At 45.4% G+C, this 288358-nt stretch overlaps 1 protein-coding gene across 1 annotated transcript; it reads right to left on the reverse strand.

Annotated features, from left to right (window-relative positions):
* Positions 1-41625: 41625 nt before the first annotated feature.
* LOC143998115 (uncharacterized) lies at positions 41626-237379 on the reverse strand. The gene is made up of 28 exons (XM_077493859.1): positions 237370-237379; positions 233682-233827; positions 211018-211116; positions 205262-205375; positions 205042-205146; positions 200176-200274; positions 199400-199501; positions 196294-196395; positions 193975-194073; positions 188904-189104; positions 185305-185406; positions 178414-178512; positions 171117-171245; positions 168696-168824; positions 136814-136930; positions 135968-136066; positions 134116-134316; positions 131853-131951; positions 122007-122213; positions 102337-102438; positions 100687-100785; positions 97471-97617; positions 83834-83941; positions 82244-82441; positions 77446-77652; positions 74166-75534; positions 67244-67393; positions 41626-43050 (listed from the first exon to the last, which is right to left on the reverse strand). The coding sequence occupies exons 1-28, from the start codon at positions 237377-237379 to the stop codon at positions 42827-42829; spliced, it is 4863 nt and encodes a 1620-aa protein (XP_077349985.1). The 3' UTR covers positions 41626-42826.
* Between the last annotated feature and the right edge of the window lie 50979 nt (positions 237380-288358).

Raw genomic sequence — 288358 nt, forward strand, 5'->3', positions numbered from 1 at the left:
TCCGACAGACAGTCCGTTCAAAATTTGCATGAACGGACTTGACCACACACGATGAGCAGACAGTCCGCTGAAAGCGTGCGCGATGACGTGTACAGCACGTACGACGGGACTAGAAAAACGACGTCCTATACACTGCATTGCAACCTCCGGCTGTGTAAATCCGTTCTGAGCATGCGCCATACTTAGTCCATCCAACTTGCCTACACACGAGCGGACTGTCCGCTGAAACCAAGTTTGAACGGACAAAATTTCGGAAATTCCGTAAGACTTTGTTCGTCAGACTGTCCGCTGAAAAAGTCCGCTGAAGCCCACACACGAGCGGATTGTCCGCTGAAACACGGTTCAACGGACTAAGTTGGACAGACAATCCACCCGTGTGTACGCGGCCTTACAGAGGAGATCTTTTGCTAGAATTATTGCTCTTGTTCTAACGATTGCGGCAATATTTAAGATGTTTTTATATGCGGGCGGGACTTACGTATGCGTTCGCTTCTGCGTACGACGGACGGGGCGCGTGAGGCATGGGACACTTTAAAAAAAAAATCTTATTTCTTTTACTTCTTAAATTGGATCACTTTTTTTTTCCTATTACATTCCTATTTATTCCTATTTTATTCGCATTTACATTAAAATTGTCCCTTTAAGGCCAGAGGGCGGAAGTGACGGTTTGACATCGCTCCTGTCCTTCAAGGTGCGTAGAGTCGAGTTGGGGGCCCCTCACTCGACTTCCTGCCCATCAGGGGAAAGCATCGGGTCGTCTCTGCCGCTGCCGACGGGTCCAGTAAGCGGCGGAGACAACTGGGACGTGGTGGGAGCACCTCTAAAAGTGATCTTGCGGCGAATCATCCGCTGAGACCACTTATATCCTAAAGCGGACCGCCTGCCATTGAAAAACTAAGGGTTATGGCAGCTATCTGCTACCAGAACAATGGTATGTCAAAGTAGCAACGTAAATCCATGGTGGGAGGTCTGGAAGTGCTTTAAAGAGGAACTGCTCACATAATTTGTAATAAAAACACCTTTGCCATTCTGAAGCTTCCCTCCAACCACTTTGCATATTATTTTATATATACTGGGATTCTGTACTTGCCAAATATGCTGCAGAAATCTCCCTCCACTGAGTCTGGCTGCAACCATTTTAACTGTGGGCAGCTGAACCTGCTGCCTGTTCACTTCCTGGATTTACACAGACACACAGAGGCACACCTCCAACTCTGCAGCTCTCTTTGGCCCTCTTATGGTTCACCCCCCCCTAACTTCCTGGCAAACTCTCACGATTGAGAGAGAGCTGTGCATGATGTCATAAGCCTAGGCTAATGACCAGACAAGAAACAGGAAGTGGGCTGTATAAAGTATGTAAAAATGTTTTACTAAGTTAAAACACAAGGGTAGAAGATTTAATAGATGGAAAGTTGAAAAAAATGGCTGAAGGTCCACTTTAAGTCCTGATGAAGGGAGGCAATGTGTGGCCCCTGAAACGCGTTGTTTGTTGCGCCCATTATATGTTTGGAATTAAACCAAATTTTGGACTCTAATACTTTGGTGTGGTTCTTCGATCTTCAGATTCAAGTATTACTTAGAAAAAAAAAAAACATATTTGACTATGGAGTTCAGCGCTGTCTGAAGCAGAGGTCCCCTTTCTTCTCCAGTGCCGCCATCCTTACTGGAGATCCCACACATGGGCAGACATGCTGAGGCCTACTAGGGAGGGGGAGGGGAGAGGACCTTAAAAAAGTGAGTAGAGTTTTTCTTTAACTTCTCTCTTCTCCTAAATACTTTTCTAATGATCCGGAATGTTGTATAATAAAATTAAATCTGCGGTTTAGCTGGAAGTTAAACAAGGGGATTATATTTTCAGGGACACATCTATATATTTAGTCCCATAAACCTAAAGATAAAGTCTTTGAACTGGAAATAGCTCCAGCGATGGCCCGCCTTTGGACAGCGCCCGCACCGGTGAACACCGCATGGGTGCCATGTACATAATGTGTTTTATACAAGTGTCAGCTGGCAAATGTTTATATCCAGCCTGAATGTAATGCCGGATAATCTATACTTCCATCTCTATTATATACAGCTGAATACATTACCATGAGCTCATTACCATCAGACTTCACATACTGGGCTGTTATAGGATTACACCGGGATCAGAAAATGTATAACAAACTCCATGTACTGATAATGAGGGAAGAGCGAAGATCCGCGGAACATGAGATGAAGAAGAGGGAAGAGAGGATAATAACTGAATAGATAAAACGGAACCAGCCGTCCGACAGGCTTAAAGTGTCACTGAACTCTGATATAGAAATATATATATATAATAATATATAGAAATTCTCTTCCAGTATGTATTCTTAAAGAGGAAGTAAACCCTGATGAGTTTACTTCCTCTTTCATTCCCTGCAAAGGTAAAGCATAATGGACTACTATGCATCGCATAGTAGCCCATTATGTGTCACTTACCTGACACAGGAGCCAACGAAGTCACCGCTGTCCCCTGTAGTCCGGCGCATCCATCTTCTCGGTGGGGTCTCGCTGCTCCACCGCTGTCATTCAGCGAAGCCGCGATGACGTCACTCCCGCGCATGCGCACGGGAGCCGACACGTGCGCCTGCGCGCCGCTGTCTATGGCGCATGCACCGTAGACAGCAGTGCCTGTCTTTCAGAAAATATCTCCTAAACTGTGTAGGTTTAGGAGATATTTCTTGGACCTACAGGTAAGCCTTAATCTAGGCTTACCTGTAGGTCAATGTGTGTTGTAAGGGTTTACAGCCACTTTAACTCGGAAAAGTCCCTTCTATATTTGCTCTCAGCTCCTCCAAGTCTCCAAATTCCCATTCTCTTCTGCTGTGATCTGACTTTCTCTTAGAGGGTGACTACATTCATTCTCCATGGTACCAATGTATGCAGAAATGTCACCGGTCCCCAGTGAGTGGATAGGCTGCCTTCTCAGTGATGTCATCGGTTTCTAGTGAGTGGATAGGCTGCATTCTTAGTAATATCATTGGCTTCTAGTGAGTGGATAGGCTGCATTCTTAGTGATGTCACTGGTCTCTAGTGAATGGATAGGCTGCATTCTCAGTGATGTCATCGGTTTCTAGTGAGTGGATAGGCTGCATTCTTAGTGATGTCACCGGTCTCTAGTGAATGGATAGGCTGCATTCTCAGTGATGTCATCGGTTTCTAGTGAGTGGATAGGCTGCATTCTTAGTGATGTCACCGGTCTCTAGTGAATAGATAGGCTGCATTCTCAGTGATGTCACTGCTCTTTAGTGATTGGATAGGCTGCATTCTCAGTGATGTCATCGGTTTCTAGTGAATGGATAGGCTGCATTCTCAGTGATGTCATCGGTCTCTAGTGAATGGATAGGCTAAATTCTCAATGATGTCACCGATCTCTAGTGAGTGGATAGGCTGCATTCTCAGTGATGTCACCGGTCTATAGTAAATGTATAGGCTGCATTCTCAGTGATGTCATCAGTCTTTGGTGAATGGATATGCTGCATTCTCAGTGATGTCATCAGTTTCTAGTGAGTGGATAGGCTTCATTCTCAATGATGTCACCAGTCTCTAGTGAATGGATAGGCTGCAGTCTCAGTGATGTCATCAGTTTCTAGTGAATGGATAGGCTGCTTTCTCAGTGATGTCACCGGTCTCTAGTGAATGGATAGGCTGCATTCTTAGTGATGTCATCGGTCTCTAGTGAATGGATAGGCTGCATTTTCAGTGATGTTATTGGTTTCTAGTGAATGGATAGGCTTCATTCTCAATGATGTCACCAGTCTCTAGTGAGTGGATAGGCTGCATTCTCAGTGATATCGCCAGTTTCTAGTGAATGGATAGGCTGCATTCTCAGTGATGTCATCGGTCTCTAGTGAATGGATAGGCTGCATTCTCAGTGTTGTCATCGGTTACTAGTGAGTGGATAGGATACATTCTCAGTGATGCCACCAGTCTCTAGTGAATGGATAGGCTGCATTTTCAGTGATGTCATTGGTTTCTAGTGAATGGATAGGCGTCATTCTCAGTGATGTCATCGGTCTCTAGTGAGTGGATAGGCTGCATTCTCAGTGACGTCACTGGTCCTCTAGTGAATGGATAGGATACATTATCAGCAGTTCAGTATCAGAAACATACTATTAACATTCACGAAGTAGAACAGAACAAGAATATGAAGACACAATATGATTCATTACAAATTACAGCAAATATTTGATTTATAGCATAAGATGGAGGCATTGCCCTCAGCTTCTTAAAAGGTTCAAGTGTTTAATCCATTATATGACCAGACTGCGGTAATTCTCCCAAGGGAAAAGCAGGAATCATCCGAACACAGAGGAGAGATTGCAGGAAACTGTATAGGAACATTTCTCTTCTGTGTACAAGAAACCTCAAAGAATGTCACTTACGGTCACTTTTCGTTAAAGCATAATATAAATCATCACATTTTTTTTCTACAATGTATGTACCGGAGTTTGACATTTTTTCATCGTCTCCCAGCAGTTAGTGAGAGCGGTAACATAATATATCTGCTCATCAGTGAATTATAAGGCCAAAAATAAATCTTTCATACAGGCTTTTTTCATACAGTCTTCTGACTGGTCTGCTGCTGTCATGGGTCCTTCCTCTCCTCCTCCACCATCAGTGGTGAATGGTGATAGCATGGCACCCATCTAACAACATAAAGTCCATGCTATGTAGCCCAAGCCAGTGTGATGACGCTCCCCCCAGACTCACAGAAAGGCGGCGGATGATGCTGGGCATCATTAAATTAGGAAGAGGACCGGCACTGGATCTCAGAGCAGCTAAGTCTGTGGGGGACAGTGCTGGAGAGTGAGCACTGCAGCGAGAGCTGCCCTTTTGTTTTTACAAAAGCAATTTATTTTTAAGTTACACCTTAAAAGTGAAATTTATAGGGTGACTATACCCAAATGTAACAGCTGGACCCCGGTGGCCCAAGTCAGCTCCGGGCCTTTGTGCATGTGTGCAATCTCCTTGCCACAAGTGACGACTGTTTCTGTTCACCTGGGAGTTTTGGGTGCCCACCTTTGTGTGTTCCAGCTCTTCCTGGTACATTCTTCATAATATAAAAAAAAATACAAATCCAGCAGGGCTGGTGGGAACTCCTCGTAATGGGCACAGCAGGTGTACATACCCGGAAACTCAGTACAGGTATGGTGGGAAACCCTCATAATGGGCACAGTACCTATTCAGACCTAGGACCTAGGAACTCAATATAGGGATGGTGAGAACTCCTCATAATGGGCACAGTAGGTATTCAGACCTAGGGACTTGGTACAGGAATGGTGGGAACCCCTCATAACGGGCACAGTAGCTATTAAGACGTTAGGAACTCAGTACAGGGATGGCGGGAACCACTCATAATGGGCACAGTAGCTATTCAGGCCTAGGAACTCAGTACAGGGATGGCGGGAACCACTCATAATGGGCACAGTAGCTATTCAGGCCTAGGATCTCAGTACAAGGATGGCGGGAACCACTCATAATGGGCACAGTAGCTATTCAGACCTAGGAACTCAGTACAGGGATGGTGAGACCTCCTCATAATGGGCACAGTAGCTATTCAGGCCTAGGAACTCAGTACAGGGATGCAGGGCCGTCTTTAATTTTGATTGGGCCCTGGGCAAACATTTTCTTGGGGCCCCCCCCTCCATTCTGAGACATACAAAAAATAGCAGGTAGACTCAAAATCAGTTTACTGCAGCAGATCACGTAGTGATTGCAATTGTTTGCCAGAGGTTACAGCCTATCCTTACTGCTCGCTGGCTGGTTGCTAGAGGTTACAACACATAATTTCTGCTTGCCGATTGGTTGCTAAAGGTTAATGCACATCATTACCACTTACTGATTGGCTGCTAGAGATTGAAGCAGATCACTACTCTTCGTTGATTGGTTGCTACAGGTTAATGCACATCATTACCTCTCACTGAGCAGTGGAGCAATCCTAAATAATTGAGCAAGTAAAGGGGCACATTAATACACATACTACAGGAGAGTGTCAAAGAGTGCAGACATACTACAGGAGAGGTTCAGAGACTGCAGACATACTACAGGATACAATCAGAGACTGCGGACATACTGCAGGAGACAATCAGAGACTGCGGACATACTGCAGGAGACAATCAGAGACTGTGGACATACGGCAGGAGACAATCAGAGACTGCGGACATACTGCAGGAGACAATCAGAGACTGCGGACATATGGCAGGAGACAATCAGAGACTGCGGACTTACGGCAGGAGACAATCAGAGACTGCGGACATACTGCAGGAGACAATCAGAGACTGCGGACATACTGCAGGAGACAATCAGAGACTGCGGACATACGGCAGGAGACAATCAGAGACTGCGGACATACTGCAGGAGACAATCAGAGACTGCGGACATACGGCAGGAGACAGTCAGAGACTGCGGACATACTCCAGGAGACAATCAGAGACTGCGGACATACTGCAGGAGACAATCAGAGACTGTGGACATACTGCAGGAGACAATCAGAGACTGCGGACATACTGCAGGAGACAATCAGAGACTGCGGACATACTGCAGGTGACAATCAGAGACTGCGGACATACTGCAGGAGACAATCAGAGACTGCGGACATACTGCAGGAGACAATCAGATACTGCGGACATACTGCAGGAGACAATCAGTGACTGCAGACATACTGCAGGAGACAATCAGAGACTGCGGACATACTGCAGGAGACAATCAGAGACTGAGGACATACTGCAGGAGACAATCAGAGACTGCGGACATACTGCAGGAGACAATCAGAGACTGAGGACATACTGCAGGAGACAATCAGAGACTGCGGACATACTGCAGGAGACAATCAAAGACTGCGGACATACTGCAGGAGACAATCAAAGACTGCGGACATACTGCAGGAGACAATCAGAGACTGCGGACATACTGCAGGAGACAATCAAAGACTGCGGACATACTGCAGGAGACAATCAGAGACTGCGGACATACTGCAGGAGACAATCAGAGACTGAGGACATACTGCAGGAGACAATCAGAGACTGCGGACATACTGCAGGAGACAATCAAAGACTGCGGACATACTGCAGGAGACAATCAAAGACTGCGGACATACTGCAGGAGACAATCAGAGACTGCGGACATACTGCAGGAGACAATCAAAGACTGCGGACATACTGCAGGAGACAATCAGAGACTGCGGACATACTGCAGGAGACAATCAAAGACTGTGGACATACTGCAGGAGACAATCAGAGACTGCGGACATACTGCAGGAGACAATCAGAGACTGCGGACATACTGCAGGAGACAATCAGAGACTGAGGACATACTGCAGGAGACAATCAAAGACTGCGGACATACTGCAGGAGACAGTCATAGACTGTGGACATGCTGCAGGTGATGGTCAGAGAATAACACAGCTCAGGGTTAAGACAGCTTAAGCAGTCAGGCATTTTATGGGTGCAAGGACATACCTGGGCAGCCAAACACACTACATACATTTAGAGGTATGTGGGCGGGGCTTCCATTCTCTGATCTCACTACAACAGCCGGGAGCTCCACTGATGCTTTGTAGGGGGGGCCCCGTTACTCGTGAATTGGGGCCCCAATGAAGGTTTTGCAGAGTGCACAGAGGACACAGGAGGCTGTATTCCCGCGCTAGCCAGCTGAGAGGGGGCGGGGCTGGGAGCTCCACTGACGCTCTGACCCCACCCCCGTGCAGCCTGTATGCTGGGAACAGAGCGGCTGTAGTGAGAGCCAGTGATCGGAGTGGGAGCGTCAGTGGAGCTCCCGGCCCCGCCCCCTCTATACTGGCTGGGGAATACAGAGGTCTGGGCGGGGCCGGGAGCTCCACTGACGCTCCCACTCTGATCACTGGCTCTCACTACAGCTGCTCTGTTCTGTGCATACAGGCTGTACGGGGGCGGGGTCAGAGCGTCAGTGGAGCTCCCGGCCCCGCCCCCCTCTCAGCTGGCTAGCACGGGAATACAGCCTCCCGTCCCGTGTCCTCTGCACACTCTGCAAAACCTTCATTGGGGCCCCAATTCGCGGGCAGCAGTGAGGGCCCCCCCTACAAACATTGGGCCCAGGGCAGGTGCCCCGTTTGCCCTGCGCTAAAGACGGCCCTGCAGGGATGACGAGAACCACTCATAATGGGCACAGTAGCTATTCAGGCCTAGGATCGCAGTACAGGGATGGCGGGAACCACTCATAATGGGCACAGTAGCTATTCAGACCTAGGGACTTGGTACAGGAATGGTGGGAACCCCTCATAATAGGCACAGTAGCTATTTAGACCTAGGAACTCAGTACAGGGATGGTGGGAACCACTCATAATGGGCACAGTAGCTATTCAGACCTAGGGACTTGGTACAGGAATGGTGGGAACCCCTCATAATAGGCACAGTAGCTATTTAGACCTAGGAACTCAGTACAGGGATGGTGGGAACCACTCATAATGGGCACAGTAGGTATTCAAACCTAGAAACTCAGTACAGGGATGGTGAGAACCACTCATAATGGGCACTGTAGCTATTCAGACCTAGGAACTCAGTTACAGGGATGGTAGGAACCCCTCATAATAGGCACAGTAGCTATTCAGATCTAGAAAATTAGTACAGGAATTGCAGGAATCCCTCATAATAGGCACAGTAGCTATTCAGACCTAGGAACTCAGTACAGGGATGGCGGGAACCCCTAATATTGGACACAGTAGGTATTCAGACCTAGGAACTCAGTACAGGAATGGTGGGAGTCCTTCATAATGGGCACAGTAGCTATTTAGACCCAGGAACTCAGTACAGGGATGACAGGAACCCCTCATAATGGGCACAGTAGCTATTTAGACGTAAGAACTCAGTAGAGGGATGGTGGGAACACCTCATAATAGGCACAGTAGGTTTTCTGACTTAGGAACTCAGTACAAAGATGGTGGGAGTCCCTCTTAATGGGCCAAGTAAGTGTACAGACCTAGGATCTCAGTATAGGAATATTAGGAACCTCTCTAAACAGATGCAGTAGGTGTTCAGACCTAGGAACTCTGTTAAGGAATGGTGAGATACATTTATACAACCTTCAACCAAAATTGACATATTATTCGTTTTAAAAAAAGATTATGCAGAGTATAGTAATCGGAAGGGATACAATCTTTATTTGCCAAAAAAAGAGAAAAAAACTGATCTGTAGAGTTGAAATACTTTTGTGCATGTCCTATCAAATTAACAATCTGTTCAACTGTCTATTTCTCCATCTGAAGACAATGTAAGTGTACATTTCTTGGGACCATCATTTCAATACAACCTTGCACTGCTGTAAATGTATTTATTTCAAACATTTTTTCCCATAAAAAAATGCTACTGTTTATGGAAGGATGTTTTGCACAAAAGAATTAACTAGAACCTGTTTTGTGCTGTTTGGTCTGGGCATGGCCATCAGGGCAGGTGATTAGGTGTTATACCAAGCAACAGTGAAGCTTTGCAGCATTCATGCTTAGATTTCCAGAATTTCCCCCTTCTCTGATCAGCGCCGTCAGGGATTGGGTGACAAGAGTACATGCCCCTGGTTTCTCACAGTGTAGTCTATCGGTAGCTCCCTGCACTGTCCTTTGGAAGGGGAGTGGCTGAGGCCAATGGAAATACTGACTTTGAGGAGGTCAGTATTTGCATAGAATATTCCTGGGCTCTGGCAGAAGATGAAAATGGGGAGTGGTGCAGGTAAGGCAAGAACTGTATAGCGCCCAATTAAACTGTACAAACTATCACTCAATAATATCACATCAATAATAGTTCAAAACCACTCAGTGCAATGTGACGATAAGGTGCCAGGTATCAACATAAATATATAATATTTCCAAAGTCCATTTCCATTTGTCATATATGTACTCAAATTTTCATGCGTGCTTTGTGCTGAATCTTTTCACCAATTTATGTGCCACCACCCCCTTCGAAAATGGGCACTCACCAGAGCCTAGAAAGATATTTGTCTTCGGTTCACCTGGGATAACCACTTCATTGTCTTGGCTTTGCTCCAGTTAGTTTACCGCTCCTCGTCTCTCTATATCAATACTGGTGACCCATAAAAATTAAACATCCATCATTGCGAAACATGTATGCATAAAATATTTATTTATCTTGACTAAAAGGCTTCTGGGTAATTGCGGACGTCACTTCCTGTTTATGGACCCGCACCAAAACGAGGCTTGGAACGCACGCCGGTATAGAGAAACAGAGCGGCGTGACAGATCCTTAGTTGGACAGACTTAGTGGCGGTCTAGAGGCACCATAAAGTGCGAGTTGGCATTTTAACTATTGTGAATACCTTTTGGCAAAGATAAATAAATATTTTAAGAATACATGTTGCGCAATGATGGATGTTTAATTTTTATGGGTCACCATTAGGGATGGGCCGAACACCCCCCGGTTCGGATCGCACCAGAACCTTCGAACGGACCTAAAATTCCTATGAACATTAGAACCCCATTAAAGTCTATGGAACTCGAACGTTCAAAATCAAAAGTGCTAATTTTAAAGGCTAATATGCAAGATATTGTCCTATAAAGGGTTTAGGAACCCGGCTCCTGCCCCAGGGGACGTGGATCAATGCAAATTTTTTTTTTCAAATGGACGTTTTTTTCAGGTGCACTGATTTTAATGACGATTAAAGTGAAAAAAAATAAAGTGAAATATTCCTTTAGATATCATGCCTGGGGGGGTGTCTATAGTATGCCTGTATTACAGAAACAGAACAACACCTGCAATAAGGGGTATATTCAGGTGTATACTGTGCAGGAGGCACACAACACCCACTCTAACTGCTGCAGATGCCTGTATTAGAGAAACAGAACAACACCAGCAATAAGGGGTAGCTTCAGGTGTATACTGTGCAGGAGGCACACAACACCCACTTTAACATCACTAGGTTCCCAAGCAAGAATACACTGTCCCTGCCTATCTTGCTTTTCCCTGCACACCAACACACTACACAAGGCTGCCGCGCTGGCGGCCTTATATAGTGTGGGGAGTGTACTAAACCCCCCTGAGCTATAATTGGCCATAATCAGGATTATGGCTCTCCTCACTGCCAGCGCTGTGATTGGCCAAGCATGCGGGGTCACAGTGCATGCTTGGCCAATCATGAGCCAGCAATGCACTGCGATAGCATAGTGCATTGTGGGCCGTTCGCACCACATGAATATGATGCGAACGGTCCACAAAGTTCTGAATTCGCCAAACAGGCGAACAGTCCGTGTTCGAGTCAAACACTGAGCTCATCCCTAGTCACCATTATTGATATGGAGAGATGAGGAGCACCTAGCGGTAAATTACAGTAGCTGGAGCAAAGCCAGGACAGTGGAGTGGTTATCCCAGATGAACCAAAGTCAAATCTCTTTCCAGGCTCTGGTGAGTGCCCATTTTAGAAGGTGGTGGTGGCACATAAATTGGTGAAAAGATTCAGCACAAAGCATGCATGAAAATTTGAGAACATATATGACATATGGAAATGGACTTTGGAAATATTATATATTTATGTTGTTACTTGGCACCTTATGGTCACATTGCACTTTACAGTGGTTTTGAAATATTATTGATGTTTTAATGAGTGATAGTTTTCACAATTTAATTGGGCACTTTACTGACACATTGCACTTTATAGTAAGATTAGTATATAAGGCATATACACTGTGAGGTTGATGTGTAAGCCCTGTACACACGAGAGGACTTATGTCCGACAGACTTCCGAAGGAGTTCTGCTGGAGTTCTGCCGGAGTTCCGACAGAGTTCTGATGGACTTTTCGACTGAGCGGACTTGGCCACACACAATCACACCAAACTCCGACGGATTCGAACGTGATGACATACGACTGGACTCGAATAAGGAAGTTCATAGCTAGTAGCCAATAGCTGCCCTAGCATCGGTTTTAGTCCGTCGGAATAGCATACACACGAGCAAATTTTTCAGAGGGACTGGGTCCGGCGGAGTTCCGTCGGAAAAATTTGAAGCAAGTTCCATTTTCTAAAGTCCGTCAGACTTTTGCGAATCAAAAGTCCGTTGCAGCCCACACACGATCGAATAGTCTGACGGAATCATTCCGTCGGACTTTGGATGTTGAAAAGTCCGCTCGTGTGTACGCGGCATTAGAGTTTGCACATTGTATTAGTGGTAACGTATCATTGGTAAATGTTTGAATGAGCGCAGTTACTCCCTTCTTTTAAATACTACTTTTCCTAAGCCTAATGCACCATACACGCGATTAGAAATTCTGCCAGCAAAAGTCGGATGTGAGCTTTTGGTCAGAAATTGGGACCATGTGGAGGCTCCATCGGACTATTGCTGGCAGAATTTCAGCCAGCAAAAGATTGAGAGCATGTTCTCTATTTTTCGGTCGGAAAAAGTTCCTATTCGAAAATGCGTTCGTCTGTATGCAATTCGGACACGCACGCTTGGAAACAATTCTACGCATGCTCGGAAGCATTGAACTTAGTTTTCTCGGCTCGTCATAGTGTTGTACATCACCGCATTCTTGACAGTCGAAGGTTCACAGAACTTTTGTGTGACCTTGTGTATGCAAGGCAAGCTTGAGCGGAATTCCGTCGGAAAAACCATCCCACTTTTTTCTGCCGGAATTTCTGATCGTGTGTATGGGGCATTAGGTTTAGGACAATTTAACTGCAGAAGATCAAATTATAACGTATTCATTTTACAAATATATATATATTTTTTTGCGCCAGTGACACAAAAACGTTCACATAAAAAAGGCAAGAACAGGCCCTTATGCCTTGTACACACGGTCGACATTCCAACCACAAAATCTGTCGGATTTTTTCCAACGGCTTTTGGCCGAAACTTGTGCTGCATACACACGGTCGCACAAAGTTGTCGGAAAATCTGATCGTTCTGAACAAGGTGTGTCGGGACTATAAACGGGTCAGTAGCCAATAGCTTTCGTCTCTTAGTTTATTCTGAGCATGCGTGGCACTTTGTCCGTCGGAACTGTCTACACACGATCGGAATTTATGCGATCGGAATTTGTTGTCAGAAAATTTTAGATCCAGATCTCAAACTTTGTGCGTCGGAAAATCAGACGGAAAAAGTCAGATGGAGTCCACACACGGTCGGATTGTCCGACAACATGATCTGACCCCAAATTTTCCGTCGGAAAATCCGACCGTGTGTATGGGGCATAAGTGATAGAGGAAAGCAAGGGAGGTACAAAGGAAGGAGGAAAGAGGAGAGGGGAGGAGACAGGAGATAATAAAAGAATGACAGGAGAAAGGAGGGAAAGAAGAAAGTAAAAGAAGGAGAAGAGAAGGGAAAGGGGAGCAGAAGAGAGGTTAAAAGGAAGGAGAGGAGGAAGGAAGGATGAAAAGAAGAGAGGAAAGGTGAAAGAAAGGTACGAAGGAGAGGTGAAGTGAAAGAAAGGATGGAAAGGAGAAAGGAAGAGAAGAGGAGTAAGGAGGGAAGGAGTGAAGAAAAGAGGGATTGAAGGAAGGAAGAAAAGAAGTGAGTAGAGGCAATAAGAAAGAACGATAGGAAGGAGAGCAGTAAGGATAGATAGAAGAAAGGAACGATTAAAAAGGAGAAAGGAAGGAAGAGATCAGAGGAGAGGAGAAAGGAAAGGAGAGGGGAAAGGAAGGAAGGGAGGAACAAAAGAAAAGAAACAAGAAAAGAAGAGAAAGGAGGGAGAGGAGAGGAAAAGGAAGGAGAGGATAAGAGAAGGATGGAGAGGAAAAAGTAAGGATTGGTTAGCCAGAGAAAAGGGGGTATGTGAAAAAGATGTGGGGTATGACAATGAAGCCCATGCAAAGCATTCTACTAGTTCAGACATATTTGAACAGCTTCTAAAGGGTTCTTCTATGTCTTACATTGATTTTTTTTTTGTAGACCCACATTCCTAATATTTTTTCTTTTTTTGTGACATCTTTAACAAGAACAAAAAATTTCTCTGTTTTTATTTCCACACAGCGACGTTCACTTTGATACATGACAGGGGATCAAAAAAATAATAATTTTGGCACGAGACTCTATGATAACAAAACACGGATTTGTAAAATTTGAGCCTGCCAGCTGTGCTCAGTCATGTAGAGGAGAACAAATAAGAAATGTTCATCCAGAGGCCAAAAGGCATCTTGTTTCAGATGTCTTCTTTCTCGCCGTCTGTAAAAAGAAACATTTATTGGCAAACGGTGTTGTTGAAAGCCAGTCTTAAGTCCGTCTCTTCCTTAACTCCCAGCCTGTACATAGGACTTCCTGGCATGTTTCAGATCACCATGTATGGTCAAAGAAAGAGGGGAGTCCAGAGCGAAGGAGACTAAAGATGAGCCATTCACACTGGAGGCAAATCTGAGATTTAAAGCATCATCGCCCACCCTATAAATTTTTGAAAATATGATATTAGTGTATGTGAGAGGTGTAGCACACCTCTCATATATATACATATATTTAAAAGAGGGGTGCTCAAACATTTTGGACAAAGGTCTAGTTGGCGGTCTTCCAAACAGACTGTGGCTAGTGAAGAAAAATCTGTTTTGGTGGGAGTTGAAAAATGTCTTGGCATTAGAGGTCAGTAGGAAAAGGAATAGTGCCACCTGGTTGGTGTCAGAGGGTGGAATAGTGTCCTATTGTTGGTGTCAGTGGGAAGACTAGTGCCCCATAGTTGATGTCAGTGGGAGGAATAGTGCCCCATTGTTGGCTTTAGTTGGAGGAATAATGACCCATCGTTGGTGCCAATAGAAGGAAAAGTCCCCCATGGTTGTTTTTCGTTGGAGGAACAGTGTCCCATGGTCATTTTATTTGGAGTATTAGTACCTCAAGATTAGGGATGAGCTTTGAGTTCAACTCATGTTCGACTCAAACATTGCCTGTTCGCCTGTTCGGCCAACAGTGAACAATTTGGGGTGTTCCGCGGCTTTTCGAATTTGCCGCGAACACCCCAAATTGTTAGCTGTTCGCCAAACAGGCGAACAGGCAATGTTCGAGTCAAACATGAGTTGAACTCGAAGTCTATGGGAGAAATCTAAAGTGCTAATTTTAAAGGCTAATATGCAAGTTATTGTCCTAAAATGTTTGGGGACCCGGGTCCTGCCCCAGGGGACATGTATCAATGAAAAAAAAAGTTTTAAAAACTGCAGTTTTTTCGGGAACAGTGATTTTAATAATGATTAAAGTGAAACAATTAAAGTGTAATATTCCTTTAAATTTCGTACCTGGGGGGTGTCTATAGTATGCCTGTGAAGGGGCGCATCTTTCCCGTGCTTAGAACTGTCCCTGCACAAAGTGTCATTTCTGCAGGAAAAAAAGTCATTTAAAATCACGTGGCTATAATGAATTGTCGACTCCCTGTAATACAGAGAACAGTCATTGAAAGTCTTTGATAAAAAAAAAAAAGTGTAGAGTTCCCCCAAATTCAATTACCAGGCCCTTCAGGTCTGGTATGGATATTAAGGGGAACCCCGCAGCAAATAAAAAAAAAATTATGTGGGGTTTCCCCTAAATATCCATACCAGACCCTTCAGGTCTGGTATGGATATTAAGGGGAACCCTGCGTCAAATAAAAAAATTTGACGTGGGGGTCCCCCTAAATATCCATACCAGACCATTTATCCGAGCATGCAACCTGGCAGGTCGCAGGAAAAGAGGGGGGGACGAATGAGCGCCCCCTCCCCCTCCTGAACCGTACCAGGCCCCATGCCCTCAACATTGGGAGGATGCTTTGGGCGTCTGTGACCCCTCAAAGCACCTTGTCCCCATGTTGATGAGGACTAGGGATGAGCCGAACACCCCCCGGTTCGGTTCGCACCAGAACTTTCGAACGGACCCCAAATTCGTACGAACGTTAGAACCCCATTGAAGTCTATGGGACTCGAACGTTCGAAATTAAAAGTGCTAATTTTAACGGCTAATATGCAAGATACTGTCCTAAAAAGGGTTTGGGGACCTGGCTCCTGCCCCAGGGGACATGGGTCAATGCATAAAATGTTTTTAAAAATGGCCGTTTTGGCGGGAGCACTGATTTTAATGACGATTAAAGTGGAAAAAAAAGGGAAATATTCCTTTAAATATGGTGCCTGGGGGGTGTCTGCAGTATGCCTGTGAAGTGCCACGTGTTTCCCATGTTTAGAACAGTCCCTGCACAAAATTACATTTAACGGAAATAACGTCATTTAAAGCTGCTTGCGGTTTTAATGTTATATCTGGTTCCTGCAATATGGTTGAAAATCATTGAGAAAAATGGCATGGGTAGCCCTCCCTGCCCATTACCAGCCCCTTTGGGTCTTGTACGCATATTAAGGGGAACCCCGTACCCATATTAAAAAAAGGAAATGCGTGTGGCCCCCAGGCCCCATATACTCAGAACAGCAGTATACAGGCGGTGCAAACAAGACAGGTACTGTGTAGGTTTGTTGTGTTAAGTTGAATCTGTTTGTAATTTTCAACTGGTACATTTTTAAAGTGTAGCTCCAGTCAAAAAAACTATTTTTAAGCTTTTTGGAAAACATAGGGAAGGGTTATCACCCCTGTATAATTTATTTAAAAAATATAGTTTTGTCGTCCATCTTTTTTCATCTCACTTGCTGTTGTCTCCTTCCGTTTGCAAGTAGGAGATGTTTGTAAGTTGGATGTTTGAAAGTAGAGGCCTGCCTTATATGCTCTGTAGAAATGGCGGAACAAGGTGTTGGTTTTGCCACAACATTGTAAGCCCTGAAAGTGACTCTTGGTGGGCGCTGGAGCGCCCTGCTGTGAACGATTATATCAAGAATTGTAATTACATGCCATTGTTGAACAGTGGTAGAAAAATTGACCTTTGGTGGTTGTGGTGCTGGTGCCACAACACTATAAGTCCTCACAGTTACTCTGGGTGGGCACAGGAACGGACCCTCCTGTGAAATATTATATCAAGAATTGTAATTACATGTCCCTGTTAAACAGGGGCAGAAAAATTGGGCCTTAGGCACTGGTGCTGGTGCCACCACACTGCAACCTCTCCCATATACTCTAGTTTTATTGCAGGAATTAGCCCTGCTGCAAAGCATTGCATCAAAAATTGTAATTAAACACCCCTGTTAAACAGGGGCAGAAAAATTGGGCCTTAGGCACTGGTGCTGGTGCCACCACACTGCAACCTCTCCCATATACTCTAGTTTTATTGCAGGAATTAGCCCTGCTGCAAAGCATTGCATCAAAAATTGTAATTAAACGCCCCTGTTAAACAGGGGCAGAAAAATTGGGCCTTAGGCACTGGTGCTGGTGCCACCACACTGCAACCTCTCCCATATACTCTATTTTTATTGCAGGAATTAGCCCTGCTGCAAAGCATTGCATCAAAAATTGTAATTAAACGCTCCTGTTAAACAGGGGCAGAAAAATTGGGCTGATGGCATCACTCAGAACCAGAAATGTTCTTCCAACATATCAGCGGAGGAGGAAGAGGATAGACAATCAACATAACAGGACAGTCACTCAGCATCAGCATAGGCAGTCTTGAAGGGATGCATGCGATATTTCAAAAAAAATTATTCAGTTACATCAGCTTCAGGTGCTTGGTAGCTGTGGGTGATCCAAGACTGATTCATCTTGATGAAGGTCAGTCGATCAACTGATTCGGTGGACAGGCGCACCCTGTGATCGGTAACAAAGCCACCAGCAGCACAGAAGGTGCGTTCCGAAAGAACGCTGGATGCAGGACATGCCAGTAGCTCAATTGCATACTGTGCAAGCTCTGGCCAGTGATCCATCCTCAAGACCCAGTAAGCCAGAGGATTTTCGGTGGGAAAGGTGTCCAAGTCTGACCTTGCCCCTAGGTATTCCTGCACCATGTAAATCAGACGCTGGCGATGGTTGCTGGAACCGATCATACCTTGGGGCTGCGGACTAAAAAATTGTCTGAAAGCATCAGTCAGACGGCCACCTTCTCCACGGCTCCTTCTGACCGATGCCTCAGCAACACGTTGTCCAGGACCAGGAGTTTGTAACCTCCCAGACTCTGGGAACGCATTGCACAGACCTTTCTGCAAGGCCTCCCGGAGATGTCTCATCCTCTGCTCCCTCTGCGATGGCAAGATAAGATTGGCAACCTTACCCTTGTACCGTGGATCAAGGAGAGTGGCCAGCCAGTAATGGTCCCTCTCCTTGATCCGAAGAATACGAGGATCCTCCCGCAGGCTTTGCAGGATCAGGGAGGCCATGCAGCGTAGGTTAGCTGAGGCATTCGGTCCGGAGTCCTCTGGGTCACTAAGGACAACATGATCCGCAGCTACCTCCTCCCAGCCACGTACAAGTCCACGTGTTTCTTGGGACTGTAAATCATACCTACAAGACTGCTGCTGCTGATGCTGAGTGCCAGCCTCCACCTCCATGCTGACACAATCATCCTCCTCCTCCTCTTCCTCCTCCTCATCCTCTTCCTGTGTGATGGGTGGCACAGCAGTAACACTGTCTGGATAAAGGGGGCCTTGAGAGGCAAGGAAGTCCTCCTCTTCCTGCCTCTGTTCTGCCTCAAGTGCCCTATTCCACGCAGCGTATGCTCCAAGAGGTGGACAAGAGGTACAGTGTCACTGATGCATGCACTGTCACTGCTCACCATCCTTGTGGCCTCCTCAAATGGTGACAGGACAGTGCATGCATCCCTGATCATGCCCCACTGGCGTGGTGAGAAAAAACCGAGCTCCCCTGACCCTGTCCTGGAGCCGTAGTCGCACAGGTACTCATTGATGGCCCTCTGCTGCGTGTGCAGCCGCTGCAGCATGGCCAACGTTGAGTTCCACCTGGTGGGCATGTCACATATAAGGCGGTTCTTGGGCAGGTTCAACTCCTTTTGGAGCTCAGCCAGCCGAGCACAGGCATTAAATGATCGGCGGAAATGCACACAGACTTTCCTGGCCTGCTTCAGGACATCCTGTAAGCCGGGGTACCTGTCCAAGAACCGCTGCACCACCAGGTTAAGGACGTGAGCTACACAGGGCACATGGGTCAGTTGTCCCTGTCGGAGGGCGGAGAGGAGGTTGGTGCCATTGTCGCAAATCACCATTCCTGGCTTAAGCTGGCGTGGCGTCAACCACCTCTCGGCCTGCCCCTGCAGAGCTGACAAAACATCCGCCCCAGTGTGGCTCCTGTCCCCCAAACAAACCAGCGCAAGCACGGCATGGCATCGTTTTGCCTGCGTACTTGCGTAGCCCCTGGAACGCCTACGGAGCACCGCTGGTTCTGAGGATAGAGCACTGGAAGAGGCCATGGAGGAAGAAGAAGAGGAGGGGGTGGAGGAGAGAGGTGTGTCACAACCAATAGTAGCATTTTGGAGGCGTGGTGGCGGAACAACCTCCAACACTACTGCACCTTGTCCTGCATCCTTCCAAGCTACCAGAAGAGTGACCCAATGGGCCGTGAAAGACAGGTAACGTCCCTGTCCATGCCTGCTGGACCATGAGTCAGCGGTAATATGCACCTTACCGCTGACCGCCCTGACATTGCCTTCCACATGCCGGTAGAGACCCGGAATCGCCTTCCATGAGAAAAAGTGGCGTTTGGGGACCTGCCACTGAGGAACCGCACATTGTACAAACTCACGGAAGGGGGCCGAGTCTACCAACTGAAAAGGCAGCAGTTGAAGTGCTAGCAATTTAGCCAAGCTAGCATTCAACCGCTGGGCATGTGGATGGCTGAGAGTGAACTTCTTTCGCCGGTCCAGCAGCTGGGGCAGTGACATTTGCCTGCTATAATCGGACGTGGGTGTACCGCTAGCAGAGTTCCCGGAAGCACTTGGCTGTGACACACCTAATTCTACACCTTCATTCCTCTCAGTGCAGGTTTCAGAGAGGACTGAAGGTCTAGTGGGGTTGGAGATGCCAGCTGATGAGGAGCAAGGAGAGGTCCGCTTTGTTCTTTGGTGTGGGTCTTTGAGGTACGCTTGCCAACGAGCTGCATGGCAGGTCAACATATGTCTGGTCAAGCATGTGGTGCCCAAGCGGCTGATGTTTTGGCCACGCGAGATATGCTTGAGACATATGTTGCAAATAGCAGCAGTGCGATCTGATGCACTCGTCTCAAAAAAGGCCCACACCAAAGAACTTTTAGAATAACGCGCAGAGGCAGCGCCCTGCACAGGCGGAGCTCTGCGGTGTGATTCAGTCGGTGTGCTGCCCCTAAGCTGGCCCCCGGAGGGCATCCTGCCTCGTTGGACATGTGCCTCCTCCTCCTCCTCCTCTCTCCTACCAGGCACCCACGTGGAGTCAGTGCCCTCATCATCCCCTCCCTCTTCATCGCTGTAGCAAACCTGGCAATATGCTGCAGCTTGTGGAACATGACTGCCAGATTGCTGTCCTTCTTGAGCATCCCCTCTCTCTGCATTCACGCTACTGCCTTCCTCTAGCTGAGTGTCATCATCAGAGGCTACAAAACACTGGGCATCCTCCTGGAGCATGTACCCAACACTGTGCTCAAAGAGTTCAAGAGACTCCTCAGGAGGACGTGGTGGGTCTAGGGAAGGAGTCACTGATGATGACATTGAGACGAGGGAAGACGATGCGTTGGCAGCTGCTTTGCTAGTACCCTGAGACTGGGTGAGAGAGGATGAGGAGGATGAAGAGGGCTTGGTCATCCACTCTACCAAGTCATTGGCATGTTGCCGTTCAACATGTCCAGCTGCCGAAAAGAAGGACAAGCGTGTCCCATGGCCACGTGCTGATGACAATGCACCGCGTCCACGACCAGCACTGTTGTCTCTAGACACAGAGCCTGCTTGCCCTCTTTTATCGGCTGGCGCCTGTCTGCCTCTCCTTGCTGGCCTTCCAGACATGGTAATGGCCTGAAGGGAGTTGGGTAAAACAGCAGTTGGGTAGTGTATATTGTGCTGGAGGCACACAACACCCACTAACTGCTGCAGATGCCTTTATTATAGAACACCAGAGATAAAGGGGTATACTGTAATGGAGTCACACAACACCCACTAAGCCCTGCAGACGGCTCTATTAGAGAACAGCAATAAAGGGTAGATACAGGTGTATATTGTGCTGGAGGCACAAAACACCCACTAACTCCTGCAGATGCCTTTATTATAGAACACCAGAGATAAAGGGGTATATACAGATGTATACTGTGCTGTGCTGGAGGCACACACAACTTCCAATAACTCCTGCAGATGGCAAGTGGGTTCAAATAGAGAAGAGCTATGTAGGTGGATATAGCGGTGTGTACTGGGTACAGAGCACGCAGACAGCCCGCACAAGGTCCTAACACTACTGACTGCAAGCTCTATTATAAAAGATAGATCACTAGCTATATAGGTGAGGTGAATATAGTGGTGTATACTGCGGTCAGGGCACGCAGACAACAACCACTACAACAGCAAGATCGAAAATCGGCCGATAACGATCGGTGTGTACTGTGTTGAAGGTACACAGAACACCCACTAACTGCTTCAGACGCCAACACACTACACAAGGCCGCCGCGCTGGCGGCCTTATATAGTGTGGGGCGTGTACTACACAGCCTGAGCTATGATTGGCCACAGGCATCCTGCCAATCATGAGCCAGCAATGCACTGCGATGACGCAGTGCATTGTGGGCCGTGAGCGCCACACGAATTTGGCGCGAACGGCCCATAACGTTCGGAATTGGCCGAACGGACAAACAGCCGATGTTCGAGTCGAATGTATGTTCGACTCGAACACGAAGCTCATCCCTAATGAGGACAAGGGCCTCATCCCCACAACCCTGGCCGGTGATTGTGGGGGTCTGCGAGTGGGAGGCTTATCAGAATCTGGAAGCCCCCTTTGACAAGGGGACCCCCAGATCCCGCCCCCCTGTTTGAAATGGTAAGGGGGTACAAAAGTACCCCTACCATTTCACAAAGAAAGTGTAAAAGAATGTTAAAAAAGACACACACACCGTTGAAAAAGTCCTTTATTAAAAATAAAAACAATTAAAAAAGATTCCAGCGGTGGTAATCCACTCTTGCTATCCAGCGACGGATGATCATCTCTTCGGGGTCCAGAGATGGCTGATCTGATCCAGCGACGGGTGATCTCTCCCTCCAGCGCAGTGCAATCCATCCGTCCTCTGTCCCCACTGGCGGAGACACTGCGGGGATCCTGGCAGCCTGACATTTCTTATATGAGGAGGACGGGGCCACCCGTCACCTGACCCCGCCCCTGGACTGCGCTGCGCTGGAGAGAGATGATCATCCGTCGCTGGATAGCAAGGTTCCCCTTAATATCTAGTCCTGAAGGGCCTGGTAATTGAATTTTGGGGAACCCCACGCTTTTTTTTTTTTATCATCAATGACTTTCAATGACTGTTCTCTGTATTACGGGGAGCCGACAATTCATTATAGCCACGAGTGATTTTAAATTACTTTTTTTCCTGCAGAAATGACACTTTGTGCAGGGACAGTTCTAAGCACGGGAAACATGCGCCCCTTCACAGGCATACTATAGACACCCCCCAGGTACGAAATTTAAAGGAATATTACATATATTTATTTTTTTTGCATTGATACGTGTCCCCTGGGGCAGGACCCAGGTCCCCAAACACATTTTAGGACAATAACTTGCATATTAGCCTTTAAAATGAGCACTTTCGATTTTGAACGTTCGAGTCCCATAGACTTTATAGGGTTCTAAAGTTCACACAAAGTTTAGGTCTGTTCGCAGGTTCTGGTGTGAACCAAACAGGGGGGTGTTCGGCTCATCCTTACTCAAGATTAGTATCAGTGGGAGAAATAGTGTCTCGTGGGAAGTTTTAGCTGGGGGAATAATGCCTCAAGGTTGGTATCTCTGGGATGAATAGTGCTCCATGGTTGGTTTTAAAAGGAGGAATAGTGCCCTATCATTAGAGTAAGTGGGTGAATTAGCACATAATAGTTAAGGTTGGTGGGAGGAATTGTACCCCATGGGTTGTGATCCTGGAAGGAATAGTGCCCCATTGGTGGTGTCATTGGGAGGAATAGTGCCCCATGGGTGGTGTCCATGGGAGAAATATGGTCTCATGGGTAGTGTCCATGGGAGCAATAGTGCGCCATGGGTGGTGTCCGTGGGAGAAATAATGCACCATGGGCAGAGTCCATGGGAAGACTAATGCCCCTTGGGTGGTGTCTGTGAGACAAATAGTGCCCCACCGATAGTGTCTGTAGGATGAAGAGTGCCCCATGGGTGGTGTCAGTGGGAGGAACAGTGCCCCATGGGTGGTGTCCGTGGGAGAAATAGTGCCCCTTTGGTGATGTCCATGGAAGGAATAGTGCACCATGGAGAGTGTCCATGGGAAGAACAGTGCCCCTGGGTGATGTCTGCGAGACAAATAGTGCCCCACCACTGGTGTTGGTGAGATTAATAGTGCCCCATGGGTGGTGTCTGTGGGAGAAATAGTGCCCCTTGGTTGGTGTCTGTGGAAGGAATATGGTCTCATGGGAACAAAAGTGCCCCATGGGTGGTGTACGTGGGAGAAATAGTGCCCCTTTGGTGATGTCCATGAAAGAAATGGTGCACCATGGAGAGTGTCCGTGGGAAAAATAGTGCCCCTTGGTGGTGTCTGTGAGACAAATAGTGCCCTACTGGGGGTGTTGGTGGGATGAATAGTGCTCCATGGTTGGTGTCCTTGGGAGAAATAGTGCCCCTTGGTTGGTGTCAGTGCAAGGAATAGTGTACCATGGGCGGTGTCCGTGGGAAGCATAGTGCTCCAAGGTTGGTGCCAGTGCGCTGAATAGTGCCACATGGTTGGTGTCAGTGGAAAGAATTGTGCCCCATAATCACTATCATAGGGATTTTCAAAGCCCACCGGAATTGCTCTTCAGTGGAACTTACCTCTCTGTAGGCTCCCAATTCCATAGGTCTCTTAAACTTGGCTGGAACTATGCAGGCACTGTTGGGCCCTACATGCAGGGCCTTCCCTATGCAAGGGATGGTAAATGGCTTTCTGCAGACCATAATTAAGGAACTGCTGATGTGCATGTATATAGTGCACACAAAGTCCTATCAAGTACTAAGAATAAATCAAATTCACCTACAAATAGTGCAGAAAAACTTTGTGATATGAGTTCTCTACCTATAGCAAAGCAACCAAAAAAAATTACCAATTTTTTTTTACTCCCCTAAATAATAGATAGGTCATAGCAAGCAGAGGTCATACCCCATGATAAATCAGGATCTAATTGTTTAGATATTCCAAACGGTATGTCAAAATCAGATTAAAACTCCAAGTTTATCATGGATTACTAACACTATACCGCAATTACCGTTTATCGAAAAATGATTCCTGTTTAAAATAAACAACATTAACCACTTCATCCCTGGAAGGATTTACCCCCTTAATGACCAAGCCATTTTTTGTGATTTGTCACTGCATCGTTTTAACTAACAATTACGCGGTCATGCGACATTGTACACAAACAAAATGTATATCCTTTTTTTCCCACAAATAAAGCTTTCTTTTGGTGGTATTTGATCACCTCTGCAGTTTTTACTTTTTGTGCTTTAAACAAAAAAAGACGGACAATTTTGAGAAAACACAATATTTTTTACTTTTTGCCATAATAAATATCCAAAAAAATAAAGGTAGCGCCGGCTCCTGAAGTACACGCGCTATATGTTTTGAAAGTTAAGGTTTCACCTAAACTGCAGTTTGCTTTGGGTACAATTGTTCCAAATTGGAACCTCAGCATTAGTCTGACTGGACTATAGGATGTTCAGCCTGGCCGCAGGGGGCACTGTCTCTTCTGGCAGGCATGGAACCACTCTCTGGTTGGGTGCTTTAAGGTTACTTAAGATACGGATGTCACATGGTTCGGGGTTCCGGTCCAGAAGTATGTTCTGACTCCATGGTCCTGGTCCTCCTGACCAGCCCCCAGGAAGGCTATGGCCTGGGGTGCGGATCCACCCGACTTATTATCTCGGGGCTGGCTTGCCCGAGGCATGGAAACTAAAGAAGGATTCCGAGGTGGTCCGGTGCCGTCTCCGGTAGTTGGAGAGGCCAAGTAACTTCGTAGCTATCCAGGGGAGGACTTTTCAGAAGAAGGCCACGTACGGGTTGGTTTCTTAGCAAGAGCCCGGAGGGGCTGAAGTACCTAAGTGAATCCAGTCTTGTGGGTATCGCCAAGCTGGCTGAAAGATCCAGGTATCACACGAGTGTTCTACAAGTTCTAGTTTCCCGAATGTTCTACAACAATGTCTGTGGCAGAGACTTATTCCTGAGTTAAGCACCTTGTTGGCTGCTCGGCCTTGTGAGAGAGGGACTGTCCAACTTGAGTGATCATCCAGTTGTGAATGGCTATTCTCTGGATCTAGTCAAAGTAAGCAAGTCCTTCATTATTGACTTTGACACTAATGCCGCGTACACACGATCGAATTGTATGACGTACTTAGTCCGTTGAAACGCATTTCAACGGACAGTCTGATCGTGTGTGGGCTTTAACTGACTTTTTCAGCGTGAAGTCCGGAGTACTAAGAAGGTCGGTTTGCACACCAATCTTCCCGTCGTACTTTGGTTTCAGCGGACAATACGTTCGTCAGTATGCTAGTCCGACGGACTAAGAATGGCGCATGCCCAGAAAGGATTTACAGGGCGGAAGCGCTCTGTCTTGTAAAACTAGTGTTCGTATTGAAGCTAGCATATTCGTCATGCTGCTAATTTTGTGATTTTTTAATATAGCACATTCTTTTCTTCTTCATAATGCAAGAAAAGTGAAGTTGCTTTGCTGCTTATATTCACACAGAGTTATCACAAATGTCTTTATTCATCCTCATCCTATGATTAATATTCCAATTCGAGAATAAAAAAAAAAAATATATATATATATATATATATATAAACTAGAGAAAAGCGCGAATCGTCTCTAACCAAACTTCCACTAACGCAAAGTCAGCAGAAGGAGCCCAAAGGGTGCTTTGCTGTGTCTTGGACTTCCTATTTCTAGTCCCGTCGTACGTGCTGTACGTCATCGCGCAAGCTTTCGTCGGACTGTTTGTGTATCCGTGTGTGGCCAAGTCCGTTCGGTAGAAAGTCCGCCGGATTGTCCGCCGGATTGTATGACGGACTAAGTACGTCATACAATTCGATCGTGTGTACGCGGCATAAGAGTACCTGAACTTCCTTCCTAACCCTCCTGATCCTATTTTAAGAGACTGTTCATTGTCTACGTTTTTGCAAATAAAAATCCCTTTATGCGGATCTGTATTCAGTCTCTAAAGTTACTGGGCATCTACCACGGGAAACCCCTAGACACAAATCGAAGAGAAGAAGGTAACGGTAAGCCCAATGAAACCAGCAGCTCCTTCGGGGGTTAGTGCTACATAAATAAAAAAAAAAAATAACATTTCCTTATCAGTTTAGGCCAATATGTAAAAATTGCAATAAGCGTTTATTGAATGGTTTGTGCAAAAGCTATAGAGTCTACAAAATAAGAAATAGACTTATGTCATTTTTATAATAATACTTTTTTTTACTAGTAATGGTGGTGATCAGCGATTTTTAGCGAGACTGCGACATTACAGCGGGCAGATCGGACACTTTTGACACTTTTTTGGGACCAGTGACATTTATACAGCGATCAGAGCTAAAAAATAGTCACTGATTACTAGGGGTGCAATGGATCAAAAAACTCACGGATCAGATCGTTCCTCGGATCAGAGTCACGGATTGAATAATTTTTCGGATCATTGAATTTGCAAAAACCTGTGAAAATTCCACCACCATATAGTCCCCATTGTAATATCCACAATCTCCCCCACTGTAATATTGGCTGAGCATGGCTGGGTACGGCTGAGCATGGTTGAGTACTGCAGAATATGGCTGGGTATGGCAGAGTATGGCTGGGTATGGTTGGGTATGGCAGGGTATGGCAGAGTATTGGCAGGGTATTGCTGGGTATTGGCAGGGTATAGCAGAGTAGGCTGTCAAAGAGCAGCGCTGTGGGCACTACAGATCCAGCCCACAGCGCTGCATCCATCTGATCTCTCCCCCTCCACTGTACAGATCAGTACAGAGAGGGGAGTGAGGAACCGGCGTCATGACATGTTTACAAGTGATCGCTCCGTCATTTGACAGAGCGATCATGTTGTAAACGGCCTGGGTGTAGAAAGATGGCCGCCGCTTCGGAGCTAGGCCGAAGCCGCGGTCTTTCCTAAGGCTTGTGCCGATCCGAGCGAGGTGACCTGTTCGGATCTCGGATCGGTGACGATCCCTTGCACCCTTACTGATTACTGTATAAATTACACCGTCAGGGAAAGGATTAACACTTCGGGGCAATCAAGGGGTTAATTCTTCCTTAGGGAGGTGTTTCCAACTGTGGGGGGAGGAGACTGACTGGGAGCACAGAGAGAGATCGCTGTTCCTGATCACTAGGAACAGACGATCACTCTATATTCCCCTGTCAGAACAGAGATCTGTTTGCTCACATTGACAGAGCAATCGCGGGTCGCCGGCAGACATTGCGGCCGCCGGCCACGTGTATCAGGTTCGGCGCGCCCCGCCTGCTAATGCTCTTAAAGCGGCCGACGCACACCTAGGCTGATTCGCGCAGCCGAGCCAACCTGCCGCAATATAATGACGGCGGCTGGTCGGCAAGCGGTTAATTAACAAAATAATGTTTTTGGGACAAAGCAACTCACAAAGTTATTCACAAGTGAAATGAAGGCTTTTTTTCCATGCAAAAAAATAAATAAATGAATCCATCAAAATAAACAAAAAAATTAAAAATAAAGTTTTTTTTTAATAAATGGTACCAAAATAAAAAAAATATTAAAAAAAGCTAAAGGGAAAAGGAAATGTAGGAAATCATGTCTATGAAAGCCAAAACATTTTTCTTCATTTTGAAAAAAAGTAGGGAATGGATAAGTCCCCATCAAATTCATCAGGCTTTCTGTCTTTTTTTCTTTTCTTTTTACTTTCAAAACCATGGTTGTCACTGAAATAGGTGTCATGCTTTGTACTCGAGAAAATGGTTTGAAGATGAATCTCCCCAGGGAGGACACAAGCAACCATAAAAACCTGACAGAAGTTTCCATATCTACATACTCCATCTACAGCTACAAAAAGTTCTGGTTTTACATGCGCTTTAAAGCCCCATTTCAGGCAGCAATGAAAAATGATCCTTCCACTCTTTTCATTGCAATGGTTAATTGTTTTATTGAGGTTAGAGATTCTCACCTGAAAAGTGTGGGGGGGGGGGGGGGGGGGCATTTGTATTCAGCCACCCTTTACTCCGATACCCCTAACTAAAATATAGTGGAACCAATTGCCACCAGGAGTCCCCTAATTAGTAAATAGAGTCCACCTATGTGTAATTTAATCTCAATATAAACACAACTGTTCTGTGAAGCCCTCAGAGGTTTGTTATAGAACCTTAGGCAACAAACAGCACCATGAAGGCCAAGGAACACACCAGACAGGTCAGGGATAAAGTTGTGGAGAAGTATAAAGCAGGGTTAGGTTATAAAAAAAATATCCCAAGCTTTGAACATCTCACGGAGCTCTGTTCAATCCATCATCCGAAAACGTAAAGATTATGGCACAACTACAAACCTACCAAGACATGGCCGTCCACCTAAACTGACAGGCCGGGTAAGAGAGCATTAATCAGAGAAGAAGCCAAGAGGTCCATGGTAACTCTGGAGGAGCTGCAGAGATCCACAGCTCAGGGGGGAGAATCTGTCCACAGGACAACTATTAGCCGTGTACTCCACAAATCTGCCCTTTATGGAAGAGTGGCAAGAAGAAAGACATTGTTAGAATCTTATAGAAAGCCATAAAAATTCCTGTTTTCAGTTTGCGAGAAGCCATGTGGGGGACACAGCAAACATGTGGAAGAAGGTGATCTGATCAGATGAGACCAAAATTGAACTTTTTGGCCTAAAAGCAAAATGCTATGTGTGGTGAAAAACTAACACTGCGCATTACCCTGAACACATCATCCCCACCGTGAAACATGTTGGTGGCAGCATCATGTTGTGGGGATGCTTTTCTTCAGCAAGGACAGGGAAGCTGGTCAGAGTTGATGGGGAGATGGATAGAGCCACATATAGGGCAATCTTAGACGAAAACATGTTAGAACAGCCTTGCTCAACACGAAGGAACCCTTGAAATAATTTTTCAACCCCGGGAAACCCTGCTAAAAATTACTATATCTATAACTCATGATACATTAGTGTGATGCTCAGTGGGAAAAATGCTCCTTACAACTGTGGTCATTGGGAAGAATTACTCCCTTACAGATAGCTAAAAAGATCAGTGGTGTCAGAGGGAACCTACCAATTTCTCAAGGAACCCCTAGCAACCTCGGGAGGAACCCTGGTTAAGAAACCCTGTGTTAGAGTCTGCAAAAGACTTGAGACTAGGCAAAGGTTCACCTTTCAACAGGACAATGACCCAAACATACAGCCAGAGCTGCAATGAAATGGTTTAGATCAAAGCATATTCAAAGTTCAGAGCTAAATCCAATAGAGAATCTGTGGCAAGACTTGAAAATTGCTGTTCATAGACACACTCCATCCAATCTGACAGCACTTGAGCTATTTTGCAAAGAAGAATGGGCAAAAATGTCCCTCTCTAGATGTGCAAAGCTGGTAGAGACATCCCCAAAAAGACTTGCAACTGTAATTGCAGAGAACAAGGTGGTTCTGCAAAGTTTTGACTCAGGGGTGTGGAATACAAATGCACACCACACTTTTCACATATTTATTTGGAAACCATTTATCATTTTCCTTCCACTCCATAATTATGTGTGTAGTGCCGACTCCTGAAGAGCACGCGCTATGTGTTTTTCAAATTTAAAGTTACACCTGAACTGCAGTTTGGTTTGGGTACAATTGTCTAAATTTGGACCTCAGCATCAGTCTGACTGGACTATGAGATGTTCAGCCTGGCCACAGGGGGCACTGTCTCTTCTGGCAGGCATGGAACTATGGTCTGGTTGAGTGTTTAAGTTACTCTCTTTCGGAGCCCGCCCAGTGGGAGTGGCGCTCTTGCTGTGCTTTCTGGGAGAGGGTATTTAAGATGCCGATGTCACGTGGTTTGGGGATCCGGTCCAGAAGGATGTACTGACTTCATGGTCCTGGTCCTCCTGACCAGCCCCCAGGAAGGTTATGGCCTGCGGTGCGGATCCACCCGATCTTGTTGTATCGGGGCTGGCTAGCCCGAGGCAAGGAAACTAAAGGAGGATTCTGAGGTGTTTGGGTGCCGTCTCCGGTTTGGGAGAGACCCAGTGACTTCATGCTATCCAGGAGAGGACTCTTCAGAAGAAGGCCACGTATGGGTTGGTTCTTAGCAAGAGCCTGGAGGAGCTGAAGTACCCAAGAGAATCCGGTCTTGTGGATATCGCCAAGCTGGCTGAAAGATCCAGGTATCACACGAGTGTTCTTCAAGCTTAGTTTTCCTACGTGTTCTACAACAACGTCTGTGGCAGAGATTTAATCTTGTATGTTCTACAACAATGTCTGTGGCAGAGACTTGTTCCTGAGTAAGCATCATGTTGGCTGCTCGGCCTTGTGAGAGAGGGACTATCCAACTTGAGTGATCATCCAGTTGTGAATGGCTATTCTCTGGATGCAGTCAAAGTAAGCAAGTTCTTCAACATTGACTTTGACACTAAGAGTACCTGAACTTCCTTTCCAACTCTCTGATCCCATTTTAAGAGACCGTTCATTGTCTACGTTTTTTTGCCAATAAAATCCATTTAAGTGGATCTGTCGTCAGTCTCTCAAGTTACTGGGCCATCTACCACGGGACACCCCTAGACGTGAATTGAGGAAAAAGAAGGTAACGGTAAGCCCAAATCTAACCAGCAGCTCCTTCGGGGGTTAGTGCTACATGTGCCACTTTGTGTTGGTCTCTCACATAAAATCCCAATAAAATACATTCACTTTTTTGGTTGTAACATGACAAAATGTGGAAAATGTCAAGGGGTATGAATACTTTTTCAAAGCACTGTACACTCACACATTAAAAGTATGGAAATGGAAAAACGGAAAATTGTATACTCACCTTTCCGTAATTTTCCTTTCCTGGCGCATCCTCATGGCAGCACACACACTGGGTTGTGACTCCGCCTCCACAACCTGACAGGATTGGTTAACTATACATTTTCAAGAGAGACACCTCGCTTCATTCTCTGTATCTATTATCTAAGAACGGGCGGGCTTCTGTGTGCTGCCATGAAGATGCGTCAGGAAAGGAAAACTACGGAAAGGTGAGTATACAATTTTCCGTTTTCCTGACGCCTTCATGGCAGCACACACTGGGAAATAACTCGTCAGTTGGGTGGGTGCAAGAAAATAATGTAATGTAAATAATATACAGGGAGAGAAAATAATAATAGAAAAAAGGCAGCCTTCTGTGCAGAGCAGTGACCAGAGAGTCACTGACAAATAATCTTGGGCTTTTAAATCTGCCGCCGCGGTCGCAGCAGAAGTGATGCCCTCGTGCATGCGCAGAAGGGGCCAGATCGTACCCGCCCCATCTTAGGCTCTGACCGGCATGTGCAAAGCGAGGAGAGAGACATGGTGGCCATGACAGCCCCAGACCCTGCGCTCGTGGGAAACCAAGGCTCTGTAAGCCTAATAGGAAAGAAAAAAGGTAAAAGAGATAGTACTAGGGCTGGATTAACGTAGGGGCTATTGGAGCTGCAGCTCCAGGCCCCTACCTCAATATAGGCCCAGCCACCCAAAAAGGACATGGAAAGCAATGGGTCAACGGGAAGAGATCTCCCCTGACGGGCCCTGCATTCCACATGCACCGCCTGGGCAGAGTGGTGGGATTGTTAATGGGCACTGCATGAGCAGTCCTAACAGAAGCCTGGGGCATGCCAATACAGGGCTCTTAAAGAAGTCTGGGGCTGCCATAGTGTTAGGCCTGCGAAGCTGCACTCTTTCAGCTCAGAGTGCACACCAATGCACGGCCCTTACAGAAACTTGGCAAGTCAAATGCCAGGCTTCCCTAGTGTTATGCCTGTGTGGCTGCTCACTTTTGAGTTTGGGCGCATGCCAGCACAGGCTCTTGGAAAGCAGAAGGGTGCCCAATAAAAGGCCCACCAAAATCCTCAGCACCAAGCACATGATGCTATTAATCCGGCCCTGAATAGTACCTGTGCAAGAATGATGATAGGAGACCACTGCGATAATTGATGCTTCTTTAGAGCTTACTAATGCCAGAAATTCCATTTCAGATGCCCCTGAGACCACCAGATTGGGGTTCCCTCCATAGAAGCTCCTTTAGAGACTGTACAGGAGGGACTTCCAAACAGGAGAGGCTTAAACCTGCTGGGGCGAATGCGGTAAGAGACTTGCGATGTCCATCCAATCTCTTCAGGTGAGGATAAAAAAGACAATGAAGTGAGGTGTCTCTCTTGAAAATGTATAGTTAACCAATCCTGTCAGGTTTTGGAGGCGGAGTCACAACCCAGTGTGTGTGCTGTCATGAAGGCGCCAGGAAACATATATTGAAATTTTCGAAGCCCTGGGTGGGGCTAAAGTCACTGTGCGGGAGTGTAGTTCTTGTGGAGTGGGTTAATGGAAACTGCAGTTGACTTTGTGACCCTGTAGCGGATGAGGATTCCAGGGGGGGGGGGGGGGGGCTCGGGATGTTCGATATTTGGGGTACTATTAGGAGCTGGAGGGCACTGTGGGGAGGCTGGGTGGCACTGTGGAGGCTGAGGACTTTCAGGGAGCCTGTGGGCACTATGGGAGTTTTGGGGTGGATTATGGAAGCTTGGAGGCATCATGGGAGGTTAAGGGATCTCCAGCTGGCTGAAAGCCCAGGAGAGGGGAGCATTGGGCCACAACCTGGTGGTTAAGAGCCACTGATTTAAGGGTAGGTGAAAAAGCAGTAATATTTACTTCCGGTGGTGGGGGTTGCCACTACAAAAGTAGTTTTTTAACCATCTTGGAGGTCAGCTTTAATTTGGGCTGATTAACATTAACTAAAAGTAAAGTTAGTATTTAAACAAAATATAACCTACAAGGTTTCTAGAAATGTTTGTGCACATAAAAGCACGGACAAAGTTATAACAAGGGGTCTTTCAAAAAGTTTCCGCACTTTTATATATATATATATATATATATACAGTGGTGTGAAAAAGTGTTTGCCCCCTTCCTCATTTCCTGTTCCTTTGCATGTTTGTCACACTTAAGTGTTTCGGAACATCAAACCAATTTAAACAATAGTCAAGGACAACACAAGTAAACACAAAATGCAATTTGTAAATGAAGGTGTTTATTATTAAAGGTGAAAAAAAATCCAAACCATCATGGCCTTGTGTGAAAAAGTGATTGCCCCCCTTGTTAAAACATACTATAACTGTGGTTGTCCACACCTGAGTTCAATTTCTCTAGCCACACCCAGGCCTGATTATTGCCACACCTGTTCACAATCAAGGCATCACTTAAATAGGAGCTGCTTGACACAGTAAGGTCCACCAGAAGATCCTTAAAAGCTACACATCATGCCGAGACCCAAAGGAATTCAGGAACAATTGAGAAAGAAAGTAATTGAGATCTATCAGTCTGGAAAGGGTTATAAAGCCATTTCCAAAGCTTTGGGAATCCAGCGAACCACAGTGAGAGCCATGATCCACAAATGGCGAAGACATGTAACAGTGGTGAACCTTCCCAGGAGTGGCCGGCCGCCCAAAATTACCCCAAGAGCGCAGCGACGACTCATCCAAGAGGTCACAAAAGACCCCACAACAACGTCCAAGGAACTGCAGGCCTCACTTGCCTCAGTTAAGGTCAGCGTTCATGCCTCCACCATCAGGAAAAGACTGGGCAAAAATGGCCTGCATGGCAGAGTTCCAAGGAGAAAACCACTGCTGAGCAAAAAGAACATCAAAGCTCGTCTCAATTTCTCCACAACACATCTTGATGATCCCCAAGACTTTTGGGACAACATTCTGTGGACCGATGAGACAAAAGTGGAACTCTTTGGAAGGTGTGTGTCCAAGTATATCTGGCGTAGAAGGAACACTGCATTTCATAAAAAGAACATTATACCAACAGTAAAATATGGTGGTGGTAGTGTGATGATCTGGGGCTGTTTTGCTGCTTCAGGACCTGGAAGACTTGCCGTGATAAAAGGAACTATGAATTCTGCTGTCTACCAAGAGATCCTGAAGGAGAATGTCTGACCATCTGTTTGTGTACTCAAGCTGAAACGAACTTGGGTTCTGCAGCAGGACAGTGATCCTAAACACACCAGCAAGTCCACCACCGAATGGCTGAAGAGAAACAAAATGAAGACTTTGGAGTGGCCTAGCCAAAGTCCTGACCTGAATCCTATTGAGATGTTGTGGTATGACCTTAAAAAGGCCGTTCATGCTCGAAAACCCTCTAATGTAACTGAATTAGGACAATTCTGCAAAGATGAGTGGGCCAAAATTCCTCCAGGATGCTGTAAAAGCCTCATTGCACGTTATCGCAAACGCTTGGTTGCAGTTGTTGCTGCTAAGGGTGGCCCAACCAGTTATTAGGTTTAGGGGGCAATCACTTTTTCACACAGGGCCATGATGGTTTGGATTTTTTTTCACCTTTAATAATAAACACCTTCATTTACAAATTGCATTTTGTGTTTACTTGTGTTGTCCTTGACTATTGTTTAAATTGGTTTGATGTTCCGAAACACTTAAGTGTGACAAACATGCAAAGGAACAGGAAATGAGGAAGGGGGCAAACACTTTTTCACACCACTGTATATATATAAAACTCAAAAAATGTGTGAAAACTTTTTGAAGAACCCTCGTATAATTTACTCATATGTACAAACCCTGACAGCACTCCTGAGATACAGAGCTGTTAACCAAGTCCCAGGAACGGCAGGAAGGAAGGACCCATTTTCTAAGATTTTCTAAGATTACGGTACTTTTTTTCTGTTACGCATAGCTCCCAACTGCCCCTGGTTTGGAACAAAGTCCCTCTGTCCCTCTTTGCTCCTCATTTGTCCCTCATTTTGGTCTGATCTAAATAGTTGTATATAAAATGCGCTATTTACCTTTCAAAGCATGTTTAACGGTACTAAACCTTTCATCCAACTTCTAAATTGCTGCATTTGTAAATTTAAAAAGCCAGTATAAAGGAATAGCGGTGGTAAAAAAAAAAAAAGCACTTGTGGGTTTAAAGGGGTTGTAAAGGTTTGTTTTTTATTTTCTAAATAGGTTCCTTTCAGCCAGTGCATTGTTGGTTCACTTACCTTTTCCTTCGATTTCCCTTATAAATGTTTTTTTTCTTTGTTTTCTTTGTCTGAATTTCTCACTTCCTGTTCCTCCTCAGTAATCTGTTCAGTAAGCTGTTCTGGCTGACTAACCACCAGCTCGGATGATGGTGAGAAGTTTACTGAGGAGAAACAGGAAGTGAGCTATTCAGACAAAGAAAAAAAACATTTAGAAGGGAAATCGAAGGAAAAGGTAAGTGAACCAACAATGCACTAGCTTAAAGGAACCTATGTAGAAAATAAAAAATGAACCTTTACAACCCCTTTAACTAATCATTTTTTTTTGTATAATTCTCCTTTAAGGGGGTGTGGCAGGGGGTGTGTCCAATGCCTCTACATACTTTTGCTAATAAGTGTCCCTCGTTCCCGTCTCAAAAAGTCGAGAGGTGTGCCTGTTACATCCATGATTTGTAAGGGGTTAAAGCATTAAAAGGGAGACATTTAATGTATTTTTAGTGAGTAGTACGCATCTACAGTTTTATTATAAAGTTTATTTGAAATTATTTCATGACAACTATTTTTACATGTTGGCTGTATATTTTTGCAATTGAATTTTACAAACAGTTGTATTGATCATTTAACTAAATGTTGTTCCTAAAGAAGAACTATGATTAGACCAATTCATTGTATAGAAAATGTCTTCTTTTCCATCTGGTCTGGTCAGCATGTGTCGAGGAGCATTAGCAAGGCACAACCACTGTGCAGGATTACTAAGAAGGAAACAACTATGGTTCCCCCCATGGATATAAAACATATTTATATAAGCCATACCCCCCAAGAAAAGTTTTCAAATATGACTGCATAATAATAAATTATTTACATTAGCTATTTACATATTCCATAGTTTCATAGTTAGTAAGGTTGAATAAAGACACCAGTCCATCCAGTTCAATCTGAGTGAGTGTCTACCCCTATCCCTGTACATTGCACACTCACATTGATCCCTACCCTCAATGAGCCCACAATCCAAGGTCTCCATTCATTTACTAGGGCCAATTTTGGACGGAAGCCAATTAATCTACCTGCATGTCTTTGGATTGTGGGAGGAAACCGGAGTACCCGGAGGAAACCCACACAGGCACAGGGAGAACATGCAAACTCCAGGCAGGTGGTGTCGTGGTTGGGATTTGAACCAGCGGCCCTACTTACTGCTAGGTGAGAGTGCTAACCTCTACACCACTGTGTTCCCTTTAAAGAAAACCTGCACCGAGAGAAAAATGGGGACTGCCATTATTCAGTTCTCCTTCTGGTTGTCATGTTGGCCGTCTGGGTTTAATGCATGCTTAGTCACTGACCTGGAAGATGTTGAAGACTTAGGCGTTCAGACTTACTGGCTACACACTTTTTCCCGCTCAGCAAGGCCGAGCATTTTCAGAAGGTGTCAGCAATTTTTTTTTCAGTACAGGTTGTCTTGGAGTGAACCTACATTTGGCCATGCAAGGGAAACCAATAGTTTCAGATTAATGTACGAGCACCAGTTAAATAAGCTCAAATTTCCTTTACTCGCCTACCGCTCCATTCAGCTGGTGAAAGTTAAGGTAGAACTATAGGCAAGCTTTTTTTTTTCATTTTGCATAGAGTAATGGAGGGTTATAACCTCTGTCAGGTCCCCCCCCCCCCATCTGTGGCCCATTGAGGAGATTTACCTTCACTTCCTGTAACATAGCCAAAACAGGAAGTGAGAAGAAATCAATGCAAATTAGGGAATCTCTTGGGGATCACGAGAACTTGAGTCCATGTTAGAAGATTTCCCCTCTATTTTTTCTGGGGACAACCCAAATTCTGGGATATTCTTTTTCTTTCACTTTCAATGATAATGTTAAACAGGACAAATACAGAGGGTGAATCTCTTTAAAGGTGACACAGGCAGGAATAAAATTGTCTTTAGGTATACTTTAGGAATAGAAACTTTGTGTAAGTCATGACTTGGAGCTTACGTTGGATAAGGACTCTCTCCACCTTTATGTGCCGGCATTGGGTAGTAATGGGACCAATCATCAGCACTGTCAAGTAGGAGGGAAGAGAGTCTGTCACATGCTCTTCAAAACTCAGAAGTACTGGGTGGTTGGGGAACAAAGGGAAGGCAGGTAACCGATATGGCCAAAAGGTTGTGGGCATCTAACTATCACACCCATTATATGGGCAAAATTATGTGGAAATCCCTCCAAATGATTGAGTTCAGGTGCTTCCAATGAAGGGTTTCGTTATATCCAGAGCATTTTAAGACATTTTAGACAATTGTGCTCTTCCAACCTTGTGATAACGGTTTGGTGAAGACCCTTTTCTGTTCCAGCAGGACTGTGCTCTATGTAAAAAAATACATGATGTTTGGTTGGAGGAACTCCAACATCCTGCACAGAGCCCTGACCTCCAATCTACTAAACACTTTTGGGATGAATTGGAACACTGATTGTGCTCTTCCAACCTTGTGATAACGGTTTGGTGAAGACCCTTTTATGTTCCAGCAGGACTGTGCTCTATGTAAAAAAATACATGATGTATGGTTGGAGGAACTCCAACGTCCTGCACAGAGCCCTGACCTCAAATCTACTAAACACTTTTGGGATGAACTAGAACACTGATTGCTAGCCAGGTCTTCTCACCCAATGCCAGTACCTAACCTCACAAAATCTCTATTGACTGAATGGTCACAAATTCCCACAGACACAAAGAAGAAAGTTGTGGAAGGTCTCCCTTGAATTGTAGAGGTCATTGTGGCCATAATTGGTGGTCAACTAAATATTAAAGTGGACCTAAACTGTATCACCACAAATCAAAAACTCCATTTAATTAATTTTTAATATTCAAAGCAAACTCCCGCTTTCATCCATGTCTCCATACTTCATTTTGCTGGGAAATCACTTTGAAAAATGCCCTCATTTCTGGCCGTGGCCATCTTGAGTAAGGGCAGATGATTCATGTAGCATTTACTTCCTGGAATCCATCTGCCCTTGGATCAGGCATGCAAACGGGGGGTGTTCTTAACTGAGAAAACCCCTCCTCCTCTCCTGAAGACTCCTGGGATGTATTTCATAATTTGCCTAGGCCGGAAACCAGGAAGTAACTGAAGAAACATAATAAAAATAGTTTAAGAGAAGTATACTTTCCTATCTATTTACTAATGCTAACAGCGTAAGGATTAAAAATAGTCAATGTTGATTGAGAGAGTAAAGTTCCGATTTAAATCCCATGATATTGGAATGGGATGCCAAACAATCCCACATAGGTGTGACGATTAGATGTCACCAAACTTTCGACCATATAGTGTGTGTTCACATGGTGGGGACATCATTCAAATAAACCTGCTGATGTTCTGAATACGGGCAAACCACACCTTTACTTTAAAGAGGAAGTAAACCCTGATGAGTTTACTTCCTCTTTCATTCCCTGCAAAGGTAAAGCATAATGGACTACTATGCATCGCATAGTACTGCATTATGTGTCACTTACCTGACACAGGAGCCAGCGAAGTCACCGCTGTCCCCTGTAGTCCGGCGCATCCATCTTCTCGGTGGGTCTCGCTGCTCCGCCGCTGTCATTCGGTGAAGCCGCGATGACGTCACTCCCGTGCATGCGCACGGGAGCTGCCACTCGCGGCATATCGCCGTTGACCCTAGACAGCGGTGCCTGTCTTTTGGCAAATATCTCTTAAACCGTGTCAGTTTAGGAGATATTTCTTGGACCTACAGGTAAGCCTTAATCTAGGCTTACCTGTAGGTCAAAGTTGGTTGTGAGGCCGCGTACACACGGGCGGACTGTTCGCTCAACTTTGTCCGCTGAACAGTGTTTCAGCGGACAGTCCGCTCGTGTGTGGGCTTCAGCGGACAGTTTCAGCGGACAGCTTGACGAACAAAGTTTTTCGGAAATCCCGAAAAACTGTCCGCTGAAACTTGGTTTGAGCGGACAGTCCGCCCGTGTGTAGGCTAGTTCGTCAAACTAAGTCTCGCGCATACTCAGAAAGAATTTACACGCCGAAGGTTGCATTGCAGTGTATAGGACGTCGTTTTCTAGTCCCGTCGTACGTGCCGTTCACGTCATCGCGCACGGTTTCAGCGGACTGTTCGTTCGTCGTGTGTGGGCAAGTCCGTCCATGCTAATTTTGAGCGGACTGTCCGCTGAAACTGTTTGACGAACAAAGTTGAGCGAACAGTCCGCCCGTGTGTACGCGGCCTAAGGGTTTACAACCACTTTAAAGGAACTTGTCAGCATAGCCGTATGTCTGAGAAACCCATTACAAAAAACACTATTTTCACATAATGCTCATATTTACATCTATGATTCAACACAAAAAAACTCAGTTTTGCTCTGGATATGAAGGTTTTGTCCTTCACATGTTGGAGAACTCCATCTCACAGCCAAATCAAATATTCTTGTTTATTGATTTAACTAGCCACAATATGACAACGCTGGTAATCAAGTCGAAACACTTGGCTCGGGTAGTATCATGTTCCTGAACAGTTCATGGGCTTCCTCTCATATTACCCACAGTGATGTCACTACGCCTTTACTCGGGGAGCAATGTGCTATTGGCTGATGAGTAACATTCCATCTGGAGTTGAAGGGATGCTAGAAGCAATGCTTTTCTATGAGACAAACTGATAATGGGGCGAAAGTGATTCCCACTCTCCTACTGCTCAGAAGTCTGCTGTGAAACGTTATGTTTGGGAGGAGTGGGGAAGAGTTGGGCCCTTTCATACTTATAAGTAGGGATGAGCTTCGAGTTCGAGTCGAACTCATGTTCGACTCGAACATTGCCTGTTCACCTGTTCGGTGAACTGTGAACAATTTGGGGTGTTTTGCGGCAAATTCGAAAAGCCGCAGAACACTCTGTACAAGTCTATGGGAGAAATCTAAAGTGCTAATTTTAAAGGCTAATATGCAAGTTACTGTCCTAAAAAGTGTTTGGGGACCCGGGTCCTGCCCCAGGGGACATGGATCAATGCAAAAAAAAGTTTTAAAAACTGACGTTTTTTCAGGAGCAGTGATTTTAATAATGATTATTTAAAACAATAAAAGTGTAATATTCCTTTAAATTTCGTACCTGGGGGGTGTCTATAGTATGCCTGTAAAGGGGCGCATGTTTCCCGTGCTTAGAACTGTCCCTGCACAAAGTGTCATTTCTGCAGAAAAAAAGTCATTTAAAATCACTCGCGGCTATAATGAATAGTCGGCTCCCGTAATACAGAGAACACTCATTGAAAGTCATTGATAAAAAAAAAAAAAAGCATGGGGTTCCCCCAAATTCAATTGCCAGGCCCTTCAGGTCTGGTGTGGATATTAAGGGGAACCCCGCATCAAATTAAAAAAAAAAATTGACGTGGGGTTCCCCCTTAATATCCATACCAGACCTGAAGGGGTGGTAACCCACTCTTGCTATCCAGCGATGGATGATCATCTCTCCGGGGTCCAGCGATGGCTGATCTGATCCAGTGACGGGTGATTTCTCAGACAGAGGAAGCATGGATAGACTGCGCTGGACTGAGAAATCACCCGTCGCTGGATCAGATCAGCCATCCCTAGACCCCGGAGAGATGATCATCTGTCGCTGGATAGCAAGAGTGGATTACCACCGCTGGAATCTCTTTATTTTTTTTATTTTTAATAAAGGAATTTTTCAAAAGTGTGTTTGTCTCATTTAACTATTTTTTACACTTTCTTTGTGATATGGTAGGGGTACTTTTATAACCCCTTACCATTTCAAACAGGGGGGGCAGAATCTGGGGGTCCCCTTGTTAAAGGTGGCTTCCAGATTCTGATAAGCCCCCCGCCCGCAGACCCCCACAACCACCAGCCAGGGCTGTGGGGATGAGGCCCTTGTCCCCATCAACATGGGGACATGGTGCTTTGGGGGGGACCCCAAAGCATCCTCCCAATGTTGAGGGCATGTGGCCTGGTACGGTTCAGGAGGGGGGCACTCTCTCATCCCCCCCTCTTTTCCTGCGGCCTGCCAGGTTGCGTGCTCGGATAAAGGGTCTGGTATGGATTTTTAGGGGGACCCCCACGTCAATTTTTTTTTATTTGACGCGGGGTTCCCCTTAATATCCATACCAGACCTGAAGGGCCTGGTAATTGAATTTGGGGGAACCCCACGCTTTTTTTTTTTATCAATGACTTTCAATGAGTGTTCTCTGTATTACGGGAGCCGACAATTCATTATAGCCGCAAGTGATTTTAAATGACTTTTTTTTCTGCAGAAATGACACTTTGTGCAGGGACAGTTCTAAGCACGGGAAACATGCGCCCCTTCACAGGCATACTATAGACACCCCCCAGGTACGAAATTTTATATTACACTTTTATTGTTTCACTTTAATCATTATTAAAATCACTGCTCCTGAAAAAACTGCCGTTTTTAAAACTTTTTTTGCATTGATCCATGTCCCCTGGGGCAGGACCCGGGTCCCCAAACACTTTTTAGGACAGTAACTTGCATATTAGCCTTTAAAATTAGCACTTTAGTTTGTGAACGTTCGAGTCCCATAGACTTTAATAGGGTTCTAAAGTTCACACGAAGTTTAGGTCTGTTCGCAAGTTCTGGTGCAAACCGAACCGGAGGGTGTTCGGCTCATCCTTACTTATAAGTGTGTAGCATTGGGCACTTTTTGGGTGATTGGAGGCACGTATGTGTATTTTTAAAGAACAACTTCACTTTTAGTGAAGTTGTCGATTAAATAAACCAGGGTTGTCCAACCTTTTGACCTTCCTGGGTCACATTGGAAGAAGAGGACCTGTTTTATTATAAAAGTAAAAAAGAGAACAACAAAAAAACAAGTCCGATATTTGACAGGGTTTTTGATAAACAAAACGCATCAATATCTGCTTGGATGGATGGAGTAGCAATTTTCAGTTAAATTCTAAAGGTGCTCATCAGATATTTTGGTTGTAATTTTGCCATTCCTGTTCTTCATCCTTGAACAAAGTTGCTCACAAATATAAGTGCTGCTATAAACTGATGACCTGAATACATGATGAATGAATCATGATGTGATTGCGAAGAGTGGGAGATTTTTCTTTGGGAAGATAAAACGTAAAAAAGCCCAGTTACGAGACACTGCCAATTTTTTGTTTGGCTGCATATGTTCACTAAGTGTGAACACATTTTTACAAAAAAATTCCTCCAAAAAAAAATTGATTTTTTTTAAGTTTACGATTTTATGGCATGTGGCCCAGCCATCTTGGGCCACATGCAGCCTGTGGGCCACAGGTTGGACACCCCTGAAATAAACCTTTCGTCCTCCTGATTGTAACTCATCTATCTATTCACTTCTATGGTCCTTGCATGGTGGATAGTTAGGTGCCACCATAGGTATGAACCATGAATAGGAAAAAAGGGGGCCACAACCAAGTGGGCAGAGGACTTTTCTTAGATGCAATGACTGTGCGGGACTGGGCAGTGCCACATTGTAAAGAACCCAGGAATTGGGATGAAGGATTTAAAGGGCAACTTCGAAATTAAGGAGTGGAGGTCGTTATAGTCATAAGCGGGATGTGGCGGCAACTGTATATTAATTCCAATGGTTCTATAAATGTTATGTCCAACAAGCTCATAGGTGTGATAGACTGGTGTCCACAAACCAAAAGTACCCCCCACCTGTCCCGATCATTGTGGGATAGTCTTTGTTTTTGCCTGTGGTGGGAAATGTCACTGGTTAGAGTACTCGAGCCATCCATTGTGGAGTTTCTTATTTGGCATGTGATGTGGCAGCAGTTTGCTGTTGACTTCTGTGATCTGAGGAACGCTTCTGTCGGGGGTGACACGATCTGTCTGTCCTTTTAGTGACAAGTATCTTGTGACCACAGAATGCCAGTTAATGATCTCATCCACATGTACTGGACCCGTAAATTGGTGATCCCGGTATATGCCACCTGAAAGGAAAAATACGAGGCCTTTAGATGATAGAGAAGAACTAATATTACAATATATCTAAGGCCAACGTTTAGGATACACAGTGCAAACTGTATGTCACACATCTATTATTCCCTGTGGACATCTCCACTCCAAGTTGTCTGAAGCCAAAAGTCTGAAGCTCAAAAATGTTCTGGAGCTTTTTTTTTTGTAGCTCTAATTGGGCAGATTTGCGTTTTTGATGCATTGTTATTACCATAGAAATAGATGGAAACATGTTATTTACGCGTTTTGTTGCAATTTTCTGCTCAAATGAAAAAAAAAAAAAAAATAATATATGAATAAATAAATGTAAAATAAATACACAAATGATTAAAATCATCATAAATAAGTAAAATGTATTAATAATATGTAATAATACAAGAATAATAATTAACTTATCATTATTAATAATAATAATAATAATAATAATAGTAATAATAATGTCTTTATTTATTTTGCATTTGGGTTAGGCCCCTTTCACACATGGCATGTCCATTTTGACGGACTCCCCTTGCTCAGCAGGGTATCGATCTGTTGATCCCCGCTAAGCAGGCGGATAACAGATCCGTCCCCGCTCACTGTGCCGAGACGAACCTGTCCCGCTCACCTCTTTGGGGAGATCAGATGAAAACAGATCCGCCTTTTCGTTTTCATCCGATTCCATCTGATCCGCCAGACGCATGGAAAATGGTGTTTCCGTCCGTCTGGATTTTCTGGGCAGGATCAGATCGTTGCTCCATAGAGGTGAATGGAGTGTTTCCATCAGGTCCGCCTAAAAAACGGACAGGCGGACCTGATCGGACAGCCCGTGGGAAAGGGGCCTTAGCCCTTGTACACACGGTTGGAGAATCAGTCGGAATGTGTCCTATCGGACCGTGTTGTCGGATAATCCAATTTTCCAACTTGGAAATATTTTCCGATAAACTGGTCCGATCGGACATACTCCGATCATGTGTAGAGAATTCCGATCGGACAAAGTGCCACGCATGCTCAGATCAAATTCCTACATCAAAGCTATTGGCTACTAGCCTGAACGTAGTCCCATCGTAACGAAATTACGTCATCACGTTCTGAAAGATCGGATTTTCCGACAACTTGGTCCGACCGTTTGTATGCAACAGTTTCGGACACAATCCGTCGGACAAAATTCAACGGATTTGGTTGGCAGAATGTCCGACCGTGTGAAAGGGGCCTTAGGGTGTTTATTTATTATTAGTAGTAGAAGTGGTAGTATTATACCCTAACAAAAATAAATAAATAATAACTAACACCAACCCTAACTTTACCTTAAAGAGGAAGTCAACTCTCCCACTCTGATCCTTCTTTTCATTTAGTCCATTATAATAAGTAATTATCAAAGTATAGCCACTGTAATCCAGCCCAAATGGCATATAACTTACTGTTTAAAGAAACTTTTAAAAACTTGTTTCCAGGGGTTAGGCAGCACCATCTTAAGTATTGTTTTCTGAGTCCACAGTGGAGTGTATTTCCGCCCTTACATTGAGCACTTCCTGTACTGTTAACCAAGCCTCCTTCTCAATCCAATGTTTCTATGGCAACCCTGCTTCCCTGTTCATAGCTGACTTGTTTTATTTCATAGTATTTACTTGTGCCGATTGTCTAATGTTTGTCTGTGTCAGTCTTATCAGCTTCAGCTGATAAGACTGCAGTAATGGCCTGGTTTACACTGCATGTGAGGTCACATGGTCACATGGGGGTGTAGAAGGAAGCTCTGAATGATTCTGCAGCCTCCTGGGATATCAGTGTTGTGCCGTAGGAAGTCCTGATAACAGATAGACAAGCACATAGAGAGTGTGCCGTAAATCAGGGGAGATCTGGGCATTCTGAGTGACATCATTCTAAAGTACAAAAAGGATTACAACAATCTAACAACTAAGGACAAACTAAGCAAGTAAGGAGATATCTACAAGCGGTGTTCATTAGGGTTTTTTATGCTGATTTACATGGGACAAAGTTGTTTTTTTTTTGTCTGGCACAATATAGAGTATAGGGTTTTTAGATCAGCTGTGCCCAGTCTCGCCAGAAAGAGTTAATCCAGCTCTGAGCAATCCTCATATCTTTTTTCAGTGAAATAAAACGGACAAACTGTGAAAACTTTGTCCGTTCTTCCCCCTTGCTGTGACAGATGATTTACATATCTCGTGGCACTAGCCTAAGACATGCATTATTTTTTATTTCCCGCCCCCACTCCTTTCTTCAGCAGCTCTGCAAGGATTGGCTGTTCCACACCTCAGCGTGATTTGGCATGCTGAAGTCATGTGGGGACTTTTCTGGGTTTTGACTGGATGTTAGTGATCATAGCAGAAGTTCAGTGTAATAAATACACAGGAGAAAATGCATATTGATAAGGGGAGTGTAGAGGTGGGCGGGGAGTCTACTGACATCACGACTCCACCCACCGAGCTCCGGACAACAGACCCACCCACAGAATCTGCAGTTTTTCGGGTCTGAGGGGAGACATTTGACAGGTAGGGATACATGCAGGAGACATATATATCCTTATAGATAACCAATATTGCAGTCGTTTAGAAAGGATGAGAGTGGGTTTACATCCACTTTAACCTAACCCCTTACCCTAACAAAATAAAAATAAATCAATAATAATAATAAATGAATAATAATGATAACAAAATACATTTTTAAAAAAGCTGAAAAACCTAGGAACAAATGATGCAACAGATGATAGTTTTCGCTATTGATTAATAAAAAAAAAGCCAAATCGTGCATATGAATGCGTAAAAAAAAAACACCAGAAAGACGCTACGCTCAGGTGTGAATTCAGCCTGAGGGTTTACATCCACTACTGCTACTAAGCAGAGGAAGTCTTAGCCCTTGTACACACGGTTGGACATTCCGACGGAAAATGTCCGATCGGACCGCGTTGTCGCATAATCCGACTGTGTGTGGGCTCCATCGGACTGTTTCCGTCAGAATATCCTATGGACAAAGTTTTAGAGCTGGGCTATAAAACTTTCCGACAACATGATCCGATCGGACTTTGTCCGATTGTGTGTAGAGAATTACGATCGGACAAAGTGTCACGCATGCTGAGATCAAATTCCTAGACCAAAGCTATTGGCTACTAGCCTGAACGTAGTCCCGTCCTAACGAAATAACGTCATCACGTTCTGAACGATCGGATTTTTCGACAACTTTGTCCGACCGTGTGTATGCAACACAAGTTTCGGACAAAATCAGTCGGACAAAATCCGACGGATTTTGTTGTCGGAATGTCCGACCGCGTGTACAAGGGCTTAGTCGTCAGCTTACGGCTAGCTTTGCATTATCTGCAGAGTTACAAACACCATACGGTTAAACGTCTTCTTTACTGCCTTTAAGAACTTCACTTTTGAGACTATACCGGTCTCTTCTTCACCATAAATTATGACAGAGTCTAAATTGACGTCAAAGCAGCACGAGAAATTACCCGTGTTAGCTGAGTTTGTGAGTTTTCCATATTAGTCCACTCTACCATGTTACATCTCCTGATAATAAACCAGTAAAGGTCAGGGTAACCTGACCGTGACATTGGAGATATTTACCGTCTCCTGCAGAGTCATGGAAATCTATAAGAGAGATCGTTGAAAGGGAACTTTCTATGAATTTATTGAATCACCATAGTGCAGTCTTAGCTCTTAGGTATAGGTGTGTGTATTGTTATTTACTTGTATTCTCTCCATGTCAGAACAGACATATGCCGCATGCAGGCTGACGTGTTCACTGCCTGAGCTCAGAGCTGAGAACCGACACTCTGGGGTTGTTTTACTAAAGGCAAATAGGTTGTTCACTTTGCAAAAAAAATGTGGTACTTTCAAGGGGGGGGGGGGGGGGGGTATTGCCTAAAGCATAGTGGATTTGGTGAAATTTTTAATTTGCAAATAATACCCAATCCCACGCTAGGAAAGTAAAGTTAACACAAAAAAAACAGCACTTTTGCTTGCACATGATTGGATGATGGAAGTGAGCAGTGCTTAACCTCATTCACTAACTTCAGGGATTAAGTGCAGACAGACGTTAGGACAACCTTAACCAGTTCCCGACCGGCGCACGCCGATGTACGTCAGCAGAATGGCACGGGCAGGCATATTGGCATACAGGTACGTCCATTTTTAAATGCCGCCCTGCCCTTGCATGCGCGCCGCCGGCGGTGCGCTCGCGTGCCGGTCGGGACCCCCGTGAGTCCGGTCGTGGGTCACGTGGACTCGATCGCCGCGGGGATAACCGCGATCGTCACACGGGGCGGCTGAACGGGGAGATGCCATTGTAAACAGCATCTCCCCGTTCTGCCTAGCAACAAGTGATACTGATCTCTGTTCCATGTGATTGGAGCAGAGGCCCCCAAAGCCCAGCCCCCAACAGTTAGTAACACACCCCTAGGAACACTTAACCCCTACACTGCCACTCCCTGGTTAACCCCTTCACTGCCAGTGTCATTTACACAGGAATCACTGCATTTTTATAGCATTGATTGCTGTATAAATGACAATGGTCCCAAAAATGTGTCAAAAATGTCCGATGTGTCCGCCATAATGTCGCAGTCACAATAAAAATCGCTGATCGTCGCCATTACTAGTAAAAAAAAATTATTAATAAAAATGCCATAAAACTATCCCCTATTTTGTAAACGCTATAACTTTTGCGCAAACCAATCAATAATCGCTTATTGCGATTTTTTTAACCAAAAATATGTAAAAGAATATATCGGCCTAAACTGAGGGAAAACAATGTTTTTTTATATATTTTTGGGGGATATTTATTATAACAAAAAGTAAAAAATTATGCGTTTTTTTTCAAAATTGTCGCTCTATTTTTGTTTATAGCGCAAAAAATTAAAACCGCAGAGGTGATCAAATACCACCAAAAGAAAGCTCTATTTGTGGGAAAAAAAGGACGTCAATTTTGTTTGGGAGCCATGTCGCACGACCGAGCAATTGTCCGTTAAATTGACGCAGTGCCGAATCGCAAAAAGTGGTCTGGTCTTAAGCCAGCAAAATGGTCCGGTCTCAAAATATTTAAAGCGTAACTAAAGGCAAAACTTTTTTTTTTTTGGACAGGGTGCAGAGGGATTAGAATCCCCGTCAGTATTTTTTTTATTGCTGTCTGTGTCCCCATTAGGAGATTCACGCTCTGTATTTGTCCTGCTTACCATTATCATTGAATGTAAAAGTAAAAAAAAGAAAATCACAATTTTGGGTTGTCCCCAAAAATGTGGACACTAGTTCTGGTGATCTGGGGGTCCCCAAAAGAATTGCTTTCATTTGCAGGGTTTTTCACTCACTTCCTGTTTGGCTATGAGACAGGAAGTGAAGGGAAATCTCCGCCATGGGAAACAGATGGCAAAAAAATAAAATAAAAAGATTGACAGGGGTTATAACCCTCCCTTGCTCTATCCAATATGGAAAAACAAAAAAAATAGTTTTGCCTATAGTTCTACTTTAACCACTTTCAGACCGGACCATTTTGCTGGTAAATGACCAGAGGTCTTTTTACACTTTGGCACTGCGCTGCTTTAACTGGTAATTGCGCGGTCATGCAATGTTGTACCCAAACAAAATTTGCGTCCTTTTCTTCCCACAAATAGAGCTTTCTTTTGATGGTATTTGATTGCCTCTGCGATTTTTATTTTTTGCGATATAAACGTAAAAAGACCGCAAATTTTGAAAAAAAATGATATTTTCTACTTTTTGTTATTAGAAAAATCCAATAAACTCAATTTTAGTCATACATTTAGGCCAAAATGTATTCAGCCACATGTCTTTGGTAAAAAAAAAGTCAATAATTGTATATTTATTGGTTTGCGCAAAAGTTGTCACATCTACAAACTAAGGTACGTTTTCTGGAATTTACGCAGCTTTTAGTTTACGACTGCCTATCTCATTTCTTGAGGTGCTAAAATGGCAGGGCAGTACAAAACCCCCCCAAATGACCCCATTTTGGAAAGTAGACCCCCTAAGGAAATTGATAAGAGGCATGTTGAGCCCATTGAATATTTTATTTTTTTGCCTCAAGCGATTGAATAATGACAAAAAAAAAATTTTTTTTTTTTTTTTACACAAAGTTGTCACTAAATGATATATTGCTCACACATGCTATGGGCGTATGTGAAATGACACCCCAAAATAAATTCTGCTGCTTCTCCTGAGTATGGGGATACCACATATGTGGGACTTTTTGGGAGCCTAGCCGCGTACGGGGCCCCGAAAACCAAGCACCGCCTTCAGGCTTTCTAAGGGCGTAAATTTTTGAGTTCACTTCTCACTACCTATTACAGTTTTGAAGGCCATAAAATGCCAAGATGGCACAAAACCCCCACAAATGACCCCATTTTAGAAAGTAGACACCCCAAGCCATTTGCTGAGAGGCATGTTGAGTCCATGGAATATTTTATATTTTGCCACAAGTTGCGGGAAAATTACAAACTTTTTTTTTTTTTTTTTTTTTTTTAACAAAGTTGTCACTAAATGATATATTGCTCATGCATGCCATGGGCATATGTGAAATGACACCCCAAAATAAATTCTGCTGCTTCTCCTGAGTACGGGGATACCACATATGTGGGACTTTTTGGGAGCCTAGCCGCGTACGGGGCCCCGAAAACCAAGCACCGCCTTCAGGCTTTCTAAGGGCGTAAATTTTTGAGTTCACTTCTCACTACCTATTACAGTTTTGAAGGCCATAAAATGCCAAGATGGCACAAAACCCCCACAAATGACCCCATTTTAGAAAGTAGACACCCCAAGCTATTTGCTGAGAGGCATGTTGAGTCCATGGAATATTTTATATTTTGCCACAAGTTGCGGGAAAATTACAAACTTTTTTTTTTTTTTTTTTTTTTCACAAAGTTGTCACTAAATGATATATTGCTCACGCATGCCATGGGCAGATGTGAAATGACACCCCAAAATAAATTCTGCTGCTTCTCCTGAGTATGGGGATACCACATATGTGGGACTTTTTGGGAGCCTAGCCGCGTACGGGGCCCCGAAAACCAAGCACCGCCTTCAGGCTTTCTAAGGGCGTTACAGTTTTGAAGGCCATAAAATGCCAAGATGGCACAAACCCCCCCCCCAAATGACCCCATTTTGGAAAGTAGACACCCCTAAATTTAGGGGTACACTAGTGAGACTAGGTAATAAATGGCGGGTGCCCTGAAACTATAAAAAAATAACTAACCAACCAGCGTCACCTGTAACAGTTATATGGTGATCACTGGTGAAAGGGTTAACTAGGGGGCAATTAGGGGGCTTTATGCGGTAGTATATGGGGGTCCCTGGCGCTATAAAAAGCTGCAGCGAACCTAAATACCTACCTGCCTAACTAGCGTCACCTGTGACACTAATACAGCGATCAGAAAAACGATCGCTTATTAGGCTGGGTTCACACTGGAGCGATGCGGGAACGCCACGAATGCGCGGCGGGTTCCCGCATCGCATGCCTCCCGGCGGCAGTTCACACTGCCCTATGCGAACTGCTGGGAGTGTCAGTGAAATGTTACTGACACCCCCAGATCAGTTCGCATATCGCAGTGCGATCTGCAAACTCGGATCGCATGGTGTGAACACCCATGCGATCCGATTCTGCTGCGGGCCAAAAAAAGGGTCCCGTGCGAATTTGCGGCGGGTGCGGCGAATGGCTGAACTCGAATCGCACAGAGATCGGATGTGATTTGCACTGCAGTGCGGTGCGAATCACATCCGTTCTCATAAACCGCTGCAATGTGAACCCAGCCTTAGTGACACTGGCGACGGGGGGTGATCACGGGGTTAAACCTTTATTGGGGGGGTTAGGGGGGTACCTTAGAACTAAAGGGGGCTAACCCTAACTGCCCTAACAGTTATTAGTCACAAATGACACCCGCCGGGTGATCAGGGGGTTAAACCTTTATTAGGTAATAAATGGCGGGTGCCCTGAAACTATAAAAAAATAACTAACCAACCAGCGTCACCTGTAACAGTTATATGGTGATCACTGGTGAAAGGGTTAACTAGGGGGCAATCAGGGGGCTTTATGCGGTAGTATATGGGGGTCCCTGGCGCTATAAAAAGCTGCGGCGAACCTAAATACCTACCTGCCTAACTAGCGTCACCTGTGACACTAATACGGCGATCAGAAAAACGATCGCTTATTAGGCTGGGTTCACACTGGAGCGATGCGGAAACGCCGCGAATCCGCGGCGGGTTCCCGCATCGCATGCCTCCCGGCGGCAGTTCACACTGCCCTATGCGAACTGCTGGGAGTGTCAGTGAAATGTTACTGACACCCCCAGATCAGTTCGCATATCGCAGTGCGATCTGCAAACTTGGATCGCATGGTGTGAACACCCATGCGATCCGATTCTGCTGCGGGCCAAAAAAAGGGTCCCGTGCGAATTTGCGGCGGGTGCGGCGGGTGCGGCGAATGGCTGAACTCGAATCGCACAGAGATCGGATGTGATTTGCACTGCAGTGCGGTGCGAATCACATTCGTTCTCATAAACCGCTGCAATGTGAACCCAGCCTTAGTGACACTGGCGACGGGGGGTGATCACGGGGTTAAACCTTTATTGGGGGGGTTAGGGGGGTACATTAGAACTAAAGGGGGCTAACTCTAACTGCCCTAACAGTTATTACAGTCACAAATGACACCAATGCAAAAAAAAAAAAAAATAAAAAAAAAATGACATTGGTGTCACTGTGACTGGGGGGCAGGGGTAATTGGGGGGGTGATCGGGGGGTAAAGGGGGGTGTGAGTGTGCCTGGCATGTTCTACTGTGTGTGTAGAGTGTTGGTGCAACTTACTGATCCGCTCTCCTCCGTGTCGGAACGAAAAATACCGACACGGAGGAGAGAATACATCACTTCCTCTCCTGTGTTTACATTACAGGAGAGGAAGTGATGTCACCGGGGATTTCTATTCGTCGGGAGCGATCGCGAGGGGGTGGCCATGAATGAATGGCCGTCCCCTCGTCCGGGATCGCTCCCGAACGAATACCGACCGCCGCAGGCACCGGGCGGGGGCCCGATCGGGCCCCCGACCCGCGGGAGGCAAGGGACGTACATGTATGTCCTTATGCCTGCCCGTGCCATTGTACCGACGTACATCGGCGTGCGGCGGTCGGCAACTGGTTAACAAAGCATTTACTTTTGGTTACTGTAACCTTGACAGCACCTTTCCTATGACAGTTTTTTGAGTGTCTCTCATCAGCATTGAGCACAGGCAGAAGTTAGGGCACTCTTATGCCGCGTACACACGACCGGACTCTCTGGCAGACTAGGTCCGATGGGATCAGTCCGTCAGTAAAAATCCGATCGTGTGTGGGATAGTCCGACCGTTTTTTATAAAAAAAAAATCAGACAGACCTAGAAATAAAACATGTTTCAAATCTTTCTGACGGACTCAAGTCCAACGGACTAAAAATCGGGAAAACCGTTCGTCTGTGTGCTGGTCCGACAGACCAAATATGACGCAAGGGCAGCTATTGGCTACTAAACTTCCTTTTTTAGTCCCGTCTTACGTCATCACGTTGAAAACGAACACACTTTTGTAAGGACTTAGTCCGTACGTGTGTGGTCAAGTCCGTTTGTTCAGAAAGTCAGTCGGACCTCCGCCGAAAGTCCGTCGGGAAGAATGTCGGACCTAGTCCGTCGAAAAGTCCGTCGAAAAGTCCGGTCGTGTGTACGCGGTATTGGAGCCTACACTGATCTGACAGGGAGAACATACAAGTAAATATTATATTACAAAAACTAAGCATGTTTGAGAGACAAGATTGCACTATTATGCACTTACAAACCGCCCTATAGCAGTTTCACTTCTACAGGGCAGCCACACACACACACACACACACATATACATATATATACACACACATATATATATATATATATATATATATATATATATACACAGTGGTGTGAAAAAGTGTTTGCCCCCTTCCTCATTTCCTGTTCCTTTGCATGTTTGTCACACTTAAGTGTTTCGGAACATCAAACCAATTTAAACAATAGTCAAGGACAACACAAGTAAACACAAAATGCAATTTGTAAATGAAGGTGTTTATTATTAAAGGTGAAAAAAATCCAAACCATCATGGCCCTGTGTGAAAAAGTGATTGCCCCCCTTGTTAAAACATACTATAACTGTGGTTGTCCACACCTGAGTTCAATTTCTATAGCCACACCCAGGCCTGATTATTGCCACACCTGTTCACAATCAAGGCATCACTTAAATAGGAGCTGCTTGACACAGTAAGGTCCACCAGAAGATCCTTAAAAGCTACACATCATGCCGAGACCCAAAGAAATTCAGGAACAATTGAGAAAGAAAGTAATTGAGATCTATCAGTCTGGAAAGGGTTATAAAGCCATTTCCAAAGCTTTGGGAATCCAGCGAACCACAGTGAGAGCCATTATCCACAAATGGCGAAGACATGGAACAGTGGTGAACCTTCCCAGGAGTGGCCGGCCGCCCAAAATTACCCCAAGAGCGCAGCGACGACTCATCCAAGAGGTCACAAAAGACCCCACAACAACGTCCAAGGAACTACAGGCCTCACTTGCCTCAGTTAAGGTCAGCGTTCATGCCTCCACCATCAGGAAAAGACTGGGCAAAAATGGCCTGCATGGCAGAGTTCCAAGGAGAAAACCACTGCTGAGCAAAAAGAACATCAAAGCTCGTCTCAATTTCTCCACAACACATCTTGATGATCCCCAAGACTTTTGGGACAACATTCTGTGGACCGATGAGACAAAAGTGGAACTCTTTGGAAGGTGTGTGTCCAAGTATATCTGGCGTAGAAGGAACACTGCATTTCAGAAAAAGAACATTATACCAACAGTAAAATATGGTGGTGGTAGTGAGATGGTCTGGGGCTGTTTTGCTGCTTCAGGACCTGGAAGACTTGCCGTGATAAAAGGAACTATGAATTCTGCTGTCTACCAAGAGATCCTGAAGGAGAATGTCCGACCATCTGTTCGTGTACTCAAGCTGAAACGAACTTGGGTTCTGCAGCAGGACAATGATCCTAAACACACCAGCAAGTCCACCACCGAATGTCCTTGACAATTGTTTAAATTGGTTTGATGTTCCGAAACACTTAAGTGTGACAAACATGCAAAGGAACAGGAAATGAGGAAGGGGGCAAACACTTTTTCACACCACTGTATATATATATACACAGTATATACGTCATCCTGCACTTCCAGGTATCGGGGCGTGAGCACATGCCGCCGCTGGCTCACTCCCGCTGTGATTCTACAGAGCAGAGCTGATCAGTGTATCCCACGGACCCGATGTCCGCCGCCACCCGCTGATCATTATAGTACAGTATAGAACGATATTCTGCGTATGTAAGCAAGACAGATCGCCGTTCTGTCAGCAAGGAAAGCATGGATGCGTTCCTGCAAAGCAGGAACACGGATCTATGCCTTCCCGTAGTAAAAGCACCTCCCACACTGTAGTAAAACACCACCTAGGAACACATTTAACCCTTTGATCGCCCCTGATGTTATCCCTCTTCCTAGCCAGTGTCATTATGCTAGTGACAGTGCATATTTTTAGCACTAATCACTGCATTGGTGTCGCTGTCCCCCCCCCCCCCCAAAAAAAAAGTGGCAAAATTGTCAGTTAGTGTCCAATTTGTTCGCCGCAACATCACTGATCGCCGCCATTACTAGTCAAGTCCGTTTGTCAGTTAGTGTCCAATTTGTTCGCCGCAATATCGCTGATCGCCGCCATTACTAGTAAAAAAATATAATTAAATAAAAATTCTATGAAAATATCCCATAGTTTGTAGACGCTATAACTTCTGCGCAAACCAATCAATATACGCTTATTGGGATTTTTTTTCACCAAACATATGTAGCAGAATACATATTGGCCTAAATTAATGAAGACATTTTTTATTTTTTTATTTTATAGCAGAATGTCAAAAATGTTGTATTTTTTTCAAAACGGTCAGCCATTTTTGTTTATAGCGCAAAAAAAAAAGACACAGAGGTAATCAGATAACACAAAAATAAAGTTCTATTTGTGTGGAAAAAGGGCAAAACTTTTATTGGGGTACAGCGTCACACGACCGCGCAATTGTCAGTTACAGTAACGCAAGGCTTGTATAGCAAAAAATGGCCTGGTCATGATGGGGAAGAGGAGGTCACGAGAAGTGATCTGATCAAAAACTGACCTGATCCTGATACAAACCTGATCTGATCCTGATGTAATCCTGACCTTAACCTCATACAAACCTGACCTGATCCTGATGTGATCCTGATGTAAATATGACCTGATCCTGATACAAACCTGACCTGTTCCTGATGTAATCCTGACATGATCCTGATTCAAATCTGACCTGATCCTGATGTAAACCTGACCTGATCCTGATGTAAACCTGACCTGATCCTGATACAAATCTGATCTGATCCTGATACAAATCTGATCTGATCCTGATACAAATCTGACCTGATCCTGATACAAACCTGACCTGATCCTGATGTAATCCTGACCTTAACCTCATAAAAACATGACCTGATCCTGATGTGATCCTGATGTAAATCTGACCTGATCCTGATACAAATCTGATCTGATCCTGATACAAATCTGACCTGATCCTGATACAAACCTGACCTGATCCTGATGTAATCCTGACCTTAACCTCATAAAAACCTGACCTGATCCTGATGTGATCCTGATGTAAATCTGACCTGATCCTGATGTAAACCTGACCTGATCCTGATACAAACCCGACCTGTTCCTGATGTAATCCTGACATGATCCTGATGTAAACCTGACCTGATTCTGATACAAACCTGACCTGATTGTGATACAAACCTGACCTGATTCTGATACAAACCTGACCTGATCCTGGTACAAACCTGACCTGATCCTGATGTAATCCTGACCTGATCCTGATGTAATCCTGACCTGATCCTGATGTATCCTGACTTGATCCTGATACAAACCTGACTTGATCCTGATACAAACCTGACCTGATCCTGATACAAACCTGACCTGATCCTTATGTAAATCTGACCCGAAACAAACCTGACCGAATCCCGATACAAACTTGACCGGATCCTGATACAAACCTGACCTGATCCTTATGTAAATCTGACCTGATTCTGATCCAAAACTGACCTGATCCTGGTGACGAAACTAATAAGGAGGGGCTTGACAGGCTGACATGTGAGGAACCAGGGAGCAACAAAAGAAAAAAAGAGCCAGTGTAAGGCCTCTTGCACACGGGACGGATCTGTGATGATCCGCCCCGTGAACATCCGCTTGCTCAGCAGGGATCGCTCCGTCGATCCCCGCTGAGCAGGAAGATGACAGGTCCGTCTCTGCACACTGTGCAGGGACAGACCTGTCAGAGCGTCGCTCTCCCCTATGGGAGATCGGATGATGACAGACTGCAGAGTCTGTTGTCACCCGACCCGATGATGGATGGAAAAGTAGGTTTTTCCTCCGTCACACTTTTTCGGATCGGAGCGGGTCGGATGTAAGCGGACATGTCACCGCTGACATCCGATGTTCCATAGTGATCTATGGAGCCTCCGTTCAGGTCCACCTGAAAAAAACTGACAGGCGGACCTGAACGGATCGTTCGTCTGAAAGAGGCCTTAAGGACGGGGAGAGCGCTGATAACCGTGGCTGCAGAGCCGGCTATGAGGTGAAACCGTAGTCCTATCACTTGTGGATACACATATCAAGGCTTATTTTAATCTGAAGAAATGTGAGTAAAATCTGTTTTATGTTCTATAGAAATACATCTTTTAAAAAGGTAAAGCACTATTGTTAGCTGTATTACTTTGCATGTGGGCGATGTGAGTGGAGACCAATGGTAAATTAATAAGGATGGAGTATACCCTGTGATATGAGATGCCTGAATAAGTGGATAAACCATAAGAAGGAGGAAAATCTAAAGAGGCCAAGCAGAAGATTGATTGTAATCTAAAGGCGTAGCTATTAAGCCTATAAAGGTGAGGGCACAACTGGTGAAGGTGGCACAAGGATATTATGCACAGAGGTGGATTAGAGTGAGGACATTTACCTTCATTTATCTGGTGATATCACCAAAGGGACTGTTTTTTTTTTTTTTTTTTTTTGCACGATCGTTCTCTTTTGTTGTTTTTGCACGATTGATTGGAATTTATAAGGACACTGTGTGCAATAAGGAGCACATTGCACTTTATTGCTAGTTTTAGGGCATATAATTATTTATTTTGCATAGTATCAGGAAATTTACAGCATATTGTACATATATTTATAAATCATTTTTGTATATGCACATTGGATATAATTTTGTATATGCACATTTGATTTTTGGTATAGAGCTGCACTTATTTTGTATTTTTGAATATTTTGGAAGTGTGGGAAGTGCTGGCAGCTGTTTGGTACTATATAGCAGCTCACAAGGTTTTATCTAAATCAATGTTTCTCAACTCCCAGTCCTCAATGCGCCCCGACAGGTCATGTTTTCAGGCTTTCCATTATTTTGCACAGGCAATTTGATCAGTTTCCATTGCAACATTGGCTTCCGCCTCTCTGATCCCTGAAATTGTGATTATGGGGATGTGCACCATGAGTGATTCATTCTAGTTATTAATAGTAATTCCCGCATGCTGCTATACTATAATTAGGATTCTTGTATGTTGTGGTCTTTCCTACTGGAAATCTGTAACTTCAGGTCGTCTTCCCCTGAACTCATAATAAAAATGGTTTTTCTTTTTCAAGATTACATTAGAAAATCGCACGTATCATTCACATGCTTCGATTAATCAGATGGGACCTGTGGGAACTATTGGAGCCAGATTTGTCACCAAGTCACATAGGCTATGGTTCAGGGTGATATTGTTACTGAAGGCGTGGCACTATACCAGGGTTACTAAGTATTGTGGATTCCATGGGGCTGTCCTGCATGGTCCACGACACTCTGCACAGTGGCATTGGGTACCCCATGCTGCCAATCTGCCACTCTTCCCCCTGTAGTAAAGTATGTCCCCCCACCCCCTGATGTTCCATCCTGTGCTCCTGAGTCAGTCAATCTCAAACTTAGAGCTTCCCAGCCCTCTCCATAGTACCCAGCACCTTGCGTGTGTGCATTGATGGGTTTGGGGTCACAAGGTAGCTGGCCTAGGGGAGAAAGAATGCCAGGATGTTGCCAAGTGTCAGTGTGTTTTTGTGTCGGGACTCCAGTTTTCAGTATTTTATTATTCAGAACCCTTAGGCTAGGTTCGGACATATGTGAACCGCATCCAATTCGCATGACATGTGAAAGAACGTTGATGTCTATTGTGCCTGTTCACATATGTCTGGTGCAGCTGGAGTGCAGATTCGGTGTTCTGTGCAATGCGGTCCGCCTCAGGTGCAAATTCAGGTCAATTGACTTCTATGGGAAGGTTTCTGAATCACACATGTCATTCAGTTGTGAACAGGATAAAATCCTGACCCGATCCTGATGTAAATCTGACCTGATCATGATATAAATCTGACCTGATCATGATGTAAATCTGACCTGATCCCGATGTAAATCTGACCTGATCCTGATCAAAAACTGACCTGATCCTTATGTAAACCTGACCTGATCCTGATGTAAATCTGACCTGATCCTGATTTAAATCTGACCTGATCCTGATTTAAATCTGACCTGATCCTGATGTAAACCTGACCTGATCCTGATGTAAACCTGACCTGATCCTGATACAAACCTGACCTCATCCTGGTACAAACCTGACCTCATCCTGGTACAAACCTGACCTGATCCTGATACAAACCTGACCTGATCCTGATGTAATCTTGACCTGATCCTGATACAAACCTGACCTGATCCTGGTACAAACCTGACCTGATCCTGGTACAAACCTGACCTGATCCTGATGTAATCCTGACCTGATCCTGATACAAACCTGACCTGACCTGATGTAAATCTGACCTGATCCTGATGTAAACCTGACCTAATCCTGATGTAAACCTGACCTGATCCTGATGTAATCCTGACCTCATCCTGATGTAAATCTGACCTGATCTTGATGTAAACCTGACTTGATCCTGATACAAACCTGACCTGATCCTGATACAAACCTGACCCGATCCTAATGTAAATCTGACCTGATCCTGATCAAACACTGACCTGATCCTAATGTAAATCTGACCTGATCCTGATCAAACACTGACCTGATCCTGATGTAATCCTGACCTGATCCTGATGTAATCCTTACCTGATCCTGATACAAACCTGACCTGATCCTGATGTAAACCTGACCTGATCCTGATGTAAACCTGACCTGATCCTGATGTAAATCTGACCTGATCCTAACCTCTAAGGGTCCTTTCACACGGGGCGGATCAGTTCTGATCCGCCCCGTGGATGTCCGTTTGCTCAGCGGGGATCACTCCGCCGATCCCCGCTGAGCAGGGAGATGACAGCTCCGTCTCTGCAAACTGCGCAGGGACGGACCTGTCACAGCGCCGCTCTCCCCTATGGGAGATCGGATGACGACGGACCGCAGTGCCCGTCGTCACCCGATCCGATCCGCAGACGGATGGAAAAATAGCTTTTTCCTCCGTCACACTTTTTCGGATCGGAGCGGGTCGGATGTCAGCGGACATGTCACCGCTGACATCCGACGCTCCATAGAGCTCTATGGAGCACCCGTTCAGGTCCGCCTGAAAAAATTGACAGGCGGGCCTGAACGGGACGTCAGTGTGAAAGAGGCCAAATGCTGAACAACTACTTTGTCAATTAGCTGTGAAAACGGCTGTGAAAAACTGTGAAAGCGGCGACAGAAGACCGGGCCACCGCCTGCAAAAGAGCTATAAGAAGGCGCGGTGGCCCGGCAGAAGAACCGAAGAGGAGGACAAGACCCCCGAAGTCGGGAGAAGAGGCCGGCGGCGGGGAGGAAGAAAGCCGGACTCCTCCGCTAGCAAAAGAGCTACAAGAAGATAGCAGAGGAGTCCGGCGGGAAGACCCCCGAAGACGGAAGACCCCCGGAGCTGTGCAATAAAATATTTTATCTCGTGTGTTGTGTTTTTTTTTGGGTACTTTTATTTTACAGGTGAATGGGTAGGGGTACATTGTACCCCATACTCATTCACATAGGGTGGGGGGCCGGTATCCGGGGGCCCCCTTATTAAAGGGGGCTCCCGGATTCCGATAAGCCCCCCGCCCGCAGACCCCGACAACCAACGGCCAGGGTTGTCGGGAAGAGGCCCTTGTCCTCATCAACATGGGGACAAGGTGCTTTGGGGTGGGGGGGCCACGCGGCCCCCCCTTCCCCAAGGCACCCCCCATGTTGAGGGCACGCGGCCTGGTACGGCTCGGGAGGGGGGGCGCGCTCTCTCGCCCCCCTTTCCTGGCCGGCCGGGTAGCGTGCTCGGACAAGGGTCTGTTGTGGACTTTGGGGGACCCCCACGCCGATTTTTTTCGGCGTTGGGGTTCCCCTTTAAGTACATTCCAGGCGGCGGAGCCCGCGACGTCTCCGTCGCGGGCCCCGCCTACCTGCACACGCGCTCGAAATGAGCGGACTGTTGCCTCGTGTGTGGGCGAGTCCGTTCATTTCAAAAGTTGCGCGGACTTAGTACGACGAACAAAGTTTGCCGTATTTGTTCGCTCAAAAAGTGCCGTGTGTGGGCGTGTTTGTTCATTCAAAAGTTTGAGCGGACTGTTTGACGAACTTAGTTTCGGCAGACAGTCCCCGCGTGTGTACGCGGCCTCAGTGTTTCATCTATTGTTTTTATTCTAAGTTTCCTAGTATTAGTATATTATTATTCAGAAGTCCTTTGACATTGTTCAAAGGTAAGTTTCAAGCATCAGTGTGATATTGTTTTGAATCGGAGACCCAGGGTATCAGTGTGTTATTGTTTTGGGGCCCCAAGTGTTGAAATGTTTTTGCTATGGGACCCCAAGTATCAGTGTATTATGGTTATTGGATCCAGGTGTCCTGGGACCTTAAGTTGCAGTGTGTCATTATTCTTAATCTGAGACGCCAAGTATCATTATATCATTATTCTTGAACCCCACTGTCCCATTTTTATTGTTCAAAAAAAAATTTTTTTTACACTTTTTTGAATAGAATAAGTAAGAGTTGAATCCTGGCAGGTTGTTTTTTGCTTTGGGCATCCTGTTGGTGAAGTTTTACCTTACTTCCTGTCCCGGAGACACAAAAAAGAGAGGGGCTTATAGAGAGTTGTCACCAGAAGAGGTCTCTTCAATGAAAGATGTACCCTCACCTCTTGTTCTGGTTCCCACTCTAAAATTCAGTTTCTCTAATGCCGCGTACACACGATCGGACTATCCGGCGGACTTGGTCTTGACTTGGACCAGAGTCCGCCGGACAAGCCGCCGTGTGGGGGCTCCGGCAGACTGTTTCTTTCCAAAAGTCCGGTGGACTTAGAAAGAAGTTTTGACTCAAAATTGTCGAGACTGCCGAGTCCGGCGGACAATCCGCTCATCTGTGTGTTAGTCCGCCGGACTTTTGAAATGAACGGACTTGCCCACACACGGAGAAAAGTCCATTCATTTTGACCGTGGCTCCAGGTAGACGGGACTAGCGAAGGAAGTGAATGTCGATGCCTCCATCGGCGAGATTGACACCTCGCTAGCCCCGTCACCTGGTATGGATTTAAAGGGGAATCCCTACGCCGGAAAAACGGCATGGGGGTCCCCCCAAAGTCCATAGCAGACCCTGATCCGAGCACGCAGCCCGGCCGGTCAGGAAAGGTGGTGGGGACGAGCGAGTGTCCCCCCTCCTGAACCGTACCAGGCCGTGTGCCCTCAACATGGCAGTTGCTTTGGGGAAGCGGGGGCCCTGCGGCCCCCAGATACAGGCCCCCCACCCTATGTGAATGAGTATGGGGTACGATGTACCCCTACCCATTCACCTGGTGAAAAAAAGTGTAAATAAAAAAACAACACAAGTTTTTTAAATAATTTATTAGACAGCTCCAGTGGTCTTCTTCCGTCTTGGTGGATCTTCTCGTCGGACTCCTACGCTATCTTCTGCTCTTTTACTAGCTCTTTTACTAGCGGAGGAGCCTGACTTTCTTCTTCGTCGCCGCGGTCCGGGGGTCTTCTTCCGACTTCGGGGTCTTGTCCCGCTCTTCGGTTCTTCTGCCGGGCCTCCGCTATCTTCTTATAGCTCTTTTACTAGCTCTTTTACTAGCGTTGGCCGCAGCAACGTTTATTCTCTTTATGCGCAGTGCAGTGAAGATTGCCCCAGTGCTCCTAGGATGTGTGACGTTGACATCCCAGGAGGCATCAAGTAGGGAAAGTCACCCTCGCCTAGGCAAGAAAGCTGGGGGTGCAGGGCTGGGCCCTCTAGAAAAGGTTCTGAACCGAAAAGAGAAAATTGGAATACCAGATTGTGTAACGAGGAGACGAAAATTATGGCAGGTGTTGGAAGAGAGTGAAGGTCCGCTTTAGTGCAATTTTATTTCTTTGTTGCCTCCCTTCCATTTGTCCTGGTGACCATTGATACCAAGGAAGTAATGGGGGAATCCAACAACTTTGAGCAGGGCAAGAGCTGAGGGAAGATGACTCCAATGAGGACACCTGTTCTTATGTCATCTCTTTAAGGTGGGAATTCCGATCCCTTTGGAGAGATTACCTGTGACAGGAGTCACTTGGGGGGGGGGGGGGGTTTGTGCAACTCGGCTTACCTTGGAGAGCTCTGGAAACTCCGTGTCCAGCTTCCCCAGACCCTCTTATGTGTTAATCACACTGTGTCCATTAGGAGCACAGGGTGCGTGAGAACCCCACTATGATCTGTGGTAGTCAGACTCAATGTTGTACATATGTATATATTGTGTGTTGTCTCATGCTGTTGTGGACTCTTTGCTGTGATCGTTTGGGGTGTGGTTGTATTCCATTGTTTGTGTCTGTCTGCCTTGGATGAAACGTATATTCTGGGATGGATGTCTACATGGGGGGGGGATTCCTCCAACAGTTCTCCCTGTTGATAAGACTGTTTACTGATGAGAAGTTTGAATACACCTGACCTGTGTGTCTATTGTGATTGGACAGTTACCCCGCCCTGAATCCAAGGGTGGGGGGAAGTGTCTTGGAGTTGGATATCTGTGGTAACATGTGCTGGAATAAAGGAGTTTGATGTTGTTATTCACCCTACACTGTGTCACGGCTGGCGACTGGGTAAGCTAAGGGGTCTTGGATAGTGTTGGTTCTGGACAAAGGAAGCATTTACGGCAGAAATAGACCTGTTGAGGACAGGGGTTTGTCACATTACCTCTCATTTACTGCTGCGGATTCATGACAAGGGAAATCTCACAGGCAGCAAAAAATAACCTGCTAGAGTTAACTCTTCTCCACTCTAAAACCAAAAAAAAAGTGTTGGGTGTGTACAGTTTAGGCATTCGTGTTGCAATGCAGTACATCCCAAGTGTGGTTCTGCTATAATATAAGGCCAAATGTATAACACAACAACAACAACAACAACAACAACAACAACAACAACAACAACAACAACAACAACAACAACAACATTTGGCGGCACAGTGGTGTAGTGGTTAGCACTCTCACCTAGCAGTAAAAAGGGTTGCTGGTTCAAATCCCAACCACAACACTATCTGCCTGTAGTTTGCATGTTCTCCCTGTGCCTACATGGGTTTCTTCCGGGTACTCGGTTTCCTCCCACACTCCAAAGACATGCAGGTAGGTTAATTGGCCTCTGTCCAAAATTGGCCCTAGTATATGAATGGGGACCTTGGATTGTGGGCTCCTTGAGGGTAAGGAATGATGTGAGTGTGCAATGTACAGGGATAGGGACAATTGTGGACACTCACTCAGGTTGGACTGGTGTCTTTATTCAACCTTACTAACTCATCGGGGCGGCACAGTGGTGTAGTGGTTAGCACTCTCACCTAGCAGTAAGAAGGATCACTGGTTCAAATCCCAACCACGACACCACCTGCCTGGAGTTTGCATGTTCTCCCTGTGCCTGTGTGGGCTTCCTCCGGGTACTCCGGTTTCCTCCCACACTCCAAAGACATGCAGGTAGGTTATTTGGCTTCTGTCCAAAAATTGGCCCCTAGTATACAAATGGGGACCTTGGATTGTGGCTCCTTGAGGGTAGGGACCGATGTGAGTGTGCAATGTACAGGGATGGGGACAATTGTAGACACTTAGGTTGAACTGGATGGACTGGTGTCTTTATTCAACCTTACTAACTATGTAACTATGTTACATGCTGCACACCTGTATGGTCTACATGCAAAAAAAAAAGATTTTGTTAGATAACATTTTTAATTTGATATGTGGTCACTAGGGATGAGCCGAACACCCCCCTGTTCGGTTCGCACCAGAACCTGCGAACAGACCTAAACTTCGTGTGAACTTTAGAACCCTATTAAAGTCTATGGGACTCGAACGTTCACAATCTAAAGTGCTCATTTTAAAGGGTAATATGCAGGTTACTGTCCTAAAAAGTGTTTGGGGACCCGGGTCCTGCCCCAGGGGACATGGATCAATGCAAAAAAAAGTTTTAAAAACGGCCGTTTTTTCAGGAGCAGTGATTTTAATAATGATTAAAGTGAAACAATAAAAGTGTAATATTCCTTTAAATTTCGTAGCTGGGGGGTATCTATAGTATGCCTGTGAAGGGGCGCATGTTTCTGGTGCTTAGAACTGTCCCTGCACAAAGTGTCATTTGTGCAGGAAAAAAAGTCTTTTAAAATCACTTGCGGCTATTGTCGGGTCCCGTAATACAGAGAACACTCAATGAGTGTTCTCTGCATTAGCCGACAATTCATTCATTCATTGATTAAAAAATAAAATTAAAAAAAGTGTGGGGGTTCCCCTAAATTCAATTACCAGGCCCTTCAGGTCTGACATGGATATTAAGGGGAACCCCGTGTCAAATTTTTTAAAAAAAATTGACGTGGGGGTCGCCCTAAATATCCATAACCAGACCCTTCAGGTCTGATATGGATATTAAGGGGAACCCCGCATCAAATTTAAAAAAAAATTGATGTGGGGGTCCCCCTAAAAATCCATATCAGACCCTTTATCCGAGCACGCAACCTGGCAGGCCGCAGGAAAAGAGGGGGGGGGCGAGAGAGCGCCCCCCCTCCCTCCTGAACCGTACCAGGCCACATACCCTCAACATTGGGAGGATGCTTTGGGGGTCTGTGACCCCTCAAAGCACCTTGTCCCCATGTTGATGAGGACAAGGGCCTCATCCTCACAACCCTGGCCGTTGGTTGTGAGGGTCTGCGGGCGGGGGGCTTATCAGAATCTGGAAGCCCCCTTTAACAAGGAGACCCCCAGATCCCGGCCCCCCCTGTTTGAAATGGTAAGGGGGTACAAAAGTACCCCTACCATTTTACAAAGAAAGTGTCAAAATGGTTAAATAAGACAAACACACTTTTGAAAAATTCCTTTATTAAAAATAAAAAAAATAAAAAAAAAGATTCCAGCGGTGCTAATCCACTCTTGCTATCCAGCGACGGGTCTCCGGGGTCCAGCGATGGATGATCATATCCAGCGACGGGGGATCTCTCAGTCCAGCGCTGTCCATACATCCTTCTTCTGTCTCCACTCCGGAGACACTGCAGAGATCCCAGCGCTGACGTTTCTTATATTAGGAGGGCGGGGCCACCCGTCACCTGACCCCGCCCCTCTGACGCTGGAGAGGGAAGCCAGGGGTTCCCCAGTGACGTGTGGGTGACCCCGCCCCCTCTGATGTAACGCAGGTTTCCGTTACATCAGAGGGGGCGGGGTCACCCACACGTCACTGGGGAACCCCTGGCTTCCCTCTCCAGCGTCAGAGGGGCGGGGTCAGGTGACGGGTGGCCCCGCCCTCCTAATATAAGAAACGTCAGCGCTGGGATCTCTGCAGTGTCTCCGGAGTGGAGACAGAAGAAGGATGTATGGAAAGCGCTGGACTGAGAGATCCCCTGTCGCTGGATATGATCATCCATCGCTGGACCCCGAAGACCCGTCGCTGGATAGCAAGAGTGGATTAGCACCGCTGGAATCTTTTTTTTATTTTTTTTATTTTAAATAAAGGAATTTTTCAAAAGTGTGTTTGTCTTATTTAACCATTTTGACACTTTCTTTGTGAAATGGTAGGGGTACTTTTGTACCCCCTTACCATTTCAAACAGGGGGGGGCCGGGATCTGGGGGTCTCCTTGTTAAAGGGGGCTTCCAGATTCTGATAAGCCCCCCGCCCGCAGACCCTCACAACCATCGGCCAGGGTTGTGAGGATGAGGCCCTTGTCCTCATCAACATGGGGACAAGGTGCTTTGAGGGGTCACAGACCCCCAAAGCATCCTCCCAATGTTGAGGGTATGTGGCCTGGTACGGTTCAGGAGGGAGGGGGGGCCGCTCTCTCGTCCCCCCCTCTTTTCCTGCGGCCTGCCAGGTTGCGTGCTCGGATAAAGGGTCTGATATGGATTTTTAGGGGGACCCCCACATCAATTTTTTTTTTAATTTGATGCGGGGTTCCCCTTAATATCCATATCAGACCTGAAGGGTCTGGTTATGGATATTTAGGGGGACCCCCACGTCAATTTTTTTTTTAAATTTGACACGGGGTTCACCTTAATATTCATGTCAGACCTGAAGGGCCTGGTAATTGAATTTAGGGGAACCCCCACGCTTTTTTTTTTTTTTTTTTTTTATCAATGAATGAATGAATTGTCGGCTAATGCAGAGAACACTCATTGAGTGTTCTCTGTATTACGGGACCCAACAATAGCCGCAAGTGATTTTAAAATACTTTTTTTCCTGCACAAATGACACTTTGTGCAGGGACAGTTCTAAGCACCAGAAACATGCGCCCCTTCACAGGCATACTATAGATACCCCCCAGCTACGAAATTTAAAGGAATATTATTGTTTCACTTTAATCATTATTAAAATCACTGCTCCTGAAAAAACGGCTGTTTTTAAAACTTTTTTTGCATTGATCCATGTCCCCTGGGGCAGGACCCGGGTCCCCAAACACTTTTTAGGACAGTAACCTGCATATTACCCTTTAAAATTAGCACTTTAGATTTCTCCCATAGACTTGTATAGGGTGTTCCGGCTTTTCGAATTTGCTGCGAACAGCCCAAATTGTTCACTGTTCGCTGAACAGGCGAACGGGCAATGTTCGAGTAGAACATGAGTTCGACTCGAACTCGAAGCTCATCCCTAGTGGTCACCACAGAAATGGCTAGTTACCTTCTGGTGAAACCTGCATGGTTCTCTTGGCAGTGGTCCTAACCCATCCGAATGACGAGTGGGCCAATAAGTCTATAGAGTGAGTGTCCGGGAAGACCTCTACCTCTTCCTCGTTCATTAGCGTTCTAGCATTAGCCGAGCACATCTTTCCTGTGAAAAAAGGACAAGTATTGATTGACAATGAGAGGAATTTCAAGTGAAAGAGGTTATTTAGGTGACACCATTTACCAAGCCTTGCTGACACTGCCAAGCTGTAAAAGGAGAACATCTCAAACGCGTGTTCTAAAGTGTTGTTTACTCCGGCTCGGGGGCTAAGATGTTATTTCAGCACATGCTGACCTTTAATAAACAATAGTGATGAAAGCATGTCTGAGCCCCTCTGGTGCCATGGTACTTGTGTCTGAACTTTTGTATGAAAACAGCCCTTTGTTGCACAACTCATGGCAATATGGAAATCCTAAAAGAATTGTTCTGAAGGGTATCCATTGACGTGAAGACAGGTTGAATTTTTGCAAGCGTAAACACTCAGCTAAAGCATTACTTTTTTCCCTCCAAAGTTCATAAGCAGTGTCAGAGCTTCGTGCATAGATGTTATAGGCTTGGAGAAAGCATGGCTTGGGGCATGCCCACCCTTTCCAACTCCTACCAGAAGCTATGACTTTTATAGGCAGCACCTACAGTTCTGGGTGTGTTGGTGGTGATAGCTGTGTGTCTTCGTAATCCAGGACTGGCCACTATCAAAAGAGAAGCCTCACTTCCTTTTTTTAAGGTTGAACTTAAAGGGATTGTAAAGTGATTTAAAAATAAATAAATAAATAACATGTTATACTTACCTCCACTGTGCAGCTCGTTTTGCACAGAGGGGCCCTGAACCTGCTCTTCGGGGGTCCAGCGGCGGCTGTCTCCCGCAGGTGCTTCCTCCCGCAGGTGCTTCTCACGTTCATGCGAGCTCCCTCGCATGGTGAGAAGCAACTGCGGGCGCGCTCCCGTGATACAGCGAGCAGCTATAGCTGCTCGCTGTATCACACAGCCCCGCCCCCGGTGCTCCGCGTCAGTGGATGTGATTGACAGCAGCGCGAGCCAATGGCTGCGTTGCTTTCCATCCATCCACTCCAGCCAATCAGCGGCCAGGCTGAACGGTGGAAAGGACATCGGGGAACGAGCGCGGGACTTTCAAGGGGTGAGGTAAGTAAAACAGGGGGCCTGGGGGTGCAGGCACTGTCAGATGTTTTTTCACCTTAATGCATAGAATGCATTAAGGTGAAAAAACATTTACCTTTACAACCCCTTTAAATCAAAATTGAAATTAGTAAAAAGATAGGAAAGTAATATTTAGTGGTTTTACACATTACTTTAGTTACTTCCTGATTTCCAGGCCTAGCCAATGATAATTTAGCTAAGTACCTCCTCCTGTCTGCATGCCTGAGCTAAGGGCAAAGGGATTTCAGGAAGTAAACGCAACATGAATCATCTTCCCACACTCAAGAAATACTAGGGAGGTGTTTTTCAAAGTGACTTCTTATCAAAATAAAGCATGGAGACATGGCTGGATGAGGGAGTTTACTTTGAACATTAAAAATGAATTAAATAGTGTTTTTGGTTTGTGGTGCTCGGATACAGTGTAGTTCCACTTTAATATATTTTGTTCCCCAGGGGACAAAGTACATGAAGTACCGTGTCTCATGTTCCAATGTGCTGTCTAAGCCCTTGTACACACGGTCGGAGATTCCGATGGAATCTGTCCGATCGGACTGTTTTGTCGGATAATCCGACTGTGTGTGGTCTACATCGGACTGTTTCCATCGGAGTATCCGACGGACCCAGTTTTCCAACAACATGATCCGATTGGACCTTGTCCGATCATGTGTAGAGAATTTCCGATCGGACAAAGTGCCACGCATGCTCAGATCAAATTCCTACACCAAAGCTATTGGCTACTAGCCTGAACGTAGTCCCGTCATAACGAAATAACGTCATCACGTTCTGAACGATCGGGCATTCCGACAACTTTGTCCGACCGTGTGTATGCAACAGTTTCGGACAAAATACAACGGATTTGATTGTCGGAATGTCTGACCGCGTGTACAAGGGCTAAGGCTAGCTCATAGAGGGCATCCTTGCTCCTGCCACAGCCATCCAACAATACGGCAAGCAAGATGGTGGCTTCTTTGCCAGGTGGCACTTTTTTCCCATCTCCAAGCACTTGGCTAAGACAAGCATCTCACAAGGAATGCAGAGGGAGGAGGAATAGTCAGCTAAAATGTTCCAGGCAAGTGCTTGGAGAATGGAGACTAAGAAAAGTGCCACCTGTCAAAGCAGCCGTCTCCTCGCTAGGTGCGTTGTTGGATGGCCATGGAGGGGGGAGGGGCACCCAGTTCGACCATACTAAAAACAAAAATGTCCTGGTGCTGGTCGGAAACCAATTCAGGTATGAAGTTAAAACTCAAAACATATAAAATATTGTCCTATAGAAATGAAGAGTCTATCATTTTTATCATAGATGTATTTTAAATGATAGAGAGAGAATATCAACCAAAAATCCAGAAAAAGCATACAATACAAATGTTATAAACTGAGTTACAGTTCAGTGACTAAAATAAGTATTAGATCCCCAAGCAAAACATGACTTAGTGGATAAAGCCTTATTGGCAAGCATAGAGGTAAGACGTTTCTTGTAGTTGGTGACCAGGTTTGCACACATCTTAAAGTGGGGTGCCCCTAAAAAAAAAAAAAAAAATTAAAAGTCAGCAGCTACAAATACTGCAGCTGCTGACTTTTAATAAATCGGACACTTACCTGTCCCAGGGTCCAGCAATGCGGGGGAACTAAGCCCCCCCTCGTTCCCCGCTCCGCTCGCGGCGCCATCATTCATACTGTGGGCACCCGGCTGTGGCTTCACAGCCGGGCACCCACTGTGCATGCGCTCGCGGCGCCGCGATACGCCGCGCAGTCACCTGGGACACGTGGCAGGTCCCAGGTGACTGTGCGGCGCGAGGGGAAGTGATGTCACCAGCCCGGGCAAGGAAGAAGGCAGACTACGAGGGACCCCCTAGCAACAGGTATTTAGAGGTGAGTAAAAAAAAAAAAATTTCCCCAATTATTTTTTTTACATTTTTTTTTTAAAATTAAAAAAAAAAAAATATTTTTTGGTGGCAACACCACTTTAAGAGGGATTTTGGTCCACTCTTTACTGATATTCTCTAATCTTCTTCGCTTGGCAACTCAAAGTGTCAGCTCCCTCCATAAATTTTCTATAGGATTATAGTCATGACCTTAATGTGCTTCTTCTTGGGCCTCTCCTTTGTTGCCTTGGCGATATGTTTTGGGTCATTGTCATGCTGGAAGACCCATCCGCAACCCATCTTCAGTGTTTTGACTGAGGGAAGAAGGTTCTCATCCAAGATTTTGCGCGTTTTTGTTTTTTTTAAAAGCCAGCAGCTACAAATATTGCAGCTGCTGACTTTTAAAATAGTGACACTTACCTGTCCAGCGCGCCCGCGATGTCTGCACCCGAAGCCGATCTCTCGATCGTCTCTCGGGTGCTGCCGCCGCCATCTTGGGTATGGGAATCAGGAAGTGGAGCCTTTCGGCTTCATTTCCCGGTTCCCTACTGCGCATGCGCGAGTCGCGCTGCGAAATGAAGATGGACCCGCTGCCTCTGGGATCCGTGTGTTTCCCAGCAGGCAGCGGGGGACTTTCGGAAAGGGGCGTAATCTACGCCCCTTTCCGCAGAGATCTATCCAGGAAGTGGGTGCAGATACCTGTACTGTACAGGTACCTGCACCCCCCTCCCCCCTGAAAGGTGCCAATTGTGGCGCCGGAGGGGGGGAGGGTTCCAATGAGCGGAAGGTGCACTTTAGGGTGGACCCTTGCTTTAACTGTAGGGACGGTGTGCTTAGGGTCATAGTCAGCACTTTTCTTCTTCCAAACATGGCGAGTCTTGTTAATGCCAAAGAGCTCAATTTAGGTCTCATCTGACCACAGCACTTTCTCCCAATCATTCTCTGAATCATTTAGGTGTTCATTGCCAAACTTCAGATGGGCCTGTACATGTGCCTTCTTGAGGTGGGGGACCTTGCATGTTCTGCAGGATTTCAGTCCATGGTGGCATATTGTGTTACCAATGGTTTGTTTGGTGACTGTGGTCCCAACTGCCTTGAGATCATTCACAAGCTCCTCCCGTGTAGTTCTGGGCTGATCCCTCACTTTTCTAAGGATCATCCTCACCCCATGAGGCAAAATCTTGCATGAAGCTCCAGACCCGAAGGCGATTGATGGTTATTTTGTATTTCTTCCATTTGCAAATAATGGCTCCAACAGTTGTTTCCTTCTCACCAAGTTTCTTGCTGATGGTCTTGTAGCCCATTCCAGCCATGTGCAGGTCTACAATCCTTTAGCAATTCTTTGGTCTTGCCCGCGTTGGCGAGGAAGAATGGAAGAAAGAGATTCTGTGGACGGGTGTCTTTTATACACATAACGTATTGTCGTTAGGAGCACCTTATTAAATTGACAGGACTAATCTGTGCCAGGATTATTGTTGGTTGGTAGGAGATCAAATTCTTATTTTACTCACTGAACTGCAATTTCATTTATTACATTTGTATTGTGTCTTTTCTGGGTTTTTGGTTGATATTCTGTCTCCATCATGTAAAATACAACTATGATAAAAATGATAGACCCTTCGTTTCTTTGTAAGTGGGAAAACTTACAAAATCTAAATAATAATTTTCACCACTGTATATAAATTCATATATATCTAAAAATTAATTTATAAGAGCCGCAGCTAGCCTTAGACAGCATATAGGAAGATGGGACAAATACCACACTTTTGTGGAGACGACTATTATATACATTTTTATGATATAGGATTTTTATAATTATTTGGGGATGCTCTGCTGAAGCTGACACATAAATTCTGTCACTTCCGCAGAGTAAAGTGCTGGGGGGGGGGGGGGTGGTTGGGTGTTGAGAGTGTGATAGGGGTCACTAGTCACATGACCAGTCCCTGTGAGAAACAGCCGGGGATAGCAGCCAGCCAATCACAAGAACAGGACATCGTTGTCCTGAGTATGTTATGTTAAAATTGATATCAGTCAGCCCTTGTACACACGGTCGGACATTCCGACAACCAAATCCGTCGGATTTTGTCCGAAACTGGTGTTGCATACACACGGTCAGACAAAGTTGTCGGAAAATCCATTCAATCGTAACGTGATGACGTTATTTCGTTACGACGGGACTACGTTCAGGCTAGTAGCCAATAGCTTTGGTGTAGGAATTTGATCTGAGCATGCGTGGCACTTTGTCCGATCGGAATTCTCTACAAACGATCGGACAAAGTCCGATCGGATCATGTTATCGGAAAATTTTATAGCCCAGCTCTAAAACTTTGTTGGTCGGATATTCCGACAGGAACAGTCCGATGGAGCCCACACACGGTCGGATTATCCGACAACACGGTCCGATCGGACATTTTCCTTCGGAATGTCCGACCATGTGTACAAGGGCATATAAAAAAGACACAAACAAATGCAGCTCTATGTTCATGAATACATTAATATTATTATTTTACTGGAAGAAATGACTTGATATCATCCTCTTACAATACTTGTAGAGCAGAAGTCATATCCATATGGAAGCTTTTTTACCGAACAAAAGATTTCTGTCGCACTGTGGCAGTGTTCTAATTTTGCTTACGGGTCCCTGGGCAATGAAAGAATCAGCAGACTGAGGAGCTCATCTCTCTATCACTCTGCCCTCTCAACCTATCAGTATGCACTTTCTACTTCAGCACAAATGATTGGCTCCTTGTGCTGCTTTTCCTACCCAATTCTGAACTCTGTTGTACTTCCTGCCTGCATTTCAAAAATGAATTTACTGGTGTATTATTGAATGCAGAGCTGCCGGCAGTTGAAGTTTAAGCCTCCACTAGTAGCTACAAATTTTAGAGGGTATTAAAATATACTGACCACACATGATACACTATAATACCAAAAGTATTGGGACAGCTGCCTTTAGACGCACAATCAATTTTAATGGCATCCCAGTCTTGGTCTGTAGGGTTCAATATTGAGTTGGCCTACCCTTTGCAGCTATAACAGTTTCAGCTCTTCTGGAAAGGCCGTCCACAGGGTTTAGGAGTGTGTCTATGGGAATATTTGACCATTCTTCCAGAACCTCACTGTCTTCGCTCTAATTCATCCCAAAGGTGTTCTATCAGGTTGAGGTCAGGACTCAACCTTGACTAGTCTTGTGCAGGCTAATCAAGTTCCTCCACCCCAAACTCGCTCATCCATGTCTTTGACCTTGCTTTGTGCACTGGTCTAAATCATTTGGTGGGGGGGGGGGGGGGATCAAGGGTTGGACTTGGCCCCTTAGTTCCAGTGAAGGGAACTCTTCAGGCGTCGGCATACCAAGACATTTTGGTTGATTTCATGCTCCCAACTTTGTGGGAACAGTGTGGGAAGTGTGGCAATGGCCCCTTTCTGTTCCAACATGACTGCACACCAGTGCACAAACAAGGTCCATAAAGACGTGGAGTTTGGGGTGGAGTAAATTGACCGGCCTGCACCGAGTCCTGACCTCAAACCAATAGAACACCTTTGGGATGAATTAAAGTGGAGACTGTGAGCCTGACCTTCTTGTCCACATTAGTGCTGACCTCATAAATGCGCTTCTGGAAGAATGGTCAAACATTCCCATAGACACACTCCTAAACCCTGTGGACGGCCTTTTCAGAAAACCTGAAGCTGTTATAGCTGAAAAGGGTGGGCCAACTCAATATTGAACCTTACGGACTAAGACGCCATTAGAGGTCATGGGAGTGTAAAGGCAGGCGTCCCAATACATTTGGTAATATAGTGTACAAGCACATGGGTTTAGGGACATTATAGTGAAAAACAACAGGCGTTCTCAGTCTTACCTTTATGCTTGCAGAGTAGTTTGATGTAGTAAAACAGGTTTGTAAAAAGGTTGAAAGGAGATGGGGTTCCAGGCTTTCTCGTCATGTCTCTGATGAGTGTGGCTCTTCCAAATTTCCATTCCGTGTCCGACTGAGCTTGTATACGCTGATATGTGTCACTCATCATAGCAATCAGCAGATTGATAAGGACAATGAGAGTTACAATAAGATATACTCCAAATACAAAGCGAACAATGAAAAAGGTGAACTGCGGAGTCCTGCTGAGAGATGGAAGGCTTCCTGGTTCCACCAGGCCAAACAGTGAGAAGAACAAGAGAACAGTGATGTCGATAGGATCCTGGATGTTAGAATCATTTCTAAATGTCATTGTCCCATTAATTGAGAAGTTGGCACTCGGCTCTGGGTAAACTGGCTGGTAGACTGCGGACAGTTGCATGGTGAAGGCCACATGAAACAAAGCAAGGATGACCGCAAACCTTGTCAGATCCTTGATGAGATCTCTTATGATGATTGCCCAAGGTCCAAAGAGGTGGTGGAAAGTGAGGAATTCCAAAAACTGGACAAAAGACAGAGTCATGGCAATGCCAAGGAAAATGTTTCTGGCAAATAGGCAGTGAAGGCGATCGAGGTCCGTAAAGATAAATGCAAGCAGGTGGCAGAAGAAGGCAACAGCAGAAAACCCCAAAACAAACACTCGAATCCAGGCAAGGCCTGCCCGCTCTTGTTGGTGGGTGAGCTCTGAAACCAACATACCCGACAGCCAGGCCAACAAAAGCCATTCGTTCCAATTAGGCACCATATGTCCTTCATGAATGGGGCTCAGTGGAGGATAGACGATGGTCAAGATGAATAATACAAGTAGGAATATGTGAGATGCCAGATAACTCATGAACTTCATGATGGGGATTTTGTTAAACTTGTGCTTGAGAGGTAGAGAAAAGACAAACCAAACCAGTGGGCAGGCTAAAAAGGTAAAAAAGAGAAGGACTAACTTCCAGGCAGTCCAGTCCAAGTTGCCATACCAGACTTCGGTCAAGTACTTCTGAACAGCCGGATGAGCCACCACATTCTTCTGCTCACATTCAATTAAGCAATCCAGTATGGAAGTTCCACGGTGGTCCACGGACCTGAGGATATACCCTGCATTCTTGCTGCCAGATGCTATGGTCAGGAGCTCCGTGGCCATTGTTTCGCTGTATTTGGCAGCGTTGAGCAGGTCCACTGACCGTTCCTTCTCCTTCAGTGCAGCGATATTGAATGCTCTGGAAAGCTTCACCGCGGTATCCAGAGGAGCATTCGAGTTTAGAATGTATTCTTCTATGATTCTGTTGTTGTTCAGCTTTCCACAAACCATTAGGTCAAAAACAAACTGAAGAAAAAAAAAAGAAATAACTATCAAATATTAAAGCAGATACATTAGGCGTTAGTGAGAAATCTGCATACTACAGCAATCTACCCATTAATTTGGGTTGGATTCTCATGAGCTGAGTCACCAACCAACTTCCCAAATCATTTGGGTTCTCCAGAGATGAGATTGACCAAATCGAGTTTGCAGTTCCACCTCTCCCACTAGCATATACAAGCAAGATGGATTCAGCCCTTCAACTCCCTTCTTTATAATTTAAGTAGACTTACACCTAATAGCTCAAACCTTATGTATTTAAATTCTACGGCGAAAGCTATTACACTAAACAGCATGAAAGCCTATAGCTCATACTAAAGAAAAATCGATCAGGTTCTCAGGAGGACCAGTTACCATGTGCTTTCTTCTTTTCACATACATGGGCAGTAAAACTGGCTTCTCATAGCAATGACTAAATTATGAGAACCAGCGATTTTCAGATCACCTGCTCCCCCCTTTAGATTGTAAGCTCTTATAAGCAGGACCCACCTAACCCTTATGCATTGGATTGAATTGTAACCATACTGTGTTCCTTATTTTGTAAATTGCTGTGCAAACTGGTGGCACCATATAAATCCTGTATGCGTAATATTAAGCTTTGACTGGAGCAACTGAGAATTCTGGTGGAGACAACTAAAACCCCAGAGAAAGGCTGGCATAAAATTCTAAATAATAAAGTGTACATATGTCCAGCCAAACCTTGTTTTGCTTAGTTTTGGAATGAGCGGGGAAAGGGTTAGAGTCCCTGTTGGGTTTTTATTGCTATTTGGGTCTTTCCTTTTAACTACTTTTAGAAATTGTAATACTCCCACTCATATGTAAAACATACAGTACAATATGTATACTTTTATTAGTAGATTGGTGATCAGTACACTTCTTCTGAGCCAAGTCTGGAGACCCCAGATGCTTTACTGAGTGGGGGTGGGGGGTCCTCTTTCGGCAACAAAGACTGAACACAGTTTGCATTGGGCTGCCAGACTGGAATAATTGGAGTTACACAAGACCACTGTTGGTGTTGGAAATTGTTGCTGACTTAGAAGATAGCATATGGCACCAGCACAACCTGGATCCATATTACATATACTGAATTTTTCCACATGGATGCATGGTGTGCTGGTGACATAGGCTTTCTTCTAGGTTGACACCAGTTAACCAGCACCAGCAGGATCCTGCAGTACCCTCATACTTCCCAGGAAAGAGTGCAAAAGGAAATTGTTGATGGATGCTTTGTTTTTACCCTTGGGCCCATTCAGTTCTAAAAAGCATTAACGTAGCTATAATATTTAAGCTATGGGCTGCAGTCAACATTAATATGATCCTCTACCCCGGGGTTAGGCAACCTCTGCCCTCCAGCTGTGGTGAAACTACAAATCTCATCAAGCCTCTGCCTCTAGGAGTCATGCCTGTGATTGTCAGGGTCTTACAATGTCTCATGGGACTTGTAGTTTCACCACAGCTGGAGGGCCAAGGTTACCTACCCCTGCTCTACCCTTTATGACCAGGATATAATGCTTGTCTAGTGTGGGGTGGATTTAATAGAGAGTAATACTAACTTATTCCTAAAGTCCCCTGGCAACTAGTACTTCAGTCTTCATTATTTCCCTTCTGGAATGGTGGGAACGTCATCACATTCAATGCAGGAGAAGCAGAGGCTGCTGGTCCTACATTGTATGTGTGACATCAGAGAGAGAAGAAGAGTGACATCCTCAGACTAGCAGAGGGAAAGCCTGCATGATTGTGGAATAGGCTATGTATTTCCCTCCAAGACTAAACAGGCATTATATGATTATATACTGAATAGGATGTAAGGAAGGACATTTCTTAAGCTTACAAGAGATCAACTTTACAATCAAGCCCTATGAAAAGAGGATGACTTACCTTCCTGTCCTCTGTCAGTTTGAGGGTGTTGTGGTTTTTCCTCAGTAAAAAGCTTACTACCTCCTGGTGGTTGTCATCAGCTGCGTACTGGATGGCGGTCTTCCCGTCATTACATTCCAAGGTCGGGTTAGCACCACATTCCACCAGGTAACGCACAGTGTCGAGATAACCAGACTTTGCAGCAAAATGGAGCGGGCACCACCCATTCTACATAAAAAGAATTACAGTCAACCACAAGGGATATAGGTTTGCCTTTGGCAGACAAGTTCTTAAATGACTTTTTTGGCACATGTTGAACACCCAGTGTCATTCAACACAGTTTTTGTATAACCTGAGTATCATGGATACCACCTGTAAATGCATCACGTGCCAGTCTGAGCTCACTGCAGAGAATGTGGCAGTATTCAGGAATGCCCATTACCAAAATACCGGCTGAGGAAGACACCAGGATTGCAGGCGTGTATAGAGAGCCCGCAGAAAAAGCCAGAAGGAATAGGCGTAGGGTGGGCATGACGGGGTTAACAGTGGGAATAGATGGAAGATCAAGGGGAAGTACTAAGGTGCCTAGGGGGAGGGGTTAAGGAAGTTGTTATAATCTCCCGGGGCATGCTGGGAGATAACAGAAGCCTGGAGGAAAAGTTCCCATCCTCCCTCCCCTTTTTAGTGGTAAGGTTGTATGTTAAGTGTTATGTTGGTTTAATTTTTCTTCATGACAGGTTCCGACAATTGGATGTTGTGGCAGAGTGGCGGGTGTTTGGTCTGTGCAGGCGAAGGAGATATGGCAGAAAATAGTTCAGGAACTACCGCTGGATGGGGTCCTGATGGTGGTTTCCGGATAAGAGGTTAGACGGAAAGTGTTATGGGGCACTGCGGACAGCGTTTTGTCTTTGAGCCTTTTTTGTCGGCTTGAGGCCTATGAGTACGCTTGGAGAGGGATGCAGTGTCAGGTTGTTATGGTTTTTCCAGTTGTTTAATAATTTGTAAAAAAGTGTAGCAATAAGAATTATTCTGCAAACTTAGCGAAAAAAAATTATATATCATCCACGTGCATAACCACGTAGGCTCTCGTGATGCCTATGGTAAGTATTATGCTAATAAACACCAAGAAATATTATACCAATTCCATGTGAAATTGCGCTTATATGTATCCAAATATATACAAAAATAAAAACAATCAACATAAAAAAAAAGAAAATTGTAAATATAAAGTCTCTTTTCTTGAAAGAAAGTGTTCAAGTCCCACGTGTGTAGTTAAGTTTCAGATAAACCATCCAATCTTAGAGGGATAACATGCGAACACCCATGTGCCAGTACCACCACCTCAGCAGATGCAGGCTTACCGGATGTATCTGACCCAAAAGAATGTATATTCCAAGGGTCATACACACTTTTATGGTAACTATAGAGACTCAAACTCGCAGGTGCTGGAATGCCAAAAATGACAGAGCAGTTTTTCCCAGACACAAATGGTAACAGCAGGTTTCTCCAATCACATAAAAGGCCCAACTCAGAGTGATGAACACTAGAATGGAGAGATAAGGCCATATAGCGTAATTCCATTTAAAATGAAAATTTATAAAAAAAAATATAGCAACAAACTCACATTTATGTAGTTTATAAAGCGCTTTCAATAAAAAATGGCGGCAGTGGAGTCCTCTCGACGCGTTTCGTCCTTATAGACATTGTCTATGACAGGGGTCTCAAACTGACGGCCCTCCAGCTGTTGCTAAACTACAAGTCCCATGAGGCATTGCAAGGCTGACAGTTACAAGCATGGCTCCCACAGGCAGAGGCATGATGGGACTTGTAGTTTTGCAACAGCTGGAGGGCCGCCAGTTTGAGACCTCTGGTCTAGGACATAGACATCCAACTACTGCTGGATGGGGTCCTGATGGTGGTTTCCGGATAACTGAGGTTAGACGGAAAGTGTTATGGGGCACTGCCGACAGCGTTTTGTCTTTGAGCCTGCTTGTGGGCTTGAGGCCTATGATTACGCTTGGAGAGGGACCGCAGTGTCAGGTTGTTATAGTTTTTCCAGTTGTTTGATAATTGCCTGCACAGACCAATGCCAGATAATGGTTGCTATGCAGAAGTTTTATAGAGTTGTTTATTGGAATTTATTCGTTTATTTGGTTAAATAAAGTAGGCTGCTACGGCCTTTTGTACTCCAACCGGTGTGGTCTACAGTTAATGGGGTAGAAATTCAGGTTGGGGTCTGGAAGCATCATATCTGTTATACTACAGTCATGGAAGAATGAACTTCAACCAACAGTCATTTTATTCCAGTGCAACGATTATCTGTTTACCTCAATCCTTCATTAGTTTGATTAAACTTGTTGATTTCCAGAGTATTCCAACCTCAATTTTCTAATAAAAGTTGCTGAAGGGCTTGTAATGTTGAAGACACTTCGTAACTAATCCAAGCCACTTCCTCAGTTCTAATGAGGGTCAGGAAAATACTACAGCACAGGAAGCATCAACACCTTAATCCAATCACAATGGAATGTGTAGCAGTTGAGTGTCCAAGAATGGGATGGAAGACGTGAAAGTTGCGGAGTCAGGACCTCTGCCCAGTTGTTAATTCTTCAATTGACTTGGCTGAAGGTGTGAATTGGTGACAAAGAAGTGGATTTATTGAGCTACCAAATGTATTTAACATTATGGAACAAGTCCAACTGAATGTGACCATGTACTACTAGATAAACCATGATCTGGATAAATGAAATCCTACAGAAACATTGATGATTGTCTGTGAAGGTTCTCATTTATGGTGGTCATCATGGTATATCTAGTAGTGATTAGTCCCATTAAAGGTTAAGTAGGGCCAAGGCCTTTTTGGCTATACTTCTTCTGTGGGCCACAGAAGTGCACTTCATTCTCCACTCCTGTGACCCAGATTCAGCTGACAGTGGGCTAAAGTCCGCTGTTGGCTGATGTCACTCACCCGGTTTACAGTTTACAGCTTTACAGTCAGGATCCACCAAAATGCCTGGATCGGTACCTGGATCAGCCTCTCAGCAAACTGCTGGGAGCAGTGGCGTAACTAGAACCTTCAGGGCCCCGATGCAAGAAACCACGAAGGGCCCTCCTGAACCCCAGCCAGGGCCCCTCCCTCCGAGTCGGCGGTGGAACTCCAGGGCGTGGTCACAGGTATGACCTTTGTGAGCCCTGTATTTCCACCACTGGTATCAGTAGTTTTTTATTTATTTATTATAATTTTTTTAGGTGCCCCATTGGGGGACTGTCCCTAGGCAGGATGGGGTCCTCGTCCCCAGAAGAGATGAGGTACTTTTCTCCAGGGCAGATGAAGTTACTGCCCCCAGGTGAGAAGGGGTCGCTGTCCCCAGGGGAGGTGGGGGTCCCTGTCCCCACGTGAGAAGGGGTCCCTGTCCCCAGGGGGAGATGGAGGGGGTATGTAATGGGGTGTGGGGGATGGGGTCCTCTCACTCACCATGACCAAGCTGTAGGCCGTGCACTCATCCATGTTGGCCTGGGCTCCATCCAGTGTGCTGGACGGGCGATCAGCATATCTCCCAGAAAGACCTTTCATCCTCTGTGTATGACGGGGGAGGAGGGGGGCTGGCAAACAAGCCTGCAGTGTCCTCCGGGGGGCTCTCATAGGGCTGCACTGTATCTGTGTGCTTAAAGTTTGTTTACCCGGGAGAAGTGTGCAGTGTGGGTTGGACTCGGGGGGGGGGGGGACTCTGGCTGGGGAGAACAGACATCGGACTGAGTGGCAATGCATGGAGCAGGAGAGGGGTACTCTGAGGAGCCGGCCGAGGACACAGGTCAGGCGGGAATGCACAACAAAAGAGCAGCCAGTGCAATAGTCTAGCATGGAGCTCTGCTAGTCACCCTCCACCTCCAGCCATCCGTGTGCATGGTGCACTGGTACCCCTAGCTGCCTATGCTGCTGCCGGCCATATGTAGAGGGGGCTGCATGGGCCCCCTGCATCACAGGGCCCGGTTGCGGTCGCGACTGCTGTACCCCCTATAGTTACGCCCCTGGCTGGGAGACTGAGCCAGCCACTCCTGCCCCCGCCACAGCCAAGCGCTCCAGTGAGAGCTGGAAGGGCAGAGCAGAGAGCGCATGACCTACAGTAGTCTTTGATTGCTCAGTTCTCGGTCTAGATTTAAAATGTCTATGCACCCCCCCCCCCCCCTCTTCCCCATCCCTCCTTTTTTTCTATTACTCTCTTGCCTTTATCTCTGTTCTCACTCTTTTTCTGGGCAGCGGTCTCACACCTGCTCATGAGATTCTTATGTCAGGGCTCGAAATGAGACTTTGGCGTATCTGCCTTATGGAACATGGCACAGATGTCAGTACCGGTACGGACCAGTTGGGTTTTACCTGCGAAGACAGTGGACAGGGCATGTTAGGTTGATGGATTATATGTTGCCATGCCTGTATACGTATAGTGAGTTTGTGAGGCTGCGACCTCTTTTCTCTTCTTTTTGTTTATTTCTTGTTGTCTGTTTGGGGGTCTTCCCCGTATGTGTGTTCTTATTCTTCAAAAAACTAATAAAATTGATATTTGCAAAAAAAAAAAATGTCTATGCAGCACAAACTTTAATTTTTATTTTTTAATATAGGAAAGTTTAGAGCTCCTGTTGTGTTTTTACTGCTAGCTGGGGCTCATTTAGATAGATTTCCCTTCAAATCCGGTAATACCAATTTAACCAAACAGGAAGTGAGAGAATATCTGGAATGAGGACACAGACCGCAATAAAAATCTGACAGAGGTTTCCCCTACTTTACTTTAAAAAAAAAAAGCAAAAAATAAAAAATCATTAGTACCTTGTCAGTCACATTGATGTCAGCTCCTTGTCCAATCAGAGTTCTTAGCATCTCATTGTGGCCATTAGCCGCTGCCAAGTGGAGACATGAGCATCCTCGGCTGTCTATCATGTTCAGCTGAGATGTTGATTTACTCAGAAGCAGCCCGACAACTGCTGTGTGACCATTCTGAGCCGCAAGATGAATAGGCGTAGATCCCTTGGGTGGAAGGTGAGCAAAAAGAAAAATAATCTTTATGATATATATCATATATTTATGTAGTAGTTTACACCCCTGAAAGAATCCAAAGTCTTCTTCTGAAGCTGGCACTTCAAGCACTGTCTATCTCCTGGTCCTCCAATGCACTCAGTGGTTCCTCCTGCGGACTTTCATATCTCTACTGGGTCCTATAGTGACATTGAGATTGGTCGGAGGAACCAATGAGAATACCAGGGAACCAGGAGACAGACACTCCTGAAGTTTTGGATTTTAGATGTCCTCTTGAACTGTGGGAGCTTGTTTATTGCCCTTGCTTTGCAGCACTGGGACCCTTGGTGCAAATCCTAGACAGGACACTATCTCAATGGAGCGTGCATCTTTCTGATGGAGAGGCAAATATACATGGGGGGGAGCTCTGAGGGGAACATAAATATGGGGGCTTTGAGGGGGACATAAATGTGTGTGAAGGGGGCTTTAAGGGGGACACAAATGTGCATGGAGATGCTCTGAGGGGGACACAAATTTGCATGAGAGGGTTTTGAGGAGGACACAGATGTGTGAGGGGGACACAAATGTGCATGGGGGAGAGCTCTGAAGGGGACACAAATGTGCATGGGGGAGAGCTCTGAAAGGGACACAAATGTGCGTGGAGGAATCTAAGGGGGGCACAAATGTGCATTCGATTATCTGAGGGGGGCTCTGGAAGGGAAATACATGTGCATGGGGGTGTGATGGGGACACAAATGTGTGTGAGAGGGTCTATGAAGGAGACACAAATAAGTGGGGAGGGTCTGATAGGCACACAAATGACTGTGGGGGAACCCTGATAGGGATGCCAATTTGCATGGAGATTTTGCATGGAGGAGGGCTATCATGGGGACACAATTGTGTGGGAAGACTGACAGGAACAAAGATGTAAGGCCCGAGAAGTTTCGTCCCAGTGCAGGAAGCTCCGGCATTTAAAGGAGAAAGGAGCACGAACCAGCTGCTTGTCCAGTTTTATCTTATTCTGCTGATTATTTATAAATAACTGATTTTATTTTTACAAATTTGTGTAAAATATACAATGTGGCCCTCAAAATGAATAGTTTGGAGACCCCTGATCTACAACATGGCCATTACAATATGTACAAGTTCTCACAGTTAGAATATTATCATTCTTTCAACAAAACATTTCCATCCTGATCCAAATTTTCTCATCACTATGGTAAAAAAAAAAAAAAAAAAAAATGAACATTGATTTAACCCCATTAAATGAAAGATTATTCAGAAAATGAAAATCTAACAAAATTCAACTAGTGTATAGCCAGTTTAAAGATTATCATATTTGTTTGTTTAAATGTGCTTAAATTAGTAAAGACAGTTGACTTTTTACGTTTTAAGTGTGGTTACCTGCCGACTGGTTGCAGCATCGACCTGAATTCCTGGGCAGTTCAGCAAAAGCCGTACAAGACTTTCATGGCCAGATTGGGAAGCCATGTGCAATGGAGTGTATCCAGACTGCAGCAGAGAATAACAGAAATCAATTCTCATATTGGTTAGAAATAGGAAATGTAACCACTTCAGCTCTCCTACCTACGGACCCCAGCAATTTTTACATTATAGCACACCTCCCAACTTTTTGAGATGGGAATGAGGGACACCTAAAATGATGCACATAGGACACACCACTGGCCACGCCCCCTTAAAGGGGAATTGTACAAAAAAAACAAGATTGGTTAAACCCACAAGGACTTTTTTTTACTACTTCTTTTCCTTTATATTGGCTTTTGGAATTTACAAATGCAGCAATTTAGAAGTCAAATGAAAGGTTTAGTGCTGGAAAACACTTTTTGATAGATAAAAAGTGCATTTTATATACAACTATATAGATCAGACCAAAATGAGGGACAAATGAGGAGGAATGAGGGACAGAGGGACATTGCTCCAAATCAGGGACAGTCCCTCAAAATCAGGGACAGTTGAGAGCTATCTTATAGCTTTGGACAGTTGGTTCAATGATAACCTAAACAATACATACATACTGTCGGGACAAGCAAATCTCTTTTTAGGTAATATTGTCTTGCTTGTTTTTTTATGTAATTTTTTATCAGGGGATGAGATGAACAGAGGAAGAGACAGTGGCAGCAAAAGATAAATAAAAAAAAAAACCCTTGGGAATGTTTTCACACAAAGTTGGAGGTGGAAACAAAAATTTAATACAAAATAAATTTAACAACAAAAAAAAGGAACTTTGGAAAAAACAATAGCTATACATCTATCTAGATATAATATGGATTATATATTATATTGTAAGTTCCTTGAGGGTAGGGACTGACGTGAATGATCAATGTATATGTAGAGCACTGCGTAAATTGACAGCGCTATGTAAATAATAATAATAATAAATATAAATAAATATATATATATATATATATATATATACACACACACACACACACACACACACACACACACACACAAACATATACATACACACATACACAAACACACACTCATAATGGTATTTTGCCCCATTCCATTTTTCCTTCTATCCAGACAAGTGCTCCAGTCCCTGCTGCAGAGAAACACCCCCATAACAGAATATTACCACTTCTATTCTTTACTGTAGGTGTTATTTGGAGGGTGAGCTGCATTGGATTTCCGCCAGAGGTATCGTTCGGTGTTGAGGCCAAATCATTCAATGTTAGTCCCATATGACCAAAACACCTTTTTCCATGCGGACTCAGAATCTTCAAGGTGTGTTTTGGCAAAACTCAGTGGTGACTGTATGTGGCCTTTCTTGGAGGAGTGTTTTTTTTCTTGCAACCCTCCGATACAAGCCACATTTGTGGAGAATTTGTGATATTGTTGTCACATGCACACAATGACCACTCTTTGTCATAAATTCCTGCACCTGTTTCAGAGTTGCTGTAGGCCTCTCTGACCAGTTTCCCCCTGGCTCTTTCCTCCATTTTGACACGATGCCCTGATCCAGGGAGAGTCTGTGCTGCACAAAATATCTTCCACTTCTTAATAATAGACTTCTCTGTGCTTCTAGGCGTTGATAAAGCCTTTAAAAACATTTTGTATCCCTCTCCTGACTTGTGCCTGTCCACAATTTTATCCCAGAGAAGCCATCTATCTGACTTTCAACTCTGATCAGCTGCAGCTGTGGTCATTTTGATTAGCTCAGCATGAGAAGAGCTTTCCTGGAGCATTTCAGCCACTGGTAGTGCAACTGAAGCAAACAATCAACTATGAGTGGCAAGGCACTGTCATCGGGATCTCTGGGATAAAGTTGTGGACAGGCACAAGTCGGGAAATGGATACACAACTTTTATAAAGGCTTTATCAATGCCTAGAAGCACAGAGAAGTCTATTATTAAGAGGTGGAATATATTTGGTGCAACACAGACTCTCCCTGGATCAGGATGTCGCTCCAAACTGGAGGAAAGAGCCAGGGGGAAACTGGTCAGAGAGTCAATGGCTGCCGCTGCTATCAATTTGCCAAGGGAGGAGGGAGTGTCCCCATTGGAATATTTCCCCTCCATTACCGTTCTGGGGACAACCCGTCATTTCGGATTCTGATGGTGGAATGTGGTCTGGAAAATGACGCTCATGTAGTCTGCTGCCAGAATCTGAGCGAATGTTTTCAGGGGGGGAATCTTGTTGGTAGATCAGGGAGGTGACAATGTCTTCAATATACTTTGTGAAGGTGGTGGGTGTTTCTGTTGATTTTTGGTAGATGATAAAAAAATTTAAAAGTGTCAAATGAAAAAAGCAAATTGCGATTTTTTTTGTACCAAAAAAGGAATTTTCTTGTTGAAAGATAGGGCTGCAACATTTGGTCATTTAAATCCACCCCCCCCCCCCCACCCATGAATTTATTATAATCGCTGATACAGGAAGGCTTACGAACGGGACTGCGTCTTCTGTGAAGTTCCATCGGGGTGTCATCGTGGATGGTGGACATCATGTACACATCTTTCCTATCCCTCCACTTCACAGCCAACACTTCCTCATTCCTCCAGCTTGCCGATTCCCTCCTTTGGGAAGTCCTTGCGGTTTTTCCTTGTTGTACCACAGGCCAAAGTTTTTTTTTTAAGGTACAGGTGGCGGAGAAGGGGCAAACTAATGTAATAGTTATCCATATATATATGATAACTAGGGCTGAAACGATTAATCAACATCATTGATAATAATCGATAATGAAAATCGTTGTCAGCGATTTTCATTATCGATTAGTTGGTCCGCACCATGCGATCCGCGGAGCTTCGGCCTAGCTCCGGAGCTGGCGGCCATCTTGGCACACCCGGCGGCAGTGTTGTAAATTGTAACCCTGTCACTTCCGGTGTGGCTCCGTCACTGAACTGAAACCAATTAATCGATTATGGAAATAATCGTTAGTTGCAGCCCTAATGATAACCCTTTTGGAGGAGTGGGAATGCCAACTCCCAAACTATCTTTCCACTTATTCCCATGTAGGATGGATACTCAGGGGACTGGAGCTAGTAATCTTTACCTTCGTACACGCGGAATGAGTACACATAACCGGTGTGGCTTTCGCAGAGCTTGTTCAGCTTCAAGCCATACCTCGCTCTCTTACTGGGGATATATTGCTTGATTCCCAGCCGGCCTGTGAAATGCACCAGGGATTCGTCCACATATATCTGCCCAGGGAGGAGGGAGTGTACCCATTGGAATATTTTCCCTCCATTACCGTTCTGGGGACAACCCATCATTTGACTTTTTCTTTTACTTTCGATGACAATGGTAAACGCGACAAATAGAGAGAATGAATCTCTCTCTAAGCCCTTGTACACACGGTCGGAAAATCCGATTGTACATAATGTGATGACATTATTTCGTTACGACGGGACTACGTTCAGGCTAGTAGCCAATAGCTTTGGTCTAGGAATTTGATCTGAGCATGCATGGCACTTTGTCCGATCGGAATTCTGTACACATGATCGGAGTATGTCCGATCGGAGCATTTTGTCTGAAAATTTTACCGGCAAGTTGGAAAACTTGGTCCGTTGGATATTCCGACGGAAACAGTCCGATGCATACCACACACAGTCGGAATATCCGACAAAACGGTCCGATAGGACACATTCCGTCTGAATCTCCGACTGTGTGTACAAGGGCTAATGGGGGCACAAAAAGCAATAAAAAACCTAACAGGTGTTCTAAGTCCTCTCCACTCTATCCAAAACTTAAAAAAAAAAAAAAAAAAAAGCGTTGCCTTAAGTTATTCTTTGATGCTCAAAAAAGTTATTTTTAGTTTTGGATACACTTTAAAAAAATACTTCTGTCCAGTTTTACTGCTGTTTGCAATGCCATTAGGCAGATTTTATCTCTGTATTATTGTAATAGCAGGGAAATAAATCGGAAGAGCAGTTCCAACTTAGAGAGGAAGACAGACAGTAATAACCTGCCAAGCAAAAAGAAAAATGGGTACAGTAAAGGTCGATGTAAAAGGAGACAAGGTGCACCAATCTAAGTGCAGTATCAATAACAACTTTAATAGGTAGGTATAAAAAGCCAAATGGCTACTCACAATTACTCAATGAGAGTTAGGCATGTAAACTGTCCATAGGAAATCCTCGGCTGTTCACAGTGGAGGGTCCCAGTAATATGGAGAGAGCTGTCCAAATGGTGTTTTCTTCATCATTACCATTTGGGATTCTCTCTTTTTTTTTATATGTGTACCTCTCTCTCTCTCTATATATATAAATATATATATATATATATATATATATATATATATATATATATATAGCACTTACCCCCAAAGGAGCTGCTTGTTTGATTGGGCTTACCGTTACCTTCTTCACCTCGATTTGTGTCTAGGGGTTTCCCGTTATAGATGCCCAGAAACTTCAGAGACTGACGACAGATCCACATAAAGGGATTTTTATTTGCAAAAACGTAGTTAACGAACAGTCTCTTAGTATAGGATCAGAGGGTTAGGAAGAAAGTTCAGGTACTCTTAGTGTCAAAGTCAATAATAAAGAACTTGCTTACTTCGACTAAATCCAGAGAATATCCATTCACAACTGGATGATCACTCAGGTTGGACAGTCCCTCTCTCACAAGGCCGAGCAGCCAACAAGGTGCTTAAATCAGGAATAAGTCTCTGCCACAGACTTTGTTGTAGAACACGTAGGAAACTAGAACTTGTAGGATACTCGTGTGATCCCTGGATCTTTCAGCCAGTTTGGCGATACCCATGAGACTGAATTCACTTAGGTCCCTCAGCCTCACCAGGCTCTTGTTAAGAAGCCAACCCATACGTGGCCTTCTTCTGAGGAGTCCTCCCCTGGATAGCTATGAAGTCGCTGGGCCTCTCCCAAACCGGAGACGGCACCGGACCACCTCCGAATCCTTTCCTTAGTTTCCTCGCCTCAGGCTAGCCAGCCCCGAGTCATAAAGTCAGGGGGATCTGCACCCCAGGCCATAGCCTTCCTGGGGGCTGCTCAGGAGGACCAGGACCATGGAGTCAGAACATACTTCTGGACCGGAACCCCGAACCACATGACATCCGCATCTTAAGTACCCTCTCCCAGAAAGCACAGCAAGAGTGACACTCCCACCAGGCGGGCTCCGAGAGAAAATAACCTTAAAGCACCCAACCAGACTGTGGTTCCATGCCTGCCAGAAGAGACAGCGCCCCCCTATGGCCAGGCTGAACACCCTATAGTCCAGTCAGACTGATACTGAGTTAAAAATTTGGAACAATTATACCCAAACCAAACTGCAGTTTAGGTGTAACTTTAAATTTCAAAACATTCAATAAAACTTTAATATATATATATATATATATATATATATATATATATATATATATATATATATATATATATATATATATATATATATATATATATATATATATATATATATATATATATTACAGTTTCATACCATTTGTATTTAAAAATATTGAATGTTAAAGTGGTTGTATACCCGCTGAATTTTTTATTTTTTTTGCTCACCTGCAAAGGAAAAGGCATAATGAGCTAGTATGCACCGCATACTAGCTCATTATGAAATACTTACCTTAGAACGAGGCCCCGACATCTGTCCCTATCCACGCCGAGGAAGCTGACATGTTCCCTCTGCGTTTCTTCCGGGTATCGCGGCTCCGGCGCTGTGAGTGGCCAGAGCCGCGATATCGTCACTCCCGCGGGAATCCCCTGTGCGCATGCGCACATTGCGAGGGGAATATCTCCTAAACCGTACAGGTTTAGGAGATATTTTTTTTACCTACAGGTAAGCCTTATTATAGGCTTTCCTGTAGGTAAAAGTCCCCAATTTGACTATACAACCACTTTAAGACATCATCATGTATATATAGTCTTTGTTGCTCTCAATGTCTGGTCAGTGTTTGCACCATTTTCCTTTTTTCCCTAGGTACAATAAAGGTCCACTACAAAATTGGGGGGTACCCCCTAGCTGCTCACCTATAAGATGTTGTCACCGTACATCTTACAACAGAATACAAACTATCCCAGTGAGAGTCACTGGGTGAACTAAGAGGTTACTTTGGTAACAAAGGGGCAATGCTGGAGTAGTATATATTCAAAAAAGGTATTTTATTGCTATCAAACAATCAAATCATTGGAGTACAATACTCCTACTTAAGCGTGCAGATTTGCATTGTCATAAATGACCCCAACAACAACACTTTTTGTGCAGTGCATTTCTTGTAAACATCAGACAAAGACACACATGTAACATAACACATAAACTTTAAAAACAGGACGTCCGGACGCCGAGTCGTGATGCACAAAGAGGATGTCACGCGATAATAATCATAATCTGGGTATATGTGTGTAGTACTGACCCCCGAAGGAGCTGCTGGTTTTATTTGGGCTTACCGTTACCTCACCTCGCTTCTCCGTCTCAGGGGTCTCGTTGGAAAGTAGCCCAAAGAATATTAAATCCGACACTTAGTCCCTTTTCACAGATTTATTCAGGATAAGCACAAAGTCCTTCAATAGAGGGTCGGAGGACAAAGGGGGAGTTCAGGTACATGGTAAATGTGGGTTAGAGGTATTGGTCAGATCCAGAGGACAAACAGCTCCACAGACTGGATCCAGAAACCACCGGATAGGCCCCTCTCACTAGACCTAGCAGCTGGTGAGGTGCTCAAACAAAGTCTCTGCTACGGACTTGTCAATTAAACGAAAGCATTCTTGAGAGATCTTGAGAGATGTAAAGAACTGCCATACAGTACCAGATTCTTTCAGCCGACCCGGCGATACTGTATGGGTGTTGACCTGGGTTGCGTCCTCCAACTGGGTTCCCAGGCTCCTCCAGAGACACCAGCCTTGTGTTCGGTCCTCTCCTGGAAAAGTCCTCCCCTGGATCCTTCAGTCGCTTGGATTCTCCCCACAGGCGAGACAGCACAGGACCACCCCTGGACCAGTAAGCCCCAAGACTCCTGGGCCTACTCTCTCAGTTGCAAAGCCTCGGGCCAGTCGGCCCCCGAGGCGCAGGATCATGCGACACACACCCCAGGCCAGGAGGACCATGAGGTCGGGATGGTGAACCCCGGAAAAGAGCCCTCCCAAAATGGCGTCAGTATCTTAAAGCGGTTCTCCACCCTAAAGGGGAAGTTCCACTAATCTGATCCCTCCCCCCCCCTCCGGAGCCACAATCGGCACCTTTCAGGGGGGAGGGGGGTGCAGTTACCTGGATAATCCAGGTATCTGCACCCACTTCCGGGACAGACCGCCACAGATGCCCTGCCCCCGCATTGTGTTCTGGGAAACACACAGTTCCCAGGACACAGCGGGGACCAGAAGAGACGCGCAGCGCGACTCGCGCATGCGCAGTAGGGAACCGGGCAGTGAAGCTGCAACACTTCACTTCCTGATTCCCTGACAGAGGATGGCGGTGGGGGCAGCAGAGAGATGAGCGATCGCTCATCATCTGCCGCTGACATCGCTGGACCCTGGGACAGGTAAGTGTCCATTTATTAAAAGTCAGCAGCTGCAATATTAGTAACTGCTGGCTTTTAATATTTTTTTTTTTAGGGGCAGAACCACTTTAAATACCCTCTCCCAGAATGCACAGCAGAGAAACCACTCCCACTGAGCTATTTCCGAGCAAGAGGTGGTATTCAGTACATCCAGCTTGTTACATTTCTACACTTACCAGCGGTGACAACACCCCTGGTCAAGTGGAAACTAGTGCAACCCAGCTGAACTGATACAGAAACCAGAACTTTTTGGAATAATTAGTCTGAGCCCAACTACAGCTTCAGACAACTTCATTTTGAAAAATAATAGCGTCTGCTCATTAGGAGCAGGGGGCTACATGTGGATAAATGACATCCAATTTGTGCACCCCCCCGGGGGTTGAAGGCAGCTGGTAGGATAAGCAGGTTCTCTCCAGAATTAATGTGGGGTGATGATGGTGAACTCACTAATCTTGGGGGGGTGGACGGTGGACACACTATTTAGGGGTTGGGAAATAATCAACGGTCTTTTCCAGTACAACGGGGGGGGGGGGCAGTAGATTTGCTCATTCATGCCAAGAACAGAGATATCAGTTGAAGCAATGTGACATCCTAATTTACTGGAAGAGTATCATAAGATATTTATATTGAAAAAGTCATTGCAATACGTACTTAGGAGGACCTGCCCTTCATACACTTATAGGTGATAATAACAAAGTCACAAGCAGTGATGTTCTCGCTAGACATGTGCAGAGTAAAATATTTCGTTTCGGAATTTCGTTTTCGTCCGAAAACTTTATTTATTTAGTTACTCCCGAAATTCGTTTTTATTTATTTTGTTTTTCGTTCAAAAATTGCATTCGTCCGAAAATCCACATGAATCACGGTCGAATCTGTCTTGGAAGGCTTATGGTGTCTGTCGAATGTATAAAGAAGATTCGACGGAGCTAACTATATAGCATACTTTAGAACCCTATTAAAGTCTATGGGACTCCAACGTTCAAAATCTAAAGTGCTCATTTTAAAGGCTAATTTGCAAGTTACTGTCCTAAAAAGTGTTTGGGGACCCGGGTCCTGCCCCAGGGGACATGTATCAATGCAAAAAAAAGTTTTAAAAACTGCCGTTTTTTCGGGAGCAGTGATTTTAATAATGATTAAAGTGAAACAATAAAAGTGTAATATTCCTTTAAATTTCGTAGGGGGGGGGTTGTCTATAGTGTGCCTGTGAAGGGGCGCATGTTTCCCGTGCTTAGAACTGTCCCTGCACAAAGTGTCATTTATGCAGGAAAAAAAGTCCTTTAAAATCACTCGCAGCTATTATGAATTGTCGGCTCCGTAATACAGAGAACACTCATTGAAAGTCATTGATAAAAAAATAAATAAATAAATTTAAAAAAAAGCGTGGGGGTCCCCCAAATTCAATTACCAGGCCCTTCAGGTCTGGTATGGATATTAAGGGGAACCCTGCCTCAAATTTAAGAAAAAATTTGACGTGGGGTTCCCCCTAAATATCCATAACCAGACCCTTCAGGTCTGGTATGGATATTAAGGGGAACCCCGCGTCAAATTTAAAAAAAAATTGACGTGGGGTTCCCCCTAAAAATCCATACCAGACCCTTTATCCGAGCACACAACCTGGCAGGCCGCAGGAAAAGAGGGGGGGACGAGAGAGCGGCCCCCCTCCCTCCTGAACCGTACCAGGCCACATGCCCTCAACATTGGGAGGATGCTTTGGGGGTCCGTGACCCCTCAAAGCACCTTGTCCCCATGTTGATGAGGACAAGGGCCTCATCCCCACAACCCTGGACGGTGGTTGTGGAGGTCTGCGGGCGGGGGGGCTTATCAGAATCTGGAAGCCCCCTTTAACAAGGGGACCCCCAGATCCCAGCCCCCCCCTGTTTGAAATGGTAAGGGGGTACAAAAGTACCCCTACCATTTCACAAAGAAAGTGTAAAAAATGGTTAAATAAAACAAACACACTTTTGAAAAATTCCTTTATTAAAAATAAAAAAATAAAAAAAAGATTCCAGCGGCGGTAATCCACTCTTGCTATCCAGCGACAGACGATCATCTCTCCAGCGATGTCTCATCTCATCCAGCGCAGCGATCCTCCATCCTTCTTCTGTCTCCTCCACGGAGACACTGCAGGCATTCCGGCGGCTGACGTTTCTTATATACGGAGGGCGGGGCCACCCGTCACCTGACCCCGCCCCCCTCCGACACAAGGGGAAACCCGGGGTTCCCCGTGACGTATGGGTGACCCCGCCCCCCTCTGATGTAACGGAAACCTGCCTGTGTTACATCAGAGGGGTGCGGGTCACCCCTACGTCACATGGAACCCGGGGTTTCCCCTTGCGTCAGAGGGGGGCGGGGTCAGGTGACGGGTGGCCCCGCCCTCCGTATATAAGAAATGTCAGCCGCCGGAATGCCTGCAGTGTCTCCGTGGAGGAGACAGAAGAAGGATGTATTCGCTGCGCTGGATGACATGAGACATCGCTGGAGAGATGTTTGTTTGTTTTATTTAACCATTTTTTACACTTTCTTTATGAAATGGTAGGGGTACTTTTGTACCCCCTTACCATTTCAAACAGGGGGGGCCGGGATCTGGGGGTCCCCTTGTTAAAGGGGGCTTCCAGATTCTGATAAGCCCCCCACCCGCAGACCTCCACAACCACCGGCCAGTGTTGTGGGGATGAGGCCCTTGTCCTCATCAACATGGGGACAAGGTGCTTTGAGGGGTCACAGACCCCCAAAGCATCCTCCCAATGTTGAGGGCATGTGGCCTGGTACGGTTCAGGAGGGAGGGGGGGGCGCTCTCTCGTCCCCCCTCTTTTCCTGCGGCCTGCCAGGTTGCGTGCTCGGATAAAGGGTCTGGTATGGATTTTTAGGGGGAACCCCACGTCAATTTTTTTTAAAATTTGATGCGGGGTTCCCCTTAATATCCATACCAGACCTGAAGGGTCTGGTTATGGATATTTAGGGGGAACCCCACGTCAAATTTTTTCTTAAATTTGAGGCAGGGTTCCCCTTAATATCCATACCAGACCTGAAGGGCCTGGTAATTGAATTTGGGGGACCCCCACGCTTTTTTTATTTATTTATTTATTTATTTATTTTTTTATCAATGACTTTCAATGAGTGTTCTCTGTATTACGGAGCCGACAATTCATAATAGCTGCGAGTGATTTTAAAGGACTTTTTTTCCTGCATAAATGACACTTTGTGCAGGGACAATTCTAAGCACGGAAACAAGCGCCCCTTCACAGGCATACTATAGACAACCCCCCCCTACGAAATTTAAAGGAATATTACACTTTTATTGTTTCACTTTAATCATTATTAAAATCACTGCTCCCGAAAAAACGGCCGTTTTTAAAACTTTTTTTTGCATTGATCCATGTCCCCTGGGGCAGAACCCGGGTCCCCAAACACTTTTTAGGACAGTATCTTGCAGAATCTTTTCTCTCTGTCAAATCTTTTTTCTCTGTCGAATATTTTCTCTATATAATCTTGGACTAATAGAGGTAAGGTTAGGCACATTCGACCACAGGTTCTATAGACACAGATTGTTGTCAGAGTCATGTCGAATCTCCTATTCTATATCGAACTGCTGTAACAATGAAAACGAAAATAAAGCATTTATTTATGTCGGATCTTTCGTTTTTCGGATTTTGTGCTTTCGTTATCGTTTGTCAAAACGAAAACGAAAATAGCTGAAATTCGGACGAAAATGCATTCGGACGAAAACGAATGCACATGTCTATTAAAGTATAGGTATTGGAATTTAATTTCAAATTTGTCTGTTAGTGAACGTATTTGAATGAATTAGCTGAAATAACGAATGCCGTATCTAAACGAATGGAATCTAACGATCTAATAATAATAAATAACAATACTAATGAAACCTTTTCATTATTATATTTATTATTATTTGTTCCATTCCAATTGTTTAGATGCGGCATTCGTTATTTCGGATAAATTTGTATTCGTTACGTTCACTAACAGCCAAATTTGAAAGGAAATTCCAATACCTATAATTTAATAGTTATTATTAGTTAGTTATTATTTAAAATTTTACTGATTTTCTTACTTTTTTCAGATTTTCGAATTTTCAAATTTCCGAATTGTCAGACTTGCAAATTCCGAATTTTTAGAATTTCTGAAAAAAGCAATTCCCGGGGCATGCTGGGACTGTGACGTCATAAAGGGTGGGGTCACCATGTGACATCACCTGGTGACCACACCCCATGCCTATATAAGTGGTCACGCACCTCGCACACGGCATTACTGCGGGAGAGAGCATTGTGTCAACATCGGAAGAAGAGAAGAAAAGAAGCGAAGAAGAGAAGAGGGAAGAAGGACGCAGAAGACCGGGCCACCGCTAGCAAAAGAGCTGGAAGAACATAGCGGAGGAGCCGGCAGAAGAACCGGAGAGCAGGAGAAGAGGCCGGAGAGCGGGAGAAGAGGCCGGAGAGCGCAGAGAAGACCCGGAGAGCACGAAGGATTCGGAAGAAGACCCCGAAGTCGGAAGAAGACCCCCGGAGCTGCCTAATAAATTACTTTGAAAACCTGTGTTGTGTGTTTTTTTGTTGACACTTTTTTCCCCAGGTGAATGGGTAGGGTCTACGATGTAGCCCATACTCATTCACATAGGGTGGGAGGCCAGGATCTGGGGGCCCCCTTATTAAATATAATATATTATATATATATTATAAGATAAGCCTCCCACCTGCAGACCCCAACAACCAACGGCCAGGGTTGTCGGGAAGAGGCCCTTGTCCTCATCAACATAGGGACAAGGTGCTTTGGGGTGGGGTGACCGCAGGGTGCCCCCCTTTCTCAAAGCACCCACCCTCCCATGTTGAGGGCATATGGCCTGCTACGTTTGAGGGGGGCACTCGCTCGTCCCCACCCCCTTTCCTGACCGGCCGGGCTGCATGCTCGGATAGGGGTCTGGTATGGATTTTGGGGGGACCCCCACACCGTTTTTTTGGCGTAGGAGCTTCCCCTTAAAATCCATACCAGACCCAAGGGCCTGTTATGCTCCTGGAGGGGAACCCATGCCGGTTTTTTATTTAAAATTTGCCGTGGAGTTCTCCCTCAAGAGTCATACCAAACACAGTGCCTGGAATTGGCGGGGATCCAAGTTGGATCCCCGCACCAGTGTGAACCCGGCCTCAATGTCAGCAAAACTTGACGCTCATTGGGAAGGGAAAAAACATTTTTCCTTTTCCGATGCAAGCCGGCTCGGTGCTGGCTCTCACGACGGGCGCGCAGGGTGTCAATCTCGCCGATAAAAGCGGGAGAGATTGACACAATATCGCGGTCACCTACTATATGCGTCTAATGGCTGTAGGACTGGTGGGTATAGCATGGGAGGTATAGTGTAGACAGTAATAGCCTGACAGAGATTCTAACCCTTTCTTATGTACCCACTGGCAATATGTCCAACAGGGAGAATGAGCAAATTAAAGATTTTTTTTTTCCCATTCAAGAAAGGTTTACTTTAAAGACTCCCTAAGTGCACTTAAGGCATGCTAAAATGCTCTCTTAACCTTCGTACACACGATAGGATTTTCGGCATGCCATTATGTGATGACAGACTGTTTGCCTAAAATCTGACCGTTAGTATGCTCCATTGGACAATTGTTGTCCAACTTTCCGCCAACAAATGTTGGATGGCAGGCTAGTAAATTTTCGGTGGACAAAGGTCTGTTGTCAGATTTTTGGATCATCTGCACACAAGTCCATCACACAAATGTCCAAAGTACAAACACAGAATCAATGCTCACCAAACACGACATTAGCAGAAGGTGCCCAAAGAGTGGCGGTCAAGAGCTGAAATTACTCGTAGTACGTCACTACAATCGTGTTTGTTGGCCAACAATTTTGTGCCGTTAGCATGGGAGACAAGTTCCCGGCACCCGCCCTTCGGACAAAAGCCTGGCGCTCTGTCGGCCAACAATCCGATCGTGTGTACGAGGCTTTAGTCCATGTTGTTGTGTGTCACTTTAACGTGCCTTAATGACCATTGCAGCTTGATGGATCGAGAGCTTTTGTTAATGTTCCCGAGTCTTACCTCTCCACTATGTTCCTTCAGGTGGAACATCTCTACAGCAGACTTCGGAGGCTCGCTCTGCATTGTAGCCGGAACCTTTGTTAAAATTTCCCGCACGAAATCCAGTTGGCCATAATGAGCGGCGATGTGGAGAGCCGTGAGTCCAGTCTGAAGAGGAGGAAAGATGTGGTAATGTTGGCATGTGGTACAGTTTCATAATTCAGTAATCTGACCATAGATGTTATCATTGCCATTGGAAAGGTCATAGATACCGAGCCGTATACAGTGATCCTACACCAATCTCATAGAAGGCAAAGTACCGGGTTCCCTGAAAGTAGGGAGCAGAACGATTTAATATTTACAGGATGGGGTGGAATGGGGGGGATACATGATGCCCCCTCTCTTACCACAATGTAGGGCATCTCCAGAATTCCATCCTGACTAATGACACCACAAAGCAACTCATTCACTCCTTGATTATTTCCCGCCTTGACTACTGAAACTCTCTCTTTAATGGCCTCCCCCAGTGATTGGAGAACCTTGGCACCCCAGATGTTTTGGAACTACATTTCCCATAATGCTTACCTACACTGCAGAGTGGCTGAGCATCAAGGGAAATGTAGTTCCAAAACATCTGGGGTGCCCAGGTTCACCATCACTGGTCTACCCGTAAACAGGCTATCCCCCCTCCAGTCTACTATGAATTCTGCTGCTAGACTCATACACCTCACTAACCAATCCATGACTTCTGCCCCTCTCTGCCAATCCCTTCACCGGCTTCCCCTCACCCACCATATAAAATTCAAAATGCTAACCACAACATACAAGGCCATCCACAACATCGCCCCCATCTACATCACCAACCTTATCTGCAGATATCGCCCAAATCGTCCCCTCCGCTCCTCCCAGGACCTCCTGCTCTCTAGCTCCCTTGTTACCTCCTCCCATTCTCACCTCCAGGACTTCTCCAGAGCCTCTCCCATCCTCTGGAACTCCCTGCCCCAGTATGTCCGATCAGCCCCTACCCTGTCCACCCTTAGGAGATCCCTGAAAACTCATTTATTCAGGGAAGCCTATCCCACACCCACCTAACAACTACTGTCCCCGAGCCACCCCCATCAAATTGGATTTTGTTGTCGGAAAATTTTAGATCCAGCTCTCAAACTCTGCGCGTCAGAAATTCCGACTGAAAAAGTCAGATGGAGCCTCACACACGATCGGATTTTCCGACAACGCGATCCGATCGCACATTTTCCGTCGGAAAGTCCAACCGTGTGTACAGGGCATATTACCTTTTGTACCACCCTCCCCCCTCCCTTAAGAATGTAAGCTCTACGAGCCGGGCCCTCCTGTCCCTTCTGTATTGTACTGCACTGTAATTGTGCTGCCCCCCCCCCCTACATTGTAAAGCGCTGCGTAAACTGTTGGCGCTGTATAAATCGTGAATAATAATAAAAAATAATGAGCCAGCAATGTTATTATTTATCTTATTATGAGGGTAATTATTTTAATTTCATTATTTTATTGAGTTTTATTGTACTCGGTGTTACATAATACTGACCTCTGCACTCTGTGTGGCTTACTACTGACCTCTGCACTCTGCATTACTTACTACTGTTGTTACATTCCATGGACCCCTCAACTCGTTACTTACTACTGACCTCTGCACTCTTCATTACTTACTACTGACCTCTGCACTCTTCATTACTTACTACTGACCTCTGCATTCTGCATTACTTACTACTGTTGTCTACACTCTGAGTTACATTCCACTGACCCCTCAACTCGTTACTTACTACTGACCCCTGCACTCTTCATTACTTACTACTGTTGTTACATTCCATGGACCCCTCAACTCGTTACTTACTACTGACCTCTGCACTCTTTATTACTTACTACTGACCCCTGCACTCTTCATTACTTACTACTGTTGTTACATTCCACGGACCCCTCAACTCGTTACTTACTACTGACCCCTGCAGTACTGAGCACTGCACTCAGCATTTCTTACTAATGATATCTGCATTACATTCTACCGACCCATGCGCTCACACAGTGCAAACTTGCACTGTATTAAATACTACCCACTTTATGCATTGACTACTACTGACCCCTGCAACCTGCTTAAAGCGGATTTCCACCCAAAAATGTAACATCCACTGATCGGATTCCTCCCCCCCTCCGGTGTCACATTTGGCACCTTTCAGGGTAGAGGGGGGAGCATATACCTGTCGAATACAGGTATGCGCTCCCACTTCCTGGCATAGATCGCTAAAGGCTATGCAGTGATCTATGCCATCTATGCCCTCCTCCGCCCCCCCCCCCACAGTCTTCTGGAGGAGACACACAGGTCCCAGAAGACAGCAGGGACCAGTGGGATAGCGTAGGCGAGTCGCACATGCTCAGTAGGGAACCAGGCTGTGAAGCTACAAGGCTTCACTTCCTGATTCCCTTACTGAAGATGGCGGCACCTTTAAGTCGCATAGATGGGAACGGGTGCCATTGAAATCAATGGGCTGTGATTTGTCATGCGACTTTATGTGTCCGAAGTCGCATGACAAAGTCTCACTGGTGGAAACGGAACCTAAACCAAAACACAAGATAAGAGTCTGAAGATATACATGACTTTTAAATACAGGCTTTGTGTATGTGAAAAAAAAAGTTTGTATAAGTAACTGAAAAAATAAAATAAAAAATAAAACAGTTTAATTGTCCGGCATCCTCCGAACACTGAAGAATCAGCCCTAGAAAGCTGCTGTTTAATCTGCTTATATTTTGCCTTCTATGGTTTCCTACCCCCTTCGACATGCCAAGCGGTGACAAGCCCTGGTCTGGCTTTTGTGAGCAAATATCAAAATACCTCGATGGGTGGGCGCCAGTCTGGGAGGCGTTGGGCGTTCATAGGCAGGCAACATGTGGATGCTGACCACTCTAGGTAATGGCCACATGTGGCGCTGAGCCTCCATGATTGAAAGAACTGAAATCCAATGAATTGAAAGGGACAGGCCAGGGACAGTCAGGCTGGGGAGGAAAGCGCTAGATGATGCTGGACGTCCTCCAGCCAGGAAATGAGGGACCGTCTGACTTGCACACTGTGAGAAGCTCAGAGTGTGCAGCGAAGTCAGAGTAAGCCGTTTCAGTACAGAAGAGAGAAAACTGTACAACTGCATGAGAATGAAGGGAAAGCTCGAGATGAGATTTAAATCAAATCTGGATCCAGCCATGCTAGGACTTTACCTTGGTGCTGGTGATACGGAAGGAGACGCAGCCCTTTAACGCTTCCAGAACATTGATGTGCCCGTTCTTGGCAGCCAGGTGGATAGCAGACATCCCCTCCTACCACAAGGGAAATAGAGAGCTCAGTCCATTATTGGATTTCTTTATTTGTATTGAATCATTTGTATCATAAACTGTTATTTTATCTCTACCTTCAATGGCTGCATTTTCCAGGGGTATTTTCGCTCATATGAGGCGATTTGTATTGGTTACTCTGGACCTCTAGACTCCGTGTTAGTTACTCCTGACCCCTGCACTAGCTATTCCTAACCCCTCCACTCTGCGCTAGCTACTCCTAACCCCTGCACTCTGCACTAGCTACTCCTGACCCCTCCGCTCTGCGTTCGTTTCTCCTGACCTCTCCAGTCTGCGCTAGCTACTCCTAACCCCTGCACTCTGTACTAGCTATTCCTAACCCCTCCACTCTGCGTTAGCTACTCCTGATCCCTCCACTCTGCGTTAGTTTCTCCTGACCTCTCCACTCTGCGTAGCTACTCCTGACCTTTGCACTCTGCGTTAGCCAAACCTGAACCCTCCACTCTGCTTTAGCTACTTCTGACTCCCTCCACTCTGCTTTAGCTACTCTTGACTCCTCCACTCTGCGTTAGTTTCTCCTAGACCTCTCTACTCTGTGTAGCTACTCCTGACCTTTGCACTCTGCGTTAGCTACTCCTGACCCCTCCACTCTGCTTTAGCTACTCCTGATCCATCCACTCTGCATTAGCTATTCCTGACCCCTCCACTCTGCATTAGCTATTCCTGACCTCTCCACTCTGCGTTAGCTACTCCTGACCTTTGCAATTAGTGTTACTCTTGACCCCTGCACTCTGCGCTACCTAATCCTAAACCCCTGCACTCTGTCTTTGCTACTCCTGAGTCCTGACCCCTGTGTTAGCTACAAATGACCTTTTCACTCAGTGTTAGTTACACCTGGCCTCTGAGTTAGCTACTCCTGACCCCTGCACTTTGCATTAGTTACTCCTGACCCCTGCACTTTGCATTAGTTACTCCTGACCCCTGCACTTTGCATTAGTTATTCCTGACCCCCACACTTTGCATTAGTTACTCCTGACCCCTCCACTCTGTCTTAGTTACTCCTCACCACTGCACTCTGTGGTAGTTATTCCTAACTCCTGCACTCTGTCTTACTTCTAAACCCTTTGTGTTAGTCACTCCTGACCCCTGCCCTCTGTGTTAGTGACTCCTGACCCCTGCACTCTATGTTAGTCACTCCTGACCCCTGCACTCTATGTTAGTCACTACTGGCCACTGCACTCTGTGTTAGTCACTACTGGCCACTGCACTCTGTGTTAGTGACTCCTGACCCCTGCACTCTATGTTAGTCACTCCTGACCCCTGCACTCTATGTTAGTCACTACTGGCCACTGCACTCTATGTTAGTCACTACTGACCCCTGCACTCTGTGTTAATCACTCCTGGCCCCTGCACTCTACATAACATACCAATAACCTCTGGAAAGAGCTAGCTGAATGTCTCCAGTGTGATCACTTTTGTAAATTGACAAATAAATTCCAGCAAATGACGATCATCTAAAGGTGAACTCTGGGGACAGAAATCTTTGGCCTGGCAGAGGGTCCAAACCAGACTTACTGCATCTTCATCGGATGCCGACGCTCCGGTCTCCAGCAACACCTTCACAACACCCGCGTGGCCCCCCGCTGCTGCCAAGTGCAGGGGGGTGGAGTCATTGGTCTGGGAATACAGACAGAACAACGGTCAGGAGATGCAGGTCAGATTATACTGCTGCTACATTAGATGTAAATACAATCAACCACATCTCAAATATTTATTATTTCGGAAATAGGCCCTGGTGATCCTGCCAGGAAGGCTTGGCTTTGGGCTTTGAACCCAATGACTCCCCATCTCTCTCTGTAGTAGTGTAAGATTAGTGCACACGGGTTTGTGTAATGCATGTTGTGAAGTAGTTTTGGCACACGTATGTATTGCAGTGTACTGTGGTGTACTGCGGTGTATTGCGGTGTACTGCGGTGTATTGCGGTGTACTGCGGTGTATTGCGGTGTACTGTGGTGTACTGCGGTGTATTGCGGTGTACTGCGGTGTATTGCGGTATATTGCGGTGTACTGCGGTGTATTGCGGTATATTGCGGTGTATTGCGGTGTACTGCGGTGTATTGCGGTGTACTGTGGTGTACTGCGGTGTATTGCGGTGTACTGCGGTGTATTGCGGTATATTGCGGTGTACTGCGGTGTATTGCGGTATATTGCGGTGTATTGCGGTGTACTGCGGTGTATTGCGGTGTACTGCGGTGTACTGCGGTGTACTGCGGTGTATTGCGGTGTACTGCGGTGTATTGCGGTGTACTGCGGTGTACTGCGGTGTATTGCGGTGTACTGCGGTGTATTGCGGTGTACTGCGGTGTACTGCGGTGTATTGCGGTGTACTGCGGTGTATTGCGGTGTACTGCGGTGTACTGCGGTGTATTGCGGTGTACTGCGGTGTATTGCGGTGTACTGCGGTGTACTGCGGTGTATTGCGGTGTACTGCGGTGTATTGCGGTGTACTGCGGTGTATTGCGGTATATTGCGGTGTATTGCGGTGTACTGCGGTGTATTGCGGTGTACTGCGGTGTATTGCGGTATATTGCGGTGTATTGCGGTGTACTGCGGTGTATTGTGGTGTACTGCGGTGTACTGCGGTGCACTGCGGTGTATTGCGGTGTACTGCGGTGTATTGCGGTGTATTGCGGTGTACTGCGGTGTATTGTGGTGTACTGCGGTGTACTGCGGTGTATTGCGGTGTACTGCGGTGTATTGCGGTGTACTGCGGTGTATTGCGGTGTACTGCGGTGTATTGCGGTATATTGCGGTGTATTGCGGTGTACTGCGGTGTATTGTGGTGTACTGCGGTGTACTGCGGTGTACTGCGGTGTATTGCGGTGTACTGCGGTGTATTGCGGTGTACTGCGGTGTATTGCGGTATATTGCGGTGTATTGCGGTGTACTGCGGTGTATTGCGGTGTACTGCGGTGTACTGCGGTGTATTGCGGTATATTGCGGTGTACTGCGGTGTATTGTGGTGTACTGCGGTGTACTGCGGTGTACTGCGGTGTATTGCGGTGTACTGCGGTGTATTGCGGTGTACTGCGGTGTATTGTGGTGTACTGCGGTGTACTGCGGTGTATTGCGGTGTACTGCGGTGTATTGCGGTATATTGCGGTGTATTGCGGTGTACTGCGGTGTATTGTGGTGTACTGCGGTGTACTGCGGTGTATTGCGGTGTACTGCGGTGTATTGCGGTGTATTGCGGTGTACTGCGGTGTATTGTGGTGTACTGCGGTGTACTGCGGTGTATTGCGGTGTACTGCGGTGTACTGCGGTGTATTGCGGTGTACTGCGGTGTACTGCGGTGTATTGCGGTGTATTGCGGTGTACTGCGGTGTACTGCGGTGTATTGCGGTGTACTGCGGTGTATTGCGGTGTATTGCGGTGTACTGCGGTGTATTGCGGTGTACTGCGGTGTATTGCGGTGTACTGCGGTGTACTGCGGTGTATTGCGGTGTATTGCGGTGTATTGTGGTGTACTGCGGTGTATTGCGGTGTACTGCGGTGTATTGCGGTGTACTGCGGTGTACTGCGGTGTATTGCGGTGTACTGCGGTGTATTGCGGTGTACTGCGGTGTATTGCGGTGTATTGCGGTGTACTGCGGTGTATTGCGGTGTATTGCGGTGTACTGCGGTGTACTGCGGTGTACTGCGGTGTATTGCGGTGTACTGCGGTGTATTGCGGTGTATTGCGGTATACTGCGATGTATTGCGGAGTACTGCGGTGTACTGCGGTGTATTGTGGTGTATTGCGGTGTATTGCGGTGTACTGCGGTGTACTGCGGTGTATTGCGGTGTATTGCGGTGTACTGCGGTGTATTGCGGTGTACTGCGGTGTATTGCGGTGTACTGCGGTGTACTGCGGTGTACTGCGGTGTACTGCGGTGTATTGCGGTGTACTGCGGTGTATTGCGGTGTACTGCGGTGTACTGCGGTGTACTGCGGTGTATTGCGGTGTACTGCGGTGTACTGCGGTGTACTGCGGTGTACTGCGGTGTATTGCGGTATATTGCGGTGTATTGCGGTGTACTGCGGTGTATTGTGGTGTACTGCGGTGTACTGCGGTGTACTGCGGTGTATTGCGGTGTACTGCGGTGTATTGCGGTGTACTGCGGTGTATTGCGGTGTATTGCGGTGTACTGCGGTGTATTGCGGTGTACTGCGGTGTACTGCGGTGTATTGCGGTATATTGCGGTGTACTGCGGTGTATTGTGGTGTACTGCGGTGTACTGCGGTGTACTGCGGTGTATTGCGGTGTACTGCGGTGTATTGCGGTGTACTGCGGTGTATTGTGGTGTACTGCGGTGTACTGCGGTGTATTGCGGTGTACTGCGGTGTATTGCGGTATATTGCGGTGTATTGCGGTGTACTGCGGTGTATTGTGGTGTACTGCGGTGTACTGCGGTGTATTGCGGTGTACTGCGGTGTATTGCGGTGTATTGCGGTGTACTGCGGTGTATTGTGGTGTACTGCGGTGTACTGCGGTGTATTGCGGTGTACTGCGGTGTACTGCGGTGTATTGCGGTGTACTGCGGTGTACTGCGGTGTATTGCGGTGTATTGCGGTGTACTGCGGTGTACTGCGGTGTATTGCGGTGTACTGCGGTGTATTGCGGTGTATTGCGGTGTACTGCGGTGTATTGCGGTGTACTGCGGTGTATTGCGGTGTACTGCGGTGTACTGCGGTGTATTGCGGTGTATTGCGGTGTATTGTGGTGTACTGCGGTGTATTGCGGTGTACTGCGGTGTATTGCGGTGTACTGCGGTGTACTGCGGTGTATTGCGGTGTACTGCGGTGTATTGCGGTGTACTGCGGTGTATTGCGGTGTATTGCGGTGTACTGCGGTGTATTGCGGTGTATTGCGGTGTACTGCGGTGTACTGCGGTGTATTGCGGTGTACTGCGGTGTATTGCGGTGTATTGCGGTATACTGCGATGTATTGCGGAGTACTGCGGTGTACTGCGGTGTATTGTGGTGTATTGCGGTGTATTGTGGTGTACTGCGGTGTACTGCGGTGTATTGCGGTGTATTGCGGTGTACTGCGGTGTACTGCGGTGTATTGCGGTGTACTGCGGTGTATTGCGGTGTACTGCGGTGTACTGCGGTGTATTGCGGTGTACTGCGGTGTATTGCGGTGTACTGCGGTGTATTGCGGTGTACTGCGGTGTACTGCGGTGTATTGCGGTGTACTGCGGTGTATTGCGGTGTACTGCGGTGTACTGCGGTGTACTGCGGTGTATTGCGGTGTATTGCGGTGTATTGCGGTGTACTGCGGTGTATTGCGGTGTATTGCGGTGTACTGCGGTGTATTGCGGTGTACTGCGGTGTATTGCGGTGTACTGCGGTGTATTGCGGTGTACTGCGGTGTATTGCGGTGTATTGCGGTGTACTGCGGTGTATTGCGGTGTATTGCGGTGTACTGCGGTGTATTGCGGTGTACTGCGGTGTACTGCGGTGTATTGCGGTGTACTGCGGTGTATTGCGGTGTACTGCGGTGTATTGCGGTGTATTGCGGTGTATTGCGGTGTACTGCGGTGTATTGCGGTGTACTGCGGTGTATTGCGGTGTATTGCGGTGTACTGCGGTGTATTGCGGTGTACTGCGGTGTACTGCGGTGTACTGCGGTGTATTGCGGTGTATTGCGGTGTACTGCGGTGTATTGCGGTGTATTGCGGTGTACTGCGGTGTACTGCGGTGTATTGCGGTGTACTGCGGTGTATTGCGGTGTATTGCGGTGTATTGCGGTGTACTGCGGTGTATTGCGGTGTACTGCGGTGTATTGCGGTGTATTGCGGTGTACTGCGGTGTACTGCGGTGTATTGCGGTGTACTGCGGTGTATTGCGGTGTACTGCGGTGTACTGCGGTGTATTGCGGTGTACTGCGGTGTACTGCGGTGTATTGCGGTGTACTGCGGTGTACTGCGGTGTACTGCGGTGTATTGCGGTGTACTGCGGTGTACTGCGGTGTATTGCGGTGTACTGCGGTGTATTGCGGTGTACTGCGGTGTATTGCGGTGTACTGCGGTGTATTGCGGTGTACTGCGGTGTATTGCGGTGTATTGCGGTGTACTGCGGTGTATTGCGGTGTATTGCGGTGTACTGCGGTGTATTGCGGTGTACTGCGGTGTATTGCGGTGTATTGCGGTGTACTGCGGTGTATTGCGGTGTACTGCGGTGTATTGCGGTGTATTGCGGTGTATTGCGGTGTACTGCGGTGTATTGCGGTGTACTGCGGTGTATTGCGGTGTATTGCGGTGTACTGCGGTGTATTGCGGTGTACTGCGGTGTATTGCGGTGTACTGCGGTGGACTGCGGTGTACTGCGGTGTATTGCGGTGTATTGCGGTGTACTGCGGTGTATTGCGGTGTATTGCGGTGTACTGCGGTGTATTGCGGTGTATTGCGGTGTATTGCGGTGTACTGCGGTGTATTGCGGTGTACTGCGGTGTATTGCGGTGTATTGCGGTGTACTGCGGTGTATTGCGGTGTACTGCGGTGTATTGCGGTGTACTGCGGTGTATTGCGGTGTACTGCGGTGTATTGCGGTGTACTGCGGTGTACTGCGGTGTACTGCGGTGTATTGCGGTGTACTGCGGTGTATTGCGGTGTACTGCGGTGTACTGCGGTGTATTGCGGTGTACTGCGGTGTATTGCGGTGTATTGCGGTGTACTGCGGTGTATTGCGGTGTACTGCGGTGTACTGCGGTGTATTGCGGTGTATTGCGGTGTACTGCGGTGTATTGCGGTGTATTGCGGTGTACTGCGGTGTATTGCGGTGTATTGCGGTGTACTGCGGTGTATTGCGGTGTACTGCGGTGTACTGCGGTGTATTGCGGTGTACTGCGGTGTATTGCGGTGTATTGCGGTGTACTGCGGTGTATTGCGGTGTATTGCGGTGTATTGCGGTGTACTGCGGTGTATACATTCTGATTTTGATCCCTTGGAATGGTGTCCTTGCAAACTGACCACATGGTGATCTCGGAATACGGTTGGCACTTCCCCTGGTACTGGCCACGTGTCACAAAATCAAATTATTTGCTAGCAACATGGTTCTAGAGAAGATTATAACATTCAGAATACGATTTCTCAATTTTAAGAGGCCAGCAATCAATCGATCGTTATTTAACTCATCAACAGGCACCGTAGATGGCGTCTGACCCGCCTTGACTGTCTCCAACTCCTGTCCTCGCTCTCTACCTCTCAGACCTCAAATCATGTCAACAATAGGCATTGAAGAGCTGAAGGAAGTCCTGAGTTTTCCTGAGCCAAGGGAGGCCTCGGGGGAAGGGGGGATGATATTTTATTAACTGCGCTATTTATTACTAACTTCTGCATGGTGTATTACATACTACAGACCCCTGCACTCTGTGTACATACTACCCACCATTGAACTATGTGTTACATATGTATGACCTCTGCAACACTTACGGTACTTCTTACCCTGCACTTCATGTTACATACTTCTAATGTCTGATCTCTGCATTGCCTAATACTGACCTCTGATCTCTGCATTACATACTGCTGACCCCCGCACTCTGCACTACTTACTAATGATATCTGCACTCTGCATTACATTCTACTGACCTATTCACTCTGTATTAAATACTATCTGCTTCTGAACTCTGCATTAACTACTACTAACCCCTACAATCTTCTTAACATATTACTGACCTATGATCTCTGTGTTACATGCTACTGACACTGCTTACATAATACTGACCTCTGCGTCACTTACTACTTACCCTGCACTTCGTATTACATACTTCTGATGTCGGAGCTCTGTATTGCCTAATACTGACCTCTGGACTCTGCATTACATAATACTGACTGCTGAATTTTGAAATATATACTACTGACCCCTGCCCTCTGTGTTACATACTATCCACCACTGAACTCTGTGTTACATACTTATGACCTCTACATCACTTACTACTTACCCTGCACTTCATGTTACATACTTCTGACGTCTGATCTCTGCATTACCTAGTACTGACCCCTGAACTCTACATTACATACTGCTGACCCTAACACTCTCAGGTGGGACAGTGGTGTAGTGGTTAGCACTCTCACCTAGCAGTAAGAAGGTTCGCTGGTTCGAATCCCAACCACGACACTAAATGGCCTGGAGTTTGCATGTTCTCCCTGTGCCTGTGTGGGTTTCCTCTGGGTACTCCGGTTTCCTCCCACAATCCAAAGACATGCAAGTAGGCTAATTGGCTTCTGTCCAAAATTGGCCCTAGTATATGAATGGGGACCTTGGATTGTGGGCTCCTTGAGGGTAGGGACTGATGTGAGTGTGCAATGTACAGGGATAGTAGGGACAATTGTAGACACCTCACTCAGGTTGAACTGGATGGACTGGTGTCTTTATTCAACCTTACTAACTATGTAACTATGAAACTCTGCATTACATACTAATGATATCTGCACTCTACATTACATTCTACTGACCTATTCACTCTGTATTAAATACTATCCACCTCCAGGCATGTACTGGCCATTGGGACTACTGGGAGTTTCCTGGTGGGCCGATGGCTCAGTGGGTCACTGCTATGTAAGGGGGCTGCTCATGGGACACTCTGATGTAAGGGGGCTGCTCATGGGACACTCTGATGTAAGGGGGCTGGTGATGGGACACTCTGATGTAAGGGGGCTGCTCATGGGACATGATGTAAGGGAGTGCTGATGGGACACTCAAAATGTATGTGGGCCGGTCTGGATGAAGTCCAGGGCCAAATTTCTGTCTCAGTCCAGCCCTGTCCACCTTTGAACTGTCATGGATATGCAGTAATTTTTGTCTGTCAGCTTACCTCTCCATGTGTTCAGCTTTAGAGGCCAGCCACTCTCACCTGGCTGCTTAAAGCGGTTCTGCACTCATAATAAAACATTTGCCCATTCAGTTGCCTCTAGTTCATATATTTGATAATGCCACCTGTTTTTTTTTTTTTGATTCACCTACCTTTTGTAATCCGATGTCGTTTATTTTCATCCCCTGCGGCGATGGGCGGTCTCTTGCGGGGATCAGCATCATTTCCTGCTGAAGCCCGCACTGTATCCTGGGATCTCGTTCAAGTAATCCCAGGAGACATTGCGGCTAATGCACCCGACATCTCGCGAGATTTCGGATAATACAGCCGACATCTCGCGTGATTTCGGTTATTACAGCCGAGATCTCGCGAGATCTCGGCTGTAATAACCGAAATCACGCGAGATGAGTGTCCCATCAGCACCCCCTTACATCAGAGTGGCCCATCACCAGCCCCCTTACATAACAGTGACCCACTGAGCCATCGGCCCACCAGGAAACTCCCAGTAGTCCCAATGGCCAGTACATTGAACGAGATCCCAGGAGACAGTGCGGGCTTCAGCAGGAAATGATGCTGATCCCTGCAAGAGACCGCTCATCGCCGCAGGGGATGAAAATAAACTACATCGGATTACAAAAGGTAGGTGAATCAAAAAAAAAAAACAGGTGGCATTATCAAATATATGAACTAGAGGCAACAGAATGGGCAAATGTTTTATTATGAGTGCAGAACCGCTTTAAGTAATCTCTCCTCAATGCGTGGCTCCACCCCTGCCCCTCTCTGGAACTCTAGATTAACCTGTGCACTGCAAGCCAGCTCAGCTAATCAATATAGTGTGTTTTGGCTTCTATATGTTCATTGCTCTGTGTCCTACGTCTGACCCTGTTTACTGACCATGGCTTGTTCTTGACTGTCCTCGTCTGCTTCGTATCCTGACCTTTGGCGTGTTCTTTGACTATCCCTATCTGCTTGTTGCCCTGACCTTTTGGCTGCTGCTTTCTTTCTATCCTCCAGTAGTCTACTGTGATCACGAGCTGGGGGCTGTGACCTGGAGCCAGACTGCAGCGAAGTCCATCCCCACCATCAGGGGCCCTGGTGAACACCCGCTGGCTCTTAGAGTCTGTGCACTGGGAAAACCCATGCTCTAGCTCCCAGTGTGATCTGTGTTGGTGCTCCAGAGTACCTGCTTTCCTGAACCACCCAGGGCTCAATCCGCAGCATTCAGCCGTAGGGTCCACTACCTTGCATTGCATTTCCGACCCCAATGAGGTGCATCTGTCACCTGGACTCAGGTGACCTGACATGAACTCTGCATTAACTACTACTAGCCCCATGCAATCTGCTTAACATATTACTCTGTGTTACATACTACCAACACTGCTTACATAATACTGACCTCTGCGTCACTTACCCTGCACTCCTTCTTATATACCTCTGATCTCTGGACTCTGCATTGCCTATTAATGACCTCTGAATTCTGCATTACATACTACTGACCCCTGCCCTCTGTGTTACATACTACCCATCACTGAACATTGTGTTACATACCTATGACCTCTGTCTCTGCATTACCTAGTACTGACCTCTGGACTCTGCTTTACAAACTGCTGACCCCTGCACTCTGCATTTCTTACAACTGACCCCTAAACTATAAAATCCTTTCTTATTGTTTATTGAGAACTTGCTAGATCTTCACCAGCATGCCGCACTTGATTTATGATCACTTCCGTGTTGTTCAGGTAGATCTCCACATCTCTAGGATTGCCTACCCCCGGCTCTACAAAGTGAGATCATTCAATAAAGGATCCCTTTCAAAGATAAACTGAGTGAATACTAAATGCAGTTTTTAACCACTTAAGGACCGCCTCACGTTGATATACGTCGGCAGAATGGCACGGCTGGGCACAATCACGTACCTGTACGTGGCTCTTTAAGTGCCCAGCCGTGTGTCGGGAGCACGACGCCGGCGGCACGCTCCCGACCCGGTCCTGAGCTCCGTGACCGCGGGACCAGCGGACCCAATAACCGCTGGTGTCCTGCGATCGGGTCACAGAGCTGAAGAACGAGGAGAGGTCTGTGTAAACAAACCTCTCCCCGTGCTTCCTACTGTGGCTGTCACCGATCGTCTGTTCCCTTTTATAGGGAAGGACGATCAGTGATGTCACATGCCAGGCCACGCCCCTCAACAGTAAAAAAAAAAAAACACATAACATCATACATAATACCTCCACTGTCCCCTAGTGGTTAACTCCTTCACTGCCAGTGTAATTTACACAGGAATCACTGCATTTAAATAGCACTGATTGCTGTATAAATGACAATGGTCCCAAAAATGTGTCACAAATGTCCGATGTGTCCGCCACAATGTCGCAGTCACAATAAAAAAATCGCTGATCGCCGCCATTACTAGTAAAAAAAAAAAGTATTAATAAAAATGCTATAAAACGATCCCCTATTTTGTAAACGCTATAACTTTTGCGCAAACCAATCAATAAATCGCTAATTGCAATTTTTTTTACCAAAGATATGTAGAAGAATACGTATCGGCCTAAACTGAGGAAAAAAAATTGTTTTTTTTATATATTTTTTGGGGATATTTGTTATAGCAAAAAGTAAAAAAATATTGAATTTTTTTCAAAATTTACGCTCTATTTTTGTTTATAGCGCAAAAAATAAAAACCTCAGGGGGTGATCAAATACCACCAAAAGAAAGCTCTATTTGTGGGAAAAAAAGGACGTCAATTTTGTTTGGGAGCCACGTCGCACGACCGCGCAATTGTCAGTTAAAGCCACGCAGTGCCGAATTGCAAAAAGGGTCCTGGTCCTTTGGCTGCAAATTGGTCCGGGGCTTAAAGTGGAAGTAAACCCTTCTATCATTTTCAGTCAAGGAAGCTGCCATCTTGGCCTCTAATGATTCTTCAACTGCCATAATGCTGCACATGTGATCAGTTATGACACCAGCCACTGGATGGTTTGAAAGTTTGGTTGAGAGCACAGCCAATGTGAAAGTTAGCATTTCCGGCATGCCGGGAATGTAAGTGTTTTTTGAAACTGGGTTTACTCCCACTTTAAGTGCTTAAATGATCATTTTACTTATTAATCGAAAAAAAAAACCCAGAAAAACCGGCCTGGCCCTATGTGAAAAAGCAATTGCCCCCAAACCTAATAACTGGTTGGGCCACCCGGCAAAAACTGCAATCAAACATTTGCGATAACTGGCAATGAGTCTTTCTCATCTCTGTGGAGGAACTTTGGCCCACTCTTCTTTGCAGAATTGTTTTAATTCAGCCACATTGGAGGGTTTTCCAGCATGAACGGCCCGTTTAAGGTCATGCTATAGCATCTCAATCTGGATTTAAGTCCAGAGTTTGACTAGGCCACTCCAAAACCTTTATTTTATTTTTTTTGAGCCATTCCGAGGTGGACTTGCTGGTGGGTTTCGGATCATCGTCCTGCTGCATATTTAACCCAAATGTGCTTGAGGTCAGGAACTGATGGCCAGACATTCTCCTTCAGGACTTTCTGGTGGAGTGCAGAATTGGAAATGGTTCCATCAATTATGGCAAGTGGTCCAGGTCCTGAAGCTGCAAAGCAGCCCCAGACCATCACACTACCACCACCATGTGTGACTGTTGGTATGATGTTCTTGTTATGAAATGCTGTCTTAGCCCTTGTACACACGGTCGGACATTCCGACAACAGAATCCATCGGATTTTGTCCGAAACTGGTGTTGCATACACACGGTTGGACAAAGTTGTCGGAAAATCCGATCGTACGTAACGTGATGACGTTATTTCGTTACGACGGGACTACGTTCACGCTAGTAGCCAATAGCTTTGGTCTAGCAATTTGATCTGAGCATGCGTGGCACTTTGTCCGATCGGAATTCTCTACACACAATCGGACAAAGTCCGATCAGATCATGTTGTCGGAAAGTTTTATAGCCCAGCTCTAAAACTTTGTCCGTCGGATATTCCGACGGAAAGAGTCCGATGGAGCCCACATACACTCGGATCATCCGTCAACACGGTCCGATTGAACATTTTCCATCGGATTGTCTGACCGTGTGTACAAGGGCTTAGTTTTATGTCAGATGTAACGGGACGCACAGCTTCAAGAAAGTTCAACTTTTCTCTCATCAGTTCACAGAATAATTGCCCAAAAGTCTTTTGGATAATGAAGACATTTGACAAATGTGAGACGAGCCTTTGTGCTCTTTTTGGTCAGCAGTGGCTTTGGAACTCTTCCATTGATGCTGTTTTTGCCCAGCCTCTTGAATCATAAACACTGATCTTAACTGAGGCAAGTGAGGTCCACAGTTCTTTAGATGTTGTTCTGGGTTCTTTTATGACCTCCTGGATGAGTCATTGTTGTGCGCTTGGAGTAATTTTGGTAGGCCGGTCACTCCTTGGAAGGTTCACCACTGTTCCAAGTTTTCTACAATGGCTCTCACTGTGGTTCGCCGGAGTCCCAAGGCCTAATGAGAAACCCTGATCTATATAGTTTCATAGTTAGTAAGGTTGAATAAAGACACTAGTCCACCCAGTTCAACCTGAGTGAGTGTCTATCCCTATCCCTGTACATTGCACACTCACATTGGTCCCTACCCTCAAGGAGCCCACAATCCAAGGTCCCCATTTGTATACTAGGGGCCAATTTTGGACAGAAGCCAATTAACCTACCTGCATGTCTTTGGAGAGTGGGAGGAAACTGGAGTACCCGGAGGAAACCCACGCAGGCACAGGGAGAACATGCAAACTCCAGGCAGGTGGTGTCATGGTTGGGATTCGAGCCAGTGACCCTTTTTACTACTAGGTGAGAGTGCTAACCACTACACCACTGTGCCGCCCAATATAATATATCACTTTTTGAATGAAATTACTGAATCAAACTTTTTAATGATATTCACATGTTTTGAGATGCACCTATATATATTATTGAAAGCTAAAGCCACGTACACACGACCAGACTTTTTGACAGCAAAGGTCCGACAGAACGAGTCCATTGGACAATTCGATCGTGTGTGGGCTCCATCGGACCTTTGCTTGCCAAAAATCCAGCGGACTTTAGAAATAGAACATGTTTTAAATTTTCACACCGGAACTCCGTCGGACTGAGAAATCCATTCGTGTGTATGCTAATACGACGGACAAAAACCGGCGCTAGGGCAGCTATTGGCTACTGGCTATGAACTTCCGGTCGTACGTCATCCGTTCGAATCCATTGGACTTTGTGATTGTGTGTGGCCAAGTCCGTTCCTTCAGAAAGTCCACCGAAAGTCAGTCGGGAAGACTGTCAGACCTAGCCCGTTGAAAAGTCCGGTCGCGTGTACGCGGCATTAGTTCTGAATGAATAGCGGCATTGAATGTTTATAGGTCAGCATAAGAATCCAGATGCAGCAGACTACAGGAACTCAAAGGAGGAAACTCCTGGGAAAACAGTAAATGTATTACATTGATCTCCTACAACTATTTTCCGGATTCTGCTGTGTTTATACAGACAGGCAAACATTACACACTAACCATTGTTATGTAATATTATCAGGAAAGGGATCCTGATCTCATACTCCTCTTATAATACTCTTCCATACATTCTTCTACAATAACGTAGAACAGCATTTTTCAGCTTTGGGCCTAAGCAGCTGCTGGAGGAATGTCCAGACTTCCAGGAGGGGACAGAATTGTCAGACCACAGTTACACGTACGATATTTCAAAAACTCCCAGAGTTCCCATACTGAGCTGCGGTAATGAAGACGTGCGAGTTCAGCTGAATTCGCACGATTTCACTCCCGCATGTCAGTCCCGATTTCGGCCACGATTTCAGAAACATCTGTGCGTCACAGCGGTTAGGACGGTGCCATTGATGGCAATTGCCGCCGATCTGACATGTCAAATCGCATGACAAAACCCAGTGTGAAACAGGGCTCAAAGAATGTGGACATACTTCCATATATTATTGCGTTCAGGTGTCTCCAGTGACGGACACCCTAAAGCAGTGATGGTGAACCTTGGCACCCCAGATGTTTTGGAACTACATTTCCCATGATGCTCATGCACTCTGCAGTGTAGGTTAGCATCATGGGAAATGTAGTTCCAAAACATCTGGGGTGCCAAGGTTCAAACTTGTCTTGCATACAGACGGTTGCACAAATGTTGGCCAACAAAGTAGTGACGTACTACATGTTTTTTAAGCTCTTTAGCGCCACCCTTTGGGCTCCTGCTAATTTAGTGTTGGTAGAGTGTTGATTCGCACTTTTCTTTTCGCATTTTTCATTTAGCGCTTTTCAGTTTGTTTCTGAATGGCCGTTCTTCAACCAGACATGTTGCGGAATCGGAGGAGATAACGGGTTATTTATTATTGGTCTTGAAGTTATTGCTTTGAAATTTATTTTTTGGTTCAATAATAATGATTTGATTTGGTATAATTTCTGGATTTCTGGATGCATAGAATGTACTTTTTGGTTAAGTTCTATTGGCAGATATCTTTTTTTAATGCACAATAAAAAATATTGTGTAGAATAATACTTGGCTGTGTGTTTTACTTCAAATGACAGTTTGGGAGTAGGCAGTTACTTTTTAAAAAATACAATGTAAAATTAACAAGGGACACCAACATAGTTGTATCTTTGATCTTAAAAACTACGGGATAATGGTGTTGTGGTAACTTGCCCAAAAAAAAAAAAAAAAAGCATAATAATATTATTCTTGATATCACTAGAAAAAAAAAAACGTTGAAAATTTGTTTGCAATAACTCCATCAGTATCACCAGCAAAGCAGCTTCATTATTATCCCATTATAGAAGAAGAGAATTGTGCGCTGCATTTCCAGATTTCATAATTTGCCGCGACACGAATGTTAATTCTCCATTACGAAACGCTAGTTTACAAGACCGACCGCTTCCGGTTTGTCGTTGCTTCCGATTATGCGTGTTTATACTTTGGACTTTTGTCCGACGGACTTGTGTACACAAGCTCGGAAAGTCCGACAACAGACATTTGTTGGCAGAAAATTTGAAAACACGTTAGCCAACATTTGTTGGCGGAAAGTCAGACAACAATTGTCCGATGGAGTGTACACACAGTCAGATTGTCCGCCAACAGCCTGACATCCAATATTTCCCATTGGAAAGACCGATCGTGCGTACGGGCCTTTAAGCAGTAAGAAAAAAAATCGCTCAATTCCCCCATTAACACAGTCAGTGGCCCACCTGTGGAACTATTGTGTTCTCATGGTGGGGGTGGTGCGGGGGGCCGTCCCTGCTGGTAGAATACAGTGCTAATCGCATGCTGAAAATCGAACATGCTGGTTGTACACAAATCAGTCGATGGATTGACTTGGGTAGAATCAGCCTGCCCATAGATGGTTTGAATCATTTCGCTGCTTAATCAGCCAAGATTTAAAGCATCCCTGGGCGGCTTAAATGTTGAATACTAAGACATTTTAGACAATTAAGCACTTCCAAGCAGGTGGACACAGTTTGGGGAAGACACTTTTCTGTTCCAGCACGACTGTACCCCTGTGTACAAAGCCAGCTCCATAAAGACATGGTTTGATGGGTGTGGTGTGGAGGAGCTCAAGAGCCCTGCACAGAGTCCTGACCTCAACCCTACTGAACACCAGTGGCGGGCCCGTCCATAGGGGGCGCCGGACACATGGATTTCAATAGGGTTATTTTTTTTTTTTAGAAGCATATGATTAGAGCCTGAGGCTTTAATTGGCTTAAAAAAAGGGCCACTTTTGTGACATTAGCAAATATTCACTGATGTCTTCCGATTGGAGGAAAAAACGGAAGGGGGGGACACAAAAGAGACAGAGGGGGGGAGGCCGGGAAGTCACCCCCGATGGATTCAAACACGGGGGAGAGCCGCTCTCCTCCTCCCTGCTCTCTACCCGGTTCCATTCATTCTCCGCCAGCAGTAGGCATTCCCATGTGCTGAGCACTGGGTGCACAGGGTAAGTGAGCCGGCCACGGGGGGGGGGGGGGGGGGTTGGTTATAGTGTGGGGTGGGGGTGGGAGTGATGGGGGAGTCCATGGTCAGGTCCGTCTGCTGCCCCCCCCCCCCCAAATGGAGCACCAGCCGCCACTGCTGATCACCTTTGTGATGAAGTGGAATGCAATTCGGGTCTTCTGACCCAACATCAGTACTTGACCTCACAAAAGTTCCCTTTGTCATTGGCCACATATTCCCATAGACACACTCCAAAATCTTGTGAAAAGCCATTAATAGCCATGGTTTCAGAATGGGATTTCAAGCAGGCTCATGTAAGTGTGATGGGCGCATGTGGCCATATAGCGTAAATCCATGGTCATATCAACCCATCAGACCTTATTCAGGTGTACCTAGTGAAGGGTAATGTTAAAGGAGAAGTGTGGGAATAAAAAATAAAAAAATAAAACATACATACCCATCTCTATGGCTGCAGAATCATTGTAATGCTGCAGCTGTCCCCCACCGGCTCTAAGCCCGAGAAATGGCGATCCCATGACCACTCTTGGTTTTTGGTCAGCTCTGAGCAGAGAGCAGCGACCATCAACTACCACTTTTTTGAGCTCTGCCCCTCCAGCGCTCACTGGATCATTGGGCTGGAGAGCGAACATGAACTGTTGGTTCAGGCATGCTCAGTGGCACATTATTGTCCAGAGCAGCCTTTCTCAACCCTTTCAACACAGAAGAACCCTTGAAATAGTTCTCTGGTCTTGGGGAACCCCGGCTAAAAATTAGAAATTTACAACTCATGATACATTAGTGTGATGGTCAGTGGGAAGAATGGTCCTTACACTTGTGGTCATTGGGAAGAATTACCTCATTACAGATAGCTAAAAACATCAATGGTGTCCGTGGGAACTTATCTGAGAGGCAGAAATGGCCCATTGCTGAAGGAACCCCTACAACCTCTGGAGGAACCCTGGTTGAGAATCACTGGTCCAGATCCTTCCAGAACCTGAAGCAGCTATGTGACGTTACACTGTAGTCAGGCTGAAGAATGTAAGCCAGCAGCCAGCCCAATCTGGGGAAAGCATTAATAGTTTCTTGCCTAGTTCCCAGGCTTTTGGTCCTAGCCAGACCCCTTGTGTTATAAAAAGGGGGGCAACTGAGGTCTAAAAAAAGTGGATTGCATGGGTCCAGAAGATCCAGCCTCACCTGTAGGCACAATCGTTGGCGCTACTGAAGAGACTGGGATTTTCAGAAGACATCTAAGACATGGACAATGCCGTTATGACCTCTCACTTCATGAAGGTATGCCTGGGTCACTACTAAACCTTATTGAGCATCTGTGGGGCATCCTCAAACGGAAGGTGGAGGAGCCCAATCTATCCAACATCCACCAGCTCCGTGATGTCATCGTGGAGGAGTGGAAGAGGGTTATAGTGGCAACCTTTGAAGCTCTGATTAACTCCATGCCCAAGACAGATTAGGGCAGTGCTGGAAAATAATGGTGGCCACACACAATATTGACACTTTGGGCCCAATTTGGACATTTTCACCTAGGGGTGTACTCACTTTTGTTTGCCAGAGTTTTAGACATTGATGATCAAATACCACTGACATAAATTTTGTTTGTCTACAGTGTCCCACCACCGTGCAATAGTCAGTTAAAGTAAGGCAGTGGTCATGAAGGGGGGGGGGGGTAAATTTTCCGGAGGTAAAGTGGTTAAAGATATACAAAAGTATATATGTGTAAGGTAAACTGGACCTCCACCACTAAAAGGCCAGTGCGGATACCTGCTCATGCTCGTACACATTGCACACATGCTAATATTCATAAGCAAAGGATCAACATAATGCCCGCAATGCCAGTTCATCTCTCACGGATATGTGTGCGTGTGCACATTGGTGCGCGAACGAGTGTGCATGTGTGCGCACGTGCGTGTACACACACCAATTAGCCTATTTAAACTGCTCTGTCACTGCAAACAAGTTCTGGATGATCTTCAGCTACCTTCTTGACCCACCAAGTCCTGATCCGTTGTTCCTGTTTGTTCGTGTATGACCCGGCTTGCCTTTGGACTTCCCTTCTGCTTGCTCCTTTACTCTGTTACCTGCTATCCTGACTTTCGGCCAGTTTATTGGACTTGATCTGCCTGCTGACTTGGTACCACATTGCCCGGCTGTTACCCGACCTTGGCCTGCCCTCTGGACTTGCTTTTGCCTGCTGATTCGGTACCCTGCTGCCTGGTTGTTGCTGATGACTGCTCTTCTTCTGGTTTTGCTCCTGTCCACGCTCTGGTGCCCAGCTGCTTCTACTTCCTGTTTCAAGGACCGTGACTGCCAGCTCTACCCACCTTCAGAGGGGACATCACCAGCCAGCTACCCGGCACTCGTGCCACTCCTGGCCTTTACACTTTCTGTTCCCACCTTCAGGAGTGTAGGCAGGAGGAGAAAGGGAGGCATCTATCACATTCCAGTCTCCACCAGGTATATGATAATATGGAAATGGGACTGGTACAAAGGATTTGCGGCTCTACATGTTTCCCCATCATACTGGCTTCTTCAGGAGCTTATGTTAAACCTTATGTACAGTAACACTACAAATAAGGAAAAGTATATTTGATCAAAAAAAAAAAAAAGAAAAATTTTAAGCATTCATTTATAAAAACCATGATGAATCTAATTTTATAAAATTAGACCGTTATGGTCTTTATAAAATAAAGTATACATACAATATACTTAATGTTTTTTCTGCTTATTTGCAGTGTTACTGTACATAAGGTTTACCATAAGCTCCTGAAGAAGCCAGTATGATGGTGAAACATGTAGAGCCGCAAATCCTTTGTACCACTATCGTATGATTTTCATATGTTGTTTTTAACATTTTTAATGTTTATACAATAAAACTTTGATAAATTTGACTATGTGTCAAATAGAATAATTTCTGCACCTCAAAACTCCCCATTTCTATATATCCTTTGGTATACCTTATTACTGGGGAGGTGGTGCAAGTCCCTATCCTTGGATGAAAACGTATTAGTTAAAGATATAGTTGAGTTATAACAACATTGCTAATTACTATTTAAAATAGTAAGCCTTCAGCAGACGTTGTGCACTTTGTAAACTCTCAGTCCATGTTGAATTAAAGCTGAAGTTTAATCTGCTTATATTTTGCCTTTCCTGGTTCCTCTCTCTCACCTCATCAATATGCTAATGACGGTTTTAAATAAAATCGTTCTGCTTTCATTTCGTACTTTAATTTAGACCCAGTGATTTGCAGAAGAGGCTTGATATGCTTCTCTGCAATAAAACAAAAGATAGGCAGGATGCATTTTCATGCAGACTGCCCTAGAAAAACCTATGGGTGGTCCTAAGCGTCCATGTTTAAGAATAACTCAAATCCAATGAATGAAGGGGGAAGTCTGGCTGGTGAGGAAAGGGCTAGATGATGCTGGATTTTCTTTACCCAGGAAATGTAGCAGGCTCTGACTTGCTGCAGCTTCTAATGCACATGGTGAGAAGCTCACAGTGTGTAGTGAAATCAGAGTAAGTAATTTCAGTCCAGGAGAGGAGCCACTACAACTGTGCAAGACTGAAGGGAGAGATAGAGATGATAGAGATAATAGAGATTATATAGATAATAGAGATGATAGAGATAATAGAGATAGAGATGATAGAGATAATGATAAAGATAGAGATAATGATAGAGATAATAGAGATAATGATAGAGATAATGATAGAGATAGAGATAATAGAAATAATGATAGAGATAGAAATACTAGAGATAATGATAGGGATAGAGATAATGATAGAGATAATGATGGAGCTAGAGATAATAGAGATAATGATAAAGATAGAGATACTATAGATAATGATAGAGATAGAGATAATAGCGATAATGATAGAGATAGAGATATAAATAATAGAGATAATGATAGAGATAGAGATAATGATGGCATTGGCGCTAGCGATAATACAGATCATGATAGCGCTAGATATAGAGATAATGATAGAGATAGAGATAATAGAGATAATGATAGAGATAGAGATAATAGAGATAATGATAGAGATAGAGATAGAGATAATAGAGATAATGATAGAGATAGAGATAATAGAGATAATGATAGAGATAGAGATAGAGATAATAGAGATAATGATAGAGATAGAGATAATAGAGATAATGATAGAGATAGAGATAATAGAGATAATGATAGAGATAAATCTATCTCTATCTAATTGTTGGTTTGGATGGATTAGGGAAGAGAATTAGAATGCCTGTAATGTTTTTCTGGGGCGATGGGGAACTTGCAAAGCAAGCCATGATCTAACAATAGATTCGTATTTACTATGCGACTTTTCCTGCCTTTGCAATTGAAAATTTCCGCCTGGTCCTGTCAGTCCGGCTCAGGTTGTAGAGAGCATTGTATGCGCAGAGTGATATTCTGGAACATACGCACCTTATTACGCGCGGTTGTCACACCGCTACTGTTGAACTTGAGCAGCTCTTTGACGACGGCGACGCTGCCCTTGGCGGCTGCAATGTGGGCGCAGGTGGAGCCGTCCATGTTGGCGGATGTCACTAGCTCAGGCCGGTGTTTCAGGAACAGTTTAACGACTTCAGAGTGGTCATTTTCCGCAGCCAGGTGGAGCGCCGTCTGTCCGTGCTGACATTGGGACAAAACACAAGGACATAAAGAAAAATCTTAGATACATTTTAGTGGCTTAAAGTGATGGTTTGTTATCAACAAAACAAAAAAAAAAAACAGTACCCTCAAGATCAACTAGACCGGGGGTCAGCAACAGGTTGTTAGTGAGCTATCTGTTGACCATGGTCATGTGACAGGTGGATCGAGTGCCCGCTGAGCCAGGGACCAGCTCCTGACCCGACTCGCCCCCTCTCAAACCTCAGATACCAGTGGTGACAGGCATTGCAGAGCTGAGGGAAATCCCAGGTTCCTCCTCATCTCCAACTTATCATATACATAGCTACGTAAGAGGAGGCCTGGGGGGACTTAACTTACTCTGCTGGGTCTGGAGGGAGAATAACTTGTCCTCTGGGCCATTTTAGTAAAGTGTTTGTATTGGAAGGGGGGTATTTCTGTTTGTGGAGGGGAGATGTGTTATAGTTACCCTCGACCTCTGCACTGTGAATTACTGACCTTTGCACTCTGTATTATTTGTGAACCCTGGACTCTGCATTACATACTACTCCCCCTGCAGTACATATTAATGACCCTGCACTCTGTGTTATATACTAATAATCCCTGCACTGTTTTACTTCTGACCTCTGCACTCTACATTACTCAAGACCCCTGCACACTGCCCTTCATACTAGTGATGCCTGCATTCTGTCCTACGTACTACTGACCCCTGCACTCTTCCATTACTTACTCCTGACCACTGCAATCTGCATTAATCACTCCTGATCTCTGCATTCTGCCCTACATACTTCTACAATCTGTGTTGCATACTACTGTTACTGACATACAACTGTACTCTGTGTTACTTAGTACTGATCTATGCATTACATTCTGCTGACATCTGCATTCTGTGTTATTTGGTACTGACCTATGCACTCTGTTACTTACTTCTGACCTCTGCACTACTTACTCTTGCCCTTTGCCAACTGCATTACTTGCTCCTGACCACTGCATTCTGCATACATCTTACATACTACTGACCTCTGCGTTACATACTACTGACCTCTGCACTCTGTGTTACATACCATTGTCATGCTACAATACTTTATTACTACTGACATACTGTATATACTACTGGCCTCTGCATAATGTGTTACTTACTACTGACCTCCACATTATTTACTCTTGCAAACTGTGTTACTTACCTCCTGATCCCTGCATTTTGCCCTACATACTACCGGCCTCTGCACTCTGCATTACATACTACCAGCCTCAGCGTTACATACTACCAGCCTCTGCACTCTGCTTTACATACTACCTGCCCCCTGCACTCTGCTTTACATACTACCGGCCTCTGCACTCTATACCATCAGCCTCTGCACTCTGTGTTACATCCTACCAGCCTCTGCACTCTATACCATCAGCCTCTGCACTCTGTGTTACATACAACCGACCTCTGCGTTACATACTACTGACCTTCGCATTATTTACTCTTGCAAATTGTGTTACTTACTCCTGATCCCTATATTTTGCCCTACATACTACTGACCTCTTCATTACATACTACCGACCTCTGTACTCTGCGTTACATAGTCCTGACCTCTACATTACATAGTGTTGACCTCTGCATTATTTGCAAACCGTGTTACTTACTCCTGATACCTGCACTCTGATCTACATACTACTAACCTCTGCGCTCTTACATACTACTGTCACCTCCTCGTTTCCATGTTGCTCAGATAGCTTTCCACCTCTCCAGGTTTACCTACCCCTGTGCTTATCAAACGACAAGGATAATCAAGTTTATTACATTAGACACCAAAATAAGCCATTCTGGTGGATCTACTGAAATCCTATGGAACACGTCCTAAGCGGGACTGTCTGCCTTTGCAATAAACATACAATCAGTCCAGATATTGCAAAGAGAACCATGCAGGGAGGCCCGCAGTGGATGGACTGAAAGGGAAGTAAGGAAGGGCCGGGCATGACAGGGTTGGATAAGGTCTAAGGGGTTAAGGTGCAGAGAGAGAGGCTGTGGGGGAGGAGCAAGTGGAAAATGTAATGGAAGGGGAGGAGCGCTTTAAAAGGAGGAAGGGGCGGAGCAACGGGCAGTGCGAAGGAAGGGACAGAGAGAGGAGGCAGTTTTCCCACCCTCCCTCCCTATTGTTAGGTTGCTGGGGTATTTTGGTTGTTGTTTTTGTTCTATTTCAGGTGGTAAGGATCGGATGTCATGACAGCGGTGCGGATGGAACTGGATGTTGGCGGTGTTTGTCTGGTGGTCTTTGACGGTTGGCGGTAAATCAGAGGTCATCTGATAAGGGGTGGGGGGCCCATTGCTATTATGGGTCCCTCCGGTGTATTCCTGAACGTTGGATGGAATACCTTTATGGTTATCACTGTCGGAAGTTGTCTCCGAGTGGTCACAGCTGGAGATCCTGGTTAAGTGGAAGTGGGTACCGCAGTGAGTTGGTTGTTTGGTAAAGTTATGGGTCACCGTCAGAGATCACCAGACCGGGCATGTTATTTATATGCTATTCGTTATACCTGATGTTGGTTATGGTTATACATATATATTTGGCTATTTATATATTGAGATATATATTTTGATTGGAGTGTTTGAGTAATGGTAATAAAGGCTGTTATGGCCATTTTACTCCAAAGCAAGGTGTGGTCTCATCATTCATGGTTGTGGTAAAAGGGGTGGGGGTTGGAGTGGAATGGGTAACAGGTAAAAGAGGGACCTTTAGACTACCCTGGTCAAGTCTTTGACTACAGGATAAAACTCCCAGTAGAGTAAACCTAAGGATGTGCATGTGTACTTTTACTTTATTTTTTCAATTTCATGCTTCATTTTTCTTTATGTTAAAAACAAATTAAAAATGGCCAATGGTGGGCAGTCTTTTTGGCAAAAGAACAGGTCCAGGACACCACGGGGCTTCTGTGTCCATTTAACACTTAAGAACCGCCAGGAACTACCTACATTTTGCCTTCCCCATGACCCTGTATGACCCTGTATGACCCTATATGACCCTGTATGACCCTGTATGACCCTGTATTTCACAAAAAAATGGAAGAGGTTTACCAAAATCCTATCCAATTTTCGGGGAAACAGAAACTCTCATTTTATCCATCCCTGTTAGTTGCCTATCTGTTATATGGAACTTCTACCTTCAGTGATCCAGAACCAGTATAGAGATCTGAAAACTCAAAACTATTTATATTGTATTTTTTCCCAGGTTAGCAACTCAAAGCACTTAGAACTTCCCGAATAAGAAGTCAGTAATGGTTGGCTCCACATTGCCGTAGAGCCGCCTTTCTCAACCTTTTCAACACAGAGGAACCCTGGAAATAATTCTCCGATCCTGGGGAACTCTTGCTAAAAATTGAAAATCCACAACTCATCATACATTTCGCTCAACCTGTGGCTCTCCAGCTGTTGCAGAACTACAAGTCCCATCATGCTTCTGCTTTCGGGAGTCATGCTTGTGTAACTGTCAGCCTTGCAATGCCTCATGGGACTTGTAGTTCCTCAACAGCTGGAGAGCCACAGGTTGAGCACCCCTGCATTAGTGTGATGGTCAATGCAAAGGATGCTTTTTACACTTGTGGTTATTGGGAAGAATGACCCCCTTACAGATAACTAAAAATATCAATGGTGTCCTTAAAGCGGGGTTCCACCCTAAAGTGGAACTTCCGCTGATCGGAGCCCTCCCCCCCTCCGGTGTCACAATTGGCACCTTTCAGGGGGGAGGGGGGTTGAGATACCTGTCAAAGACAGGTATTTACACCCACTTCCGGGCATAGACTCCCGTGGGAGTCTATGCCTCTTCCTGTCCTGCCGCGCTGTCTGCTGGGACACACACGGGTCTCAGAGACAGCACGGAGAATTCCTATTGCGCTGCGCGACTCGCGCATGCGCAGTAGGGAACCGGGAAGTGAAGCCGATTCGCTTCACTTCCTGATTCCCTCACCTAGAATGGTGGCGGCAGCAGCCGAGAGCCGAGCGATCGATCGGCCTCGGCTGCCGGCATCGCTGGACCCCGGGACAGGTAAGTGTCCATTTATTAAAAGTCAGCAGCTGTAGTATTTATAACTGCTGGCTTTTAATATTTTTTTCCCAGTACAGTCCCGCTTTAAGAACTTGCCTTAGAGGCAGAAATTGACCATTGCTCAGGGAACACCTAGCAACCTCTAGAGGAACCCAAAGATTCCATGGAACCCTGGTTGAGGAACCCTGCCATAGAGTTACACCATGGTATATAACCGTATATCCCCATTAAGGAATACAGAGTCCTCAAAGTGGCAATAGCCTACTATAGCGAGAAGACGGTGGAGGAAATTCTCTCTGAATTTTTCGGATAAACATCAAGGCCACGAATTGAGAATTGGCGGCTCAGAACAATCAGAGGGAGGAAAGGGAGCAGCACAAAGGGAAGTCCTCCGCAGACGTCTGATCTCCTGCAGGGCCAACAATACAGGAAGGGATACTTAGCGTGTCAGGCCGGTGGTACTTTCATGTCTGAGATGACACTTGCATGAGAGGTGTTGGTTCTGAGGTCACCCAGCACATATTATGCAGGCGACGTGCGTCACTGAGAACAACAAACGTTGCGCACACACGTGTTACTGTATACATCTGGGCTCTCTGAGGACTCACAATCACCAGAGAGGAATCCACATTCTTCACATACTTCCTACACGGCCGAGAAAAGACAAATGCCCATTAAAGTGTATCTACAGGCACATCTAGATTTGAATGGAGAAGGGAAGGGCTCAACACTGCTGTCTGATTATGGAGATCTGGCATCCAATGCTGAAGACAGCATGGGAAATCGAAAGATCAACCTTCTATTACATTTCCACTTATTACTGTAACATTTTGCATTTTCCATCAGTGAAGTCAGGGAAACGTAAGACTATTACTGCCAGAGACATGACTGTTTAATACACTGGAGAATAAAATGGTGAGACAGCAACAAACTTCAGTGCCCCAAATTTTCAGAATGTAGGTAGGTGCATTCTACTTTCTTCACTGTAGGTGGCACTCTTTTGCAGTGGCATTGCAGCTTGGGTGGCACAGTGGTGTAGTGGTTAGCACTCTCACCTAGCAGTAAAAAGGGTCGCTGGTTCAAATCCCAACCACGACACTACCTGCCTGGAGTTTGCATGTTCTCCCTGTGCCTGTGTGGGGTTTCCTCCTACACTCCAAAGACATGCAGGTAGGTTAATTGGCTTCTGTCCAAAATTGGCCCTAGTATAAGATCGGGGACCTTGGATTGTGGGCTCCTTGAGGGTAGGGACCTATGTGAGTGTGCAATGTACAGGCATAGGGACAATTGTAGACACTCACTCAGGTTGAACTGGATGGACTTGTGTCTTTATTCAACCTTGCTAATGATGTAACTATGTAACTAAGAAGAACCTGGGTTCTCTTTGGTTTCCTGGGTCACTGGGAAGCTATCCCTTTGGACCCCATGTGACCCTAGCAGCCATCTTGGGTCAGGCAGAGCCTATTTAAAGCCCTGGCTTGGCGTGCAGTTTGCGAGTGGGTAGAATGGGGTAGGTACCCCGTAGGCACAGAACTAGAGGTAGGGAGAGGTTACTGACGAGGATGGAAAGCATAGGGCTTGCAACTTCTCTGGAGATCATCCCACTTGGGCATGAGACGGCTAAGCGGCATTCTACCTCTACTAACAGGTGCTGTCAGTCGGCTGAAACCTGCTCTCTGCACGCTGTTTGACCTATGAGTGTTCCCGGTTGGAGCTGCCTTCCCACTGGGTTTATTGTGAACTGTCTTACATAATTTCAATGCAAGTTTTTTTGCCGCACTTGGTTATTGCAGCTGTAACATGCTGCACCCCATCTACAGGCTTGTCTGCAGAAGCCTGAGATTGCACCTCTGATCCACTGATCATGGGTGCAAACCTTTCCAGCCTTCTACAGGAAGGAATAATAAATGCACTTTTTTTTTTTTTTTTTTTTGCAAAGACATGTGCATGACCTCTGTATTGTCTGACACCTCACCTCAATATCACTCTTACCCAAAAGAATCTTCCACCTCTCTCCAAACCCAACACCACCCATAAACCAGACCAGACTATATTTGGAGTAAATGGCCGACAGGCCTTGATTTATTAAACCAAAATATATATATGTAACAAAATATAAACTTTCAATAAATAACCATAATTAACATGTAAACAACTTTCCTTTAAAACTGCATCCTGGGTCATAGCATAAATAGACCCTACTGGTCACTGCGCATTACCTTTAACCTCTTGACCTCCAGACGGAAACCCCTGTCTCGGAGGCTATACCCAACCAATGCAGTGTCCTACCCCTTTTACTCTTCCCGGTTAACCCCATGTAACCATGAAGTACAAATCCAACCACCCCCATCACCATGGATGGGTACCACCTATTTTCCACCTGCACCACTTGACCTTCTCAACTGACCCCAAAACAATGCCACCCCACCTAATCCTACCCCGCTGAACCATCCCTGAAAAAACAAAAAAGGGAGGGTGGGTGGGAATCACTTTCTCCTCCGCTCTCCGACTGCCCCTGGCTTCCTCTGCCTCGTGACTGCAAAATGGCAGGCTCCGCCCACCGCCCCACTTACTCAAATCTCTTAAAGCGGCCACTCTCCTTGCCCCTTAAAACGGCGACAGTGCATTCAAAGCAGCTGTCATGCCGTCCCTACGCCCACAGCCTGCTGCTACGGCTCCGTGGACATTCTTTATTTTTTCAGGAAAGGTGAACTTTTCCTTTAAAGTACTCAATTTCCCCACAACAAAAATATCAGTACACCAGTCCCTGTAAGAGGGTATCAACTGCCAAGGAGCTCAAATTATAAAAAAATACATGTGCAACCAATAAATTAGGACACTAAATACCAAAATGATGTCCACACAAAACAAAACCCAAAAACCCCACAAATTATGCCAACTCCTTTTTAAGCTGTTATGCCCTGTACACACGGTCGGAAATTTCAGACGGAAAAGGTCTGATCGGATTATATTGTCGGAAAATCCGATCGTGTGTGGGAAATTCCGACAGGGAAAAAACTGAGAGCAGGATCTCAAATTTTCCGACAAAAAAATCCAATCTGACTTTTTCCGATCATTTGTAGAGAATTCCAATCGGACAAAATGCCACGCATGCTCAGATCAAATTAAGAGACCAAAGCTATTGGCTACTAGCCACAACGTAGTCCCATCGTAATGAACTAATGTCATCACGTTCCGAACTATTGGATTTTCCGACAACTTTGTCCGACCTTGTGTATGCACCAGTTTAGGACAAAATCCATCGGGAAAAAAATCTGATGGATTTTGTTGTCGGAATGTCCGACTGTGTGTACAAGGCATAAGTTCTCATGTGCAGGACCCTCTTAACCCTCTTGTCTTAAATGGTACTGTAACTGTACTGTCTCCCTTATTTTGTAAAATGCTGCACAATCTGTTGGTGCTACATAAATCCTGTTAAATAATAATATTAATAATAACCAAATAAAAAGAAAAATAAGTTATATGTCAAACTTGCAGAAAAGGGTAGAGTGTCTCGGGTCAGTGCAGAATAATAACACGTATCTCTCCTTGCGCCGCTTCATCAGGGGGAATCTGACTGATCTGCTTTGGAGTAATAGAAACCTAAAAGAGGGTCAAAACCTTCCCTGCTCTATCTGAATCAGATCCTTCCTGGTGTCTCCCTTTCAGTCAGCTCTGCAGGCAGGGCCGCTGTTAGAAGTCACAGGGCCCCGTACAACCTACCTGACAGGGCCCCCACCCCGGAAATATCAAGTTAGCTAAAATGACATGGTCGCAGTGGTATGCTTTGCAGCCATGGCAGAAATGAGAGCCATGCTACTGCCACCTCATGGCACCTGTTTTTTTTTTTTTCTGTTTTTTTTTTTACTTTTTTAAATTGCTGAATGGCAATTTTACATTGTGCGACCACATTGCAACTTTGAAACAATTATTTGGGAGATGGATCAGTGAGGAGGTGGAGCAAACTTCCTGCTCATTTATCACGCTGACCAGAGATAACACTGCCAACTGTTGGGGGAGTTTCAGGACCCGAGAAAGGCAGAGACTCTGCAGCTGTCTGCCTCTGCTTCAAATTGGGACGCTTTGCCAGTATGTAGAACTGATCCCCCTGCAGAGCTGCTGGAGGGAGAAAGCTGGCAGCGCTGCAAGGTGATCCACAGGGGTCACAAGGCAGTACAGCTAGCTCTCCTGCCTTGCAGGTTCCCGGGCCCCTCTTCTGAAGTGACAGAGGTCGGGCCCCCTACAGGAGGGCTGGCTGTACTGCCCTATCAGCGGCCCTGTCTGCAGGAACTCTGAGTTCAACTTCTCTCCCTATAGGCCCCTGTGTCGACCACCCAGGTCCGCGTGATCACCTCCGCGAAGAATAGGGCAGCCGTCCCCTCCCTCCTGGACTCTGTTCCCCGGCTCAACTAACTCTGAGAACATGTGCCCGGGGCTTTAATACAGTATCCCTGCATGCAATGCAGCACTTCTCCTCTGCCAATTGCCAGGACTGTAACAAAGCCTGTGCACTCACTGGCCAGGTCCCACTGTCCCATTGTCCCACTGTCCAATATGCCTCCCAATTGGACCAGTAAGGGACAGTCAAACAAGCTGAGCTGCACCTGAGCACACCTAACCAATAGATCCTGCTCTTTGGTAGGCAGAGAGCACTCTACGTTTTACCTGACCGTCTTCCTGGTAAGCAGAAAGATCAAAAACTATACTCTCTTCTAGCACCTACCTAGGAGCGTGCTACAGATATGCATAGCTCCCAACTGTTCCTGATTTAGAGGGACTGTCCCTGATTTCGAGCAATGGCCGTTAGTGGCGGCTCCCGTGCGCATGCGCGGGAGGGACGTCATCGCTGCTCCGGCGCTGTGAGTGGCCGGAGCAGCAATACTCGGAAGAAGATGGACGCTCCGGACTACAGGGGACAGCGATGACATCGCTGGCTCCTGTGTCAGGTAAGTGACACATAATGGGCTACTATGCAATGCATAGTAGCCCATTATGCTTTACCTTTGCAGGGAGACAAAGAGGAAGTAAACCCATCAGGGTTTACTTCCTCTTTAATTCCACTTTAATGCGACTTAGACTCTTTTAGCATTGGGCCTGTCACTCTTTCTATTGGTGTGTACAAGAAAAAGAACCGCTGCTGAAGGTGTATAGAGACAAAGCTGATTGGAGTATCTTCCAGAGTGCTGGCCCCGGCCCGCCTCTGTGGGAAACTTGGAAAGAAGAAAGAAATGGCCGCACATCCAGAACTTCAGATTGCCTTTTATTTTGTTTCACAAAGATAACACCAAAGACACCAAACTGTGGTCACGTAGACACGTTTCACACATACAGCTTGTGCTTAATCATTACCAAATGATTAAGCACAAGATGAATGTGTGAAACGCATCACCATGTTTGGTGTCTTTGGTGTTATCTTTGTGAAACAAAATAAAAGGCAATCTGAAGTTCTGGATGTGCGGCCATTTCTTTCTTCTTTCTGTCAGTGTGTACTTTGTCTTGAGATTTTCAGGCACATCGGCTATTCTGGCAAAGTGCCCGAGTTGATGAAGTCCCAGGTTGGGCCTGGCGTTTTGCATTTTTTTTTTTGGAGCTCAGTGCTTCTAAGTGACCTTACTATGTCAGTAGCGTTGACATCCGCCTTCATGTTCAGCAAGCTGTTACAGACGTCCAGCTGACCATTCCCGGCGGCGAGGTGGAGAGGCGTTCTCTTGGTCTGCAGAAGGAATCAGAGACAGCGGGCGGCGAAGATTAAAAACGCGGTGGCAGTTTATCATAAAATCATTCTCGGGCACGGTTACAGTTTGGCTGTGTTATGGTGTTCACATTTATAATTTGCCTCTGTATTTGTCTTGTGTATACAGACAGAGGAAAATATGTAAACCACTTTATCCTCTACTTAGCATTGACACGGCTGTACCCGGCCGAAGCCTCTTACTAGTTGTCTGGTCTGCCTGTACATCTTAACATTAAAAAAAATAAACCAGTACTGAGAAATATGAGACCACCATTTCTGAAATGCTAAGTGCCTGGCTGTCTCTGTACACTTTTTCCAATGTCAGAGGCTCAAAGATCTAAAGCTGCTGGATTTCCATTTCCACCATTGAACTAGCATCTGGCAGCTCCCAAAATGATGGTGCCAATGCCAGCAGGATTCAAGGCTTTCATGTTATTACTCACTTTTAACTGAAGCCACCTTTCAGGTTTCTTCTGGGGGATGGGTAGCCTGGCTCAGCCTGTCAGCTTCCACCCACAACTGAAATTCATAGCTGTCCCAGATTTCGAGGGACTGTCCCTGTTTTTGGAACTCTCCCTCTTTCCTCCTCAGTTGTCCCTCATTTTGGTCTGATCTCTATAGATGTATATACAAAGTACTTTTATCTATCAAAAAGTGTTTCCTCTGACTTCTAAATGGCTGCATTTGTAAATTCCAGAAGCCAATATAAAGGAATAATAGTAGTAAAAAAAAAGCACTTGTGGGTTTAACCAATCTTGTTTTTCTGTACAATTCTCCTTTAAGGGGGCGTGGCAAGGGGTGTGTCCTATGCCTGCATACTTTTGCTGATAGGTGTCCCTCATTCCCATCTCAAAAAGTTGGGAGGTATGCTGAAATCCAGTAATCTCAACCATACTGTCCATTTATTGATGAGCAGAACCAGGGATTGGAGGGTAGACCCAACCCTCCAGAGCAGGACCTGGGCCCTATCAGTTAAGTAGGGGGTTCAGGGGCAGAGACAAGACTCTTTAAAGTGGTTGTAAACCCTTACAAAACACTTTGACCTACAGGTAAGCCTAGATTAAGGCTTACCTGTAGGTCCAAGAAATATCTCCTAAACCTATACGGTTTAGGAGATATTTGCCCGAAGACAGGCACCGCGCAGGCGCACTGAGCGCGGCATTTCCAACAACAGAATGACAGTGGCGGAGCTGCGAGACCCCACCGAAAAGATGGATGCGCCGGACTACAGGCGACAGAGGTGACATGGCTGGCTCCTGTGTCAGGTAAGTGACACATAATGGGCTACTATGCGATGCATAGTAATCCATTATGCTTTGCCTTTGCAGGGAATGAAAGAGGAAGTAAACCCATCAGGGTTTACTTCCTCTTTAAATAGCTTTGGGTGCATGCAAAATAATCCCATGTGTCATGAATGCCAGAAATTCAATAAGAAGTCCCTGGTCCCCATCAGTTAAGCAGCAGGGGCCCAGGGACAAAGATGAGACTAGTTACTCTTTTTCCGAGTGCAGACGGCGTAAGGCTCCATTTACATCTTAGCGCTTCTCCAAAGTCGCACGTTTTCCAGTGTGACTTTGATGCGACTTTTGGTTTGGACTATGATTCTGACTTTACATTCTCTGGGCCAAAGTCGCATTAAAAGTTGCACCAAAGTAGTGCAAGCACCTTTTCAAAGTCACAGCAATTTGAATGGCTTCTGTTGAGAAAAAAATGGGCTGCCACTTGCAATGCAACATTGATGTTCAAAGTCACATAAGAAGTCACACAAGTGTGAATGGAGCCTAATCCTCCCTGTCGTGGGGCTACCAACAATTAACCCCATCATGATAGCCGAACGACGATGTAAGTCGGCAGAATGGCACGGGTGGGCAAAACGGCGTACAGGTATGTCCCCTTTAAGATGCGGCATTGTGGGCGCGCGCCCCCGCCACGTGCTGAAGTGGTTAAATTAAAGTTCCAGCCTCCTCTTCTATATCAATTCATTGGGGCAGGCTGTTGCGTTAATAGTTATGAGCAAACCTTTGGTTCATCCCTACCCTATGAGGCAGACAGCATGGGGCCCCACGACTTCTAGTAACAGCCGATTAATGAATTCTGAATGGTTTCTGATGAGGAAATTCATATTTTATAGCTTGTTGCTTACCAAGGACATGGCGTCAATACTGGCGAGGTAATTTTCCACCAGCAGTTTAACAAGGTGATTGCAGCCATTTTCAGCGCACAGGTGAAGCGGCGTCAGGCCCAGTTTGGTTTTGGCATTCACGAAAGCCTTGTGCCTCAGCAGGATGTCCGCCATCTTGTCGTGGCCGTTCTCACAAGCAAGGTGTAGGGCTGCTTTGCCGTACTGCAGAGGATGAAGCATTTCATTATCTGGTGGGCCTTTCTAATCTATAAAGTATGTATGTATAGCCAGTTTTGGATAGAGTAAAGAAATATTCGAACCCCCATCAGCCCAAACCCTTGCTTTTGGTTTTGGATAGAGTGTAGAACAGTGTATCCCCTGTTCGCCAACACTTTTTCTATTGGTTTATGGGTGGTGTATAGAGGGGTTAGAATTAGAACCCCCTAAGATTTTTATCCCTAGGTCAATGCATAGGAGGTGCTAGATCTCCTATTGTAATATCCAGTGTTGTGAAATGACTTGCATCAGTGAGGCTGCTCACATATATCAGAGCACCACCAAAGTATGGAGGGCTTGATAAAATTCCGCTGTAAGAAGCTGTAAACACTCCACACCGATAGTTAGAGAGTCCCAAATGGTATTTTATTGAATAATCAGTAGAATAAGAAAGTAAATGTGTTTTGATGGTCAGACAAGTGTGGAACGCCATGTTACACCAACTATGGGTGGAAGGATCTTACTATATAAATACAACCAAATCAGGTCCACCATATTGAGATTACAAAATACTTAGTCTGAACCCTTTAAAACGTGTTGGCTTTCTTATTTTACCAATAAAATACCATTTTGGACTCTCCAACCATTGGTGTGGCACCTTTACTACTTCTTACATAGTGAGGACACAGACAGCAACAAAAACCTCAACTAGGTAGATACTCCCTCTTTATTTGTGTCGGTGGCCATTGTCTCCAAGGAACAATGTGGTGGAACATCCAAAATTTTACAGATGTCACCGAATAGGAGGTGAGAGGAAATCTTCCAATGTGGGTATCAGATTCCTCTTACTTTGTAGCAATTTCCACAAAAAATAAAAATAAAATGACAAGGGTTCTAACCATTACCTACTCTATCCAAAACTAAAACAAGTTTTTGTTTTTAAGCTATTTTAACAAACATGTTAAAATTACATTTTCATTAAACTATATATACACTGGTGGTCAACTGTCTCAAACTGGCAGGGGGGCGGGGGCTAAAATACGGTCGCTGACGTCAACAAAGGGTCACCCATAATATCTGGTAAATGTAATGCTACTGAAAACTGTCCAAGACTGCAGACATATTGCAGAAGATGGTCGGAGACTTCAGACATACTACAGGAGATGGTCGGAGACTTCAGACATACTACAGGAGATGGTCGGAGACTTCAGACATACTACAGGAGATGGTCGGAGACTTCAGACATACAACAGGAGATGGTCGGAGACTTCAGACATACTACAGGAGATGGTCGGAGACTTCAGACATACTACAGGAGATGGTCGGAGACTTCAGACATACAACAGGAGATGGTCAGAGGTTGAAGACATGTTACGAGATAGATGGTTGGAGACTGGGGACATACTTCAGGAGATGGTCAAAGACTGCAAACAGGAATAAGGTTCTTTAGCACCCAAGGCTGAATGGCCAAAGGGTTCCCTCATCCATTAGCTTTGAGCTACTTCAGCAGTATACTATGGAAACTGAAGCACACATGGCGCCCACTTCCTCTGCCCATCCCTTTCTCCTGGTCTTGCCCAGATATACTCTTCAAACCAAAAGACAGATTTCTCACCGTCATGTTATACTCCAGTCCAACCTGTCAATGACATCTTACCTCATCAAACAAATCCACCCTGGCATGATTCTGGATCAGGATCTTCACCACTCCAGTGTGACCGCTCTCTGCTGCCACCAGTAATGGAGACCAGCCGTTCTGGAATAGAACAAGCATCACATCAAGGGACAATCTACAATATATGGGGATAATCTACAACACATAAGGACAATCTACAACACAAGGGGGCAACCTACAACACACAGGGACAATCTACAAAGCATAGGGACAACCTACAACACATCCTACAACACATGGGGACAACCTACAACACATCCTACAACACATGGGGACAACCTACAACACATCCTACAACACATGGGGACAACCTACAACACATCCTACAACACATGGGGACAACCTACAACACATCCTACAACACATGGGGACAACCTACAACACATGGGGACAACCTACCACGCACAGGGACAATCTAAAATGCATGGGGACAACCTACGACGCACAGGGACAACCTACAACAGCCTGTGACTGAAAAGTGAAAGGTAAAGCAGTACAGTGATAAACTCATCTCTCTGTCACTCTATTCTCCCCTCCAACCAGCATGCTTCTTGCCAGCACATGCCTGGAGTTCAGCTTTAAAATTATCATCATTATAATTATTATTATGATTGAATTATATCACGTTCACATAATTTAGTGCTGTACAAAGTCAACAGAAGCCGCTCATGAATTATTTTTGCAGCTTATTTGCTCAGAGGGTATAAAAACCAGCACATTAGCATGACAGCCAAGCACATAACAATTTCAGTCTGGGACCCCCCTCCCCAATAGGGACCATCCTATAATATGAGGGATCTTCCTGTATGCCTTATGTTAGGTTCTCACCTTGGCCTGCTTGTTCATGGTCTGCTGTATGCAGCTGCCTCCTATATGGGTAATCATCTCCAATAGCACTTCCGTGTTCCCCGTCCTGGCACAGTAATGCAGCGGAGTCTCCCCGGCCTTGTTTATCAGAAAGCACAATGTGTATTTAGTACTTAGAACATTTGTACATACATTTTAGTTTGCTACTTACTTACTCCCACTTGGGACAATATAATACCACACTTATATTCTCTCTCTATCTGCATGGACAGTTTCTGCTATGTTTCGACCAATAGAGAACTACATTTGGAACACCGGGAGAATCTCGTGGAACTGATCCAGGAATTTCTTCTGTGTAAGTTCTATATCATTTGCAGTTCATTGCCTGACATCATCATAGACCTTGTTACCAAGCCCATGTCATTCTACTATATCTTTCTGACCTTTTAGATGTTGCTGTACTTGGATTAAATTCATATATAGGAACCCTTTTACCTGCCAAAAGGCTTTATATTTTTGTCCATTTAGTTCTGAGATTTACACAGCTCTGCCACACAGCACAGTCCTGTCTGGCAGGGCAGGAGACCTGATTCGTCTCTGTTCCTTCCCCTAGCCTGTGATCGAACAGTAGGGGCTTGTTTACATTTGCAGCAACCCTTACCACCCCTTTGAAAAATGATCTGCAGTGGATCACTTTTCAGAGGGTGGCTGGGAGGTCATATGCAGCCTCCTCATCGCCTGTGTTCTGCGACACAACCGTGTGCATTGCACACAGGTGCAGCAAGGCTGCATCCCAATTTACTTGAATGGGTCACAATTGGCGTCAGTACTGCCCACCATACTATACATGGGGTTTAACATTTGCTGTGGCAAGTGTACACATGTGTTGCGGCTTAAGGGAGGGGGGGGATCCGTCTATTTTTCCGCCTCTCAACCACAAATGTGAGAGAAAAGCGAAACTGGCAACAAACTGATGAAGCAAGCAAAGCAACTGATGAGCAGGTCTCTCTGCTCTCCCCTCCTATCACCATGCCACTTGTTAGCTAATGAGCACCGCAGAACAACTGGCTCCTGGCGCTGCTTCTCTCCCTTCCATTCTCAGCTCTGCTGTACATGGACTGCAAGAGGCTAATATCAAGTCAACTTCAGTTACTTACACTGCTTATATATAAAAAAATACATTTAATTACATTATAATGGATACAGAGATTCATTTTTTGAGCCTTTTAGGTCTGCCTGGTGATTTAAAGCTGCCCTTCACCCTAAAAACTACTCCCCCGCCCTGCCTCTTCCATTAGATAAAATGTTAATAAAAAATAAAAAAAGATTTCTGACCTATTTAGGCAGCACGCCACAAGGTTTTGCAAATGCAAAGATGTACCACAGGTCTTTAGGACCCAGCAGAAACCTGCAGCACAAATGCACCTATGTGGGGGATGTCTGTGCATGCGAGCGAATGCCACAGGTATCAAAGTCCTAGACACCAGCATTGTGTGCGTGCATGCACAGGAAACCAGACAGAGGCCATCAGCCTATCTGTACACATGTGAGATAAGCAAAGGTGCAGGCAAGTAAGGATAGGGCTAAAATATTGGGGGACTGAAGTTCCTTTTTAAAGAGTAAAGCCAGGTTGTGTTCGGTTCTTACCCTTTGACAAAGTCACGTGCCCGTGATGAAACGCATCAGGCGGAGCCAAGTTACGTCATCGCCCCCCACCCAGAAGTCACTTTCGGAGAGCTGGATAAGGTGATGCTGTGTCTCTAGCCTTAAGGGGGGCCTGTACAATCTATGGATGATTTTTAAATTGGCGCACTACTCTTCTCAGTACATTTAAAGTGCAAGTGGAATGCTTTGTGGTTTTAATAAAGGGCTTTATGTTATTTGGGTAAAACAATATGTTAGCTATTTTCTTTTGAGCGGAGGAGCTACAGGAGGAAATAGTGGAATTAGTGAGACAGAGAGGGTAATTGCCGAAGAGGTGAATGAATTGGAGGAACCCCAAATATCTGAAAGAGGTGTATGAGGCCCCTGCTTAAAGAGGAACATGCTTGATCACCTATTTCTGCACAATAAGGTCCATCAGTGGAGGTGAGCGCAGAGTGTAAAAGGTTTTGGGATTCACTTGGGCACTATTGCATGTAAAGGAGAAAAAGAAGACACGATATAGAGCAGTGATGGTGAACCTTGGCACCCCAGATTTTTTGGAACTACACTTCCCATGATGCTTATGAACTCATGCCGTGTAGTTGAGAACCATGGGAAATGTAGTTCCAAAACATCTGGGGTGCCAAGGTTCACCATCACTGACAACAACATTCTTCGTTTGTATTATTACTAATATGATGTGGATGATATACCGAAGCATCGGAACTGTTTATTACTCACAATGAAGGAGCTATTTATTTCTGGGCACGATTGACCGTGATTGCAATTGGTGACACAAATATATATGATTTTTGTAGATGATATACAGTATATTGTTCATCTACGAGTGCATACAGTATGTATAGAATTTTAGTATTGTAATTAGTTGCGCCACACTTTTTTGATTTTGTACTTTTTAGTGTTCTGATTTACCCTCTTGACCTCCAAAAGTTTTACCCCCCCCCCCCCCCATTATGACCAGGTCATTTTTTGCGATACAGCACTGGGTCACTTTAACTGACAATTGTGCTGTCGTGCGATGCTGTACCCAAATAAAACGTTTATTCTTTTTTTTCCCACAAATAGGAGCTTTCTTTCGTTGGTATTTGATCACCTCTGCGGTTTTTATTTTTTGCGCTATAAACAAAAAAACTGACACTTATGAAAAAAAAAAACAATAAAATACAATAATAAAAACAATAAGTAAAAAAAAAAATTTACTTTCTGCTATAAAACATAAAAAAACCAAACATTAAAAAAATTATAAAATTTCTTCATCAATTAAGACCTAGCATACAAAAAAAGTTATAGCATCTACAAACTATGGAATATATATATATATATATTTTTTTTTACTAGTAATGGCGGCAATTGGCGACTTATAGCAGGACTGCAATATTGCGGCGGATAGTCAGGACACCTGACACTTTTTGGGAATACAGTGATCAGTGCTAAAAAAATATGCACTGTCACTGTACTAATGACACATGGCTGGGAAGGGGTTAGTATCAGGGGCGATCAAAGGGTTAACTGTGTGCCTAGCTGGTGCTTTACTGTGGGGGCAGTGCTTGTACTAGGGGAAGGCATGGATTTTTGCTTTTCAGAGGCACAGGAGCCATGTCTTCTGTACAGACAGAATGGTGATCTGCCTTGTTTACATAGGCAGATCGCCGTTCTGCCTCTGTATAGAAGCAACGGTGAGTGCCGGCAGATATCGAGTCCGCCGTACCCGCGATCAGCTCCCACTGTGTATAATCACAGCGGGAGCAGGCCAGCTGTGACGCACACGCCCCAGATCCGGAAGTGCAGGTCACGTACTAGATATTTGTTCTTATGGAGTAGAGCTAACTTGCCACCATTATATATATATATATATATATATATATATATTTATTTATATATTATATGTGACCACCAGCATTCTCGCTGTAAGTAATGTGGCCATGGGGATACGGAGTGTGCGTGTGTGTGCGTTTATGTAGTTTAGAGCACATGCGCGTGTACAGGTTAAGTTTTGGCGCACATTTGCGAGCATTTGGTTGGCAGTTCAAAACTGTGGATGCCGCTGTGGAGCACATTTTTGCGCATATGCTCTGTCAGCATTGGGGTATATGGAAGTCGTTTTTTAACAATGGGTGTGTGCGATTGGGACTTTATAGCGGCGACTGTGTAGCTATAGATGTGCGCGGATGGATCTCCTCGAAATTCACGTATGGCTGTGCGCACGCGCGCAGAATGTCCCTAATGGGCATGCGCCTAAGCTTTCTTTTGGTGGTATTTGATCACCCCTGCGGTCTTTGTTTTTTGCGCTATAAACAAAAATAGAGCGACAATTTTGAACAAAACACATTATTTTTTACTTTTTGTTATAATAAATATCCCCCAAAAATATATTAAAAAAAAATGTTCCCCTCAGTTTAGGCCGATACGTATTCTTCTACATATTTTTGGTAAAAAAATCGCAATAAGCGATTATTGATTGGTTTGCGCAAAAGTTATAGCGTTTACAAAATAGGGGATAGTTTTATGGCATTTTTATTAATAATTATTTTTTTTACTAGTAATGGTGGCGATCAGTGATTTTTATTGTGACTGCGACATTATGGTGGACACATCGGACATTTTTGACACATTTTTTGGACCATTGTCATTTATACAGCAATCACTTTTATATAAATGCAGTGATTCCTGTGTATATGACACTGGCATTGAAAGGGATAACCAGTGGGTGGCAGTGTAGGGGTTAAGTGTTCCTAGGGGAGTGTTACTAACTGTGGGGGGTTGGGCTTTCATTTAGTGAACACTGATCTCTGCTCCAATCACATGGAGCAGAGATCAGCTTCACTAGTTGCTAGGCAGAATGGGGAAATGCTGTTTACAATGGCATTTCTCCATTCAGCCGCCCCGTGAGACGATCGCGGGTATGCCCGCGGCGATCGAGTCCGCGGGACCCGCGACCGGACTCACGGGTGTCCCGACCAGCACAGCAGGGCGGCATTAAAGATTGGACATACCTGTACGCCAATATGCCTGCCCGTGCCATTCTGCCGACGTACACTGGGTGTCTTTGCTTTAATATTATATTTATTTCTGTGATTTATCACATTAGCGCTACTAGTTTCACTTATTGATATTTCATCTATAGGTTTAATTACAGTTTACACATTTTTTATATTTAAGTAGCAGCTTCACTTTTACCTCTTATTTTCATTTAGCGCAGTGGGGGTAGAAAATATAGAGGCCGGATTCATAGTTTTTCATAGATATATATATATATTTTTATCAACGGTACAGTGCTCTATATATATATATATATATATATATATATATATATATATATATATATAAAATAAAAAATAATAATGGAAAACGATACTAGTGGTGAGAGAGAGGACGCTGCACGCCCCTAGGAATAGGAACAATAGGAATCAATAGGAAAGGTTCTCCGGCAGCTCATGGGCACAACAATCAGGAGGTTTCTCTCAGCCGTGATTGGTAAATATATTCAAACTATTATAACATACGTGTCAAGAGCTATATATTTTGCCTGTTGACATTTTGATTTCTAAATGATTCTACTACTATATATGTATTTTTTTCTCTAGGGTTTTTTGCTCGCTCCCCCAGAAGAAGACCTCTACTAAAGGTCGAAACGCGTTGGGATTCCTCAGTATGATTTACATATCATGCTATATTCTTCCTTTTTGTATTCAGTGGCTGCATTTTTTATGTACATGTTTTAGCCTTACCTACAGAGCTCATGTTTTAACATAAACAAATGTCTCTTTGATGAAACGATTTTTCCTATATAAAATTATATATTTTCAAATTTTTTGTATCTTGTTGCTGCAATTCAAAACCCCACGGGGAACCTTTCTTATTGATATATGTAATATAAGTTATACAGTCGGCGAGCGGTTAATCAAGTGAGTCTAGCAGGACATGGTGATACTTGTAGTTCCTCATGCTGACAACTTTGCCTCTCATGGCAACATTATTATCACAGCATTCTAGTTCTGTCTTGCAATATACTACAGTCCGAATGTTTTGGCACATCGTAAAAAGAAAGTGACACGGATTCATAAAAGAACTCAAACACGTTGTTAAAGATCCATTTTCCTTCAGAAAATTCCTTCATTGAATCCAGATGTCCGGCATAAATCTCTGGCAGGAAAACTTGAAAAACTGGCAGGTGACGGAGTAGATGATAACAATGATAAGAACGCAGCCATTATTCGCCTGGAGGGCGTCACAGAACATAATGGATAGTAAATCCAACAACTTTTACGTTTTCCTATCCTGGCGAATCTCGCCAAACAATAAATATAAGCTTCCAGCTTATCACGGGAACTTCATCACAACAAGCAGGAAAGAAAAATTATTCAAGTTTTAAAGCAAGGGAAATAATCAAAGAGGGGAACAAAATTTACAGTTTTTGCTTTGCCAAAAATTTGGGCAAAATTTCTAACATTTCATGCATTGGAGGCATTAGGGAGGTCAATTTTCAATACATTTTCATCAGCTTAACCCCTTTCTGGTATACCTGGGCGGGGGGGGGGGGGGTAGGGAAGACTGATCCAGATCATGCCCCAGATCATGTGACCACTGTGATTACTTCATTTTCTTTGCTTTAAAGTTTTTATGATAATCGCAGTGGTCACATGATTTGGGGCAGTCCTTCCTACCCCCGGGTGGAAATAGCTGGAAGGGGTTAAGCAGGTAAAAACTGATTGAAAATTGACTTCCCTCATGACTCCAATTCAAGAAATATCAGAAATTTTGCCAAAATTTTTGGCAAAGCAAAATAAAAACCTGTCAATTTTTTTCCTCTCTTTATTGATTACTTTATTTTCTTTGCTGTCAAATTTTTATTATAATCAATAAAGAGGAACAAAATTGACAGTTTTTTAGCTTTGCCAAAAATTTTGGCAAAATTTCTGACATTTCTTGAATTGGAGTAATTAGGGAAGTCAATTTTCAATCAGTTTTTACCAGCTTAACCTATTCCCACTATTTACACCTGGGGGTAAGAAGGACTGCCCTGATCATGTGATCACTGATTATAATTCAAATTATAAAGCAAAGCAAAAAAGTAAGCAATAATAGGAAGGAACAAAATTGACCGTTTTTTGCTTTGCTTAAAATTTTAGCAAAATTTCTGACATATCTTGCATTGGAGTCATTAGGGAAGTAAATTTTCAAACAATTTGTACCCCTCCCTGTTTTTTTTGCTGGGGGGGGGGGGGGACAGGAAGCACTGGCTGATTATGTGACCATTTTGATTGGCTGTAAGTGGTCACATGATTGGGAGCCAGTCCCACCATCTCCTGATCATTACAAGAGATGGGGAGCTGATCAGTGAGTGCGCTCTTCCCACAGAAACCTTGGCCGTCCATGGATGCGAAGATGTGATGTGTGAGCATTAAAGTCCACATTTATTGCGGTAAAGAGTTTATTACCACACGCTTTACTGCAAGATACTGCAATGCAGTGACAGATGTGCATTGTGGGGCACTGACAAAAATTGGTGCATGCGTTATTTTCGACAGCGCACCGCAACATACATTAGTGCACCGTAACGTCAGAGGGGCAGTAAACTTGTCACCATTGTGAACAAGACCTTATATCAGAGCACCAGAATTCTATATTGGACCAAGAAACAATGGTACAAAAATGTTTTACTGGAGTTTCACTTTAACGTAGTAACATGTGACGTATGTGCGGTAATGCACCTCAACAGGTTGAGCAAGTGTTAAGTGACCCCTGACAGCTTCTCTTTAAGATGCACAACAGAGGGCCTGGTTAATAATTCTCTGCCCTCCCCTTGTCATGGGGTCTTGGAGCACCCCTCATGTTGCGTCTCTCATTAGCCCATTATTTATGGTTTAAAATGAATCCTCTGCCCTCCCCCTGTCATGGCCTCTTATGTTGGGTCTCTCATTAGTGATTAGTCAATAATTATTCCTATGCCCTTTCCCTAACATGGCATCTTGGAGTGCCCCTCCTGTTTCATCTCTCGTTAGCCTGTTATTTATGGTAAATAAGGAACGCTCTGCCCTCACTCTGTCATGTCAGCTTGGAGCACCCCTCATGTTGATTCCCTGATTATTGTTATGGTTAATCCCGTTCTTTCCCTGGCATGGCTTCTTGGAGCGCCCATCATGTTGCATCTCTCATTAGTTCATTACTCATAGTAAATAATTTTCTGCACTCCCCCCTTATGGCGTCTTTGAGCACCCTTCACGTTGGCATATCTTGTTACCCATTATTGTAATAATTACTCCTCTGCCCTCCACTTGTCATGGCTTCTTGGAGTGTCCCCAATGTTGGGCCGCTCATTACCCATTAATAATGGTAATAATTAATCCTCTGCCCCCCTCATCATAGCATCTTGGAGCACCCCTCATGTTGGGTCTTTGATTATTCTGTTATTTATAGTTAATAAATCCCCTTCCTTCTCTGTCATGACTTCTCGGAGTGGCCCTCATGTTGCATCTTTCATTAGTTTGCTATTGATAGTAAATAAGGGATCCCCTGCCTTCCCCCTTATGGCATCTTTGAGCACCCCTCATGTTGAATCTCTTCTCACCCATTATTTATGGTAATAGTTAATCCTCTTCCCTCACCCCTATAGTATCTTGGAGTGCCCCTCATATTGGGACTCTCATTACCCATTATTTATGGTAATAATTAATCCCCTGCCCTCCCTTGTTATAGCAACTTGAAGCACCCCTCATGTTGTGTCTCTCATGAACCCATTATTTATGGTTAAAAATCAATCCTCTGCCCTCCCCCTGTCATTGCATCTTTGAGTACTCCTTATGTTGGGTCTCTTATTAGTCCACTATTTATGGTTAATAATTATTCCTCTGCCCTCCCCCACCATCATGGCATCTAGAAGTGCCCCTCATGTTGTGACTCTGATTATCCTGTTATTGTTTGGTTAATAATTAATCCTCTGCCCTCCCGTCATCATGGCATCTTGGAGCACTCTTCATGTTGCATCTCTCATTACCTATTATTTATGGTTAATATTTAATCTTCTACCCCCCCCCCCCCCCCCCATCATGGTCTCTAGTAGCTCCTTTCATGGTGTAACTCTGATTATTGTGTTATTTTTTGGTGAATAATTAATCATCTGCCTTCCCACCATCATGGTGTCTTGGAGCGCCCCTCATGCTAGGTCTCTCATTACCCAATTATTTATGGTAATAATTAATCCTCTGCCCTCCTCCTTATGGCAACTTGGAGTACCCCTCATGTTGCATCACTCATGAGCCCATTATTTATGGTTTAAAATCAATTCTCTGCCCTCCCCCTGTCATTGCATCTTTGAGTATCCCTTATGTTGGGTCTCTCATTAGCCCAATATATATGGTTAATAATTATTGCTCTGCCCTCCTCCAGTCATGGCGTCTTAAAGTGCCCCTCATGTTGTGACTCTGATTATCTTGCTATTGTTTAATTAATCCTCTGATACCCCCCCCCCCCCCCATCATGGTGTCTAGGAGCGCCCCTCATGTTGTGACTCTGATTATCATGTTATTTTTTTTTGCATAATTAATCCTCTGCCCTCCCCCCCATTCATGGCATTTTGGAACGCCCCTCATGCTAGGTCTCTCATTACCCATTATTATGAATAATAATAATAATAATAATAAATTCTCTGCCCTCCCCATCATCATGTCTTGGAGCGCTCCTCATATTGCATCTCTCAATATGTAAAAGCTGCTTGTGGTTTTGTGAGGCAGAAAAGCCTGAACTTCGCCCTTCGAGTGTTTAAAGTTTATCTTTTCACACGCAGGCTTTATAAACTGACGCTGACGATCCCGCGGCGGTTTGGAACGGCTCTGGCTTTCATGTGCGAGCTCGGTCTGAGGGAGGGGGTCGATTCCGGAGCCAAGTCCCGGGGCTGCGTTTACAAAATGGAGGACTGAATATAAACACGGAGAAGTGACGGAGAGATGTTCCCTGTCCGCAAGGCGTGGGCCCCGGAGGACGACGGCTGGGGCCCCGCTGCCAGTCCACAAATCTCTAATGACTGAAGACACTGAAGTACTGTAAACCTGCCACGTAAATATTTTTCATAATGCTCTGCATTTATCTATATTCCCTTCTGTGTGGCAAAGTCAGCAGAGGCCTCGCTGAAGAACAAGAGTCTTAACGTCTGGAGGACCATCTCAGTTACCCATAGCAACCACCTTCTTCTATTGTGTTTCCAGTGCTTTGTGGCAGTATATTAAAAGAAAGCAAAATGGTTGCTATGGGAAACAAGAATTGTTCTGTATCCACTGTAAACTGGTAGGACAGGTAGCAGGTACAAAGCTCCCTGGGATGAGCAGTCTTTCTAGGGTTGCCACCTGTCCAGGATTCACCTGGACAGTTCGGGTTTTGAATCATGTGTCCGGGTTTCAGTCCACTTGAAACCTGGACACAATATTAAGGCTGTAATGCAGCGCAGAACAGTGAGGGTGAGGGGGCACTATGCAAGCCACATTACTATTCTCCTTGGAGCACCCAAAGGTGTCCTAGGTCTTTTGCAATCCTTTACAGAATCCCCCAAATTTTTTTTTGCTGTGCGCCACTAAAGTGTTCGGGTTTGGCTTGAATAAAAAGTGGCAACCCTAAGTCTTTCAGGCACGGATACCAAATCCAGTGAGGTAGTGACAAACAGTGCAGTGTTTGCAATATATACAAAAGTCTATATACAGGTGCTGTACAGTGTTCCAAAAACAAATAGGAACAAAAATAGCCAAACAAATAACTAGCCGTGTCTCGGCACTAACTATACAATATTTACAGATCCAGCTACAAGGCCGAGCAAGCCTACAGCTTGTCAGCTTCCACATACACAGCTTAAAGAGGAAGTAAACCCTGATGGGTTTACTTCCTCTTTGATTCCCTGCAAAGGTAAAGCATAATGGACTACTATGCATCGCATAGTAGTCCATTATGTGTCACTTACCTGACACAGGAGCCAGCGAAGTCACTGTTGTCCCCTGTAGTTCCGAGCGTCCATCTTCTTGGTGGGTACTGCGAATCACAGTGCCGGAGCAGCGACGACGTCACTCCCGCGCATGTGCACGGGAGCCGACACTCGCGGCATAATGCCGCGATCTGCGGCCTGCCCAGTGCGCCTGCTCGCCGCTGTCTGCGGTGCATGCGCCGTAGACAGCGGTGGCTCTCTTCGGGTAAATATCTCCTAAACCGTATAGGTTTAGGAGATATTTCTTGGACCTACAGGTAAGCCTCAATCTAGGCTTACCTGTAGGTCAAAGTGGTTTGTAAGGGTTTACAACCACTTTAATCACTTTTACCAACCTGTTGCTCTCCTATACAAACGTTACCTGAGGTTCCCAGGCAGAGAGCTCTGGCTGCCTGTCTCAGGTCAGTTTAAATTTGCCTGGGGGAGAGGGCCAAGATCCAAACTGGATCATGGATCAGAGATCCCTGAACGTGTATGAGAGGAGCCCGGGAGACGTATAAACCCCGAACAGGACTTTTCCCAGCTCGATGTCTGGGACGCTCTGCTACATATCCTCCCCCCTTGTTTTAACCCCAGGGTTGGAAGACCTGTGGCCCAACAGGAGTGAACACGAGACAAGACATCTACATTCCCCATCTCAACACCTGGCCTGTGTTTTGAAGTGAAGGAATAATCCTGCAGAGCCTGAAACCACTCCTGTATTAGTCCCTTTTTTTTGGGCCATCCATTTCAGGGGAGCATGGTCAGTTATTAAATCAAACTGGCGGCCTGACAAATAATACCTTAGCACGTCTACGGCCCTGTGACAATACTGCCCCGATACCTACATCAGACGCATTCATCTGAACCAAAAAGTCTTTGGAGAAATCAGGAGAGTACAATACTGGCTGTGCACAAAGAGCCTTCTTCAGGACTTGGAAAGTTTCCTCTGCTACTGGGGACCATTTCACCATTACAGAGTCTTTCCCTTTTGTAAGGTCTGTCAGTGGGACAGCTATAGTTGCAAAATTCAGGTTAAACCTTCTATAATACCTCACAATCCCAAGAAAGGCCCTGACCGGCTTCTTGTTTGCAGGACATGGCCACTCCTGGATGGCTTCTATTTTAAATGACTCCACGGTCAATAGTGTAGCCCAAATACCTGGCTTCCTCTAAACCAGGGGTGCCCAACCTTTTGATGAGCGAGGGCCATCAAAGCAACTTGGTAACCAGTCGAGGGCCAAAATAAGTGTAATGGGCGGGTGACAGGTCTGTATCTACACTGCATATGCAGAACGGATATGGACACAGCCCATGCTACTCTATGGGCCCTCCAATTCAATCTGATGGAAGGGGACGGCTCCCCTTCTGTTTTTTTTTTGTAGCGTATCAGATTGAAGGTAAGCAGGGGTGAATGGAGATAGAAGTGAATGGAGGGTCCGATTGGGTCCTAAGGCTACTTTCACACTGATGCACCACACGCACCTGTGGTGTTGTAGAAATTTGATTGTATAACATTTTATTCTAGGATGTGTGTTTTATAGATTGTCATCTGTCTCCCTGTGTCTGGTTTAATCGAGGAGCGCTCTAGCAGAGCTCACTTGGGTCAAATCGAGACCAGTGGTGTTAAAATGGTCAGTATGAAAACCTTTTAATGGGATTTGAAACGTGTTCTCTGTGTCTGTGGATGTTTGTAGGTGCCAAGCGCAATGCGCTGGGCTTCTTGCCTTCAAATGACTATGCGCATTAGAGAAGCGAAGTCCACATAACGAGATAAACATATTATTTTATCTCTGTGTGGCTACCTTATCCCTTTTGGATACATATCTGCTTTAATAAGAGGACATTGGTATCTGCCTTGTTAATATACTAGTACCGTATATTGACAACACCAATAGCAATGTCCCCGCAGATTGTATCAAGCCTGTAAGAACCAGTAGAATGAGCTTACTAGATACTGTTTTACTTTGAAACACTATTGTCTGTGCTCCATGCTGACTAAAAGGGGGTGTGTGCACTTCCTCTTGTGTGTGCCTCCCCTTTAATGTACCGTATCTATCGGCGTATAACACGCACTTTTTTCCCCTTAAAATCAGGGGAAATTCGCGGGTGCGTGTTATACGCCGATCCTCCGCGGTTTTTGTGCAATTTTTGAGCCCTGGGTGGCTTTCAGCTGCCTTCGGCCTTCTAGCGGCTTTTGGCTGCCTTCGGCCATTCTCGGCAGCTTTCGGCCAGCCTTCGGCTGTTCTCGGCGGCTTTCGGCCGCCTTCGGCCATTCTCGGCGGCTTTCGGCCACCTTCGGCCCTTCTCGGTGGCCGAAAACTGCGAGAAAGGCCGAGAAAGGCCTAAAGCTGAAGAGAACGGCCGAAGGCGGGCGAAAGACGCAGAGAATGGCCGAAGGTGGCCGAAAGCCGCTGAGAACGGCCGAAGGCTGGCCGAAAGCCGGTGAGAACGGCCGAAGGCGGCCGAAAACCGCGAGAAGGGCCGAAGGTGGCCGAGTACTACCGGGAGCCGCTGAGACACACAGGACATCTCGGTGGCGCCATTTTTAAAATCTGAAATGAACACTGACAAGGGGACAATGATGCACAAGGCTACATTACAAGGCTACAATGATGGACAGGCTGCCTGACAAGGCTGCAATAATGGACAGGCTGCATGACAAGGCTGCAATGATGGACAGGCTGCATGACAAGGCTGAAATGATGGATAGGCTGCATGACAAGGCTGCAATGATGGACAGGCTGCATGACAAGGCTGCAATGATGGACAGGCTGCATGACAAGGCTGAAATGATGGACAGGCTGCATGACAAGGCTGCAATGATGGACAGGCTGCATGACAAGGCTGCAAATGACACTGATAAGGCTTGATGGACATTTAAATGTAAGTTTTTTTTTCCTTAAATTTCCCTCCTAAAAGTTTTTTCCCTTAAAATTCCCTCCTAAACTTGGGGTGCATGTTATACAGCGGCGTGTGTTATACGCCGATAAATACGGTATGTGTCCTTTCCTGTGATGTAATTTTCTATACTGAGGAAGTGCTTGCCTGTTGTGGGCAATCACTTTCTGTTTGTCATTCTTTTGGAGATAATAAAAGACCATGCTGGGCCCCCGGGGGGAGGTCAGAAGGATGGAACTGAGAACGTAAGAAGGATGGTCATGTATGTTCATTGGGATGAGTGTGTTGGAAGGTAAGATAAAGTATTATATCATTAAGATGGAAATGGGTGCTTATATGAGCACAGTAGATGTGGCTGTGTGCATAGCATACAGCCAGATTGCTACATCAGTGGCTTTCCTGCAGGTTAGCTGCACTTTGCCATAGACTTCTATTATATCCTGATGGTATAGTGCACTTTTTGAAAGCGCACCAAACCCACAGGTAATAACAGAAGTCTATGGCTCAGTGCAGGTAACCCACAGGTGCAGGATTAGTTTAACAGCAGCCTGGTAACCACTGAAAAATAGATATTCCCAGATATTCCCATATATACACTGATTTCAGTAACAAACACACCTTTAATAAGTCTTCCATTCAGTTTTCCCCGGCTGTTGCTGCGATCTGGGCTTGTCAAACCACCATCCCAGAGCAAAAGGTCGCGGGCCACATTAGAGGGCTCCGCGGGCCACTGGTTGGGCACCCCTGCTCTAAACCAATGTCACATTTTTTTGGATTCGCCATAAAACCTTCTTTGAAGAGGGAATCAAGGACAGCCTGGACATGGGGAAAGTGAGACTCACAGTCAGTGCCATGTACCACTATATCATCCAGATAGGCTGCTGCATACTGTCAGTGAGGTCTTAGGGTCCTGTCCATGGCCCTCTGAAATGTTTTGCAACCCAAAAGGCATTTTCTTATACTGAAACGAACCCTCTGGGGTCACGCAGCCTTCTCTTTGGCGCTATCAGTCAGGGGCTTTTGCCAATAAAATGTTGTCAAGTCCAAAGTGGTCAGATAGTGGGCCTTGCCAAGTCGGTCTATAAGTTCATCTACCCTGGGCATTGGGTACATGTCAAACTTTGTCACTGCATTAAGCTTCCTGAAGTCATTACAGAACCTCCAAGTGCCATCCGGTTTTGGGACTAACATGATGGGGCTAGACCAGTGACTATTGGAAACCTAAATGACATCTAGCTCCAACATCCTTTTAACGTAATCACTGATGTCCCTTCTTCTAGCTTCGGGAATTCGGTACGGGTTGAGCTTGACACGGACCCCAGGTTAAGTAACAATATCATGCTGAACTGCTGTCATGCCAGGTAACTCTGAAAATGTCTCTTTATTCCTTATCAGGAACTCTCTAGCAGTAGCTTCCTGTTTTTTGGGAATACGACAGGGTATCTGGATTCGTGACCTCAGGGATCAGAGGGGACTCAGTAACCTTAGGCGTTACCGGTAGGGACCTCTCAGTTAAAGCCCTGGAAGGATAGGCTGCCGTTAACAGGTTTATGTGGTAAATCTGTTTGGGCTTCCTTTTACCTGGTTGATATACTTTGTAATTAATCTCCCAAACTCTTTCAATTACTTCAAAGGGACCCTGCCACTTAGCCAGGAACTTGCTCTCAACAGTGGGAACTAACACCAGGACCCTGTCACCAGGTGAGAAAACATGAAGTTTGGCCCCCCTGTTGTATATTCTCTGTTGGGCTGCTTGGGCCTGCAGTAAGTGTTCTTTTACCAATCGGCATGATTGCTGCAATCCTGTCCTGCATTTGAGCGATATGCTCAATGACACTTTTGTGGGATGTCTTCTCCCCCAGGTTTCCTTGGCTATGTCTAAGAGTCCCCGAGGGTGTCTCCAATAAAGCAACTCAAACGGAGAGTACCCCGTAGGGGACCGGGGAACCTCCCTGATGGCAAACATCAAGTATGGAATCAGGAAGTTCCAGTTTTTCCCCATCTTTGTCAACAACCTTTATTAACATGCTCTTGAATGTTTTATTGAAGCGTTCCACCAAGCCATCAGTTTGAGGGTGGTACGAGGAGGTTCGCAACTGTGTCACTTTAAATAACTTGTACAACTCCCTAGTTACCCCTGACATAAATGGGGTGCCCTGGTCAAAAAGGACTGCCAACCCGACTGAACATCACAAACAACTCTGACAATGTTCTTTGTTCTTTGTAGTGCGTGAGGGAACTGCCTCGGGGGGTAACGGGTAGCGTAATCCATGATTACAAGAATATGCTGCTGACCCCGGGTAGACTTTGAGAGGATTGCCATGGACCTGGTGGGCTCACTCCCTAAGGGCACTTCAATAATGGGTAAGGGCACTAAAGGACTTCGGAAGTGGGTAAGTGGGGCTGACATTTGACACACAGGACAGAATTGGCAATAATTCTCAATATCTTTCTGTATCGCGGGCCAGTAAAACCTGTGCAACACTCTTTCCATGGTTTTCTCAACCGCTAAGTGACCTCCTAGCAAGTGCCCATGGGCAAGTTTCAACACCACCCGTCTGTATGGCTTAGGGACCACCAACTGTTCAACAATTTCATAATTCTTTGTACATACACGATACAGTAAATCTTCATTGCTGCTGAAATAAGAAAAACAGGGCCTGTCCACTGGTTCGACAGGTACATCATTAATCACTACAACATTTTCCCAGGCCCTGGCAAGGGTAGGATTTTTTCTCTGCTCGGTACCAACGTTTTCCTTGTGCACATTAAGGTTAGCAAACTCTAACATAGCCTCAGAGTCAACAGACGGCTGTCCACCTTCACTGGTTGTGGGGACTTCCTCAGGCTCCTCCAGTTCCCCCGCCATAACTGAGAAGGGAAAACCCAGGGAACCCTGAGAGGAGTCCCCTGAACCCACATTGTTGGCCAGGAGTTTTGGGTCTGCCACTGAGTCAGTTACTGCAACTGGGTCAGGGTGATCCCACAGTTCCCAAAATTTAGGGAAGTCCCTACCAATGATTGCCTCGTGTACGTGGGGCACAAGTCCACCTGGATGGGTCACCGTACCTATGTCAGTTTTAAAGTCAACAGTGGCTATTGGATACTCCCGGGTATCCCCATGTACACAGATCAGAGCAACTTTTTTTAGCATTAAAATTTACCGTTTCAACCATCTTCCACAGTCCAGCAATGCCATAATAGGCTTATCATTCACAGTCATTTGGCACATGTGTTTTCCTACACTTGGCACTGCAGTGCATGAAACAGCAGCAAACATAGACTGCCTTCTATAAGATACATCACACTGCATGGGCTCATCTGTCAAATGGACAGTTTGCTGCCACATATACCAGTTTGTGGCAATGGAAACCCTTGATGTTGCCCCAGTTTGGTTTGCTGACAGGCAGTGGCTTCCCTTGTTTGGGATGCCAAACTTCAGTCCTGGCACCAAAAATCCTCCCCCCTATCTCCTTTCCACACTTACTACCCACTTCCCCTGGACCAGTCTTAACGGTTGCCTGGGCAGACCATGGCTTTGGGTGGAAAGTCCATGTGGCTGTAGGGGTGGTGACCAGGCTTTCCGGAGCAAAGTATCTCTCCATGAGCTCCACCAGGTTGTTTGCTGACTTGGGGTCTCCTTGACTCACCCACTTCTGCAGGGGAACTGGTAGTGACCTCAGGAATTGGTCCATGACCACACACTCCACTATTTGTGGCTCAAACAGGGACTTTGGCTGTAGCCTTTTCCACACCAGGCTGATTAGGTCAAACATCTGCGATCTTGGGGGCCTCTCATCTTGGAAGAACCAGCTGTGGACCTGCTATGCTCGAACTTCCAAGGTGACACCGAGTCGTGCCAAGATTTCCTGCTTGACCTCTTCATAGTCTCCTGCTTCTGCCAACTCCAGATCATAGTAGGCCTTCTGAGATTCTCCAGAAAGCAAGGGGGTGACTAGTCCTGCCTACTGGTTTTAGGCCAACCTTCCCTCTCAGGGGTGCGTTCTGCAGTCATCTTGGAAAGAAATCGACCCACATGGATGACTGAGGGCTTGTCTCCAACATCAGTAATTTTAGCAGGTGACCACTGTGCTAGCGTCCCCACAACCTTAGTCAGGGTTTTCCTATCCTCTTTTGCCTCAGGGACTAGTGTTCAAACAGCCTCTGCGATTGCCCCTGTATAATAGCGTTAGTTTGTTGTTGTGCAGCGTTGGATGACACCAATTGTTTGAGGATTTCCTCCATGTTTAGGTACTGGCCCTTTAAGTAGTAACTTACTACTGCTGGTCGCAGCCTCCACCATATGTAACCTGGGGGACAGGTAGCCAAGAGCGCCGGCTGTCTGTCTCAGGTGAGTTTAAATTAGCCTGGGGAGAGGACCAAGACCCGAACTGGATCAGAGATCCCTGAGCATGTATGAGAGGAGCCTGAGAGACTTATAAATCCTTACCAGGCCCTTTCTGGTGCTTTTTGTTTACAAGTTTAAAACAGCATTTTTAGCAAACAAATTACTTATAGCCCCCAAACGGTATATATATATTAGCAGAGACCCTGGGGAATTAAATGGTGGTCATTGCAATTTTTTATGTCATGTGGCATTTGTGCAGCGTTTTTTCAAATTTTTGGGGAAAAAATACACTTTATTTCTAAAAAAAAGCCACAATATATACCCTAATTTTTTTTTTAAATATGAAAGATAATGTTACGACGATTAAAGAGATACCTAACATGTCATGCTTTAAAATTTAGTATGATCATGGAATGGCGACAAGCTACGGTACTTAAAAATGTCCACTGGCAACCCTTTAAAAATATTTACAGGTTACTTGCTCTTGCTATAATGTCTGGTTATTGCTCTTGCTATAATGTTCAGGGCAATACTTCACATGGGTGGTACAAATACTGTGTACAAACATGTGTACCACCTACATATGCGTTTGCCTCTGCACGCAAGCACGTGGGGGGGGCGCTTTACTTTATTTTTTTTATTAGTACTCTTGCGGGTTCGTGGTCATACCTCACATGTGTGGTGCGAACACCGTTTACATATGTGAGCATGACTTACGTGTGTGTTCGCTTCTGCCCACGAACACAGGGGGGGTGGAGGCGCTTTTAAAAAAAAAATCTTATTTATTTTATTTTTACACTGTCCCTTTATTTTTATTCATTCTTTTGTCACTTTTATTCCTATTATTGTGAACATCCCTTGTAATAGAAATAAGGATGACAGGTCCTCTTTATGGAGAGATCTGGGGTCAAAAAGACCCCAAATCTCGTCTTTATCTTTAAAATAAAAAGATAAAAAAAAAAACGGTTGATCTTTTGCTTTAAAAAAAAAAAAAAATATGTTTGCTAATGAGCCACTCAGACCACTTTCATGAGAAAGCCAGCTGCCAACTGAAAAAAAGATACCGGGGCTATGCCTGACAGCTTCAGCCATAACCCTGGTAAACCACTTGCAAACTGTGATGTATATGTAGCGCCGGTGCTCCTAATGAGTACCTGCTATGTGTTTAAATTTAGTTTTTGCCCAAAACGGTAGTGAGTTTTGGGGTTGTGTGAAATTGTACTTTGGCATCAGTTTGGCTGGGCTGTATAGAAGTTGTGCCTGGTCATAGGTGGGATAGTACACCTGTCGGAGGCTATAGAACACGGTCTGGTTGGATGCATTGGGTACCAATCTCTATCTCGGAACCAATCAGTAGGTGCGTTTGTCTCCAACTGAGTTTGTGTGAGAGACTTTGAAAGCTATAATTACCTGTTGGCTGCTAAACCCAAAACTTAAGGATTTATCCAACAGTTAAAGAGTCCAGTTGCGAGCGGCTATTCCCTGGATTGTGTACAGAGAGAGAGAGACTTTTATTGAAGTCAGCAGTTCCAAGCACCTGAGCTAAACTTTACCCTGATACCCTCTATTCCCAACTTAGAGACTGAGTTTGTTCAACTGTTTTATGCAAAATAAAAATCCTAACAAGGAATTCAAGTGTCGGTCTCTACAGTTACTGGGTCATCAACCCTGGGAACCCCTAGACAAGGACAACGAGTGCGAGCTGGAGGAGGTAATTGGTAAGCCCAGAAAAATTCAGCAGCTCCTGAGCTCCTGGGGGTTAGTGCTACATATATATACATATTGTAGTCAGCAATTGGATATACAGACACTGGTAGGTCTCATTTACACTTGCAGTTGTGGCGGGCTTGTAAAAAACATTGTAGAGCTGTGTTTTTAACGCCACCCAACTGCTCCCCCTTAAGCTGCAAAGCTAGCAGATGGGGGTGTACACAAATTATCCCCCTTGTTGCAGTACTGCCCGAAAACGCGACCCCTTCAACAGAATGGAGCCTGTGAAGCAACCACCCTGCAACTGCGTGCGGTGGTGAGGGGGCAAGATAAAACGTTTTCACAGCCTGTCAAACGCACACATCCCAAGTCTCCTGCGAGGTGCAGGAGTCTTCCGCATTTCTGCGACGGCTCCTGCACACCCGCAAGCGCTTCACGATCTCCCGGGAATGATCGGTGCGGCGGGAGGGATAGCATTGAACACCAATCTCCTTGTATTGATTGAGAAACGCCTGACAGCCGCTTTTCCTTCTCTCCCTCTCGTGGCTGTCAATTAAAAAGCTATACATGGAGATTGGTGTTCACAGCTGTCCCTCCCGCGGCAGCGATCATTCCCAGCTGTTCTGTATGCTCCTCCCCCACCCCCCTCCGTGTCCTTCTCTGCCCCCCCTTCTCTCCTCTGGCCCCCTCCGTGTCCTTCTCTACCCCTCCCGTTCTCCTCCGGCCCTCTGCGTGTCCTTCTCCGCCCCCTCTGTTCTCCTCCAGCCCCCTCTGTGTCCTTCTCAGCCCCCCTCTTCTCCTCCAGCCCCCTCTGTGTCCTTCTCCGCCCCCTCTTCTCCTCCAGCCCCCTCTGTGTCCTTCTCCGCCCCCCTGCTCTCCTCCAGCCCCCTCTGTGTCCCTCTCCGCCCCCTGTTCTCCTCCGCCCCCTCTGTGTCCTTTTCCGCCTCCCCCTGTTTTCCTCCGGCCCCCTCTGTATTCTTCTCCACCCCGTTCTCCTCCGGCCCCCTCTGTGTCCTACGCCCCCCGTTCTCCTCTGGCCCCCTCTATGTCCTTCTTTGCCCCCCCTGTTCTCCTCTGGCCCTCTCTGTGACCTCCTCCGCCCCCCCCTGTTCTCCTCCAGCCCCCTCGGTGTCCTTCTCCCCCCCCACTCTCCTCCGTGTCCTTCTCTGCCCTCCAAGTTATTTCCTCACCTAAGTTTCCGCTGGTTATTGATTATCCTTGATTATAGAGGCACAACACCTCTTTTTATTGGCTCCATGCTGAGGTTTTCTCCTGGTCACCACAATGCAGTGAGACATGCTTCCAAAAGGTAGCCAAGGTCCTGTGCACCTCTTCACTCTCCTCCCTGCTGGAGGAGTACTGCGATTTTAGGATGTCTTTGACAAAGGTCAAGCTGATAGTTTGCCTCCACAACGGCTGTATGATTGCCCAATTGACCTTCAAACTGGTCCCATACCCCCTCGTGGCCCGGGTTTACCCTTTGTTGGTCTTGGAGGATAAGGCCATGGAGGAGTATGTTGCAGACGCACTTTCTTGAGGTTTCATCTGCAAATCCTCATCTCTTGCTGGTGCTGGTTTTTTCTTTGTGAAGAAGAAGAGCGGTGAACTGAGACCTTATATTGATTATAGGGGTCTCAATCGTTTCACGATTAAGAATGCCTATCCCATTCCATTGATTATGGAGTTATGTGAATGCCTCAAGGGAGCAACGTTGTTCACAATTTGAGAGGGGCATACAATTTTATGAGGATTAAGGAGGGCAATGAGTGGAAAACTGCGTTTAATACCAGAACAAGCCATTATGAGTACCTCGTAATGCCTTTTGGCCTTTGTAACACCCCGGCAGTTTTCTAGGAATTTATTGTCCTCTAAGATTTATTGCGGTTATGTGTGGGGGTTTATCTCGGTGATATCCTCATATTTTCAGGTTAAATTCCTGGGTTATGTAATTTCCACTGCTGGTTTTTCGATGGACCCTGATAAACTTTTGGCAGTTCTACAGTGGGTTTACGTCCTCTGCAGCGGTTCGTGGGCTTTACCAACTATTATCGGATGTTTATTTGTAACTTCTCATCTCTGGTCAAGCCCCTGACAGATATGACCAGAAATACGGTAACCCACAGAGTTGGTCTCCAGAGTCCATTAAAGTGGAAGTATACTCCCCTATCGTTTTCAGCCAAGGAAGCTGCCATCTTTGCCTCTGTTTAATCTTCAACTGCTCTGGTGCTGCACATGTGATTCGTTATGACACCAGCCATTGGATGGTTTGATAGTTTGGCTGAGAGCACAGCCAATGTGCAGTTAGCATTTCCGGCATGCCTTTTTTTTTTTTAACTGTTCAAATCCATGGGTTTACTTCCACTTTAAGGCCTTTGAGAGTCTCTGATCCTACGTTACCTTTTATCCTTGAGGTTGATGCTTCTGACAACATCCTACCTCTGAGAGCGCTATGCATCCTTGTGGCTACTTTTGCAAGAAATTGTCACCTGCAGAGTGCAATTATGAGATTGGTGACAGAGAGTTGTTGGCGATCATTTTAGCCCTGAAAAAATGGAGACATCTCCTCAAAGGTACCACTGTGCCGGTTCTCATTCTTACTGACCATGAGAATCTCACATTCTTGTCTGAGGCTAAAAACCTCTCTCCCAGAAGGGCGCGATGGGCTCTTTTCTTGTCAAGTTTACATTGTCTCATTCTTACCCGATACTAAGAATGTAAGGGCTGACGCCTTGCCATGACAATTTTCCTCCACTTCCAAGTCGGAGTCGGTACCGGTTCCTGTGATTCCTCTTGATTGTATTCTGGCTACGTTTCGCTCTAGTCTCACTTCTTTGGGTGACAAAATTCTTGCTGCTCAGGTCCATGCTCCTCCTGAGAAACCTTGTGACCGCTGCTTTGTCCCAGAAAGTCTCCGTACTGCCTTGCTCCAGACTTACCTTTATCCCAAGGCTGCTGAGAAGGATCAACTCTTTTGGGCCATTTCCCAACAATTCTGATGGCCTAGTCTATGTGCTGATGTAACTGCCTTCATAGCTGCCTGTTCTGTGTGTGCTCAGAGTAAGGCCGCGTACACACGGGCGGATTGTCTGTCCAACTTAGTCCGCTGAACAGTGTTTCAGCGGACAATCCGCTCGTGTGTGGGCTTCAGCGGACTTTTTCAGCGGACAGTCTGACGAACAAAGTCTTACGGAATTTCCGTAAGACAGTCCGTTCAAACTTGGTTTTGTCTGTCCAAACTTGGTTTCAGCGGACAGTCCGCTCGTGTGTAGGCAAGTTGGACGGACTAAGTATGGCGCATGCTCAGAAAGGGTTTACACGGCCGAAGGTTGCATTGCAGTGTATAGGACGTCGTTTTTCTAGTCCCGTCGTACGTGCTGTACACGTCATCACGCACGCTTTCAGCGGACTGTCTGCTCATCGTGTGTGGTCAAGTCCGTTCATGCAAATTTTGAACGGACTGTCTGTCGGATTGTCTGCCGAACTTAGTTGGGCAGACAATCCGCCCGTGTGTACGCGGCCTAAGACTCCACAACACCTTCCAGTGGGCCTCCTGCAACCCATACCCAATGGAGAGAGGCCCTGGACCCACCTGTCTATTGATTTCATTGTGGAGTTACCCAACTCCCAGGGCAACACAGTTATCCTTATGGTGGTTGACCGGTTCTCAATGATGTGTCATAGAATTCCACTTAGGAAGTGGCCCACTTCTAAGATACTGGCTTCCATTTTTGCTCCGGAGATCTTTCACTTACATGGGCTACCCAAGGAGATTGTCTCGGACAGGGGTAGTCAGTTTGTGTCTCAGTTCTGGCGAGCCTTTTGTGCACAGTTGGGAATTCAGCTTGCTTTCTCCTCTCCGTATCACCTTTGTCTAATGGGGCCACAGAACGAGCCAATCAGTCCTTGGAGCAATTCCTATGTTGCTATATTTCTGACCATCATAACATCTTGTCAGACCTATTACCGTGGGCAGAGTTTGCTCACAACAGTGCCTTGAGTGTCCTTATTGTCTTAGTTTATGGCGAATTATGGTTTCCAACCTTCCATGTTGCCTGACTCGTTTGTTCCGCAAAGTATTCCTGCGTTAGAGGAGCATCTCTGTGGTCTTCGTTCAACTTGGGCACAAGTCCAGGAGGCTTTGACTTTGGCTATGTTTTGACTACATTTGTTCTTTTTACTTTTATTATTAAACAAGTGTGATTTAACTGTACTTCTGGCTCGGGCTGATTTCATGGTTTCTAACACTGTGTCCTTCTCCGCCCCCCCCCCCCCATTCTCCTCCGCTCCTCCTTCCCCCCCCCCCTTGTCCCCCACAGCCGGCTCTCCTCCTCACCTGCCGGCCGCAGGGGGATCTGCCAGGAATTGGACACAGTGAGTGAGATCGTTCTTGCATCCTGTGATAACTGAGCAGCGTAAACTGTGTTTTACTCTGCTCAGTTTATGAATAAACAGGAGCCTCTGTCTCCTGTCCCATACTTGCCAACAGTCCCAATTTTCCCAGGACAATCTCGATTTTGGGACCCTCGTCCTGGTCGGAGCTCGTCCCAATTAAATTCCCAGGATTTTGCCTTTGTCCCGGGAAAATCTGGAATGTTTTAGGCAAAGACGGCCGACGGGCTACAAAAAGAAGGTCGCCGCCGCGAGGACTTATCCCCTTGTGTTCAGTGGAGAGGGAAGGGGAAACCAATCGGCTTCTCTCTTCAGTGTACAAGTAGACAATTCTCTTGTACATGGAAGCTGATTGGTTGGCAGCAGCCCCTCCCCTCTCCAATGAACACATGAGAAAGCCGGGGGACTGTGTAGTGCCAATGATGGGGACAGACGCAGGAAGGAGGGCTCTGCTGCCAGGGACACAGGTATAAGGAGGGCTCCACTGATGGGGACACCTGATGTGAGGAGGGACTCCACTGCTGGGGGCACTGATGTAAGGAGGGGCTCCGTTGCTGTTGACACTGATGTAAGGAGGGGCTTCGCTGCTGGGGTACCTGATATAAGGAGGGACTCCTTTGGGGTCGCCTGATGTAAGGAGGGACTCCTTTGGGGCCACCTGATGTAAGGAGGGACTCCACTGGGGCCATCTGATGTAAGGAGGGACTCCACTGGGGCCACCTGATGTAAGGAGGGACTCCACTGGGGCCACCTGATGTAAGGAGGGACTCCACTGGGGCCACCTGATGTAAGGAGGGACTCCACTGGGGCCACCTGATGTAAAGAGGGACTCCGCTGGGGCCGCCTGATGTATGGAGGGACTCCGCTGGGGCCGCCTGATGTATGAAGGGACTCCGCTGGGGCCGCCTGATGTAAGGAGGGACTCCGCTGGGGCCACCTGATGTAAGGAGGGACTCCGCTGGGGCCACCTGATGTAAGGAGGGACTCCGCTGGGGCCACCTGATGTAAGGAGGGACTCCGCTGGGGCCACCTGATGTAAGGTGGGAATCCGCTGGGGCCACCTGATGTAAGAAGGGAATCCGCTGGGGCCACCTGATGTAAGAAGGGAATCCGCTGGGGCCACCTGATGTAAGGAGGGACTCTACTGGGACCAGCTGATGTAAGGAGGGACTCTACTGGGACCAGCTGATGTAAGGAGGGACTCTACTGGGACCAGCTGATGTAAGGAGGGACTCTACTGGGGCCACCTGATGTAAGGAGGGACTCTACTGGGGCCACCTGATGTAAGGAGGGACTCTACTGGGGCCACCTGATGTAAGGAGGGACTCTACTGGGGCCACCTGATGTAAGGAGGGACTCTACTGGGGCCACCTGATGTAAGGAGGGACTCTACTGGGGCCACCTGATGTAAGGAGGGACTCTACTGGGGCCACCTGATGTAAGGAGGGACTCTACTGGGGCCACCTGATGTAAGGAGGGACTCCGTTGGGGCCAGCTAATGTAATGAGGGACTCTGCTGGGGCCAGCTGATGTAAGGAGGGACTCTGCTGGGACTCTGCTCTGATTTTTTTTTCCCACTATGCCACGCATACAAACGAATGCCCCACCCCCTAATTATAATAAGACTCTGCCTACAGCCAAAAAATTGTCCCCATACATTTTTTTTACAATGTTGGCAACTATGCTGTCCATTCATCTTCAGTGCTGAGAAAGGGACTGGGGAATCTGTGTCCTCTGTCTCTTTCTCTGTCTCAAAGAGGAGATATCAGGATTCTGTTTAGACCCCTAATATCTCACCAAAGCCCCCAAAAAATAGAAAAGAAAATAATTGTAAAAAAGATTCTAAAAAATTAAACTGTAATAAAATAAAAAAACGACTACTCTCCCCTGCGCTACCAAAACTGTCCACCGCCCCAACACCCGGGGACACCCCCCAAAAAGCATTGTAAATTTTTTTTTAAAAACAAATTAAATTGTAAAAAAATCAATACATAAAATAAAAACAAAAACAAAAAAAAAAACTACTAACACCATCCGCTGCCACATACCCCCCACGCCCTTCCCCAGAAGCACTGCGTAAAAATATAAAAAAAGTGAGTTACATTTTTTTTTTTTGTTGCAGGCACCACCTCCCTGAAATGAGTTTTTGCAGGTTGGGATGTCTACACCCCTGAAAATCTCTTGTTTACATAGGGTAAGCCCTTGGAATAGCTATGAATCACTCTTCAGAAGGTTAAGCTAACTCTATTGTAAACAAAGCCTTAATGCATGGGATCCCACAGTAAAGATCTTTGACAGTGTTCTGATTGTCAACTGACAGGAAAACCGTTCTGCTGTTCCATTTTTCTAAAATCAATTCTTGTAAGGAACGGGGGCCTTCATCACACTGACAGGAAGTGATGTCACCGACAAATGAGACATTTTGCCTTATTAAGGGCCCGTTTACAATCCCTGTGTTCAGGCAGAGGTGCAGTGAGCTGTGCTAAAATACAGACACGTAGTAGGCCACACATGTCACCTCACAGTAGTGCAGCACAAACGCACCGCGCTGCTGAAACGCATCATACCACCCCCTCACCGCGGCTCACGGCAGCCGACAGATGTCCGCACACTAAAAAGGAGCTTGTAGCATGCGGGCAGTGTGAATGGGCCCTCAGTGTGCAGATCTGCATGCACTTTTACTCACATTTGCAATGTGTTCGCAGTGCGTCTCCGGGGCCTTGTGGACATATTTGCAGTGCTTTTTTTTTTAAGCGCTATTAATGATTTTTATTTTTGCCTTTAATATAAAGCAGCCAATTTATTTAGATATGCTGGCAAAGCGACAGACCACACTAAAAATCAGATCTACACCATTTTTTGCTCAGGGCTGTGCAACACAACAGATGGTAGCATGTTATCGTACTTTAAAGTGGTTGTAAACCCTTACAAACCACTTTGACCTACAGGTAAGCCTAGATTAAGGCTTACCTGTAGGTCCAAGCAATATCTCCTAAACCTATATGGTTTAGGAGATATTTGCCCGAAAACGGGCACCGCTGTCTACGGCGCATGCGCCGTAGACAGCGGCGCGCAGGCGCACTGAACGCGGCAGTTCCAAAAATGGAGCTGCCGCATTTGTCGACTCCCGTGCGCATGCGCGGAGGTGACGTCATCGCGGCTTCGCCGAATGACAGCGGCGGAGCTGCGAGACGCCACCAGCAAGATGGATGCGGCGGACTACAGGGGACAGCGCGACTTCGCTGGCTCCTGTGTCAGGTAAGTGACACATAATGGGCTACTATGCGATGCATAGTAGTCCATTATTCTTTACCTTTGCAGGGAAAAAAAGAGGAAGTAAACTCATCAGGGTTTACTTCCTCTTTAAGAGCCCGTTCACACAGGGGCAACTCAGGATCCGACTTCAGGTCGCCCCTAGTCGCCTCAAGTCGCGCTACATGTAAAAATCAATGTAAGTGAATGAGAGCCGTCTTAATGCACACTACTGAAGTCACTGCGACTTCAGAAAAGGTTCTACTTCTATCCAACTTCTAGGCGACTGGTACCCATTGATTTCAATGGAAGTCACCTCCAAGCCGGATTGAAGTCATCTCTCTCACAGAAAAATCAGCTCTCGAGAGGGAACTCCACGCCAAATTTATTTAAAAAATCCGGCGTGGGTTCCCCCTCCGGGAGCATACCAGGCCCTTAGGTCTGGTATGGATTTTAAGGGGAACCCCCCTACGCCAAAAAAACGGCGTGGGGGTCCCCCCAAGGTCCATACCAGACCCTTATCCTAGCACGAAGCCTGGCCGGTCAGGAAGGGGGTGGGGACGAGCGAGCGCCCCCTCCCCGGACCGTATCAGGCTGCGTGCCCTCAACATGGGGGGGTTAGTGCTTTGGGGTAGGGGGGCGCCCTGCGGCCCCCCCCACCCCAAAGCACCTTGTCCCCATGTTGATGAAGACAAGGGCCTCCTCCCGACAACCCTGGCCGTTGGTTGTCAGGGTCTGCAGGCAGGGGGCTTATCGGAGTCCTGGGGGCCCCCTTATTAAAGGGGGCTCCCGATCCCGGCCCCCCATCCTATGTGAATGAGTAAGGGGTACATTGTACCCCAAACCCATTCGCCTGGGGAAAAAGTGTCAATAAAAAACACAACACAAGTTTTAAAAGTAATTTATTAATCAGCTCCGGGGGTCTTCTTCCGACGTCGGGGGGTCTTCTGACAACTTCTCTGCTCTGTTCAGCCTCTTCTCCCGGTGTCCAGCCTCTTCTCCCGCTCTCCGGCATCTTCTCTTGGGCTCCTCGGCTGTCTTCTTGGAGCTCTTTTACTAGCGGAGGAGCCCGGTCTCCTCCGTCCTCTGTCCCTCTGTCCCTCTTCTTCCGATGTTGACACGGCGCTGTCTTCCACTGTACTGGCTTGTGCGACGTGCACGGCGACTTATATAGGTATAGGGCGTGGTGATGTCACACGGTGACCCCGCCCTTTTATGACGTCACAGTCCCAGCATGCCCTGGGATGTGACATCATAAAGGGGCGGGGTCACTGTGTGACATCACCCGGTGACCTGCCCTATACCTATATAAGTCGCCGCGCACGTCGCACAAGCCAGTACAGCAGAAGACAGCGCTGTGTCTACATCGGAAGAAGAGAGAAGAGAGAAGAAGGACAGAGGACGGAGGAGACTGGGCTCCTCCGCTAGTAAAAGAGCTCCAAAAAGACAACGGAGGAGCCCGGGAGAAGATGCCGGAGAGCGGGAGAAGAGGCCGGACACCGGCAGAAGAGGCTGAACAGAGCGGAGAAGTTGTCAGAAGACCCCCCGACGTCGGAAGAAGAGCCCCGGAGCTGATTAATAAATTACTTTTAAAACTTGTGTTGTGTTTTTTATTGACACTTTTTCCCCAGGTGAATAGGTAGGGGTATGATGTACCCCTTACTCATTCACATAGGGTGGGGGGCCGGGATCTGGGGGCCCCCTTATTAAAGGGGGCTCCTGGATTCCGATAAGCCCCCCGCCCGCAGACCCCGACAACTAACGGCCAGGGTTGTCGGGAAGAGGCCCTTGTCCTCATCAACATGGGGACAGGGTGCTTTGGGGTGGGGGGCCGCAGGGCGCCCCCTTCCCCAAAGCACCAACCCCCCCATATTGAGGGCATGCGGCCTGGTACAGTCCGGGGGGGGAGGCGATCGCTCGTCCCCACTCCCTTCCTGACCGGCCAAGCTTCTTGCTCGGATAAGGGTCTGGTATGGACCGTGGGGGGGGACCCCATGCCGTTTTTTCGGCGTAGGGGGTTCCTCTTAATGTACATTTCTCATGTTTTTGATAGATATACAGTGACTACAATCTTTCTGAGTCATAGCACAGACTTGAGATTCGGACCTCGGCCCAAAGAAAATTTTGGTGACCGGACCTCCTTGAATTTTAATTCATTACCCCTGTCCTAGACCATAGAGATGATCAGAGACATCCATATCTCTGCTCACCTCTATACCAAGCCGCACAAACTGCCAGATAGGGTTGCCACCTCATCCCTTTGAACCCGAGCACATATTAATTATACAAGGTCTGTGGCTGATTAAGGTGGTAATTAAACTCACTTGGTGCATTATCTGCATTAAATTAGCCTCAAAACCTGTGTAATCAATATGTGTTCGAGTTTAAAAGGATGAGGTGGCAACCCTACTGCTGGATCGAATCCCAGGCTCCCGGATGTGATGGGTAAGCCCGAGGAAATGGTGTTTCACGTCAGCGTTTTTTTTCTCCACCACTGTACCAAACTATATTCCACCAGTGAATTATACATCAATAACAGTTAAAAATGGGTAATAAAACAGTTTAGATCTAGCTCAATATTGAGACCATGTGGATTTAAAGTGTCTAATCCTGTAGCCATCTGGTCTCATTCTGTGAATTTTTTTTTATCTTGAGGTTTATTATCTATTGTAATTGTACAACCTTTCTGGACTATACCAATATCTTAACACGAACAATTATAAATGTACCTAGTTCTTAATAGACACATTCAGCTGGAGTTGTTCTGTAATCGTGAAGACATCTGGTAACCTCTGAAAGCCACTTTTTCGGTTCTATGACAAGTTCTCCTTGGAACTAGAGAAGGGAATTGAGAAGCTATCCAACATCTTTAACTTTACAGAACATGTCCAGTTGAATGTGGCCAACTAATACCAAATATAGACCTGGAAGAATGAGAAGCCTTATCAGACAATCATGAAGCTTTGGGAAGGTTCTCATTTATCCAGGTCATGGTATATCTTGTAGAAATGGCCCATGTTTGGCTGGACCTGCTCTGCTATGTTGAAGATGTTTTGCAGCTTATTCAAGTGTTAGAAACATAATCCAGCATTTGATATCTCTACCTCAGTGATTCAGCAACAATTCACACCATGTAAACCCAATTATTAATAACTCTCACAGACCTCCAGACACCAAAGATGGGATGATGTAACTAGAACAGGGTGATTCCAGAGTATGCATGTCTCCCATCCTGTTTTTGGACAATCAACACTTGCCTTGATACATTCCAGGGTAATTGGATGAAGATGACCAGGTTACTCATTGACAGAAAATGATGGGGTATGTTCCTGATACTCATTAGAACTGAAGAAGTGGCTTGGATAAGCTTCAAAACATCTTGAAGTTTAAAGAACAAGTGCGGTTGAATGTGACTAATTACTACTAGCTATAATAATTATGAATATGTTTTAGCTAAATGACATAGTTACATAGTTAGTCAGGTTGAAAAAAAGATACACGTCCATCTAGTTCAACCATAAAATAAATAAAAAATAAGATCTAGCTCAATATTGAGACCATGTGGATTTAAAGTGTCTAATCCTGTATCCATCTGGTCTCATTCTGTGATTTTTTTTTTATCTTGAGGTCTATTATCTATTGTAAGTGTACAACCTTTCTGGACTATACCAATATCTTAACACGAACCATTATAAATATACCTAGTTCTTGATAGACACATTCAACTGGAGTTGTTCTGTAATCGTGAAGACATTTGGTAACCTCTGCAAGCCACTTTTTCGGTTCTATGACAAGTTCTCCTTGGAACTAGAGAAGGGAATTGAGAAGCTATCCAACATCTTTAACTTTACAGAACATGTCCAGTTGAATGTGGCCAACTAATACTAAATATAGACCTGGAAGAATGAGAAGCCTTATCAGACAATCATGAAGCTTTGGGAAGGTTCTCATTTATCCAGGTCATGGTATATCTCGTAGAAGTTGGCCGTGTTTGGCTGGACCTGCTCTGTAATGTTGAAGATGCTTTGCAGCTTATTCAAGTGTCAGAAACATAATCCAGCATTTGATATCTCTACCTCAGTGATTCAGCAACAATTCACACCATGTAAACCCAATTATTAATAACTCTCACAGACCTCCAGACACCAAAGATGGGATGATGTAACTAGAACAGGGTGATTCCAGAGTATTCATGTCTCCCATCCTGTTTTTGGACAAACAACACTTGCCTTGATACATTCCAGGGTGACGGGATGAAGATGATCAGGTTACTCATTGACAGAAAATGATGGGGTATGTTCCTGATACTCATTAGAACTGAAGAAGTGGCTTGGATAAGCTTCAAAACATCTTGAACTTTAAAGAACAAGTACGGTTGAATGTGACTAACTACTACTAGCTATAATAATTATGAATATTTTTTAGCTAAATTACATAGTTACATAGTTAGTCAGGTTGAAAAAAGATACAAGTCCATCTAGTTCAACCATAAAATAAAAAAAAAAAAAATAAAATCCAAAAATTAGCAGAGGCCCAATAGAAGGATCTCAATCACACTCTCTGTTCCTCCCAATTTATGCTGACAAGGAGAAGAGCATCCTGGATCCCCTACAGAGGTGCAGAGGAGGCACGGGATAAGGTACAGAGAGGAGCCCAGCCTGCCCTGCTGGTTAGCATATGGTGTATGACATTACCATTCTTGCGGTACTTGAAATATCTGCACCATGTTCCAGAAGAAGCCTGACAATTTTCACGTCCTCTTCCTCAAAGTGAACTGAGTCTTTTGCGAGTGCGGCAGCGAGATGAAGAGGAGTCTCTCCCTCCTGGAAAATTAATATTGCCATTAGCGTTCTTACTTTTAATGTTATATGAATTTATAGATAGGTACAGGAGGGGGATTACAGGTGCTTCAGAATCCTTTATTTGAGCAGAGAAATTTATAATGGTGAAAGCTGAAGCTGTGTGTGTACTGCAGCTCAGTTTCAGGGTCTTGGCAATGTTCTTATAGCCTAGGCCATCTTTATGTAGAGCAACAATTCTTTTTTTCAGATCCTCATTGAGTTCTTTGCCATGAGGTGCCATGTTGAACTTCCAGAGACCAGTATGAGAGAGTGAGAGCGATAACACCAAATTGCTCCCCATTCACACCTGAGACCTTGTAACACTAACAAGTCCCATGACACAGGGAAGGGAAAATGGCTAATTGGACATTTTCACTTAGGGGTGTACTCACTTTTGTTGCCAGCGATTTAGACATTAATGGCCGTCTGTTGAGTTATTTTGAAGAGACAGCAAATTTACACTGTTATACAAGCTGTAAACTCACTACTTTACATTGTAGCAAAGTGTCACTTCTTTAGTGTTGTAATAATAAAATATTTACACAATTTAGAGGGCTGTACTCACTTTTGTGAGATACTGTATATACACACACATGGATGGGGTCAGTAGAGCAGTGTATGGTGACAATAGAGCAGTAGATGTGTCAGTAGGTCAGAGTTTGGTGGCAATAGGACAGTGGATGGTGTCAGTGAAAACAAACATTTTAAAATGCATTAAAACATGGATGGTGTCAGTAGGGCAGTGGACAGTGTCATTAGGGCAGTGGACGGTGTCAAGAGAGCAGAGGACGGTGTCAGGAGAGCAGAGGACAGTGTCAGTAGGGCAGTGGACGGTGTCAGGAGAGCAGAGGATGGTGTCAGTAGAGCAGTGGGCTTGTCAGTAGGGCAGAGGACGGTGTCAGTAGGGCAGTGGATGGTGTCAGTAGGGCAGTGGATGGTGTCAGGAGAGCAGAGGACGGTGTCAGGAGAGCAGTGGGCTTGTCAGTAGGGCAGAGGACGGTGTCAGTAGGGCAGTGGACGGTGTCAGTAGGGCAGTGGACTGTGTCAGGGGAGCAGTGGACGGTGTCAGGGGAGCAATGGACGGTGTCAGGGGAGCAATGGACGGTGTCAGTACAGCAGTGGACAGTGTTAGTAGGGCAGTGGACAGTGTTAGTAGGGCAGTGGACGGTGTCAGGAGAGCAGAGGACGGTGTCAGTAGGGCAGAGGACGGTGTTGGGAGAGCAGTGGGCTTGTCAGTAGGGCAGTGGACTGTGTCAGTAGGGCAGTGGACGGTGTCAGTAGGGCAGAGGATGGTGTCAGTAGGGCAGAGGATGGTGTCAGTAGGGCAGAGGATGGTGTCAGTAGGGCAGAGGATGGTGTCAGTAGAGCAGTGGGCTTGTCAGTAGGGCAGTGTACGGTGTCAGGGGAGCAGTGGACGGTGCCAGTAGGGCAGTGGACGGTGTCAGTGGGGCAGAGGACGGTGTCAGTAGGGCAGAGGACGGTGTCAGTAGGGCAGAGGACGGTGTCAGTAGGGCAGAGGACGGTGTCAGTAGGGCAGAGGACGGTGTCAGTAGGGCAGAGGACGGTGTCAGTAGTTTTTTTTTACAATATATTTGGTAAAATATCAAGGATCTAAACAGCCCCCTGAAGTCTCACTTTTGAGACCAAGAAAGGGAATGAGGACAGATACTGTATGCCCCAGTCTCTTTCTTTGCAGCTTCAGCTTCACTGGATAGTGAATGAATGAAAAGTGTGCTGAGCGGCTTCCTGTGCATTCAAAAACTGAAGCATAGTAAACACCGTTTACTACACTTCAGTTATAAATGGACACAGGAGCGTTCGATGCTGACTACTCATGGTGTTTATTCAGAAAAGGAAGGGGAAGGGACATGGGGGAGCATGGCAGCAGGCAGAATCAGTGCTGCATAGGGTGATTAAGGTGTGCCCAAACAGACCTGGTATACCCTTTGCTTATGTTACAGTTTCATCTGATATACAGTAGTATGTAGAGCAGTGATGGGAAACCTTTTGGCTTTTAAGGACCTTAAAGCAGAACTTTATATGAATATTAAAGCCTAAGCTTAGTCAAAAAAATGATCAAAAAAATCAGCACAAGCGTTAAGTTGATAAGGTATGTGGAGAGGAACACCGCATATTTAAAAAAATAAAAATAAATCTGGTGAAGATTTTTACAGATTGTCCTCCAAGAACGGAGTCATGTGCAAAACTTGCTGTTTGTAATAGTTGAATGGGGCTGTTCATCAATCACAACCCTTGTACAAACCGTCTCCATACCTGGTTGGGCTGATTCACACAGCACAGAGCCTCGGCCTCGCTCTTTTCATTGGACAGATAGTCAAGAATAAGCTCTACGATTGGCAGGTGGCAGTGGCGGACAGCGGTATGAAGCGCATTCTCTTGTGTCTAGGATGAGAGAAGCAGAGATCAGGTATACAAAATGATTCTGAGAACTAAATATTGAGAAATGTGTTTCTTGGGGGTTTTGGCAGTCCTAAATTTAATTTTTTTTTTGCTATTTATTTTCCTTGCATCCAATTGCTGGGCAGTGGCATAGCCACAGAGATAATTTTGATATCCACCCCCTAATTGGGTACTGGTATGAGAGATCCTGTAGGATCATCTGGCAGAACCTTTCTGCTTGGCAGGATCTGTACCCGATATAAGCGTAGTGATCGGGGTGGCAAGATATGGGTTGCCCCCTAGAGCAGGAAGCTGGTAGCAAACCCTTTTTGTAGAGCTCCGTCCATGTATCTATCAATGACCCCATGGTATATGCCTACTTTACTATAAAGCTCTGGTGCTTAACTTGCAGGTCGGGGGGGGCAACATGTTGCTTTTTGTCACTTACTGTGCAGTCCTCAAGCAAGGTTGCCAACCTCCCAAAGTGAAATTTACTGACACGACATCACAAATTGACTTTTAACACAGCCATACAATTACTGACACTTCAAAAAGTTGACCGTTTTGACTGCAATTATCAGTATCTAAGCTACAGACCTCAAGGTCCCTGCAGATGCTAGTTTTTTTTTTGTTCCTTACCAATGTATTGGGTTGCCACCTTTTGTTCAAGTCAAACCCGAACACTTTAGCGGAGCACGCCAATTTTTGTTTTATAGTAAAAACTATACATATATTTTGCTATTAAATGACATTTCTAATCATATGAAGTTAATCACAAGAGTCCCCTTTTACATCAGAGCCCACAGAGTTCCCCTTTTTACATCTGAACTTGCTGAGTTCCCTTTCACTGTAAGGGGGGACTCTGCAGACTCTGATGTAAGGGAGAACTCTGGGGACTCTAACATAAGTGATGCTCTGGGAACCCTGATGTAAGGGGGAACACTGAGAACTCTGATGTACGGAGAGGACTCTAATGTAAGGGGTAACACTGTGGCCTCTGGTTTAAAGGGGAAATCTGATGTAAGGGGTGCTCTGAGAACCCTGATTTACCTTGGTGTACTCACTCAGAGCCAGGAGAGAGAAGCAGGGAGACTTCAGTCACAGACAGGGATGGATGGTGAGCTCACTCACCCCTTGGCAGTCAGCATCTCTCATCCAGATGTATCTGAGGCTGCTGAATTCAAATTTTTCCGGCCCCAACTTTCCTTTTCTGAGGCACAGCGCCGGGGATTGGAGTGTGGGCAGACACAGAGGGGTAGGGGTGGGGGGAAGAGGTGCTGATCGAGCCCTCTCTCCTCTTCCGTCTGTGTGTGTGTTTCGGGGGAGTTAGTGTTGGCTTTGAGCAGTGTGAAAGGGGGTGTAACAGACACTTTCAGCTTGGACAACTGCAGCCAGCAACCCTGCTGGGAAGCCATAGCCCAGTCTAACTAATGTGTCCGGGTTTCAGGCAGTCTGAAACCCGGACGCATGATTCCAAACCCGAACTGTCCAGGTGAATCCTGGACAGGTGGCAACCCTACCAATGTACCTACTCCAGCCAGTGAAGGAAAAATATTGCGGAAGCATGGATCTTCACAGGGTAACAGTCATGGTCCCTAACAGCCTTGTGTAACTCGTCTCCAGTATTTGGCTGTCCCCAGTCTCCAACAAGTCCGTCCCCAGTCCCACACGATGTCCTGCAGCATGTTTATAGTCTCTGACCATCTCCTGTTGTATGTCTGCAGCAGTGTTGCCAACTGTTGGTATTTTTACTGGCAGCCAGTAAAAAATGGGCACTTTTCTTCTGCCAGTAAATGCCAGTAAGAGAAAAAGTTTGCCAGTAAAAAAATGGCTGTGACGCTTGGCTCAGAACTGGGCATGCGCAGCTCGGGTCCAGAGCCGGCCGAGACCATCAAAGTGTCTGCTACAATGTGTTCGGGCGGTACCGGTGGGGGGGCTGGTCTAGCGGAGGCAGTGCCTGAACGTCTTGTGTGATGTCATGGTGCAAGGGAGCCGAGCGGACAGAGCCTTGTGTGCGGGTCTGCGGGATGGAAGCCGGGAGCAGGACTGTCATTGCTTTTTGGACTGGAGTGGACTGAAAGGACCACCTTGCATGGAGAGAGGCTGTCACTGTGACTCAGGAGGAGGGGAGAGTCAATTTCATGTGTGTGCCGCCCATTCTAATTTCCTTTCCCTGAGCCACTTACTATATTGAAAATAAAATACTATGCTTTTTGCCTGAATAGCTACCTTAAATCAAATTGCTAATTGCATATTATACTTAGTTGTAGCCCAAATACTGGAATTTGCACTGAAAATTTTAATTTTGTAACTTTTGTAAATGCCAGTAAAAACTTGGCTGTGCCAGTAAAATTTTGGGTGTCATGTCAGTAAATTTCACTCTGGTAGGTTGGCAACACTGGTCTGCATTTTCTGACAGATACAGTATCTGCATAGCTCCTAACTGTCCCTGATTTTGAGGGACTGCCCCGTATTTGGAACAAGGTCCCTCTGTCCCTCTTTCCTCCTCACTAGTCCCTCATTTTAGTCTATTCTATATAGCTGTACATTAAATGCACTTTTTAAGTTTCAGAAAGTGTTTCCCAGTGCTAAACCTTTCATCAAATTTCTAAATTGCTGCCTTTGTACATTTCAAAAGCCAATATAAAGGAATAGTAGTGGTAAAGAAAAGCACTTGTGGGTTTAACCATTTTTTCTTGTATAATACTCCTTTAAGGGGGTGTGGCAGGGGGTGTGTCCTATGCCTATCTACTTTTGCTAATAGGTGTCCCTCAAAAGTTGGGAGGTATGTATCTGTATTATTATATTTACTGAATATTATGTGTAGCCCCTATGGTGATGCCAGGGTTGGCAATTGAGGCCTGCTATATCAGGTACTATGACTATCACTGCTTTAAAAACGGCAACTATATTTTCTGATGCCACAATCATTTTTTTTTCTAGAGGTCCTTCTCTTGACCCCCACCCTAACTCAAAAGTAAATTTGTGTTGAAGGCCAGTCATTGTGAGAACTTCAACCTACCAGAAGCACCTGAGACGCACCAACATCTCACACAGCACTTTAAACGGTGTGATAGATTAGACCTCTTTATGTGGTTGCCTGTAGCATTCTCCAACTAGCCCCATATAATTCAAATATACATGACAGTTTATAGAAAAGAGAGCCCCAAAAGATTTTTAGAGTCCAGAAACAGTTTATCGATCACAAAGGTCATTTAAAATACCAACACTTTTCAGGAGGTTCATGGGGGCCCCCTTCATCAGTGCTTGAGAATTCTAAACTAAAGGGGAATCTGGACAAAGGGTTGAAATCTTGAAAATATACTATAGTCATAACAGGCTCTGTTCACTGGTTTAGCTAAAATCAGATTCTCCTCAGTTTGGAAATGTCAAGCCCTGATAAGGGGAGGGCCTAAACCTCCTAAAATGTTGGCATGTGGTAATAATCTTTGTAACCTATAAAATCTTTTTGTACTGTAAAAAAATGTCTACAAACTCTGAGACATTATTTCAATGGCGTGATTATGGCTATGGTGCATTACAGAGTTATATCTGTAGAAATCGTCTACACCTCAGTGGTTGAGATACCTACTAATGCCAAGTTCCAATGCGCAATCACCTTGTTATCTAGAAAAAAAGGTACCTGGGCTCAGGGAGCGGAGTGACCATTCAGCCACTCTGGCACTGCCCGAGGGCCCCGGGCCACTAGGGGGCCCCATCAGGGTTGCTAGCCTTAGTAAAACCAGGGACAGTATGTAAAAATCTGTGTTTTTTTTACATCTGTCTCTGAAATGTCCCTTACCAACATCCTTTTGGTCTAAAAATCCTGAGATTATAGCTGCCCCACCTCTCCAGTACCTTCTCAGCTAATAGAAACATGTCTGTGTATACTGTGTGTACATGTATGTGTATACTGTGTGATTGTATACTGTGTGTGTGTATACTGTGTGGCCCCATAATTTCTGATTGCCTGAGGGCCCCATAATCTCCTATTGCCCGGGGGCCCCATGAGTTGTCAGTCTGCCCTGCCTGGGCCTTATAATGGAATTTAAAAAAGGGTACCTGGGCCCTAATATGGAAAAAAAGGGTGCCTGGGCCTTATTATAGAAGAAAAGAAAAAGGTACCTGGGCCTTATCACGAAAAAAGGTACCAGGGCAAGGGAAAAACATTGTGTTGATTCAGTGGGGGCCTTTAAAACTCTGGTGCTTTATAACCTATTTTTCAACCACATAGCTTCCTGGTCACTAATTACCCTGCCTCCTGCCACTCCGAGGCCTTCCTGTTGGCTAGCGCCGTTACCCATAAACTTAGGCCACCAATTGGTGTGAGGGCCCTGGACTCAGTTGCCACCAGGGCTCTATCTGTATGGAGCTGGTACTGTATGTTCGCTGTGTGTTTGTATGGCATTTCCTTCATTATCCAACGCAATTTTCACCAGACAAGATGGTTTTCACCCTATCTTGAGTGACTTAGGTGGAGCATAGTATCTACTGACACAGGGGCCTCTATGAATGACTAAGTATGTTATATAACGTACTAACCTAAATATACAGTTGTGCTCATAAGTTTACATACCCTGGCAAAAAATTTCAGAGAATATGAATGATAACACTATAACATTTATTTCACTCATGATTAGTGTTTGGCTGAAGCCATTTATTATCAATCAACTGCGTTTCACTTTTTAAATCATAATGGGAACAGAAACTACCCAAATGACCCAGATCAAAAGTTTACATACCCTGGTGATTTTGGCCTGATAACATGCAAACAAGTGGACACAAAGGGGTTTGAATGGCTAATAAAGGTAACCATCCTCACCTGTGATCTGTTTTCTTGTAATTAGCGTGTGTGTATAAAAGGTCAACGAGTTTCTGGACTCTTGACAGACCCTTGCATCTTTCATCCAGTGCTACACTGACGTTTTTGGATTCTGAATCATGAGGAAAGCAAAAGAACTGTCAAAGGATCTGCGGGAAAAGGTAGTTGGACTGTATAAAACAGGAAAAGGATAATATAAAAAGATACCCAAGGAGTTGAGAATGCCAATCAGCAGTGTTCAAATTCTAATCAAGAAGTGGAAAATGAGGGGTTCTGTTGAAACCAAACCACGGTCAGGTAGACCAACTAAAATTTCAGCCACAACTGCCAGAAAAATTGTTGGGGATCCAAAAAAACCCCTCAACGCTTGAGAGAGGATATGATTTTAATATACAAATACCATGCTGGTGAGTGGTGACCCCACAATAGGGATAAAACTTTTTTGCAAAAGGGAGTTTAACAAGACTCGTGGCCACTCATTAAAATTAGAAGAAAAGAGGTTTAACCTTAAAGTGGTGGTAAAACCTTACAAACCACTTTGACCTACAGGTAAGCCTAGATTAAGGCTTACCTGTAGGTCCAAGAAATATATTTGCCGAAAGACAGGCACTGCTGTCTACAGCGCATGTGCTGTAGACAGCGGCGCACAGGCGCACTGAGCGTGCCGCTGTCAACGGCGATATGCCACGAGTGGCGGCTCCCGTGTGCATGAGCGGGAGTGACGTCATCGTGGCTTCGCCGAATGACAGCGGCGGAGCAGCGAGACCCACCGAAAAGATGGATGCTCCGGACTACAGGGGACAGCGGCGACTTCGCTGGCTCCTGTGTCAGGTAAGTGACACATAATGGGGTAGTATACAATGCATAGTAGTCCATTATGCTTTACCTTTGCAGGGAATCAAAGAGGAAGTAAACTCATCAGGGTTTACTTCCTCTTTAAGCTACGTAGAGGGTTCTTTACTGTAAGAGTGGCAAGGATGTGGAATTCCCTTCCACAGGCGGTGGTCTCAGCGAGGGGCATCAATGGTTTCAAGAAACTATTAGATAAGCACCTGAACGACCGCAACATACAGGGATATACAATGTAATACTGACATATAATAACACACATAGGTTGGACTTGATGGACTTGTGTCTTTTTTCAACCTCACCTACTATGTAACTATGTAACACAAATAACTTCAGGTGAAATACAGGACTCTCTGAAAACATGTGATGTGGCTGTTTCAAGATCCACAATAAGGAAGCACTTAAATAAAGATGGTCGAGTCACCAGAAGAAAGCCATTACTACACAAATACTACAAAGTATCCCACTTACAATATGCCAAACAGCACAGAGACAAGCCTCAAACCTTCTGTCACAAAGATATTTGGAGTGATGAGACCAAAATTTAGCTTTTTGGCCACAACCATAAACACTACATTTGGAGAGAAATCAACAAGGCCTATGATGAAAGGTACGGAGGTGGATCGCTGATGTTTTGGTGATGTGTGAGCTACAAAGGCACAGGAAATTTGGTCAAAATTGTTGACAAGATGAATGCATAATGTTATCAAAAAATACGGGAGGAACATTTGCGTTCATCAGCCAGGAAAATGCGAATGGGACGTACTTGGACATTCCAACATGACAATGATCCAAAACACAAGGCCAAGTCCACCCATCATTGGCTACAGCAGAATAAAGTGAAGGTTCTGGAGCGGCCATCTCAGTCTCCTGACCTCAATATCATTGAGCCACTCCGGGGAGATCTCAAACGTGCCGTTCATGCAAGACAGACCAAGAATTTACAGGAACTGGAGGCTTTTTGCCAAGAGGAATGGGCCGCTTTACCATCTGAGAAGATAAAGAGCCTCATCCACAAATACCACCAAAGACTTCAAGCTGTCATTGATGTTAAAGGGGGCAATAGACTGGGGTATGTCAACTTTTGATCAGGGTCATTTGGGTAATTTCTATTATCATTATGATTTAAAAAGAGTAAACACAGTTGATTGATAATAAATGGCTTCAGCCAAACACTAACCATGAGTGAAAGAAAAGTTTTTGTGTTATCATTCATATTCTCAGAAAAATGGCCAAGAAATCATAAATTCTGCCAGGGTATGTAAATTTATGAGCACAACTGTGCATATATATATATATATATATATATATATATATATATATATATATATATATATATATATATATATATATATAAAAGACATATATACCTCTGGTGGTGGTCTGCAGTTGTGTTCGAGGTTTCAATACAGAAATACAGGATAAGTGTTCAGAATGAAAAAAGAGCTGATGACTTGTAACTCAGCATCAATCAAATATCCTCCAAAAAGTATAACCAACCTTGGACTGCCATGTGACCTCTCCTCCCTCTTCGATCAGGGCGCTGATCATTTTGATGTTCCCATACTGAGCTGCCACATGCATGGCCGTCTCCCCATTCTGCCAAAGAGAATAAGAAAACATGGTTGACATTTATGAACAGTTTTCCTCCGTCCTGCTCCAGAGTTCAGTCAGTCATTACTACACTGTTGCAAGTCAGGGCTGGTGCTACCACTAGGCAAACTAGGTAGCCGCCTAGGGCGCACTGCTGCCTAGGGGCGCCTGCCCACTGGTTTCCCTCCATGTCTGCATGCTCTGCAAACTTGTAATGTAACTCAGTCTCAGGCAGCTGCTCTGTCCGACCGGTAGTGTAATTAGAGGTGCACGCTAGCGGAAGAAGATCCAATGCTTCCTGTATAGCGGCACCTTCTGTCACATGGACAAGGCAAAGGGGGTGGAGTCAGGAGTGGAGCCAGTGGGGGCAGCAAAATTAGGTTTCGCCTAGGGTGTCAAAAATCCTTGCACCAGCCCTGCTGCAAGTACACTCACGTCTTAGACCAGTATACTGTATTCAGGTTCTGGCTGCATTGCACATTCCTCCTGACCCTCAAATGAACATGGGGAATGCATGACACTATACTCTTATATATCTACATGGTTGTGGTCACTCTGGGAAAAAAAGCATACAGCATTGTCTGACAACACACACCATGCCACAATGTTTCACTACAGCATTACCGGGAGTTCTCCTGTAACACCTTTTTGCAAAGTCTTTGCATTGAGTGATGAGGAGAGTGATCACACTAATGAATAAGTAGTGCAGGGGTGCCCAACATGTGGCCCGCGGAGCCCTCTGATGTGGCCCGCGACCTCCTTCTGTGGGATGGCAGATTGGCAAGCCCAGATCATGGATTGCAGACCCGCCATCCCAGAGCATCTGTGTTGTTAATGAAGCCGGCAAAGCAAGCAGCTGTGAAGCAGAGCTGTATAAGCTGATGCTTCCTGTATAGCGCCGTCTCTTGCCACAGGCGGAATGATACCAAATGCACTCTGCCAGGGACAGCAACAGCAGGCAATACATGAATGGAAGACTTATTAAAATGTCAGTTTTCATTGTATATATGTGCATATCTACGCAGTGGTTACTGGGCTACTTTCAAACTGATCAATCCCCTTCCGTTAGGGCGGATCGGATTGGAGGACCCATAGAGTAGAGTGGGCTGTGTCCGTGTCCACTCTGCATGGACCTGTCATCCGCCTGCTCTGCACATTGTGGCCCGCGACTGGTTACCAAGTCGCTTAAGTGGCTCTCACTCTTCAAAAGGTTGGGCACCCCAAAAGTAGAGGAACTCATGGACAGTCCAGGTAGCAATAGAAGGTCATACCAGTACTGGAAAAGCATGTGTTGTCAGCCATCTGCAACAACTAGAGAGAAGGACACTCTTAGTGGTCAATGGGTCAAGGTCAGGACCATTTGACATTGCTGGCTATTGGTCATTACACTGGTAGAGAATGTTCCTTACATATGTGGCCAATGGGAAGAATGCATCTTACATTGGTGATCAGTGGGAAGAATGCTCCTTACATTGATGATCAGTGGGAAGAATGTTCTTTACATTGGTGATCAGTGGGAAGAATGCTCCTTACATTGGTGATCAGTGGGAAGAATGCTCCTTACATTGATGATCAGTGGGAAGATTGTCCCTTACATTGGTGATCAGTGGGAAGAATGCTCCTTACATTGGTGATCAGTGGGAAGAATGTTCCTTACATTGGTGATCAGTGGGAAGAATGTTCCTTACATTGATGATCAGTGAGAAGAATGTTCCTTACATTGATGATCAGTGGGAAGAATGTTCCTTACATTGGTGGTCAGTGGGAAGAATGCTCCTTACATTGGTGATCAGTGGGAAGATTGTCCCTTACATTGGTGGTCAGTGGGAAGAATGCTCCTTACATTGATGATCAGTGAGAAGAATGTTCCTTACATTGATGATCAGTGGGAAGAATGTTCCTTACATTGGTGGTCAGTGGGAAGAATGCTCCTTACATTGGTGGTCAGTGGGAAGAATGCTCCTTACATTGATGATCAGTGGGAAGATTGTCCCTTACATTGGTGATCAGTGGGAAGAATGTTCCTTACATTGATGATCAGTGAGAAGAATGTTCCTTACATTGATGATCAGTGGGAAGAATGTTCCTTACATTGGTGATCAGTGGGAAGAATGTTCCTTACATTGATGATCAGTGGGAAGAATGTTCCTTACATTGGTGGTCAGTGGGAAGAATGCTCCTTACATTGGTGATCAGTGGGAAGAATGTTCCTTACATTGGTGGTTAGTAGGAAGAATGTCCCTTACAAAAATGGTCAGTGGGAAGATTGTCCCTTACATTGGTGGACAATGAGAAGAATGCTTCTTACATTGGTGGTCAATGGGTAGGGTGTTTCTTACCTTTGCAGTCAGTAGGAAGAATGTTCCTTACATTGATGATCAGTGGAAAGAATGTTCCCTTCATTGGTGATCAGTGGGAAGAATGCTCCTTACATTGGTAGTCACTAGTCAGTAGGAGGAATGCCCTTTACACTGGTGATCAGAAGGAAGAATGCCCTTTACTTTGGTGGTCTGTGAGAAGAATGCTTCTTACATTGGTGGACAATGGGAACAATGCTTCTTATATTGGTGGTCAATGGGTAGTGTATTTCTTACTTTTGTAGTCAGTGGGAAGAATTTTCCTTACGTTGGTGGTCAGTGGAAAGAACTGCTTTCTTCCCACTACACTTTATTGGTGTAGTGGGAAGAAAGCTACTTACATTGGTGATCAGTGGGAAGAATGCTCCTTACATTGGTGATCAGTGAGAAGAATGTTCCTTACATTGGTGATCAGTGAGAAGAATGCTCCTTAAATTGGGGATCAGTGGGAAGAATGATCCTTAGAAGACAGAATGCCCTTCCATTGGTGATTAAAAGAAAGAATGTCCTTACATTGGTGATCAGTAAGAAGAATGTTCCCTACATGGGTGGTCAGTGGGAAAAATTCTCCTTACATTGGTGATCAGTGGGAAGAATGTTCCTTACATTGGTGATCAGTGGGAAAAATTCTCCTTACATTGATGATCAGTGGGAAGAATGTTCCTTACATTGGTGATCAGTGGGAAAAATTCTCCTTACATTGGTGATCAGTGGGAAGAATGTTCCTTACATTGGTGATCAGTGGGAAAAATTCTCCTTACATTGGTGATCAGTGGGAAGAATGCTCCTTACATTGGTGATCAGTGGGAAAAATTCTCCTTACATTGGTGATCAGTGAGAAGAATGTTCCTTACATTGGTGATCAGTGGGAAGAATGTTCCTTACATTGGAGGTCAGTGGGAAGAATGCTCCTCACATTTACGATCAGTGAGAAGAATGCTCCTTACATTGGTGATCAGTGGGAAGAATGCCCTGTAGATTGCTGGTCAGTGGGAAAAATGACCAAATAGCTGGGAACATCATTGCTATCCATGATTACTTACTGTATCTGAGAGGAAGAAATTGTTTATTGCTAAACTTTCCCCAAAAGTAACAAAAAAAACTATAATGCTTTTGGGTCAATGAAACATTTTTTAAAGTTTTTTAAGATGTTTTATATATAAGCCACTTTCCAGCTGGCCTCGTCTGATTCAAACTTCAGACTCGACTGTCCAGTAAGGAAAGGGGTTGCTTGTCTGGGACTCCTTTGAGTGTAAACTTGAGTTGAGCTACAATAGGCTTTTTATAACCAGCAATTTGAAACGAAAAAAAAAAAAAAAAAAAAGCCGAGATCTCCACCTCCTGGCTGGATAGGAGTATATATAATGTTCATATAGAATATTTCATATTAACGTGACAGAATATAGTAACTATTTCTTTGTTTTTTATTAGATTTTGCTATTTTTGTGAATCTAATTTATCTGACGATTAAAAAAAAAAAAAAAGCACAATATCTTAAATGTCACAGATATGGACTTTAAAGGCATATAGGCCAACACTTTAAAATACATTATTTTAAATAACGTTATAAAGCGTATACAAAATATTCAGTCAATAATAAAACTTATCCCAGGCATGGTGTGATAAATGTATATCTAGTTGTAGACCATATCGTTCAGGTTCTTCCAGGTGTTAGGGTTCCACTACACCAGAATGAATGTTACATGTTTCGCAACCTAGTCACTTCTTCAGGAGCCTATAGTGTGTTAGTATTAAAAATAAAACATTTTATTCGCTTGCTTAGAAGACAGAATGCCCTTCCATTGGTGATTAGAAGAAAGAATGTCCTTACATTGGTGATCAGTAAGAAGAATGTTCCCTACATGGGTGGTCAGTGGGAAAAATTCTCCTTACGTTGGTGATCAGTGGGAAGAATGTTCCTTACATTGGTGATCAGTGGGAGGCCCATGACAAATTGCGGCATTAATCCCTGTGCGGGTTCGGGGGCATTCATAATATATTGCTCTGGAATACTTGGGTCCCTTTAATGGGGGTTATTAGGTCTCAAATAAGGTAGCCAGTAGCCTGCTTAATCCGTATACACATAAAGTCTACTACTTGTAGACAGGGGCGGACTGACAACTCATGGGGCCCCGGGCAATAGGAGATTATGGGGCCCCCAGGCAATCAGAAATTATGGGGCCACACAGTATACACACACACAGTATACAATCACACAGTATACACACACATAGTGTGTAAAAGTTATAGCATCTACAATTTATGGGGTAAAACTCTTAATAGTAATGCCGTGTACACACGATCGGAATTCTGGCCAGAAAAAGACCGTGTGTATGCTCCATCGGAATTTAGCTGTCCGAAGTTCCGCCAGCCAAAAATTGATAGCATGTTCTCAATTTTCCCAACAGAAAAACTTCCTATCGGAAATTCCGATCGTGTGTATGCAATTCCGACACGCCAAAAATCACGCATGCTCAGATTCAACTACGAAACGGAAGCTATTGGCTACTGGCTATTGAACTTCCTTTTTCTAGTCCCGTCGTACGTGTTGTACGTCACCACGTTATAAACTAAATTTGGTGTGACCGTGTGTAGTTAAGACAGCTTGAGCGGAATTCCGTCAGAATTCCATCGGGAAAACCATCAGAGCTTTTTCAGACAAGAATTCCGATCGTGTGTACGCGACATAAGTGAGATCAGGAAGCAGAAGCAGCCAGATCTGTGTTCTGTGTTTACGAACACACACAGGTCTGTAAATTGTGGTTGGCCATAGCCATCAGCAGGTTCACAGCCAAAATAACTGGCTGCACACTTGCTGACAAACTCATGCTGTGTCCAACCACAGCACAAGAGGCAGGGTGCGTGCGTGCCTGTAAACCAGGAAGTTCTCAGGGGGAACAACAAAGCCACCAGCCAGCAGGACATGTTAAACTGCTGGTCAGCAAGTGGTTAAAGCCCAGCTTTTAGTTAAATCAGCTAAGCACATTCTAGGTGCTTCGAAACGACAATTGTGCCGTTACAATTTATTTTGTGTAAAATGCAGCCACAGCCTGTGTAGAAAAGCCTGTCCCCTTCCAGCATTCTGTAGAGGAGAACTCTTGCTGTCAATAGAGCTGCCTCTCATGCACCCTGCTGACTGGATGACTGGAGAGCTCTAGCTGCAGCAGGAGGAGTGCCGTACCGCTGCAGAGAGACCACTGCTTCCCATAGAGAACAAGAGTCCTACTTTGTAACATGCTGGCAAAGGACAGTTATGCGAGTCTGAATAGTGTGCAAATGCTGACAGGGCCGGTGCTAAACTTTTTTGCGCAGTGGGCAAGAACAGTTACTTGCACCCCCCCCCATAAAAAATGTATGCATTTCCCCCCTTCCTGCACATAATGCCACCCCTTTTACCCTACACTCCATTCCTGTACTCACTGCCGCCCTTTAATGCTACACCCCCTTCCTATATTCACTGGCCTAATTTAACTCTACACCCCCTTCCTGTACACACCGCCCCCTTTAACTCTACACACTACCCCCCTTTAACTCTATTAACTCTACACCCCCCTTCCTGTACACGTTGCCCCCTTTAACTCTACACCCCCCTTCCTGTACACACTGCCCCCTTTAACTCTACACCCCCCTTCCTGTACACACTGCCCCCTTTAACTCTACACCCCCCTTCCTGTACACGCTGCCCCCTTTAACTCTACACCCTCTTTCCTGTACACGCTGCCCCCCTTTAACTCTACACCCCCCTTTCTGTACACGCTGCCCCCCTTTAACTCTATTAACTCTACACCCCCCTTCCTGTACACACTGCCCCCTTTAACTCTACACCCCCCTTCCTGTACACACTGCCCCCTTTAACTCTACACCCCCCTTCCTGTACACACTGCCCCCTTTAACTCTACACCCCCCTTCCTGTACACGCTGCCGCCTTTAACTCTACACCCCCCTTTCTGTACACACTGCCCCCCTTTAACTCTACACCCCCTTCCTGTACCCACGGCCCCCTTTAACTCTACACCCCCCTTCCTATACACGCTGCCCCCCTTTAAATTAACTCTACACCCCCCTTCCTGTACACGCTGCCCCCCCCTTTAACTCTACACCCCCTTCCTGTACACACTGCCCCCTTTAACTCTACACCCCCCTTTCTGTACACACTGCCCCCCTTTAACTCTACACCCCTTTCTGTACACACTGCCCCCCTTTAACTCTACACCCCCTTGATATCTACCAGGGATGAGGAGGTAACAGTAGAACACGGTGGCAATGGCCATGGCTGCGCCCTAGGTGGCAGTGCACCCTAGGTGGCCACCTAGTTTGCTTAGTGGTAGCACCGGCCCTGCATGCTGATAGCCAATCAAGTTACAGTCTAATTATTTTTATCTTCCCAGCTATCTCCATTGTCTTTCTATGAAAGCCCCAGGCAAAAGGGATCTGCACTCACGGCTCGTTCCATGTTAACGTCGGCTCCGCTTTTCAGCAGAATTTCAGCCACTTTTTCGCCATCTTTGATTCGGGCCGCGATATGTAGAGGTGTCTCCTGGTCCTAGGACATAATCAAAAGGTAAGGCAAGGATTTTTGTTTTGCTCAAACGTTCAAAAAAAATATCATGTTAGGCCAATTTAAGAAGTATTTGTTTTTAATGTGATCTCAAGCGGTCACTGTGTAGACATTTAAAGAGAACCTGTTATGGGAGAAGTGCATGGATTGCCAGTGCTGAAGTGCTTCTGGAAATTATGTCTTTGGCTTCAGTAGGCACAGAGATGGGACAAGACATGTCCATCTGCGTAAAGGCCTAGGACTTTAAAATCACTTTAAAGATAAGGAGAGGAAAAAATAAATAAAAAACAACAACAACAAGGTGTAATGTACAGCCCTGGCCAAAACTTTAGAATGACAAAATAATAATTTTCACAATGTCTGCTGCCTTAGCCTGGGTTCACACACTTGCGATGTGGGAACCAGCACAATCGGCGATTCAGTTCGCATTGTGCGCTATACAAATATTTCATTCATTCATTCATTCATTCATTCCACCGCCAGTTCCTGCATCGCATTTCCCCCCGCAGGCAGTTCACACTCCCCTCTACAAACCGCCGTGGTTCTCAATACAAAGTTAATGACACCCCCAGATCGGTTCACAGATAACAGTTGCGAACTGTGGAATTCGGACAGGAATTGGATCGTATGGGTGTGAACACCCAATGTGATCCGATTCCAGTACAATCCAATGCGAGTTTAGCCATACAACTGTATGGCTGAATTCGCATTGCACAGACACCGCATGCGATCCGCACCAGCAATACGGTGCAAATCAAATGCAATGTCTGTGTTCGCATATGTGTGAACCCAGGCTCAGTGTTTTTAGATCTTTTTGTCAGATGTTACTATGGTATACTGAAGTATAATTACAAGCATTTCTTTTTCAAGACCTCTGCAATTCCCCCTGGCATGCTGTCAATCAACTTCTGGGCCACATCCTGACTGATGGAAGCACATTCTTCCATAATCAGTGGAGTTTGTCAGAATATGTGGGGTTTTTTGTTCACCCGCCCCTTGATAATTGACCACAAGTTTTAAATGGGTTTCAGGTCCAGGGAGTTTCCTGGTCATGGGCCCAAAATTTTGATGTTTTGTTCCTCAAGCCACTTATCACTTTTGCCTTGTGGCAAGGTGCTCCATCATGCTGGAAAAGGCATTGTTCCTCACCAAACTGTTCTTGGATGGTTGGAAGAAGTTGCTCTCGGGGGGGTGTTTTTGTTCCATTCTTTATTCATGGCTGTGTTCTTAGGCAAAATTGTGAGTGGGCCCCTCACTCCCTTGACTTAGAGGCAACCCCACCCTTGAATGGTCTCAGGGTGCTTTACTGTTGGCATGACACAGGACTGATGGTAGCGCTCACCTTTTCTGCTCCGGACAAGGTATTTCCCAGATGCCCCAAACAATTGGAAAAGGCATCACAGAAAACTACTTTACCCCAGTCCTCAGCAGTCCAATCCCTGTACCTTTTGCAGAATATCAGTCTGTCCCCGATGTTTTTCCTGGAGAGAAGTGGCTTCTTTGCTGACCACCTTAACACCAGACCATCCTCCAAAAGTCTTCTCCTCGCTGTGTGTGCCGATGTCCTCACACCAGCCTGCTGCCATTCCTGAGCAAGCTCCGCACTGGTGGTGTCCCCCCGATCCCACAGCTGAATAAACTGTAGGAGACGGTCCTGATGCTTGCTGGACCTTCTTGGGCGCCCTGAAACCTTCTTCACAAATGCAGTGGAAATGTTTTTATGGAATTAAGTTCATCTTCATGGCAAAGAGAGACTTTACAATTAATTGCAATTCATCTGATCGCTCTTCATAACATTCTGGAGTATATGCAAATTGCCATCATAAAAACTGAGGCAGCAGACATCGTGAGGACCTATATTTGTGTAATTCTCAAAAGTTTTGGCCATGGCTGTACACAATATACAGCCTTCCTGTGTTCCCCTCCTTCCCTCAATGAACATGCATTTAAAAGGGCGTTTTCATATACACACATATGATACAGTAGAGAAAAGACTCAGGGGGACATTTAGAGGTTTATAAAAAAAAAAACAATAGGCAAGGCACAGGGCAATCTGAGCGGGATCCTGGGGCCCAGTGGATGATCAGGGAGTCCAGCTACAACTTTTATGCTCCTCTAGTACACCAGGGGGAGAGCACAAATGGTCAAATCTATTTCCTTACCCAGGACATCATTCTACCTTAATTTCTCTCGGGAGTCCCCCTGTCACTACTACCATGACCACCTTGCGACCTTTTAAGCAATTCTAACCTTGCACTCTCACGTTTTTGTGGGTCAATGCTTGGAATATGTATCAGAGCTCTATTATCCACTACAGGGCTCATTTACACTTGCTTTAATGGGGTTGTATACCCTCAGAAAAAAATAAAAACCCTGTAAGGCAAAGGCATAATGTGTTACTATGCACCAAATAGTAGCTCATTATGAAATACTTACCTTAGAACCAATTCCTCCCTGTATCGTAGGCCGTTCCACGCCAAGGGAGCTGACATTTTGCCCTCAGCGTGTCTTCCATATTCGCGGCTCTGGCACTGTGAGTGACCGGAGCCACGATGAGGTGACTCCCTGAATACCCCCAAAACAAAGCAAAGCTAACACTGAATAAAAGCCTCTCAAAAGCTGCAGGTGCTGTTAGCGAGTGTTGTCATAGGCTCCCATGGGGGCTGTGGAGACGGTTTTGAAGAACCAAGAAAGCAACATGGAGTATAATTTTTGAAGCGAAGCACAGCAAATGCAATGTGTCAACAGTACAGTAAGTGTCAGGGCTGCCCGCTCAGCTGTTGGCTAATTGCCAGCTCCTATCTTTCCACAGTGACTCACCTGTTGATGATATCCTGCTCGTCAGTCCTGCCTACTTAAGCCGTCCAGTCCAGATGATCTCTCTCTTCGCCTTGGTCAACATCACAGAGACTATCTCCTGCGTTCCTGTTAAAGACTTGCTTGGCTGACATCCCTTCTGGCTCCAGATTCTGCTTGCTGTTCCACTATGTTGATCTCTGGCTTCCTGACTTTCTGGCTTGTCTGACTGTACATTCCGGTTACCGTCACAAGTGTTCACCCAGTGCTCACAAATTCTGAACTTATCTTGCTTAATACACTGATTTCCCATGATTGTCAGCTCCATTTAGTGGCCATAATGCTGTATTTTTCTTGATTGAGGCCTTTCAGGAAAATACTACATTATGGCCACTAGACGGAGCTGAAGGTCAAAGGAAATCAACTTATTAAGCAAAAAATGGTCAAAGTTTGAGAGGGCTGGACCAATGCTTGTGACATTTGTTCAGCAAATTTTTTATAACTAGACCCCAGTGTGCTCAACCTATTTAGCATGGCTGTGCAAAGAACAAAGATGTTACATTCATTTATTTCAGCCAATCAAATTTGTAGTGGTGAGGTCAATGAAATCTCAGCAAGTGCCATTTATTACACCAAACTTACTTCTGAGGCATGCAAAAAAAAAATACCAGTATTTCAGGCATTACCTTTCCCCCCTTTGGCTGTACTTGTGCACCAAATCCAAGCAGGGTTTGTACTACGTGTGGCTTGCAGGCCTCCGTGGCGATGTGCAGAGCGGTGTAGTCCTCTTTAGTCCGGGCATCCACGTGAGCGCCCTTCTGAAGCAATGCTTTAACCACAGCGGTGTGACCTCTCCTGGCAGCGGCATGGAGACACACTGCGCCTGACTGTACACAGTATGACAGATTATTACTTTATTTATTTATTACAGGTACTTATATAGCACCATCAATTTATGCAGAAACATATATATCTTGGAAGTATTTAATTTCTTATATAACTCTAACAAATTCCATAGCGCTTTTTAGAGGGCACTGAATTAGCTGAATCATTCTGTGCCACAGAGGAGCTTACACTTCAGTGTACCCAAAACAGTAATGTAGGCCAACTATTAAGTGCCAACCGCACTCCTATTCAAAAGCCTAGGCTGAGCATCATACTAACAATATCATATATTATGACTGCACAGGGCACACTGAGCGCACTAGAGCATGGATTGAAAAAGAGATGTTGCCCACTCTGGGTCCACTAGAAGCCACCAATAGAGGAGCAGGAAAAACATGCCACAGTTTGGATGTTGGCATACAGAGCCAGTATAGGCAGACCATAAACACAAAGTTCAATATTTCACCAACTAAATGCAGAAACTGTAGGGACAGCAGCAATTAGGTTGGACTGAACTGGCAGGAAAGGGGCAATCTGGATGAGTTTATTATATACGAGAATGTGTTACTGACAGTCAGCATAAGGATGCTTGGGTAGTAGAAGAAAGGTGTGGGCCAGTAGATCTGTTAAAGCGATAGATATTCTCAGTCAGGTCATACGTTGTGTAGAGGGCAATGAGTGTCCTTTGGTAGCTCTCCCAGGCGTGGTGCTGCAAGGCTAAGTCTATATTTGAGTGGGGACTGGTTGTGCAAGGAAGAAATTGCCAAAAGTCCAGATTTAATTTTCTTTAGACTCTTGTAACATAAAAAGCCAATACGATGCAGGGTTCAAAGGGTCCACTTCATCAGGGCTTGTTACGGACAAACAAAGTATGTAGTTGACTGATACAGTTGGAGGCATCCTGAGGGGCAATTAGTGTGGACTTGACATTTTTCAGAACAGAAGGACTAACCGTAGGTATCCTAAAGTGCTTTTCACTAGGACCTGACAGAAAGTAACAAGTGGCTGCCCAGGAACAAACCTTTATCTCATTAATCTTTAGTTTTGGGATGGTGGACGTGCAATGGAGCCTACGGCCATACCTAGTAACAGGATTTGGAAGGTGGAAGTCCATCAGCACAGGGAATATGACCAGAGTTGGAATTGAAGCTGGGAATGCAGAGGAGTTGCCTGAGATGTTAGTGCAAAGTCACCCAATTTTCCAGCAAAGTCACCCATAGTCACCCAATTATCCAGCAGTGTGATTGTGCCTGGAAGGAATGCTATGATACCGAAGACCATTGTGGAGCATTACTATTAATTGGCTGAGAACTTGGCTTTTTGCATGAGCATTAATTATCTAAACTGGGAGAAGCTATTGACTAAGTCCAGCCACACACATATAGAGTTCTGTCCTCAGCCTATGGACTGCACAAGAAAATATATAATAGGTTCCTTCATTCAGGCTAAACAGCATTAATGAAGGAGTCTCCCCTGAAAGCTATTGTATGACAGCCGTCACTCTTTCTTTCAGGCTCCATTTCGACAAATTTCTGCTGCAAAATTTACTTTTGTCAAGCTACCCACAACTTAAACGTCAGCTGATTCAGCAGGTATTATTTGAGCGGTCTATGGCAGCCTTAACTTGTTTTACTAGTTGAGATTTGTTGCACGCTGAGAGGGTTGGACGTATTATCCTGCTGGCAGCTTGTGTTATAAGACTGATTATTCAATTTGTGCAAGTATTTGTAGCTGTATGACCTTTGATTTGATATAATTGGAATACACAGGAGTAGAGAAGGGGCGCGGACATTCTACATTGGATCTGGGAAATTGTATGATCCTTCCATATGGAGGTTAATCTGACTAGGTACTTAGTAGATCTATGGAGCGATCATACCAATTGCCCCTCGGGATCCATCAAATTTTATCAGTCTACTACATGCTTTGTTAAACAGTACCAAGCCCTGATGAAGTGAGACTCTGAACCCTGTAACACGTTGGCTTTTTGTGATACATACATACATACATACATTTGGACTTCATATGTTCCGCTTTGGCCATTTTCTCCTGCCACGCTCATGATGTCTGGGTGTCTGTATGCTTCTCTGGGCCATATAGTAGGCTATGTTGGCTGTGCAGATGATCCATGCTTTATTATACGGTATCATTCCAAACAGCTTAATTTCCATATAAAGACAGAAAATTCATCTTTATTGTAAGAGTCCACTAATAGATAAGTGTTTTGTAAGTGCTGGACAGAAACCACCAAATAAGGCCATCGAGCAGCAATTTATCTTTGCTTGTGTTCCAAGGTCTGTGCCTGGAAATTACAAATAGGTATATCCAAGGCATGGGGCGTCCAAAGTTTCCCATTTTATACCTTATATCATTATTAGTGGTTGTGCAATAACATACAGAGGTATTTCTCAAAGGAAAGGAGGAATTAACAGTAGAAACTAGCTTAACAACTCAACAGCCATCCACCTTCTTTCCATCAATTTGTTACTACTGTGCTCCTCCAGTTCAAGCAGCGGTTATAACTCTCTCATTTAGTGAAATCCTGTTTATTCCACTGCTGAAGCAGATAGGAATTCATAAAACTCAGAGGTGGGTTGAGACTCATTGCTGGAGTCTTACTTTGGGATGGTGGGCAAAAAAAGACTAAAATCGTCAAGGGAAAACCAAGGCTTTTCCAAGGTTCTGAGAGTTCCCACATCTGCACAGTTGAAAATGATCAAATGTCAGAAATCTACACCAGACAATATTAGACGCACTTAAAGTTTGATGCTAACAGTTCTTTCAAGAGCTTTGTGTCTCACCTTTGTTTCACGGCATTATAATATCAGTATTTTAATATTGTTTAGTCCAGATTTTAGACTTTTGATCCTTTGCAACGCTGAAGAGGGACTCTAACAACCCCTAAAATATATTGGCCTTTGTTAGGTGATTTTAAAAAAAGTGTTATTCTGGACTTTTGAACTTGGAGGATCTAGTAGTAGTTGGTCACATTCAAATGGACTTGTTCTGTAATGTTGAAGATGCTTATCTAAGCCACTAATTCAGTTCTAATTTATTTGGAGACGCTACAAAATGTTTTCAACATTATAGGACAAGTTTAGTTGAATGGGACCAACTACTACTAGATATGCTATTATTTGAATAGATAATGCCGCGTACACACGATCGAATTGTCCGGCGTACTTAGTCCGGCAAACAATCCGGCGGATAGTCCGGCGGACTTTCTACCGAATGGACTTGGCCACACACGGACACACAGAAAGTCCGGCGTTTGCTAGCGTGATGACGTAGAGCACGTACGACGGGACTAGAAAAAGGAAGTTCAATAGCCAATAGCTTCCTTTTCGTACTTGCTTCTGAGCATGCGTCATTCTTAGTCCGCCGGACTAGCATACTGACAAACGAATTGTCCACTGAAACCCAAGTCCGGCGGAAAGATTGGACTGCAAAAATACTTTCTAAGTCCGCCGGACTTTACGCTGAGAAAGTCCGCTGAAGCCCACACACGATTGAATTGTCCGGTGAAATGCGTTTCGGCGGACTAAGTATGCCGGACAATTTGATCGTGTGTATTAGAGACTTCAGAGATATGCATGGAGTGGTGCTTCTATTCCTTAGCCTATATTTGAATTTTCCTAAGGACCAACTACGTTTGGAAGTCCTATTACAAATAGAGCTGCCAGTTGACTCCAATACACTTTTTTAAAAAGAGAAGTTTGACCCAAAGCTTTTATATCCATACTTCTCTTGTAGAGTGCATTTACTTTTGCTCTCTTTTGACCCAGAGTCAGCTGATAGTGGGCTATTGTCCACTATCAGCTGATATGGCAGAGGCTCTGGAATCCTGACACTATTGTCAGGATCAACCCACCTGCCTGATTAACAGCTGGCTCTCAGTGCATGGCTGAGTATTGAAGCCAGCTGCTCCCATCGTCCCTTCAGCCTAGCGCTCCAGTGAGTTTTTTTATTAACCCAATTAGAGTCACAATAGTAGTCTGTGTTTTCCTTACCTAGGTGCTTATTTAGGCCAGGGAAAGGAAAATATTCGTAAGACTGACGTTTAGGAGTTAGATGCATTGGTTGATTTATTTTTTATACAGTTATTACGTTTCGTACAGTTTTCTGCAGCATTAAATTTACTGAAAATATATGATGCCCTTTGGTAATTTCAGAGGCTGCACTTAAGGCTGCCTATATCTACAAAGTTGAGTCATCTCCATCTCTTCCTTCACTACCAAAAAAAAAAAAAGTCTAAAAAAATGGGCTTTAGCAAACAGGTATGATTTATTTCTCTTAGCCCTTGTACACACGGTCGGACATTCCAACAACCAAATCCGTCTGATTTTGTCTGATGGATTTTGTCTGACGGATTTAGTCCGAAACTGTTGCATACACACGGTCGGACAAAGTTGTCGGAAAATCCTATTGTTCAGAACGTGATGGCGTTATTTCGTTACGACGGGAATACATTCAGGCTAGTAGCCAATAGCTTTGGTGTAGGAATTTGATCTGAGCATGCGTGGCACTTTGTCCGATCGGAATTCTCTACACATGATCGGAGTATGTCCGATCGGATCATGATGTCGGAAAGTTTGATAGCCAAGCTGGAAAACTTGGTCCGTCGGATATTCCGATGGAAACAGTCCGATGGAGCCCACACGCGGTCGGATTATCTGACAACACGGTCCGATCGGACATTTTCCGTCGGAATGTCCGACCGTGTGTACAAGGGCTTAGGGTGATCACAGACTTAGAAACAAATGTGTTTTTTCTTTAATGAGCTGATCACAAAGGGGGATATGTAATGCCATTGAAACCCCCCATTTGTATTCCCAATTACTTGCAGTATGTGTCCCCATTGAGTGATCTTACCTTATTTGGCATATGTAGCAGGACCCCCTTCTTCAGGAACGACAGCGCCGTCTCCGGGTGTCCACACTGAGAGGCAATGTGCATCAAGGTGTCTCCATCCTGACATCGAAAGTATTACCATTATTATCCTATCACAGCACCCATATTTCTCCTATGACAGGTTTACTTTAAAAGCTAAACTCTGGGCTACTAAACAAAATCATTTATTAAAAATCACTAAATCCATTCAAATATTGCTATTATAATTACTCAAATATGTGATTATATTAGTGCATTGTAACACCCTGCTCAGCAATAGCCTTGTACACTCTTCAAGGGTTTGCTAGAATTGTATGGATATGTTAAGGTGCTAATTAGCGCTAAGCACGTTGTAGAGATGACCACCAGACATATTTCTAAACTCTGGGGATAAAAACATACATTTTACACAGAAAGAGGCAAAGAATATAAAAAATTACACCTTTTGGATTCTGTGTTACATGTCTGGGGGGGGGGGGACCTGGACATTGATGTCTACAAGAAACCGACCCACACAGACCAGCATCTGCTTTTTGACTTCCGATGGAATACAAGCTGGGCAATCAACATCTGCCTTGACATATTCCAGTGTGACTGGATCAATGTGACTGAGTTACCTGTGTAGCTCTAAATATTTGGGGTACAGTATATAGCCGCCAATCATGAGAACTGAAAAAGAGCTTGGATAAGCTGTCAAATGTGTTAGCCCTTGTACACATGGTCAGACATTCCAACAACCAAATCCGTCGGATTTTGTCTGTCGGATTTTGTCCGACGGATTTTGTCCGAAACTGTTGCATACACACGGTCGGACAAAGTTGTCGGAAAATCCGATTGTTCAGAACGTGATGACGTTAATTTCGTTACGACGGGACTACGTTCACGCTAGTAGCCAATAGCTTTGATGTAGGAATTTGATCTGAGCATGCGTGGCACTTTGTCCGATCGGAATTCTCTACACATGATCGGAGTATGTCCGATTGGAGAATTTTGTCTGGAAATTTTACCAACAAGTTGGAAAACTTGGTCCGTCGGATACTCCGACGGAAACAGTCCGATGGAGACCACACACAGTTGGAATATCCGACAAAATGGTCCAATCGGACACATTCCGTCGGAATCTCCGACCGTGTGTACAAGGGCTAAAACGTTATAGAACAAGTTCAGTTGAATGTAACCGACTACTACTAGCAATATGGAAGACATTTCTATTTTTGTACTATTCAACATAAACTTTGTGCAATCATAAATATAAAAATAAACAACTAAATAATAACAATAAAATTATAATATAAAAATAAATTAAATAAATACACTTAGTACAATCAGACTGTAATGTACCCGGCTTTATCCTGGAGGCTTTATTACAGAATGGGAGAGCAGAGGGATGACCATATCAGTAGCTGCTAATCCATCACCCAATAAGAAGGTTGGGGGAAGGTCCTTGACAAAGCTGTGATGTTTTGAGCATAGGGAGGTCACTGACTTGTCTGTTGTGCCTAGCAAGGATGTCTGAATCATAAGACTAATGCAGGCCATACATGGTCGAAATGCGAACAAATTTTCTTTTCAAAATCAGAACGTTTTTTTTTTTTGTGATCCGATGATGCCACCATTGATTTTTCCAAATTCGGCAAACCAAGCCTTCAATTTCACCTCATGTTGCTACAGAAAATAATCTTATTTTCTCTCTGTAAATTTTCTTTTCTTATTACATTTCTCGCACGATTCTCCCATCATTTATTCGAAAATCTTTAGTTTTTCAAAAAATATAACTTTTGCGCAAAAGCTTATTGTGTTTTTTTTTTAACCAACAATATGTAGAAGAATACATACATATCATCCTAAACTGAAAAATATATATTTTTTTATATTTTTGGTTATTTATTATAGTAAAAAGTAAAAAATAATGCTTTTTTTTAAATTGTCGTCGCTCTTTTTTTGTTTATAGCGCAAAACATTTAAAACGCAGAGGTGATAAAATACCACCAAAGGAAAGCTCTATTTGTGGGGGGAAAAAAAAGGACATCAATTTTGTTTGGGAGCCACGTCGCACGACCGCGCAAATGTCAGTTAAAGCGACGCAGTGCCGCAATCACAAAAAGTGGTCTGGTCTTTGGCCAGCCAAGTGATTAATGCATGGCCAGCATCAACCCTTCGTCTTGTTTTACTACGAAGGCCAGCCTGAGTCTTCCTCAGCACAAATACGCCGCTATTATTAAGGTTAGCAAATAATTCTCAACTGTTAATAAACGGGAGTAAGAAAAAAAAGTATGCCGATGAATAAAAATATCTACTTGCCTTGGTGCGCGCCATAACATTCGAATTAAACTTGTCAGTCAGATTGTCCACTATGGCGGTGTTCCCTCTCTCTGCCGCGATGTGCAGCGCTGACCGCTCCAGCTGCAGAGAACAAAAATTATCAGTAAACAGCTTGACAGCTTTCCATTCCTTTCAATGCACTCCTGTAGTATACACACATAGTACAGGACCTTAGTGATTAGCCGGGGCGGACTGACAACTCATGGGGCCACCGGGCAATAGGAGATTATGGGGCCCCCGGCAATAGGGGAAGATTATGGGGCCCCCAGGCAATAGGATATTAGGGGGCCCCCAGGCAATAGGAGATTATAGGGCCCCTAGGCAATAGATTATGGGGCCACACAGTATACACACACAGAATACACATACACACATTGAAAAGATACTGGAGAGGCAGGGCAGCTATAATCTTGGGATTTTTAAAAAAACACAGATTTTTACATACTCTCCCTGGTTTTATTGAGGCTGGCAACCCTGATGGGGCCCCTTAGTGGCATGGGGCCCTCGGGCAGTGCCCGAGACCCCGAATGGTCAGTCCGCCCCTGTGATTAGCACTATTGCCTTGCAGCACTGAAGTTCAGGGTGCCGTTCCCATTTTTCGTATAAATATTGAATATTCTTCCTGCAATGTGTGCCGTTTTCACAAATATATCACTCAGTTGCTTAGACTCTGATCACATCAGCCTAAAGTGTGCCTGTGATAAGGCACATTAGAGCGCAAGCTCCTGGGTATTAATGATTTATATAAGTGCTTTTATGTACTCATGCTATTGCAATATGAGAAATGTATAACATGAGGACAAGACTTCAGAGATTGTAGGATAAGAGTAACATCTCCATCTGATTAAAGCGGAGTTTGCACTATTGCCTTGTACACACGGTCGTAAATTGCGACGGAAAAGGTCCGATTGGATTATATTGTCGGAAAATCTGATCGTGTGTGGGCTCTATTGGACTTTTTCCATCGGAAATTCAGACGGAAAAAATTTGAGAGCAGGATCTCAAATTTTCCAACAAAAAGATCGGATCGGACTTTTTCCAATCGTTTGTATAAAATTCTGATCAGACAAAATGCCACACATGCCCAGATCAAATTACGAGACCAAAGCTATTGGCTACTAGCCTGAACGTAGTCCCGTCGTAACGAACGTCATCACGTTCCGAACTATCGGATTTTCCGACAACTTTGTCCGACCGCGTGTATACAACACCAGTTTAGGACAAAATCCGCCGGAAAAAATCAGACGGATTTTGTTGTCGGAATGTCCGACCGTGTGTACAGGGCATAAGTCTGCCTATAACATTCTGACCAACTAAAAAAATGCCCACCTGTAGAAAACAGAAGAAGGCACCATGGATAAATCTTTAATATATTAATGCAAAATATTTTGAGTGTATTTAGTGAGCCCTGTAAAATGCCTTTTAAGTTATTTTTATCAAGTGATTTATTAATTATTTTATTTTTATTTATTTAAGTGAACCTCCAGAATGGGTAAAAGAAATAAGCATAAAAAGCCTGCCTTTTACATTAAGGTGTGAATTTGAATATGACCACTAGGTGGAGACATGTGCACACATACAGTATTATGTGTGTGCTGATAGAACCAGATTTTATGGTGAGAACAAAAAAGTCCTCCAGTAACCAGTGTTATCCACCATAGTAAAACCTTCCCAAAAAAAAGATGTCTTGGGGTATTTAAAGTAAAAGTAATATAAAGAAGTTATTTAAAGAATCAGCTATGTATTCCTGTGTGGGCTCAGAGAAGAAAAGCCCCCCATGTCAGCAAAAATATAGGAATACAGGAAAAGTTTGTGTTAAGGTTACATGGACAGTTAGTGTTGGGATTTACAGAGAAGTTTGGTGTTGAGATTAAAGGGAGTATCTGTAATACTAATACTTGTTAGGATTACAGGGAGGAATGGTGGTGTTAGGGTTGCAGGGAAGATTTGAGTTAGGGTTACATGAAGGGTTAGTGTTAGGATTACAGGAAGGGTTGGTGTTAGGATTACAGGGAGGGTTGGTGTTAGGGAAGATTTGAGTTAGGGTTACAGGGAGGGTTAGTGTTAGGCAGGGCTCAAGTCCTGCGGGAACGCATGGGAACGGAGTTCCTGTACTTTTTCCACAACAGGAACTCAGTTCCCGTTAGCAGCCGTGTCCTGCAAGACTTTGAAGTATGCGAGGTGTGTGGCAGGTGCTACACCAGCAGACGCCGACACAGCTCACAATAGTAAGTGCTGCACACCTGACCATTCAGGCATTGCCAGTAGGGGGCCCCATGACAGATTCACAGGGTTACAGGGAGGGTTAGCGTTAGGGGTTACAGGGAGGGTTGGTGTTGGGATTAGTGTTTAAAGTGTTGGTGTTAGGGTTGCAGGTGATATTTGAGTTAGGGTTACAGGGAGGGTTAGTGTTAGGATTACAGAGAAGGTGGGTGTTGAGATTAAGGGGAGTATTAGTGTTAGGGTTACAGGAAGTGTTAGTATTACAGAGCGGGTTAGTGTTGGGTTTAAAGGGAGGATTATTGTATGGATTACAGGGAAAGTCTGTGTTTGGATTAAAGGGAAGATTAATGTCAGGGTTACAGGAAGGGTTATTGTTAGAATTACAGGTAGGGTTGGTGGTATTAGGTTTGTAGGGAAGATTTGAGTTAGGGTTATATTGAGGGTTCTATTAGGATTACAGGGAGGGTTAGTGTTAGGGTTGCAGGGAGGGTTGGTGTTAGGGTTGCAGGGAGGGTTGGTGTTGGGATTAAAGAGAGGATTAGTGTTTAAACGGTTGGTGTTAGGGTTGCAGGGAAGATTTGAGTTATGGTTATAGGGAGGGTTAGTGTTAGGAATACAGGGAGGGTTGGTGTTGGGATTAAAGTGAGGATCAGTGTTTAAATTACAGGGATGGGGGGGGGGGGTTTGTGTTAGGGTTACATGGAGTTATAGCTCAGTGGGGGGAGATCACTGTACTAACATTGGATTGTTAGTACAGAGGCTCCTCCCAATCTCTTCCGTTTTTTTTATTTCGTTCAGCACACTGGGTTGAACGAATAAAAAAAACAAATACTGTGTACCAGGCTTTAGAGGTTCCGATTACCTTATCGGTGATGTTGGGGTTGGCTTTACACTGATGTAAAAACTTCACCATGGCTTCATCACCTTCCCAGGCAGCAATGTGTAGCGGGGTCTGCCCTTCATCCTATGGAATAAAATCGCACAACACATAACTTACAACTTTCTGTAATACCCCAATGACTTCAATATATACAATGAGATCAAAAGTCCACCCAAAACTGAGATTTCTCTGATTGGCTAATTCTAGGGAGCAACATCACCGTACTCCTTCAACATTGTATCCCTGTGCTGAGTTCCCGGGTCTGTACACCCGCTGTGCCCATTAAGAGAGGTTCCCAAAATCCCTCCTCTGAGTTCCCGGTCTGCACATCTACTGTGCCCATTATGAGGGGTTCCCACCATCCCTGTGCTAAGCTCCTGGATCTTCACGCCTGCTGTGCCCATTATGAGGGTCTCTCACCATCACTGTCCTGAATTCCGAGCATGAACACACGCTGTGCCCATTATGAGGTGTTTCCACCATCCCTGTTGGATATTTTATTGTTCTTAATGTTATGGAGGATGTAGGACAATGACTTGGAACTGACAAAGGCTGATTGGAACAGAGTCAGGAATGATGTTAGTCATACTCTTTTGGGGTATAGAAGATATATAATAATATATAATCCCGGGTCTGACCATCTATACCTAAAATATCAGTTTTGGGTGGACTCAGAAGAAGTTCTGAGACCCGTGTGGTTGTTCTCTCTCTCTGGTGTGATTAGTAATGTACGGAGTGTGGTGATTCCAGGTACTTACATTCCGGCCATCCACAGGAGCTCCACATTCCACCAGGAGTCTGGCCACCTCCACATCTCGCTTTCTACAACAGGCATGAAGTGCTGAGTCACCACATTTCTGTTATCGACAGGCAGTACAGTGACACGTTATACTCCAATCACATCACTGGGACTGTACACTGATCATCATCATCAATAAAATGCTGCCCCCTGGGCAACAGGAGAGCAACCCAGAGTATTTCAGGAGAGTTAGATAGAGAAAGGAGAAGAGTCCTCCAGCAGAGTATCTCAGGAGAGGAGAGTTATAGAGGAAGGAGCAGGGTCCTCCAGCAGAGAAGAGTATTTTAGAGAGGAGAGTTATAGAGGAAGGAGCAGAGTCCTCCAGAAGAGAAGAGTATTTCAGGAGAGGAAATTTATAGAGGAAGGAGCAGAGTCCTCCAGCAGAGTATCTCAGGAGAGGAGAGTTATAGAGGAAGGAGCAGAGTCCTCCAGCAGAGTATCTCAGGAGAGGAGAGTTATAGAGGAAGGAGCAGAGTGCTCCAACAGAGAAGAGTATTTCAGGAGAGGAGAGTTATAGAGGAAGGAGCAGAGTCCTCCAGAAGAGAAGAGTATTTCAGGAGAGGAAAGTTATAGAGGAAGGAGAAGAGGCCTCCAGAAGAGAAGAGTATTTCAGGAGAGTAGAGTTATAGAGGAAAGAGCAGAGTCCTCCAGCAGAGTATCTCAGGAGAGTTATAGAGGAAGGAGCAGAGTCCTCCAACAGAGAAGAGTATTTCAGGATGGGGGAGTTATAGAGGAAGGAGCAGAGTCCTCCAACAGAGAAGAGTATTTCAGGAGAGGAGAGTTATAGAGGAAGGAGAAGAGTCCTCCGGCAGTACAGAGTATTTCAGGAGAGGAGAGTTAGGTAGAGGAAGGAGCAGAGTCCTCCAGCAGAGTGGAATATTTCAGGAGAGGAGAGTTATGCCGCGTACACACGACCGGACTTTGACAGCAAAGGTCCAACGGAACGAATCCGTCGGACAATTCAATCGTGTGTGGGTTTCATCGGACCTTTGCTGTCCAAAAATCTGACGGACTTTAGAAATGGAACATGTTTCAAATTTTTCCGCCAGAACTCTGCCAGACCCAGTTCCGATCGAGAAATCCGCTCGTGTGTGTGCTAGTCCGACAGACAAAAACCGACGCTAGGGCAGCTATTGGCTACTGGCTATGAACTTCCTTATTTTAGCCCGGTCGTATGTCATCACGTTCCAATCCACGTTCATTCGGAAAGTCCGTCGTAACTCCGCTGAAAATCCGTTGGAAAGACCATTGGACCTAGTCCCTCAAAAAGTCTGGGACGTGTGTACGTGGCATAAGATAGAGGAAGGAGCAAAGTCATCCAGCAGAGCAGAATATTTCAGGAGAGGAGCGTTAGATAGAGGAAGGAGCAGAGTCCTTGAGAGATCTTTTCCACAGTTATAGAAAAGTTACATTGAATTTTGAAGGTGCTTTTCATCACTATTATATGGTAATAAGCACATTGAATGGATGGATTTCAGGTCCCTCTAGAGAAGGATAATTACTACATCACTCAAAGACATTGTGGATAATTGTGTTCTTCCAATTTTGTGGTAACAGTTTGATGAAGGCCCTTTTCCGTTTCTACATGACTGTTCACGGTGTACAAAGTCAGCTCTACAAAGATAGGGTTTGATGAGTTTTGTGTGGAAGAACCCGAGTGACAGTAGCCCTGAACATATTTGGGTTGAACTGGAATCCTTCTCATCAAACATCAGTACCTGACCTCACAAATGGGCACAAAATCCCCAAAACATTCTCCAAAATCTATCAGAAAATGTTCCCCGAAATATGGAAGCTGGTAAAGCCACAAACGGGGACCAAATCTTTTTTAATGGCCATGGTGGAGGGCGGGGGGCGAGGGCCCCATATTAACCACTTGCCGACCGGCTCACGCCAATATATGGCAGTAAAGTGGCACAGGTGCACAAAACAACATACCCATACGTTGCTGCATCATCGGCGGCTAGCGGGCGTGTGTGCTTTTATAGTACTGATCACTGTATAAATGCCAATGGTCTCAAAATAGTGTCAAAAGTGTCCGATGTGCCGCAGTCATGATAAAAATCGCAGATTGTCGCCATTACTAATTAAAAAAATAAATAATAATAAAAATGCCATAAATCAATAACCTATTTTGTAGGCGCTATAATTTTTGCACAAACCAATATACGCTTATTACGTTTTTTTTTTTAACCAAAGATATGTAGAAGAATACATATCCTTCTAAACTGAGGAAAAAAATTAGCTTAAATTGGGGATATTTATTATAGCAAAAAGTAAAAAAAAAAAAAAAAAAAATTATATATATATATATATATATATATATATATATATATATATATATATATATATATATATATATATATATATATATATATATATATATATATATATATATATTTTTTTTTTTTTTTTAATTGTCGCTCTTTTTTTTGTTTATAGCACAAAAAATAAAAACCGCAGAAATGATCAAATATTATCAAATGAAAACTCTACTTGTGGGAAAAAAAGGACATCAATTTTGTTTGGATACAGCGTGGCACGACCGCGCAGTTGACAGTTAAAGCGACACAGTAAAAAATGTGTAATGGCCTTGGAGGAAAAGGTGGCCAATTCCATGTTAATGGCCATTGGGGAAGAGAGGGCCAACTCCATATTAATGGCCATTGGGGAAGAGCGGGCTAACTCCATATTAATGGCCATTGGGGTAGAGAGGGCTAACTCCATATTAATGGTCATTGGGGAAGAGAGGGCTAACTCCATATTAATAGCCATTGGGGAAGAGAGGGCCAACTCCATATTAATGGTCATTGGGGAAGAGAGGGCCAACTCCATATTAATGGTCATTTGGGAAGAGAGGGCCAACTCCATATTAATGGCCATTGGGGAAGAGAGGGCCAACTCCATATTAATGGTCATTGGGGAAGAGCGGGCTAACTCCATATTAATGGCCATTGGGGAAGAGAGGGCCAACTCCATATTAATGGTCATTGGGGAAGAGCGGGCTAACTCCATATTAATGGCCATTGGGGAAGAGAGGGCCAACTCCATATTAATGGTCATTGGGGAAGAGAGGGCCAACTCCATATTAATAGCCATTGGGGAAGAGAGGGCCGACTCCATATTAATGGCCATGGGGGAAGAGAGGGCCAACTCTATATAAATGACTATGGGGAAGAAGGGGCCAACTCTATATTAATGGCCATGGGGGAAAAGAGGGCCAACTCCTGATTAATGGCCATGGGGCAAAAGAGGGCCAACTCCATGTTAATGACTATGGGGAAGAAGGAACCAACTCTATATTAATGGCCATCGGGAAAGAGAGGGCCAACTCCATATTAATGGCCATGGGGGAAAAGAGGGCCAACTCCTGATTAATGACCATGAGGGAAAAGAGGGCCAACTCCATATTATTGGCCATGGGGGAAGAAGCAGCCAACTCCATATTAATGGCCATGGGGGAAGAGTGGGCCAACTCCATATTAATGGTCGTGGGGGAAGAAGGAGCCAACTCCATGTTAATGACCATGGGGGGAGAAGGAGCCAACTCCATATTAATGGTCATGGGGGAAGAAAGGGCCAACTCCATATTAATGACCATGGGGGAAGAGAGGGCCAACTCTGTATTAATGACCGGCCTAAACTGAGGAAAAAAAAATTTGGGAATATTTATTATAGCAAAAAGTAAAAAATATTGTATTTTTTTAAAAATTGATGCTCTTTTTTTGTTTATAGTGTAAAAAATAAAAAGCGCAGAGGTGATCAAATATTACCAAAAGAAAACTACTTGTGGGGAAAAAAGGACATCAATTTTATTTGGGTACAGCGTGGCGCGACCAGGACGCAGTGCCAATGAAGCGACGCAGTGCCATATCGCAAAAAATGGCCTGGTCAGGAAGGAGGTAAATTCTTCTTGGGCTAAAGTGGTTAATGGCCATGGGGGAAGAAGGGGCCAACACCAAATTAATGGCCTTGGAGGAAAAGGTGGCCAATTCCATGTTAATGACCATGGGGGAAGAGAGGGCCAACTCCATATTAATGGCCATGGGGGAAGAGAGGGCCAACTCCATATTAATGACCATTGAGGAAGAGAGGGCCAACTCCATATTAATGACCATTGAGGAAGAGAGGGCCAACTCCATATTAATGACCAATGAGGAAGAGAGGGCCAACTCCATATTAATGGCCATGGGGAAAGAGAGGGCCAACTCCATATTAATGGCCATGGGGGAAGAGCGGGCCAACTCTATATTAATGGTAGTGGGGGAAGAGGGGGCCAACTTCATATTAATGACCATGGGGGAAGAGAGCGCCAACTCCATATTAATGACCATGGGGGAAGAGAGCGCCAACTCCATATTAATGGCCATGGTGGAACAAGGAGCCAACTCCATATTAATGACCATGGGGGAAGAAGGATCCAACTCCCTATTAACGGTCATGGGGGAAGAGAGGACCAACTCCATATTTATGGTCATGGAGGAAGAGAGGGCCAACTCCATATTAATGGCAGTGGGGGAAGAAAGGGACAATTTCATATTAATAGCTATTTAGGAAGAGAGGGCCAACGTTTAAGGGCCATGGAAGGGGAAAACTTCATATTAATGTCCATGGAAGGAACCAACTCCATATTATTGGCCTTGGGGAAAGAGGTGGCCATGGTTTTGGAATAGGAAGTCCAACAAGCTCATATAGATGTGATGGTTAGGTTTCTACAAATCTTTGACCACATACTGTAACTAGTTTGAGATATATATATATATATATATATATATATATATATCTCAGGACTTATCTATACACAATGTACCATCAGCCTTCTTACTTTGCTTTTTGCTTTCAGCTGTGCATCAGTGTGAGATGAAAGTAACTCTTTACAGATCCCCAAGTTTCCGCCCTCCACCGCCACCAGTAGAGGAATACAGCCATCCTATGGAGAAAGGTATAGTGACCATTTCATTAATGCATTCTGCACAATATTGAATCTATCTATCTATCTATCTATCTATCTATCTATCTATCTATCTCTAGGTGTTAATAGTTACCTTGTCCTGGACAAGTCTGGCCTCTTTGTGTGATGCTCGCAGTAAAGTCTGGATGATACTGATGGCCCCGTTGGGTCGCTGAGCGGTGTAATGAAGAGGTAACTGATCCTTTGGCTGTGGAGACAATGATACCGGTCAGATAAGGGTGCATTCACACCTACAAGTAGATGCAGGAACCTCAGTGATGAGGGTCCCTGTGATTACATGTGGGAGGCAGCCCTATTGAAAGCAATGGGAGGCTGTCAGATCCCACCACGAATTGCGACCACTTCCAAGTAATATCTTATGCAGCATGCCAAAGATTGGCCCTGGGTGTAGGCATTCTGTGTCCACGGCCAATCACTTGCATGAAATTGCTGCAATGAGTGTTTACATGCGATTGGCCACAATAATAAATAAAAGAATGAAAAAATAAAAAGCCCTCCACCCCCCCTATGCTCATACATAGGTCCAGTACGCATATGTAAACGGTTATTGCTCCACACATATGAGGTATCGCCCCGAACATCCGAGCAATAATTCTAGGTCCATCATTTACAATTAACTCTAAACTGATAACCTGTAAAGGATTTTGAATCATCACTTTTAGGTTTTATAGTTTGTTGCCATTTTACAGGTGTGCGCCATTTTAAATCCTCACATGTTTTGTATCTATTTACGCACTGCAATCTCATCTTTTATTATTTACTAAAAATTGGGTATTTTATTGTGTTTGTGTTCACTAAAATACATTTTTCTGCATTTTGTCCTGAACATTTTGATAAAGACCTGTGCAAATATCATGTGATATAAAAATTCCAAGAGCTGTCATTTTATTCCAGAAGATTTACCCACCCAGGTTCATGACCAGGCTGTTTTTTGCGATACGGCACTGCGTAACTTTAAATGACAATTGCGTGGTCGTGCGACGCTGTACCCAAATAAAATGTATGTCCTTTTTCCCACAAATAGAGCTTTTTTTTTTGGTGGTATTTGATCACCTTTGCATTATTTTGTTTTTTTCACTACAGGCAAAAAAACGACAATTTAGAAAAATGTCTGCTATAAAACATATCCAATAAAAAATATCTAATTTCTTCACTTAGGCCAATATGTATTCCTCTACATATTTATGGTAAAAAAAAATCCCAATAAGCGTATATTGATTGGTTTACGCAAAAGTTATAACGCCTACAAACTATGGAATATATACTGGAATTTTTATTTATTCATTTATTTTATACTAGTAATGGTGGTGATCAGCGGCTTATAGCGGGACTGTGATAGTATGGAGGGCAATCAGACACTGACTGACACTTTGCGGGAGCCAGTGACACTAATACAGTGATCAGTGCTAAAAATATGCACTGTGCTAATGACGCAGGGAGGGTGCCCACGTGCAATGGACATGTCTTTCCTGGTCACCTTCATTCCGGGACAGTACAGTCTCCAGGAATGAAATACTGGACACAGCCAGTGTAGCCACCCTGTTAACTACATTTTTGGAACTGGTTGCTAGGGCTGGCTCCACCTGGCATCTAGCAACCAGTGACGTCACAGACTGTCAGACAGTGAGATCGGGAAGCAAGGCCCAGTGCCTAATGCTGCCCTGCTGTCTCCACCCGCCTCAGCATTTTGCACCGCCTCCTTCGCTCAGCGGCATGCAGCAAGGAGTCAGGACAGTGTCTCCCGAGTCCCTGACCAGCCCACTTATTGTGTGTCAGCCTGCCCAACTGCTGCTACTGCTCAGGTGGCAGGCGATGGGTCTTGTTATCAGCAATGGCAGTGTGAGGAAGCACAAGTGGCAGAGGCTGTCAGGCTGACCCCAGAGGAGCACGAAGTATCCAGACTCCAGTCCTCCCTGCACCTCACCGCAAAGACCGGGAGCAAGTGACACCGACAAGGAGCTGCAGTAAGCCACACAGGTACAGATAACAAGGGGCTGTGACAGAGAGAGGGCAAGCAGGACTGGAATAGGGTAGCCGTGAGGTGGGTGGTGTACTCTGCTTCTCCTAACATTGACAAGGCATGGATTAATGGCCATCGCTCCTCAGGGCTCTCTGAAGGTACTCTGCAGGATCTTAGTGCCTCCGGAGTGTCCCCTTACATCCTCCAGGGTGTCCTATTAAAACCTACAGGGTGCCTCCAGAGTGCCCCTTTACTTTCTCCAGAGTGCCTCCCTGGAGGAAGATGTAAGGGGCACTCCAGAGGATGTAAAGAGGCACTAAAGGGGCACCCTGGGGAAGTCAGGGGCCACTCCGGAGGATGTAAGGAGGTTCTGGTACCGCCATAGAGCCCCCTTACATCCTCCAGAGAGCCCCCTTACATCATCCAGAGAGCCCCCTTACATCCTCCAGAGTGCCCCCTTACATCCTCCTCCAGAGAGCCCCCTTTTACAACCCTTGGAGTGCCCCTTAGTACAGTAGTGGGTGGACTCTGGAGGAGGGTGTAACGGAGGGATAGACCTGCTGTAGTTCCTGTGGTAGTCCCTCTAAAAAGTGATCCTAGGGCCCACTTATGATCTTGCACCTCATCTCACACTGACAGTGTGTGTGGTGAGGAGAGCTGATCAGTGGCATCTCCTCATAGGAGACATCTAAACACATCTAAACATATAATCAGGGCACTGATCATCAGTGCCTTGATTAAAATAGTGCCACAAATCAGTGCCAGCGATGAGTGCCCACCAGTGCCAGCAATCAGTGCCCACCACTGCCGACAAGTGCCCCCAATCAGTGCCCATTAGTGATGCCAGTCAGTGCTGGCTATCAGTCCCGCCTATCAGTGCTGTTCATCAATGCCCATCAGTACCGCCTATCCCTGCCACCTATCAGTGCCGCCTATCAGTGCCAATCAGTGCCACCTACCACTGCTTATCAGTGCCACATATCAGTGCCCATAAGTGCGGCATATTAGTGCCTCCTCATCAGTGCAACCTAATCAGTGCCCATAGGTGCCACCTCATCAGCGTCTACCAGTTCAGCCTATCAGTGCCCATCAGTGAAGGAGAAAAATGACTTAATTCCAAAATTTACTGTAAGAAACTAAGTAACACACAAAAAAAAATTCAAATTTTTGGGTCTTTTTTTTTTTGTAAAAAATAATAAACCCAGCAGTGATTAAATACCACCAAAAGAAACCTCTATTTGTGGGGAGAACATGATAAAAATTGAGTTTGGGTACAGTGTAGCATGACCGCACAATTGACATTCAAAGTGCAACAACTCTGAAAGCTGAAAAATGGCCTGGGCAGGAAGGGGGTATAAGTGACCTGTAGGCAAGGGGTTAAACAATGCTCAATGGTACTAAGGGGCCCAAAGTGTACCAAGAAAATATCCCCCACACCATAACACCATCACCAGCCTGAACCGTAGGTACAAGGCAGGATGGATCCATGCTTTCATGTTGTTTAGGCCAAATTCTGAACCTACCACCTGAATGTCACAGCAGAAATAGAGACTCATCAGGCAACGTTTTTCCAATCTTCTGTAGCAGAATCTCTAAACTCTTCCAGTCTAAGGAGAGACATCCTTCAATATGTGGTGGGCTGTGAGGCATATTGGGTGCAAAGGTGGTAAAAGTCATTGAGCACCAGACACTTCTTGGATGCAAAAGAGGTTTTAATTTCTTTTAAACCCATGGGGGAAAAAAAAAAAAAAAGCAACCTGCAAGGCAAAGGCATAATGAGCTAGTATGCATAGCATACTAGCTCTTTATGAATAACTTAGCTGAGAACGAAGCCCCCGAAGCGGTCCTCCGTCTTCATGTCTGCCGCTGCCATGGATCCCGGAGTGACTTCCGGGTCTCGCTGCTCCGGCGCTGTGATTCGCCAGAGCAGCAATGACGTCACTCCCCCGCATGCACACGGGAGCCAACACTCGCGGCATATCGCCGCGATCTGCGGCCTGCCCAGTGTGCCTGCACACCGCTGTCTACGGTGCATGCGCTGTAGACAGTGGTGGCTGTCTTTTTGTAAATATCTCCTAAACCGTATAGGTTTGGGAGATATTTCTTGGACCTACAGGTAAGCCTTAATCTAGGCTTACCTGTAGGTCAAAGTGGTTTGTAAGGGTTTACAACCACTTTAACAGTCCTTTTTATATTTTGCAAGAGAAAGAGGGTTAGAGGCCAGGACACCCTTGAGTAGTTACAATTTCAATTGGTAGACTCCAAGACTTCAATAGGAGAACAGCCGTACAGGGAAAGGCTCCAGCATGGCGCAACATCTGCACATGCAGGATTGCTGTCTCCTATGGCAACAGTGCTTAACAGTTCCTAACACAACAGTTCTCTCAGCTTCACTACAATGTCCACTTGTAGCTCTTCAGCCCCTTGAGCTCCTGGTCTCTCACTGGACCCTCTGATTCACTAAATCTGAATCCCGCGAGCTCCTCAAGGCTTTTGTGGTGGTATCTCCCTCAAGCATCACCCACGCTTCCCTGCTGGGTCCCTAGCTTGGCACTCCCGATACTTCTCAAGCTTCACCCCTCTGGCCTGCTTGGTCCCTGGCTTGGCACACAAGGCTGCTCTGCAAGTGTCACCTCCGCTGGTTGGGTCCCTGACTTGATCACCGCCTGAAGTTTCCAGATTTTCCACCAAGCCCGTTCGGTGTGAATGTTGCTCCGGTACATTCTTCAGTTACTCACTGTGGTCCCTGGTAAAGGTGGTTGTTCCCTTAGTGGTGACAGCTTCCCTTTTACCTCCAACCACTGACAGGTTGGACTACAAGCCGCAGTCCCAACCCTGCACTGCCCTCTTACTTCTGGATAGGCCCTCACACAGCCTGGCAGCCAGGTGCCCCCTGAATAGACCGAATCTCCAGACTAGCAGCGGTACGACACACATCCACCCAGACAGCGGTCCGGGTGGCACAGAACATAGATCACCTGACCCCACCTGAATATATAGGTTCTCCCAGCAGGCCAAGGAATTCAAGAAAACCCCTGCCCATTGGCTGAGACCCTCCATATACCCATAACTTGACCTTGAAATGTCCTTCTCAAATGTAATGCCACCAAGTGCTTGGCCACCTAGTGGCAGAAAAGTACAACAAGGCCAAACTTACGGAGAAATCAATTGATCTCTAACAATTATCTACAGTAGCTACTCCTGACAAGGGATTTGGTGAGGAGCTCCCTGACTAAACCCCAGGGCTCTACACTTCTATTATACAATTTTGGTGATCCTGTGTGAATTGTAGCCTCAGTTTCCTGTTCTTAGCTGACAGGAGTGGCACCTGGAGTGGTCTTCTTCTGCTGCCGTAGTCCATCTGCTTCAAAGTTCAATGTGTTGTGCGTTCAGAGATGGTATTCTGCACACCTTGGCTGTAACGAGTGGTTATTTGAGTTACTGTTGCCTTTCTATCATGTGGAACCAGTCTGCCCATTCTCCTCTGACCTCTGACATCAACAAGGCATTTTCCTCCACAGAACCACCGCTCACTGGATATTTTCTCTTTTTCGGACCATTCAATGTAAACCCAAGAGATAGTTGGGGGTCAAAATCCCAGTAGATCAGAAGTTTTTAAAGTTCTCAGACCAGCCCGTCTGGCACAAACAACCATGCCACAATGTTACGTCAATCCCCTTTCTTCCCCATTCTGATGCTAAGTTTGAACTGCAGCAAGTCAAACTTGTGTTACCAAGCAATTGATCAGGTATACCTAATAAAGTGGCTGATGAGTGTTTATATACAGTATATACTGTATATATATATATATATATATATATATATATATATATATATATATATATGAAAAAAATGAAATGCACACACACCCCTCCAGGAAGATTTGGCTCCGCCTTCTTCGCTAGCAGAAGTCGGACGATCTCGTCTTTAGAATAAGCCGCGGCTACATGCAGGGCAGTCCGACCGTCCTGGAATTGAAAAAAAAAAAATGAAAAAACAATAAAAAATTATATTTTTACATTTTTGACTTTTGACTAAAGCAAACCCTGTAGTTTTCCATCATTCAGCAGTAGTTGAAGGCCAGGACTAGAGATGTCTGCCTATGCTGGAAAATCTTGGGTTCTTCATTATACACAATTATACAATTACACATTATACAAATCTAACCTCCTGTCACATACTATTGGTCACTGAGGACACCCATCATTGCCCAATAGCAGGGCATAATATCAGCTCCCTGTTTAGCACATTTAAAGCAACCAAAGGTCCACTTTAATATGTTTTCTGGTCAATAAATATTACAAACAATTAATAATAGTTAAAAAGGAAGGAGCAGCAGGCGGGACTTTGTATGAGGCACATGGGAGCAGAAGCACAAAATTTGATTAAAAAAAAAAAACATTTTTTAATAAATACAGGTAGTCATATATTTACATATTAATATACGTAGCCATATATTAGTATTTTCTATTACATCAGATTATACATTCCAACAAGGACTTAGTAGTAAACACATGAAGAGCCAAACACTAAATAAGCACAAATTACATGTAAATACATGACACATTGAAGCGTCATTTAGGGGAAAAAAAATTAATAAAGAAACAAAGGTCGAGAAGGAACGTTTATGCTTTGTTGAAGATTGTATACACAAAACGGCAGTTGAAAGCTCTACGCGTTTCGTGACCTTATAGCCACTCGTCAGGAGCAACACCGTAATGGTAACCTATGGGTAGAATAAACAACCGTATTTAAATCAACTCAGAAAAAGTGGACAATTGCACAAACATGGAGGAACCCCCACACATGTACATTCGACCCACAAACTTACATGTATATCTGCGCAGAGGCGGTGGCAGACACCGAAAGCTGGGCCTGCCCAAAACTGCCATGGTCCGGGGGCTGAGGGAGCACACCCGGACGACACCCCGAATGCACAGACAACACCCCTGGCAAGTAGAAGTGTATGATATGGCACGAATAAAGTGTTGAGTGGTGAAGTGGCCCTACTGAAGGGAATGTAAAAAAAATACAAACAATTATTATGGTATGTATTAAAAATATGTGAAAAAATGAATGAGGGTGTAAAGACAAAGACAAGGAATGAAAAAATTAATTGAAGTGAAAAAAGGAAGAGGTAAAATAAAGGAGAGATAAGAAATTAAGAATACCTAGAGCTGATTGAATAAGGGCAAAGAAGCCAGAGAGCATGTGGTTGCAATGGGCGAGTGAAAGGGGGAATATGGGAGGTGAGACCCTGCACAGGGGGAGGCCCACGCGAAGGGGGCTGCCACAGACACGCTCCCAGCGTCATGGAAACGTGATCCAAGGGGGCATGGGAGGCGCCACACAGCCGCCAGCTGTATCGACCAAGCTGGACAGCCACAAGCATCAAAACCAGCCCCTCGATGATCGGAGATGGTAAGCACGGCAGCCAGAACAAGCGCGCCAAAAAGACGTCACTTAACTGGCGCCGGAAGCATGACGTCGACGAGCAGTGGAGGAATAGTATAATATTAATGCATATTAATATATATATATATATATATATATATATATATATAATTTAGATGAATATTAAATATTAACCATTTGCCTGCTGAGCACTTTTACCCCATTGCGCTCTCAAACTTTGAATGACAATTGCACGGTCATGCTACACTGTACCCATATTAATACATATATTTATATCAATTACATTTTTACGATTTTTTTCACACAAATAGAGCTTTGGCTGGGGCATTTTAAAGCACAGTGCCCACAGAAGAAGAATGAACCAAACCTTATGGGTGAAGTACTAAAAGCGTTACAGAAACATCTCTTGGTCCAGAAGGTCGGAGACTACAAGGGGTCTCAGTGTAGGAGCCAGCTGAGAAACCCAATAAGGTCAAGAGCTCCAAAGATGGTAAGAGTGAAAAGTCGAGAAGCCCTCAAGGCGTGTAATCACACCCTCACCCAAGCTGAGCAACCCATCATCTGGGTTGGGGGAGTAGGCACAGAGAGTCAATGTTTCTCCACCTCCCAGGACTACTATTAGGTCCTCTCAGTAAAGAGTAAGACAAAACAAAAATGTAACCGTCTCAAAGAAGCCAGATGATCTACCAGAAAGACTGGTAGGGCCCTCTGTCGTGTCTGTGCAAGTGGAAGACATCTTCACTAAGACGTTACTGGACACTGGAGTGCAGGTCTCACTGTTGTATAGAGACGTCTATGACTGATACCTGAAGCACATTCCCCTGTGCAAGCTGGATGAGCTGGAGATTTGGGGAATTGGGACTGAGAAGTTTCTCTCTGATGATACATTCCAATTAAGATTGCGTTTGGGCCAGGAAGATAGAAACTTTCGAAACCTTGGGTGTTGTGTGTCCTAGGCCCCCGGGGGCTGAACAGAACTCTATGTTGATTGGAACTAACACCAACCTGGTAAAAAGATTATTTGTTCCTACCCAAGTCTTGTCTCGAAATGGGGGGCCAATCAGTGTCCAAAACATTATTGATCGCCAGGTCACGCTAGGGGCCGCATGCTGACTGGGTGGGTGAGTGCAGTTACCCCAGTGACTCTGGCTGAAGTGGCTGGAGGGGAAGATAGCGATAAGTTTAGAAACAAGTTTCTTTCCTCCTCTGAAATGCTGCCTCCTGGGTGGCAGCGAAAAATCAGAGTTCAGATCTCCAAATGGGAGAGGATCTTTTCCCAGAATGACTTTGATGTGGAGTACGCCAAGACTGCCCAGCATCGGATTCTGCTACAGGAAGATAAACCGTTTTAAGAAAGGGATCGACGTGTACCCCTCAGCGACCTCAGAGAGCAGCTGGGTGAACTGAAGATGTCAGGGGTCAACTGAGAGTCTAGACTCCCCTATTGCGGTAGTGCGAAAGAATAACGGAACCTTAGGGATGTGCATCCACAGCAGAACAGGAGGACCATCCCAAACCAATACACTACCCCCCCTGCATTGAAGATGCCCTACAGTGTCTCTCTGGGGAAAGTGGTTTAGTGTTCTAGATTCGAAGAATGGGTAACACCAGATACAATTGCACCCCGATGATAGAGAGAAAATGGCACTTATTTGCCCGCTGGGGTTCTACGAGTTCAACAGGATACTTCAGCCACGTTCCAAAGGTTGATGGAGCGCACAGTGGGAGATATGAATTTGATTGAGGTCCTGGTATGCTTGGATGACATCATCGTCTTTGGAAGAACTACCAGGAGACACTCACAACCACTACTGTACTGATTGCGTGCCATATCCACCAAATCACACAGGGCTCATTCAATTGAGCTAGCTGAAGATAAAAGACTTCTGCATCAAAGGACTACTTTACCCACCCCAAGAACGACAGGAGCGTTGGGCGTCTATCTGGCCTCATATCACCAAGGAACTCTTTGTTTAGAGACAGTACTCAATTTACTTTGCTTAGAGACCAAAGTCATATAATTTAGGTACAACCTGTCAGGTTGTACTAAGTGTTTGTGTTAAAGGGGGTTGTGGCGTCAGAGTCTGATATCAAATTGGTCATTCTCTTTCCCTTTTCTGACCTGCAGCCATAAACCTGGCTTGGTTAATACTTGCTGTTTTATTGCTTCTCAGAGGACTTTATTGACAATTCAGACAATTCATTTGTTCAGCCATATAGAGAAAATAACAATAGTCATACTTTTCTCGTCTAACCCATTTTCTGCTGAATGCTATTTACTGATAAAATTAATTTGGTTTACTTTGCTCTATTCAGTGTCTGTGTATTCAGGGCCATCTTTAGCGCAGGGCAAACGGGGCACCTGCCCTGGGCCCAATATTTGTAGGGGGGCCCACATTGCTACCCGCGAATTGGGGCCCCAATGAAGGTTTTGCAGAGTGCACAGAGGACACGGGAGGCTGTATTCCCACGCTAGCCAGCTGAGAGGGGGCGGGGCCGGGAGCTCCACTGATGCTCTGACCCCGCCCCGTGCAGCCTGTATGCTCGGAACAGAGCGGCTGTAGTGAGAGCCAGTGATCGGAGTGGGAGCGTCAGTGGAGCTCCCGGCCCTGCCCCCGGATCTCTGTATTCCTCAGCCTGTATAGAGGGGGCGGGGCCGGGAGCTCCACTGACGCTCCCACTCCGATCACTGGCTCTCACTACAGCCGCTCTGTTCCCAGCATACAGGCTGCACGGGGGCGGGGTCAGAGCGTCAGTGGAGCTCCCGGCCCCGCCCCCTCTCAGCTGGCTAGCGCGGGAATACAGCCTCCCGTGTCCTCTGTGCACTCTGAAAAACCTTCATCGGGGCCCCAATTCACGGGTAATGGGGCCCCCCTACAAAGCATCAGTGGAGCTCCCGGCTGTTGTAGTGAGATCAGAGAATGGAATCCCCGCCCACATACCTCTAAATGTATGTAGTGTGTTTGGCTGCCCAGGTATGTCCTTACACCCATAAAATGCCTGACTGCTTAAACCCTGAGCTGTGTTATTCAACTGTCAAGCTGTGCGTTGCTAAAAGTTCTCTGACAATCACTTGTAGCATGTCCGCAGTCTCTGATTGTCTCCTGCAGTATGTCTGCAGTCTCTGATTGTCTCCTGCAGTATGTCTGCAGTCTCTGATTGTCTCCTGCAGTATGTCCGCAGTCTCTGATTGTCTCCTGCAGTATGTCTGCAGTCTCTGATTGTCTCCTGCAGTATGTTCGCAGTCTCTGATTGTCTCCTGTAGTATGTCCGCAGTCTCTGATTGTCTCCTGCAGTATGTCCGCAGTCTCTGATTGTCTCCTGCAGTATGTCCGCAGTCTCTGATTGTCTCCTGCAGTATGTCGCCAGTCTCTGATTGTATCCTGCAGTATGTCGCCAGTCTCTGATTGTATCCTGCAGTATGTCCGCAGTCTCTGATTGTATCCTGCAGTATGTCCGCAGTCTCTGATTGTCTCCTGCAGTATGTCCGCAGTCTCTGATTGTCTCCTGCAGTATGTCCGCAGTCTCTGATTGTCTCCTGCAGTATGTCGCCAGTCTCTGATTGTATCCTGCAGTATGTCGCCAGTCTCTGATTGTATCCTGCAGTATGTCCGTAGTCTCTGATTGTATCCTGCAGTATGTCCGCAGTCTCTGATTGTCTCCTGCAGTATGTCCGCAGTCTCTGATTGTCTCCTGCAGTATGTACGCAGTCTCTGATTGTCTCCTGCAGTATGTACGCAGTCTCTGATTGTCTCCTGCAGTATGTACGCAGTCTCTGATTGTCTCCTGCAGTATGTACGCAGTCTCTGATTGTCTCCTGCAGTATGTTCGCAGTCTCTGATTGTCTCCTGTAGTATGTACCCAGTCTCTGTCTCCTGAAGTATGTCGCCAGTCTCTGATTGTCTCCTGCAGTATGTCGCCAGTCTCTGATTGTCTCCTGCAGTATGTCCGCAGTCTCTGATTGTCTCCTGCAGTATGTCCGCAGTCTCTGATTGTCTCCTGCCGTATGTCTGCAGTCTCTGATTGTCTCCTGCCGTATGTCCGCAGTCTCTGATTGTCTCCTGCCGTATGTCCGCAGTCTCTGATTGTCTCCTGCCGTATGTCCGCAGTCTCTGATTGTCTCCTGCCGTATGTCTGCAGTCTCTGATTGTCTCCTGCTGTATGTCTGCAGTCTCTGATTGTCTCCTGCCGTATGTCTGCAGTCTCTGATTGTCTCCTGCCGTATCTCTGCAGTCTCTGATTGTCTCCTGCCGTATGTCCGCAGTCTCTGAACCTCTCCTGTAGTATGTCTGCACTCTCTGACACTCTCCTGTAGTATGTGTATTAATGTGCCCCCTTACTTGCTCAATTATTTAGGATTGCTCCACTGCTCAGTGAGAGGTAATGATGTGTATTAGCCTGTAGCAACCAATCAACGAACAGTAGTGATCTGCTTTAATCTCTAGCAGCCAATCAGTAAGTGGTAATGATGTGCATTAACCTTTAGCAACCAATCGGCAAGCAGAAATTATGTGTTGTAACAGGGGTCAAGTCCTGGGGAAAAAAGTGTGGGAACTCCCACCCAAGATCCACTCCCCCACCAAAAAAAAAAAAAAAAGATACGCTCATATGCATATATATATTTCACATAAAATACAGTGACTGCAAATGCGACATGCTACAAGAGATGACCAGACTGCGAATGTGACTACAGGAGATGACCAGACTGCGAATGCGACTACAGGAGATGACCAGACTGCGAATGCGACATAGTACAGGAGATGACCAGACTGCGAATGTGACTACAGGAGATGACCAGACTGCGAATGCGACATAGTACAGGAGATGACCAGAGACTGCGGATGCGACTACAGGAGATGACCAGACTGCGAATGTGACTACAGGAGATGACCAGACTGCGAATGCGACTACAGGAGATGACCAGACTGCGAATGTGACTACAGGAGATGACCAGACTGCGAATGTGACTACAGGAGATGACCAGACTGCGAATGTGACTACAGGAGATGACCAGACTGCGAATGCGACATAGTACAGGAGATGACCAGAGACTGCGGATGCGACTACAGGAGATGACCAGACTGCGAATGCGACTACAGGAGATGACCAGACTGCGAATGCGACTACAGGAGATGACCAGACTGCGAATGTGACTACAGGAGATGACCAGACTGCGAATGCGACTACAGGAGATGACCAGACTGCGAATGTGACTACAGGAGATGACCAGACTGCGAATGTGACTACAGGAGATGACCAGACTGCGAATGCGACATAGTACAGGAGATGACCAGAGACTGCGGATGCGACTACAGGAGATGACCAGACTGCGAATGCGACTACAGGAGATGACCAGACTGCGAATGCGACATAGTACAGGAGATGACCAGACTGCGAATGTGACTACAGGAGATGACCAGACTGCGAATGCGACATAGTACAGGAGATGACCAGACCGCGAATGCGACTACAGGAGATGATCAGACTGCGAATGCGACTACAGGAGATGACCAGAGTGCGAATGCGACTACAGGAGATGACCAGAGTGCGAATGCGACTACAGGAGATGACCAGACCGCGAATGCGACTACAGGAGATGACCAGACTGTGAATGCGACTACAGGAGATGACCAGACCGCGAATGCGACATAGTACAGGAGATGACCAGACCGGGAATGAGACTACAGGAGATGACCAGACCGCGAATGCGACTACAGGAGATGATCAGACTGCGAATGCGACTACAGGAGATGACCAGAGTGCGAATGCGACTACAGGAGATGACCAGACTGCGAATGCGACTACAGGAGATGACCAGACTGCGAATGCGACTACAGGAGATGATCAGACTGCGAATGCGAATACAGGAGATGATCAGACTGCGAATGCGAATACAGGAGATGACCAGACTGCGAATGCGACATACTACAGGAGATGACCAGACTGCGAATGTGACTACAGGAGATGACCAGACTGTGAATGCGACATACTACAGGAGATGATCAGACTGCGAATGCGACATAGTACGGAAGATGACCAAGTAGCTAGTTTTAAAATTTAAACCTGTCCTCAGCCCCTTTATGGCACCTCCTTTACATTCCTGTCCTCACCCCCTTTGTAGAACCCCCCTTCACATTCCTGCCCTGCCTCCCTTTTATATCACCTCTCCTCATTCCTTTCAGTTTCTGATACTTTCCCCCTCCCTCCTTCATAACAGCCCCCTCTTCCCTGTCTTACCTTATACAGGACACAGCACAGCAGATGACATCGGAAGTGCAGCAAAGGGATGGACAGAGGGCGGGACCTGCCCCAGTTAACTGATTGGTTCATAGAATGCAGAGCAGTTCTATTAACCAATCAGCTAACTGAGCCAGCCCCTGCCCTCCGTGCATCACTGTGCTGCTCTTCCGATGTCAGCTCTGTGAAGACAAGGCAGCTAGCAGACTGTGCTAGAGCCTCGGGTGGCTCTGGTCCTGCAAAGGGAACGGCGTTCCTGCTGTGAAAAAAGTGCGGGGACGCCGTTCCCACGCGTTCCCGCAGGACTCGAGCCCTGTGTTGTAACCTCTAGCAACCAGCCAGCGAGCAGTAAGGATAGGCTGTAACCTCTGGCAAACAATTGCAATCACTGCGTGATCTGCTGCAGTAAACTGATTTTTTGTATGTCTCAGAATGGAGGGGGGGGGGGCAAGAAAATGTTTGCCCAGGGCCCAATCAAAATTAAAGACGGTCCTGTGTGTATTATATTTACTACAGCTGAAATGTCTGAACCCAGGGTGTCAGGAGACTTGCAAGGTCCAGGCAACCATTGGGGTTCAGTATCTTTGAATGTCCGTCACAGGGGTAGCGCTACACAAGTCAATATTTGAACCCAATCGGCTTGTATTCCTTACAGTGCCTCGGAAAAGTAATCTCACCACTTGAAATTTTAAACATTTTGTCATGTTACAACCAAAAATGTTAATGTATTTTCTACAAATAAATACAGTGGTGTGAAAAAGTGTTTGCCCCCTTCCTCATTTCCTGTTCCTTTGCATGTTTGTCACACTTAAGTGTTTCGGAACATCAAACCAATTTAAACAATAGTCAAGGACAACACAAGTAAACACAAAATGCAATTTGTAAATGAAGGTGTTTATTATTAAAGGTGAAAAAAAATCCAAACCATCATGGCCATGTGTGAAAAAGTGATTGCCCCCCTTGTTAAAACATACTATAACTGTGGTTGTCCACACCTGAGTTCAATTTCTCTAGCCACACCCAGGCCTGATTATTGCCACACCTGTTCACAATCAAGGCATCACTTAAATAGGAGCTGCTTGACACAGTAAGGTCCACCAGAAGATCCTTAAAAGCTACACATCATGCCGAGACCCAAAGAAATTCAGGAACAATTGAGAAAGAAAGTAATTGAGATCTATCAGTCTGGAAAGGGTTATAAAGCCATTTCCAAAGCTTTGGGAATCCAGCGAACCACAGTGAGAGCCATTATCCACAAATGGCGAAGACATGGAACAGTGGTGAACCTTCCCAGGAGTGGCCGGCCGACCAAAATTACCCCAAGAGCGCAGCGACGACTCATCCAAGAGGTCACAAAAGACCCCACAACAACGTCCAAGGAACTGCAGGCCTCACTTGCCTCAGTTAAGGTCAGCGTTCATGCCTCCACCATCAGGAAAAGACTGGGCAAAAATGGCCTGCATGGCAGAGTTCCAAGGAGAAAACCACTGCTGAGCAAAAAGAACATCAAAGCTCGTCTCAATTTCTCCACAACACATCTTGATGATCCCCAAGACTTTTGGGACAACATTCTGTGGACCGATGAGACAAAAGTGGAACTCTTTGGAAGGTGTGTGTCCAAGTATATCTGGCGTAGAAGGAACACTGCATTTCATAAAAAGAACATTATACCAACAGTAAAATATGGTGGTGGTAGTGTGATGGTCTGGGGCTGTTTTGCTGCTTCAGGACCTGGAAGACTTGCCGTGATAAAAGGAACTATGAATTCTGCTGTCTACCAAGAGATCCTGAAGGAGAATGTCCGACCATCTGTTCGTGCACTCAAGCTGAAACGAACTTGGGTTCTGCAGCAGGACAATGATCCTAAACACACCAGCAAGTCCACCACCGAATGGCTGAAGAAAAACAAAATGAAGACTTTGGAGTGGCCTAGCCAAAGTCCTGACCTGAATCCTATTGAGATGTTGTGGTATGACCTTAAAAAGGCCGTTCATGCTCGAAAACCCTCTAATGTAACTGAATTAGGACAATTCTGCAAAGATGAGTGGGCCAAAATTCCTCCAGGACGCTGTAAAAGCCTCATTGCACGTTATCGCAAACACTTGGTTGCAGTTGTTGCTGCTAAGGGTGGCCCACCAGTTATTAGGTTTAGGGGGCAATCACTTTTTCACACAGGGCCATGATGGTTTGGATTTTTTTTTCACCTTTAATAATAAACACCTTCATTTACAAATTGCATTTTGTGTTTACTTGTGTTGTCCTTGACTATTGTTTAAATTGGTTTGATGTTCCGAAACACTTAAGTGTGACAAACATGCAAAGGAACAGGAAATGAGGAAGGGGGCAAACACTTTTTCACACCACTGTATCTGAAAAGTGTGGCTTGCATTTGTATGGCGCCCCCCTGAGTCAATACTTTGTAGAACCAACTTTCACTGCAATTACAGATGCAAGTCTTTTTGGGGATGTCTCTAACAGCTTTGCACATCTAGAGAGGGATATTTTTGTCCATTCTTCTTTGCAAAATATCTCAAGCTCTGTCATATTGGATGGAGAGCGTCTGTGCTATAGATTCTCAATTGGATTTAGGTCTGGACTGTGACTGGGCCATTCTAAGCCCCTGTACACACGATCGGAGATTTCGACAACCAAATCCATCGGATTTTGTCCGTCGGATCTTGTCCGAAACTGTTGCATACACACGGTCGGACTAAGTTGTCGAAAAATCCGATCTTTCAGAACGTGATGACGTAATTTTGTTACGATGGGACTACATTCAGGCTAGTAGCCAATAGCTTTGATGTAGGAATTTGATCTGAGCATGCGTGGCACTTGGTCCGATAAAAATTCTCTACATATGATCGGAGTATGTCCGATCGAACCAGTTGGTCGGGAAATATTTCCAACAAGTTGGAAAATTGGGTCCGACGGATATTCCGACGGAATCAGTCCGATGCAGACCACACACAGTCGGATTATCCGACAACACGGTCTGATAGGACACATTCTGACGGATTCTCCGACCATGTGTACAAGGGCTTACACATGAATATGCTTTGATCTAAACCATTCCATTGTAGCTCTGGCTGGATGCTTCGGGTCATTGTCCTGCTGGAAGTTGAACCTCCGCCCCAGGCTCAAGTCTTTTGCAGACTCTAATGCCGCGTACACACGACCAGACTTATGTCCGACAGACTTTCGAAGGAGTTCTGATGGAGTTCTGACAGAGTTCTGACGGACTTTCCGAATGAGCGGACTTGGCCACACACAATCACACCAAACTCCGACGGATTCGAACGTGATGACGTACGACTGGACTCGAATAAGGAAGTTCATAGCCAGTAGCCAATAGCTGCCCTAGCGTCGGTTTTTGTCCGTCGGAATAGCGTACACACGAGCGGATTTCTCGGTAGGAACTGGGTCCGGCAGAGTTCTGGCGGAAAAAATTGAAGCATGTTCCATTTCTAAAGTCTGTCAGACTTTTGCGAATCAAAAGTCCGTTGCAGCCCACACACGATCGAATAGTCTGCCAGAATCATTCCGTCAGACTTTTGATGTTGAAAAGTCCGGTCGTGTGTACGGGGCATAACACGTTTTCTCCTAAGATTGTTCTGTATTTGTCTCCATCCATCTTCCCATCAACTCTGACCAGCTTCCCTGTCCCTGCTAAAGAAAAGCATCCGCACAACATGATGTTGCCACCACCATGTTTCACGGTGGGGATGGTGTGTTCAGGGTGATGGGCAGTGTTAGTTTTCTGCCACACATAGCGTTTTGCTTTTAGGCTAAATATTCAATTTTGGTCTCATCTGACCAGAGCACCTTCTTCTACATGTTTGCTCTGTCCCCCACATGGCTTCTCGTAAACTGCAAACAGGACTTCTGACATCACCAGTGACACAAATACAGTGATCAGTGATAATACTATATTCTGTCACTGTACTAATGACACTGGCTTGGAAGGGGTTAACATCTAGGGTGATCAAAGGGTTAAATGTGTGCCTAACTATGTGTAATGTGTGCTGCTTTTACTAATAAATCTCTTGCAAAGCAGGGATGAGAAACAGAGAGATCATTCCCTCTGTACAGAGCCCTGTGTTGATTGTCAGTACAGGGCTCTGGGCTGTGATTGGACACAGCCGATCTGCAGGTCCCAGCCATGAATCACTGGCTGGGACTTACTCACAGGCTCCCGCTCTGTATAACTATAGCAGATGCCGGTGTTCTGCCATATAGTGTCCTGGCATCGGATACTGTCTGCCCCGTACTGTGCATGCGCAGCACGGAGCAGAGGTGGTAGCACCACCATCCAAGTGAACATAGGGCTGGCGATATTAAAGGGCCCCTCGTGGGCTCGCTTCGCTCGCCACGCTTCGCTCGCCACGCTTCGGGCTCGGCCTCGCTGTGCTTGGCTCTTTTATATTCCAACTTTATGTCCACTTGGATAGTGGGGATAGAACCTGGACTCACGGCGCAGGCGCCGTTCATCTTCGGCTATTTTCGGAATCTGTGTGCTGTGTACTGCGCATGCGTAGTACACAGCGGACACTATCCGATGGGGGACTCTATATGATAGGACACCGGCAGGGGGGCATGAATGGGTGTACCCTAAACTTGTACGTAGACAGCGCTATTTCTGCTATAATTCTTTTCTCATTTGAGCTTTGAGTTATACTGCAATGAATATGTTAAACTCCTTAAGGATTCTTTTCTTCTTTCCTTTTCCCTTTTTTCTTTCTTCTCTTCTCTTTTTTTCCTTCTTTTGTTTTCTTTCCTTCCCTTTTACTTTTATTTCCTCTCCTCTTCTCCTTTTTTTTTTTTCTTCGTCTTTCTCCTTTTATTCTTTTTTTCCTTTCCTTCCCTTTTCCCTTTCCTTCTTTCTTTTCTCTCCTCCCCATCTCCCTCTCCTCTTCTCTTTCTTTCCTTCCGTTTTCCTTTCTTTTCTCTCCTCTTCTCTTTCTTTCTTTCCTTCCCTTTCCTTCTTTCTTTTCTCTCCCTCCCCTCTTCTCTTTCTTTCCTTCTCTTCTTTTCTCTTCCTTCCTTGTCTTTCTTTCTTCTCTTCTCCTTTTTTTTTCCTTCTTTTGTTTTCTTTCCTTCCCTTTTCCCTTTATTTCCTCTCCTCTTCTCCTTTTTTTTCCTTCTTCTTTCTCCTTTAATTCCTTTTTCTTTTTTTCCTTCCCCTTTCCCTTTCCTTCTTTATTTTCTCTCCTCCTCTCTCCTCTTTTTTTCCTTCTTTTCTTTCCTCCCATTTTCCCTTTCCTTCTTTTATTTCTCTCGTCCCTTTTCCCTCTCCATCTCCTCTTCTCTTTCCTTCCCTTCCCCTTTCTTTGTCTTTTCTTCCCCTTTTTTCTTTACCTTTCTTTCCTTTTCTTTCCCTTTCTTTTATTTTCCCTTTGTTTTCTTATATTTTCACATTTTCCACTTTTGCTTCCTTTCTCCCTTTCCTCTCCTCTTCTCCTTCCCTTTTTTTTCTTTCCCCTTTTTCTTTCTTTTTCTTCATTTTTTTTTTTTTAGAAATCAAAATGTGATTTCGGATACAAATATTTATTGGTGGAGTTCTTGGAAATGCCGATCTGTGTGATGTTCCAGTAATGTGTGTGCGTGATGTGTGCAATGTTTTTACCTCTATTAGTAATATTAGGAGCCGATACCAGCAATGAATATCATCTTACAAAACACGTATTATTCCTCGTTACTGAAAACCAATTTTCTTATCATATATAATAACAGATGTAGTGACAGGGACTTTTGTAGCACAGTATACAGTAACTGCCTAACACAACAAGCCCTGGAAGGTAAATCTGACTTCCAGCCCCCATTCAGTCTTGTACGGTTGTACCGACTCCTCTCCTGCACTGAATTGATTTCCTCTGATATCACTGCACACTGTGAGCTTCTCACAATATGCATTAGAAGCTGCAGCAAGTCAGATAGAGCCAGTCTCATTTCCTGACTGGAGGACGTCCAGCATCATCTAGCTCCTTCCCCCCCAGCCTGACTGTTCTCGAACTGCCCTTTTCATTCGCTGTATTTCTCTTTTTTCAATCACAAAGCCTCGGTATCACATGTGAGTGTTATCTTGGGTGATCTGCATGAAAATATATCCTGCCTAGGAAATGGAATACCAACTCCTCCCAGAATGATTTCCACTCAGGCCCCCCGCACTGCCCCCTGGGGGTCAGAGAGAGTCCTTAGCCAGTCCAGGGGAGAACTCAGAGCTCACATGTGGCTTTCTCTCCTCCCTCATGGTGGCTGAATGGAGAGGCAGTAAAGAAGACAAGTGGACCTGTTATTTTGCCCTCCATGGGAAATTATAGGATATTTATTTATTATAATATAAGTGCATTGGTGGGTAAAAACTAGCTTCAGTCTCATACTTTTTCCTACATTTGTAGCAAGTCCTCTCCTGTGTTGAAAATTATTTCTGTCAATTCCCCGCAAACTTGCACAATAATTTTTTTTGAAGCTGCAGCCATGACTACCTTGGTCCACCTTCATGTCTGAACAACTTCAATCACCAACAGCAGGGGTGTCATCGCGGGCCGCAGCTAAATTATGGCGGCCCTTTAAAGGGCCGGTTGTATTTGTAAGACATAAATGTATCCCCCCCTTTTTTTTTTTCATTAGAATAGGGACAGGAAATAAACCACAACCCCTCACCTTGAACGGCTTCAAACAGTGGGTGTGGCCAAATTGCACTACCAATAGGAGGGGGCAATAAATAGGATTCTGGGGTGAGCTATTTACCAAGCGCATGATTCTAGGGCACGCTATGTACCAAGTGCAGGATTCTAGGGTGCGTTATGTACAGAGTGCAGGATTATGGGGTGTGCTATGTACCAAGTGCATGATTTTGGGTTGTGCTATGTACTTAGTTCAGAATTTGGGTTGTGCTATGCATCAAGCGCAGGATTCTGGGGTGCGCTTTGTACTAAGTGCCAGATTCTAGGGTACGCTATGTATGGAGCGCAAGATTCTGGGGTGAGCTATGGACCAAGTGCAGGATTCTAGGTGCACTATACACCAAGTGCAGAATTCTGGGGTGCCTATGTACAAAGTGCAGGATTCTGGGATGCCTATGTACAAAGTGCAGGATTCTGGGGTGCGCTATGTACCAAGGGCAGGATTCTGGGGTGTGCTTTGTACCAAACGCAGGATCCCGGGGTGTGCTATGTACCAACTGCAGGATTTTGGGTTGTGCTATGTACAGAGCGCAGGATTCTGGGGTGCACTATATACCAAGCACCAGATTCTAGGGAGTGCTATGTACAGAGCGCAGGATTCTGGGGTAAGCTATGTACCAAATGCAGGATTCTAGGGTGCACTATATACCAAGTGCAGGAGTCTGGTGTGCGCTATGTACAAAGCGCAGGATTCTGGGGTGCGCTATGTACAAAGTGCAGGATTCTGGGGTGTGCTTTGTACCAAATGCAGGATTCTAGGGTGCTCTTTGTACCAAACGCAGGAATATGGAGTGCACTTTGTACCAAGTGCAGGATTTTGGGGTGTGCTATGTATGGAGTGCAGGATTCTGGGGTGCACTTTGTACCAAATGCAGGATCCTGGGGTGTGCTATGTACAGAGTGCAGGATTCTGTGGTGGGCTATGTACAAATTGCAGGATTTTGGGGTGTGCTATGTACAGAGTGCAGGATTCTGTGGTGGGCTATGTACAGAGTGCAGGATTCTGTGGTGGGCTATGTACAAAGTGCAGGATTCTGGGGTGCGCTATGTACAAAGTGCAGGATTCTGGGGTACGCTATGTACAAAGTGCAGGATTCTGGGGTGGGCTACGTACAAAGTGCAGGATTCTGGGGTGGGCTACGTAAGAAGTGCAGGATTCTGGGGTGGGCTACGTACAAAGTGCAGGATTCTGGGGTGGGCTATGTACCAAACGCAGGATTCTGGAGTGGGCTATGTACCAAACGCAGGATTCTGGAGTGGGCTATGTACCAAATGCAGGATTCTAGGGTGCTCTTTGTACCAAACGCAGGAATCTGGGGTGCACTTTGTTCCAAGTGCAGGATTTTGGGGTGTGCTATGTACAAAGTGCAGGATTCTGGGGTGGGCTACGTACAAAGTGCAGGATTCTGGGGTGGGCTACGTACAAAGTGCAGGATTCTGGGGTGGGCTACGTACAAAGTGCAGGATTCTGGGGTGGGCTACGTACAAAGTGCAGGATTCTGGGGTGGGCTACGTACAAAGTGCAGGATTCTGGGGTGGGCTACGTACAAAGTGCAGGATTCTGGGGTGGGCTACGTACAAAGTGCAGGATTCTGGGGTGGGCTACGTACAAAGTGCAGGATTCTGGGGTGGGCTATGTACCAAACGCAGGATTCTGGAGTGGGCTATGTACCAAGCCCAGGATTCTGGAGTGGGCTATGTACCAAGCCCAGGATTCTGGAGTGGGCTATGTACCAAGCCCAGGATTCTGGAGTGGGCTATGTACCAAGCCTAGGATTCTGGAGTGGGCTATGTACCAAGCCCAGGATTCTGGAGTGGGCTATGTACCAAGCCCAGGATTCTGGGGTGTGCTTTGTACCAAATGCAGGATTCTAGGGTGCTCTTTGTACCAAACGCAGGAATCTGGGGTGCACTTTGTACCAAGTGCAGGATTTTGGGGTGTGCTATGTACAGAGTGCAGGATTCTGGGATGCACTTTGTACCAAATGCAGGATCCTGGGGTGCGCTATGTACTAATTGCAGGATTTTGGGGTGTGCTATGTACCGAGCACAGAATTCTGGGGTGTGCTATATACCAAGTGCAGGATTCTGGGGGTGCTATGTACAGAGTTCAGGATTCTGGGGTGCACTATATACAGAGTTCAAAATTTGGGGGTTTTCTTCGTACGCATGCAGATTTTAGGATTGCAGCCTGTACAGAGTGCAGGGTTACGGAGTGCTCTACATATAAGTGCAGCGTTTATCTGTGTGCAATGCACAGTGTGCACAGAGTTGTGGTTGAAAAAGAAAGCCCTGGGTGTGAGGGCCGCATGAAATGGCCTGGCGGGCCGGATTTGCCCCACGGGCCTTGTGTTTGACACATGTGATCAACAGTCACTTTCTGCCCCTAATCTAGTTGTAGTTGCCCACCCCCCTTCTTCCACAGCTAATAACAGTTTCTACCATCAATCATTTTGTTCCTGAGCATTGTATAAAAGAAAACATCCCAGGCATCCCTTTAGACATGCATGCTCCTGATTAGCTGTGCAACCTGCTGATCATCTGTTTAATTATACTATAAAGTATAGCCAATCAGCAGATTGCACAGCTAAATTCTGCAGCACCCAGAGTCCTGCAAGGGGGAGCAAACATAACATAGAGAACATCTAAGAGCCCTTTCATACTGAGGCAATTTTCAGACATTTTAGTGCTAGAAATAGTGCCTGTAAAGCACCTGAAAACTGCCCCCCAAGTGTGAAAGCCCGAGTGCGTTCACACTGGGGCGGTGCGCTCGCGGGACGTTAGGAAAATTCCTGCAAGCAGCATCTTTGGGGCGCTCCCAAACTTCCTCGCCCATTGGAATGCATGGGCAAAAAGCACCTGAAAAGTGTTACGGAAGCATCGCAACATGGGCGCTTTTAACCCCTTCTTAATGGTTAAAAGCGTCCCACTAGCGGCCGAAAAGCATCGCTTAAACAGCGGTAAAGCGCTGCTAAAACGATCAGCGATTTACTGATAACGCAGCCCCAGTGTGAAAGGGGTCTAAGAAAGGGTGCTGTGACCTTTACAGGAACCCAAACAATTCATAGCAAGACCGAGCCGGTGTCTTGTCTAATAACGTCCTCCATCAGATAGCGTCCGCTGTGTACTGCGCATGTGCGGTACACAGCAACACAGATTCCGAAAATTGCCGAGGATGAGCGGCGCCTGCGCCGTGAGTCCAGGTTCTATCCTCACTATCCAAGTGGACATAGAGTAGGAATAAAAAAGAGCCGAGCGCAGCGAGGCCGAGCCCGAAGCGTGGCAAGCAAAGCTCGCCCGTGAGGGGCCCTCTAATATTCACAACCCTATGTCCGCTTGGATGGTGGGGCTACCTCCTCCACTCACAGCGCAGGCGCCGTTCAGCTTCGGAAATTTTCCGAAGCTTCGTCTGCTGCGTACTGCGCATGCGCAGTACGGGGCGGACGCTATATGATGGCCGGACACTATACGGCAGAACACTGGCGAGCCCAGTGATGATGTCATTGATCTCAAAATAGATATTGACAGAAAACAAAATAATTTGATTGAAGCGTTTTTATTGCATATTAATCAGATCAGGGTGGCAAGGTTATACTATACAGTGGTGTGAAAAAGTGTTTGCCCCCTTCCTCATTTCCTGTTCCTTTGCATGTTTGTCACACTTAAGTGTTTCGGAACATCAAACCAATTTAAACAATAGTCAAGGACAACACAAGTAAACACAAAATGCAATTTGTAAATGAAGGTGTTTATTATTAAAGGTGAAAAAAAATCCAAACCATCATGGCCCTGTGTGAAAAAGTGATTGCCCCCTAAACATAATAACTGGTTGGGCCACCCTTAGCAGCAACAACTGCAACCAAGCGTTTGCGATAACGTGCAATGAGGCTTTTATAGCGTCCTGGAGGAATTTTGGCTCACTCATCTTTGCAGAATTGTCCTAATTCAGTTACATTAGAGGGTTTTCGAGCATGAACGGCCTTTTTAAGGTCATACCACAACATCTCAATAGGATTCAGGTCAGGACTTTGGCTAGGCCACTCCAAAGTCTTCATTTTGTTTTTCTTCAGCCATTCGGTGGTGGACTTGCTGGTGTGTTTAGGATCATTGTCCTGCTGCAGAACCCAAGTTCGTTTCAGCTTGAGTACACGAACAGTTGGTCGGACATTCTCCTTCAGGATCTCTTGGTAGACAGCAGAATTCATAGTTCCTTTTATCACGGCAAGTCTTCCAGGTCCTGAAGCAGCAAAACAGCCCCAGACCATCACACTACCACCACCATATTTTACTGTTGGTATAATGTTCTTTTTATGAAATGCAGTGTTCCTTCTACGCCAGATATACTTGGACACACACCTTCCAAAGAGTTCCACTTTTGTCTCATCGGTCCACAGAATGTTGTCCCAAAAGTCTTGGGGATCATCAAGATGTGTTGTGGAGAAATTGAGAGGAGCTTTGATGTTCTTTTTGCTCAGCAGTGGTTTTCTCCTTGGAACTCTGCCATGCAGGCCATTTTTGCCCAGTCTTTTCCTGATGGTGGAGGCATGAACGCTGACCTTAACTGAGGCAAGTGAGGCCTGCAGTTCCTTGGACGTTGTTGTGGGGTCTTTTGTGACCTCTTGGATGAGTCGTCGCTGCGCTCTTGGGGTAATTTTGGGCGGCCGGCCACTCCTGGGAAGGTTCACCACTGTTCCATGTCTTCGCCATTTGTGGATAATGGCTCTCACTGTGGTTCGCTGGATTCCCAAAGCTTTGGAAATGGCTTTATAACCCTTTCCAGACTGATAGATCTCAATTACCTTCTTTCTCAATTGCTCCTGAATTTCTTTGGGTCTCGGCATGATGTGTAGCTTTTAAGGATCTTCTGGTGGACCTTACTGTGTCAAGCAGCTCCTATTTAAGTGATGCCTTGATTGTGAACAGGTGTGGCAATAATCAGGCCTGGGTGTGGCTAGAGAAATTGAACTCAGGTGTGGACAACCACAGTTATAGTATGTTTTAACAAGGGGGGCAATCACTTTTTCACACAGGGCCATGATGGTTTGGATTTTTTTTCACCTTTAATAATAAACACCTTCATTTACAAATTGCATTTTGTGTTTACTTGTGTTGTCCTTGACTATTGTTTAAATTGGTTTGATGTTCCGAAACACTTAAGTGTGACAAACATGCAAAGGAACAGGAAATGAGGAAGGGGGCAAACACTTTTTCACACCACTGTACATGTACAGGACACTTCCACTTTAAATTAACCATTGCTTTGTTGATTGTTTTATTTTATCTCCCCAAGTCTAATAAAGTTAATGATTTTCTTTTCTTTGACCTCCTGTTAACAGGAAGCAATGAATTCCATTGATTGTCAGGTGCCGCCACAAAGACTGAATTGTTGGAACGCGCAGCGTTTCTTGCGTCACCAGACCCAGCGGGACTCCGTATTTAGGTGAATGCTAAATACAAACTATATTCTCTGTATCTGTATTGTACCTCTCCATCACAGATCCCTTGTATTCCTTGTCAATATTTTTTCGGGTGGACTTTTTGTAACATATATTTTTACTTATGTTCAGAATAAACAAATATTTATAAAAATGGCTGTACTCTTTATGTTTAATATAATTTATCATTTATTTTATACAGTTTATAATAGAGAGATAGATAATTTTTGAATTATTAATATCATATTTATTTTTTAACAGTATTCATTTTATATTACCTAAAAATGTTTAAAATAAAAACCACATTACCAGGTCATATATATGTCTATAGAATACCCGTTTCTACCTTGTTATATATTTTTAAGGGGGACTTTAACATGAATTGTATTTATTTTTTTTATGTTCAGAATAAATAATAATATTTATGAAAATATTTGTACATTTTTATATTTAATATAATTATACATTTTTTGTATTATAGTTACTTTTTTTTTACATTTTCGATAAATAATATTTATGAAAATATGTGTACATTTTTATATTTCATATAATTATACATTTTATGTATTATATTTGACTTTTTTTTACATTATTTTAGATAAATATTATTTACGAAAATATTTGCACATTTTTATTTTTCATATAATTATACATTTTATGTGTTATATTTATTTTACCTTTTTTTTTTACTTATTTTAGATAAATAATATTTATGAAAATATTTTGTACATTTTTATATTTCATATAATTATACATTTTATGTATTATATTTATTTTACCTTTTTTATTTTACATTATTTTAGATAAATAATATTTATGAAAATATTTGTACATTTTTATATTTCATATAATTATACATTTTATGTATTATATTTATTTTACCTTTTTTATTTTACATTATTTTAGATAAATAATATTTATGAAAATATTTGTACATTTTTATATTTCATATAGTTATAGGTAATGCCACTGCTATTTACATATGAATGCAGGTTATTTATATGTAAACACAGAGTCTGCAGGTGAGTCATCCATACACAACAATAGGGCAGAGCTGGGCAGCATTAGTACGAGCACTTCACACTGAGATATCGGGACACAGCACAGGAATAAAACTTCAAGGGACGAGGGAATTTAAACTGGGATAGTTGCAAGTATGAGGCAGCTGCTTTGGGCCCCACAACAATGACAGGGCCCAGGGCAGCTGCCCCTTTTGCCCTACCTTAAAGACGGCCCTGTGGCCAAGCATGTCTCCAGACCTAAACCCTATTGAGCATCTGTGGGACATCCTCAAATGGAAGGTGGAGGAGCGCAATAACCACCAGCTCTGTGATGTCAACATGGAGGAGGGGAAGAGGACTCCAGCGGTGACCTGTGAAGCTCTGGTGACCTCCATGCCCAGGAGGGTTAAGGCAGTGCTGGAAAATAACGGTGGCCACACAAAATATTGACACTTTTGGCCCAATTTGGACATTTTCACTTAGGGGTGTACTCACTTTTGTCGCCAGCGGTTTAGACATTAATGGCCGTGTGTGTTATTTTGAGGGGACAAAGTTACTATTACTATTGCACACCCACTACTTTACATTGTAGCAAAGTGTCATTTCTTCAGTGTTGTCACATGAAAAGATAGAATAAAATATTTACTAAAATGTGGGGGGTGTCCTCACTTTTGTGAGATACTGCAAGTCTGTACTCCACAGCTCGACAGTCCTTGCCTCAGCCCCTTTCATTCATTGGATTACAATTTTATCAGTCGGTCTGTCGGCTTGTTGTATTGCACACTTTTCATGGTGTCACACAGTTGTGGAAGTCTGTTGTGTTGTGGTTCTTGTTTTATGACGCTGTGGTGGGGGGAGGGGGGGGGGGTCCCAGCTCCGGCCCTTTGTGACTCAGTTAAAGGTCGTCTCCTAGAACGAGGCCCCTGGTGTTGCTCAACATTTCTGGCCACTGACATTCCCATCCCGTCACCCTGAGAGACCGGCATGGCGGTTTGTTTTCCCTCGTCCTGCATTGATATCATCAACCTCCTGCTGCACATTCGGCCCTGACTGTAATAGCACAGTATGTAATAAGGGGGACTGTACCCCGAAAAGAAGACTTTGCATGTACATTTTGCTGGAAAAAAAAAACCTCCTTTTCCTTTTTGGTGCCAATTTTTCCCCCAAACCTGCCTGCCGAATGTGCAAACCAATTCCTGATATTTGTCAGATGCTGCATAATGCTGTTTACCCCCGGTGCGGAGGTACTCCATCATCAAAGCCCAGGAACTGCCCCATCAATGCCCACCTAATGGCTGAAAACCAGTGACTGCTGCTCTCTACTTGTGCAGGGTGACTGGTCTTGTCTCCTCCCCCTCCTGTAGTTCTCTACGGGCAGGATGTAGTAAGGTGTGGCCTTATAGGCCCCTCCCACAGCTCTGCTCTATGCACAGGCTATGTACAGCACAGTGATGTCACTGCTAGCTTTACAGAGTATTATCTAGGTTTGCACAGACATTTGTTTCACACAAAATGGATTTATGTCCTTTATGGTAATTGAACAAAAAGTTCAGCTTTAATCCCACCATAGACTTAGTCCCCCTTCGCAGCCTTCCCCTCCCCCACTCTGGCTTTGCATGGACCGGCGGCCGGAAAGCTCAGGCTCCACTCGCAACTTCCCTGCAGCTGAAAGCCGGCTCTGGAAGTTTATCATTTATAAAAATAAAAATAATAATAGTTTCTTGATATCCTTTTTTTTCAGGTGAATCAGTCATCAATATACCTGAGTCTTCTCCTGTAGATTCACTCCCAGTTCCAGGAACCTCTCCACAATGGACAGACGGTTCTCCCGAACAGCGATCATAAATGGGGTCAACCCGGACTCCTGCAGACAGAACGATAATGTGAATGTGTGGAGGTAAAGCAGAACTGAAGAATTGAATAGCCAATTAAAAGTTGAAATGACAAAGTCAGCTTTGGCTGCAATATTCACCTTCAATCTAGAGCAGGAATTCTCAACCAGGGTTCCTTCAGAGGTTTCTAGGGGTTCTGTGGCTAATTGGCCTTCCTTCTAATGGTGCCTCCATAGTTCCAGGTCCATTGCCACTTGGCAGAGCCAGAAGAATGACACCATTGATATTTCTATAGGGGTAATTCATCCCACTGATCACCTCTAACATGGGAATTCTTCCCACTGATTACAAATGTAAGGATCATTCTTCTCACTGACCACCAATGTAAGGAAAATTCTTCCCACCCACTGATCACCAATGTAAGGAGCATTCTTCCCACTGATCACCAATGTAAGGAACATTCGTCCCACTGACCACCAATGTAAGGACCATTCTTCTCACTGATCACCAATGTAAGGAACATTCTTCCCACTGATCACCAATGTAAGGAACATTCTTCCCACTGATCACCAATGTAAGGAGCATTCTTCTCACTGATCACCAATGTAAGGAACATTCTTCCCACTGATCACCAATGTAAGGAGCATTCTTCTCACTGATCACCAATGTAAGGAACATTCTTCCCACTGACCTCCAATGTAAGGAGCATTCTTCTCACTGATCACCAATGTAAGGAGCATTCTTCTCACTGATCACCAATGTAAGGAACATTCTTCCCATTGATCACCAATGTAAGGAACATTCTTCCCACTGACCTCCAATGTAAGGAGCATTCTTCTCACTGACCACCAATGTAAGGAGCATTCTTCCCACTGATCACCAATGTAAGGAACATTCTTCCCACTGATCACCAATGTAAGGAACATTCTTCCCACTGACCTCCAATGTAAGGAGCATTCTTCTCACTGATCACCAATGTAAGGAGCATTCTTCTCACTGATCACCAATGTAAGGAACATTCTTCCCATTGATCACCAATGTAAGGAACATTCTTCTCACTGACCACCAATGTAAGGAGCATTCTTCTCACTGATCACCAATGTAAGGAGCATTCTTCCCACTGATCACCAATGTAAGGAACATTCTTCCCACTGATCACCAATGTAAGGAACATTCTTCTCACTGATCACCAATGTAAGGAACATTCTTCTCACTGATCACCAATGTAAGGAGCATTCTTCTCACTGATCACCAATGTAAGGAACATTCTTCCCATTGATCACCAATGTAAGGAACATTCTTCTCACTGACCACCAATGTAAGGAGCATTCTTCTCACTGACCACCAATGTAAGGAGCATTCTTCTCACTGATCACCAATGTAAGGAGCATTCTTCCCACTGATCACCAATGTAAGGAACATTCTTCCCACTGATCACCAATGTAAGGAACATTCTTCCCACTGACCTCCAATGTAAGGAGCATTCTTCTCACTGATCACCAATGTAAGGAGCATTCTTCTCACTGATCACCAATGTAAGGAACATTCTTCCCATTGATCACCAATGTAAGGAACATTCTTCTCACTGACCACCAATGTAAGGAGCATTCTTCTCACTGACCACCAATGTAAGGAGCATTCTTCTCACTGATCACCAATGTAAGGAGCATTCTTCCCACTGATCACCAATGTAAGGAACATTCTTCCCACTGATCACCAATGTAAGGAACATTCTTCTCACTGATCACCAATGTAAGGAACATTCTTCTCACTGATCACCAATGTAAGGAACATTCTTCTCACTGATCACCAATGTAAGGAGCATTCTTCTCACTGACTACCAATGTAAGGAGCAATTTTCCCACTGACCCCCAATGTAAGGAACATTCTTCCCACTGATCAGCAATGTAAGGAACACTCTTCCCACGGATCACCAATGTAAGGAACATTCTTCCCACGGATCACCAATATAAGGGACATTCTTCTCACTGACCACCAATGTAAGGAACATTCTTCCCACTGATCACCAATGTAAGGGGTATTCTTTCTACTGATCACCAATGTAAGGAACATTCTTCCCACTGATCACCAATGTAAGGGGTATTCTTTCTACTGATCACCAATATAACAGACATTCCTCCCACTGACCACATATGTAAGGAGTATTCTTCTCATTGGACACCAATGTAAGGCACACTCTTCTCACTGACCTCCAATGTAAGGGGACAATTTTCTCCCTGATCACACGTGTAAGGGTCATTTTTGCCACTGGCCACCAATGTAAGGAACATTCTTCCAACTGACCACCAATGTAAATGGCAATTTCCCATTGACCCTTGGTGGACTGTTCTTAGCAAGGGTTCCCCTGAGACCTGAAATTATTTCAAGGGTTCCTCTGGGGTAAAACGGTTGAGAAAAACTGATCTAGAAATTTTCCCCACAGTACATATTTGTCTGCTGCTAGATGTCCTCAGGCAGATGGGGCAGCATCACTCAACCCAATTCCTCTGTGCAGGGCTGTCTTTAATATTGATTGTACCCTGGGCAAACATTTTCATGCCCTCCCCCCATTGCAATTTCACTCTCCACCTGCTCTGAGACATACAATAAATAGCAGCTAGACTTAAAATCAGTTTACTGTATCAGATCAGGCAGCAATTGCAATTGGTTGCCAGCGGTATCATTACTGCTTACTGACTGGTTGCTAGAGGTTACAGTACACATTACAGCTCACTGATTAGTTGCTAGAGGTTACAGCAAATGATGTCTGCTTGTTAATTGGTTTCTAGAGATTACTGTACAGTAATACTGCTCACTGACTGGTTGCTAGAAGTTACAGTACACATTATGGCTCACTGATTAGTTGCTAGAGGTTACAGTACACATTACGGCTCACTGATTAGTTGCTAGAGGTTACAGCAAATGATGTCTGCTTGATGTCTGAATGTTAATTGGCTGCTAGTGATTACTGTACAGTAATACTGCTCACTGACTGGTTGCTAGAGGTTACAGCACATCATTTCTTCACTGCAGGGGGGCATGCTATACATATGAATGCCGCCTTTATTTACATATCAATGCCGCCGGCCGCAGCTATTTACTTAGTAATTCCGCCGCTATTTACATATGAATGTTGGTTATTACATGTAAACACAGGGTGTGCAGGTGAGTCATCTGTACACAACAATAGGGCAGAGCTGAGCAGCATTAGTACTAGCACTGCACACTGAGATATCGGGACACAGCACAGGACTAAAACTTCAAGTGACATGGAAATTGAAACTGGGATAGTTGGTATGTATGAGGCAGCTGCTTTGAGCCCCACAACAATGAAAGGGCCCAGGGCAGCTGCCCCTTTTGCCTTAAATACGGCCCTGCCTCTGTGCCCAGGTCACCCTGTACTCATTCCCAGCCTGTGACTGGACAGCAAAAAGAAAAGCAGCACACGGATGGGCCCATCCCTGTCACTCTGCCCTCTCCTCCTATCAGCATACATTTTGTCAGCACATAAACTGATTGGTTCCTTGTTCTTCTTCTCCCTCTCCCACTCCAGCTCTGCTGTACAGGGACTGCCAATCACCAAAGTAGTTTTAGTATATAGAAATATGTTTTACTTACCCCAAATCATGCTGGAGTTTTATGTCATTGCTCTAAATACCACTATAACACTGAAGACTGCATTATAACGAATCAGTATTATATAAAGGGTTATATCTAAAGGAATGCTTTCCTAAGCAAAATCATGACACCATCTATCACAAGCCCCGCCCCTTGCATTGTAATCATCTTATTAAAAAAATGAATGCCATCTTTTAGAGTTTCATCTACTTTATATTGTATACAGCAAACAAGAGAAATGAGAGTGGATTTTATGCCCTTTGAAATATAGAGAGCCCTCTGACTCAACATCCAGAACAGAAATCATCGCAGTTGGTCTATTTGGTATCTTAGTGTTGCCCCCTTTACCAGTGCCCGGACAAGGTGTCAGCTGAAGCCCAGGGCGAACATGCCAAACTGCTTCCCCAAACCCCAAGATATATGATCTTTATGTGTCAGAAAAAATCCCCCCCCCTCCACAAAAACACTGAGCATGCTTACCCCCATACATAAATTCCCCCTCCTTCCAGTACAAATCCGCCCCCTGCTGAAATCTACCCCCTCAGCACAAATCTTTGCCCCCCCCATCCCCCCGGCTCAAATACCCCCCCGCCCAAAAAAAACCCAAAACATATCCCTTCCCCTCCAATCACCCTATGGCATCCCCCACCTCATAGTGCCTAGGGCAGCCATCTCTTCTCTCCCAGCTCTGCCCCTTACCATGCTGCCCTAGGCACCGGCCTACACGTGCTGTTATAGTACAAATAGCTCTGATTCAAAGCTCCCGTCTGCAGACTAGTACAGTGCATCTGATCAGTACTTGCACAAGGTTAAAGCGACAAGTTAAATAAATGAATATAGTAAAACCTTGGTTTGAGAGCGTTTTGCAAGACAGGCAAAATGTTTCAATAAATTATGACTTGATATACAAGCGATGTCTTGATATACAAGTAGCGTCAAGTCACAACTGTTGGTATAAAAGAGAAGAGAGGCGCCTCTAAGTGTAGCAATACAGTTACATTTACTGAAGGTACAAGTTTTAGCAACTCACATGGTTGATGATTAAAAGAGGCGCATCTAAGTATGGAGGCATCCGGGGTAAAGCTGTCCACATAGACCGTCCTCCGCACCGCCATCAACGTCATCCGTGCTACGCTGCGCTTCAAGCCACGTTTTCAGATCGCTTTACTGCAAGGTAGTCTTCCCGGTCACGATTGCAGACTGACAGGGGTGAGAGGCGGCGTTTGGACGATGGTCTATATCAGTGGAACCCTAAGGTTCCTCCAAAGGTTGCTAGGGGTTCCTCCAGCATTGGGCAACTCAGATAAGTTCCCACTGACACCATTGATCTTTTTAGTTATCTGTAAGGAGGTAATTCTTCCCAATGACCACAAGTGTAAGGACCATTCTTCCCACTGACCATCACACTAATGTATCATGAGTTGTAGATCTCTAATTTTTAGAAGGGGTTCCCCGAGACTGGAGAACTATTTCAAGGGTTCCTCTGGGTTGAAAAGGTTGAGAAATGACGGTCTATATGGACAGCTTGACCCCGGAAGCATACATAGATTTGTCTGTTTTAATCATTAACCACAAGTTGCTAAATGTTGTACCTTCATTAAATGTAACTATATTGCTACACTTAGAGGCGCCTCTCTTCTCTTTTATACTCTGGAGCTCCTGCTGGATTTTGCTTCTTTTTTTTTTTAATCTTTATTTATCTTGGTTTTTCCTTGTTTTTTTTTCCATCAAAGTACAAAAAGAGAGAAAAAAAAAAAACACATTGTTCACACTTACAAACATTTCTTAATATCTTCTTAATTTGTACATGCACCATCTTAACCTTAAATTCCCTTCTATCTTCCCCCACTCCCACCCTACCCCACCCTCCTATCCTTCCTTGCAGGTTTCTCGTGGGATTCATACTTAACCAGGCCTCTTTTTCAGACTTGGTGTTTTCTTGTTTAAAACAGTTTTTTTTGCTAGAAAATTACTCAGAACCCCCAAACATTTTATATTGTTTTTTTTCTAACACCCTAGAGAATAAAATGGCGGTCATTGAAATACTTTTTTTTACACCGTATTTGCGCAGCGGTCTTACAAGCGCACTTTTTTTTGGAAAAAATGCACTTTTTTGAATAAAAAAATAAGACAACAGTAAAATTAGCCCAATTTTTTTTTATATTGTGAAAGATAATGGTACGCCAAGTAAATTGATACCCAACATGTCGCGCTTCAAAATTGCACCCGCTCGTGGAATGGCGTCAAACTTTTAGCCTCAAAAATCTCCATAAGCGACATTAAAAAAATTCTACAGGTTGCATTTTTTGTGTTACAGAGGAGGTCTAGGGCTAGAATTATTGCTCTCGCTCTACCGATCGCGGCCATACCTCACATGTGTAGTTTGAACACCGTTTTCATATGCGGGCGCTACTCACGTATGCGCTCGCTTCTGTGCGCAAGCTCGTCGTGACGGGGTGTTTTTAAAAAAAATGTATTTATTTTTTCTTATTTATTTTAATTGATTTTATTTATTTTTACACTGTTTTAAAAAAAAAAAAAAATGGATCACTTTTATTCCTATTACAAGGAATGTAAACATCCCTTGTAATAGAAAAAAGCATGACAGGTCCTCTTAAATATGAGATGTGGGGTCAAAAAGTCCTCAGATCTCATATTTGGGCTAAAATGCAAAAAAAAAAGAAAATCTGACATTTAAAAAAAATATACCTTTAAGAGGTATGGGCGGAAGTGATGTTTTGACGTCGCTTCCGCCCTCCTATGGTATAGAGACGAGTGGGGGCCATCTTAGCCTCACTTGTCTCTATGCCCAGCTAGGAAGAGGACCCGATCACCTCCGCCGCTACAGACGGCTCCGGTAAGCGGCGGAAGGTGCGGGAGGGCGGCGGGAGGGGGGGTGGCACCTCTCCCGCTGCCGATAACAGTTATCTCGCGGCAAATGCGCCGGAGACCACCGTTATCGTACTGCCGACCGCCGCCTGAAGAGATGGATATCTCGGTTGTGGCAGCAGCTGCTGCCGTTACCGAGATATCCCTCTTCAAAAATAGGACGTAGATCGGCGTGCGGCGGTCGGCAAGTGGTTAAGTCATCTTTTTCTAACAGGAGTTATTTTTCCTTAATATTATTGTGTTATTTCCTCAACATATCTCCATGATTTTTAAAAAATTTTCCAGGGTTCCCATTTCCCAACACCGCCCTCTTCTACTGTTGAATCCTCTCCCCCTTCATTAAAACATTCCATGTTTTGTATTTCATTTACTCGGAAGATCCAATCCTGTATTTTAGGGCTCTCCTTCTCTCTCCATTTTTTCGGAATTAAGCCTTTCGCGGTGTCAAGCAGTATAGGAATTAACGAGGATTTATATTGCTTTATGGGTTCATCTGTCCCATGGAATAAAACAATCCATGGGTCTTCTCTTATTTCTTTTTTTGTTACAACTTTTATTATATCAATAATCTTCTTCCAGTATTTTTTAATAATGGGACAGTCCCACCAAATGTGGCCCATAGTCCCAGTTTTTTTACATCCCCAACAACAATCCGAGGGCTGCTCAGTTCCAAATTTGCTCACTTTATCAGGGGTGGCATACCACCTTCCTAGGCATTTATAATTCGTCTCTATCAGTTTATTATCCACCACCACACAGTGAGCTAATTTAAATATTTTCTTTCTAATTCGAGTGCTACATTGTGACCCCAACTCATTTTCCCACTTTTTGATATTACGCCGGGTCCTCCAGTTCGTCCCCCTCTGAGAGCATTTTTTATATTCGAGCTATGTTATTTTTTGATTTTTCTCTCTGACAAAGCCGTTCAATGGGCCTTAGCTCTTCTTCACTTCGAACTGGTTGGGGTAGTTTTGCGACAAACTGGCGTAACTGGATTTTGCTTCTAATCCCCCTGTGGAGGCTTCCATTTGTAAATGGGCATTTTATGGTTACACAACCCATCACATTGCTATAATCTTTTTATATGGACTATATACAAAGACCTTCTAACCACTTAAGGACCAGGCCTCTTTTTCAAACTCGGTGTTTGCATGTTTAAAACATTTTTTTTTTGCTAGAAAATTACTTAGAACCCCCAAATATTATGTATTGTTTTTTTTTTTAACACCCTAGAGAATAAAATGGCGGTCATTGCAATACTTTTTTCACACCATATTTGTCCAGCGGTCTTACAAGCGCACTTTTTTTGGAAAAAAAAAATCACTTTTTTGAATAAAAAAAAACAACAGTAAAATTAGCCCAATTTTTTTTTTATATTGTGAAAGATAATGTTACGCCGAGTAAATTTATACCCAACATGTCATGCTTCAAAATTGCGCCCCGCTCGTGGAATGCCGTGAAACTTTTACCCTCAAAAATCTCCATAAGCAACATTTAAAAAATTCTACAGGTTGCATGTTTTGCGATACAGAGGAGGTCTATGGCGAGAATTATTGCGCTTGCTCTACCGATCGCGGCGATACCTCACATGTGTGGTTTGACTATCGTTTAAATATGCGGGCGCTACTCACGTATTGCGTTCACTTCTGCGCGCAAGCTCGTTGGGACAGGGTGTTTTTAAAACATATTTTTTTCTTATTTATTTTACTTGATTTTATTTATTTTTACACTGTTTAAAAAAAAAAAAAAATTATCACTTTTATTCCTATTACAAATAATGTAAACATACTTTGTAATAGAAAAAAGCATGACAGGTCCTCTTAAATATGAGATCTGGGGGTCAAAAAGTCCTCAGATCTCATATTTGGACTTAAATGCAATAAAAAAAAAAAAAAAAAAAGTAATTTGTAAAAATTACATTGAAAAAATGTTCCTTTAAGAGGTATGGGCGGAAATGACGTTTTGACGTCGCTTCCGCCCTCCTATGGTATAGAGATGAGTGGGGGCCATCTTAGCCTTACTTGTCTCCATACCCAGCACAGAAAAGGATCACCCACCGACAGCTCCGTTAAGTGGCGGAGGGCGCGGAAGAGCGGCGAGAGGGGGGGTGGCACCTCTCCCGCCGCCAATGACGGTGACCACCATTACCCACACAGGACCGCCTCCTGTAAAGAGGGATATCTCGGTTGTGGCGGCCGTTACCGAAATATCCCTCTTCAAAGTACCGACGTATATCTACAGGAGGCGGTCCTTAAGTTGTTAATAAATGGTTATGGAACGAATCATCTGAGTTTCCATTATTTCTTCTGGGTAAATTCACTTTGACATACGAGTGCCTTGGATTACAAGCATGTTTCCGGAACGAATTATGCTCGCAATCCAAAGGTTTTACTGTAACAGTAGAAACTAGAATTACTACATCTCCTGGTCCATGTGCGTGGCTGGACGGCAGACTTTCTGATGCTTTCTATTTCAGATCCAGTTACAATGACTCAGCGGCTCGTTATTTTCTATTACAGGTGTCTCCTGCCTGCACAGTTCCAGGAATGCATAGTTGGCTCATTCTACTTGTATTGTGTATGTAATACTCTCCAGACACTGGAGGTTCCAGGAGCTGAACACCGAGAAACAATACAACTGTCTGGATTTGGCCACCCAACAGTATGTCTGGCGGCAGAGCCGAGGGAGGGCATGTTGCTGAGCACGACGCTAATAAGCTTTGTCTGGTCATTTGTTTCCTTGAAAATATCTCCCTTTCTTTTTTTCTTTTTTTTTAATCCTTGTATGTTTTTTGAAACTCGCCAAGACGCCAAGACCAAATTTAGCAGCATTGGTTGGTGTCAGTTACCTTGTGATGGCTCATTTGTCTTATTCAAACCATAGGAACCGCTCACCCAACTTCTGGCTAACCATTACATTTAAACCCCACAGGGAGACTTTCTTTTCCATAAGATAAATTTAATAGTGGCCTCACAAGATAATGAAGAGTTATAATGTTACAATGTGCACGCTCATCCCAATTGCATATAGACTAGGTATATTGAGACCTCTGGTCTCCGGGCAGAGATATCAAAGAGATGTGAGCGAGGGGACTATTACCGTGCACCTAAATTCATTACATCAAATGAATTTTTAGATGTAGGTAATTCCTGAAGAAGCTGAGAAGCGAAACTAGTCGAAATACCTCACCTTCCCCATGAACTTTTGATACAATCTGAATTTGTAATGTCTTTTATCGAAATAAATTGTATTATATTTTTATGTAATATTCGTTTTTTCATTTGATGTAATTAATTTAGGTGCACGGTAATAGTCCCCTCGCTCACATCTCTTTGATATCTCTGCCCGGAGACCAGAGGTCTCAATATGCCTAGTCTTTTCCATAAGATGTTTATTCGAGAAAAAATGAACTGTACAAAAACCATCCCACAAAGAGTAGTACAGTAGTCAGAAACAGGTTTGCGTGACAAAAGCATCACAATGGTTTAAGGCTATAGAACCAACCATCAAATCCGAGGTGGTTGGGTACAGTAAAACAGTATCGATATAGAACAAGGGTCTCCAAACTTTCTAAACAAAGTGCCAGTTAGGTGTCTTTCAGACCTTAGGGAGGCCGGAATGTGATAAGTCAGACAAGAAAATAACCTAGGAGTAAACTTGGTGTCAGTGGAAGGAATAGTGCCCCCTCTTTGGTGTCAGCGGGAGAAATACTGGCCCACTTTTGGTGTCTACGGGAGCAATTGTGCCCCATCATTGATGCCAGTGGAAGGAATAGTGGCCTGCTGTTGATGTAATTGGGAGGAATGTTGCCCCATGGTTGGTGTCATTAGAAGAAATTGTATCCCGACACTGGTGTCAGTGTGCGGAATTGTGCCCCTCTGTTGGTGTCAGTGGAAGGAATTGTGTCCCATTGTTGGTGTCAGTGGGAGGAGTTGTGCTCTATAGTTTGTGTTTTTGGGAAGAATTGTGCCCCGTTGTCAGTGAGAGAAATTGTGCCCCGTCGTTGATGTCATTAGGAGGAATTGTGCCCCATTGTTGATGTCATTAGGAGGAATTGTATACTATCATTTGTGTCAATGGGAGGAATTGTGCCCTATTGTTGGTGTCAGTGGCAGGAATGATGTCACTTTGTTGGAGTCAGTGGATGGTATAGTGCCCCAAGGGCAAGATAAAAGCAAGCAAAGAACCACATCCAGCCCCAAGGCCACAGTTTAGAGGCCACTGATATAGAACAATGCAATCCGGGAAATATAATGGGTTGAATAATAAGAAATAAGATAATAATAAGAAGGGGTAAAGGAGAAAAGGTATGGTATTCTTTTGGGCAAGATACCAGAAAAAAACATGTAAGGAGCTAGAGTCAAAGCGAGGGTAAATCTAGGGTTTAAAGGTAAGGGTGGGGACAAAAAAAAGGGAAGAGGTGTCAGAAGGATAGAGTTGGGGCAAGGAGCTTCCGGGACTTCCTGGTGAACAATGGGCCAGAGGGTGGATGCCACTGTATGTGTCTTCAAAGCGACAACCAGAAGGGTGTATATTGTTTGTATAGATCTGAGCCATCTTGTCCAGGTAGACACATAATTAGACCTAATATTGACCCGCATTGTCAACAATGCCTTAGACCAGCCTTTCTCAACCTTTTCAGCACAGAGGAACCCTTGAAATAGTTCTCCAGTTTCGAGGAACCCCTGATAAAAATTTGAAATCTACAACTCATGATACATTAGTGTGATGGTCAGTGGGAAGAACGGGCCTTACACTTGTGGTCATTGGGAAGAATTACCTCCTTACAGATAGCTAAAAAAAAAATCAATGGTGTCAGTGGGAACTTATCTGAGAGGCAGAAATTGCTCAATGCTGAAGGAACCCCTACAACCTCTGGAGGAACCCTAGTTGAGAATCACTGCCTTAGAGTCTCTTCAGGATCCTATCTCATCTAAGGCCAGATGAAGCATTTTGGCCTTCAGAATAGGGTGGCTGGTCTGTATGACTGATTTATCAACAAGTATCGTGGACTCTTTCATCTTTTTTAATCTGGCCCTCCTTTTTAGATTCCAATGGTTTGAGCTACTATTGGGTGCCCATAAATGGAAGCCTTGCTGTATGTGAGTCACCTCAAAACAGCCAAAGAGCTTAGATCCAAGTTTAGTAAGCATCAGTTACCTTGACATAATGCTACAGTTACTCATTTATCTGATTCAAAGCATAGGAATGAATCACAAAGTCAGTCACCCAACTTCTGGGTAACCATTACAATAAAACCCTACAAGGTTGTAACAATATTGGGCTTAATATAGATCGGTGCTGTCCATGTTGCCTCAGAGTCCTTTCAAGCTCCTATCTTTCTAAGCCCTGATGAAGCATCCTGGCCTCCGAAATGTGTTGGCTGTTCTGCAAGACTGATTTATCAACAGTTAAATATATCTTGGACTTTTCTATCTATTTTTGGTCTGGTGCTCCTTTCTATGTTTCTATGTTACCTTGAGGTGCCTATTGAGTGAAGCCTTGCTGTATGTGAGCCGGTTCATCAGAGACAGGAAGCTTAGAACCATTTAAACAGCTTTCACTTCATTCCTCATCTTACCTGCTGAATACTGAAATTTTCCTTTTTTTTTCAATTTCTTTAACCACTTCCCTACCCTCCCATAGTAATATGACACCCGCAGATGGGATCTCCCATCCTAGGCGGGCGTCATATGACGTCCTCCCATTCCCGGCTGTCTAGGGGCCGCACCCGTGTGCCTGCGGGGTCGCTCGGGACCCGGTGCACGTTTCCCCAGCGGCCGCGATGTCCCTCGGGCACCCGCGATTGCCCGGGAACACAGCAGGACCATGGATCTGTGTATGTAAACACACAGATCCACGTCCTGTCAGTGGAGAGGAGACCGATGGTGTGTTCCCAGTACAGGGGAACACCTATCGGCCTCCTCCCCTTGTGAGTCCCCTCCCCCCTACAGTTAGAATCACTCCCATAGGAAACATATTAACCCCTGCAGCTCCCCCTGGTGTTAACCCCTTCCCTGCCAGTCACATTTACACAGCAATCAGTGCAATTTTATAGCACCGATCGATGTGTAAATGTGAATGGTCCCAAAAATGTGTCAAAAGTGTCCGATATGTCTGTCATAATGTCGCAGTCACGAAAAAAAAAAAAAAAAAAATCGCAGATCGCCACCATTACTAGTAAAAAAAAAAAATACCATAAATCTATCCCCTATTTTGTAGACCCTATAACTTTTGCGCAAACCACTCAATATACGCTTATTGCGATATTTTTTTACCAAAAATATGTAGAAGAATACGTATCGGCCTAAACTGAGGAAAAAATTATTTAAAAAAAAAAATGGGATATTTATTATAGCAAAAAGTAAAAAATATTTTTATAGTTTATAGCGCAAAAAATAAAAACCGTAGAGGTGATCCAATACCACCAAAAGAAAGCTCTATTTGTAAAAAATTACGTCAATTTTGTTTGGGTGCAACGTGGCACGACCGCGCAATTGTCAGTTAAAGCGACGCAGTGCCGAATCACAAAAAGTGCTCTGGTAAGGAAGGGGGTAAAATCGTCCAGGGCTGAAGTGGTTAAAACTACTTTTGAAACAAACGATATATCTATATACAGTACTGTGCAAAGATTTTAAGGAGGTGTGAAAAATGCTGTAAAGTAAGAATGTTTTCTAAAATGTATATTCTAATTGTTTATTAAATTTTTTAAGGGTAAAAATTTGTCGCCATTCCACGAGCGGGTGCAATTTTGGAGTGTGACATGTTGGGTATCAATTTACTCGGCGTAACATTATCTTTCACAATATAAAAAAAAAAAATTGGGCTAACTTTACTGTTGTATTGTTTTTAATTAAAAAAAGTGTATTTTTTTACAAAAAAAGTGCCCTTGTAAGACCACAAATACGGTGTGACAGAAAGTATTGCAACGACCGCCATTTTATTCTCTAGGGTGTTAGAAAAAAAATGATGATATTTGGGTGTTCTAAGTAATTTTCTAGAAAAAAAAAACAGTTTTAACTTGCGGCTCCAGCACGCATACGTGGGAGTGACGTCATCGCGGCTCCAGTTGGTCACAGAGCCTCAGCCGCGATACCCGGAAGTCCCTCTGGGATAGATGGCGCCATCGGAGGAGGGGAACGAGGACCGCTTCGGGGGTTTCAATCTCAGGTAAGTAATTCATAATGAGCTAGCTTGCTATGCATACTAGCTCATTATGCCTTTGTCTTGCAGGGGTTATTTTTTTTAATTTTTATTTACGAGGCTTTACTTCCTCTTTAAGATGTGCTGTTCAGACTTTGTTGACGAAATAGAAAGAAATGGGCAATGTTGAGTACCACAGGCGAAGTGGTCAGCCAAGGAAATGTAATGAAGCAGATAAAAGACACATCATACCTCCCTTCACTATTGAAAGATGTCCAGCAGTGTCATCAGCACAGAACTGGCAGAAACCAATAGGACCCAAGTACGCCAACCTACTGTCCAGAGAAGTCTGGCCACAAGTTGTCTTAATGGAAGAATTGTGTGGAAAAAAACATAGGAACTGGGTGAAGAAAAATAGCAGCAGGTGCTCTGGGCTGATGAGTCAAAAATGCAAATATTTCGCTGTAGCAGGAGGCAGTTTTTTGGTGAAGGGCTGGAGAGCGGTACAAAAATGAGTGTCTACATGCAACTGTGAAGCATGGTGAAGGTTCCTTGCAAGTTTGGAGCTGCATTTCTGCAAACAGAGTTGGAGATTTGGTCAGAATCAATGGTGTCCTCAATGCTGAGAAATACAGGCAGATACTTCTCCATCATGTCATACCATCAGGGAGGTGCATGATTGGCCTCAAATTTATTCTGCAGCAGGACAACATCCCCAAACATACAGCCAATGTCATGAAGAACAATCTTCAGCATAAAGAAGAACAAGGAGTCCTGGAAGTGATGTTTTGGCCCCCACAGAGCCCTGATCTCACCACCATGGAGTCTGTCTGGAATGACACGAAGAGACAGAAGGATCTGAGGCAGCCGAGATCTGTGATTAGTTCTCCAGTATGTTTGGAACAACCTACCTGCCGAGGTTCCTTCAAAAATTGTGTGCAGGTCTACCTAGAAGAATTGATGCTGGTTTGAAGGTAAAAGGTGCTCATGCCAACTATTGATTTGATTTTGATTTTTCTTCTGTTCATTTACTTTCCATTTTGTTAATTGACAGAAATTACTACTATTAACACTATTTCTGAGCATTCTTCATTTACAGCATTAGCATCACATCTGACTAAAACGTGTGCACAGTAGTGTATATCAGTGATTGGTCTCTGTGTATTATTCACAGCTTTCCATATATCATGGTACTCATAATGGGAACATTCACGTTCCTATCTTATCTAAGCCCCGAAAAAGCAACTTACCCCCTCGAAATGTGTTGTCCGTTAGTAAAGACCAGTTTATCATCAATTAAATGTATATTGGACTCTTATCTTTTTTTAGTGTGATTCTCTTTTTTTATGTTCCTATGATTGGAGCTGCTTTGGGGTGCCCTGAAGAAAGGTTTGTTGTATGTGAGCCGCCTCAATAGGGAGTCAGGGAGCTTAGAAAAATGTAAACAGCCATAGATTCACTTAGCTTTTCAGTTATCGGTCTCTATTTATTTTGTTTTCATTTATTATATTTACATATTTTTCAATACGCTATGCTACTCATAATGGGGGTCTCATTTAATCTAAGTTGTACCGCACTAGCAATGCCACAATAAACTCTCTCCTATCTTTGCTCATATAACATTCTCAGGTTTTCTCCATAAATCCTTTCTCTTATTTTTCTCTTCACAATTTCCTCTTTCTTCAACTCATTTCCCAACTTTTTGGCTTGCCCTTGTTAAAGATCTCTATTCCTCATCTCTCGTTCTATTAGAAACACTCTTTAGTATTACACAGTTCCGATAAGTAAAAATAACAGTGTTCCTCAAATTAACCCAACATGTCTCACCAATGATTGTGGCTTCCTCAGGGGTGAAAAGTTCTTTGTAAGTCAATGAGCTTGACTGTGGCTTCCTCAGGGGTGAAAAGTTCTTTGACATTTTTCCCCTGTTGACCACACAAATGTGTTTTTTTTTTTCAAGTTCGAACTTATATTCATTTTGTCTTTTGTAATTTTTTTACTAACAGCAGATATGGGAACTAGCAGCACACATAGTTGCACTTTCCTAATTGCAAAATCAATTAACATCTCACAACAAATGATATTTTGAATGTATAAGGTGGTATTGTGGTCACAAAGGAGTTACTAATACTATAAAAAATTGATTTATTTTTTAATGGAACCTTTTGGTCATAACTGAAAACTAAAGTAAACCAATAACAAATCTGGACTAAGCAACACAGAAGCAGAGGATACCGTCAGGGAAAATACACATCAATACGATCAGTAGATCGGAAGATATTGGCAGCTGAACTTATGTGCAGAAAAAAATTCACCCCTCCCAGCACAAATTCTCTACCCCTAAAATTTCCCCTACTGCACATCTCCATCCACTTCAAATCCCCCCTTCCAGCACATATTAGCCCCAAATCCTCCTACCGAGGACAAATCTTCTCCCCATCCAACTCCCAACTCAAATCCCCCTAAATCACCACTCTTAACGCCTCCCCCAAATTTTGACGAAAAAATTGAGAACATGCTCTCAATCTTTTGCTGGTGAAAATTTGGCCAGCAAAAGTCCGATGGAGCACACGGTCGCATTTTCCGCCCAAAAGCTCTCATCTGTCTTTTGCTGGCCAAATTTCCAATCATGTGAATGCGTCATTAGTCTTACACGAAGGGTGAAAAAAATCATAGGATAGGTAAAGGATACTGGACAGGGACACCCAAAAAGTATTTTGGGAACACTGCACATCTCCCTGGACACACCATCCCCACCGTGAAACATGGTGGTGGCAGCATCATGTTGTGGGGATGCTTTTCTTTAGCAGGGACAGGGATGCTGGTCAGAGTTGATAGGAAGATGGATGGAGCCAAATACAGGGCAGTCTTAAAAGAAAACCTGTTAGAGCCTGTAGAAAGACTTGAGACCGGGGCGGAGGTTCACCTTCCAGCAGGACAACGACCCGAAACATACAGCCAGAGCTACAATGGAATGGTTTAGATTAGGGGTGTCCAAACTTCACCATATCCTAAATCAACACAAGCAAATGGATCCTGAGTAAGCAATTTGTATGCAAAACACGTCAATCCACTGAGATTTACAGAAATTGTCCACTTAAGGACCAGGCCTCTTTTTCAGATTTGGTGTTTACATGTTTAAAACAATTTTTTTTTGCTAGAAAATTACTTAGAACCCCCAAACATTATATATTATTTTTTTTCTAACACCCTAGAGAATAAAATGGCGGTCATTGCAATACTTTTTTTCACACTGTATTTGCGCAGCGGTCTTAGCCCTTGTACACACGGTTGGACATTTCGACAACCAAATCCGTCGGATTTTGTCTGACGGATTTTGTCAGAAACTGTTGCATACACACGGTCGGACAAAGTTGTCGGAAAATCCGATCGTTCAGAACGTGATGACGTTATTTCCTTACGAGGGGACTACGTTCACGCTAGTAGCCAATAGCTTTGATGTAGGAATTTGATCTGAGCATGCGTGGCACTTTGTCCGATCGGAATTCTCTACACATGATCGGAGTATGTCAGATCAGAGCATTTTGTCTGAAAATTTTACCAACAAGTTGGAAAACTTGGTCTGTCGGAGTAAAAACAGTCCGATGGAGACCACACACAGTCGGAATATCCGACAAAACGGTCCGATCGGACACATTCCGTCGGAATCTCCGACCGTGTGTACAAGGGCTTACAAGTGCACTTTTTATTTGGAAAAAAATGCACTTTTTTGTAAAAAAAAAATGAGACAATATATTTATATATTTATATCGTGAAAGACAATGTTACGCCAAGTAAATTGATACCCAACATGTCACGCTTCAAAATTGCGCCCGCTCGTGGAATGGCATCAAACTTTTACCCTCAAAAATCCACATTTAAAAAATTCTACGGGTTGCATGTTTTAGCATTACAGAGGAGATCTAGGGCTAGAATTATTGTTCTCGCTCTACCGATTGCGGCGACACCTCACATGTGTGGTTTGACTACCGTTTTCATATGCGGGCGCTACTCATGTATGTGTTCACTTCTGCGCGCAAGCTCGTCGGGACAGGGTGTTTTAAAAAAAAAAATTCTTATTTATTTTACTTGATTTTATTTATTTTTACACTGTTTTAAAAAAAAAATGGATCACTTTTATTCCTATTACAAGAAATGGAAACATCCCTTGTAATAGAAAAAAGCATGACAGGTCCTCTTAAATATGAGATTTGGGGTCAAAAAGTCCTCAGATCTCATATTTGGACTTAAATGCAATAAAAAAAAAAAAAATGACATTGAAAAAATGTTCCTTTTAGCCCTTGTACACACAGTCGGAGATTCCGTCGGAATGTGTCCTATCGGAGCGTTTTGTCGGATATTCCGACTGTGTGTGGTCTCCATCGGACTGTTTCAGTCGGAATATCCATCGGACCAAATTTTCCAACTTGCCGGAAATATTTTACGACAAAATGCTCCAATCGGACATACTCCGATCATGTGTAGAGAATTCCGATCGGACAAAGTGCCACGCATGCTCAGATCAAATTCCTACATCAAAGCTATTGGCTACTAGCCTGAACGTAGTCCCGTCGTAACAAAATTACGTCATCACGTTCTGAACGATCGGATTTTCCGACAACTTTGTCCGACCGTGTGTATGCAACAGTTTCGGACAAAATCCATCAGACAAAATCCGACGGATTTGGTTGTCGGAATCTCCGATCGTGTGTACAAGGGCTAAGAGGTATGGGCGGAAGTGGCGTTTTGACGTCGCTTCCGCCCTCCTATGGTATAGAGACGAGTGGGGGTCATCTTCCCCTCACTCGTCTCCATACCCAGCAACAAGAAGGACCCGATTGCCTCCGCCGCTACCGACGGCTCCGGTAAGCGTCGGAGGGTGCGGGAGAGCGGCAGGAGGGGGGGTGACACCTCTCCCGCTGCCGATAACCGTGATCTCGCGGTGAACCCTCCGCAGAGACCACCGTTATCGCACACAGGACCGCCTCCTGTAAAGAGAGATATCTCAGTTGTGGCAGCAGCTGCTGCCGTTACCGAAATATCCCTCTTCAAAGTACCGACGTATATATACAGGAGGCGGTCCTTTTGGTTGATGTTTTTTTTTCTTCTAATGCCGCGTACACACGACTGGACTTTCCGGGCAGACTAGGTCCGATGGGACAGGTCAGTGGGACAATCCGATCGTGTGTGGGCTAGTCCAAGGTTTTCATAATAAAAATCGGACAGACCTAAAAATAGAACATGTTTAAAATCTTTCCGACGGACTCAATTCCCATCGCGGAAAACCGTTAGTCTGTGTGCTGGTCCGACGGACCAAATACGACGCAAGGCCAGCTATTGGCTATTGGACTTCCTTTTTTAGTCCCGTCTTACGTCATCACGTTCAAAACGAACAGACTTAGTCCATTCGTGTGTAGCCAAGTCCGTTCATCCGGGGGTCTCAGCAGCATTTGAAAAAGGATCTTATAGCATTACAACACGTGCGTACAAAAAGTGCAACGTTGTGAATGAGCCCCAAAGTGACATGTTTCACTCACCGGGTCGGATTCGGAGTTAGCGAGGTCGCCCTTGTCGCAGCCTTTTAGCGTTTGCTCCAGAGTAATCCATTCTCCTCTAATGGCCAGCTGCAGGATCCTGCGTCCGACCTCCCCGTGCGTCCCGCCACCTCTCTCCGCATCCGACATTTTCTGCTGGCCTCAGGGGGGTCTTCTCTAGACTGGAAGGAGGTCAGGTGGACATGATGGGCCGGAATGGTGGGACGTGGACGAGTCCCGGGATCCTGAGTGCTTCCTCTTAGCAGGAGGTAAAGAAAAGAATCCTCATCTATTGACTGCGATCCGCAGCCTCGCACTCCTCCTGTGTATCCCGTTACCTTGGCTGCAGAGGCTGGGAATGGGGGGGGGGGGGTGGCATTTTTCTACTAGAAGAGAAGAGAACTTCTGTGCAGAATACAAAGGTGACTGTACTGAATACCAACCACCCTGCGACAACCTCACCCCACACCCCACGACAACCTCACCCAACCACCCCGCGACAACCTCACCCAACCACCCAGCGACAACCTCACCCAACCACCCTACACCCTGAGACAACCTCACCCAACCACCCAGCGCACAACCTCACCCAACCACCCCGCGACAACCTCACCCAACCACCCCGCGACAACCTCACCCAACCACCCAGCGACAACCTCACCCAACCACCCAGCGACAACCTCACTCAACCACCCCGCGACAACCTCACCCAACCACCCCGCGACAACCTCACCCAACCACCCCGCGACAACCTCACCCAACCACCCCGCGACAACCTCACCCCACACCCTGCGACAACCTCACCCAGCCACCCTACACCCTGCGACAACATCACCCTGCCCCCCTACACCCTTCGACAACCTCACCCCACACCCTGCGACAACCTCACCCCACACCCCACGACAACCTCACCCAACCACCCCGCGACAACCTCACCCAACCACCCAGCGACAACCTCACCCAACCACCCAGCGACAACCTCACTCAACCACCCCGCGACAACCTCACCCAACCACCCCGCGACAACCTCACCCAACCACCCCGCGACAACCTCACCCAACCACCCCGCGACAACCTCACCCAACCACCCCGCGACAACCTCACCCAACCACCCAGCGACAACCTCACCCCACACCCTGCGACAACCTCACCCAGCCACCCAGCGCACAACCTCACCCAACCACCCCGCGACAACCTCACCCAACCACCCCGCGACAACCTCACCCAACCACCCAGCGACAACCTCACCCAACCACCCAGCGACAACCTCACTCAACCACCCCGCGACAACCTCACCCAACCACCCCGCGACAACCTCACCCAACCACCCCGCGACAACCTCACCCAACCACCCCGCGACAACCTCACCCAACCACCCAGCGACAACCTCACCCCACACCCTGCGACAACCTCACCCAGCCACCCTACACCCTGCGACAACATCACCCTGCCCCCCTACACCCTTCGACAACCTCACCCCACACCCTGCGACAACCTCACCCCACACCCCACGACAACCTCACCCAACCACCCCGCGACAACCTCACCCAACCACCCAGCGACAACCTCACCCAACCACCCAGCGACAACCTCACTCAACCACCCCGCGACAACCTCACCCAACCACCCCGCGACAACCTCACCCAACCACCCCGCGACAACCTTACCCAACCACCCAGCGACAACCTCACCCCACACCCTGCGACAACCTCACCCAGCCACCCTACACCCTGCGACAACCTCACCCTGCCCCCCTACACCCTTCGACAACCTCACCCCACACCCTGCGACAACCTCACCCCACACCCCACGACAACCTCACCCAACCACCCCGCGACAACCTCACCCAACCACCCCGCGACAACCTCACCCCATACCCTGCGACAACCTCACCCAACCACCCCGCGACAACCTCACCCAACCACCCCGCACCCCACGACAACCTCACCCAACCACCCTACAACCTGCGACAACCTCACCCAACCACCCCGCACCCTGCAACAACCTCATTCAACCACCCTACAACCTGCGACAACCTCATCCAACCACACCACACCCTGCGACAACCTCACCCAACCACCTTACAACCTGCGGCAAACTCATTCAACCACCCCACACCCTGCGACAACCTCACCCAACCACCCCCACACCCTGCGACAACCTCACTCAACCACCCTGTGACAACCTCACCCAACCACCCCACACCCTGCGACAACCTCACCCATCTACACAACCACCCCACACCCTGCGACAACCTCACCCATCTACACAACCACCCCACACCCTGCGACAACCTCACCCATCTACACAACCACCCCACACCCTGCGACAACCTCACCCATCTACACAACCACCCCACACCCTTCGACAACCTCCCTGCGACAACCTCACCCCACAGCCTGCGACAACCTCAACCAACCACCTCACAGCCTGCGACAACCTCACCTAACCACCCCGCACCCTGCGACAACCTCACCCCACACCCTGCGAAAACCTCACCCAACCACCCGCACCCTGTGACAACCTCACCCAACCACCCCGCGGCAACCTCACCCAACCGCCCCACAGCCTGCGACAACCTCACCCAACCACCCCACACCCTGCAACAACCTCATCCCACACCCTGCGACAACCTCACTCAACCATCCTACGACAACCTCACCCAACCACCCCGCAGCCTGCGACAAGCTCGCCCATCTACACAACCACCCCCCACCCTGCGACAACCTCACCCATCTACACAACCCCCCCACAGCCTGCGACAACCTCACCCATCTACACAACCACCCCACACCCTGCTACAACCTCAGCCATCTACACAACCACCCCACACCCTGCGACAACCTCACCCATCCACACAACCACCCTGCACCCTGCGACAACCTCACTCATCTACACAACCACCCCACAGCCTGCTACAACCTCAGCCATCTACACAACCACCCCACACCCTGCGACAACCTCACCCATCCACACAACCACCCTGCACCCTGCGACAACCTCACTCATCTACACAACCACCCCACAGCCTGCGACAACCTCACCCAACCACCCGCACCCTGTGACAACCTCACCCAACCCCCCCACAGCCTGCGACAACCTCACCCAACTACCCTGCGACAACCTCACCCAACCACCCCACAGCCTGAGACAACCTCACCCAACCACCCCACAGCCTTCGACAACCTCACCCAACCACCCCACACCCTGCGACAACCTCACCCCTCCACACAACCACCCCGCACCCTGCGACAACTTCACCCATCTACACAACCACCTCCACAGCCTGCGACAACCTCACCCATCTACACAACCACCCCGCGACAACCTCACCTCTACAAGATTTCAATTTAGAGAAAAAAGATTACGATTTTTCTATTTTTGGGAGATTTACCCTTGGGTTACCCTGCCGCAACTTAGGATGCAACTTGTGAGACCCCAAGTCGCATGAAATGTGAAATCCCATATTAGTAATGCGTTCACACCGGTGCAACTTGTCATGTGATTTGACACATCCAAATCGCACAAGTCGCACCCTATTGTCGGCAATAGAACTCTTTAAATCTGTGTGGCACCAAATTTGCGGTGCTGCGCCGATTTGAAAAAGAAGCTCCTGCACTATTTTTGGTGATTACCAATTCGACTTGCAAAGACATCTGTGCATGAAGCCACACAGATGTCAGCCAAATCCCCACCTGAAGTTGCACTGACATGCGGCTTTGAAATCGCGTGATTTCAAGCGAAGTCACACAATTTCAAAGTTGCATTTAGCCCAGGTTCACACTGACTGCGGGAATGAAATGGTGCGAGTTCATTTCATTCCTGCATGTCAGTCCCGACTTCGGGGGTGATTCTAGAGGCATCTGTTCGTGTTCCTGCACAGATGTCTATTGAAATCGCACCCTGAAGTCGCCAAAAGTAGTACAGAAACTACTTTTGGAAATCAGTGCGGTGCCGCAAAGTCGGTGTTGCACCGATTCAGACAGTGTCATTGCCAGCAATAGCCACTGATTTGGCATGCGATTTGACAAGTCAAATCGCATCAATGTGAACCTGGGCTCATTGAGAACTGCCTTAACTAGCACTACTGAAGTCGCTCCGACTAGAAGAGGTTCCTTTACTACTTCAAGGCGACTTCTATCTGAATTGTACCAGTAGACTTTAATAGAAGTCGCCTGTTAGGCACACATTTAACCCTTTGATCGCCCCTGGTGTTAACCCCTTCCCTGCCAGTGTCATTAGTACAGTGACAGTGCATATTTTTAGCACTGACCACTGTACTAGGCTCGGTTCACACTGGCGCGGCTTCAAAGTCGCCCGACTCTGAAGCCGCCTCACTCAGCGCCGATTGCAAACGACTTCTTTAACAGAAGTCAATGCAGGACGCTCCGAAGTCGCCCCCGAGTAGTGCAGGAAGCTTTTTCTAAGTCGGAGCGACTTGAGTTGCTCCGATTAGAACGATTCCATTGTACTGAATGGAGCGCGACTTGTCAGGCGACTTGTGTGAACCGAGACTTAGTGTCACTTGTTCCCACAAAGTGTCAGTTAGTGTCAGACTGTCCGCCGCAATATCGCAGTCCCACGCTACGTCGCCGATCGCCGCCATCACTAGTATAAAGATAAATAAATGATAAAAAAAATTCTGCTATATATTCAAATTGTTTGCAGACGTTATAACCTTTACTCAATCCAATCAATATAAACTTATCGGGATTTTTTTTTTTTTTACTCCAACGATATGTAGCTGAATACATATTGGCCTAAATTGATGAAGAAATTTGACATTTACATTCTTTTTATTGGATGTGTTTTGTAGAAGAATGTAAAAAATATTTTCTTTTTTTTCTTTTTTTTTATTAATTGTCTGCCTTTTTTTTTGTTTTTTATCGCAAAAAAAAAAAAAAAAAAAATCGCAGAGATTATCAAATACTACCAAAAGAAAGCTCTATTTGTGGAGTAAAAAAGGACGTACATTTTATTTGAGTACGTCATCGCACGACTGCGCAATTGTCAGTTAAAGCAACGCAGTGCTCTATCGCAAAAAAAGGCCTGATCATTAAGGGGGGTAAACCTCCCGGAAGTCGAGTGGTTAAGGACCCGTTTACTTTCTAATAACTTTATTTATAAACAAAGATGTTTATATTTTTGGACACTTTAACACAGAAAAAAAACATGTACAGTTATTTTAATTTTTTTTTAAAGCAAACAGGTCCTTAATAAATTGTCTTCATGACATTCTTTAAAAAAAAAATTGCAAAAAAACAACAAAAAACAGCAATTCTGTGGTTACCCATAGCAACCAATCACATTTACTTCTGGTTGCCAGGGGTAACATCTCTCTTCTCTCCGTTTCATCCCCCCTGGTGTCAGCCATGGAAGAGATCTAGATGAAGGAATCTATATTTACAATCTGGTTGCTAGGGGCAACACCTTTAGTATATTCCTTATCTTTGTACACACAGTGTATGGAGTAATAGAGATGGAGAGTTCATAGGGCGGGTCTGGAAATAGTTGGTGTAAATAGTGAATTGGGGGAAGGGAACAAAAGAAAAAAAAAAAAAGGAAAGGGGCCATACACATAGGGATTTGATTGAACCGATACAATAGGGGTATGGTGGGGATGAGTAGTCAGACCAGAGGCTTGCCTTGGTTAGAGCGGCGGTGTGTGTGTGTGTCAGTGTGGCCTGAAGTCTCGGCCAGACTGACAGGGTGGAAAGCCAGCCTTTTAAAGGGAAGAGGGTGGGAGTGGCTAGGAGGTAGGGAGGGATAATGATGCGGGAGCCCGCCCCCTCCGCATGTAATGTGCGGTAGATGGAGGGAGCGTGTCCCGGTTCTGATTAAGGGGAGGGGAAGCTCCCCTTTGGCAATGGGATTGGCGGCCCTGGAAGAAAAAAAAACCTACAGGAAGCCGCCACGAAAAAGGATCTAGCGGGCGGCCTCCATATGGGGAGGTAACTTCCGGGTGCATGTGCCCGGCGTTGTGACGTCAGGGGAAGCCGCCGACGAGGACCCGCACCCGCGTCACTGGCTCGCAGCGCACAGATGTGAGGAGGGAGGGGACAGACGTGTGTCCCCGCCTCTCCCCACGTGAAAAGGGACGCCGGTGTCTTGTCAAATAGGGTCCTCCATCAGATGCTGTCCCCTGCGTACTGCGCATGCGCAGTACACAGGAACACAGATTCCGAAAATTGCCGAGGATGAACGGCGCCTGCGCCGTGAGTCCAGGTTCTATCCCCACTATCCAAGTGGACATAGAGTTAGAATAAAAAAGAGCCGAGCGCAGCGAGGCCGAGCCCGAAGCGTGGCGAGCGAAGCTCGCCCGCGAGGGGCCCTCTAAAATTCACAACCCTATGTCCGCTTGGATGGTGGGGCTACCTCCTCCACTCACGGCGCAGGCGCCGTTTAGCTTCGGAGATTTTCCGAAGCTTCGTCTGCATGCGCAGTACGGAGCGGACACATATTGATGGCCGGACTCTATTAGGCAGAACACCGGTGCTGAAAAACGCAGTGGCGGCCCTTTGTACGCTGAGTGGGGGAACATGCACCCGAGGGAGGGGCCGAGGGAGGAGCCGAGGGGTGGAAGCATGGATCAATACACACCGTGGTTGACCCGAAGGGTGGTATGGAGGTGGTCTTGAAAAGGGAAGACCCCGCAAGGCAGCAGCAATTAAACAAAAACTATGTCAGGGAGAAAAGAATGGAGAAGAACAGTGTTAATAATAAACACAAACAAAACACAGCAAAACAGAAACAAAAGCAAAAACAAAAAACAAACAAAAGACCATACACATAGGGATTTGATTGAACCGATAAAAAAAAAAAAGTGATATATAATATTTAAAGTGATATTAGCTAGAATATGTGGAGGGTTATTTTATGGGGGGATCTTACATGGGAGGTTCCCAGTCAGAGCCCCCAGACGTGAAACCTTCCAGAAGTGGTTTAAAGGAGATCGCCCCACTGAGTCCGGGTGGCTTGGTAGAATTTAAATTAAAAATCAATTTTTGTTCCAACTTATCTACTACCAGAATTTTTGGAGCAGATCAGCTCCAATAATTTTAACCTTTATTTTACCATGAATTGGGACAAGGATAGTATCACCTTCCTTGATGTCTCAATTATCAAAGACTTAAAAGGTATACTCACCACTGGACTATATAGGAAACCCACTGCTGGCAACTCCATCCTTCATGCAAGCAGCTTCCACCCCACCTCCCTGATCCAATCCATTCCGTATAGCCAATACCTATGCACCAGACGAAATTGTACGGATGACTAAATTTTTAAAAGGGAAGCTGACCTTTTGAGAACACGGTTATTGGCACGGGGGTACTCACACAAATGCCTTAAAAAAGCATATAAAAGAGTATGCAGCAGAACCCGTACGGACATCTTATATAATCCCTCCACAAAGAAAAAACAACCGCATCCGATTTCAATCATCACCACATTCTCCAACCAACATCGCACGGTCATACAAACAGTCCAAAAATAGTGGCACATGTTGACGATGGACCCTCTTATTGGTCCTTTTCGTGCCAGGCACGCCCGTCATCACATTCAGGAGAGCACGCTCTCTACTTGACCGCCTTGTATGCAGCAAATACAAGGGCAGTAAAACTGACCCATGCAAATACAAAGGTACATTCACATGCGAAGGCTGCAAATTATTGCAGATACCTCAACACTGCCCGCAATATCATATTACCGAATGCTGACACCTTCACACCTAAGCACTATGCAAATTGCTCCACTAGCGGTGTTGTATGCATGTTTACATGTGAATGTAACAGCTTTTACATAGGCAAAACTATCCAGGAATTCTGGAGAAGGGCATGCAAACACATTCTATCGATGAAGACGTGCAATCCCAATTTACCCCTTGGCAGACATGTTACCCTAGCACACGAAGGCATTTGCCCCAAATTTTCGTTCATAATACTTGACCGGGTATATCAGGGCATCCGAGGGGGAGATCTAAACAAAATATTGCTCCAACTCGAACAAAAATTGATTTTTTATTTAAATGCTACCAAGCCACCCGGACTCAATGGGGCTATCTCCTTTAAACCACTTCTGGAAGGTTTCACGTCTGGGGGCTCTGAATGGGAACCTCCCATGTAAGAACCCCCCATAAAATAACCCTCCACATATTCTAGCTAATATCACTTTAAATATTATATATAATTTTATTTTTTATTTTTTTATCGGTTCAATCAAATCCCTATGTGTATGGTCTTTTGTTTGTTTTTTGTTTTTGCTTTTGTTTCTGTTTTGCTGTGTTTTATTTGTGTTTATTATTAACACTGTTCTTCTCCCTTGTTTTCTCTGTGACATGGTTTTTGTTTGATTGCTACTGCCTTGCGGGGTCTTCCTTTTTCAAGACCACCTCCATACCACCCTTTGGGGGCAACCACCGTGTGTACTGATCCATGCTCCTGCCCCTCGGCTCCTCCCTCGGGTGCGGGTTCCCCCACTCAGCGCACAAAGGGCCGCCACTGCGTTTTTCAGCGCCCGCGGCCCTTTCACGTGGGGACAGGCGGGGACACACGTCTGTCCCCTCCCTCCTCACATCTGTGCGCTGTGAGCCAGTGACGCGGTTGCGGGCACATGCGGGCACATGCACCCGGAAGTTACCTCCCCATATGCAGGCCGACTGCGAGATCCTTTTCGCAGCGGCTTCCTATAGGGTTTTTTTTTTCAGGGCGGCCAATCCCGTTGCCAAAGGGGAGCTTCCCATCCCCTTAATCAGCACCGGGACATGCCCCCTCCATCTACCGCACATTATATGCGGAGGGGGCGGGCTCCCGTGCCGCCGACTCGGGGGGCGTCACTATCCCTGCCTACCTCCTAACCGCTCCCACCCTCTTCCCTTTAAAAGGCTGGCTTTCCACCCTGTCAGTCTGGCTGAGACTTCAGGCCACACTGACACACACCGCCGCTCTAACCAAGGTAAGCCTCTGGTCTGACTACTCATCCCCACCATACCCCTATTGTACCGTTTTGACTCCCTCACTCACCCCTACCATATCATGTGATTGTGTTGTATGGGTCTGTGATACATGATGTATGCTGTTGAAAGTGATTGACACACAGCTGGGTCCCAGCTGACATGGACAAACTCCTTTGGAAAGGTGTTAGTGCAGTGTAGCGCATCACCCAGAAGGGGGCATCAGAAACGTGGACAAACTCCTTTGTTAAAGGTGATAGCATTTCACCCAGAAGGGGGCGTCAGGGACAGTGGGCGTCGGGGATGTGGATAAACTCCTTTCGGAAAGGTGATGGTGTGGTATAGCACGTCACCCAGAAGGGAGCGTCAGGGCCGCAGGTAGCGTGGCTGTGTGGTTGTTATAATTCAAGCATACACATCTAATACAATTCATGTTATAATTGTGTTTGTGGATTGATGTTCAGCATTTTTGAAGGAGGATGAACGGTCAATTGGGTCTACAGAAAGTGAAAGCTGAGGATCTCATTGATGAATATTAACTGCTGTACTTCTTATCTGTCTGTTAAATGTCTTGTTAAGGGAAGTGAGTGGTCACGCACTACCCGACCCCTATTCTGTGGCCGTCTCGGACGGGCAGAACCGTGACTGAGTCTACGTTTTGGGAAGACGCATCAGGGGCGACCCAGGTGGCAGTCGAGCATTGTAGACAAAACCTCTCTCTGTCTTACTATCTGTTTTGTCCTCGTTAACTTGAGATTGGGATATAGTTTGAACCGGTACCAGGTGACGAATAGAGGGATTGCCAGACCCTTTCAGAATCCAAGGCAACCTCGTGACCCGTCTAAAATCCTGAGCAGACACATAAATATCTCAGTCATCAACACAGAAAATAATGGGGGGGGGGGGGAGAGGGAGAGAGGGAGGGGGAGAGAGAGAGAGAGAGACAGAGAGAGAGAGAGACACAGAGAGAGAGAGAGAGAGAGAGAGAGAGAGAGAGAGAGAGAGAGAGATTTGTGGAATCACCATTCCTCCAGGGGGTAGATTGCAGCCGCAGGAATGGTGGAAAATACTGAAGGAAAAACTAGGGGTGTTATCTGACAATGGTTTACTGAAAACTGCAGAAGCCTAGTATAATGTGTGCAATATTGGAATTTATTTGAAAGTATGCAATATGATGAAACTATAGTTATGAGTCTGTCAACATTTTTATAATACATATCACTGATTGGTCTAGCAAAATAGAATTATATCAGGCTATTCATATGTTTGAGAAGTATCGCTTTAGTTAAAAGAAAAATAAGCCTGAAGAATCATTTTTGAGCATGACAGAAGCATTCTGCAGCTGTGCTCCTCACCCCCACCCTTGCACTTCACTGCAAGGAGTGAGGTGACCCCCTCCCTTCAAATCCCTGTGTGAGAGACTGTCTGTAGGGATGTTAAAGAGGAGAGCCAGTTTTAAAATTTTTTTTTTAAAAGTCAGCAGCTGCAAACACTGTAGCTGCTGACTTTTAATAAGCAGACTTACCTGTCCAGGGCGTCCGCGATGTCGGCCGCCCGAGGCTGACCCGTCCCTCGGCTCTCGGATCCCGGCGCCACCATTTTAGCTAAGGGAAAAAGGCAGTGGAGCCTTTCGGCTTCACTGCCCGTTTCCTACTGTGCATGCGCGAGTCACGCAGCGCTTTGTGAATGGGGCGCGCTGTGTTCTGGGACACACAGTTCCCAGAACACAGCGCGACCCATTACCCAGAAGACGCCGCACGGAGGAGAGAAGACAGAAGATCAACGGAGGAAGAGGCAGATTAGGACGATGTGCCTAGCAACAGGCATTTCTGGTAAGTTAAAAAAAATTTTTTTTTTCATTTTTTTTTATGATATTTTAATATATTTTTGTTTTTCAGAGTGGCCCTCCACTTTAAATATTGACAGGCTGCAAGATTACTGGTATAACGTGATGTTTGCATGCGTGTGATAAACAGGATCGGGTTGATTTCGTTATTATTCTAGCAGGCTAGAATATTAAAGGAATTGTGCAAGTTGAGAAAAGCAATAGTTAGACAATGAAACAGTGCAAAAGAGAATATATGTTTAGAATGGATATTATGAAGAAATATGCAAATGTTAATGAAAGAAAGGACTGAGAATGTTTTGATTACTTTAAATGTGGCAAAGACCACTCACAGGAAACAATTAATAGAAGAGATGGAGAGTTTTCTGCAGGAAAACGAGTCTCCTAATGAAAGTTGCCGAGTAATAGGCAGTGGAAAAAAACTACTTAGCAGTATGGAGAAATCTAGTCAGTTTATGTGAAATTAAAGCCGGAGACGTTTACTGGCCCATCATGGAGAAAAGTCTCTGTGATGCAAGGATTGTCAATGACAATACCTTTAATTCTGGTAGCTGCGCGAGTGGGCAGGGGGCATACTGGCTGATCAAGCTACAGGTATCCAAGATGTTACTCAAGACAAAACGGAGTCCGTAGAAAAGTTTTACACCGGACTGTCACAAGTTTTTTCAGACTTGGGATTCATCACCCATAATATGGCACACTGTTTTCAGTCTTCGTGGCACGCCTCAAGGCGTCAATCCGAAAAGGCTTCACCATAGCCCGACCAGAGTACCGTGTGCAGCAGCAACAATATCAAAACCCTGGACATCCCACCTCGGAAAACTTGGATCTCCTATGCTAGGAATTGGGCAAGCCTGTGTCACTAACCCATGTCTGGGGCACCTCTTCAAAGAACTCAGAAGGCCCATTAGCAAGGGTTACCTTACTCATTGAGCGGCACAGGTGCAGCCAGAAGCGTGATTAGAGAAGAGGATTTACCTGACCACTCCTACCTTTCCGATATTGACACATCTTGTGTGGACATAGATGGAACTCCCAGAACTAACCCATTGACCCGCCCCCTACAAATTAGAAAGTACCCAGACCTTCTGGCTCAATTCTTTGTCTCTTCCACCTGCCCACTCAATCTCTTGGGAGCAGATGTACTGTCCAAACTTCAGGCTTCTATTGTCTTCTTTGAAGATGGATCTATTACTATCTCTTCTCCACTGGACATTAAGGACACTTCTGCTATGGTCCACAGGAGCTGCGGATGTAGGACATTTAAAGGTGCCGCTAGTCATGGTGCAGTTGAAACTTGGAGCTCCCCTGCCCTGCAAACCCTCTAAAGTTATCCCAATCTGCAAATCTATTTCATAGCATGTCAAAGCCCTCATGTCAAATGGCGCCCTGATACCCTGTACATCTCCATACAACACACTTCTGTTCCCTGTGCTGTGCCCCTAAGGCAGAACCAGACACGTACAGAATGGTCCAGGACCTCCAAGCAGATAATGAAGCTACGGTCCAGAAGCCTCCTTACTGATACTACCCCTTTATGATGCCCTGAAGTCTGAGCCCTTCCAAATATCCTCAGAGGCAATATCCAACTTCAAGGCCCTCAAACAAGCCATTTCATCAGCTCCCAGACTACGAAAAAACTTTCAAGCTCTTTGTATCCGAACGTCTGTGACATTGCTGTCATACTCAACCAGATCCAGCCGAAACATCTGTCCACTGCCAGACATTTGAGACTCCAATGTTCCCTCCTTCTACCGGACAACATTACTCTATTACGTTGTCAAACACTGAACCCTTCAACCCTTTTTCCACTTCCCGAGGGGGGAATAGAGGAGGAGACGAGTCCACCCCATGCAATTAATGCGGCTGGAAACCACACATATTCCCAACGTGAGTGAAATACCCCTGCATAATTCAGACCTAACACGGTTCTACAAGCTGAAGCCTTACCACCGGGGATGTCTGCACAGGAGACAGAGCTGCAAGCACTCACTATAGCATTTAAATTGGCAGAGCGAAAAAGAGCCAACATTCATATAGACTCAACATATGCTCTTAGCATTGCCCATGACTTTGGTGTTATCTGGAAGGCCAGAGGATTCCTGACAGCTGCAGGAGCACCTGTGAAACACTGTGAAGTGACATCTTCCCAATGGAAAAGAAATGGAGTGTTCCGGGGTGAGCGTGCATACCGGTCATGGCAGAAGGTGAAAGCACACAGAAGACCTCATCAAAGTGCCACCAATCAGCAAGCGGTCTGTTGTTACATCTGGACTACAACACCAGCTTAACAGAACTACAAACCAGGTCTGTCGGGTCACCTGACAAGCTGCAGATTGACCCGGTCTTCTGTCGCCGCCGCCTTCCGTTCTTCTTCTTCTTCTCCTTCTTCTCCTGGAGATGTTGACTCGACGCTCTCTCCGGCCGCAAAGCCAGGGACGCACTGCGCGGCGACTTATATAGGGACAAGGGGCGTGGTCATCGGTTGATGTCACATGTGTTGATGTCACATGGGTTGATGTCACATGGCGACAGTCCCAGCATCCTCCGGGACTGTGACATTGTAAGGGGGCGGGGTCACCATGTGACATCAACCCATGTGACATCAACCGATGACCCCGTCCCTTGTCCCTATATAAGTCGCCGCGCAGTGCGTCCCTGGCATTGCAGCCGGAGAGAGCGTTGAGTCAACATCTCCAGGAGAAGAAGGAGAAGAAGAAGAAGAACGGAAGGCGGCGGCGACAGAAGACCGGGCCACCTCCTGTAAAAGAGGTATAAGAAGGCGCGGTGGCCCGGCAGAAGAACCGAAGAGGGGGACAAGACCCCGGAAGTCGGAAGAAGAGGCTGCGGCGAGGAAGAAAGCCGGGCTCCTCCGCTAGCAAAAGAGCTAGAAGAAGATAGCGGAGTAGTCCGGCGAGAAGACCCCCGAAGACGGAAGACCCCCGGAGCTGTGCAATAAACTATTTTATCTTGTGTGTTGTGTCTTTTTTGTACTTTATTTTACAGGTGAATGGGTAGGGGTACATTGTACCCCATACTCATTCACATAGGGTGGGGGGCCGGTATCCGGGGGCCCCCTTATTAAAGGGGGCTCCCGGATTCTGATAAGCCCCCCGCCCGCACACCCCGACAACCAACGGCCAGGGTTGTCAGGAAGAGGCCCTTGTCCTCATCAAAATGGGGACAAAGTGCTTTGGGGTGGGGGGGCCGCGCGGCGCCCCCTTCCCCAAGGCACCCCCCATGTTGAGGGCACGCGGCCTGGTACGGCTCAGGAGGGGGGGCGCTCGCTCGCCCCCCCTTTCCTGGCCGGCCGGGTAGTGTGCTCGGACAAGGGTCTTATGTGGACCTGGGGGGACCCCCACGCCGATTTTTTTCGGCGTTGGGGTTCCCCTTTAAGTCCATACCAGGTGGCGGGCCAGTGACGTCTCTTTTGCGGGCCCCGCCTACCTGGAGACGTGCTCGAAATGAGTGGACTTTCCTCCGCGTGTGTGGGCGAGTCCGTTCATTTGAAAAGTAGGGAGGATAGTACGGCGGACTTAGTACACCGTATTAGTCCGCTGAAAAAGTGCCGTGTGTGGGCAAGTAGCTCGTTCGGAAAGTCCGACGGACAGTCTGGCGGGAAGTCCGCCAGACTGAGTGCGTCGGATAGTCGGCTACGTGTGTACGCGGCATTAGAAGCACTGGCACTTTATTCTTTGATATCTCTGCTTGGAGAGTTTGCACAATTGCATTATATGAATTGCACAGTCAATAAATTTTTGTTTATCAGCTGCTAGATATACTTATATGTTTCTTACTTTCACAGAGAAGTTTGGCACTTGGCACTTTAATGTCATTGGTTATTTTATATTTGTGTTTTTTGCAATATTTGCACAAATAAGTCTTGGCACTTGGCACTTTATTGGCAGTGTTTAAGCATTTTATAATCCTATAGGAAAGATAATCTTTCGGCACATATGTATTTGGTTTCCACCTTTTTTGGATTATTGTTTGGCACGATTTTCTTTGAGCACATATGCTATATAGTGACATATAAAGTAAATGACTGTTTGAAGAGGTGACCATTTATGTTGCACATTTGAAATATACGGTAAGTTCATTGATATATCCCTACCCATTCTTTTTTCTTCCGTCCCATTGCACACCATCCTTTCCCTTACCCTCCACCTTTCCGTTTTTTTTTTCATCTTTCCCTCTGACTTCCCCCACCTATATACTGCGCGGCACTACCACACACATACAGTCCAGCTATCAATGACCTGATGGACGCCTTACTTCTCCCAACCCAAGTGGCTATTTTGAAAGTAAAAGCACACGGCAAACTGAACTCGAAGGAAGCCAGAGGCAATCATCTAGCCAATTCAACTGCCAAACAGGCAGCCAGTGGTCCACGAGAAGTGGAAGTAGAGTGGTAGAAGACCACCTCGTGCTTGCCCTACAGACTGTCCCAGTGGACAGAGTTTATCTGAAAAAACTACAAGAAGCAGCAAGTCCGGATGAGAAGGAAAGCTGGAAGCAGAGGGGAGCAACCCTCAAGGATGGACTATTCGAGTGCAACAAGAAGCCTTGCTTACCCAGGAATATATAGACGGCTGTGGTACAATGGGCACATGGGCCCATCTGTCAAAGACTCTTATAAATGTAGCTTCAGGAATCACTCCACTGACTAGAAACTTCTGTAAGTCATGCACCATTTGTGCAAATTGTGCAAATTGTAACCCAGATGCCACAGAAACACCTGGCAAAGCCCTCGTACCCTTTCCAGCGGATACAAATTGACCACATCCAAATGCCAAAGATTGGATGATTTGAGTACAGCCTACCACCCCCAGAGTACCAGGAAGGTAGAAAGCATGAATGACACATTAAAGACTTGAATGTTAAAAATGGCCCAAGGGACTGGTATGCATTGGCTGGACAGCCTGCCCATTGCCCTGTTCAGCATCAGATACACACCAAGGGGTGAACACTCCCCTACCCCTTTATGAGATTTTGTTTGATTTGGCCACTAGACTTGGTTGTTATTTTCCACAGTTATAACTGCAGTATGATGTGTTGACTAATTATGTAACCGCATTCTCACAAGAATTAACCCAAATACGTGCCCATGTGTTTTCTTCCATTCCAGATCCTGAATTAGATACAGAAACACCAACTACTACCAGGAGATTGGGTGCTGGTAAAAAAATTTGTGAGAAAAAGTTCTCTTGAAACCCAGATATGATGGTCCCTTCCAGGTCCTGCTGACCACTAATACATCTGTAAAGTTGGCTAGGAAAAACACTTGGATCCACCCCTTCCACTGTAAGAAAGTACCAAGTCCGGAGGACAAGACATTGACTGCACCACGATGTCTACATTGTAGATCCTTTTTCTGTTAAAGCGGAGGTCCATCCTAAAATGGACCTTCCGCTCATCGGAATCCTCCCCCCCTCCGGCGCCACAATTTGCACCTTTCAGGGGGGAGGGGGGTGCAGTTACCTGGATAAACCCACTTCCGGGATAGCTCTCTGCGGAAAGGGGCGTAGATTACGCCCCTTTCCGCAAGTGCCCGCCCCCTTCCGCAAGTGCCCCGCTGCCTGCTGGGAAACACACAGATCCCAGAGGCAGCGGGGACCATCCTTATTGCGCAGCGCAACTCGCGCATGCGCAGTAGGGAACCGGGAAATGAAGCCGAAAGGCTCCATTTCCTGATTCCCATACCCAAGATGGCGGCGGCAGCACCCGAGTGACGATCTAGAGATCGGCTTCGGGTGCCGACATCGCGGGCGCGCTGGACAGGTAAGTGTCACTATTTTAAAAGTCAGCAGCTGCAGTATTTGTAGCTGCTGGCTTTTAAAAAAAAAATGCGGAGTCCCGGCGGACTCCCGCTTTAAATCTAGTGAGGGCCCAACAGGTGGCTATCACTAGGAGGAGTGCTCCTGAGGGAAGTTTTGACCCACATGTGTATATAGATGCCATAGGGGTCCCGGATGAGTTTAAAGCCAGAGACCAAGTAAAGGCAGGTTTTGAGTCGGAATTCCCCTAATTACTGTCAACAAAAATGTACATATATTACAACCGGCAGCGGTTTGTAAATTACACTAGAGATTCCCTACAGGGGATTGCCGACCAATTAGCACCCACATCTTACATGACATTTCAGAATAGGATGGCCTTGGACATGAATTTTAGCGGAGAAGGGGGTTGTTTGTAAAATGATAGAAGGTACAGGGACATGCTGTACATACATCCCTGACAACACTGGTCTAAATGGTAAGGGCACCCTGGCCATAAAAATGCTGGAAAGCCTATCAGTAGAGCTGAAGAAGAATTTGGGTATAGATCAGCCAAGGGACCAATGGTTTGGGTGGTTGGCAGAAGACCTTGGACGGGCCTCCACTGGATGCCATTAAAGTTCATGTGCGTGTAAAGACAGGTGTCACAATGCTTTTGACAATATAGTGTAGCTCATTTTTAGTTTAGTGTAGTGCCAAGTTGGGCTTTATTTGAACAAATTAATTTATCTAAAATTTTTTAATATTATAAAACCTTCTTAAATGGAAAAAAGAACAAAGCAGTATCTACTTTTATCACCTTTCTTCTTCACTCCATATAGCATCCTCCAGAACTGTAGCGGCTCTTTTAAGAGATATATGAAAGCTGCGATTGAGGACGTCTATCATTAAAAATATTAGTTTCCTGGTTGCCATGCACCTTTCTAAAAAAATTACTTTTTAGAAGAAGTATTTTGATTGCAAGGTCTCAATTATTTCTGACTTTATTTCATCTGAAACCAGGAAGGGGGTCCCCTGGTGGTGGACTTTGGAGGCACGTACAACAATAGAGTAAAATAGAAAATGTATTTATCTATTGAATTGGTATAAAATCATATCATAAAAAAATATATCTGTACTCACCATAGCCAGGAACAGATCTTTCTAGATGCATCTCCTTCCTAGTCAACTCTGCAGGACATCTGGGTTGCCGTTCCTTAATTCTGGCCCTCAGGTTGACCACCTCAGGCCACATGGCAGCCTGTACAGGGGAGGGGCAGTAGCCCCCTCCTTCCAGGACCCCACTCTCCAGATGAAGACCACAAGCTCATGTACCCCAGGCATATATACAGTCACCATAAAAATAATAGAAAATGCCCCTGTGCTTGAGAGGTTACTGTGCGGCTGATTCAATTTATGTGTCTCCACTGATATAGCCACCACAAAAGGCTCTGGTGACACTCACAACAGGTCAGGGAAACCCAGAGAAAACTCAGAGGAAAAACTCTAAAATGAAAGAAAACCAGAGGGCGCACCAACCTAGTGCATTACCATTGCAACAATTTAATATTTAAAATGTGTGCATTATACTCAAAATTAAAAAGCATGTGTCATGCAAAATATAAAATCCACCAGAAACTCCATTCAGCAGGGTCCACTGATGATATTGGTCGTAGAATGGAAGTCCAAACAGAGCTATATTCAGTCACCCAGCATGCCCTGAGGCACCTGCTTCTGCTAATAGCCAGGGCTGTAACTACGCCTATGCTCCCATTTATCAGGTTTCCTCCCACTGTCCAACACTATGCCTCGTCCTGTTGGACCAGTGCAAAAAGGAAGACAACATGAGCAGCACCTGAGCACAATGAGCAGACCCTATCAATAGATTGCTGCTCCCTGGTAGGCAGAGAACAGCTAAATTTACCTAATAGCCTCCCCGGTATGTAGGGAGACCCAAAACTATGCTCTCCCTCTCTACCACCTACCTAAGAGGGTTCTACATCCATCCCCCACCACCCCCCCCCCCCCCCGCCAAAAATAAGCCATGTCCTGATTGGCTTTGGGCAGCCACCCCTACAAAAATACCTATACAAAAATGTACAGAGAGTATCCCACACACCTGGAAAAGGGGAAAAAGGGAAATAATAATAAACAAGGCCATGGGGCATACCCAGGGGCGTTTCATCAAATCATTGTGCCCGAGTGCAAGATCCCAAATGGGTCCCCCTGATGGACATGGCCATGGATTCTATTGCGCTAAATATGGGCGTGGCTTAAAAGGGGTGTGGTTAAAGAGTCTTGAGATTACTTACATAGTGCAGAATGTGGCAATGTTAAATGGGAATGTACAGTGCAGAATGAGGAGGCAAAAATGTCAAGTGTGTACCTTCTCCATTGAGGAAAAGAAATCTGGACAGCCGCACTCCGATAAAAGCCTTTATTATTCAGTCAAAATTCATGTGACCACAGAAGCAAGGCAAGATGACTGATGCGTTTCACAACATCAACGTTGCTTAATCATAGCTGTGAACCTCCCCCCATACCAAAAGAGATGAATAGTGGCTTGGTTGGTATAGTGGACCAAAATGGCAACCCTAAGATATTACCACCATTGAAAAATAACAGGATAGATAGGGGTGTTTCACTTGTGCAATTAGTCATAAGATAGTTAAAACAGATACAGCCACTGTGCCCCCATCATATACAGCCACCTTGCCCCATCATATACAGCCACTGTGCCCCATCATATGCAGCCACTGTGCCCCATCATATGCAGCCACTGTGCCCTATCAAATGCAGCCACTGTGCCCCATCAAATGCAACCACTGTGCCCATAAAATGCAACCACTGTGCCCCATCAAACGCAACCACTGTGCCCCATCAAACGCAACCACTGTGCCCCATCAAATGCAACCACTCTGCCCATCACATGCAACCACTATGCCCCATCAAATGCAGCTACTGTGCCCCATCAAATGCAACCACTGTGCCCCATCATATGCAGCCACTGTGCCCTATCAAATGCAGCCACTGTGCCCCATCAAATGCAACCACTGTGCCCATAAAATGCAACCACTGTGCCCCATCAAACGCAACCACTGTGCCCCATCAAACGCAACCACTGTGCCCCATCAAATGCAACCACTCTGCCCATCACATGCAACCACTATGCCCCATCAAATGCAGGTACTGTGCCCCATCAAATGCAACCACTGTGCCCATCAATTGAAACCACTGTGCCAATCAATTGCAAGCACTGTGCCCATTAATTGCAAGCACTGTGCCCATCAAATGCAGCCACTGTGCCCCATCAAATGCAACCACTGTTCCCCACCAAATGCAACCATTGTGCCCCATCAAATGCAACCACTGTGCCCCATCAAATGCAACCACTGTGCCCCATCAAATGCAAACACTGTGCCCATCAAATGCAGCCACTGTGCCCAATCAAATGCAACCACTGTGCCCCATGAAATTCAGCCACTGTGCTCCATCAAATGCAGCCACTGTGCACACAGACCCACGCACACACACAGACAAACACACAGACAGACACACACACAAACAAGTAAAGAGAGAGAGAGAGAAGTGAGTAGTCTGCAGCATGCCTCGTTTCTCTTACCAGCCTAGCAGGTACCTACTTGGTGCAGCAGAGGTCAGGAAGCAATGTCTGTGACTGTGTAACTGTAAGCCCTTGTACACACGGTCGGAGAATCTGTCGGAATGAGTCTTATCGGACCGCTTCGTCAGATAATCTGACTGTGTGTGGTATGCATCGGACTGATTCCGTCCGAATCTCTGTCCGATCCAAATTTCCAACATGTTGGAAATATTTCCCGACCAACTGGGCCGGACGGACCTAATCCGATCATGTGTAGAGCATTTTCATCGGACCAAGTGCCACGCATGCTCAGATCAAATTCCTACATCAAAGCTATTGGCTACTAGCCTGAATGTAGTCCCATCGTAACGAAATTACGTCATCACGTTCTGAAAGATCGGATTTTTCGCCAACTTGGCCCGACCGTGTGTATGCAACAGTTTTGGACACAATCCATCGGACTAAATCCGACGGGCAAAATCCGACGGATTTGGTTGGCACAATCTCCGACCGTGTGTACGTGGGCTCAGGCGTCGTACACACGGTACGAAAATCAGAAGGGAAAAGTCGTAAGACGAGTTGTCTGCAGATTTTCGGATCGTTAGTACGGTGCTTTCGACAGACGATTTGACTTTTTCATCAGACAAAATCTGGATGTACAGGCTATAAAAAATGTTATTGGATGTGAACTCAACATCTGATTTTCGGATGGCATGCACAGAAATCATCACTCAAAAGTTGAAAGTACAAACACGCATGCTCGGAATCAAGGAACGATTGGGAAGTGGTCGGTCTTGTAAACTACCATTCATAATCTAGAATTAACATTTGTGGCGCGGCAGCTTATGAAATGTCAAAATGCAGCGCACATTCTCTTCTTCTTTAATGGGATAATAATGAAGCTGCTTTGCTGCTGATACTGATGTAGTTACGCCAAACATATTGTAAAAGGCATTTGTTTTTTACGATCTGAAAATCGCAAATCAACGCTCATCAAAATTCTACAAACTTCTACAAAGATGAAATTATGATAAGGGTCCCAAAGGGTGGCGCTTGAGAAATTAACTTCCTCTTTATACTCTCATAGTACATCACTACCTTCGTGTTTGTCAAACGACAATTTGGGGATAGTTAATATTCCAGACAAAATCCTGCACATGCGCTGTTGACAAAAATCAGACGCTTGGTCGTCCAACAATCGAACCGTGTGTACGAGGCCTAAGGCTCGGCAGCAAGCTACAGGGGATTAGTTAGGGAAGGGAAAGCTCCACTACGCAGCCTCCAGCACCATCCTCTGCTCCTCAGCCGTTCTTCCGCGCAACAAAGCCCCCCCCCCCCCCCCTGAGGATTAACACTGCAGTCAGACAGGATGGGGCGGAGCACTAGAAGATAGGCTCGTCCGGAGCTCCTCCATCCCTCCCTCTCCACTAGGAACTCTGACGGCGCTCTCCATCCCCCTTCACCGCATGGCGAGAGCAGAGCGGAGATTCGATCAGGCATGCTGACAGCCTGAATAGAGCCGGCCCGCCTCGGCTTTCCCCGCAGCCTGACGCGGCTTAGGAACGGCTTCATCCGTCCACTGACACGGTCGCTCGACCCCCGTGACCTGCCGCAGACCGGAAGTGAACCCTGACGGGGGAAAGAAGGAGACGCCGGTCTCGGCGGGAGCTTCGAACCACGGATGTACAGCCGCCAGCCAACATCAGAGAGCTCACCGCTTCATCAGAGCACAGCATAGCGGAAGAAACCCCCGGCCATGATCACTGGAGCGCGGTACAGTACATCAAACACTAAGTAGCAGTTAATGATGAAATGTGATTTGCCAGGACAGAGCTGTTCACTGAGCCTTGGGAAAACTGTGACATAAAGAGATACACGCTGAAAACTGCTAAGGCTGGGCTCACTTGCGCTGTTGGCGTTGTGGCTCTCCACCTCAGATCCTGCAGGACGCCCCCCTAGTAACCCCCTGAACCCCTTACAAGCAGGAGGAGGGGGCCGGTGCAGATAAGCAAAGAGCTTCCCACAGATCACAAAACGTCTGTTCTGCCCCCGCCGGCTTCCCCACCCCCCCCCCCCCACCCCTCTTTCTCTTTATTGCTGTTTTCCGGTTGTTGTGCCCTCATCTTTCTAAGAAGATTGGGAGGAGACTGGCTTATAAAGAAGTAATAGACTATATATACCCCATGGCCACGTGTTAAGGGCCCTCCAGGGTGGCCCCCTGGGCAAGGAGCACAGCCGGGCAAGGGAGAGAACATATAAGTTTTGAGGGCTTATACTGGTATTCCCCTCACCCTACCCACAGAATGTGACATTGTTTTCCTTTTTGTACGCAACACAGAGAAGAGGGGGTATTTAGAGGTGCGTTCAAGAACCGAGACCACCGTTCTCTGAGGAAGTTATATTTGACCAATTAAGCTGGGCCCAACCTTGAGTCAATCTTAAAGAGCCCTAACCATACGGAGTAGGCGTTGGCCAGGAAGTAAAGTAAAAGAAGAAGAAGATTTTAAGACAAAACCTGACAAAGAGACTATATAAAGATTGTATTAATACTGATTGGAACTGATAGTGTGATTACAGCTTGCAGACCTGTAGATTTCGGTTGGGGTTCCGTATCTGGGCAGGGGTGGTACTGTATTATAATTAAGTAAAAATCCCCGGGTAGGTGGGGAAGGGAGAGGAGAGAAGAGTAGCTCCTGGGGTCAGGGAGAAGGACTGTGACACAGAGAGTCTCTCCACCCTTTCTCTCTACTTGTTAGTGGGTCTCCAAGAAAGGATTAAAAAACAAGGGGACCTTACCGATACGGGAAGATGAAGGGGAAGGTAAAAACAGGAAAAAAAACCCCACTGACTTCTAGCCCAGGGGGAATCCAGCGTTACATGGCAAGCAACTCTAGTATAACAGAGGAAGGATCCGGTAGCCCAAAATCTGTAGCAACACGGAGATCTGGGCCAAATAAGCAAAGGATATTAGAGGAGGGTAAAGGGGGAATGGAAAATGGAGCTAATAAGGGGCCCCCAAAGGAAGGAAATGTGAGGGAGGAAATAGGACAGGAGATGGAGGGCACTAGGGGAGGAGGTATCGTTCCAGTAACACCCCAGGAAAGTGAAGGACCCCCAATTAGGGAGATGCTAACAGAAATGTTCACAAAAATGGAAGATTCACTAAAAGTGGAAATAGCAGGAGTAAGGTCAGACATAGGTTTAGTACTTGGGAGGGTGGAAGAGATAGAGGGGAGATTAGACAACCAGGACCAAAGACTAGATGAGATATCAGAACAAATTACATCCCTTCAGTTAGCGAATAGGAGCCTCCAATATAAATTGGAGGACCAGGATAACCGGGGGAGAAGGAAAAATGTGCGCATCAAGGGCCTCCCAGAAAAACATAGCAACAAGGATTTGGGCAGTATAATAAAGCAGGTATTTAACCCCCTACTAGGTAGAGACCCTGGGGACACCCTTAGGATAGACAGAGCTCATAGGATAGCAAAACGGACAGGGTTAAGGGAAGAGCAACCCAGAGATGTAATAGTGAGGTTTCACTACGTAGAGGAGAGGGGACTCATTATGGAGAAATTGAGAACAGCAGCAGGATTGATCTTCGAGGGGGTAGAACTGCAGGTCTTCCCGGACCTTGCCGTAGAAACATTAGTGAGAAGGAGGCTGTTGAAGCCCCTCACACAACAGATGATGGCCTTGGGCATACCCTATCAGTGGGGATTTCCCGCGTGTTTAATTGGGAAAAAAGACGGCCGCTCCGCAGTCCTACGATTCCCCGAAGATCTACAGGGGTTCTGCGAAAGGTTGGATATCCCCCCTCCCCGGTTACCAGGGTGGGAGGTGGAAGAAAAAACAGTACGCACCCCAAGGATCCCTAGATGGAGAGGAACGAGAGGAGTCGAGCCTAGAGTACAGTAAAAACTTAAAGAGGGCGTGAAGGGGGAAGCGAGAGGATGGTAGAGTTGGGAGGGTAAAGGGAGGGTAGGAGGGAGGAGGGTTTCGGGGAGTCTCTGGTGGGAGCCCTTGGGTATATATGGGTAAAAGAAGGTTCCTTCTAGTAAGGTATCTAACCCATATGAACAACAAAATGTGGGGGGAACTCCGACCACCCTTGTTAGGGGCATTGTTGCGGAGAGGGGGAGGGAAGAGAGGGGAGGAGGGAGGAGAGAGGGGGGAGGGAGGGATTTGTTGGTTTGGGGTTAGAGTCCCCCCCAGTTTTTTTTTTTTTTTTTCTTTTTTTTTTTTTTTTTTTTTTTTTTTCCCCCAAAGGTTTACCCCCCGGTGTTTCAAAGGGGCTGTGCCCCCGGATCAGCCTATGTGAGACTCCGACACACACTGCAAATACTCGATGGTTGCAATTAATATAATATCATACAACGTAAGGGGATTAAATATAAAAGAAAAAAGATTTAAGATAGATAAAGAACTCCAATTAATAGGGGGGAATGTGGTCTGCCTTCAAGAGACATTTATTACTAATGAATCCCCTGTAAAGCTGGCATCATTTCAATTTCCATTATGGTTTTACGGGGACGCACCCTCAGCCCATTCCAGAGGCGTAGCTACGGGGTTCGACAGAACAACCAGATTTGAAATAGAGGAGCGACTGGCTGATCCGGAGGGTAGATATTTGTTTCTCAGGGGCAAATTGTTTGATTTGAAATGTACTATAGTGAATGTATACGCACCCAACAGAAACCCAGACAGATTCTTAAAGACTGTTCTTGAGACGCTGGAGGGTTTCAAAGTGGGCAAAGTAATCATAGCAGGAGACCTGAATTGGACCCTAAATCCTAAGATGGACAACTCGGGGGGTGGTAGTAGGGCGGCTGAGGGGAGATACAGATCTTTAAAAAGCACCTTAGCCAATGCACAGATTATAGACGCATGGAGAATTTCCCACCCAAAAGATAGAGACTATACCCATTATTCAGCTCCACATAACTCCTTCGCAAGATTAGATTATATTCTACTTGATCATCAACTAATCCCAAATCTGAAAAAAGCAGAAATTAAAGCAATCACCCTCTCCGACCACGCCCCAGTAGTAATCCAGTTGGAAGTACAGGGAGAGAGTGGAGCAGGGAGGACGTGGAAATTAAATAATTCTCTTTTACATGACCCGGAAGTCTCAGCCAAGATAGAACAGGAACTGATTAGTTTCTATGAATTAAACGACACATCGGGTATAACGAGAGCTACCCTTTGGGAAACACACAAAGTAGTTATTAGAGGGGTCTTGATTGGGATTGGAGCATGGAAGAAAAAGGAAAGGGAACAACAAAAAACTTACCTGTACAGGGAGATTAATAAATTAGAACAGGACACTAGACCAAAGGGACTAAGGGAGAGAAAGGAGTTGAGGGGAAAAAAAAGAGATCTGGAAAAAATTCTGGAACAAGAAAGGGAATCGGTATTCCATAAAATAAACAGAGAGAGATATCAATGGGGGAATTGGTCGGGAAAATGGATAGCAAAAAGAGTCAAGGACCATAAGAATAGGACCCATATTTCAATGATTAAAGATAAAAGAGGAGAGTCCCAATATTCCACTCCAAAAATTGCAGAAAATTTCCATAGGTACTATAGTGAGTTGTACAACATAAGAGGGAAAGGGGGAGATAAGGAGAGGAGGAAAGGAAGAATAGAGGAATATCTTCGGGACATGGACTTCCCCAGAGGAGTAAAAGAGGAGATGCAGATATTAGAATCTCCGATAACACCGGAGGAAGTGAGTAGAGTAGTTAATAATACAGCACTCGGGGGGAGTCCAGGTCCCGACGGATACTCGATTCTCTACTATAAGAAGTTTCAGAAGTTCCTAATCCCAAAACTCTGCGACTATTTCAATGCAGTGGGAGTAGGAGAGAGGTTTAGGGAGGAAGCCCTGTGCGCACATATAACCTTGATTTTGAAAGAGGGGAAGGACCCAGCAGCCGTAGAGAGTTACCGACCGATCTCCCTATTAAACACGGACATAAAAATCTTTTCGAAAATACTTGCAGAAAGACTAAAAACCCTCCTCCCGGATTGGATCCACCCGGATCAGGTGGGGTTTGTCCAGGGGCGAGAAGGGAGAGACAATTCCATAAAGTCCATAGCATTAATCCAGGAAGCGAGCAGGCGAAAAACTCCCACAGTACTGCTGTCAGTAGATGCCGAAAAGGCCTTCGACAGAGTGGAGTGGGAGTTTATGGACAGGGTATTAGAACATCTAGGACTAGGAGAAAAGATGCTGAGATGGATTAAATCCCTATACTGGCAACCCACAGCGAGAATCAGAGTAAACGGATCCCTGTCTAGCCCCCTACAATTGTTTAATGGGACTAGGCAGGGATGCCCCCTTTCACCGATCATGTTTGTGATTGCTTTGGAACCACTACTGGTTGCAATAAGGAGGAACCAGGACATACGGGGCCTCCGGGTCGGTGGGAGGGAATATAAAATCTCTGCATTTGCGGATGATGTACTGGTATACATGGTTAACCCAATCACAACAATCCCACCCCTCCTCAAAGAGTTCGAAAAGTTTGGCCACTTCTCAAACTTTAAAATAAATGCGACCAAGTCGGAAATTTTAAATATAAACTTAACGCAGGCCGAACAGACAGCGCTAAGTTCCCAGCTACCATTTAAATGGTGCAAAGGAGAGTTATCCTACCTGGGTATAAAATTGACGACACAAATGGACAATCTCTACGGGGCGAACTACCTACCTTTATTGAACAATATCAAGGATAAGTTAAATAAAATGAGACATAAAGCCCTCACGTGGATGGGGAGGATAAATACAATAAAGACATTTATACTACCACTAGTAATGTACACGCTTCAAATGATCCCTATCCCCTTGCCCGTAAGCTACCTGGGAAAGGTTAAATCAATGATTTTATCGTTTATATGGGCTCGAAAGAGGCCGAGAATAGCTTATAATATCTTGGTGAAGGAGAAAGAGAGGGGTGGGGTAGCTCTACCGGATCTCACTAAATACCATGAGGCGATAATAATTTCAAGGGTAGCGGACTGGCGTCATAACAAACAAGGGAAGAGTTGGGTAGATTTGGAAGTTACACTAAGCAACACAGAGTTAGCTAAAATGATATGGATCCCTTCTCAATATAGGGATTTAGGGACGAGCACTTGCACTTTAACTAGGCATACGTTAAAAATTTGGGATAAAATAAATAAAAGACACAAATGGCACTTCAATTCACCTTTAATGTCACTCTTGGACACAAATTACTTCCCCCCAGGGAAAGAAGAACGCTTATACTTTAGTAGGTGGGCAAAAAGGGAAGACATAACACTTTCAGAAGTAATGAAAGGGAATAGGATAAGCACTTTTAGGGAAATTTCACAAGAATGGGGGCGTAAGCCACTCGACTATTGGAGATACACGCAAATGGTGCACTTCATACAAATGTTACCACAACCATTAAGAGGAAAGACACAACTTTACCCACTTGAAAAATTATTTAAAGAACCACAATGTTTACAGAAAAGGATCTCTAAAATATATAAAATATTAAAGCAAGAAGGAGACGTGGAGCTCCCAGACTACTTAAGGAAATGGGAGGAAGAAATAGGGCCCTTGAGAAGTCAGGAGCAGAGGAGCAAAATAATTAAAATGACGCATGCCCTGGCAAAAGATATGCAGACGATCGAAATGTCATTTAAATTAATAGCGAGGTGGCACTTGACGCCACAGAGACTACAGAGGTTCAGTGAGGATAATCAGAAGCTATGCTGGAGGGAATGTGGGGGACTAGGTTCTTTTAAGCATATATGGTGGGAGTGCCCCAAAATAACCCCTTTTTGGGAACAAATAAGAGAATTGATATTTTTAGTGACAGGGGAAACGGTGGGAAACTCTCCATGGGAATGCCTGTTCCACGATACAAAGAAAGGGATCGGGCAATACAGAAGCACATTGACCCCAGTCTTATTGAATGTGGCCAAATCCCTGATTCCGTGTCATTGGAAGTCTGTGCAAGTACCGACAGTTTTAGAGTGGACCCGGAAAGTTGAACATATAAGGGTAATGGAGGAATCCATACAAAGACTTGGGGACATAGGCCAAAAACATGCAAGCAAATGGCAACAATGGGGAGCATATTTGGAAAAAGAGTAACACATATGGTTGAGTAGGGAAGGAGAGGAACGAGGGGAGTGAAACGGGGGACTGGGGGCTTTGCATCCCCCTCTCTTTTCTTTTTTTTTTTTTTTTTTTTTTTTTTTTTTTTTTTTTGGGAGGGGGGGGTACATGAACATGGGTATTAAAATAATGAATGTAAATGTAATATGCACATGATGATTTGTATGTGAGAAAATAAATAAAGAGTATACAAAAAAAAACAAAGCCCCCCCCTCACAATTTATAGAGTGCGGCCGCTGCACTCAAGTTAAATCACTCCACCAGGCACCATTTGTAAAGGAGTGGGCGGTGCTGGCCAGATCTACAGAGGAGGCATCGGTAAATGCGGCTGCCGCTGCCACCACAAAGCTCCTAGCCTTTACACCCTAAAAAATGACCATGATTTTTTTTTTCTTCCCTACTCTATGTGTGCAGAGTGTGACAGGACACGATGGGCCCCCCTGACCTGGAGGCCCGTGTGCAACGAACACCCTGCACACATGGAGGATACGCCACTTGGCATACCCCATATGTGGCCAGTATATACAATAAATTAGAGTGAAAAAATATAAGACATCTGCTGCACAATATATTTTTTAAATTTTTAAAGCAACATCTACCAAGTGCACTATATTATCGCCAAAAATAACTCATTGGTAAGGTGAAAATGGCTAAACATAAACTGGCATAATGGCTAAACATAAACTAGCTATACTACAAATAGTATCATTACATATGTACAATAAATTTCCATGGACTACCTCAGCTGAGGCATAAGGACTTCTTGCAAGCCTGGAAAGAGAGTACACAAATACATTGCAATTTGTATGACCCAACATACTTACAGTGAGACTGTCCTCTCCTCAGAGGCAACCTTCTCACCCGAACACGCACCTCTCACTAATTATCATGTACAGATATCTTGTGCATGACCTGCGTAGCCCAATTGTCCCCCTTTTTCCAATCCCGTACCTCTTACCAGCCCTCTTATAATCTATAATAATGAGACCATACCTGATCTTTGGAGTAAACTGGCCACAACAGCCTTTTATTAACATAATAAAAATATATTTTACTCCCTCCAAAGGTATGTATATAAATATATAAATACATATATACAACCGTAAACAAACATTTTGAACAACTTTAGAAACTCCAGTCTGGTGATCTCTGACGGTGACCCACTTTAACTCCAACACCAACCTCACTGCTTTACCATTTTACATCCCAGGCCTCACGCTGTGACCGCTCAGAGACAACCAAATTCCTGCAGTGAAAAAACCTCCCAGTATTCCGTCCACCATTCAGGAATACACCGGAGGGGCCCCTATTACCAATGAGCCCCCCACACCTTTAGATCACCTCTGTTTACCGTCACCGTCAAAGACCACCAGAAAATATCACGCTGCAGCCCCCAAAAGGACCGACTTCACTGTTGTGACAATCATCCATCTTCCCCTGAAAGAAAAAACAAACAGACAACAGCAGCAAGCAATAAACACCCTTACCCACCAAAAAACCACCCCAACAGTGGGGAGGGAGGGAGGGTGGGAAAAACTGCCTCCTCCAATGCCCGACACTCGTGACTGGTCCCGCTCTGCCTCCGCTCCCCTTTTATATGGCTCCTCCTACCCTTTCAGATTTTTCCTCTCCACCTATCCCAGTACTCCCTGTGGTTCCCTAAGCACCCGGTCATGCCTCCATTACCCCTCCCCTTCGGGCGGATCATTACGGGCTCCCTTCCAGCTCCCTAAGGGCAACTCTTGACGTTTTCCTGTCATGTTTCTGCAATAGACAAACAGAAGAACCTACAATTCTACCTGGCTAAACATATTCTAGAGTGTTCCAAGTAGGAACCATGTGGCTAATAATAGGCAAAGTCCCCCCTATAATACCAGGGTTCTGTCGTCCCTGCGGGTCAGGGTTATTGGCTTACTGCCCTCCATCTATCTTCTTTTTGAACTGATTTGTTTACCTCCTCCCAAACCCATAGACCCCCTAGCTGAGTATGCTGTGCTTCCTCTCCGAGACATCCAAACATCTACTTTCTTCAATTTATAAATTACCACATGCATTGTTACATGATCAACTTCCAACATACACCAAGAGGTGATCCGCGGATCTAGGGAAAGAGCTGATGATGGCTGACTGGCAAACCTCATTTCACTTTACGCATAAATCATCCATATCTTGTTACGCGCAAGAAAAAAAAACTCCAACTTCCAGATGGTACAGGGACCCTCACTCCCTACACAAAATATTCCCATCGGTACCTGCCACCTGTTGGCGGCGCGGCTCAGCTGAAGGATCTCCACATTTGGTGGGAATGCACCTGGATTCAACCCTTTTGGTCTCAGATTTTTTCCATATATTGTAGTCTTTACGATGAGTCCTTGACACCTGCTCCAGAAATGCCACTATTATCCATGCTTCCCGGATCGGTGGCATCACACAAACAGAGCTTGCTGTGTTGTTTTCTGTCAGTTGCCAGACAATTGATCCCTTTATTCTGGAAAACCAGTGGTGGCCCGTCCATTAGGGGCACTCGGGAGCCGCCCCCTCTCTCCTCTCCACCCCCTATATGCAGTGGATAGATTCATGCATAGCAATCTATGCATGGCCGGCGCTGCCACCCCCTTTTCATGTGTCCGGCCCCTTTTGGAGCACCGGGCACATGAATTACAGCAACCAGCTTTTTTTGTAGCACCTGATTAGAGCCATAGGCTCTAATATGCTCCAAAATCGGGTGGACATGGGACGCTGAGGATGCAATCCGATCCCACCCAGGTGTGTTGCAATTGCGAATGAATATTCACAGTTGCAACACTGATCCTCCTCCTGGCCAATCAGGAAGCAGGTATGAAACCCGTTTCCCGATTGGCCAATACGTCAGTCGATCCTATTGGACGCCTAGCAACGGGAGGAGCAGAGAGGAGGCGCACCGCGGCGAGGACTCCAGGAGAGGACACTGGAGCTCGCCACGCTGGAAGATGGCCACAGCAGCTTCAATCGCTGCTCTCACCATCCGCATCCACGGTAAGGACAGCGGGTGGTGGAGGGGGGGTGATAGTGCCGCATGGCGCAGGGGGGGTAGTGCCGCTCCACCAGAGTCTTCGGGACCCACTCTTTTCTCTTCCTCTGCCCTCTTTTTCCTACCTTTCTTCTCATCTTTTCCTTTTACTCTTTTCAACGTGTCCTTTTGATGTTTTTTTTCTCTTTGTTTTTTTCACTATCATAAATCCAGGTTCTTAGTATGCCAGATACATCTACCCTCAAAGGTGTGTCACAAACAATGCTGTTACATCTGTTTTTAATATATATCTTTGTGACGGATCTCTGATACCCCAGCTGGGCACCTCCGCCAGACCTGTGTCTCCTGTTCTCCAAACGCACCCGCAGCCGGCAGACTCGCCATAACCAGCCCTTAACCCCTCAATCACGAGGCAAATCAAACATGCAGAGCAGGGTTAAACATGCAGAGCATAAAAACGGTTTATTAGGTACAAAACATACACTTTTAAACACAGTTAGGGACACTCCCCTTAGCCTTGTCATAGGGGGATAGGGACAAGGAAGAACCAATGGAAACTCGACACTTGTCTATTCAAACAACTACAGTTGAAACACACCAAGGGATTATGATAAACAGGCAGCCCTCCCTTACACATCCCCCACTGGGATGCGTCTCCACACCTTTTATCTATGTGCCATGACCTAACATAATTACTGCTTGCTGCTCGCCGCATGTAGATTTCCGTTGACAGAATGGCATGGCTGCGCAAATGGGTATACCTGTACGTTCCTTTGAATTTGCCGCCATGCTATCGCGTGCGCCCCGCCGGGAGCTCTGTGAGTAGGATCGCGGGTCCCGTGGACTCGATGTCTACGGGGATACTGGCAATTGCCTCAAGGAGAGGAAAAACGGGGAAATAAGGATGTAAACAAACATTTCCCCGTTCTGCCTAGTGACACTGACACTGATCACAGCTCCCTGTAATCGGGAGCGGTAATCAGTGTCATGTAACACGTAGTCATGCCTCCCCACAGTTAGAATCACTCCCTAGGACACACTTAAACCCTTCACTGCCCCCTAGTGGTTAACCTCTTTACTGCCAGTCACATTTACACAGTAATCAATGCATTTTTAATCGCACTGATCGCTGTATAAATGTGAATGGTCCCAAAATAGTGCCAAAAGTGTCCGATCTGTCCACCATAATGTTGCAGTCACGATAAAAATCTGAGCTGATCGCTGCCATTACTAGTAAAAAAAGAAATTATTTATAAAAATGCCATAAAACTATCCCCTATGTTGTAGACGCTATAGCTTTTGCACAAACCATTCAATAAACGCTTATTGCCATTTTTTTTACCAAAAATATGTAGAAGAATAGATTTCGGCCTAAACTGAAGAAAAAAAATGTTTTTTTATATATTTTTTGGGGTTATTTATTATAGCAAAAAGTAAAAAATATTGCTTTTTTTTCAAAATTGTCGCTCTTTTTTAGTTTATAGCACAAAAAATTTAAACCGTAGAGGTGATAAAATACCACCAAAAGAAAGCTCTATTTGTGGGGAAAAAAAAGGACATCAATTTTGTTTGGGAGCCACATCGCATGACTGTACTATTGTCAGTTAAAGCAACGCAGTGCCGAATCGCAAAAAGTGCTGTGGTCTTTGGCCAGCCAAATGGTCCGGGGCTAAAGTGGTTAACACAATGACAAGAGGGGGGATGGGGGGAGAAAAGGGATGAAGCTTACATAGAGACCTCATCACATGATCCAAATGCCATTTTACCCTTAAGTCTCTTGTTCTCTGCTGGGCCATTGTCTTTGAGCAGGAGGCCAGCCCACAGCCCCCTCCAAAACACACAGTGACAGTGGGTTCTGTCACATTTCTCCCCTTTTAAAAAATGACTAACAAGGTCCCTGACACTCAACTGGTCTGGTCCCATGTTAGTCATAAACTCCCACCCCAGGCAAACAGCAAAGGGAACAGTACGGCTCTGGCGCTGGGGAGAACATTGAACACGGTGACAGTGGGTTCTGTCACAATCTTGTACTGTTGGTTAAGAGGGTATTCCTCTGTTGTTATCTCACTTCTGTGTACAATAAAAATATATTTGTCTTTAATACCAGGGTACTGACTCTTTCCTATTAGCCAAACCCACAAGTTAGGATGAAAAAGTGTGGAGTCCATCTGACTGATGCCTGCAGCGCATCCCTCCTGCAGCATTGAGGTAAAGCATCTTCCCTTGATGGCCAGCCGTTATTGCTGGAGCCTATAGCAATGGCTCGCCAACTTGTGGGAAATTGTAGAAACTCTTCAGGGAAATCTTTTTCTTGACACCTCCTTCATTAAAAGGCAGCAAGCCACTATCTTCTGACATGGTAGCAACTCACACAAGCTCAACTTGGTGACTCTGGTGGCCCACTAGCCAATAATTCATGCAAAGTGTCCTTAACAGAGTATCTTCACAAAGTGTCTTTAGCAACTAGGGGTTTACCCCCTCCAAGTAGTAGCCCCTGGTTCAGACTGGAGAAGTTCTCTGCAACAGAAGATCCTCTCTCCCAAATGATGAAACAAGCTTCTGTTGCCCCCTCCTCTATTTGCAAGGATAGAAGGGAAGGGGATTTGGGACAGGGCTTCTAGCCCAACAGCAACACTATCAACTGCAACAATGGTTCTTCAGGCTTGGTAGCCTCTTTCAAACAGCGCATGCAGTTCAAACAGGTAATGATCGCAACATCACTTTGTAATAGTGATCAGAATGTGGTATCCTGATCATCCTTCCTTCAGGACCCTCAATATTGATAGCCTGACTCTTCTTGTATGGGCGATTGAGTACCAGACTCCAGTTATCCTTAATGGACAAAAATGTCTCTCAGAGCTGTGGCTTGGATGAATTTTGTTGTGGCTTAGGAACATATAGGAAATCCCAGACAGCTTCTTCACACCAAGCCTTTCTCTTGCTCTCTATTTCCTCCATTATTTCTCTAGGGGCATATGGGTAATCATAACGTATTCCATGCTCTTTTGCTGCACATACCTCTGAAAGTGAGATAACCTGGGGAGCTTTTTGCCTGTCGCCTGTCCCAGGCGGGGCATACGGGGTCTTCACCTTGGTGATCAGATTAGAATAAGCTTCTTTCTGAGCTTGAGCCCAAAAATAAGTACGAGGTGGGGACAAATCTTGGACCCTAGTGGCATAGGCCTCACAGAACCCGAGGTTTCTTTGCTATATAAATTTGGACACGGAGGACTCTTCCTCTCTTCAGTTCCCCAGCTCCACTCCATCTCCTCTTCTGCTCTCCACTCACTGATTCCCTCTTGCAGGGATCCAAACCGGCATTCAAATCTGGGTGACCCCACATCAATGATCCCTGGCTCCTCCTTCTCTCCTGAAAAGCCAGAAAACCCCAGTCTCTGGATCCATCGAGCCCCCCTCTGCCCTTTTTAGAGCCGGACCTTCAGATTTGCGACCACAACTGATGCACCCTGTGGCCCGGCCTCCACTATTTGGGTGCACTGTACCTCTGAAACACACGTTTCCTTCTTCTGCGGCACAGTGGAACGAGTGTGCACCGCCAGTCCTGGCCCCGGCGCTACCCTTGACACAACTCTTCCAAAGGAACCATAGGAGGTAGTCCCTGTTTCTCAGTTCATGTACAATCTTCTGGGCTGACAGTCACTTGGCTCCAGTCTTAACAGCAGCTCTCCACAGTGCCCATACTGACCCCAAATGCACAGCCTCAGGTTCCATGCACACTGGCTTAAAGGGATTGTAAAGTAAACATTTTTTTTTTTAAATAACAAACATGTTATACTTACCTCCACTGTGCAGCTCGTTTTGCACAGAGTGACCCCGAACCTGCTCTTCTGGGGTCCCTCGGCGGCTGTCTCGGCTTCCTCCCGTAGGTACTTCTCACGTTCATGCAAGCTCCCTCGCATGGTGAGAAGCACCTGCGGGCGCGCTCCCGTGATACAGCCGGCGGCTATAGCCGCTCGCTGCATCACACGACCCTGCCCCCGGCACTCCGCATCAGTGGATGTGATTGACAGCAGCGCGAGCCAATGGCTGCGCTGCTTTCCATCCATCCACTCCAGCTAATCAGCGGCCAGGCTGAGCGGTGAAG

The sequence above is a fragment of the Lithobates pipiens genome, unplaced genomic scaffold (genome assembly GCF_037356315.1).
Source record: "Lithobates pipiens isolate NorthernLeopardFrog02 unplaced genomic scaffold, aLitPip1_a1.2 Scaffold_19, whole genome shotgun sequence".
Lineage (NCBI taxonomy): Eukaryota > Metazoa > Chordata > Amphibia > Anura > Ranidae > Lithobates > Lithobates pipiens.

Excerpts from the sequence above, each read along its gene's own strand:
- LOC143998115 (XM_077493859.1), bottom strand. Across the intron at positions 196,396-199,399 it reads ACCCCAACATCACCGATAAG|CTGGAGCGGTCAGCGCTGCA; the intron begins GTAATCGGAACC and ends TGTTCTCTGCAG. Across the intron at positions 122,214-131,852 it reads ATGTCAACGCTACTGACATA|CACGGACAGACGGCGCTCCA; the intron begins GTAAGGTCACTT and ends TCCCAATGTCAG.